This window comes from Sorex araneus, chromosome 4 (genome assembly GCF_027595985.1).
Source record: "Sorex araneus isolate mSorAra2 chromosome 4, mSorAra2.pri, whole genome shotgun sequence".
NCBI lineage: Eukaryota > Metazoa > Chordata > Mammalia > Eulipotyphla > Soricidae > Sorex > Sorex araneus.
In genome coordinates this window covers 184,693,315-184,947,031 of record NC_073305.1, presented here as the reverse complement: position 1 = coordinate 184,947,031, position 253,717 = coordinate 184,693,315, and the positions used below count along the sequence as shown (strand labels likewise).

Sequence of the window (253,717 nt, the reverse complement as noted above, 5' to 3'; positions counted from 1 at the left end):
CTTGCACATGTTCGACCGGGTCCAATTCCTGGCATTTCATATGGTCCTCCGAGCACCACCAGCAGTAATTCATGAGTGCAGAGCCAGGAGTAACCCCTGAGCATCACCAGGTGTGACCCCAAAAAGCCAAAAATGAATCAAAACAAATCAACATTCAAGGATCAAGAGTGTTAGTACAGAGGGTACTTGCCGTGTATGCAGCCCACCTGGGTTCAATCCCTGATACCCTGTATGGTCTCCTGAGCACCTCCAGGAGTGATCTATGAGCACAGAGCTAGGAGTCAGCACTGAGCACCACCCAGTATGGTTCAAAAACAAACAAAAAGGCAAAGGCTACTTTTCCTGGGCTACAGAGATAATATAAACACAAGCCTTACATGTGATTGACCTAGGTTTGATCCCACAGCACCACATATGATCCCCTGAGCACTGCTAGGAGTGATCCTAAAGCACAGAGCCAGAAGTAAGCCCCGAATACCACAGGGTAGCACTGTAGCACTGTTGTTCCGATTTGCTTGAGTGGACACCAGTAACCTCTCCATCGTAAGACTTGTTGTTACTGCTTTTGACATATCAAATATGCCACGGGGAGCTTGCCAGGCTCTGCCGTGCGGGCGGGATACTCTCGGTAGCTTGCCGGGCTCTCTGAGAGGGATGGAGGAATCAAACCTGGGTTGGTCATGTGCAAGGCAAATGCCCTACCCACTGTGCTATCACTCCAGTCCACCACAGGGTACGGCCTTAAATTTTTTTTAAAAGTAATAAAAATAAATAAAATCACAATCTATTGAATACCTGGTGAAGGAAGTGATGTTGGAATGCTATATTCATGAAACCTGATCATTAACAGCATTGTCAATCACAATGCTGCAAATAGAAATATTTAAAATTAAATTTAAAAATAAATGGTGGTTGGAGATATGGTCCAGCAGGCTGGACACTTGCCTTAGAGCCAGTTGACCCAGGTTCATCCCTCAGAATCCCACACTGTCTCCAGAGTCCTCCCAGGAATGATCCTTGAGCAAAAAGCTGGGAGTAAGCCCTGAGCATCTCCCGGCATAAACCTCCCAAAAAACTAAATAAAATCACTGAGAGACTTCTCCACAATTCTGCAGCCAAATGTGGGGTGAGCAGAGACCTCTCGTGCTTCATAGGAGGCCACTGGGGTACCCTGGCTAGAGCTGGTGCATGCTGACAGCTCACCCCTGAGGCTCGCACGTGAGCTGGGAGCTCAGCTGGTCGGGTGGGCAGAGGGTCTCTCCCTGTGAGGCTGCTCCAAGGGGGGCCTGGGTTTCTGTATAGCATGAGGAAGGGTACTCAGGAGGGACTGAGCAGCCAGGCCTTAACACTGGTGCTTGGAGGTCCCAGTGCTATAGGGACCTGTAAAGCTGTGACCTGCTTTGGCTTCTGCAGATAGCCACTAGCACGAGGACCAGCACACTTTTTTTTTTTTTTTAACAGCCCTTTTAGCAGTTCACTGTTAAGGGCTTATGTAGTAGCAGCAGAAACAGGAAGCTCCACCCCTGCCAAGATCCCGAGTTTCATTATAAACCTCATCCCTTCGCTGTTCCTGCCGGTGGCTTTTTCTCCTATGAGGTTATCTGACTGGAGCACCAATCTGGTTGTATATGTAAAGGAGAATTTGGGTGATCCTGGGACAACCAATGAGAGTGCACATATCCTTATATGGCTTTGTAAGATTGTTGCATATACTTTTATGCAAATAAGGTCTATAGAATGACCAATCGGATCACAGATGCAAACTGAGACATTGCAAGATGGTCCCTCAGAGTCCCGGCCACCCCCTCCTCCTTTCTGATCCCTCCGTGCTCATTTCATCTGTAACACTAGGACAACACTTCCTCCAGATCCTTCAGGACAAAGCAGGGGAAGCCCCGCCGAGGACCCTTGGGGTTCACATGACCTGGATGGCAGTAGCATCGTGCCCTTTGACAGGAGGCAAATGGTCTGGGTGCTGCCTTTGAAGTGCCTTCTCTACCCCTGCCTTTATGCCTGTGGTGGTGCCAGTGAGGACCCCTTCTGCTGACCATCTCCAGGCAACTTCCTGCCTCCTGACAGTGACAGGGCAGGTTGTCGGCTTCCCTGGAGCAGAAAAAGATTTTGAAATCTGCTTTCAGACTTTCACTCTTCCTTGTTTGTCTATACGATCCAAGTTTTACATATGTTCGTGCCCATGACCAGAACCAAAATGAATAGAGTATTAACAGGCTCCACAAAATTCTGTTCTGTCGTTCCCAGAGCTCCTTCCCGAAGTTACCTGTGAACTCAAGTCCTATAACTGTACCTGGGCTGTTTTGAGTGCTATGGGGACAGAACCATACAGAACACGTGCCTCTGTCTGCCTTGTTATCAGCCTGGCGGAGGACCAAATCTGCTCGGCAAGAGTGAAAAGTATTCAGTCCTCTCATTTTGCCACAGCGTAGGAACCAGGTAAGCTTTGGGACCCGGCCCAGACAGGCCCTTGCCACCTCTTGGCTCAGTGTTCTGACTCCTGCCTCTCCCTCCGCGAGAAGTGCCGCCCTCCAACAGAGGGAGAGAGAGAGAGCAAGCCTCAGGCTGCGGGCACACGCTCTTCTGGCTTTCTTGGTTTTGCCTCTTCTGGGTTTTTGGCCCCTCACAGTGCTCAGATGTATCCTGTTTCTGTGCTCTGGGGTCACTCCCAGCGGTGCTCAGGTTGTCCCCAATTCCAGTGCTGCTCAGGGCCGTGGGGAAGGTAATGACCTCCTTTTCTTGCACAACCCGCACGGGCCCCCCCCCCCCCGTTGTTTTGGGGGCCACACCCAGTGGTGTCAGGGCTTACTCCTGATGCTGCGCCCAGGGGTCACTCCTGGCAGGCTTGGGGAACCCTGTAGGGTTCAGGGGATCAAACGTCATCAAGTTCAAGGCGGGTGCCCTCCCCGCTATACTGTCTCTCCAGCCCTGGTAAACAGGTTCCTGTTCTGACCTGAGCGTGGCTGAAATATCCTGGACTTTGTTACTCTCAGGGTCTGTTTATTCTCCACACATCCCTCCCTGGCTTGGAACCCCTGGAAGGCAGGAACTAACTCAAGTATGAATTTTCAGCATCTAATATTGTCCAGGACATAATTGGAACTAAATGTTTATTAAAATGAAGCTGAGGAGCCCACATTATGCCCCAATGTTCAAGTTAAAAGAATCAAGATCATGCTAATGAAGTTTTGAAAAATATTGAAGATGACAACTTTTTACACAAGGTCTCAATGAAATATTTTTCATCTAAATGAAACAACTGAATACGGAGTCTTTGTAGGTCTATTTAAGGACTGGAGCCATAGCACAGCGGGTAGGGCGTTTGCCTTGTCTGAGGCCGACCCAGGCTCGATTTTTCCATTCCTCCTAGAGAGCCCGGCAAGCTACAGAGAGTATCCCGCCCGCGTGGCAGAACCTGGCAAGCTCCCCGTGGCGTATTCCATATGCCAAAAACAGTAACAACAAGTCTCACGATGGAGACGTTAACTGGTGCCTGCTCGAGCAAATCGATGAGCAACCGGATGACGGGTCTATTAAATGATATTGCTAGCAAAATAGAAGAGCACTTAAAATTCATCCTTGTCTCCCTGTCCTTTGAAATATGAAGACATCAGAGACCTTGGCGCGGTTACATACATCTACACTCCTCCCAGAAGTCCCTGCAGTCCTGGCTTGATTATTTGTTGATTAGACTTTAAAGGGCACCGTTCCCTCTGAGAACACAAGAAAGTTTGCAAAAAACATCAAATCAAAAATCTTTTTCAGATCTTTTCAGTCTCTGAGCGGGATGCCATCCAGACGGGCACAGGAACGTCCCAGTAGAGGCTGAGGAGAAACACGCCCGGAGCGAGGCGCTCCCCTGGCCACTGACTCTGCCGACATCAACCCCATCTCCATTCTTCCGGGAACCACACCAGGGAGAGAGGGGAGTGGGTGAGCTACCTGCCCTGCACGCAGCAGACCCCAGTTTAATTCCCTGCTGAATCATGTATGATCCACCAAGTCCTGCCAGGAGTCATCCCTGAGCACAGCTGTGGCCCCAAACCAAACCAAGAACAGACCCAGGACCAGAAATGCCTTAATTTCCTCACTTCACTGACACACTCCTGCCTACAGGATTCATAGGACTTTTATTCCCATCAGCTAAAGTCAAGATTAACTCAGGGGTTTGGGCCATACCTAGTGGTGCTCAGGGGTCCCTCCCAGCAGTGCTTGGGAGCCCATGTGGTGCAGGGATTCAACCTGAGGCTCCTGCCTGCAAAACGTTGTTCCAGACTATTGGACAATCTTCCTGGCCCAATCCATCACCTTTCTGGAAAGTGACCAGCTGCCGGACGCCGTGATAAGCACCTGATAGCTTTGTTTTACTCAGTGATCACAATAATTTTATGAGATGGTTTGTGAGGTTCTCCAGAGAGAGAAGAACCAATAAGATAAAGATATAGATGATCCAGATATAAATCTATCTACATAGGTACATATGAACATAGATAATTATATAGCACTGTATCACTGTCACAGTCATCCCGTTGCTCATCGATTGCTCGAGCGGGCACCAGTAATGTCTCCATTGTGAGACTTGTTACTGTTTTTGCCATATCGAATACGCCATGGGTAGCTTGCCAGGCTCTGCTGTGCGGGCGGGATACTCTCGGTAGCTTGCTGAGCTCTCTGAGAGGGGCAGAGGAATCGAACCTGGGTCGGCTGCATGCAAGGCAAACGCCCTATTTGCTGTGTTATTGCTCCAGCCCTTAATTATATATAGTAGATAAATGACTGTCACTATATCACTGTCATCCTGTTGCTCATCAATTTGCTCGAGTGGGTACCAGTAACATCTCCATTGTGAGACTTGTTGTTACTATTTTTGGCATGTCGAATACCCCACGGGTAGGTACTCTCAGTAGCTTGCCAGGCTCTCCGAGAAGGACAGAGGAATCAAACCCAGGTTGGCTGCGTGCAAGGCAAATGTTCTACCCACTGTGCTACATTAATAATCACATAAAATTTTAATTCCAGTTTTAACTACGAATACTTGATTTGGGGGCAGCTGGTTGCATACCCGGCAGTGTTCAGGGGTTACTCCTGGCTCTGGTGGTGTTCAGGAGACATAGCAATGCTAGCAATTGAACCCAGGTCAGCTGCAAGCCAGACAAGAGCCCTGCCCTCAGTACTATGGTTCCAGCCCCTGAACTTGATTCTGATTTAGCATATCATTAAGTCTGAGCATCCCTAGAGTCTGACTGTTCGGGTATGAATATGATATGCTAAATCAGATAAATGACATGTAGATATAAAAGAGAAGGGGGAGATAGGACAGGGAGAGAGACAGGAGAGGGAGAGAGCAGGGGAGAGAGCAGAGAGGGAGAGAGGAGAGAAAGAGAAAGAGAGAGAAGGGGAAGAGAGGAAGAGCAAAAGAGAAAGGGGAGAAAGAAGAGAGGAGAGAGGAGAGAAAGGAGAGGGAGAAAGAAGGAGAGAGAAGAGAAAGAGGAGCGGGAGAGAGGAGAGAGAAGAGAAAGAGGAGAGGGAGAGAGGAGAGAGGGAGAGGGGGAAAGAGAGGAAGAGAGAGGAGAGAGAAAGGAAAAGGAGAGAGTAGGGGCTCGACCCCATCTGAGCCCCAGAAGTGGTTCGGTCACAGAAGAAAGGGTGCAAACGGTGCCAGACCCATAGGGACCCACAGGACAATCCCCGTGGGAGGCCCGGATGGACACATGTCCAGAACCAATGGCTCTGTGAAGTAGTGCCACGAGGATAAAGGAGCGAATTCAACAGAGCACTTGCCCCGGCGCCTGCTCACCCTAACGGAGGGTCGTCCATTCGTGGCGGGTGTCCACCACTCTGCTGCAGACAGGGCTGCACTGCTGGGGGTTATGCCTTGACAGGGACTGAACTCAGGGCCTCTCAAAGGCAAGGGGACGCTCCTACGCCTGACCCACCCCCGCCCCCCACCCGCTCCCAGACTGGCTGCAAGTCCAGCCCCATAAGCCTTCACACCCTTCACCATCACCAGTTGGTTCTCGAAACTGACACAAAGGCGGTCTGTCCTAGAATCGTCTTCATCCTTGGGGGTCGGGAGGTGACTGGAAGGGATGGAGCTCATGCTTTGCACGTGGTGTGCCCGGGTCCCATCCCTGGGCACTGCTGGGAGTGAGTCCCAAGCATGGATCGCTTGGAGTAACCCTAACACTCTTGCCAGAGCTCAGGGATGCAGGGATGCAGGGATGCAGGGAGTCCTGGGTTGGCCACCGTGTCAGCTGAATGAGAGCTTGCACCGGCACCCCCTCCCCATGGAAGGGGTTCCTGATGGTGACCTCCGTGTCCGAGCTGGACCACACTCAACTCACCCAGCACAGGACACAGCACTCAGGAGAAAACATTCCCTTCTCCTTTCGTGGACCGCCCCCCACCCCAGCTCTCGGGTAAATCTGCTCTCTCCCGCTCCCTCTCTCTGACACACACACACACACACACACACACACACACACACAATCTCTCCCTGATGCCACCAAAGTGTCCTGCTCCACTGAGACACACTGACCTTCCTGGCCTTCTGCTGCTGGACCCGCTTTCTCTTGACGCTGTGGGTGGGGCCGTCTTCCCAGAAGCCTCAGCTGTCTGTGGGGCTCAGTGCCTCCAGGACGAGGTGCCACCTAGAACCTCCTCGCTCTGCGCCTGACTCAGTCGGGGCCCTCGAGGTGTGTCTGATCACTGGCACCATCTCCCCAGTCTCTCCCCTTGTTTTGTGAAGAAATTTTCTAGGAGTGTTTGCAGGAGATGGAGGAGAAAGAGGTGCCAGGGAAGCTGCCTCGCGGACTATCTGCAGGAAGACCCCCTGCTGGCACTTGTGTCTCTGCCTTTTCTATGGCATGACGTTCACTTGCTTTCTTTGAAACATGATGGGTTCGATCTCCTCTTCATTTCCAATTTTATTTGTACTTTTCCTTATTTCTTCACACATTCTGCCAAATATTTTTCAAATTCATCTACTTTCCTAAGAGCTAGTTTTTGACATTGAGGTTCCTACTCAATGTATTCTGGATTATGTAACAGCGATTGCTTTATTGGCAGTGCTTGGGTTGGAGCTCGGGATTGCGCACATGTAAGGCATATATTTTCAGTATTTATGTTCAAAAAAATTCTAAAAATTTTTCCCATTATTTTTTGGGCGAGTGAGTGTGGAGGAACTGGACCGCACTTGGAAGTGCTCAGGGAACCAAATACGACAACAGAGATCAAAGCAGGTTGGCCACATGCAGGCAAATGTCTTACTTCCTTTATTATCTCTCTGCCCACATTATTTTTCCAATGTCTGGTGATGTGTTAAGTTTTTGTTCTATTGTAAAAAGTCACGTGTTGACTTATTTCCAGAGAATTCATCTTTACTTACGGGTTATTTAAAACATATCTCAAAATTTCAAATTTGGACAGTTTCATCTACTTACTACTGATTATCTGTTCCCAAACGGCACTGCATTCCAGAAGCAATACTTATGGTTCAAATTCTCTGGGATATTGAAAGTTCCCTGAGTGAGAGAAGCAGGGCTTCATGCTCCCAGTGCTGACCTGTGGCTGCGAGAATCGAGTGGAAGAGTCTCTGCACAGCGGTGAGGTTGGGGCCCATCTGTTTTCGCTTTATGTAAAAATTTTCTATGGACATTGACACACACGCTCAAAAGTGAGTCCAGGCCATCGAATCCCTTCCCCCACCCCATCGAGGACCCAGCTCAGCTTCTGTGGCTGGTATTTTGCAATTCCTACCAGTGTTCTTGTTGGGGTTCCTTAGAGCGACCTCAACATAACAGTTGTGGCAATACTGCCACACGGGTCTGACAGGGACTTACCATGAAATGTGGAGAGGCAGCTGCAAGGTGTCTTCACGTGAAGAGGGATCAGATACCAGTGAGGGCACCGCAGGGTCTCCAGGCTCTCCCATGATGGGGAGCCCCCTCCGGTTCAGATCACCCGTGTGGGGACGGGGTGGGAGGTGGGGTCACGGGGAGCGCCAAGCCTGTGGCACGGCCTTGAGAAGGCACATCTTACATTCACGGGCCAGCTCCAGCTCGGGTTCCTCCTCCCAGCTACCTGCTTCCCAGCACGCTGTTCCAGCCAGAGCCGCTGACACTGCCACGAAGCAAACTCCGAGGGATTCTATTATAGCTGTCATCCAAGCACCACTAGGAACCTAATAAACTCAGGGGCAGGCCAGCTCTCCAGGTGACCCACCCTCCTTCCTGGCTTGGTCTCAGCTTCTCAGGGTACATGCCACACAGAGCTATGTTTTCTTTTCATTTTAAAAATTTTTATTGAATAGCCTTGAGACAGATCTTAGATCTTTACAAAGCTGTTCAAGATTGGGTTTCAGTCATACAATGGTCCAACACCCATCCCTCCACCACTGTACATTTCCCACCACCAATGTCCCCTTTTTCCGTCTCACCAACCCTCAACTCTCCACCCACCCCCATGCCTGCATTTCTTTCTCTCTCCTTTTGTGCATTATGGTTTGCAATACAGGTACTAAGAAGTCGTTGTGTTTGTTCAGGGTGGTTAGTATTTTTATTGGGAAGGAAATGCTAGAGTAGCTTGTTTAACTGGGTGGCAACTTTGGGGTGACTATAAGGCTCCCAGAAGTACAGGGAGATGGGGGGCAGTAGCCCACCCAACCCCAAGAAAATCTGGATATTTCAATCACAAAACCCGCATACCCAAATTTTCAGATTATATCTCGGGTGAGTTCCATTCTGAGCCGATGGCATCTGGCCAGGGTCATGGTGGCAATTTTGGATTGTGGAAGCAGCAGCCGCTCTGCTGGGGACTCTCTTGGGCGGGCACCAGGCAAACCCACCCCCGCACCCCCTGGTCCAATTTACCCTGGACTGTTCAGCCTTGTGAAGGTCTGAGACTAACCGCAGTTTTTGATCCCTTTTGAGATTTATTTATGGGTCTCTGAAGCAAGGCCAGAAGAGCAGCTTGTGTGATGGATGGCACCGAGTTGGCTCATGGGGGTGACTGCCAGTGCTTCCAGGAGTATAGGGAAGCTGGGGGAGGTGGTCACTCCAACTCCAAGAAAGCCTGGAGATTTTAGTCACAAAACCTGCATACCTGAATTCAATGGGTTAGTATCTGTGAGGTCTGTTCTGAGATGGTGGAGTCAGGCTGGGGACATGGTAGCAATTCTGGATTGTTGCCAGGGCCTCTGCTTGGGAGGGCACCAGGTTGATCTGTCCCTTCCAATTTACCTTGGTCTGTTCGGCTTTGCTCCAGTCCAAGATTAACTGCGGCTTTTGATCTCTTTCAAGATTTATGGGTCTGTGAAACAAGGCTGATAAATGAGTTTGTATAGCTGAGCTAGAGGTGATCTGTGGGTATGGTTCCCACATACCTTTTGGCCATTTCTCAGGAAACTGGATCCCGAGTCGTTGGGGTCCAGCCAGAGGCACAGCGGCAACTTTGGGGAAGGCGAGCTAAAAGCACTATCAGGCTGCTGACCTGCTGGTGGCAGCAAAACAAGGCTAGATGTTAACACTCTAGTGAAGATGGGAGAAGCATGGCGCCTAGCCTCGAACAGTTGTTTGATCTTACAAAGCCCCCTGGTCAGCACTGTGTTTAGGGAAACAGAGTCAGTCGGCACTGTCTGGGGGGTCGGGACTAGTTGTAGTGATGTGTTTGAGGGGGTGGAGGCAGCGGGAGTTCCCCAATATCCACTTCTCCTGAAAGTGGATGGTCCATGATGTGGGCGCACAGTGGGTGACCTATTTCCTTCTTCCAGCAATGTTTCCAGATGGTTCCTTGGCTGCTCACCAGAGTTCCTCCCTGCGGGCAATGCTAGTCTTTCATTGAAGCAGCTGTCAGAGCATGATGTAGACTGTTTCCTCTACTCTCCACCCTTTTGTTCAGCTGGTGGGTACACATAGTGGGAGCAGGGGGAACCAGATGCCCTGGCATCTCTGAGAATGTGTGCTATCAACATATGTGGTCTGCTGGTGCCACCTGAGCCACTGAACCACATTCTCTAGAAGGGTTCAAGCCCACACTCCTCAGGGGGTATCGGTACTTGGGCTGGAGGATTATCTCAATGTCCCAAATGTAAGGGGCCTGTGACTTGACAGTGAGCAGAATTCCCGGAGGCCTCCTCTGGGGTGGAGTCACTGCTCCACTTTGAGGCAGTGGAGAATTCACTGTGAGGATGAAGGGACCGTGTCTGTCTGGGGCCCAGGGACACAAGGAGAGCATCCGGGGAGAATGAGACTGGAGATAACGTGTTACGGGAACTAGAACAGGACCCCGAGTATCCCATCAGCTCTCCTCACAAGACTTCAAATCTCTGTGTCTTCCTTCACGATCGTTCCTGAATGCACCCGCCACTCAGTGGGATCTTTCCCTTTCTGCCCGAGCAGATGAGGGATTGGGCAGGCAACCATCTGGAGCCCTGGAGCACCTTGTGTATCTAAAGGGTTATGTGCAAGTGTGCAAGATGGTCTAACTGGTGTCGGTGAGCGAACTGTGCGCTGGGGGCATGATGACAATCCAGATTTTCTGTGCCAAGAGGCCACGGGGAGCTCACCCACAAAGGAACTCTGGCCCAGCTCTCCAGTAACCAGCCGAGGCTTCTCCCTGGGAAGGGCGCCCTCTGGGCTGTGCAGGGGGTGACGGTCCTACAGGGAGGTGGGTTCCTCCCGGCTGAGCAACAGGCCAGGTACGGGCATGGTGGGCAGTAGCCCGGCTCCAGGAGGGCACTGGGCAGGAGAGCCCCATCACAGCACAGCCACGTACAAGCATCAGGCAGAGCGGGAGAGGGCAGGGGGCAAAGGGGAGACTCCCATGAGCCCTGGCACAGGCAGGCAAGCCCAGGTCTGACGGGCGGTTGGTAGACGCCATCCAGGTCACCCTGGGAAGCAGGGGATTTGTTCCTGGGGAAGATAACCCCCCAAAACCTTGAGAATGAGCTGGAGCTCAGGGGAGCCTGCGAAGATGGTAGAGATGGCCAGAATGAGGATGACCGGGCAGTGATTCGTAGTGGCCAGTTAGTATCATCCACGCCCCCCGATTCCATTCAGTATATAAGGCACTGTATAATGCCTTCAAACCCAGGGCGGGGGTGGGGGGCGACAGCATGAAGCATTATATAGTGCACGCAGTGAAAAGGCTCAAGATCAAGGTCAGGCTCTCCCAAAACAGGCCTGCAGGTCACATCCACTGGAAGGGGTACCAGGTGACATGCAGAGCACAGGCCCGCCCTGCACGCTCCTGAGCGACGCCTCTAGATCCCGCCCAGTTCACTCCCACCACACGTGCAGTCACGTCCCTTGGGCAGTACTGGAACTTTCCAAAGAGCTTCCACTTGGCCTCAACTGCAGGTTTCCAGGGAAAAGACTTGCCCTGCCTGGAAGATTCTGTGTCCATGGAGACAGCTGTGAGGTCACTGACACTCAGGGCAGGGCTGCGGGCAACTGGAAGTCAGCCAGTTGACTGCTGGGGGCCTGGTATCCTGTGCCCCTCGTTAGACCAAGCTGTTGTTGCTGGGATTTTTGTTGGTTTTGCGGTCACACTTGGCAGTGCTCAGGGGGCCCAATGGGGTGCCGGGATTGAACCCTGGTTGGCCATGTCCGTGCCGCTGTACTCTCACTCGGCCCCCAAAGCCAAAGGTTGTTCACGGGGGCGTTTAAAGCGTATCTGGGACACGGGTCTGTCCTTCACAGGATGGTTTCGTGTTCCTCGGTCTCCGGGCAGCAGGAGTGTCCCCGCACTCCGAGACTCCTGGTCATCCCATGCCCAGTGTCCGGGCACTTGGGCACCTCTCTCAGCGGTGATGTGAGCCTTGAGACTCGCCCTCTCCAGGGACACGGCCATGAATTCCAGGCAAGGCGGGGAACCAGCGACATCTTCACTGACATGACCCAGAAATTTCAGCTTCTATTTTAGGACCGTTTTTCATCTATGGATTCCAGAAATCAGTGCAGTGCCTCGGTGCTTCCACTTCCTTCTGAAAGGAAAGGCAGGCAGAAGGGAGCCGCTGGGGATCCAGCCACGCCGCGTCAGCTCAGCAGCCGTCGCTCCCCGTCAATCATTCCTGGGGCCAGGATGCGAGAGAGAACTTGGTTCCCAGTCAGGAAAACACCAAGCACCTGAACGAGAGCAGAGCGCAGGTGTCCAGAGGTTTGCAGGGGGGAAGAAATTGCTCGGCTTTTTGACCACTGTGGAGACCCCCGTGCCAGGGTGGACACCACCTGGCTGGCTCCTCTCTTTTGGGAGGGGGTGCGGGGAGGGAGGCAGAGCTGCTTTGGCCAGGACTTTCTGCTAGGATGGAGACTTGCTTCGAAGTGTACTACGAAAGCTCACAAACTTTCATAATCAAATGAAAACTATTTTGATTCCTCCCAAGTCAGATCCGTGGGCCTCGTGCGATGGCTCGTTTCGGGTGCAGCGTCACAGTCCCGAGACGCCTCTGCCATTCACGCATACACCCATTACACCCATTAGAGCTGACGCGGTGGCGGCACCCCGGGCTCCTGAAACCCGAGCCATCATGTCTTATTTTTATCTCTGGGAAACCGAAAGGTGCTATAATTTAGCGCATCCATCCCAGCCTCCCTCCCGTGCTCAGCGGGAACACCAGTGCAGAGGAAGGAGGGGTGCTGAGCACTCATTAGTATTAACAATTAGCAGATCCCCTGGCACTTGTAAGTGGCATTGCTCAGAACCTAGTTTGTAAGTGACCTGCAAAGCAATAAAGGAGGTGTGAGTTGTACTTAGCGTCTCTGATCTCAGATGTGCTATGACAGGTGCCTCCTGATTCAAGTTTTCAAACAAAACCAAACCAAACAGGAAAAGAGACAACAACAACAACCCTACGAAGGCCAACTGAGAGAGACTGGCCCACCCGGTGAGCTGACTGAAGCACCAACAAGCTTCCTCGGGCACTGGTGGTCGGGTCTGGCCTGGACTGTGCAGCCGTGGCACACTGCCATCTCCCCAGGGACCGGAGAAGCAACTGGGGGCAGCCACAAGAGCAATTTCTTCTTGAAAAACCCATATCTAATTCTGCAAAACAAGTTACTGGGTTGGTTGGCTGGTTGGTTTTTGGATCTGCAAAATTTTATTAAGCAATAGCTGAACAACTCTTACACTTCAAATCATCAAGAAAAAGGAGATTAATCCATCTCAATAATAAAGACAAAATAATTTTGACAAACCACATCATTTTGGATGCAAACCGTGAGTGCCTTCTAGAATACCTTCCACATGATCTAACACACAAAGTACATAAGAAGAGAGGCAAGTCAGATTGAGCTCTTAGAATGCAACTGGGAATCTCCACAGATTTTGCTCTGGAGGGGGGGAAGCAGGATGCTGAAGTGGAAGAACAAAGGCGCCAAGTCTGGCAGGACCGAGGCACAGGAGCCCGGGCCAAGGTTTGGATAAGGACCTGCTGGTGGTCGGGTTTGGTCTGGACTGTGCACCTGCGTCGCACACTTAAAGTTATAAAAATCACACACACAGGAAAAGGAAAATGCCAGTAGTAATAAACTTGGGAGTTATGTCCACATTTACAGTACCAAAATAATGCATTTAGGAACAAATGCAGTAACAATACCCCTTTGGTAAATAATACAGTGTCTTCTCAGTCAAACGCATAGCCCATGCTTTTCAACAACATGAAAAAAATTTATCTATAATAAACACAAAAGATTTTTAGAACCCTCCCTCCCCTTGAAAAGAACTTGTAAACAGAAAATATAGGTACAAGTAAAATGACGAAACAAATTGCACAAAGCCAAAAAAAATGAAAACAAAGGAAGCCACAACCCTTCAGAGTTTCATGAGCTGGAGATAAGAAAATACACACATGTGAAGAGTTGTGTGCTATTACAAAATCCCAGGAACTCAATGTTCGAGACACGCGTTGTTTCAGCTAACTTCGTTCACAACCACTGACTTGACCAAGTGACAGATGGCACACAGTGGGCCCCAGAGTTCAGGCTGGTCTGGGCACATGCCACCTCTTCACTCTTTGCTGGACTCACTCTAGGGGCCAGGCCCGCGAGGACTCACTCTGCAGGTCAGCTTTCAAGACTTCTGGAGGGCGCCACACAGCGCGGGGCTCCTCTGCTTAACTGGGAATTGGCGCACGTGTGTAGTTTTCTGAGAACACACACGATTCCAATGGCATTTGCTTCTAGAGGTGAACTTCTAAGGATGCCATCTTATATATCTAGCAGCTAGCTCATTAACAAAGGGAACACTTCTCTAGAAAGAGGTGATGTCTCCCAACAGGCCGTTCAAGGCAAAGGAGAACTGGGAGCTGCCCCAGGCTGAGTGCCCAGGATGACTGTGTGTGTGTGTGGGGGGGGGTTGGGTGTCGGGGGCAGCTTGGGAAGACCGTTTAAGCCATCCTTTTCATTTGACAGATGGACCAGTGAGGCACAAGGCCGCCCTCCAAGAGGGCTGTACCGTTGACTTGCCCTCACAGGATGGCAGACAAGGGAACGGTGGGCAGGAGAAGATTCCTTAGCTGCAGAATCCCTGGCCTCGACTGCTGATGGGAGATTTGGCGGCCCTGCTTCCCAGGCAGCCATTTCCTCAGGATGTACCTGCAGTGGGAGACCACACAGAGCCGTGCCTTGGTCTGAGGAGGTCAGAGTCAAGCTCGGTTCAAAGAGGTTTTGTGCCTGTTCCCATACCTCGTCCCTCCAAGGCAAGGGTTCCCTGGGACTTGACTAATCACGGGGCTACTATTTTTATATTCAGGGGTTCAATGAGGTATCTTAATATTCACAAACTGCTAGTAACATGAAATATGTAAAATTCCGCTGCTTAAAGTACTGACCTTAGTAATATTTAACAAACTGAAACTGACGGAAGGAAAACAAGTTTTCAAATAAGTAAACCGATCACTGGTTTCTTGAAAGACACCGCATTAAGAGCACCAACGACGACGACGTCTGTTGAAGCGAGATGGTGCCCCCCAGGGTGCAGTGGGTGGGGCAGGGTGAGGCTGGGCACTCGCACTCAGAGGGGGGTCCTGCAAACCACCCAGACATCTGGCCTTTGACTCCGAGCAGGGAAAGAGCTTTTTGGGGGAAGCTTAGAGTTGAGCAAGTTCCATTCATTCTTCCTACATACATTCTCCTCACGTGTGTATTTGCAGTTTGTATTTGAGGATTTCCCCCTTGTATTTGCTCTTAATGAGAAAGTTCTAAAATGTACCCTTATCGTGGTTTTTGTGGGTCTCACCCGACGATGCTCAGAGGTTACTTGTGGCTCTGCACTCAGGAATTACTTCTGGTGGCGCTTGGGAGACCATATGGGATGCTGGGGATCAAATCTGGGTCAGCCTACATCTGCACTATCATTCTGGCCCCCTTACCACACTCTTGATATTTCAAAAACCAGAGTTTTAAAAACTGAAACTTACTGATGGTTCCTTCCTTTGAGACTCATTTAAATAACTCTCCTCGTTTCATATTACCTTTTATTTTTAATTAAAAATAGAATTTTCAAAAGAAGGGGAGTTATTTTTGGATGTTAGCACAAAGAATTCTTCTTTGTATATAATCAATACTTGAAAAATGCAAAATAATTACTTTTAGAGATTAATAGGAATGTTTTCCCATTTAGAAAATGTTACAAATTGTCCAGCAAAAGGCCTTCTATCATATCCTCTTTATTTCTCGCAGCAAAATATACTGCTACCAAGTAAGTCATTACAAACCATACTATTTTCCTAAATAAATAATAAAATGGGCATAACTCACCAATACATAATAACAAAATAATTCCTAAGAACACTATTAAAGCAAAGATAAATAATCTCTCGAACGATAAAACAAGGGGATGGCATTAAATTATTTCAGAAGTAGGATATAACCATTATTGCACAACTAATAATAAGCACAGAAACATCTTATCAAGCTACAGAAACTCATCCAAAAAAACTGTATACTTAGGAATACACTGGTAAATTCTTTCTGAAAGAATTTATCCACCAAAAAAAAAAATCAGGTTCAGTATTTTAAAATAGCAAATGGGGAAACTCTGGTGTTGGCAGGAGATGTCCTGTGCTCTCCTGAAGCCTCGAGAGCATCCCCGGCAGGTCTGGAGAGACGGGAGGCGCCACCTCGCTCTGAGGAGCACAGGCCAGCTTCTTTTGTGATTTCCAAACCAAAACTGGGAATAAAAAACAACTTTTGGGAGATACTTCTTCTGTAGTAACTCCATTATTCTACTGTCAAACAGAACCACACCAGGACGCTAAGCGCAGGCCCGAGCTTCTGCCCTCTGCAACATCTCGGTTTCTCAGCCGAGACTCGTGGGTACTGGGCCCAGTGCATCCTTTGCCCCCTTTCATAATCAATGAAGACTAAGCAAACGACTTAGCACTATAACTTTAACAAAGCGGGCCAGTGTTTATCTCCTCAGTAAACAGACTGTACAGTTAATAAACAACCTTTTTTGCCAAGTGAAGACTGCGGGGCCAGAGTCAAGTCTCTGTCTTTCCCTAACCAGCAGCTGCTACCACACTGTCGCTCGCCTTTCTATGCTACCGGGAAACCGTCACGGGAACTGGCAGGTGGCCGAGAGGAGGGAAGCTTTCAAGTCAGAGTCGCCAGAGCCTGGGGGACAGGAGCAGTGTCCTCGGATAGCCATGGGGCTGTTTACCGCACCCTCTCCAGACGAAGCACTGAGTGGGGAGGACAAAGGGCACTTCTGAACAAGGGGTCGCCAGTGGTTTAGCGTGACAGCACACAGGGGAAACGGCCGGCCTGCCTGCTGTCTGCTCCGCCTGCAGCCGCGCTGAGCACAGGCTGGGCAGAGTCTGGGCCGGGGAGTGTGACCCTAGGGCCCCCGGAGAGGGCAGAGCCCTGCGCCGCCTCCAAGCCCTCCTGCCCACACCCCCGTGGGAAAGTTTCTGAGTCCCGGCTATAGCACCCCCACAAAGAGCCGAGTCTAATGAAGCCAATGGTGTGCGTCCCACAAATACCCTTCGCCAACCGAGTCCCGTGTGAGGGACAACTCACTGTGAGGGAACTAAACGTCACGTCCCCAGAGCAAACCACCTTTAGGTTTTGGGGTTTTCTTTAAAAAAAAGATTTTTTTCTCCGCTACTGGCAATGTTGAGAAGTCTTAGAGCTAGATGGAGGGGTGGGGGCACGGAGCACCCTGAGGTGGGCTCTCTCCTCCTGCAGCCCAGCACACCGCACACCGGGCGCCACTTCCTCCAAGCCCCAGGGCCGTGCCTCATGGCGTGCAAAGCCCTCTCCTCCTGTGTTTTTTGTTTAAAAAAGAAGAAAGACAACAAAGGAGAATAAAAGCCCCAACGACAATGGATAAAGGTCAGTGCCCTCGTGCCCTCTCCGGGGCGCTAGAGACTTCCAGTTTGCTCTTGTATCCAGGCCCCAGGCCCCGGGCGGGCGGGCGGGAGGCTCCCGGCCTCTCTGCTCCGGCATCTCCTCACTTGAGGCGCTGAGTCACGTTGGCCAGCGCAACCGCGAAGGCCTGCACGGCTGAGAAGGGGTACTGGAAGTCCAGGATGTAGGCGTTGCCGTCGATCCTTCCAAACTGCATCACCTGGGGAGGGGGCGGGAAGCGAAGACATTAAAGCCAGCTGGGTGGGTGGCAGCCGAGCCCTGCCTGCAGGGCTCCTGGTGGAAGTGGGCAGCAGTGGGACACCCGCTCTCGTGGCCCAAAGCTAGCGCCATCAAAGGGCTCGGTCTGACTGCGCACTTGTTGGGAAGAATGAGCACACTACCCAGTACCCAGGACACGAACAACAGTGGGCGCGGGGAGAGAGCACTGTGGGCGCGGGGAGAGAGCACTGCAGGCCGGGCACCGCGGCCAGGCCCCCCGCAAGTCTCGGCTGAGACAGGAAAGTGCCTCTTGGCGCCGCCTGCTGTCGCACCCCCTCCACGTGGCTGTTGGAGGGTGAAGCAGAAGGCAACGCTGTGTGCCCAGCGAGCTCGGGAGTGGCCAGCTGGCCACCGACTGGCCAGAGGGTTGCCAGGCGCACAGCAGGCGCCCAGGAGCTGTTTGTTGGGTGAGTGAGGGAGGCTGAGATCTCAGGTCTGGGAGGGGAGGGGAGTACGGGAAGAGCGGCCACACAGCAGGGCAGGTGTGGCCAGGCCAGGCTAGAGCAGGAACACGCAAGTGTTCAAATGTAGCTGGAGAGATTCAAATTTGCCGAGAATTAGGGAATAAATAATCTAACAGAAAAAAAAAAAGAAAAAAGAAAAGTGAACCAGCAAACCAAACCTCAGGCCACATGTCTCAGGACCCTGGTGAGGAAGGGAAGGCGGTGCCGACGCGCCCCCTGGCGGCAGCGTCTCTGTGGGCACGGCGGGCAGTGCTGCAGCCTGTGCCCAGAAGGGGCCAGGGAGATCCCCACAGTGCCGAGGGATGAAAAACCCTCTCGGAAGAAGCTGGCACAGGAAGCCAAAAAGGGGTGTGTGTGTGTGGGACATGGAGAAGTAAAAGCAGAGACAGTTCTTCAGACTGTGTGGCAGGCACCAGGCACCCGCCAACAGAGCTGGGGGCACAGCCTCGGGAGTGGCTCCAGGAAGCTGGCTGGCAGGTTCCGGCCTCGCTTGTGGCAGAGAACCCAGCAAGCCCTCCCAGGGCAGAAATGCGCCGGCAAGAGCAGCAGGCCCTGAGCCTCACCGCATCCCCGGGGACCACCTCCAAAGGCTCCGCCACACGCCCACCGGGACGAGGCTGCAGTGACTCTGGCTGGCCCTGGCACCCCAGCCTGCTTACCTGCCGCCCCTCCAGCTCGATCTGGAAGTTCTTGGCCGACTCCTGGGTCACCCGCCCCCCGAAGTCCAGCTGGTACACCTGCGTGGCCTCGTTCCACAGGGGCTGCTTGTTGGCCATGACGTACACGAAGCCCTGGCTGCCCAGCCGCCCGTCCTCCTTCTCACTGGCCTTCCGGCACTTGAACTCCTCCAGCTCGCTGGCGGCGCGCAGGTTCCGCTTGCTCTTCCAGCCCTTCTTGCTGCCCTGGCTCTGGTTCATGAGCTCGTCCCCGCTGATGAACAGCTCGGGCTCGCTCTCCGAGCTGTCCTGGAACTCGCTGGTCTTGCTCAGCTTCTTGGACTTGAGCTGGTCCTTCTGGCTCTTCACTTTCTTCTTCTCTCTCCCCAGGCGAGGGCTGGAGATCAGGGAATTGAAGTCACTCAGAGTCCGAGCCTCCTTCTTCACTTTGCCCTCAGTGACGGCCTGGACGCTTCCTTCCTCGGCGCGGCTGTCCAGGCGCTTCCGGTTTTTCTTCCCGAACTTCTCCGTCCGCTGGGGCACTGGGCTTTCTGTCAGGGACAGGACCTCCTGGAAGTTGTCTGCCGTCTCCACCATCACTTCTGTGCCCAGGTGGCTCTGGAGGTCGGTGGGCGGTGGGGACACCAGGGGCTTCTCCACCACCAAGTGCGCCTTGTGGGGGAGGGTGCCCTGGGGGTTCTGCACAGGGGGGCAGGCGTTGTAGGAGCTCCAGGGGTGCAAGGCGACAGGCGGCAGCTGTAAACTAGCGCACGTGCTGCTTCCTGGGTACATGGGGGGCAGGGTGCAGTAGGAGAGCGGGGGCGGGTAGGCCGGCTGGAGGACCACTGCCGGCTCCTGCTGTGCAAACTGTGCTGGGGACAGCGGGTCCTTCGGGGAGCAGGGAGCCTGCACTCCCGGCAGAGGGGGGTTCGCATAGTTTCCGGGATACGGCATACCCATCCCGTAGCCTGTCTGGAAAGTGGCAGTCGGGCTGGCGGGAGACTTGGGGGAGATGAAGGGCACGCGGGACACGTCCAGGTGCTGGCTCTGCCCCACCACCAGCGGGGGCAGCTTCAGGGGGTTGGCCACCGCGGGCTGTGCTGTCCTCTCCTGCGGCACCCAGACGTCTTCCCCCAGCACAGGGTCCCACTGGTACGGGGGCGGCCTTTTCACGGCCACAGCGTCGGGCACCGCGGGGTGCCGCAGGGGCTTCTCCACCGGACAGTGCTGGCCTAGCGCCTCGTCCTCAGTGAAGGCCGAGTTGACGTAGTCCGTGCGCTCGCGGGCACCGTCGGGCGGGCCCAGGAGGCTGTAGGAGGACTGCGAGGTCAAGGGCGAGGTGCTGGCGGCGTGGGCCAGTGCGGCGCCCGGGGGCGCGCAGTTCCCCGCGGCCGGCTCGGGCCGCGCGGCCGCCCCGCCGCTGCACTGGCTGCAGGTGTACAGGGCGGGCGGTGGGCGCGCCGGGAAGGGCCCCGCGCCCTTGGGCTTGGCGGCCAGGGGCAGCGGCGGCCGCGGGGGCTCGGCCAGCTGCGCCGCCTTGAGCGCCACGTCGCGGTTGTTGCGGCGCAGCGTGGCGTGGATGAGGCTGCTGTCGGGCGCGGGCCGGGGCACGCGGCCGGCCAGCGGGCCCGCGATGTCGGGGTAGGGCGGCGGGTCCCCGGGCGGGATGGAGTAGCGCGGCACCGTCAGGCGGTTGAGGGTGGCGCTGGCGCACGGCGGCGCCGCCTTCTTCTCGGTGCCCGAGAGCCGGAGCGTGGCCGAGCTACCCGGGCCCTGCAGGCCGTAGGCGTTCTGCGCGCACAGCACCCGCGTCCGCGGCCGGCACACCTCCTCCACGTTGCCGCTGCTGTCGAAGGTGGTGATGCGCTCGTAGCCCAGCGGCGGCTGGTAGTGCGCGGCCACCGGGTACAGCGAGAAGTCGCCCTTCTTCAGGCACACGTCCACGGGGGGCTGCGGGGGCGGCAGCGGGGGCGGCGGCGCGGCCGTGGTGGGCGCGGCAGGGATGGTCCCCGGGTAGGGGGGCGGGGGGTTCATCTTGGCCACTGGGAGGTCCTGGGAGGCGCCGAAGACCACCGTGTCCCCCTCGGCGGCCAGCTGCGGCGCGGGCCGCAGGGCCTTGGGCGGCTTCTGCAGGTGCTCGTGGTCGCGCTCGCCCGGGTCCGCCATGGACAGCTGCAGGGCCCCGGGCGCGGGCGGCGGCAGTGCCAGCTGCGGGGGCGTGGGGACGAGGCGGCCCATCTCCATGCCGCCGAAGATCACCTGGCCGGGGCTGGAGTAACGGTTGGCGACCGGGTACTGCGGGGCGCTGTCGCCGGCGTGCTCGGCGCCCCCCACCGCCGTGGTCTGATTGGTCAGGACGTCGAGCTGCACGTTCTGATTGGCCAGCAGGGACTGCACCAGCCCGATGCTCTGCGTGGGGGACATGGCCTGCGCCGAGCTGTGGATGGGGGCGATGGGGATGTTCACCGTACAGGGCGGGTTGTTCTCGGGCACGCCGGGCGCTCCCGTCACTGGGAGGAAATTAGAGAAACGAACTGCTTACAAACAGGGCCATGAGAGCGCAGGGAACAAGCAACACCATCTCAACCTGCCTGTCCTGCCGCATAGAAAGCGTAACTGCTATAGGTGAGATGTCTGCTGGGGAAACCTGGGCTGTTCACACATGGTACAGAGCTGCGCGGACGGTTCTGGAAGGGCCACAGGTAACTGGTGGGCTCTGCAGGGCAGCCTGCAGTGCTCATTAGCTAAGGGCCAGTGGGATGCTGCTAAACCTTCTGAGATTGGGACCGTGTGCTCAAACGGTCCCATAGCAGATATCTCAGTGAGTGTTTAAAGATGCTTTCTTACTGACGATAGTCACCACACGGTCCACTCGGGCAAGAAGAGGGCAACGGCAAGTATGAGACTCATGATAACTAGTCTTCTGAGTAGCGTATCCGCCGCTACGGACTGCTTAGTGTTGGAACTGGCATGCAGTGTCATGTGGCAGATAGGGATCTGAAAAGTTCATATAAATTTCGGTGAATAGAACCAGATACAATGGAGCAGAAAGACCAATCAGAGAGCCCTTTCCTACATTACCTTTGGAGCATGTCCAACGGCAGCGGGCCCACTGCCTGGAATTGTACCCCCGGATGCGCTGGCAGCTAGGGGTGGCTGGGGAACAGAGGTTTCACCAGGCCAATTCACAGGAAGGGCTAGGCCTGCCCTTCTATCAGGAGCACTGCCCCCGGTCTAATGGACTGTCCTCCGCCTCCCCAGGGTCTCCTGAGCCTGCGCCCTGCCTGTAGGAAGCTGGCTCCTGCCTCCTCCTGCTTTCGGCCTCTCCTGCACAGATGCTGCAGCTAGCTGTGTCACGCGTGCCATGCCAATGACAGGCAGTGACTACAGAAAAGGAGGCTTTTGTTGAGTCACCCCTGTTCTCTCGATATGAAGCACCGTCAGCCCAGCAGGAGGGAGCGAGGCAGGAGCTGCACTCTGGAGAAGAGGGAGGGCCCAAAGGGAAAGTGTTCAGAGACTTCCCCATCCAAGGCTCTGAGATGCCAGGCCAGCGCCACAGCGCTAGTGGGAGGCTTCACCAAAATGCAGGTTTCTGTGACCGTGAGACAAAACTATTAGGGCGGGGCAGCCTCGGACACCCCCACCACCGCTGAGGAGAAGCATGCCTGGAGCAAATCCTGTCCAGGCCGAGGGGCAGAGCCCAAGCTTGGCTGTGTCCTCCAGTGAGGAACCAGGGACCCCGCGCCCACAAGCAGACTTACAGAGTGCTGATCAGCTGAGAAGCAGCGGGGGCTATCATTATAAAGCTGCAGGCAGAATTTTCAGAGAATGATTATGTAAAGCAATTGGCCGATTAATCAGAAGGGTTACTGTTAATCAAAGCAGGATCCTCCCTCCCTAGAAGGCACTTAAGGTGTCCAGTATTTGAACATCTATGAATTGTCATTTGAAATATTGGTACCAGGGCTGGAGCAATAGTACAGTGGGTAGGGCACCTGTCTTGCATGTTTGACCCCCATTTGATCCCTGGCACCCCACATGTTCTCCTGAGCTTGATAGGAATGATCCCTGAGCACAGAGCCAGGAGTAATACCTGAGCATCACTGGGCGTTGGTACCCTCCAAACCCTCTCCACAGAAAAAAGTAAAAACAGAAATGAGCACCAGATTTCACCTGTAACTGAGACAAGGTTTCTTTGCACTGGAGCATGCGTATGTGTGTGTGTGCACGTGTGCATATGTGCATGTGTGCGTGTGTGTGTGTGTGTGGGGGAGGGGTGGGTAAACAGACAGGTCCCACCACGCTCTGGTTAAGCAGGTTTGCTAAGAAAGTGCTGGGAGTACCACAGGCTCCTCTGAGAGAGGGTGAGGATAGCTCTCAGCCAGGCCGAGAGGTGCACCCTGGCAAATCTAGTCCAAGTTAGTCTTGCCAAAGTCTCGTGGTCTGTGGCCCTGACTAAAAGGATTACCGTGGGGGTGTGAAAGCTGGTCACTGTGCCCTGTGAACACGAGGCCACATGTCCCTCATCAGCCTTGCTCTACTAGCTTCTGCCCCTCTTCAATCCCTGTGCAAGACTCCAGAAGTGACAGCAGACAGAACTGCCGTGCTGTGACCCTCGATGGCTGACTGCTCTGTCCCCTGGCTGACGACCAAATCCTGTCATGAGCCAGCTGCCTGCCGCGCAAACACACCTGGTAGATCATCTTCATCTTCGCTGAACACATTCGGGTTGAAGACAGGTAAATTCACGTAGTCCATGGATATCTTCCGCACCTCTGGGAGATAGATGGTCATCTGGCGCGGCTGGAGATGCAGGAGGCTGGTTTTGTAGATTACTGAGGGAGAGGAAGGCAGTGAGCAGGGACAGCCATGGAGAGCTGGGCCCGCAGACCCTCTCCCCGTGGGCACAGTCTGGGCTCAGTAACGGCTCCATCTCAGCCGAGCACTGCCACTCTGAGGGGCTTAGCTACAAGGGCTTCTTAAGCTTTTCCCACTTGTGACCCCAGACACAGATATGCTGACCAAACATTTACTGACGATAAATTTACTCCAATGCGAAATTTTCAAGTTACATGACCTGAATAGGGTCGCAACCCAATGTAAGAAGCTAGAGTCTGGCCAGCCACATCTGATTAATGTCTTTTTAAAGATTTTACTGCTAATCAGAATGACAATTCCATGACCACCCCATGAGCAGCCCTGTGCTCTGGATTTGGCTTCCGGGATGGGCGTAAGGAAACACCGATGCAGGACACAGGGCACGCTCAGGGAAGTTGCACACGGTGCTTTGCAATGCCTCGATTTGATTTGCTCGTGAAAGCTAACAAGGGAAGATCTTTGTATCAAGTATCTTTCATACAACAGAGATACCTGAGAGGAGGCCGGAGAAATAGACAGAGGTCAAAGCACTTGGCTTGTACACGATCCCCGGCCCCAGAAGGGTTCCCTGAGCCTCCCCAGGAGCGATCCCTGAGCACTTGTGTAGTCCCCAAACAACAACAGAAACAGGAGACTGCAATTAATCCATCTGGCTTTACATTTCACAGCAGATTAAAACCAAGACGGAAGTCGCCCGTTCTGTCACGTTTAATACTTTTCTGTCTGTCACGAAGTGGCTCTTTATTACTATTCTGCTCTTATAGTATATTGGGGCTCAACTCTCAGCACAGAGCCAGCATCCCACACTCTTCCTGAGTGGACCTGAATTCTGTACCCCTGACCCCAACCCCAAGCCCGGGGGCGCTGCTCAGGGCTCTTTCCTTGGGAAGCACCTCTGCACCGCGGTGGCTCTGGCTGCCAGGCCAGTCGGTGTTAAGTGAAGGCTTGCTGTAGACCTTATTCATCTGTTCCTTATTTATTTATTTATTTGCTTTTGTGTCACACCAGCAATGCTCAGGGGTTGCTCCTGGCTCTACACTCAGGAATTACTCCTGGAGGTGCACAGGGGACCATATGGGATGCTGGGAATAAAACCCACATCAGTCGCATGCAAGGCAAATGCCCTACCCGCTGTGCTATCGCTCCAGCCCCTCATCTGTGCCTTTCTTTCACCCACAAAGGAAATGGGAATTTGGGCTTCAAAATCCTAACTGTTTCCATATAACTTAAGAATCGATGCATTAGGGACTGGAGCAATAGCACAGTGGGGAGGGCGTTTGCCTTGTATGCAGCCAGCCTAGGCTTGATCCCCAGCGTCTTGTATGGTCCCCTGAGCACCGCCAGAAGGGATTCCTGAGTGCAGAGCCAGGAGTGACCCCTGAACATTGTTGGGAGTGGCACAAACAAACCGAAAAAACCCCAAATAAACAAAAAGAATTAATTTATTCAAGAGTCTATTCTGAAGAAACCCATATTCTCTCTTGAACACATCTTTTTCTCCTCTCACATTTCTCTAAAATTCCTTTAAATGAAACTGTATTACTTCACTAAAAATTAAATAAGCAAAGTGCTCTTTGTCATTCTGACTGACAAAACAGGAAAACTTAAGTCTCAGGAGAGATGAACAAAATATCATTAGTTGCCTTTAAGGACGAAAAAACTAGGTAGTTGAGGGTAAGGATGAAAGATTTTTGATGTTTACATTTTAAATCGCTTGAATTTTGAATTCCATGTTTTTAAAAGTTAGAAATGCAAAAATTCCCAAATGAAAAAATTTCATGGGCCAAATCATTCTAATCGAAAGGTTGGGGGGGGGGGAAGAAGAGATGATGATCTAATACAGGAACAGTCCCATCTTTTCAGATTATTTAATTAATAATCAAAGCTACAAATCAAAAAATAATCAGATTATTTAATAATCAATACACTATTTACGACATTCCTTTTGGACACCAGGAGTTCATTTCTTCCCTCCAGGAGTGGGGGTGGAAGACTCTGGAGGGCTAATGACCAGCAGAAGTGAGCACCCTCTTGAGAGCCCGGCTCAGCACAACGCCTTCACACAGTCCCAAGCATCTGTCCTGGAGAGCAAGCTGCACCCAGGGCCAGTCCTGTTACCCCCACTCTAGAGCCCGACTTAAGGATCTGCTCAACATCCAAGAAAGGGCAGAGGCTGGAAAGATAGTATAGCAGGTAGAGAGCGCTTGTCTTGCACGCCGCTGACCTGGGTTCGATCCCTGGCATCGCATATGATCCCCCAAGCACTGTCAGGAGTAATTCCTGAGCATTTCTGGGTGTGGCCGAAAAAACAAAATAAATCCATACAATAAGGGTGACATGACAATGATACATGAACTGAATTCCTCTTTCCATTCCTTTTCTCCCTGTCTCCAGCGACTGAGAGCAAAGTTCTGGCTTCCTGATGAGCCCTGCTGGAGCTCAGGGAATCACGACAGGATGGCCACAGAGCTGTGGAGTCCTGGCCACCAGGTCTCTGGGCTGCTGATACTGAGAGAGATTTTTGTGCACTATGTGCAGGAATGGTTTATTGTTATTTCCTTTAGTCAGTTTTATGTTTTATGTTTATTCCACCTTTTCAGCTGAAAAAAATCTCCATTAAATGGTACAAATGCAACCCTATTTATAATACTTCTGCACATGGATACCTAGCAATAGTTCTTAATATACACTTTGCAGGATGTTTTCATTTCAATAATTTGTTACTATTATTTTGTTTAAATTAATACACGCAGTCAAAGAGTTCACAATGTTAGACAATTTTTTTTTCTTTTTGGGTCACACCCAGTGATGCTCAGGGGTTACTCCTGGCTCTGCTACTCAGGAATTGCCCCTGGCGGTGCCCAGGGGACCATATGGAATGCTGGGAATTGAACCTGAGCCGGCCGCGTGCAAGGCAAACGCCCTACCCACTGTGCTATTGCTCCAGCCCCCTAGACATAAGTATTTGTAGAAAGACAGTTTGACTAAGATCTATTAAAGATCTTATAAAGAGCAATTATTGTGTAACTTTAATGAATTTGTTTTAAGATATAGGAATATGCTCAACATTGTTATAAGGATAATCATATTATTTATATCCTACGCCAAAATTCTATAGAGAATATATACACCTGGAAATAATTTCTTTTGGCTCAGTTTTAGGGTGGAGCGATAGCACAGAGGGTAGGGCGTTTGCCTTGTACACAGCCAACCTGGGTTCAATTCCTCCGACCTCTTGGAGAGCCTAGCAAGCTACCGAGTATCCCGCCTGCACGGCAGAGCCTGGCAAGCTACCCGTGGCACATTTGATATGCCAAAAACAGTAACAACAAGTCTCACAATGGAGAGGTTACTGGTGCCTGCTCAAGCAAATTGATGAATAATGGGATGACGGTGCTAGAGTGCTATGATTTTGTTTGGGGGCTATACCCGGCAGTGCTCAGGGCTTACCTGGGGCTTGGGTGACCGTATGGGATGCCAGGGATAGAACCTGGTTTGGCCATGTGCAAAGTACTTGCCCTAGGAACTCTCTGAATTATCTCTCCAGCCCCAGAAATATTTGAATCTGTGCTGAAAATAATAAGCAGGTTCAGAAATTTTTCAAAACCTTATTTGTACATCGTACGGAAGATGGCACGGGCTGGAGTGATTGCACAGCAGGCAGGGCATTTGCCTTGCACTCGGCTGACCCAGGTTTGATTCCTCCGCCCCTCTTGGAGAGCCCGGCAAACTACTGAGAGTATCTCGCCCGCACGGCAGAGCCTGGCAAGCTACCCGTGGTGTATTTGATATGCCCAAATCAGTAACGTCTCACAATGAAGACATTACTGGTACCTGCTTGAGCAAATTGATGAGCAACAGGATGACAATGACAGTGACAGTCACTGAAGATGGGGCTCCCTGCGGCTAACCCAGCCCTCTAGAGATAGACAACGGGAAAGAAATGAGGCGGCTGCCGTGGAAGAAGGGGCACCACCAGCCTTTGGGGGCCCCAGGGCTCCAGCTGCCATGTCCCTCCCTCACAGCCCTGAGCAGACATGACTTATTCAGGTAGGAGAGCAGACAGGAAGCACAGAATTCCGAGTTTGAGCCCTGCTTTGGACAAGGTGCCATTTTCCTTGACGTCCCTGTCTCACGGTTATTTGGCTACTGCGTGGAGGTGAAAGCTCTCGACTGAGTGTGCAGATCTTTGCCAGCAGTCAGCCCACTTCTTACAGGCACCAAGTCTGCCCCTAGGGAAAGGGTGTTAGGAAAGGAGCATGCGGGCCAGAGTCAACCTGGGTGCTACTTCAAGTTTCTGTGAACTCGGCAGGGCTGGAGTCGGCAGGGCAGAAGGCCCCTGGCCCTTCGGGGTGCTGAGAGCTCCTTTCCCGCCTCAGGCCCTGGCGGCTGGTTTGCTCGAGTGGCTCTAACTACTCGAGGGGGAGGGGGAACCGGGTATGGTTTTACCTGCACCGAGGTTGGTTGGCAGGAAAGCAGCCAAGCCCACAATCTTAAATTTGGTTCCCCAGATATTAGACGTGACCTGAGCAAGATAGTTGTGCTGTAGGGGGAAGAAAAAAGAGACCACAATCAGTTACTGAAGTAAGTACTTTTCAGAAAACCTTTTTGGGGGGCCAGTTTGGCAGAACAGTGCTTAGGGCACTTGCCTTGCATGTGGCTGACCCTAGTTAGATCCTCCGCATCCCATATGGTCCCGTGTGTACTACCAAGGGCCATTCCTGAGTACAAAGCCAGGAGTAACCCCTGGGCACCACTGGGTATGGCCCCAAGGAGGAAAAAAAAAATTAAGGATAAAGCCATTGGTGGGGAGTGCAGAAACTCCTTGTCTGAGACAGACGCCGTCACCAGCACCGTGCTGCCACAGTGCTGGGAGGAGCCTTGCCTGCTGTAACCAATGGCGGAAACCTAGCATGCCAAAGCTCACACACAAGATTCAGGCACTTTTCACCAGACCCCCACCAGCCACGGCTGAGGCAGGTGCGACTGACTCTGGGTCCATTTTGATTCTGGGTACTTCTTTTGGAAACACCAACTGTCTCAACAGCATTATGTCTGCAAGCCACCCAGTGGCCTGACTGCTAATGCCTTTATGTGGGACAGGGTCTGAGCTCTAACCCAGGCCACACACATGCAGACCAGTGCTCTATCACTGAGCGACCTTCTCGGGTAACTGAACTTCTTAAGGAGTCCAAGTCCTCACAATCCCTGGGGCGCGTGGGGCACACCTTTGTGCCAGGACACTGGCAGAGGGCTCAGCACCGCTCCTCAGAGCGCTGACAGGCTGGCAGATGAGGCGCGAGGGGACCACCAAGGCTGCGCGGGGGAGCTGGAGCAACAGCACAGCGGGTAGGGAGTTTCCCTTGCACGCGGCCGATCCGGGTTCGATTCCCAGCATCCCATATGGTCCCCTGAGCACCGCCAGGGGTGATTCCTGAATGCAGATCCAGGAGTAACCCCTGTGCATCGCCAGGTGTGACCCAGAAAGAAAAAAAAAAAAGGCTGCACGGGGAAGCTCTCAGAACAGGGCCAGGCCACACCTCAGGCCCAGTGAGCCCCAGGGAGGCCGGTCCAACAGGAAGTGGCGTGGTGCCCACAGCTGAGGGGCCCTCAGGAGGCACCAGGAGATCCAGGCAAGGGCAGACTGGAGTGACCCCCGGGGACTGGCTCCTGCAGAAGAGGCTTGAGGGGGCAGAGGGAGAGAAGCAGGGGGAGGTTGAGCCAGAGTCCCCTGTGAGAAAAGCCTGCGGCACAGGCTCTGGCGGGGAGGCGGCCCCGGACCGTGGAGCAGGGAGAGGGCAGGGAGAGGGCAGCCAACAGGCCTGCAGTGGGCGGCGCGGGCAGGCCCGAGACAGACTCTACCTGAGTGATGTCTTCAAAGGGAAACTCTCTGCGCGTCAGGCTGGGCGAGCCAATGGAGGGCTTGCGCATGGGCAGCCGAGGGGACCGGGACAGCTCCTGGGCCGCCCTCGACAGCTTGGGAGACTTCCGAGCCTCAATGTTGATCCTACGAAGACAAGGCCGGAGGGTGAGGCCCCCCGCAGGGAGGTGGGGGGATGCAGAGGCCTGCAGCCCGGAGGGAGGCCTGTTGGCTCGGCCCGGGCTTCACTTCTCAGCACCACCCTGGGAACTGCCTTCTCAGGACCCCAAAGCTGAACTGAGTGCCCACGTCACCTTCGCTTTCCGAACTGCAGCAAATTGGAATTCCATGTTAAATAAAATCTATTTAAAATAGACTCAGGTGAGGGTACGTGATTCATTTAAAAGGAACTCTAAAGAATTAGCTATTTTTCACATTCTCTGAACGTAGAGTAAGGGAAGAAATGTGCTTCTGTAAAAACCTTTGCCAGCATTTACAAAATCCATCTCGGGGAGTCACTGAAATTGTAACATTTGTATTTCAACAGACTTGTTTATCGAGCATCACAAAACTGGCGAGAAGTTAATCAAATCAGTGACTCTGAAGTTTTCCTCCAGCTTTGATGATGTATTTCTGGCCCTTAACTGTTTTGTTTGTAACATGGGGACATGTTTTTGATGATAACCAACTCCAAAATAGTTATAAAATGTAGTATGTCAAACTCACACATATTGTTTGAGGGTTTGATAAAGTATCTAGTGCTCTCAAAGACTGGAGAAGGGGTGGGGGGACAGGGCTGGGGAGAGCCCCTTGCAAGGACAATTACAGGTGAAGGCAGGCCGATCAGTAACAGAAGTGTCTGAGAACTTTAAATGACCTTTAAAATTTAAACTTTAAATGAAAGATTTAGTTGCTTATGTGTTAAATATCTCGTCTAAGGAAGAAAACAAAACACTATAGATGAGAAAGAGAGCCCAGAGTTTATTTGTAATTTTAACAAGGTTAGAGTAAATATGAAAAATGTCACATTGTTGGAGTAACAGTATCTACGTGGAAAATGAATGCTTCCTCCTAACTCATGCTAAGTATAAAAATTAACCAGAGGTGGAGCCGGAGTATGGGGTAAGGTGCTCGCCTTGTATACAGCCACTCTGGGTTTTATTTCTGGCACCACCCGTGGTCCTGCCAGGAGTGACCCGAGCGCAGAGCCAGAAGAAAGCCATGGGCATGGCAGGATGTGGCCCCCAAACAGAAAACCCTACACAAACTATTGTATTAACTTGTGACTTAAGTCTGAAAACTGGAACTGTAAACATTTTGGAAGAGAAAAGAAGAACGGTTTCATAACCTTGGAGTAGGCAAAGATTTTCCAAATTGTGTGGAAATCGTGTGTAGGATGACAGCCTTGCCTACGGCTGATCTGGGTTTAATTTCTGATAGTAAATTCTATTTACTTCTAATAGAACCAGAAGTAAGACTGGAGTGCTGCCAGGTGTGGCTCAAAACCCAAAAATAAACAAAGAAGATTCCCTAAGCAAAACATAAAAAACACTATGAAAGAAATTTCTTAATTAGATGACACGATGATCTTTATAGCAAAGAGCTGGAGTTAGTCCACTGCCATAGGACGGACTCTTAAGACTCAGTCAGAGAGAATCCAATAGCAATGGGCAAAGGGGCTGAGTAGATAGTACAGTGCTTGCTTCACACATGGCTGAACTGGGTTCAATATCTAAACAGCCAAAAATATTAAAAGATGCATAGCATCTGCAGACATACTACCAGACTACCAACTAAGCCAGAGCCCCACGCCGGCTGATGACGGGAAATAACCATCTTTTTCGTTTTTTTTTTTTTCCCTTTGTCAGGCAGCATGGTGATTACTAAACAGGCGTGAACTCGGTGGCTCGGGACGAGGGGGGAAAAAAATAGAAAAGTTATGTAACAAACAGCGGGACTTAATATCTCTACATTCTCAGCAATGGAGAGCCATCAAATGCTTCCTTGACAGTAGGACTGTCTTTTCTTTTTTTGGGGGAAACCCTAGCAACAATAGTGAGTTATATGTTGAAACATGGAATGTAACCAAGATAAAGCGTAAACGAAGTGAAACTTATCACTTACAAGGGCGGGGACTGGGGGGGGCGGGAGGTATAATGGGGTGGTTGGTGATGGAATATGGGCACTGGTGAAGGGAAGGGTGTTTGAGTATTGTATAACTGACATAATCCTGAGAACTATGTAACCCTCCACATGGTGATTCAATAAAATTTAAATTAAAAAAAATAAAAAAAAAAAGATGCATAGCATCATCAATTATTAGAGACATTAGGATTAAACTACAATGAGATGCCACAACACATCCAAGAGACCTGGTAAAGTTACTTCCTCACAAGAAAATCCAGTGGCCAGGGAAAAGGCCCGACAGGGCTGGAGCACGGGCCTTGCGTGGCTGGGAGTGACGCTGAGCAATTGAGCCAGGAGAAGTCCCTAACCCCACTAGGCATGGTCCAAAGACACAGCAAGAAAAAGACACTATAATTGGAGGGAAGCATGGAAGCAACTGGAAGTCTCAAGCCCTGCTGGTGAGAACTAAAGCTGGAGTAGGCACTGTGGAATACCGTTTGGCAGTTTGGCAGTTTCCAATAAAGTCAATTTCTGCCTGAGGTCCACACAGAGACTTGCCTAAGAGTGTCTGCAATGTTTTCATTCATGATGGCTCCAAACAGGACATTAGCAAACATCCATTCATTTGAAAATGGAAGAAACACATCACAATATTTTCATTACAATGAAATTTTATGCAGCAGCAGCCAAAAAAAAAAAAATGCTGCATGTGCATGGACACAACATGAATGGGTCTCAAAAATCACCCAAGTTGAGGGGGAAAAAAGCCTGGTTAAGAGCATGTATTGCCAAACACTATTCACGTGACATTCAAGAATCAGGAAAAGCACCCAGGCTATGCAGGTACAAGCTGGAACAGTGAGACTTCAGGTAGCAAATGGAAGGGACAAAGGGGTGGGGACGTTTTAGTAAACATTTTCCAATCTTCAACTGGATGGAGAATACACCGATTCTCAGATGCATGATGATGACATGATTAGTGGGCAGTAAGAGCGGTTTGAATTCCAGCACAAAGGCAGCTCTACGTAAATCAGACCTTAATTTTACACAACAGCACAGTTTTAGAGCTGGAGGATCTCTGAGAAGATCTGCCTTTCCCACTAGTGTCCACTGACAGGAGACTGCTCAAGGCCAACTGCGACTCCAAGTTACTCAGCAGTGGTGCCAGGGCTGCCCGCGCTGGCTCTTACCTAACCGGGGTTTTGGCCATGTTCTAGGACAGACCTTTTTTTTTTTTTTTAAAGAAAGTATAGTTTCCCCCAGCTACAATATTAAAGGTATTAAGTTTGGCATTTTCTTCAACATATCATATATTCTAGCAGTCCCTCTCATCGTCCCGGAGAAGGGGTGAGCGAACTCCTTACTAGGGGCAGTTTCTACACTGCAGGAGGAAGGAACCTTCGCCTCACAGGCTGGGCCAGGAGGGCCTTACCTGCACAGCAAAGCACATTTCCGGAGGCACAGAACAGGCCGAGCCCCTGAAGCCGGAGTTTACCTTGGGAGTTTGGGCGACTTGCTGGCGCGGGAGACTTTGGGAGACTTCTTGGCGGCCCAGTCGTCACTCAGCTCGATGTCGCTGGAGTCGGAGCAGTTGCAGCTGTCCACGACAGTGGAGATCAAGCTGTTCCCGTAGATTTCGTCTGCTGAGAAACCAAGCGGCGAGTGTGAGAGTGTACCACAGTCATCCTCCTACGGCAGACGACGGTGGGGTGATCATTTTCACCTGCAGGCTCAATGGGATTGTTTTCCCTCCAGCATTTCTCTGCCAGTTTCCTGAGCAATAAGCATGGCAGTTGCTTGGGCCCGAGAGATGGCTTAAACAGAGGAGTGCTGCTCTGCATGCCAGCTAAGTCCATGCCCGGAGAGTGGCCCAGAAGGGAGGCCAAATGGGTGTGGCCTCAAACAAAGCAACTACTCTACCATAACCGATGTGGCATTTTACTGCCTCTAGCAACATACAACAGTCTGGTGCTATTTGCTGTGCCAACTGGCGAAAATGGCTGCACTATGGTGCCTCTGGTGATGCCAACGGATGGGGCAATGGCAGGCACCTGGTCGCTCTTTCACTCCTGAAGACTGTGCTCTCAGCTGGCACCTGGGAAGCCTGGTGGGGTCTGGGCTGGCTCTGGACAAGAGGCCAGCAGAACCGAGGGCCTGGAGCCTGCCTCCAGGTGCCTGTGGGGAGGCGATGCTGCTAAGGGCTCCTGCAGGCTGCCGGGACACTGGAGGCCTGTTGGCAGCTGCGGGGTTAGCAGCGGTCACTGGGCAGTGGAACGGAGGCCTCAAGGGGGAAGCAGCACAAGAGGGGTGCAGCACAGGAGGACCAGCTAGCAGTAACTCTGTAAATCATGGCTAAATAGAAAATTATAAAACAAATTCTAAAACTAAAACCAAACCCAAGGCGATGTCTTGATTCCCAACTGGAGCCCACTGGCGCTGCTGTCCTCACAGCCCCCCTTAGCCCTGCACTAGCCTTCCCCGCGCTGCCCAGCCCGCTCTGCAACCAGTTCCTTGCCTTTCTTCTTCGTCGTCGTCGTCTTCTTGTTTTTCAAATAAGTAGCTTTTCTTTTCTTTTTTTTTGCTTTTTGGGTCACATCTGGTGATGCTCAGGGGTGCTCTGCATTCAGGAATTGCTCCTAGCAGTGCTTGGGGTACCATATGGGATGCTGGGGATCGAACCCGGGTTGGCCACGTGCAAGGCAAATACCCTCCCTGGTATGCTATTGCTCCGGCCCCAGCTTTTACTTTTGTTGGTAAAACATGTTCATCTAACAACAAGCCACTAGTTTTCACATTTGAACCATGAAACTAACTGCTTCAGCTTTTGCTATTCCTAGATCACAGATGAAAACATTGTTTTTACTGACAGTATTAGAGGGGCACAAGCCCACATTTCCTAGCATTTATACAGATGCCAGCCATAGGAATGTATGTTTAAAAATTTGTTTTTAGAGTAAGCTAGTCAGAGAAAGACAAACACTGTGTTATTACTCAGATGTGGTACAGAGAGAAAAAAAAGCCAACAGATGACCAAAACAAAATAGAACAAAATTTTTAGGCTCTAAGTTAAGATTAATGGTTAAGAAAGTATGAGAGGGTCAGAGGACTATCTCAGTGGGCTTGAGTGCATGCTTTATATGCATAAGATTCATGTTCAACCCCCAGACTAGAAGTAACACTCAAGAATAGAACCTAGAGTAGCTTTCAAGCACATGTAAACCCATCCAACTCCCACCACAGAGAAAGAAAGAGAGGGAGAGAGAGAGAGAGAACGTGCAAAGGATGGCTAAATATGAGTAGAGAATTAAAGCATATTATTATGCTAGGACGGGCTGGAGCGATAGCACGGGGTAGGGCATTTGCCTTGCATGAGGCTGACCCGGGTTCGATTTTTCCGCCCCTCTTGGAGAGACCGGCAAGCTACCGAGAGTATCTCGCCCACACAGTGGAGCCTGCCTGGCAAGCTACCCGTGGTGCATTTGATATGCCAAAAACAGTAACAAGTCTCACACTGGAGACGTTACTGGTGCCCACTCGAGTAAATCGATGAGCAATGGGATGACAGTGACAGTGACATTATGCCTGGACAACAAAAACTATTGCTCTATTCTTTTTGGGGGAGGCAGGGGGAAGGTGGAACCCGGTGGGATTCAGGAATCACTTGGCGGTGCTTGGGACACTATATGGGGTACTGGGGACAAAAGCTGGGTTGACTGTGTGCAAGGCAAGTGCCCTCCCCACAGTACTATCGCTAAGTTTATTCTAGTTTAGATAATGTTTACAATAGTGTAAGATGGACAGTTTTGGTGTAGTTACTGCACCACATCACTGCCAAGATGCCCGAGATCCTCCACCAATGCCGTAAGGTGAGTTCTAGTTCCCATCTTCTTTCTCCTCTCATGGCAGGGTCACCTCAAGTTCTGTGATCCAAGGCCAAGGGTTTGTCACAGTTGGGCACTATTCCCTTCTTTTGTTGCTCTATATTCCACATGAAGTGAGATCATCTGATGTCCTCCCTCGGATTTATCTCACTTACTATGATGCCCTCCAGTTCCATCCAAGTTGCATCAAACTGCAAATTTTCTTTACACACACACACACACACACACACACACACACACACACACACACACCCACCTTGTCACTGGACATTTGAGCTGTTTCCATAACCTGGTAACCGTAGTAAGTGCTGCAATGAATACAGGTGTATATCTTTTTGAGTTTTTGTTTGGGGGGGGGTAGATGCTAAGGAGTGAAACCACTGGGTCACTTGGAAGCTCTCTTCTTATTTTGAGAAATCTCCCAAGGTTGACCCAGACCACATTCTCAGCAACCATGAATGAGGGTTATTCTTCATCGCATCCGGCCCTGGCCTTCCCAGTCTTCTGGATACACCCACTCCCACTGGTGTGAGACGACAGGTCACTGTCCTTGTGAACTGCACTTTCCTCTTAATAACTGATGAATGCTTTGTCATTCATATTCCCACCAGCCACCAGTATGTACTCTCCAGAGAAGTGTCTCTTCACTTCCTCGCTCCATTTTGGGATGGAATCTTTTTTATTGTTGAGTTCTATGAATGCTTTATATATCATAGGCATGTCTGCCATGTTCTTTATCCAATGTGTGGCGCATAAATATTTTCTCCTTATTATAACTTGAGTTTCATTAGTCATGCAAAACCTCTTTGGTTTGATGTAGTCCTATTTGTTTAAATTTTTGTTTCTGTTTCCTTTGCCAATGGAGTCAAATCACTCGCATGCCTTTGAGAGCTATATGCTGTAGAGTTCTACCTATATTTTCCTCAGTACATTTTATGGATTCTGGTCTTAACATGAGGTGTTTGTACAAACTCAGTTTTATTCACTTTAAATTGATTTTTGTGTATGGTGTGAGATACAGATCCAGTTTCATATTTTTGCATGGTTGTTCAATAGAGGTTTTTTTTTCTTTTTCTTTTCTTTTTTTTTTAAGTACTGAGAGCCAAAGCTACGAAGTTATTCCTGATTGGATTTCAGTCCTATAATGTTTGGGTACCCTTCCTTTAAACAGTGGTCACAGCTTCCCTCCCACTCCCCAGTCTACCTCGATGGCAGACACTCTTCTAGGCACTGTGGTTTGCAATACTGTGGCTAAAGAGTATCATGCATAGCACTTTACCTCCTTTCTGCACCCAGTTCTTAACCAGTTCCCACTATCACTGTCATAGTGGTTCCTTCTCTGCCCTCTCCCAATGGTGGCAAACTTCCTACTAAGGACCAGTCTGCCCGTCCTTCATTTCTATTGTCTTTGGTGATTATTCCCCTACAGATGAATGTAGGTGAATGTGATCATTCTATGTCTGTTCCACTCTGTCTCATTTCACTCAGCATGATATTCTGCATGTCCATCCATGTATCAGCAAATTTCATGACTTACTTCCTAATAACTGCATAGTATTCCGTGTACAGATGTATCATAACTCCTTTTCCACTCATCTGTTCTTGGGCACTTGGATTACTTTCAGATTTTGGCTACTGTGAATAGTGCTGCAATGAACACAAGAATGCAGATGCCTTTTTTGCAGTATGTTTTGGGGCCCTTAGGGTATATTCCCAGAGTGAAATTAATGGGTCACATGGAAGCTCAATTCCTAGTTTTTTGAGGAATGTACATATTGTTTTCCAAAAAAAGATGAACCAGTCGACATTCTCAGAGACTTACACTTTTTTATGCACAAAGTTTCCGTATTTTTTTTTTTTGCTTTTGTATTTTAGAATACAAAATATACCAAAACCAGAACAAGTTGGGTCTCATTCCCCTGACCCTGAAAGAGCCTCCACAGTGGCATTGTTGGGAAGGACGAGTAGAGAGAGGCTTCGAAAATCTCAGGGCTAGGACGAATGTAGACGTTACTGAGACTGCTCAATAAATTCGACGATCAATGGGATGATGATGATGATGATGATGATGATGATTTTTAAAAAAAATTTGGGGTCACATCTGACAATGCTCAGGGATTACTCCTGGTTCTACACTCAGGCACTCAGAAATTACTCCTGGCAGTGCTTGGGGGACCATATGGGATGCTGGAAATTGAACCAAGGTTGGCTGCCTGCAAGACAAACGCCCAACCTGCTGCCCAACTCTGCTCCCCAACTCTGCTCCCAATCTTCTAAATCTCTTGGTGATTCCTAAGTATTTTATATTTTGGATACTTTAAATTGGAGTTGATTTTTCATTTCTTTTCTAGTTTGCTATTTGGATATGAATCTATTACACAAAAGCTTTTTGTGTGTTTTGTTACTCTGAGTACTTGTACTATTTCTAATAGCTTTTTTAGTGAAGTATGCATATATACATGTATGTATATATATATACATGCATATATATATCACATATATATCATATATATATCACATATATATGTGATTTCTTCCCATTCATATATATATATGCATGTATATGTAAATCATGTCATCTACAAAAGTGATGGTTCAACTTCCTTCTTTCCAATCTGGCTGTCATTGATTTCTTCTTTTGTCTGATTGCTGTTGTGAGAACTTCCAAACTATATTAACTAATAGTGGAGACAGTGGCTACCTTTGCCTTGTGTCTCATTTTGGATGGAAAGCTTTCTGTTTTTCATAAGTGGGTCTGATGCTGGATGTGGGTTTGTTGTAAGTGGTCATTACTACCTTGAGATCCTTCTATTTTGAAGTTTTCTGCTTTCCCTTTTTACTATGAATGCATGTTAAGGCTTATTAAAAGCTTCCTCCTCATATATCTGACATGATCACATGGTTTGTCTTCTCTTTGGTTGATATGGGAAAATACATTTATTGATTTGAACATACAAAATCATCCTTGCATCAACAGAGTTGAATCCCCTTGGCTATGGTGTGCGTTCCTTTTGATTCATTGTTGGATTTGGTTCCCTAGAATTTTGTTGAGGATCTCTGTGTCAATGTTCATCAGGGGTATTGGTCTATAATTTTCTTTTTTTAGTGATGTCTACCTGTTTTTGGTATTAGGATAATGTTGGCTTCAAAAAAGCTATTAGGAAGACCTCCTGTTTCTCCAATATCTCAAAAAAGCTTGTTTACAGGCAATACGTCTTGGTAGAAAGTCTTTGAAGGCTTGGTAGAAATCACAAGTAAACCCAACCTGATCTGGATTTTGTTCTTGGGAGATTTTATATTATTGTTTCAATGTCCTTATTCATGACTGGCCTGCTCAGGTTTTTACTTCCTCCTGATTCAATTTAGGGAGATTGGATGGGCCTAAGAATACACCCATTTCTTATAAGACCGCTATCTTAGTGTCAGAGTTCCTTACAGCAACCTCATATGATCTTCTGCATTGAGTTATCTGTTGTGATTTCTTCCCATTCATTTAAGATCCAATATATTTGGCACTTCTTTCTTTTTGAACTCGAGATTCTTCTTTATTCTTTTGAAAATCCAGCTCTTTTTGTTTCATTCCCTCTACTTTAGAACTCGCTCGTTCTTTTTCTAGTTCCTCAAACTGTGAGGTTAGGTTATGGATTTTAGCTATTTCCTGTTTCTGGATGTAAATCTGTATTTACATCCAGATTTATAAACTCCACAACTCCCCCTACGCCCTCCTCCCATACCACTTTTGTGTCCCACAGACTCTTATTGTGTTAAAGAATCTTTAATTTCTTCTCTGACCCAATAATTATTTAATAATGTGTTGTTCAGTTTCCAAATGTTGGTGTTTACCCCAACATTCTCTTAATGGCTAATTTCTATCTTTATGTCACTGTGGTCTGAAATGATGCTTGATGTGATTTTTCCATTTTTATGACTATGTACTTCTGAAATCTATGTGTCCTAGCATAGGGCCTATTCTGGTGAGTGTTCACGCATACTGGAGAATAAATGTACATGTGGCTTTTGTCGGGCGGAAGGTCCTGCACATGTCTATTAATCCTGTTCTTGTAATTTCTTGTGTAGGGCTCTTGTTTCCATGTTGATATTCTACAGCTGATCTGACCAATGGAGAGAGTGGGACAGGCCTACTACTACTGTGTTGTCATCAGTGTCCCTGCTCAGGTCTATTATCTGTTGCTTTATAAACTATTCTACCCTTTCGTTTGGTGCATGTATGTTGATAAGCATTAAGCTTTCTCGCTCTATTGGTCCCTTATAATAATGTCCATACCTATCACATATTTCTCTCTTTGGCTTGAACGCTAGTTGGTCTGATACAAGTATAGCCATCTCTGCTTTGTTTTCAATCCACATTAACGCATATGATTGTTTTCCAAACTTCCACTGTGAGCCTGTGTTTACTATGAGAATTCATTTACATGTATCTTTTAGAAGCAGCAGTAATTAGATTTTGTTCCTTGATTTATCCAGCCACTGTGTCTTTTGATATGAGAGCTCAGTCCACTGACATATAGAGAAATGACTGATGCAACAGAAATTGTTGGCATTTTTCTGAGTATTTTGGTCATTTCTGCTACTTGATATTTGTTTTTCATAGGAGGCCAAAGGAATCAGACCCATTCTTCAAGATCACTGTACTTGGCTAAAGCTTTATACATTCAAGGCACCAAGAGCCGTGCTAGATAACAAAAAGATCTAATCATTCCATCACAATGAATAAAACAATATATGGGAAGTATGAGAATTTTTCCCAAAAGGAGCATGTTCATTTTGAGGGAATGTAGGAATCTAGTCTCTAGGTTTCTGAGCACATTGGAGATGACAACAACCTGGTCACTACCCGGAGCAGCGCTGGCCGATGCCCCATCTGTCCCCCATATCCCCCACTCCCTCCCCCCCTCCCCACCCCCTCTCCCCTGAACTCTATAGAGTGGGCACGTTCGAGTCTGACCACAAACATAGGCACATGAACTCACATGCTTCATACTGTTAACCGTAGCTTGGCCACAATGCAGACACTCAGGAAGTCTGCAGGAGAATTCCCAGACATTATGACCTCACAGCCAAGCAGCCAACCTGGATTCCTAACTTGCCACTGCTCAGATTTTACTCCACCCCACCGGCTGTGCTCAGGGACTACACACAACACGCTGCCTGGGGGTGACTCTCAACGGTACTTAGGGGACATGACGGTGGGGAAGAAACCTGGGGCTCCTGCATGCAAAGGATGTGCTCAGCCCTTCGATTGTGCCCACCGTCTCTATTACTTGTTGATGTGAAGATCTCCCAAATGCTGGACGCCACACACCACCTGCTTTATTTCTTAAGTTTTTATCAATTGTGCTAACTGCCCTGAAAGCCACAGAAACCCATTCACCACGGTTCTGGAGATGGACCTGAGGGCATTGCCAGTACAGTGTGGCCAGAGTCCCTCTGGAGAGGCGTAGGCTGCTGACCTCTTGTTCTGTTTGCAAAGTGGGTTTTCTTTTTTTGGTTGGTTTTTGGGCCATAGCCAGTGGTGTTGAGGTGTGGGGCACACCAAGCAGTGCTCTGGAGACCATGCCATGGCAGGGATGAAACCCAGCCTCCAGGATGTAAAGCAATCTCTGTGGTCTGAAAGCAGCAGCTTGGAATCTTCTAGGGCCTCTTCGTAAAGACTGAGTCCTTATGCCCAACGATTCCCCAAAGGTCTCCTGAATCCGGGCAGAGGAGGGACTGTACATTCAAAGCCACTTCGCTTTATGTTGTGTGTTCGGGAGACGCAAGCACCAGTCTCTCCTCGTGATACTCATCCAAGCAGGCCTGTCTGCTCCATACTAGGCTGAGGACATGGTGCTGTTCCCATCTTGGGATGCCAGGGCTAGGCTTGGCAGTGCTTCAGGATCCTCTGGGTCATACACCTGCTTTCTCACAGTGACTTTTCTCAGGGCTGGAGCACCTGTAAAGCATTCAGGAGCCCCAGGTTTGATCCCTGGCACCACGTGGTCCTCTAAGTACCACTGGGAGTGCTTCTGGGCACCACCAGGAATAGCTCTCAGAGAGCCACGCTGGTGGCAGGTAACCCCCAAACCAAACACCAGAGAAGAGAAGACTCCTTCAGTGGTGTCTGTTTCACCAACTGGTTTCTCTTTCACAAGGGAAAGAACTGCAAGTCCTGCCCCTTGCACAGCCCAGACTCTGGAACAATCTGCGGGGTGCATGTGTACTTCCTGAAGAATGCTGAGGTCTCTCCTGCTGTCTGGCCATATCTCACACCAACTGCAGCAGAATCTGGGAGGTGGGACAGGGTGGAGCATGGGCGATGAACAGTTGGAAAGATCCCTGGGCCAGATGAGGACACTCAGTTAGGACTGAGGAAGATTCTGAAGCGGGTGCACGAGAAGGAACTACTTTCTGGGTCCAGGGTCCAGTGCCCAGGGCCTGCTGCTGTGGTCATAATCACATGTGCGGAGGCACTGTGTCTGCTACCCACACCGATACAATGAGAAATTCAGGCCTCTGTATCAAATCAAGAGCAGGGCCAGCAGCCAGACACACCTCACACTTCTAGAGTCTCGGGTCATTAAATTAGAATGGAAATTCTCTAACAAGTACCTGAGTTTTAGAAAAATGTTAGTTCCATACAGAGAGTCAACTAACAATCAAGGAATCAGGAACAGCCAATGAGCAAGGGGCAGTCTCCTCAACAAATGACCATGGGGCCAAGGGTGAAGCTCAGCAAAGCACTTGTTCTATGAGGCCCTGGGTTCCATTCCTACCACAGCGCAGAATAAAACCAAACAAATGATGGGCCGGAGCGATAGCACAGCGGGGAGGGCGTTTGCCTTGCACGCAGCCGACCTGGGTTCGATCCCCGGCATCCCATGTGCTCTCCCGAGCACTGCCAGGAGTAATTCCTGAGTGCAAAGCCAGGAGTAATCCCTGAGCATCGCTGGGTGTGACCCAAAAAGCATAAAAAAAAAAAAAAAAAAAAACACCAAACAAATGACGTAGGTGGTAGGTGTGGTAGAGTAGCTAGTGAGCACAAAACAGTAATAATGTAAGCCATGATACCTAAATTTAAAAAATCTAAAGTTATATATATATATGTATATATATATGTGGATTTAATACTTAAAAAATGCTATGAAAACTTGATAAACACATACAGATTAATTTGGACCCATGTCTTATTCCATTCATAGAAATAAACTCAAATGAGTCAAAGCCTTAAATACAAAAAGACACAGGGAAGAAATACCTCAGTACTGGTCAGGACCAGAGGTCCCCAAGCTTATCTGGCTCATCCCTTTGCAGGAAGAGAGTTACTCGGAGGACTCTGCAGACTGACCTTGTGCGAACAGACAAGACTCACCCCACCAGTGCCCTGAGGCTATGCTGTCCCCGGGCCATTCCAGCTCCTGCTCTTTGGGGCACTATTGCTCACTGTGGTAAACACTTTGGGAAAAAGGACTCTGGAGGATGATGCAAAAAGCACAAACCATTGCAGCAAAAATCAACAACATGCTGGGGTAAAAGGCAGCTCAGATAGAGAAGGGAACACCAACTAGGTGTTCCTGTTGGGAGGACCCATTCGGGTTGGAAGATGCGAGCTGAAAGTAGACTACAGACCGAACAGGAAGGCCACTCAGTACCTCTATTGCAGGCTACAACACCCAAAAGGAGAGAGAACAAAGGGGAATGCCCTGCCACAGAGGCAGGGTGAGATGGTGGGGGATGGGATGGGGGTGGTGAAAGGGATACTGGGATCACTGGTGGAGGTGAATGGGCACTGGTGGAAGGATGGGTAAACGATCACTGTATGGGTGAAATGCAAACACAAAGTTCATAAGTTTGTAACTGTACATCACAGTGATTCTCTAATAAAAAATTTAAAAAAAGTCAACAAACGGGACTAAACCAAACAAGGGCTTCTGCACAGCACATGAACCAACTGACAGCAAGAGAAGGCAGCTTGCCGAGGGAGAGCATTTCTGCAAATACCTGATGCGTGGTTAGTGTCCTAAATAAAGAACTGAATCAGACTGGAGCAATAGCACAGCGGGTAGGCTATTTGCCTTGCATGCGGCCAACCTGGGTTCGATTCCCAGCATCCCATATGGTTCCCTGAGCAACACTAGGAGTTAATTCCTGAGGGCATGAGCCAGGAGTAACCCCTATGCATCGCCAGGTGTGACCCAAAAAGCCAAAAATAAAATAAAATTTAAAAAAAAACCCACGATACAAAAAAAAGATTGATTAAGAAATGAATGGGAGGGCGGAGCAATAGAGAGCAGATTGGGCATTTGTTTCATACACAGGAGACTTGGGTTTGATCCCTGGCACCGCACGTGGGTCCCCAAAGCCTTGCCAGGAGTGATCCGCGACTATCCCCTGAGCACTGCTGGGTGTGGCTCCAACACCTCCTCCCCCACAAAAAAATCAGCCCTCCTTTTGAGCCACCAAGCCTGCATCCAGCCCCACCATGTGGCCCCATATAACGACAGAATGGACAGAGTTGCTCCTGAGAGGGTCAGCCTTTGGACACTGGGTGGCCTCTTTCACCTAAGTGCCTCGATGGGCAGTTTCATGCTAAGTGTTCTCAGGGTGAACCTGAAGACTTGGGCCTCTTAATTTGCATCATTTTGTAGTGTTTTCTGGGTTGAGCGACTAGCAGACTATTTTGAAAACAACTACGGCCTGGCCAGGAAGAGCTGGGCCATCATTACTATTCTTATCACTCTCTCCAGGCCTCTTTCAAAAGCAGGAGAGACTAGGGCATCAGTACACGAAGGGGGGGGGGGGCAGGAGACAAAAGCTACTGAAAATTTTACTTAAAATTCCTTTTGAAAGTTTGTGGATCTTGATTTTTAAAAATTATGCAAACATACTATATATTAAAAATCACTGGTAATTTTGAGGAACGCATTTCTTGTTTCTTAGGGAACATTTCTAATGTGGCTTACAAATTTTTGTGCATTAATTCCTAGGTAGCTCAGGGTGCAGACTTCTGAGATGTAAGTCAGATTTGCTGGGTCATGGAGAGGCAGGAATACACAGGGCTGCATGGAGGGAAAATATACATACATACATACATACATACATACATACATACATGTGTGTCATGGGTAGGGAGGGGAGTCACTGAGGGTGAACGAGTGCTCTTGGGGTCTCAGGGACCTCACTGGCTTACAGAGTCTCTCAGTCAGCAACTGCTGTCTCTGGAACATTTTCTATTTTTATCTTAGGCTGGAGCTATAGCACAGCGAGTAGGGTGTTTGCCTTGCACGCAGCTGACCCGGGTTTGATTCCTCCATCACTCTGGGACAGCCCGGCTAGCTACCGAGAGTATCCCACCCACATGGCAGAGCCTGGAAAGCTACCCATGGAGAATTCGATATGCCAAAAACAGTAATAACAAGTCTCACAACGGAGATGTTACTGGTGCCTGCTCGAGCAAAATTGATGAGCAACGGGATGACAGTGACAATGGTCTTAGGCTATTTAAATTTTGACTTCATTCCTTGAACTTTCCAAGTGTTAAAGTAAAATCCAGAGGGATTATGAACTCCAGAGTGGCAGAGTTGCCTTCAGAGACCCTGAGACCCTCGGGAGTCTCAAGGCCTCGCACGGTAGGCTCGCCACAAGCGGTCTCGCGTGATGCTCTCCACCTCATTGCAGAGATCCGCATCTCACTGGCGTGGGGATTTGGGAGTGCTGCTGCCGGTGACCGAGGGGTGGCAGTGGGGTTCGGGCACGCCAAGCTGCACCCGTCTCCTTATCCCATCTGATTCTCTGCTGGGTCCCTGCATGTGGGCGCAGGGTCTGGAAAACCACATGCCTGGGCAGAACACTAAGGAAAACAACACCTGATGGGGCTGTGACCACCCCAGAGCTTCTTTTTCTCTTCCCTCCCATGGGAAGGCCATGTCTCAATCCAGTCTTTTCCTCATTCTTCTTTCTTTCTTTTCTCTCTCTCTCTCTCTCTTTCTTTCTTTCTTTCTTTCTTTCTTTCTTTCTTTCTTTCTTTCTTTCTTTCTTTCTTTCTTTCTTTCTTTCTTTCTTTCTCTCTCTCTCTCTCTCTCTCTCTCTCTCTCTCCTCCCTCCCTCCCTCCCTCCCTTCCTTCCTTCCTTCCTTCCTCCTTCCTTCCTTCCTTGCTGTCCTCTCCCCGTCCTATCTGTTTCCTCTCACCCCTACCGATTCAATCCCTCTCCCTGTATTATTAGCAACTGTTTTTCACCAGCTGTTTGTGTGTGTGTGTGTGTGTGTGTGTACACACGGGCGATGTTCCTAAGTATTGTCCAGGAGCCTGGGGGCCTTCTTGGTGGCTCTCAGTCAACCGAGCATGGGGGCCTGAGGATGTGGCCACGGCCACCCCCAGCTGGCCCCCATAGCATGCACACGCAGCACCTCCCCACCCATACACCCGGTGTCTGTCTGTCTGTCTGTCTGTATTTCTCTTTTTTTTTGCTTTTTGGGTCACATGTGGAGATGCTCAGGGGTTACTCCTTGCTCTGCATTCAGGAATTACTCCTGGCAGGGTACGGGGGGGCCCTATGGGATGCTGGGGATTGAACCCGGGCTGGCTGAGTGCAAGGCAAACGCCCTACCTGCTGTGGTATTGCTCCAGCCTCGCCCTTCTCTCTTGAAGGCTTCTTATCTAATACCACCACTTCAAGGAAGAAGAGCAAGTAGAGTGGGTAGGGCGTGTGCCAGGTGTGGCCCCCTGCTCCCCAATCCCACCAAGAAACCGAGACCCAAGACCTAAAAATGCACTTTCCTTAGCTACCTCCAGGCTGTCCTGTCCGAGAATTACACAGCCCCGACCCCCTCCGCCTCAATCGCCTGCCAGGGTGGTCAGGGAGAGCCGGGCTCAGCATCGTGACCGAGCCGCCGTCCCCGGCCAGCAGACCACCGGGCCTGCCCGCCGCTTGACCGCCATCCCTGAGAGCAGGGTCTGAGTTGTTCTGCCAGGGCCCACCTGACTTGCTATCCGTCCGGGGGTCCATGATGACGAACTCCGGCCGCAGCTTGCTAATGCGCCGCCCCTTGAGGATGGGCACCAGCCCGCCGAGGTACTCCAGGTAGAGCGTGTAGCATGGGCCGCCCACCTCAGGGTCATCCTCGGTGCGCTTCATGGTGCAGTGCAGTCGCTCGTTGCCAGCCGAGGGGTAGCTGACAAAGTCGCGCATGTTGTTGGGGTCTGGGATGGGAGGCTGGAGGCAGGACAGAGAACAAAGAGGGAATCAAGTCACGGCTGTTGCTGGCTGTGGGGACAAGCAGGGCTGCAGCTGGAGGAGGAGCAGTGGGGCTCACAGGTCAGGGTTCACATGGAATCTCCGGAACCGAGCCACGGTCGCACCTCCGTCACCTAAGCCTAGTCTCTGCGTACTGTCTTCCACCTCCCCACACTCCGCCTTGAGAAACCCCCTGCAAGTTGGGGAGACGGCTCAGGACTGCAGCTCCCAGCACTGCAGTGCCCCTTGGGGACGGTCCCCAAGCCGGCTCTCCATGGGGGCCTAGAGAGCATGACAGATGGCCGGGGGAAGCAGGTGCCTGCCTGGGTTGAGCCTGGGCAACGCACTCGACTGCTGGCAACATGCGTCCTGCTTCCCCAGGGGGATGAGGGCCGTGGGGACACTAAGGCGGCTGTGGCGGAATCGCAGCTACCCCCTCCTCACCCCACGCTCACCCGGGAGCGGAGGGCTCGAGGCCGAGTCCTACACTCTGGAGCTTTCCCTGAAGAAAGGGCGAGAGGAAGATACCTTGATGGTGGGGATGAAGGCTGTGGAGAGGTAGGAGCAGAGGCGGGGCGGCAGTGCCAGCTTGCTGACGTCCTTGTCCTCTCGCAGGGCACTAGCGATGGCCTGCTGGCACAGCAGCTGCAGGCTGGACACCCGGTGCTCCACCCGGACCACGTAGAGGGCGGGGCCCGAGGCCATGAGCAGCCGCGAGTCCCGGTGGCCCCAGCAGATGGAGATGATGGGGCGCTGCGGGGTGAAAGAAGTGCTTAGACACGGGAAAAGCATGTGTGCGGAAGCGAGAGAGAAGCTTATGGCTCCGGGAACGCTGGTTTCAAAAGCCCCTCCCCCCTTCACTGGGGGCCACAGAAGCTAACCCAGCTCTGGTGTCTAGTTTCCTCAGTGCAGGGTACAGGCACCCTGTTCCTCCTCCCGACCCCCCAACAAAGCAGCGGGGGCCACGTGGTCCGGGCCCAGAGCAGGCGGCCATTCCCCCTCGGGCTGGTATCGGGGCCAGAGTGGGGAGGGGTCAAGTCCTCGATGAAGTCAAAGGAAGAGCACAAGTGTGACCCACTGCCATGAACGAAGTCACTGTCATTCACCGCGGTTCTGGGGCAGAGACGATGGCAGGGAGCAGGGGGACACAGGGAGGGCCTGTGCCAGCTTCTCTAACGGTCGCTACCCGTGCAAGCTACCGGGGGTGCTGCAAAGGAAGAAGGGACAAAGGGCAGGGGTGCTCCTTCCCATCTGACAGACAGGTGCTGAGGAGTTTCGGGGATCAGAAGAGGTGGGGCAGAGCTCATGCGAGACGGAGAGAAGCAGAGTTTTCCCAACACTTCAGTGATGGACGTCAAGATGAAAGGACATGAAGACATTCGCTATGAGTGGTCCTCAGGGTCGCCTAAGCCTCGTTTCAACTTCAAGACAAAAAAGCAGAGGTGAAGAGAACTTTTCTCCCTCCATTCTCAGAGCAAGAATGCAAGGCCCCGTGCCAGGACACAGGGGCGCCCTCTCCGAGAGGCCTGGAGATGCAGAGCACTGCCCAGAGAGAAGAAAGAGCACATGTGCAATGCAGTGAAAGGCTCACCCTGCCACGTAGGTCAGCGCACAAGTTCCTTTTGGACTTGTGGAAAACTTAAAAATACACCTTGGCCCAAGGCCTCCTAGGACACCACTCTCAGGCCAGAGCTGAGAGAGAGTTTCAGGGAGCACGAGCACCTGAGAAAGAGGGGCTATTCCCTCCTGCCGTCCCATCCCTCTGCAGCCCATCGCCCATGGTTCCAATGTGGCGACAGGTTTATGTCCCTCCCCTCACCCCCACCCTTCCTTCTAGCTCTGCTTTCCAAGGTGAGTCTCCTTCTTCACACGGGGTCCGGCTTGGGGGATGCTGTGACGCTCTCCCTTGGTAGCTATGCCTCTCCAATTTGTCACAAAGGGCCCCCAAACAGACACAGGCCGCCAAGCTGGATGGAAATCTAATGCACCCTCGCGTCTGCTCCTAAACATCACCCTGAAGTCCTGCCTCAAGAACCCCCTGGGCTCCAGGGTGCTGCAGGGGCAGTCGGCGCGCCTGCTCTCAGGGGGCCCTGGCTGCGCTCTGCACACAAATGCAGGTGGAGAGGCGGAGTAGCGGGTCATACTGTCAAGTGACCGCTGTCCATCTCCCACCGGGCACTGCCTCTCTGAACATCAAGATGGTGACGTGGCCACCTGAGGAGCATGGGTGTCCCATCCAACACTATCTGCCAGTCTGTCACAGAGAGAACGCACACACGCCCCCTCAGCTTTCTCCTCAGCCCCCTCAGCCCCAAGCAGCCCTGAGCACAGTGCATGGAGAAGGCCCGGGGCAACACCTGGGGATGTGCAGGAGTGGCTCCTGGCTCCGCACTCAGGAATTACTTGTGGCAGTGCGCGGGGGAACATATGGGATGCCGGGGATCGAACCCGAGTTGGCCGTATGCAAGGCAGGCACCCTCCCTGCTGTACCATGGCTCTGGCCCCGACAGCATTACTCTCGCTGACAGTTCCCAAGAGCAGAGGGCTAGCACCCCCTGGGCAGTCCCACGCCAGGAAGCCCTGCAAGGACCAGGGAGACAGGAGGGCTGAGAACAGGCAGCCTGGAGAAGTGCAGGCGCCTGCCAGGTGTCTGGAACCCCTTGGGAAAGGCCCCTCGCAGAGCCCCGCATCTCCCTGCAGCTCACTGGCAAGCAGCACCTGCCAACCTCATGGAGCCGGTGACCGCTACTCCAGCAGGTGACCCACTGTCCCACGCTCATTCTCTCTTTTTCTACTTTTGCTGCTTTCATTTTGGAGCCATTCCTGGCCGTGCACAGGGACCACCCCTGGCGAGCTCAGGCGACCAGAGCGGTGCCAGGAACGAAACCTTGCAATGCGCAAGGCAAGGGCCTCGTCTTGCCAGCCCCACATTTACTTCCCTTTTATAGAACGTACTCCAGAGAAGATAAAGCAGCCAACCCAGTATGGGCACCTCTGAATTACTAATGTTTCAGGTTGTACTGGAAAAATCGGGGCGGATTTAGCAGTAGTGAGCACGGCTTCTCTCACTGAGAGCAGGGAAATTAATTACTATAATTACTGCTTGAGTTCAAGGTGGGTTGAGCGTTGCCCTCAGTGTCCCGACAAGCCCCAGCAGCCTGCAGGAAGCGCTTTGATGTGGGATTTGACTCTCAGCGAGGGCACAAGAGTCAGCAGTCTGGCTTAGCCACCGGAAACACTGCTGGAAGAACAGAGGGAAGGTAAGCCTTGGGACCACAAAGAAGAAAAGGTCATTCATTATGTGAAGCGATGCAGGTGCGGTAAGTGTATGCACTAAGTACACCCAATCCAGGGGGTATAACTCTACAGTTCACACAATGCCCCACTTCCCCTATATTCTGACAGAACGAGAGAGAAAAATTCACACACAAAAATCCTTTCTCATGTCCTTTCATCCTGAGTATCATGACACTTTTTGGTTTGTTTTGGTTTTGGGGCCACACTCGGCTGTGCTTAGGACCTACTCCTGGTGGGGCTCAGAGGACTGTACGGCGTGTCAGGGACTGACTCTGGGCCAGCAGCGTGGACGGCGCGCCCCCGACCTGCTATCACTACGGCCCTTCCTGCTTTTATACAGGCTCATTTCTGGCGCTTTTACCCCCACAGCTGCTGTTCCAAGTGCCCTGTCAGTCCTCAGGCTCACGGTCAGCACACTGCCCACGCTCCCGGGAGCTGCAGGAGGATGCGCCGAGCATTCACGGACAGTAACCCCGGGAGCACAGCAGCTGCACAGATGGACGCTCTGCCCGAGCAGCTGCTGTCTGCGCAGGACAAACCCAGCTGTAAATGCGTGGACTTAATCTCTTCTCAAATCGCACAGGCTCTATTTTTAGAAGGCGGGCTACCACTGTGAAGTCAATCAGCATTCTAATCTTCATTTGCGTAGGGATGGTCACATATGTCTCCCGTCTGAATCTGAGGCGAGCAGGTAAGCAGAGTACACTTCGGGAAGTGTCAATGGGCCAAAGGAATGCTCCAGTCACAAAAACCACCAAAGCCCAGACCAAAAGTGCCAAAACCTGCAAACTCCAGTCAGAGGCACTAACTAACAATCTGCTGTCAGAGGATCAGATATTTGATTATACTTAGACAGCCACAGATAATGGTTAATGAGATAAACCACGGGACTTGAAATTATATGGGAAGGAAAACATGAGGTATATTTCTCTCTAAGAGGTTCAGCTGCAGACACTGCTATTATACATAAATCAGGAGAATCAACTCAAAGCTGAGGCTGCTGCAAGTTTGAGCTGGGCAATGGCTTGCATGCAAGAGCCGGCAATCTAATTAACTTGGAAATAAATTATCCAATCTAAACTGCATTTAGTTCTTTTTATAAACAGCCCAATAAATTGCCTAACTTCCTTCCTGCTATAAAAATTTCCCTGCCTGTGGCCTCTTTGACTAGCATAGCACAGATAACATGCTTTTAGAATCATTAGGTAAGAGTTAGGTTGGTGCTACATATAATATTGTGCTTGATTTTTAACAATTTTATTTATTTATTTATTTATTTATTTATTTTGCTTTTTGGGTCACACCTGGCGATGCACAAGGGTTACTCCTGGCTCTGCACTCAGGAATTACTCCCAGTGGTGCTCAGGGGACCATATGGGATGCTGGGAATCGAACCCGGGTCGGCCGCGTGCAAGGCAAACACCCTACCCGCTGTGCTATCGCTCTAGCCCCTAACAATTTTATTTTAAAACTTTGTGTTACAGAGGCAATGTTTCAAGTGGTTGATACAAACCCTCATATGGAAAAAGAGTCAATGATTTATGGCAATGTGGAGAGGCTGAGGGCTACTTTTCTTGAAAGGGAGGTGAGTCAAGCTCCTGGTTCCCAAACAGACTTCAGACCCAAGTTCTGCAAGGGAAGAGAGCTGAGGAGAAAGCCACAATGGCGAGGCTGCGTGCTTCCACTCCATCGGACACAGCGCCGATGAGGAAGCAAGAAAGCACGGGCTCTGCTGTGAGAGGAGACAGGCCAACAAGAAGAAAGCAGTGCAGTGCCCAGAGAGGTCAGAGAGAGGAGGCTGCAGCTGGGGGGCAGGTTCCGGAAAGACAGGGCAGAGCTGGCACTGAGGACTGAGCCCCTGGGCTGAGGTGGAGGGGAGGGACATGCCAGACAGAGCAGGGCACTGGCAGGAAGGGGCCTCTGCGTCAGACCAAAGAGGACAATGCTGAGTGACACTAGGACTCTGCTTCTATTCTCACACATTTCAACAACAAAAGTCTCCGCAACACCAAGATGACTGTTCTGTCCTTGCCCATTTGTCCTTCCGTTTGTCGGGATTACAGCATGCGGCCACATGAGAAGGCACAGGGCCTGAGCAACCTACTGAACAAAGGAAGCTGGGCTGTACCGTGCTCCAGGCAAACTGGCAGGATGGCCATGGCTTCAGTCCCTGGGGACCCCAAAATCTATGCTCATTTGCTATACACCTTGGTCTTACACTGATGGCGTCAGCTGTACTCGACTTCTGCTTTCCCCGAGCTCAGCCACTCGGCTTCAGCCACTTCTTTCTATTCAAAGTGGGAAAATGGACCAGAGCGCTGATCAGGGGGCAGGTGCCAGCCTTGCCTGAGGCCAATCCTGGTTCGGTCCCTGGCACTGCCTGGTCCCTTAACACGGCTGGGAGTAAAGAGCCCACTGAGCATGACAGGTCACTGCCCAGGCCCAGGGCATTAGTCATCCGCCCACCCGGCTTATGATCCCTCATTTCTAGGATGTCTTGAATAGTTTATTAGATTTCTCCCCTTTTGTGACTTTACTGCAAAACCTTTGCACTTCCTCCTAAGCTGGGACGAACTGTACTGTCTGCCTCCACGGACTGCGGAGAAGCACGACAGCGAGCCTTTCAACCCACAACCACACACCGGCTTCAACGGAGATTTCCTTTCAGCCTGTCACATCCCTCGTAACCAGCAGACGGCTCAGTTCTCATGTTTTTCGGCCACGCCTGGTGGTGCTCAGGAATGACTCCTGACTCTGCACTCAGGAATCACTCCTGGCGTGATCAGATGTGATACTATGCTTGAACCTGGGTCAGACACATGCAAGGCGAATGATGCTCTACCCACGGGATAACTGCTCCAGCTTGGAGCTCAGTTCCGTCCGCAGAGTCCTCCCACAGAGCAGGGTGCTTGAGAAAGGAGCAAAACAAGCTAGCTTGTCCGAGGATGCTACAAATGGTTCATAAAACCATGAAGATATGCTCCACATTACTCAGTGGCAGGAAACCACGGGGCGATATGCCTCCCCTCCCCCCACCCCAGCAGGAGGGCTGTCATCTGAACACAGCAAGGTGTGTGCACTGTTCCCGGTGACAGCCTTGGGACCAGGCACGCGGGGGAGGAGAAACAGTGCAGCTGCCACGGGCGACAGCAGGGCAGTTCCTCAAGAGCCGTGCAGCAACACTGGGCGGGAGCATCCCCCCTCCCGGGAAGACGCACACAGACGGAAGGAAGGGGTGAGCGCCACACTCACATGCAGCACCCAAGGGTGAAAGCAACCCATGTGACTATGGGTAAGGAGGGCAGGCAAGAGGGTGCAGAACCTTGGAAAGAAAGGACAACACGAGGCCCATGATGGTCAAGGAACCCAGAGGAGAAATACTGGGCCAAAGAAGCTAGAGGGCACGGCTAGGGGCTGACAAAAGTTGGTAAGTGGGTGCAGAGCTCCATTTCTGAAGGTGGAAAAGTGCTGGAGATCAGTTATACAACATGGGACATGTGTAACACTACTGTACTGAACAGTACACTTTAATGGTCTGGAGGGGGCGGCCCAGAGTGATTGTAAAGTGGGTAGAACTCGGGCCTGGCACGAGGCTGACCCAGGTTTGATCTTTGGCACCCCACAGTCCCTCAAGCCTCACCAGCAGTGAGCCCTGAGCACAGAGCCGGGAGTAAGCCCTGAGCACCACCAGGTGTGGCCCCGTACTTTTAAATTAAAATTAAAAAAATAACCAAAACCCAAAGAGTTAAGATGGCAGGTTTAGCACAATCAAAAAGGGACAAATCTGATCAACATCCACGTCTCCTTGCAGACTCCCCCCACTGCTCCACTCGCCCCCGGGTGAGCTGGTCAGCGGGAGCCGCTTGCTGTCATGCCAACTGCCGGCTTATTCCCAGCCTGCCTTCTCGGGCTGCTCAGAGTTCTCTCTGACAGACTCGCAGCAGATACAGACTGGTTCAGAGAGACTTCGAGATAAAAGCCTGCAGGAAGGTGGCAATTGTGCCCATCTCACTCCTGGCAGTTTTTTAACATACTGTTTGATAATAACTTGGCAGAAGTGTCGAAGGTCACGACCGGCATGCATAGCCAGCGTTGAGCACGAGTAAGCGGCGGCTCTGCACCCTTCTGTTTTCTACCTGAAGCTGCAGAGCACCAGCTCCCTCCGCTGGCGGAGGAATCATTCTGTTACACGGCAGACTCTTGCACACCGACAGCTCCTGGTAGATGGCCCATAACTCAGAGAGGATCAGCAAACGAGCACTACCTGGCAAAGCTGGCGAGTGTGGGATCAGCTTCCCTGTGTCTGCTCACAGAAACTGGACACACTAACACAGAGACGGTTTGCACACAGCCTTACCTGAACGAGCGTGTCCAGGGTAAATATGTGCTCCCCGCGGACATTGTAGAACTTGACCATGGCACTCTTCAGGAGAGGGCCGTTGGGAAGGTCGCCCAGCAGGGTTTGCTTTTCCATTCCAGCGACTGCCAGGAGGTCCCCTTGCGTGCACCACTGGGCCACTACCTCTGCAATCACAAAGAGGAAAATGATCAGTACCAGGACGTGACCTCCAGAGATGCCGTGCACAGGTAACGGGCTCCTCCTCACGTCCCAGGAGGATGGCAAGGAGCACTTCTCCGAAGAGATATTCTCCATTGGAAAGACGGTGGCGAGGGCACTGTGGCTCCCCTGCAAGCATCCAGCAGGGGGGAAGCTCAGGTGACGGAGCTGGCGAGCCAACTCCTGATATGCAGAACCCGCACGGGACCTACAGAGCCCTGAGACAACAGGCAGAATAACAAAACCCACGACGGTTCATCCCAAGTTCCTCTGCAGGGACACGGACCCCAGCCCACCCCGATGAACCAGAGTTTATAAATGTTAAAAGGAAAACCCCAACTGAGCCGGCCCCAGAGTACATTCATGTGGATTCCGTGCACGGCAGACGGGGTTCAGAACCAGGTCAGATGTGCACATGGAGGCCCTCATTCGTATCCAGCTCGCTATGAAGTCCTGGGGGTGAGGGGAGCACTTCTGTTGGGGGGCCATGCTGTCAGAGGAAGGTTCCCACTGAGACACGAGGCCACCTACAGGCCACTCAGGACTGTGAACTGCAGCAAGGGAACAGGGGTCCTGGGCCACAGAGAACAATGCACTCGCCTCTTGCTGTTACACAAGCTGTGAGTACTGAGAAGACTCAGTTTCCCACCAAGATGGCACAACAGCATCTGTCTTACCAGAAGCCCTGAAGCCTGGACTCAACCCACTTGCCAAAGCTGCCCCTTGGTCACACCAGGCTGCATTTCTGTGATGGAGATGGGACGCCCATACCGAGCGCAGAGGAAGCCCTGCAGAACAATGCAGTTTCCTGTCCTGTCCCCTGCGTCCACAGGGCATTCAGGAGTGGAGCACGCACAAGATTCCCGACCCCACAACAGTTGCAGGTCAGAGGAATGGTAAAGAACTCCGGAGTGGGACTCAGGAAGAAGAACCGGGCGCTTGAGCAGCATTTCCTGCAGGAACCGTCATTTTCTTTGACACTGACTTAAGGAACGCACAGAAAAGACCAACCCCCGCCAACACGAAGGACAGGCTGGTGCTCCAGGCACTTCCTTCCAAGCCATGTTTCCGAGCAGCCAGTGCGTTGAGCAAGGCCCCCAGCATGCATGGCTTCACCGGGACGAGGCCTCACGATGCAAGGCCTGACGTGGGCTGGGCAGCAGGAATTCGGCTGTGAGGCCGTCTCCTCTTAGGCAACAATTCTAAATAGCTCTGCCCAATACTTTAGTAAGTTTCATTCATTAGACTCTCTGAAACAAAAATCCTGGTTGGGAAACTTGGTACTTGACCATATGCCAGGCCTTAACCACTGGACTATCTCTCCAGGACTGTTTCTGTGATTTTTTACATGAAATACAACCAGGAATAGGCCAGAGAGATGGTACACGTGTTAAGACTCTTGCCTTGCAAGCAGCTGCCCTGGGTTCAGTCCCCTACACCACACTATTTCCTGTGTACCCCTGAGCGCAGAGTTGGGCCTAAGTCGGGTGTGACCCAATTAAAACACCCAAAAAACTCCAAATCAGAAATAGCCTCTTTCCACATTTCCTGATGCTCTTTGCACAGTGATTAGGAGCCTCCACAGGAGAAAATGGAGAGTTCCAGAGTTCCAGACAGCCAAGAGCCCCTGCTCCCAAGTACAGACTTTCTGATGATTCTGAGGCACGTGTGAACGCTTACTCAGTTTCCAGTCAGTCAGCAGAACAAGGCTACCTTTGCAGTCAGAGAAGACGCAGGGAAGTCTTTATTGGGGAAAGCCCGGTGAGGCCTGGTTTTACAGGGAGTCCGAATGAGACATGGCTCTCCCGTGTTAGTGAGAGCCTGTGCTGTATTAGTGTTGGTCACGAAGAGGCACACAAGTGTGAGTGGAGAAGGAATAGCAAGAACCTGGCTAAGCACCCAAACCCCAGGAAGTCTGAGGCTCACTAGGTCTTATGGGGGAAGATGGGAAGGCTGGGGCAGGGAAAGCTGTAACAGCCTGTGGGTTTCTCTTCAGAGAGAGGAGGTCGGGTGGGAAAGCAGAGGAGGTGAGAGAGGTGGCGAGGGAGACAGAGACAAACAGAAGTCGTAAAGCGCGTGAAGGTACACTTGTTTTTCTCTTAAATAACAATGCTTTCAGTGACTAGAATAAGATCCCAGTATCTAAGCACACACTCAATGTGGGAGAACCACTAAGCATAGCACCCACCTTTAAGAGAGTCCACCGAGCCCGCCACCTGCTCTCAGGAGCCACTGGAGAGAAACACCAACTGGGCCCGCCATCCGCCCTCAGGAGTCCCTTGAACTTGCTCAGTGCTCTTGTGAAATGGCAAAAGGGAAATTCCATAAAATTCTGTCCAATCAAGAAATAAAACCCAGGGGCTGGCTTCTTCCAGTGGAGTAAAAGGAGAAGTGCCCACGCAGGCTGGCTTTGATACCAGAGAACTCTGCTGGGTCACACAAGTGTGGGGCGTGGCAGGAATTCCTTGCCCTGCGGAGCAGCGCAGGTGGCTTTCAGGCCGGGGTCACCATGAGCTGAAGGCAGACACCAGGGCTCCCTCTGCTGCACTCACCTGCACTCCCCCTGGGACAACAGACGCTGTCACCGGAGGAGGTCCTTCCAGCCCGTGTCCAGGGAAAGGACACGAGCACGGTCACATCATGACCTTGACTAGTCTGGGTGTTCTCCAGTCCCCCACAATCTGCTGCCCTGGAATCCTCGAGACCTGTTCCTTGCTTTGTCCCTTCTCTGAAAGCGCTTTGTTCTGCACAGACGCTGCACTATATGCCCTGGCTCAATGCAACCCTTGAGCTGTTCCTCGTGAGCACCCCAACAGGGCAGCACCACACACATGCCAAGAAACTTCTACTTTTCTGTCCTCTGTGTGCTCTGTAGTCCTTCAGGGCGCTGTCAGTAAAACCCGAGAGAAGGCGAAGAAAAGATGAAAAGGATGTCCCTGAAGCTGGACTGCTCCTTTGCCAACTTTTGCTCAAGGCAGAACTTCCTCAGCAAAGCCTCCTCAATGCAGGGGACAGGCAGTGGGACAGAAGGTCTGGGCCACCCGAGCGACAGGAGAGAAATTCTGACAGAAATCATGTTTCCTATGAGCCACCTAATTGCTCCAGAAAAGTCCTGATGTTCTCAGAGGTAGGAACAGAGACGCTGAGTGCCTTTCTGGGGCCAGCACTGAGTGTGACAGGGAAGAAGGTGCCAGAGGTCAGCTGTGTCAATGGCATTCAACCAGGATCAAAAACAATCTACAGAATGACAATAACCATTGAGAATGATCATGCCAGACAAGACCTAGGAGTTAAAAGTAGTTAAAAGTAGGTAAAGAGATGTATACAACAATCTGTCAGCATCTGTATTGCAAACCATAATGCCCAAAAGCAGAAGCGGGAAGTGGGGGGCGGGGGGAGGAAGAGAGAGAGACAGAGACAGAGACAGAGAGAGAGAGTGACACAGAGAGAGAGAGAGAGAGAGAGAGAGAGAGAGAGAGAGAGAGAGAGAGAGAGAGAGAGAGAGAGAGAGAGAGAGAGAGAGAGAGAGAGAGAGAGAGAGAGAGAGAGAGAGAGAGAGAGAGAGAGAGAGAGAGAGAGAGAGAGAGAGAGAGAGAGGCTGGGATGGGACTGGGGTGGTGGAAGGGAAACTGGAGACACTGGTGCTAGGAAATGTACACTGGTGGAAGGATGGTATTAGTACACTGTATGGCTGAAACCTAACCATGAACAGCTTTGTAAGGATCTATCTCACAGCAATTCAATTAAAAATAAAAAATTAAATTAAAAAAAAAACAAACCAGCCACAGAGCAGTGGGGAAGAATGACTGCTTGTCACAGCAGGGGAAAGAGCGAACCCTTCAAAGCCTGCTGCTAGGACAGCACAGAAACATGCGGCAGCAGCGGGTCCTGCATGACGCCAGTGCACCTCAACCTCGGCCTTTTCCTCGATGAGGAAGATGGAGCCCAGCACCTCCTCGCCGAAGGCCGAGGAGCCCCGCAACAGAGCTTTCCATCTCCTCAGGCCACGAGCAGAAGCTGAACTGCCTGTCCTGCGGGCTCAGACTTCACTTCCGGGGTGCTACCGTGGGCCCCGGCTCCACACGGCCCCTCCTGTGGCCCCTCACGTGCTGCTCCCACACAACCTCTGCCTGCCAGAGGCAAACTGAAACAGCCCAGAAGGCCTTTTTTGTTTGGAAAAAGGCTTCCAGAAGCAAATGGGAAATTTTACCTACAAAGATCACGGAAGAACTAAGTAATGACTGTATTATTTTCAGTCCTGATTGGATATTTGATAGAGAAAAAAATGGGACTATAAGGAGGGAGAGATAGCTCCTGGTGAAATTAACACACTTGGTTTTGAGTTTTGAAAATGTAATTTTCAAGAAAAACAGTACAGCTCGAGTTACTAAATAGTCTATGGGAGAATTCCTAATGGCTATATTTTGTTTGTTTGGGGGCCACACCAACAACGCTCAGGGGTTACTCCTGGTTCTGCACTCAGGAATTACTTGTGGTGACCCTTGGGGGACCAGGTAGGATGTCAGCAATTGAATCCGGGTCGGCCATGAGTGGCCACCTGCAAGGCAAACGCCTTACCCACTGTACTATTGCACCGGCTCCCTAATGGCTATTTTAGTTCCATTAAAGATAGAAAATCCAGAAAGAAACTTTCAAAAAACACAGAGATTTAAGTTCAGCATCATCACAAAAACATACTTACTCAGCTCCTAACAGGGCTGTTTTTTTGAGATAAAGGACTAAAACCGATTTCATATCCCTTAGGAGTTGAGGCCAAATAATTCCTTACCATCTGAGTCTTGATTAACAAAATGGAGTATAACAAGCTTCTAAAAATAACCAAGGGTTTAAAAGCAGACTTAGTAAGTGCTGGGAGAGGGCTGGGGGTGGGGTGGGAACGGGACCTCACAGGTACGGCCCCTTCCAGCCAGCAGCCGCGCAGGCTCTCGGCGAGAGTTGTGCTATGCTTGCAGTTCACAGCTGTCTGTGGCCAGGCCTCGGGACTGACGGTCAGTTAGTTCTGAAGGACAAGATGACAGAGGCTCTGGATCGCCCCTCCTGCCCTTCCAGAGGAATACCTGCATTCGGCCTGAAGCCTGCAGACACAGAACTGCCCTCCCCAGGACACAACTGTCTTCCCCTGGCTCAGAACACTGGACACAGACTTTGCTTTAGGAATGGGAGCACTCATTGTGTTCAGGGGGTGGGGGAACCAACAGATGCCAAGGAGACAACTCAGGACCGCAACACGCAGGCCAGGGGCCTCTCAGGGCTAATAGCATCTCAGATGGCCTGCCAGGAAGGCAGCAGACTTGGCCATGACCTTCACCTTGACAGCCCAGGCTAGTGACTGTGGAACGCCCACCAGCTTGTCAAGGTGACTTTCCCACTCAGCAGTCTTTATAAGCGTCCAGTGGCTGCTGTCTCCGCTGCTGTGTGGACCTGTGGGAGGCCCATTCCTGTCCCTGTGGGAAGGCCAGGTGGAGACAGGTGAGCTCGGCAGAGCAGCAGGAGCGGCCTTCCTCAACAGACTCAGCGGGCCTGCAAGTGTCCGCAGGAGGCGGCCAGTCCCCGCCCGGGGAAGCGGCCCTGCTCGGCTCGTACCTTTCAGCCCTGAGCGGATGACGGTAGGAGACAAGTCGTCGTAGTTGCTCATTAAGCTGATGTCTCCTGAGGTGAAGCTGACGGTGAGCAGTGGCTTGATGTTCTGCACCGGGATGGGATATGCTGCCGGACCATCTGCAGGAACAAAGGCGCTGGGTAAGAAAGAGGCCACACGCACACAGCCCAAACCCAAGGCCACTGTTTTGCAGTGTCAGAGAAACTCTGAGGGGCCAGGAGGGAACCCAAGGGCTGCATTATGCTGAGAGCAGCCCGCGGGCAGTGCTGAGGGCAGCCCCAACCACACACTCCCCACACCCCAAACTTCCTGACAACACCAACCAGACTCTGAGTGGGCACAAACAAGAACATTATATCCCAGTTTCCTAAATTGTGGGGTCTGACTCCACATGGGGGCACGTAGCTAAATATAATCTCAAAAAAAATCTCAAAAATTTCTTGAGAAAAATATTTTTTACTTTGTTTTGTTTTTGAACCACACCAGGTGGTGCTCAGGGCTTACTCGGCTTTGAGACCCAGGGTCACTCTTGGTGGGGCTCCAGAGACCCTCTGGAGCACCAGGCATCAAGCCTGGGTTGGCTGCATGCAAGGCAAGTGCCCTGCCTGCCGTACTATAGCTCTGGTCCTAAAATGAATTTATAATTTATTATCAGTAAATGTTTTACTTGTATGCTGACTCCACATACAATACACACAAAGGCATACAAACTTTCCTGGGCAGAAAGCGATGACAGGAGTGAGGTGAAGCAACTGTCTCTGCAGCCTCAGGAGCTGCCGGCTCACAGGGCAAGGGGCGCAGGAGCAGGACAGACAGCTCCGAGGGCACGAGCTGGTGCCCGGGCTCTGCTGTAGCTGGACAGGGTGTGTGCAGCAAGCTAACATGCATGCGTGTCGGTGTGTGACGTGGTTCTGATACTGCCCACAAGTAAGTCGGTCTCGTGTGTTTCTACTGTGTGAGAGGATGGTGGACAGGGGGATGAAAATGCTCTACTGATCCTGATCCTACATGCAGAGAAAATTGTCCTCAGTGAATGTTCTAGAAGTGAATACACACAGCCAAACGCTTTCTGCCACTCTGGCTTTTGGATAAGGCGAGAGTGTAAGAGGCCCTGAGCTGGAGGGAAGGTCGGAGTTTATGCGGCTCACGAAGCAACGCTGCTTGTCACCCGCAGTGCGGCAGAGAGAATCAGGTTCCGGGAGGTTCCTTGGTCAGTCTTTCAGGAGAAAGGAGAACCCATCGGCTACTGCGGAAGAGCCATGACGGGCGATGTTCTAAATTCTTCCCCATGTTTCAAACAGTGGGAAGTCAGCCTCGCCCCTGGGTTGTGATGAATCAGGGCCTTCTGTCAAGGCTCCTGGGGCCGTTTCCCACCCACACCGAGCTTATCTCTGGCAGCCAGCCAGGTGGGCCTGCCTGACATCGGCCGCTGACCCCGAGTCCGCCTGTCACAGATCCCAGGCGCAGGCTCTTTGCTGTCGCTCTCTGTGCTCCAAGTTCCCAGGGCCCTGAGGAAATCTTTGCTGCCTGCGGCTGGCAGCGCACGGGGGCTTACTCGAGACGCGCTCCGTAACCTGCTCTCTGGATCGCAGTCTGCTCTTTGTGATAGAGGGGGCCAAGTTCAACTAAGTTCTGCTTTAAGAGTACGCTGAGCCTAGTAACCCAAGATGCTGCTGTCACTCCTCAGCAGAAACGATCTGGACCTTGCTCAGAAAGGTCCTCGCTGGACCCCGAGTCCCCACAGGCTCCCAGAAATGGTCCTAAATGGACTCCTGGGTGTCAGACCCAAGAGCCCAGAAACACGTCCGTTGGCTGCTCTGAACCCCCAGAGAGCACAGCATATTCAATAATCATTCGAGTATATGGCGCCGGGGGGAATGGCAGCACAGAGCTCACAGGCAGGAGGCCCTGCTTCGTCCCTGGCGTCCCTCCCCAGTCCAAAACAAAACAAAAACTAAGCACACACCTCACATCACCCACCAGCACGTCCGAAACAGCAGGAGAAAGTGGGGGTGGGGAGACTGTGACAGGCAGGGTGATGGGAGTTTGCCTGGCATGCGGCAGAGCCTGGTTCCATCCCTGACACCACACGCTCTCCCTGAGCACTGCTAGGCGTGATTCCTGGATGCAGAGACAGGAGTAAACCCTGAGCTCTGCCAGCTGTGCCCTCTGCCCCCAGCCCCCCGCAAAAATGTCCCGCTGGGAAGAACATTCTGAATACTGCTCCTGGATGAGCCCTCCAGGAAAGGGTGGAAGGACTGAGTATGAGCACGGCTGTGCAGGCCAAGGGCAGGTGTCCCGTGCAGTGTGGTCACTGGACACCTCTCTCGCTCCTTCACGGTCTCGTGTTCATCTGAAGAAAGAGGCAGGTGCACGGATGGGCTGTGGGAGGTGCTGGCGTGTGCAACTGTCCCCGTCAAGCCTGACACAACCCTTTACTCCAGGGTAACTCGGGTGTCCACTAACCCTGGTCTATCTAACCTCTTGGGGGGCTCACAGCTTCTGCCCTCCTCAAAGAGCCTCTGGCCGAACAAGTCAGGAGCCAGGAAGTGGTGGTGAACCTTGTAGTTGCCTGCTCCCGAGAGCGCCACCCTTTCTGCCACACTCAGGGACCTGGGCCGCCACACACTAAGTGACAGTAATGGCCCCGCATTTTCCATCTTCAGTTCTCGTCTCATTAAGCAGCTAAGACCCACAACACCACCACAGGGATCCAGAAAAGCCCAGAGTCTCATTTTAGAGCCTGAAAAAGTTCAGCAAGCGCGAGGCAGAGCACAGCGAGGGGGGCCAGACCCAGGGCGGAGTGCGGGCGGCCCCAAGCACGCTACCTTGTGGGGGTGAGTAGTCGTCAGAGTCAGTGTCGCTCTCGCTGCTGTCCTCCACCAGGAAGGCGGGGTAGTTCCAGGACATGCTGAGGATGCCGTCGGACTCATGCAGCAGCACGTGGGCCAGCATCCTGCCGTGGCAGTCCATGACGATCACCTGGCCGTCCGCCGTGCCGAACAGCACCTGCAACCAAGGAGCAGAGGCGGGATTCACGCCAGGTGACTTGCCGACACATGGTGTAGGAAGCCCGAATCCACTGAGAACGGGGACAATCAAAGCAGTTAACTGACAGCAACACAAAGCATCACATATACCACTGAGCCACGTATACAAGTTTTCAGTCCTCTGAATATGAAAACAGCACAGTAAAAGCATTTGTCCTATTATACAGGCATTTCTGACTGGCAAAAACATAAATCAAATTTTGGGATTATTTTCTGCCTTTGAGTTTTGGTTGGAAGGGGAGGTTTAAAGAAAAGGCGTAGCAGAGGGTCATTACTAGGGACTACACAAATTTATAGGGCTGGGGATGTAGTTTGGAATTAGAGCAAATTTGTGAGATCCTGGGTTCAATTCCACATACGACAAATAAGAAACACCGGTGTGTATGCCTGACCAAAAACATCTGGTTATGCTTGGCACTATCAAAACGTATTTTAAAGAGATGCTTCTGAGGTGGTTTGTTTCATTACTCAGTGAATACGCACAGAAATGGCAATAACCAAAGCTGTACCCCACCAGTGCCGTGCATCCTCTCACCACAAGTGCAGGACGTGCTAAGCACTGTCCTTAAAGCTTTACCTCACTGCCAAAATCATCCTGATCTCAGTACTCGGCTGTGCTGGCATGGGACTTTGGCATTTGCTGAGCAAATCAGGCCCCACACGTCAGTTTAGGCCACACCAAAACCAGTGGGGTAGAGGAAGGCCGGGTGGGGGCAAAGTTTCCCTTGAGCAGAAGAAGCCGCCCTGACACAGCAGTGTCCCCAGTAGGACTCCTGGGGCCCAGGAAGCGGTACTCTGTATCTTCTGCTCAGCTACTGGCCTCTGTGAGGTGTAGCTGCCCGGTTTCCGAGACATACACAATGAAAGCCGCGCTGACAGAGCCCTGCAGAAATGGCCACGCCAAGGCCACCTGGCTACCAAGACTAGAATTTCCACAAAGGGAAGGTTACTGAAGGCTCCGAAGGTTCCTGCCTTCTTCCACTTTTTATGATTGTGGCACCTACAAGAGCTTCGGGCACACAGGGGATTACGAATATTTAATGCTCAATGAACCCATTAAAGTCAGTGATAACCGAAAAGCAATTTTAGGACATGAATGCTGATGATTAAGGTAGATTAATTGTGAGGTAAGACATAGTTCACTTCATTGGTTTAGTAATAGGCACTGAACTTACTAAGCTGTCTTAGAATAATTAATTTCTCATTAAATATCCCTCTGAACATCATCTAGATTTCAATTATTAAAAACTGAAATAAATAACATGAAATTTTAAAGGCAAAAAATGTTTTTTGTGCAGACATGAATTCTCAGTGCACATGGTCTGAAGGCGAAGCACAGGGAACTATGAGAAGTGCAACACTAACTGCGCTGTGGGCAGGGACCATGCGTGTCCACCGTCAGAAGGCAGGGACAGTGGGACGGAGGGGCCCAGCTGCTCCCATCTCGGAAGAGGCCGAGCTGAACTGGCTTGAAGGCAGTTTTCAACAACATACAGAACGTTACTTCTTACAACCTTTGCTGAAACGCACGGTAGACTCATTTCAGAAGCAAAACCTGGAGAGGGCCCCACCCTGCCCCCCCGGCTCTTGCCGGGGGGGCAACCAGAAGGAGTTCTCTCTCTTCAGCCTCTCTCCTGGCTCTGCGATCAAAGATCACAGGGGGTGTTGGAAATTGAATGCAGGTGGCCACATGCAAGGCAAGCACCTTCCCCGCTGTGCTATTGCCAGAGCCCCAATCCTCCTGGAACCCAAGCTCTTTCCATGCTAATTATTTCCAACAAGATAAAGCTTACATGAGCCCAGGACTTCAAGAAAAAAGAATAAAATTATGTACATACTCTTAAAAAATGTGCAATGTAAAATAATTCTGTAACATGCTATATACTGTCATCTGCGAAATAATAACAGAAAAGAAAGGCCGACGAGTCTGCGAAGGAGAGGGCGTCCGGGAGGGGCACGCTCCGGGTCAAGCCTTCATGCGCCCTCAGCAGGGCTGGGTCCTCTTCCCACGCTCGGCTCCTCTCAGGGTCATGCACGGAGTCAGGGACTTCACTATGCCCGGCTCTCCTAAAGCCCAGATGCCCAGACCCGACTGCCCGCCGGCCATCAATCCTGGATGTGTAAAGGCCATGCAGCCACCTGTTCCAGATGACAGGCCTGATCCCATCTGTCCCCCAAATACCCATGACCAAATCCTCTTTCAGGACTGGCTCCAAAGGCGTGGCCAGTCCAGGTGTTCACACTTAGAGTGAGGACTTCTAGTTCCTGGCACACTCTGGGTCCCACTCCACTTGAGCCATTTTCAAGGGCAGGCCTTAGCCCCCAGGTCGCACATGACGCCTGCATGTTCGGTGACCATTAGTGGCCGTTACTACAAACCAACACTTCTTTCTTTCCTTCTTCAGAGGACAAGCCAATACGGATGATGTCAGTTTCTGCCTCCTACCCTTCCCGCTGCTTCCCCTGCGGGTCCGGGACTTCTCGTGTGGGCGGACAATGCGCTCTCAGTACTGGCTGTGCCCAGAGCCAAACAAGGCCGAGGGAGCCAGACCTCCCCAGAGGCTGTCTCTCATTGTGGGAAGTTTTTAATATCCGGCAATTTCAAACAATTACAGAAGTGCTATATAATATCTTTGTTTCAGTATGCTACATTCTATTTTTCAGGCTCAATTCAAAAAATTTAACTATTACCAATAATTTAAAATGAACTAAGCTACACACCAGAGGGAGTGGAAGAGGATGCGGAATCATCCACGAGAATTATGCTCTGGAACACGCAGCAGGTGAGATCTCATCAGCATCTTTATCTTTGGACACTAAATTCTTGAATAAAGACCATATTAGGAAATTTCTACTATAAAAATAGATGCCAGCATAAATGTTCACCTCTGTGGCGCACTTTAATGAGCAAGCAGTAGGATTTCTAGAAGGAACTGACTTACCACTCAGTTATTTGTTTTTGTGATTTAGAACTGGGGGAGCAGATAAAAAGCCCCATTGTGGTCAATGTTGACACAGGTCTCCGTGGAGAATTAAGGGACCAGCTGTGACATCCCTTTGCTCTTTGGGAGAGATCTTTTGTGCTCAGATCACTGAAGTACAGCTTTACTTAAGGAACTCCCTTTCAAAGGGCAGAGATAGTACAGCGGGTAGGGTGCTTGCCTAGCATGCAGCTGACCCGGGTTCAACCTTGGCACCCCGTGGGGTCCCCGTCCCACCCTCAGTGATCCCTGAGTGCAGAGCCAGGAGTAAGCCCTGGATACTGCCAGGTGTGGCCCCCAAATAAAAACCAGAACAAAAGAGCTTCCTGTTGAATTTCAGAATATTAGTTTTCAAATATGCTTCAAAAACAGACTTGAAGGTTTTGCAACTAAAGAAATAGCCACTAAAATCAGACAGAACTGCTCAACTGATTAGCAGAGTATTTCCTGTTTTGTTTTTTTAAAGGAAACATAATTTCACAGTTGACTATAGAAACACGGGAAAGAAATCTCACCCAAAATATCTATAATTAAAAATTTGTATCTTTGGGCTAAACATATAATTATGAAGTAATTTCCTCTCTGCACAGCTGAAAAGGACACACAAACTAATCCATACAGCAGAAGGACTATCCTATGCTTCTGCTTCTCATTTTTCAGTGGAGATGGACTGTGTCTCAGGAATAAAATTTAATGCTAAATAATTTCCATTTGTAGAAATTCTATCTCAAATCTTCCAGGCACCATTTTGAAGTGTACTCATGCTTCAAAGAAACCCATATACTGCTATCTGGGGTGGAAGAGAGTGGTCTGACTCCAGGGCTAATTAAACACACATTTAACTAGTATCTCTGCAGAAGTGTGCAAAGGGCTCTGGAAACAGAATTGGGGAATGGAATTGCAAGGCCAGGGGCAGAGGGGAGAAAGGAGTCCTTCATCTTACCTACCCCTTCGAACACTTAGAATTCACAATTCAATAATTGTCAATGTACAATTATTAAAAATATAAATAAATAAAACAATTCAGATTTCGGAATGGACTCAGCGGTAGATGTGGCATGTTTCATGCATAAAGTTCTGAGTTTGATCCCTGACTACACATACATAATCAGATTTAAAAAAATTTTTTTTCTTTTTGGGTTACAATCAGCGATGCACAGGGGTTACTCCCGGCTCTGCACCCAGGAATTACTCCTGGTGGTGCTCAGGGGACCACATGGGATGCTGGGAATTGAACCTGGGTCTGCCGCGTGGCAAGGCAAACATCCTACCCACTGTGCTAATGTTCCAGGCCCAGATTGTTTGAAAATTTAAGAACTCTGCCTGACTTTGACATGGGTTTGTTGAGTTAGAAAAATTAGGATCTGTGACTCAGAACAGGAGAGGTAGAGTTTGTGATACATTTAGAACTCAGAATCATTTGTAAAAAGGTTATCGATGAGTATAGAATTGAGGATAAATTTACTTTCCATTTTTTTTTAAAATTTTATATTTTTGCTTTTTGGGTCACACCCAGTGATGCACAGGGCTTACTACTGGCTCACACATTCAGGAATTACTCCTGGTGGTGCTCAGGGGACCATATGGGATGCTGGGAATCGAACTCAGGTTGGCCGTGTGCAAGGCAAACGCCCTACCCGCTGTGCTATCGCTCCAGCCCCTCTTTCTTTTTTATGACTTACGCTCAGAGGTGCTCATATTTATCTCTGGCTCTGTGCTCAGGGGTCTCTTCTGGTGCCTTGGTGGAGAGTGGAGTGGAGGAGAGGGAAATGGGAGAGGGAACCATATGTGGTGGTGGGACTGAATTACAATTGTCCATGTACAAGGTCTTATCCACTGTATTCTCTCTCTGGTCCCAAATCTACATTTTGAAAGAGCAGCAGTAGCAGAGACCAGAGGAGTGATCATGTTATTCAAGTTCTTTCACCAAAGGAGTCGATTTTGTGAAGAAAATGAAGACCAGTAAGAAAAGGCTATTCAGGCAATCACTGTCACTGTATCACTGTCATCCTGGTGTTCATCGATTTACTCGAGCGGGTTTATACCAGGAACGTGTCTATTACACTCAGCCCTGAGATTTTAGCAGCCTCTCCTTACTCATCTTATTCAGGCAATATAGGAGAATAATGGCAGTGCTCCCCTCTTAAGAATTGTTAATTTTTTATTTGTAGATCCAGGGGTCAAATTCAGGGCTTCACAGTGCTTTACAATGGACTTACATCACTGGCCCCAGATTTTTTTTCTTTTGGTCCATCTATTTTGGGGCCACTCTTGGCTCTGTACTCAGGGATCACTCTTGGAAGTGCTCCCAGGATCAGATGGTGTGCTGGGGGATCAAACCCAGACAGGCCACGTGCAGGGTAAGTGTCCTACCCACGATACTATCAATCCTGCCCCCAGAATTAGGAGTTTTTTTTAAGTGTGGTTCCAAATATCTGCCCTAGTGAAGGGCAGGTAAGAAACCAGACTAACATTAGCCAACGTTTCCGGAATCTTTACTCTAGATAGTTGGACAGAGTCTGAGAAATTCCCCTTTGTCAGGAGTTTGGAGTAGAACAGGTGTCCTGCACGGGTTCGACGCTGGCAGTGCAGGCCTGAGAGCACTGTCAGCAGTGGCCTCTACAGGTCACAGGTGACCTGAAGAGCCTAGACTTTCATTTTTTTAATTTAATTTTGTCTTTATAAAGTAGTTTGTCCTTTTAGCCTTGCCACAGGGAACTTAGTTTACCTTAAAGCAATGGCCTTTCTGTATGGACACAGGAAGACAGTTAATATTATGCTTTGTAACTTGGGAGCTGATTGACTCCAGTAATATTTACTCCCAGGCATCTGCTTTCTCCACTCAGCTGCCCTTAGTTCCTAGCACCCCAAAAGCAGGGTCTCAACGAGGGACGGAATGGACCCAGGGCAAGCTGTGAGCTACCCTGGCATCAAAATGGGCCAGGCCAAAGTGCCACAATACTCAACTATAAGTTGAGAGCATGGTCATAAACAAATGCTGTCATGATCCAAAAGTAACAATGAGACGAGGATCCTGCTGGGGGTTAGGAAGACTAACCTAACCTGAGGACTATGGTCTGGAATATATAGTGAATGTCCTCAGGAAGAACCAAACTTTAAGACTGATATATCTCTTACTGTGCTCATACAGAATGACATTGCTAGAAATATTAGAAGTAAATTTACCATAACTATTTAAGCAGATTACTAGCTCACACCCTGACACACCCTTGAGTGGATCCCACCCTTGAGTGGATCTCCTTAGATGAGATTTCCTTAGATGAGATTTTGTTAATCTCCTCAAGAAATGGTCTTACCCTTCTTTGTTGATTTGTTAATGTTAAACCCACCTTTGTGCTACTGCCCTATGCAATTTGCTATATAAACTAAGATTGTGGGGCACTGACAGGAGACAGAAGAAGAAGACAGAAGAGACAGAGACGCACAAGAGGACACATGTAATCCCATCAACGGCCAACATCCAGAAACTGTAAAACCAAGCTCCTGGAAGCACACATGGCCACACAACATCTTATAGCTTAGTTCTCCCTCTCGAAGAACCTGGCAAGCTACCGAGAGTTTCCTGCCCCCATGGGAGAGCCTGGCAAACTCCCGTGGTGTATTCATATGCCAAAATCAGTAAGAATGATGAGTCTCATTCCCCTGACCCTGAAAGAGCCTCCAATGAGGCACCGGTGGGAAAAACGAGGAAAGAGAGTCTTCTAAAATCTCAGGGTTAGGACTAATGGAGACATTACTGAGACCACTTGAGAAAATCGACCATCAATGATATATTGAAGAAAGTTTGAATGAGGCAGAAAGAAAATGCTGAATACATTCAATATTTCAATAGAGAACTATTATTGAATGTATTCAAAGTATAGAGAGAATAAAGTGACGATCATTAGCTACTTAAGTGGGGAGTGAGTGGGAGAGGGGTATATTGGGGTTCTTGGTGGTGGAACATGTGCACTGGTGAAGGGATGGGGGTTCAATCATTATATGACTGAGACTTAAACCTGAAAGCTTTGTATTTTTTTAACGGTGATTCAAAAAAATAAAAAAAAAGAAAGAAAATGCTGAAGGGACTTTTTATGAGGTGATCCTTGGAAGTGAAAGTGTCTTTAATTTAGGGGGAAATGGCAAGTGGTGGTATCATTTGTTTAGCTTATTTGGGGCAGAGGATTCAGGATTAGGATTTGCTGAGATGGTGTGTGTGTGTGGGGGCAAGAGAGATAAAGAAGAGAGAAGAGAGGATAAGGAGAGGGGGAGGGGGAGGGGGAGGTGCAGGAGTGAGAAGGTGAGGCTGATGAGAGGAGTCTGATTCCGGGTTAGCTGATGGGAGAGGACCTGAAGCGCCTCTGACCTTTGTCAAGGGTAAGCCAAGCCAGACTCTGAAGCAGATTTTCAACCAGGAATAACCGGGGCAGTCCCTGCCACTGCTGTCGCTGCCACCTGCAGCTCAGAGGAAGGTCTCTTTCAAGCCCTTCAGCTCTCTGGGCTCTATCTTGAGACCAAGCCTGAGGACAAGGGTGAGAGCCCTGACCAGGTTCTACAGCAACAGCAGCTGCAGCCTGACCAGAGCATCCTAGCCATGCACAGTACCAGCTGTGTCCGCTGCTGCCACCGCCATGCCAGGGCCTGGAGGGCACAGCACTACTGGCAAGTAAACCTGAACTCGCTTGGTGAGAGCATCAGCCACCTGACGGCACCCCCAGGCTTCCTGACACCCCAAAGTCACTACCATGCCTCTGGCAGGACTCCATCACCTCAGGATAGAGTTCACCAAGAAACTACCAGCCAACAATTTAGGTATGTGGGTCTTTGTGACAGAAATCTCCAGGCTTCCTGGAAGTCAAGATGGGCTATCTCCCCCCACCTCTCTGTACTTCCAGAAGCCCCAGAAGTCACACCCATGAACCACCTCAGGAGCCACAATGTGAGCTGATCTACAGGCCCTGCCTCAGAGACTCATAAATAAATCTTGAAAGAGATCAACCAGTCGCCAACAGTTTCTGGACACCCACTTATGGCAGACTCGTCCGGGGCACCCTGGAGGGGGGCAGGTCTGCCCATGCCTACCCAAACAGAGGCTGGGTAGTTGCTTGCTTGCTCCCACACTCCAAGGTTCTTTCCATGCCTCTGGCCAGACTCCAGAGTTCACCAAGAAATGAACCTGCCCAAATTTTAGGTTACTGGCTCAAGAAGTGAAACCTCTAAACAAGAACTGAGCGCTGAAAGTAGGTAAAGGGACAAACATGAAAACCTTTCAGTACCTGTACTGCAAACCATAATGTACCAAAGGAAAGAGAAACAGTGTGAGAGTGTACTCCCAAAGGGTGTTGGGGGGAGAAGGGGGAGAGAAGAGAGAAAGAGAAAGAGAGAGTGCCATAAAGGCAGTCTGGAGTGGGGGGAGGGGAAGGCAGGAGGAAAACTGGGGACACTGGTGGTTGGAAATGTACACTGGTGAAGGGAAGGATATTGAAGCATTGTATGACTGAACCCCAATCATGAACAACTCTACAACTGAAGAGTGTGAGTCCAGCTTGAGTGAGGTCACCGACTTTCAGTGCAGAAGGGAAAGGGAGCTGCATGGGGAGACTGAGGCAGGAGGAGGGAAGGGACTAGGGTTTGGGCAGTGGGCAGCATCTAAAGCAGGAGGGGGACTTTGCTACGGTGATTGGGCATCTATCTGTTCTAGCTGCTAACTGCTGCTGATTCGTGCTGGGTCCTACCCTCCCGCAGAGATTCTGCTGTCAACTGTTGTTTGGAACCAACGGTGAATTCTTGAGGCAGCCTGGAGCCCTCTCAGGCAAGAACCTAAAGGGGCTGGAGTTTTCCTCTTAGGGACAGTCTTGGGCGGAAAGAGACTAACCGAGTGTCTGTGGGTGTGTGTGATTCCCTGCGATGAATACATCACTTCACAGCCCAGGTGGAGGCCTGGGAGACAGGTGACAACACAGCTTGCCCAGGCATGCGTCAGGAAGTGGGTGTCTGTCCTGGGAGAGCCGTGCACTCAGAGCAAGGCTGGCACTGCTGGGACGGCAAACCACTGGGGGGCTCAGGAGTGATGCCGGAACCTGGGAAGTACGGTTCTACCAGCCCCACCACCTGCACAAACAGGCATCCATGCAAGGGTTCTTTGTTAAAACCAACAGAATGTTGTGAAAGTAAATAAAGGCATGTGCAAAAACACCACCAAATTAACAAGAAACAAACTTCAAAATAAATTTAGACACTTTGGAGATACATGTACTAAGACCACTTGAGATTTACATGAAGAGCCATCCTAAAGTAAAAAATAAAGGATCATTAACCTCAGACAAGCTGTGGCACATACTTAGAACTTAATTATCTGTGTAACTAAAATCTGAATAACCGTTAACAGCAACCCGTCTTCCCCTCACCATCAGAGTCTCTGCTTCTCTGAGAGTACTTTAGACCCCCAGATAAGTGAGAATTGGCCTTTAGTGACAGGGTTATTTCACTTAGCAGAATGTCCTCAAGGTTTACCCATGTGTAATATTTCAGTCTTCCTTTTTAATTTTCTTAAAAATTTATTTACTTAGATTTTGGGTCACACCTGGTGGAGCCCGGGATCACAGGCTTGAGGTGCTGAGGATCAAGACTGGGTCTGCATGTGTAAGGCAAGCACCCTCCCCACTGCACTGATTCAGACCCTCAGCCTTCCTTTGTAAAGGCTGAGTCGCCCAACGTATGTGTCAGATTTATATATATTTAGCCACCCAACTAGTTTTCTGATATTGGTTTCAAGTCTCTAGCTTTACTACACTTATTTACTCTCATGTACATTCTTTAGGGTTTCCAACAAAAAAGATCATCTAATTTGCAAACAGGGGGTGACTTGTCCCTTTCTAATATGACTTTTATTTTTCTGGACTAATTGCCTTGGCTAAGACTTCCAGTGGTACACTTCGAATTCTAAAGAGTGGACATCCTTATCTTTGCTGATAAGAGTGCACTTTTCACCACTAAGTATATTCACTGTCACTGTCATCCCGTTGTTCATCGATTTGTTCGAGCGGGCACCAGTAACGTCTCTTAACGTGAGACTTATTGTTACTGTTTTTGGCATATCCAATACGCCACGGGTAGCTTGCCAGGCTCTGCCGTGCGGGCGCGATACTCTCGGTAGCTAAGTATATTAGCTATGGCATTTTACTATATGGCCTTTATTGTGCAGAAGGAATTTCCTTCTACTCTGAGTTGAGAATTCAAATGAATTTTGGGGGGAGCTAAATGACCAGGTTTAGAGGAGGGAGGAGGCGTGTTCCTTCGGTGTGCCTGCTGTGGTGTCAGAGACTAGCCCAGGATCTCATGTATGCAAGGCATGACCAAGAGATACTTCCCTACAGTTACCATGGGTTCATCCCAGAGTGGTTTTTTTTTTTTTTTTTTTTTTTTGCTTTTTGGGTCACACCCAGCGATGCTTAGGGGTTACTCCTGGCTTTGCACTCAGGAATTACTCCTGGCAGTGCTTGGGGGACCATATGGGATGCCGGAGATCGAACCCGGGTCGGCCGCGTGCAAGGCAAACGCCCTACCCGCTGTGCTATCACTCCGGCCCCCAGAGAGTTTTTTTGAATTATGAAAAGGGGGAATGGTAGACTTTGTCAAAAGCTTATCCTGCATCTCTTAAGAGGATTCTGTAGTTCTATGTTAGATTCTGCAAATATGGTAGATACTATTAGCTGGTTTTCATATGGGAAACACCCTTAGAGCCCACAGGTAAATCAAGACTTATTATATATAACCGAATAACTATATGCAATCCTTTTGATATGGAGTTTGCTAGGCTTCAGCTGAAGAAGTTTGTATCTAGGTTCATCTGGGAAACTAGTCTGTAATTTTCTTATGGTGTTTTTGTCTGGCTTATTATTAATGGCATCATGAATCAGTTAGGAAGCTTTATCTCTTCTTCATGATTTATTAGAAAAGTGGTATTAATATTTTAAAAAATATTTGGCAGAATTCATCAGCTAAATCACCTGGCTCTGACATTTCCTCTACTGGGAGATTTTGGATTACCAGGAAGCTTATATCTTATAGCCTAGTTCTCCCTCTTGAAGAACCTGGCAAGCTACCGAGAGTATCCTGCACACATGGCAGAGCCTGGCAAGCTCCTCGTGGCGTATTTTGATATGCCAAAAACAGTAACAACGATAGGTCTCATTCCCCTGACCCTGAAATAGCCTCCAATGCTGCACCGTTGGGAAGGATGAGTAGGGAGAAGCTGCTAAAATCTCAGGGTTAGGACGGATGGAGACGTTACTGGCGCCCGTTTGAGCAAACCGAAGACCAACGGGTTGACAATGATCCAATGATGATACAATGGTCCAATTGCCAATCTATTTTCAAAGCAAATCTCTTTTTTTTTCTTGTTTGATTTTTAGAGCCACACTTGGAGGTACTCAGGGATCACTTGTGATGACACTTTGGGTGAGGGACGGGACAGGACACAGGACCATAGGTGGTGCCAGAGAGCTAACCTGGGTCAACCTCATGCAAGGAAGGCACCCTAATTGCTGTACTCTCTAGCCCTCTCTTCATATTTTCTATTTCTTCATTTCTCAATCTTGGTGCGTTGTATTAATCAATGTCTTCTGGATTGTCCGATTTGATGGTATAGAACCACTCATAGTGATCTCATAGTGATCATTCATAGTGATCTCTAATGACCTCTGTAACAGTTATAATAGCTCCTTTTTCATTTGTGATTTTGAGACATCTTTTATTAGTCTACACAGAAACTTCAATTTTATCATTAAGAAAATCAAATTTCAGCTAATATTTTTTTCCATTTCATTTTAATTGTATTTATTTCCTTCTGATAACTTTGCTAAATTTGTTCTTCTAGTTCCTTGGGGTATATAAACTTGGATTATTTTAGACCATCCTTTTTAAAATTGTGGTCACTCATGACTATAAATTTCCTCATTAATATAGCTTACTGTATCCCCTAAGTATTTGGCTTGTTGAGTTTTCATTTTCATCCATCTCAAGGTATTTTCTAATTTTCCATTTGAATTCTTCTGTGGCACATTGTTTAATCAGGCATGTGTTTCTTAATTTCCAAATATTATGAACTCTCCAATTTTCTTCTAAATTTCATTTCGATTTTCATACTACCATGATTCAAAAGACACTTGAATTATTATTTTAATTGATTTCAATTTATTAAGAATTGTGTCATGTCCAACCTAACATGTAATCAATCCATCCTGGAGAACGTTCCTTGTGCACTTGAGAAGAATGCATATTGTTTTGCATTCAGGTGGAATATTCTATATCTCTCTGTTAAATTTACTTGGATTAAAGTGCTGTTAAAATTCACTTTTTATAATTTTCTGTCTGATTAGTCTACTCATTCAAAGTTAGGCATGAAATCTCCCTTCAGTTCTGTCAAAGTTTGTTTTATATATGTTTTATATTTAAGTGCTCTGATGTAGCATGGATTAATTTATAATTGCTACACCTTTTTTTCTTTAATGGAATCCCAGTGAATTACAGGATTACAAAGTTATTATTAACTCTCAGGCATACAATGATCCAACACCAATTCCTTCACCAGTGTCCACCTCTTTCCACCAATATCCTCAGAGTTCCTCCTGTCCCCCAGTCTGCCTGCCTCTGTGGTAGGCACTTTCCACTATTTTCCTTGTGTTTCCTTCCCTAACTTTTCTTCCTTCCCAACCCAGAGGACAGCTTCTTACTAAAGACAAGTTCTCTTGCTCTTCAATTCTTTGCCTTGGGCCTTTATTATTCCCCTACAAAGTTCTTTAGCTCCTCATAGGAGAGAAATGACTCTATGCTTGTCCCTTTCCCTCTGATGACTTCACTCAACATATTTTCCAGATCTATCCACATAGCAGCAAATTGTATGGTTTCATCTTTTCTTATCGCTGAGTAGTATTTCCTTGTGTATATGTTCCTTGGTTTCTCGAAAGAGTCATCTGTTCTTGAGTACTCAGTTTACTTCTATAGTTTGGCTACTGTATACAGAGCTGCAATAACCATAGGAGTGAGAATGGCTTTCCTTGCACTGTGCTTTTGGGTCCCTGGGGTATACACAGGAGTGGAATTGCTGGGTTGCTTGGGAGTTTAATTTCTTTTCTTTTTCTCTTTCTCTTTCTCTCTTTCTTTCTTTCTTTCTTTCTTTCTTTCTTTCTTTCTTTCTTTCTTTCTTTCTTTCTTTCTTTCTTTCTCTTTCCTTTATTTTTTTTTTGGAGGAATGACCACATTGTCTTCCAAAAAGTCTGGACCAGTTGACATTCTTGACATTCCCACCAGCAGTGAATCAATGTCCTTTTCCCCCCACATCCTCCCCACTGATTAGTCTTATCCTTTTTTATGTGTGCCAGTCTCTGGTGTGAGGTGGTGCCTCATTGTTGTTTTGATTTGCACTTCCCTGATGATTAGTGATACACAGCGTTTTCTCATATACCCTTTGGCCTTTTGAAGAAGTTTCTGTACATCTCTCCCCACCCCCCAATTTTAATAGGGTTGATTTTTTTTCTTGTAAAGCTCTAATAGTGCTTTATATATGCAATATATATATGCATATATATATATGTGCAACATCTAGAATACTGACCCTTTAATGGGTAAGTGGTGGAAAAATAAATTCTCCCAGTCTGTGAGCTATCTTTGGATTCTGTTCATTATTTCATTTGAGATGCAAGTTTCTTAATGTATCACTTGTATCACTTGTCTTCCCGTGATGATTGATCTTCGATTTGCTCGAGCGGGCGCCAGTACGTCTCCATTTGTCCCTGTCGCATACTAGTGCAGCCCAACGATATCTGCTCGCTCCAAGGACAGGAAGTGCCTCACACTGTTCATTCAGGGTTTTGATGAAGAAGTCTGACCATTTTGTTGGTGGGCGGCCACTCGGTCTTTGGACGTCCCGTGGAATCTAGTCGGTAACAGCTGTTACATGTCCAGCCCATCTGATTTTTGATGCCTTGGCAAACGAGACAATGTTCCTGATTCTTGACTGTTGACGGAGGTCAGAACTCCGGATTCCTTCTCTCACCTGAGTGAGACGTGATACTCCTAGCATAGTTCTTTCGATTCCTCTTTGGGATACCCGAATAGCGTTCTCATCCTGTTTGCGTAGGGCCCAGGTCTCTGAGGCGTACGTTAGTGCAGGAAGAAGGGTGGAATCGAAAAGATGTGCCTGGAGCTGAAGATCCTTCATCGTCTTAACCACTTCTTCGACGCTCTTGAATGCAGCCCCATTTATTTTTGCTTTCACTTGCTCGGTCAGTGGCGTTTCATCTTTATTACATAAAATAGCATAGTTATACCGTGTATTTTAAACTCAACTTAATTTTGATGGCTTTTGAAAAACACTGTACTCATTTTGGGAGAAAGGGGTTCTAGGGATAGTGCCCAGAATCCATACAGGTGACACATGTTCAGAGACACAGTCCTGGCTCACAGAAATCCAGTTTTACTTCTCTGCTGCTAATACCTGATCTTACTAATGTTAATAGTGATGTATTTCGCGCTCTCTCTTCTCTCTTCCTTCTCCCTCTCCCCCCCTTCTTTTGAAGGAATGTTTTGCCAGGTATAGAATTCTTGACTGAACTTCATTTTTATTCAGCAGTTTGAGCACACACCTTTCTGAACTGCAAGGTTTCTGTTGAAAATCATTTTCAGTGTTATGGGAATATCCATGTATGAGATGAGTCATGCATCTGCTTCTTCCAACATTTTCTCTGTCTTTGCCATTTGACAATTTGATTCTTCTGTATTCCCAGTGTGTATTTCTTTGAGTTTACCTTATTCGTCACCCACTGGGGCTTTATGGCTATTAAAAAGAGAAATCTCTTTCTTCTTTTTCCTCTTCCTGCCTTTCTCACTCCTGTCCCCCACCCCACCTTCTCCGTCTGTCTCATCTCAGGGCCCCATTGAGCTTTCTTCAGTCTTTTTTCTCTTTATTCCTCTGACTGGATAATTTCCAATGAGCTATGTTACTTCATATTTTGGGGTTCTTCCTCACACTTAATCTAATTTGCTACTGATACCCTCTATAAACTTTTAATTCCAGTTATTACGTTCTCCAGTTCAATTGTTGTTTCTCTGTTGAAGTTCTCATTTTATGATTTTTTTCTTAATATTGTTAAGAAACATTAACATCTTTATGATTACTATTTTCAGTTTTCAGGCAAACCATGTGTCATTGATATCAGTATTTTATATTTATTGTATATCTTTGGGGGAGACATAATAACTGTTTCTTCATTTTCCTAGACTTTCCTTGATGTAGCTGTGCATTAGACAAACATCCTCCTCTCACAGTCTTCACGAACTAGTTCTATAGCTAAGAAGACTCTCACCAATCCGCCTACTAGCCTATTTAGAGGATCTGGAGGCCTCTTTGTTTATAGTCCTCAGATGTCTAAATTATGCTGGATTCCGTTAGCATTCACACACTGACTTAGGCCTTTAGTTAGGTCCTGAAAAAATTGGTACACTGGATAAAATGGCTCACGTCTTTCCCTTTCCAGGTTAAGCTGGAATTTTGGGTGATTTTACAAATTCTTGCTGCATTTGGGCCAAGATGAGAGGCCGTGGTGAATGCTATCATATTAGTTCAAAATATCACTTGTGGGGGCTGGAGCGATAGCACAGCGGGTAGGGCGTTTGCCTTGCACGCGGCCGACCCGGGTTCAAATCCCAGCATCCCATATGGTCCCCTGAGCACGGCCAGGGGTGATTCCTGAGTGCAGAGCCAGGAGTAACCCCTGTGCATCGCCAGGTGTGACCCAAAAAGAAAAAAAAATATCACTTGTGTTTAGGTCCCAGTGACCTGAAAATCCTTTGAGACACCTGAGAAAGAAGTCAGTACCTTGGATATGTCCCCCGCCCCCGTACTCCCCCGCCCCCGCCAAATCCCAGAACACTATACTTCTCATCTAGTTCTTTCTTATCCCAGGAAGAAGCTGGAAGTTAGAGAATCTGTCTTCTGTACTCCAATCATTTGGTGCTTTTCCTGCTACACTATTTAAGTCCCGACTTCAAACAGGAAATAAGATCATATATCCTACTAAACATTATATAAAAATGGATTAAATTTATAGATTCTCAGAAGTGCCATTGGTATTTTCAGTGATTTTTTTTCCTTGTTGATGTACCAAATATGGCACGAACAGGGTTTTATTGTTATTGTATAAACAGTGTATGCAGGATAACCAACCAACAGCATCAGACACAGACAACAGATTGGGGGAGGGAGCACACTGAAAAATGAAACAAAACAAAAATGTCATTTCAGGGACCGGAGTGATAGTATAGGTGCAAAGTGCTTGCATTGCATGCTGCCAGCCCCAATTCAATCTCTGACCAAATATGGACCCTAAGAACAGTAGGGAAGCGGACCCTGAGCACAGAGCCAGGAGTAAGCCTGAACAACACTGGGTGTGGATGAAAGACAGACAAAAATAACAATAGAAAAAAAACTTTGAAACTTCCTTTCAGTTGATTAAAAACCTTGGGGCCACTTTTTGTATTCAAAAGCAAAAATAAAACTTCTGCCTAAGTTAAAAACACAAAATAAAGCATCAGAACAAAAGCTGGAGATGTCATTCCTTTACATATGTGGGTGTCAACACCCCAAAATTGGAAAGTCTTGATGCTGCCTTACCAAACCAAACATTTTCTATTTTTTAGGAGATCACTTCTTAACCACTTATTACCGTGTTTAATAAAATATCTGATCTACTAAGTACTTAAAAGCTTCTTTTAAAAAGTATATGTGTAAGATATACTATAAAATACAATATTTCTACTCACTAGAAATTAAAGTGTAGCCAATGACTAAGGATATATATTATGTGAAGAGGTCTCATTTCATATCAAACAACTGTCTTTTAAGCAAGAGCAATTTCTATACAATATGCCTTTAAATATCAAAGTTTCTTTTGAGTCTAATGGCAGATTAATTTCTGTTGCTATTTTACATAGCAGGACATAGGCCAGTCCGCCCACATTACTCCGTTTACTACATGAAGTGACGCATACCTCTATATCATTAGGCCCATCAACTTCTGTAGAAAACACTTAACTATCCAAGTATGTCACAATTTTTTCCCCTAACAGAACACTCCAAAGGGGGAAAACACTGGTTACTTAATATAACTGAAGGTCAAACGTAATATGTATCTGCTGAAATCACAGTTTTTACTGGTAAGAGTGTACCTATAAATACTTTGGAGAAGAAAATCTGCTCTGCAGCTCACTCTCTCTCTCCTATTGTACAGGAATGTTCCTGATATATTTTCTAAATTCATCGCATAATATCCTCTGCTGTATAATTTAATCAAGTTGGTATTTTCCACTGCCTGGGTAAGCTCTACTCAATAGTGAATTATCAGTGCTTCCAAAATTTAAGAACAAATATTCATCTTCAAAAATTTTAAATACTGACTCTCCTCATTAAGTAAAATAATGAAGTTGGAAATTTTCTACCTTGGCCATAAACTCCCTGATCTTAATTCTAGGATGTGGATCATGAATATGTGTCATGGGATATGGGTGACAAAAATTCCAGAATATTTGCCAGAAAAGCCCATTAGTTCACAGTAAATAGGAATTCTCACTGCTGCAGAGTAAAGATGAGGTGTAGAAAGAGTGGGGAGGGGCCTGACCCAGGAGAAAAGATGAAGTCTTGGCGGGGCGGTGTGTGTCCAGCACAGGGGGCCTGTGGCCTTGCCAAGGCTCCGCCCCGGGAGGCAGCGCCTTCTACTGGCAGGGCATCTTCGTGTGCAAGAATGCGAAGATAAAAGACAGGACTTTAGGTCTGATGTGATTGATGATGGCTCCCATTCAGAAACGAAATAAAGAAGAACTCAAACAGTAGCATCTCTAGTCAAACTGCCTTCTGAGGAGTAGGAGAACTACACAGTTCCCAGAATTAAAAAACAAACAGACTGAATTTGATTGACTTCAACAAATAAAAGATTCCATACTTGCACTGGCAGGTATAAAAAGCTCCAAGTGTACATTTCTGCCTAAAAGCCAATTCTCAGCTCTCCCAGGCAGGATCTGTAGGGTGAGCCAAGAATCGCTCTTGTGGCCTCTGGTCCCAGGGAACAGGACAGGGAAGACGGCAGTGCCTGGGGTGGGTCACAGGCCGAACCGCAGGCACAGTGGACTTGGGAGGACAGTGGTCACTACAGGCCTGCACCACAGCTGAGTAGAGTCTGGGTGACAAAGAATGTGGCCCCTGCCCTCACATCTGGCAAGGAAGAAAACACGAGCAACAGTATAATATGTCAAGTGTTACAAAATGTTCTCGCGGTGCTGGGGTGTGGGGGTGGGTGTCCGGCCACCTCTGCCTGAGCTGGGAGCAGAAGGAAGTGGCCCCGGGAAAGACTGAGTAGAAGCAGTGAGGCCTGGGGGTGGGGGTGGGGCGAATAAATAGTATAGTGGGTAAAGTGCTTGCCCTGCACACGCTTGACCTGGGTTCGATCCCCAGCACCCTACATGGTACCCCAAGCTCAGAACTGGGAGTGAGCCCTGAGCACCCCTGAGAAGTAGAAGTGATGTTTGAGTTCAGCCCTCCGGGAGGAGTGGAAATGAACTGGACAGACAAGCAGCCAGGGCGAACGGCACAGAGCGCTGTGAGCCAGCAGTGCTGAGCAGGGTTTGCACCCGGACGCCTTCCCGGAGCCCGCTCGAGTGCCGGCGCCACAGAGGAATCCAACTGACCCGGAGCGCCGAGCCCAGCAGAGGGGGCGTCAACAAGAACCTGGGCAGCAGGCGGCCACGTGGCTCCTGACCACACCGGGCAGAGCAAGTGAAAGCCCCGCCCCGAAGCAGAGAGGGGAGCCGTGCCTCTGTGCGGACCTGAGGCCCTTCCTGGAGCAGAGACACGCCGCAGCAACGGCGGGTCACAAACAAGGCCACTTCCGCCACGGGGCTGGCCATAGGGGAGCACGGTGAGGCTTTCCTCTTCTGGAAGGTTCCCCCAGGGCGGTGAAGGCTGCCCTGAAATGCCCCTGCAGAGCAACGAGGGGATTTTCAGTAACCACCTCTCAAATATGAGCAGGGAGCCAAAAACCACAAGCCCGGTGGCAAAGCATCTAATATTAAAATGAGAAAAGAAAGTACCACCACAAAGAACATGGGAAGAGACAATAAGGAATATGAATGAACACTGCAAGACTGTAACTTAATATTCTCATATTGTTTGTTCTCCCTGAAATGAGAATGCAACATTATTTTTACAGGAACAGTAAAACATTCTTTTTTTTACAGTACCAGAAGATCAGTATCAGAAGATAAAGAAAAAAATCTGAGAAATGACATAGCAGGAATTTTTCTTATCATCAAAGAAGACTTGGAGAATATAGCATATGACACTCCCCAGAAAATAGGATATGTGAGCAGAGGAAGAGCTGGAAGAGAAAGGATGAATTAGATGGTTAACCTCGGAGAATCACAGCTGATAACAGTTTTCCAGAGAGAATAAAGAAATACCGTGGAAAAAAAATACTGGCCCACTGTCCGATCTGTCGGCTACCGGGCAGAGTGGAGGGTGCCAAGTGACTTGCGGCCCAGTCGGGCAGGGCACACAGGATATGTGACCTGGAAAGCCACAGCCTGTCAGTGGGCGCCACTGATGTGCGGGGCAGCACAGAAATGAAGGGAGGTGACTCCAGAAGCCGGGAGGGAGCCACAACCCGGGCTGGCGTGTGAGGGCGGAGTGTCAGAGCAGGCTTCCACACGCGGGAGCCCGCGGCTGCTTTGTTCTAAGGAAGCGCTGATTTCGGAGGCCGCCTCACGGGCTCAGACAAGAGCAGGTGTGCGAGACGGCTGTGCCGGCCTGGCTCTGCGCACAGTGCTCTGCAAGGTGGGGCACTCAAGTACAGATGCCCGAGCCCCGGTACGAAGGGGAGAAGACGGGCTGGGCGGGAGAAGGAAGGGGCGCTCTGCACCAGTGCAGTTCTGGCTTCTAAAGATAACGCGGGAGACTGAAACAAAACCCAGCACGGCGAGCCTGCCACTCAGAGGGACAGGAAAGGAAGACCTAGAAAAACAGCAGGTGAAGTGGGTGCCAGGGGGTAGGTGCAGGGGCCCTCAGCAGCCTGGTGGGAAGTGGGGGCAGTTTCCAAAGCCGAGGGCTACTACTTGACTTTTACAAACAGTGCGTACACAAAAATAACAAACTCAACAGGAAAGAATGCAGAGAGGCACCAAAGCAGGCAAAGCCTCAAATATACGCGGGGGCGCGGGGGCGGGACACAGGGCTTTGATCCCTGGGCCCTGGGCCCCAACAGCACGGCCCAGAGCAGATCGCACAAGCTGAGGAGACGGTTCTGCCAGCGGGTGGCCAGCAGGCCAGGGAACAGCCCAGGGCTCGGGCCCTCTGCCCCCAAGTGCCTCCACCGCTGCCCTCCAAAGAGCCGGGGGAACCAGGAATCACATCACAGATGCCAAGAGCCACACGTTCCCTCACTGAACACAGGCTGGCACGTGGGCAGCCCAGCATGGCAGAGGCTATCAGGGAGTACGACAGCAGCGGGAGGAAGGAGTTGTGGGTGAGAAGAGGGGAGCTGGGCCCAGTGCTCCCCCACCCCAATGCCGGGGAGTGGCCTTAGTGGGACTGAAGCCAGTTCCAACACAACCATGGGTAACTTTTTGATTACTACTGTGGAACTGCACTGAGCAGTGCTTGGGGTGGTGCCCAGGGCCACAAAACGAGTACTGGGGCGGGCAGGGGGGCCCAGAATGGAACCTAGGGCCTAGTTCTTCCACTGCGGCCCCTCCCAGGCCCTGGCGTAGTTTTCAGGTAGGAATAATCTGACCAGCAACGTTTCGGATGTGTACTGGACAGACCTGGTGACCGAGGAGATGGTGAGGATAGAGAGGAAAGTCGAGGTCCCTTCTGAGCCTGGACCGTCACCAGAGAGGTGCCGCACTGGCAGGAGGAAACCTGAGGCGGCCAGTCCCAGACACAAGGACTGGAGAAGAGTCCAGCTGAGCCCGGGGGTCCAGTGAGCCCCATGGGCACCGAGGAGATGCCAAAGAAAAATCACCCAAAGGCTCAGAAAGGAGGGAAGGCGCCAGGCTGGACTCCAGGAAACAGCGGCGTGGGACAGAGGAGGGGCTGTCCACTCGGCAGCAGCAGCCGTGCGCACAGGCTGGCCTGCCAAGAGGGCACTGAGGGGCAGGGGCCACCCCGGGCCTCGCACAGGGAGCCGGGGAGCAACAGCATCACTGGTGGAACTGGCAAGAAGGGTCAACAAGCGAGGTCGAAGCCTGAGGTTAGTACCATGGACTGGGGGCTCACCCAGCCAAACAACACCCCAGTGTTTGATCGGGCAGCTGTGTGGGAAGCTTCAGGGTGCGGTGGCTGAGAGAAAGGGACAAGACACTCCTGCATCGAACATGTCCTTGTCAAGTCTGTGTTCTCTGGGACACCCAGAAATGCTGGTGGCACTGAGCATGCTCCCAAGTCTGCAGCAACAGACAGGGCACGTGATCACCACATCTCAGCGTCTACCGGGGGGTCAGCCTATTTCGGTCTCCAACTGTCACCTCAGGAAACCGTGACATGAACCTCACAGGCCCCATCACAGAAGCGAGGGAACCAGGTGAAGATCAGATTTCCACTTATTTCCATATTTGTAAATCCACAAGACTTCCATATTTGTAAATACCTTCACATCGATTCTCCCATCTGGTCCTCACAAAAGCCTGGGAACTAGGCTAGAAAGAATTCACACCCTTGGGCACAGAGAGGAAACTAAGGCAGGGAACACTTCTCTTCAAGGAGACTCTAGGGGCAGTAAAGCCCACAGACAAAATCTTCTTAATAAACATACCCCCATGCTTCTTAGCTAACACATACACTAAGAGAAACTCGAAACCTGAGAAACGGTGAGGGAAGAAACAGAATACCGTTTTATAATTCTCATAGGGTTCATGGTAAAAAAAAATAGAAGAAAAGAAAAGAAAGCCGATAGCGATGCACTGGGACACCAAACTGGGCTACAACTCTGTGCTGCCGGGGGTGGATTTTTTTTTTTTTCCTCCCCACCCTGTCTTCCTGCACGGAAAGCGGCGGGCTGGCGGCACCCATGTGGCAGGCGCCATCTTCTGTGACTCCAGACCCACAGGTATTCGGATTTTACTTTGGGGGCTCCCAGGAACTCATGGGAAGGGGGCGTAACCGGCACGCCCTCGGCCCAGATAAATCCGGAGCCGCTGAGCGCGATTCGGACCCTCTCGCCTAAAGACTTTGAATTCAGAGACTTCTTACAGCAATGCACTGGGACTGTGAGCTGGGCTATGTAATTTCTGGCAGAATTTTCCCTGGACTTTACACAGAAATCCAAAACCGTGAGTCCACGCTGTAGGATAACATAGCCTCAGTAGTTTAGGTTTATTGGGTTACTCCCGTTACAGTGCTCCTATTCCTCTTTGTTTATTTGTAGTTTCTTTCTTGGTGTTCTGTTGACTTGTAAATAATGTTTTTCTCTTCTCCTTGAGTCCTTTGCATAGTTTATTCAGAGCAAGTCCTTTTTATATGGACACAGGAAAACTTAACAAATGTTATGCTTTTGTAACCTGGGAGTCATTTGACTCTACATGATATTTTCCTCCAGGGCATCTGTTCTCTTGACCTAAGCCTCAGCTGCCCTTACTTCCTAGCACCCCCAAAGCACGGTCCCGACGTGGGACAAGAAGGACCCAGGGCAAGCGGTGAGTTGTGTGCTACCCTGGCATCGAGATGGGCCTGGCCAAAGTGCCTAATGCTTAACTATAAGTTAAGAGCTTGATCATGGACAAATGATGTCATGATCCAAACAGTGATACTAGATTTGGACCCTGCTAGGGTGAGGAATGATTAATCTGGCCTGAGTGCTGTGGTCTGAGCCTGTGGCAAGATGTTGCCAGGAGAGCTGCCTTGCAAGCCTCAATGTATCCCTTGCTATGTCCATACAAAAATAACTAGTATTGAGATGTTAATAAGTTCCTGGACTAAGGAAAAGAAAAAAACCTTAAGAGTGAGGAAGGGCTTTGGAGTGCCCTGCCCTCAGGAAGGGCTTTCTTATGTTGATTTGGCTACCTGGCTGGTTGTAGCCTAGAGGGCAAGGTGGGAGAGACAAGGAGGAGGAGAGAGAGAAGCCAGAGAGAGGCGGCAGCAGTGGCAGTAGATCCAGAGAGGCCGGAGCTGGGAGTGCGGGAGATGAGAAAGTTTGAAGATTGAATAAACGGTAACTAATCAGCAACCAGCTTGGTCCTCGTTCTTCCTTCGCCTGTCCTTGACCACCGGCCGTCCCGATCCAGTCCACACACTGCGGTTCCAGGACACCGAACTCGGGCGGTGAGACAGAGCCGCTGGAGAGCCCGCGAGTGCACGCGCCCCTCGGTGTTTTTTAGTTTTTTACACACGCGACTTAACATTTATAATTGTCAGCAATGTGAAACGGTTCCATTTGAACAGGTCTGACTTGGGGGGGAAACTCCAAATAATAACAGTAAGTTTTTGTTGAAATATTGAAGGTTTTTAATGTAGCGGCCACCTCTGGACTGTGAACTAAGCAAAAGCCCCACGCTGGCCGACGCGGCGTGGTGTACACCATACTATGAGGCGCAGGAAGGGGGATGAGGGGGAAAAAGGAAAAAAAAAAAAAGGGAAAAGGAAAAAAAAAAGAGAGAGAGAGAGTTATGTCAACTATAGTGAGTTTTGTGTTGAATTATGGAATATAATCAAGGTAAAGAAAAAATGAAGTGAAATTCATTAGTTATACAGTAGGGGGTAAGGGGTGGGGGCGGGGGTATACTGGGGTTTCTGGTGGTGGAATATGGGCACTGGTGAAGGGATGGGTGTTTGAATATTGTATAACTGACATATAAACCTGAGAACTTTGTAACTTTCCACATGGTGATTTAATAAAAATTAAAAAAAAGAAAAGAAAAGAAAAGAGAAAAGAGAAAAAAGAAACGGGGGGGGGGGGCGTGGAGCTATAGTACAGCGGGTAGGGCATTTGTCTTGCAAGCGGTCGACCTGGGTTCAATTCCCAGCATCCCGTATGGTCCCCTGAGCACTGCCAGGAGTAATTCCTGAGTGCAAAGCCAGGAGTAACCCTTGTGTGTTGCCAGGTGTGACCCAAAAAGAAAAAAAAAACCTGGCATTTTTTATTCAAAATAAAAACAAGATATATAATAATCAGAGGAAAGCAATTTAATCTTTAAAAAAAAATAGGAACTTCCAAATAAAGTTTCTGGTTGCTTCTCTTTACCAATGTTAAACTCAAATCTCTGGCATTAATGTTTTGGTATTTTTGTTGTACCTAAAAGACCATATTTTATATTTATCAATGCTTTAATTAAGTAAATTTTTCTATTTCTAAAACAAATTATCAATAAATCAATTTATTAATTATAACTTTCTCATGAAAGCAAACAGGCACATTAAGGGAAATTCTGAGAGTAGGTTTTAGAAAGGAGCCCAAGGCGCGTCCTCCCCAGCCCCTGGCGTGCGGCACTGTGACTCCTCTCCCTCCTCTCACCGGAACCACAGCCCAGAAACAGCCTCTGAAGGGAGTCTAGCCGGTTTTCTTAACTATTTTTTCCCTTCTTAATTAAGTGGGCTGTTGCCAAATTCATACTATAATAAATAATGCTTTAACTGAATACAACTTTACTTCCTTTTTACCTCCTTTAGATAAATTGCTCTCAAGTATATTATCAGGTCAAAGTAGAGGATAATTTTTAAGACTCTTTCAAATTGCTTCCCCAAAGGGAAATCAGATTATTGCTGACAATGAGTGAGAATATCTGTCTGTACTCATCAATAATCAGTGAAACCACCTCCATTTCACTAGCTATTGCTAGTAAGTGAAAATATACCCTCCTATTGTTATTTTGCACTCCCCCCTGTGAACGAATGCTTTTCCACTAGATGATTACTACGTAGAGTTCTTTTGTGAATGTAATGTTCATTAACATTTATCAACTGGCTATATCCTGTAGACTTGAAAAGTCACTTTGTATGGACCCTCGATGTTAACCCATGCTTCAGAAGCGGGAGGCCTGGCAATCCCCGGCATTCCTTGAGCACCCTGTGCTCCGTGCATGAGTGGCCTCCATGCACAGAGCTGGAAGTCATCCCCAGAAACGTGGGGTGGGCCCCAAAGGAAACAAAATGTTAACTCAAACTTTACCATGCTGGTAGGAAATATTTCTCCAATTCTTACTTCATTTAATATCTTTCATTTAACATTTTCTTGGACACATGTTATTGCTTTCTGTTGTGATTTTGCTAAGAGAGTTTGGGCCAACTTCCCTTTCCCACGTCTTCCCAATATGGTGGTACCTGCTTCCTCCTCAGCACTGTTTCCACTCTACCACCTTACACACCCTCATGTGTAAGAAACATCACCTAGACGATGATGGATAATGATGAAAAGATGCTCCACGTTGCTTATCATCAGGAAAACACGTGTGAAAAGCAGAATGAGGTCCCACCTCCCGGTGGCGAGAGTGACAGGCACACATGAGCCAAGCCACAGCAAGTGTCAGGAGGAGGTGCAGTGCTGGCAGGAGGTGAGGGCTGCTGTGAGACAGCACAGGGGCCTCAGACAGACACTGGAGCTACCACCTGACTACTTGGCCCACTTCTGGGGATTTAATGAAAAACATAAAAGCATTTATTCAAACAAAGAGATGGACCCAGACGTTCAGTGCCGTACTATTCATCTGGATGCAGTGAAACAAGAGACAGAAACAACCAACTACCCCGAAAAGGATGAGCGGATAAGGCAGCTAGAAAACTAGAAACCTTGCTGTCTGTGCCAGCGGGTGTGACCAGGAGGGCATCAGGCTCACAGGGGCTGGCATGTAGCACATGTTCAACATATGGGGGGCCCAGGTTCAGGTTTCACCTCCAGTACTGCAGGGCCCCGCAAGCAACAGAGTGTCCCCCAAAACAGAACAGAAAGGGACAAAGACAGATGCCTCTGACTGTGCACTTGTGGAAGCAAAGAAATCAAGCAAAGAATCGGAAAACACCCTGAAGGCTAATAATGGAATGGGAGACAGTCAGAGGGCAGGGTGGGTAGCAGGGATGTAACAGAGGGTGGTAGGGGGCAGACAGACTCTGGTGGTGGGCACGGTGGGCTATCAATATACGTAGCTGGGGACCTGAGAAACTCTACACCTAAAATCTACACAGTGCTGTGTACAAACATGACCTCATTTTATAAAAGTCGGAGGGCAGAGTGACAGTGTAAGTGTCAAGGTGCTTGCCTTGCTTGTGGCTCACCTCAATCTGAACCCAGGCACTGCCTCTGGCCTCTCAAGCATGGACATGGGTCATTCCTGAGCACAGAGTGAGGAGCAAGCCCTGAGCACTGCTGGGTACGGTTCAAACCCCACCCTCCAAGCCCTGGCCCCCACAAAAAATATAGAAAGAAGAGGTGGGGGAAGAGTGACATTACCTGCTGGTCATCAGGCGTCCAGATGCCACATGTGATTTGACTTTCCAAGTTGATCTCAGATGACCAGTGTCTTTGTCCACTAACAGAACCAACCAGGACAAACCCATCTCGATAGGAAATAAGTGCTTGAGTCCCATCGTGGCTCCAAGTGAAATCACTCACCTTTGAAACAAAAGGAGTCGATTTACCCTCCAAAAAGGAAAGGCTTTCATCAAGCATGAAGTCTAATCACTAACTTAGCCTTGGATTTCAACAGAGATGGCCTTCAAGAGAACAATACATCCATACTATACAGATTAGAACAATGGCATGTTTCATCTGAGACATTATTTGAAATGTATTTGCCAATGTGGTTCTGCTAAGAGTTTCACACAAGTTAATTCATTGAGTCCTGTCTGTAAGAGGCAATTACCAAACCCATTTAATGAAAGAAAGGCGGCATAGAGCGGATGGTAACATCCCAGGGGACACACAGTGGTGAATGTTAGGCTTATGTGGCTTTGTTGTCCCTGCTTTTTGCTGCTGTCCTGCAGCCTTCCAGTTATGGGGTATTCCACTTACGTGACATTCTCTATCAATAGTTCTTGGTTATTTATCAAGATAGGAACATTCTCTACTTCTGACTATATATCTTCCTTGGTCTCATTAACAGAGTCCCTTAATCAAATTTAAAAAACATTATCTGGAAAAAAATTACTTACACTTAGGGTGTAGTTTTATTATATATATTCAAATGACCAAAGATTATTTTCTCGTAAATTTATTATTACTCTTAACTTCTATGAATTTCCGATCCTCGTAAATCTAGAAGGAGCCCAAGATGGAGGGGGAGTCCTATTTTCCAGACACCACTGAGGCTGATTTGCTAAGCGTATAGAAATTCTACATCTGCTTTCATAAGTAAAACACATTTAATTTTTTGTAATGTTCTGTCCAGATTTTTCAGTGTTACATCTCTCTACTCCTCTCCTCCACTTCTCTCTCTCTGAATGAGATACAGAATAATGCCTCTTTATCCATTGATAAGGCATGAAAGAAACTGTGTAATTTTGCATTACCTGCTGCTTGAAATTTTGGCAGAAAACAAGCTGGTCTTATGTTTTTGAGTAAAATTCTGAACAACATCTCTGATTTAAAATTTAAAATTTTAAATCTTTAAAAAATTAACTCTGACATAATTTACAAAAATTACATAATTTAAAAAAATAACTCAAGTTCCCCCTGACAGTCAAATGAATTACCATCACACTTGGTCTCAGGCACCAATGGTCTCATTTCTGACAATAACTCTTATTTGATAGTAACTACTTATTTCTGACTGGGACTACAGAATATACTCAGCTTTGCATACAGTTGCTTTCCTCTCATACTGAGACTATTCTTAATCCCTGTGTGCATCACTTAATTCTTTTTCATAGATTAGAATCTATGACACTTCCTACCCATTTTCCATAATTACCACACCATACTTGATGGAGTTCAGACAGTAGGCAACAAATCATATATATATCATATATATGTGTGTGTATATATACATATATACACACATACACACACATACATCTCGGAGAGCCCGGCAAGCTACCGAGAGTATCCCGCCTGCACGGCCAGAGCCTAGCAAGCTACCCATAACGTATTCAATATGCCAAAAACAGTAACGATAGGTCTCATTCCCCTGATCCTGAAAGAGCCTCCAATCGTTGGAAAAACGAGTAAGGAGAGGCTGCTAAAATCTCAGGGCTGGGAGGAATAGAGACATTACTGGTGCCCACTCAAGTAAATCTATGAAGAATGAATGACAGTGATACAGTAATATTATATTGTATAAGTATTTCATATTTTTTATCCATCCAAGTTTATGGAGATATGGACATTGGGATACTAATGCTTCTAATATTAGGAAACTTCTAAGAATATTTACGTGACAAAATGTGGGCATACAGTTCTCATTTCTCTTGATAAAAAATTGAAGAAGAGCCAATTTCTGGATCAAATGGTATACATATGTTTCAGTGCATAGGAAACTACCAACCTGTTTTCTAAAGTGTTTCTGGCATCTGTCTCGGGAGTCAGCAGTGAAGAAGCCAAGCAGGGGCAGGCTTCACCAACCCGTGTTATTGTCAGTATACTTTCTTTTTGCTGTCTGGTATGCATGAAGTGGTAAGACAATTTTTTTTTTGGGGGGGGGTTTGGGCCACACGTAGTGATGCTCAGGGCTTACCCTGGTGGTGCTGGGGACCATATGGGATGCTGAGGACTGAACCCGTGTCAGCCACATTGCAAGGCAAGCGCCCTACCCACTGTACTATCTCTCTGGCCCCAGTTTATTTACATTTATTCTCACTGTTGACCAATGTGATTCCATTTATATCATATTAATTTATTTTCAGTCAGCCCTAATTTTTTTTAACACATGGTGCAAAAAAAAATCCTTTCTCTATAACCTTCACTACTGCTATATACAGAAGTGTTCAACTTTAACATCTGTGACATTACAGAATATGTCACATTTCAGGTAATCAAATATATGAACAAACTCCAAAAGAACAGGAATTTTTGCCACTTCTCCAGGAGAATTAGGGCTTTATATTCAGTTCCATCCTGGTGGAGCACGGACTTGTGAGGCTGCTCTGGAACAGCTGGTCTAGAAACGTTTCCTTAGGGGCTGAAGTGATAGGGCGTTTGCCTTGAATGTGGCTGACCTGAGTTTGATTCCCAGCATCCCATATGTTCCCCTAAGCACCGCCAGGAATAATTCCTGAGTGCAAAGCCAGGAGTAACTCCTGTGCATCTCTGAGTGTGACCCAAAAAGAAAAAAAAAAAAAAAGAAGATAGAATATATAGTGAAAAGTTTATTTGAGACAATAGCAATCTTATGAGAATAAAAATAATACAGAATGTTTATATGAAGTAATTGCGCTTGTTAGATTAGATTGTCATAAGTGATAAGAATATATTACACAGTGATAAGAATATATTCTAACCAGAAAAGTAAAACTGGGAAGCCGAGTACCAAATGCTCTAAAGAGTTAAGCAGAGCGCTGGAGAGACAGTATAGTGGGTAGGGAGCTTGCTTTGCACTAGCTGACACTGGTTTGATCCCCAGGACCCCATCTGATCCCCTGAGCACTGCCGGGGGTAATTCCTGAGCGCAGAGCCACGGGTAAGCCCTGAGTATTGCTGGGTGTGACTCCCCTACAAAAAAGAAGTAGGAAGCTCCTTCTTTCTGGCTGTGCGAGGTGCAAGGGCCGTGATGCTCTTGCCCACTAATGGGACTTCTCAGACATGGATCAAGTGAGAGGGCGAGCAGCCTGGCAGGCCCGCTGCCCACAGCAGCTTCTCACCAGCCCATCTGAGGAGCACGTGCCTGGCACAGCCCTTCCTAGTGACTAATATCATAAAATAATGCATGTACTATTCAAGAATGCTATTAATTTCCTTGAAAAAAAAGTACAAAGCATTACTTAGTTATTGCCAAGTGTTTGATTGCTCCATGACAATGAAAGGTAAACTATGAAACCCCATGGCTTCTCCGATGGTGTTCTCTGTGAGGGGACTGCAAGACTGTTCTTCCTCCTAGGTCAACATCCCTCCTCCTGCTGAACACTGTGCAGGACACAAGCCACTGTGGCTTCAGCCAGGAGTGCGGGTATGACATGTTCTCACTCCGATGAGCACAGACTCCGACACAGTGTTACTAGCCACCAATGATAACTGCACAGAGGCAGGTAGACAGAGAGTTCCAGATCTCTGTGGTTTACAACCAGCATGAACTGCAGAGATGACTTGGCAGAGAGCCATCTGTGAGATTCTAGGTGCTTTCAGATGTTCCACGCAGGCTCACACATCACCAGGCCTGATTTCAACCTCCTGTCTTGCTTCTAACATTCCTGTTTGCATCACATGCTTGGTGAAAAGGAGAGCGTGAGGTGGCGAGATTCCACCGCTGCACTGTGATCTGAAGGCAGATAGTTGCTCATCGGTGCGGTGGAGCTAGAAGAAAGCGGTGTGGCTGCAGCACTGCCTGCCAGGCAGAGCCCGTCTCTAAACTGCAACCCAGTCTTGGATGTGCTGTGAAGCCGCCTGTCTCCACAGAAGAGAAAACAGCTTCTTGTCTGAGATGAAAGTGTGACAGGGCGATGTGGGTTCATTTTGGCTTAGCTCAGACTGGGGTCTGATTCCGGTTCCACTGTCCACGAAAGTTCTCGATCAGCTGTGCCCTGACCGTGCCTCGGAAGAAAGTGTACACACCCAGGAAGCTGTGTACTACCAGGTGTCCTTGTTCCCTTTCCCTTTCTTTCTCCAAGGGAAGCTTGAAAGATCACTCTTTATCCCACCCCTCACCGGGTCTCAGGAGGGGAAAGAGGCTCTACACGCTAGGAGATGGGAGATTCACCTCCTTTAAAGACTCTCTGGGCCAATTCAGAAGTATCCACTTTACAGAAAGCCCCATAGGGCTGCTGGGTGACGCGCAGGAGCACCCTCAAGGGCAGGCCCGTCCCAGCACCACAGCCAGGAGCTGTAAACCCCCACTGTGCAGGCGGAGCTAGAAGCACTCATATTTCATCCACTCCATCCTCTCGCCGGCCCTCAGAGGCAGGTACAGCTCAGCACCCAAGATTACAGCAGAGGTAAGTGGGGCACAAAAAGGTCAAGTCTTTCCCTTTAAGAAGTCACAGAGGGAGTCTCAGACCGTTGTCCAGAGTTCAGGCTCTTTCCTCTTTTTTCTTCTGAGCCAGCGTAGTGGTATTCAGGGCTCATCGCCGGGCTGGGGACCAAAGCCGGGGCTCCCACATGCAGAGTCCCCTGCTTGGCCCAGAGTTCCTGCTCTTGATCACCACATTCCCACCTGTGGCACAGAGGGCAGACGTCTACACACTGGCAGCTCCATTTCAGAGAATTAGTGCCTGGGGACAGGAGGCGTCGCCTGCACTGGGGGGTTCTTGAGAACTGTATGAATGAGTTGCAAACAAAACTCAAAGACTAAAAGTTATAGTTTACTATGCAGTTTAAGCAAATGGGTCAGAGTCCCTGTCCAAATGTCCAGGCCTCTCCTTTACCGTGTCGGATGTCATTCATCCCATCCCTGGCGCTGCCTCGTCCCATGCACGATTCCTGGTCCTGTCCCACATGTTGCGCTCCCCTCCAGTGTCCGATGGCCTGGCCCCGTCTGCTTTCCCTCTCGTGTGCTCTTTCTGGTCTGGAATGACGCTCCTAGGCCATCCCGAGGTACCACACAGTTCCCGGACATCTTGTCCAGTCTGTCGCCCCAGGCACGGGGGTGGGGAGGGGGGGTAGATCCCTGTGCTCAGAACTTGTCACTGGGACTCCCAGTTGTACCCCAGCAGTTCCTACGGTACTGTCCCACCTTTCCTAGTCTCTGGTCACAGCCGCGTGTGCGTGGGTGAGACTACTGTGCTCAGGATCTGCCCCTGCCTGAATCTGAGCTCTCCTGGGCCTCTGGGCCCCTCTTATATTCTGCCTCTCTGGGCCTGCCTGTACATAGTCCTACTGGGTCCTGCGGTCTGCCTGGGTATATGCGAGAGAGAGGAGTGTGGGAGAGGAGAGGGGAGGGTCAGGGGTCTCCTTTGATCTGCGGCCATCTCCCACCCCCAGCCATCCCATTACCTACTCTGACTGGCTACCTGTCCAAGGGGCGGCCTGCTCCATGGGAGAGATTTAAAGTGATGTACTGAATTCACCTGGCACTGTGTCATCACCTCTGCATAAAGGAAACTCATGGGGCCTTGTCGGAGTCAGTCCAAATGTCACATTTACTCTCCAGGTAACAGGCGGCTCACTCACAAAATCCTTAACCTTTTCATAATAATTGCTGAGGATCACACCCTGTAATTTTCTGTCACCTCACTGGTTCGTATCTTCCAAATTTGGGAAATTCAGAGATCATTTCAGCAACAGAAGCGGGAGGAGAGAATCTGGTCCCTCCGAAACTTATCATCAGCTGGAATTCATTCCTGCAGGGCTGAGAAGGTCAGAAAAGGCCGCCTCCGCGAGGCCTCCTGTGGGCCTGCGCTCTCCCGGGCAGGGTCCTCGTCAGAGTGCAGAGGACCCCACGGGGCCCCCCAAGTGGGAGGAAGAGCTTGATCTGGCCCAAGTCCAAGGGATCGACGGGGCAATGTTAAAAATAGCTCAGCTGGCAGGGTGCCCCAGGCAGGACTATTTTCCTCCCAGGAAGGACCCATCTGTCCCAGGACCGAAGTGCTTCGGGATGACAACAGGTGTCCGCGCTAATTGAGGCCTGCCAGGAGAGAGTGTTAGAAGCCGAGTGTGGTGAGAAACAGTCCTGCAGAGCTCCCTGGGGGAGAACTCTGAAGACGACAATACAGGGAAAATACCTTTGATGGGGAGCACAAGAGTGATATGCAAGAGCATTTGAGAGGATCCAAATTTAACATGTAATCACAATAATGAAAACAACTTCACAGATTTAATTAAGGCTTAAAATTTGGAGAGGGCTTGCCAAAATGAACAGTTGAGGAGAAGTACAATCTGATTTTTTCTTACCGACTGATATATTTAGGAGAAAAAAAAACCCAACAACAGAGGGCTGGAGAGAGAGCACTGTGGGAAGGGAGCTTGCTTTGGTCCACAGCAGCCCAGATGATGCCCCAAGTGCCATCAGCAGTGATTCCTGAGTGCAGAGCCAGGAGTAACCCCTGAGCATTGCCAGGTGTGGCCAGGGAAGACACAAACAAATCAAAAAAAGGACTCTAGTGTTGTTCATTTCCATATCACCTCTTTCTGGAACGTTTCCTTCGGCCTCAGTGCACGTGTCTGAGCCCTGCCTGTATTCTGTCCCAATCTGGGCATCTGAGCCTGCCTGGACACAGCAATCTGTCCAGGCGCGCAGCCCTACCAGGTCCTGCTGTCTACCTGGTTGTGTGTGAGAGAAGGAGTGTGGGAGACAGTCGGGCCGGGGCCTCCCTCTGTCTGTGTGTGTCACCCAGCACCAGAATGCAGAAGGTCGCTCTCCTCTTACCTGGGCCCCTCGATCGTTGACCAGCTCTACAGACCACCTTCCTTCGTACTGAATCCACACAAATATGCCTCCGTCTGCATCGCACGTGGCCAGCTTCTGGTACGGCTCGTTCCACCTCACCAGCACTACCTAGAAAACAAGCGAGAAGAAACTCACCACTGAGAACGGGCCCCGTGGGCGGCCAGGATTACTTCTCCAATGTGATCAGGCCCCCAAACTACTACCATTCATGGCCAAGGAAGAAGACTGGGCGAGAGGGGGGATGACTCACAGAGGGAACACCCCCAGCTTCCAAAGAGACCCTTGACCTGCCGCAAGGGAGAAAGGGCCAGAGCCCTGGGTTCCAGGCCTGCCTAGCACAAGTGAGAGGCTCCGCCATCTGCCAGTCCCGTGTGCTGCGACAACCATTTGCAGAGTCTGTCATGACTGGAATCAGGGAATTCATTTAGTGCCAAAAGCAGAATGGAGTCTATTTAATATTTTTCATAAAAATTGGAAACAAAAAGTCAAGTTTATTTTTTTTAAACTTTATTTCCAAATAATTCAGGATCCATACCTGACCAATTCTGAACAACAAAACAAAACAAAAACCACCAAAAAACCAAAATACACAGAGTTGAAACATCTAAACTTAACATAGTGATAACAGAACTTCGACCTAAGCTCATTAAACCACATTCAGGTGTGCACCCCCTGCCCCCCTGCATGCCCCCCATGGTACGAAGCCAGCATCAACATGTAAAGATTTATCACAGAATCAACATGAGGAAACTGTATGTTTCAAAGTAAGTACACAGGGATGCCGGGAAGAACAGCACGTGGCTAGGCGGGAAGACTCAAACAACTGCTCGCAAGGTCACAAATTCTGTCTGGGAGCCTGCACGCCACTAGCAGGGGTGTGTGAGCACATCCCCACCGGCATCGACTCCCACGGTGAGCACCTCTCACGGCCAGACAGCATCACCGGAACGTAAGCGAGCAACCCGGCCCAAGAGGGGCTGGCCACACCACAGCGAAACGTATCTGTGTCACAGCAGACCCCTCTGTGACTCTGGCCACTGTGCCAGCACAAGGAAGGAGGAGCAAAGAGAACAAAGTGCTACTATTCAAAACCCAAGTTCTGAATCTGAAAAATTTTAACCTGACTGAATCACTCCCTTGCCTGAAAGGTGAAGCCTCTGAGAGCGCTTTATGGGATTCAGAAAATGCCAAAAAAACTGAGGGGCAACCAAAGCCCAGTAACCTGTGAGGACACAGAGCTATGAAGCGGTCCCTGGGGTGCACTGTGGCAAATGATCCCTCGTGACCATAATGAATCCTTCCAGGAGTAAGATGCCAGGTGACTAATATGAAATTGGAGGAGAGGCCCCCACAGGAGTGAAAGCACAGGGGGAGTTATCCCCCCACCCCCATGTCCCAGACACCCAGCTGTCTACTGCTGCGTCAATCTAATGAGGCCCAGCACTCATCAGCAGGGCCAGCTGGCTGCTCATCAGAAAGACTTCCTCTTTGGTCTCCTGGAACTATGCCAATTATCCCACTGACCTCGTGAACCATGGCCCTGTGTGAATGGCTTCTAACCTCCATCATGTACTCTAAAATCACAATGGGATGGAGCTCAGTGGTACGGCATGTAGGATCCGTGGCAAAGCATACATGCAATGAGGACTATTGAGGCCTTGCGCAATGCCCACACTCCTCCTATGCCCTCTATGTCCAAGTCACAGACCAGCACAGAAGCCCTGTCACTATAAAACAAACAAAACAAACAAACAAACAAACAAACAAACAAAAAACCCCGAAGTATGGGGTATGCCCCTGCGTAAATAGGTCAGGCTGCAGAATGCAAAGGGTTTGCAAATGTGCAGCAGGAAAGAACAGAATAGCAGAAAAGAATAAAATAGAACACAAAATATCTGCTGGCTGCAAATGTGCACAGAAGACTATTTAGAGTCTTTCAGATCGAGAGGACAGCGTGGATAAAAACAACAGGAAACTGTCAGGACTCTATACCTTTCAGGGTGCCTTCTGATATGTGAACTACCCCAGCCTCCGCTCTTTCTACACTGTAACATTGATGTGCTTCCTAACTGCCCTTAATATCTCTGTAATAGCAGTCCCTTGTGGGAGGGGCATATGTATTAAATAAATGGCTTGCCTGGGAGACCAGTGCTACAGGCCAAAGTGACCCAGTCAACATGTGATTGTCTCATTCTCTGCAACTGATCCTTGCTGGATAGGGGTTGAAGGTGCCAATCTGACTGGCACTAGATACTTTTTGCAGAAAAATTCTCAATTTTTCTTTTCTTTAAAGGAAGAAATTATTATTCAGCAAAAATGTATGGCTATAATTCCTTTCAAATACTGCAAAAGTCGGAGAGTTGTGAAGCCACCCCTGCCTGATTTTAACCTGCCTGTACTAGGTACTGCTTGCTAACCTGAGCTCTGGGATCCAAGGCCAGGGACAGCCACCATTCAACATTGTCCACTGGCAGCCACTAGTCAAATCTAACCCCTCTGGCACGGCCCCTTCCTGTGCTGGACCACTGAGGGCAGGGACAGACACATTCAGAGCACTGGCACCTGGTTACTGAGCAGACTGCAACAGAATGCTCCTCATGATGACGCGTAATGATTATTGCTCAATTCAGTCTTTTAGCTATAAACATTACAGAAAACTATTTCAAATGGGTCATTTTCAACTCCCCTTAGCACATTAAAAAACTGCAACTAAGGTAACATGGTTGTAACAGAGTTAACGTTCATGGTTTTGACGTACAAAATAACTGCACCTTTGCTACTGCCAGTGTGCCCAAGAGCCTTCCCCACTGTCCCTGTGTCCCTGTGGTCTGCCTCTTCCTTCCCTTCAATACCCTCCCCCCCACGCTCATGTGGCCAACTGGAATTTGATCCCCGGCATCCCAACTGGTCCCCTGAGCAGAGTAATTCCTGAGTGCAGAGCCAGGAGAAACCCCTGAACATACAGAGTGTGACCCCTCCCCACGCCTTCCCCAAAAAGAAAATCTTAATTTTTAATGGTTCTGCTCAAATTAAGGACTTCATTTTTAAAGTAGTAAACCCACATAAGTCTTTAAATAATACTAAATAGTCAAGAATTTTCAAGTAGTCAATAAAAGCCAAATTCCCAAACTCCATTCAGATCTCATGACTGTCCTGCACACAGCCAGGCACAGACATGCAGGTGGCTACAATCTGGTCCCTGAAGAACATGTTACTGAACTCCCCAATCACTCACAGACTTCAGGATGGCACCCTAGAGCAGGATATGACCAAGGGCCTTCGATCCCCAAGAGCCAGCCTGTCAATGACTTTCTTGAGAGCACACCCTGGGACCCCTTCCCACTAGGGAAGAACTGGAGGGAGCCCCACCTCAGATGCATCTGCTGTCCCCACCCTGTTATGTATGGATGGCTGCAGAATCGGGTCACATCAGTGACAAAATCTCCATATTTATATGTACGTTAACCTACTTATTAATTATAAGCACTGTGATTTATTTACAAAGTTGCTGATAATAAAACTTCAGACATTCAATGTTCTAATTCCAAACTCACCGCAAGTGTCAGCATCCATCTATCCATCAATGACCCAAAACTTCCCTACTCTGCAAACACATTTTTAAAATATGGGGGGGTGGGGGGGCACTGCAGAGACAGTACAGTGGCTAGGGCATTGGCTGTACATGTGGCCAACCCGGTTTAATCCCTGGCAACACACATGGTCCCCGGAGCCCTGCGGAATCAGGAGTAAGTCCTGAGCACCACTGGGTCTGGCCCCCAAACAAAACAAAACAAAAATTACTTCTGGGTGGGTCACATGCTTATACTAGTCTTGAATCTTATGGTTTTGATGTACACAGTGAGTCACCTCTACATCACCAAAATGTTCAAGACCCTTGACCAAAGCCCAGTTGTTATGAGCCATCTTCCTCCTTCTATCTCACCCACTCCCCTCCATCTTCGCATTTTCCTTGCTATAATCTGGGGCCCAAGATAAATTCTCTGTCTCCAAGAATACAGCCTGCATGGTTACGATCAGCATCATACACACATAGTGGGAGGAAATATTTTATATTCGTAATGGTAAAGATTTTCTGGTCGGAGGTTGAAGGGGCCGTGAAGCAGCAGGCAGGCAGGTAGGAAAGAGCCCCAGGGCAAAGAGTTCTTGGGAAGGAATAAGACCAGAAGCCCCAAGGCTGCAAAACCCACCTGTGGACACAGGAAGTAAGGCCCGATAAGACCTTTAGCTGGCTCCAGCACAGACCAGAGAAGACTGGACTCCCCCTGAGAGAAGCTCCAGCGGGAACAAGGGCCAGGAAAGGGATATCAAGGAAGAACTTTAAGGACTCCCACCTCTACACCCTTGGCAGCCACTCCAGCAAAGGGACTCTCACCTGACTGCAGAAAGCCCCACAGGGCAGCCTGGGACAAACTCCATAAAGGCCAACTTGGACAGGGAGGCATGGACATTCGCCCCCTGTGCCATGTGGTGCCTGAGCACATGTGCCGTGCGCACATGCCCCCTCCTGAGATGGGACTTTCATATCTAATGCTGGGTGTACAATGGGCCCCTCTCCACTCTGGAGAAGCCCCCATTCTCTCTTGAGCCCTCACCCCGCCCCACTCCTTAAAACTTGCTAGTAAGATTTTTTTTTTTTTTATTTCATTGCTCATCTTCTGAATTTCTTTTCTGAGAGAAAGGTGAAGAACTGCAAAGCCCTGGCTAAAGGTTGACACCTTTCCTGCGAAGAGCCGGGCTCATGGGTGGATTTTCACTAGTCCGAGATTTCCCCTGTCATGCCCTGGTGGCAGAGCAGAGAGAGCAGATCCCCTTCTCAGGCTGCTGTCTCTCTCCCACTGCACCTTAGGAACCCGAGACCCAGCCACCATCCGTCACTCGGAGTCACGGCACTTGCTCTGTGGCGGTTCCATAGGATCCCTGGCACCACACGGTCCCCCAGCCACCACCAGGAGTCACCTCTGAGCACAGAGCCAGGAGGAGCTCTGAGCATTACTGGGTATGGCCCAAACCCGATCCCCACAACTATTTCTTAGTAATATGACAAAACAGAAGTGGTTATTGGACAAACAAGTTTCACAGACTCAATGTCATCTCTTTACAATTCTTCACCAGTTGAGATGCCAAAATACGTGAGTGTGGGCTTTGTATACAGTTTAAATATAGAGTTCTAACTGCTACAATAGAATAAATAGGTGGGTAACTCCCCTAAAATCAAGAAAAGATATTCCTAATGATTTCTAGTATAAAAATATAGTCAGTGTGTGAACACTGTTCCCCTGGGTTAGAATTCTCATTTCCTCTTGCCCCCAGAGCAGAGCTGCCCGCCTTATCTCCCAGCAGCTATTTCCTGTTCTCCAATCTATCCAGTTGATTTGGCAAGGTGGGGACATAGCAGAGCGCTGAGGAATTACCAACCAGGGCCAGCTGGACCCACGGCCACCCCAGTTCTGCGGCGTTGTGCTCTGCCCATCGAGACTGGCAGAACCTGTCCTCCCCGTTAGCAAACGGGGCCCCTACACGCTGGATAATGTTAACGGCTGCGCCCAGGGTGAGCCAAGGACACATTCTTCTATCACAAGGACAGAGACAACTGAGTGTGGATAAAAATCATTGATTACTTCACTGAAAAACAGAACACGGCGAGTCCGTCACCCCCTCCCATGTCATACATGGTCTATCATTTCATTGAGAATGAAGATGTTAAGGTGGAGAAATCTCCCGAGGAAATTCAACTCTGGGAGACATGCTGACTGCAGCTCAGCATGGCAAACACCGACCCGAACAGAAGGCTAACTCGGAATACTCCGCCCAGCGTGAGCTAGTCCCAGCCTTTCTTCTATCCCTTCTCTTTTTTTGGTGGTGGTGGTGCTGGGGGGTTAAGTACGCTGAGCTGGGATGGGCTGGGGGCTGCTCCTAGCTTCTAGGCTGTGTCCCTGGTCCTTTCTTTCTTATTTTGGGTGGATCCTCCCGAAGCACTGAGGGCAGTCTGACCCAGACGCTGCTCACTCAGGCCCATGTATGCTGGGCTTCCCGGCTACACCTCTTGGGGAGCAGGCATGGATCAGGCAATTAACACACTTTCCTGGGCGAGTGGAGATGGTGGGAAATGTACACAGGTGAAGGGACAGGTGTTGGAACACTGTATGACTGAAACCCAATCATGAACAGCTTTGTAACTTTGTGTCTCATGGTGATAGAAAGAAAGAAAGAAAGAAAGAAAGAAAGAAAGAAAGAAAGAAAGAAAGAAAGAAAGAAAGAAAGAAAGAAAGAAAGAAAGAAAGAGAAAGAAAGGAAGGAAGAAGAAAAAAGAAAGAAAGGAAGGAAGAAGAAAAAAGAAAGAAAAAGAAAGAAGGAAAGAAAGAAAGAGAAAAAGGAAAGAAAGAAAGAAAGAAAGAAAGAAAGAAAGAAAGAAAGAAAGAAAGAAAGAAAGAGGAAAGGAAGAAGAAAGAAAGAAAGAAAGAAAGAAAGAAAGAAAGAAAGAAAGAAAGAAAGAAAGAAAGAAAGAAAAAAGAAAAAGGAAAGAAAGGAAGAAAGAAGAAAGGAAGAAAAAAGAAAGAAAAAGAAGGAAAGAAAGAAAAGAAAGAAAGAAAGAAAGAAAGAAAGGAAGAAAGAAAGAAAGGAAGAAAAAAGAAAGAAGGAAGAAGGTAGGAAGGAGGGAGGAAAGGGGAGGGGAAAAGATGCTTTCTTAATTGCTCTCTACTTTTCTGAGAAAAACAAAGAAAATGTCATTCTTGGGCTCCTGGTATAAAAATCAAGTTCAACAGTGTCTTGCAATAGACAGATTCAAATTCATGGACTTTATCACGTCCCTCACGCAAAGCTGTATTCTTCTAAAAATACGTGCATTTCACAGAGAAAAGAAAATTTGTGATACATGTTACAGGACTTTGTTTTCTCTTTCCTACAAGCAACACATCAACTACTGCTTTAAGGAAGAAAACAGCTTCATTATACTACAGCTTTAATGGTATCATGTATTGAAGCTAGTTCTTTCATTTTGTTTAGCACCATAATTTGTAGTACTGTTAATGATAATTCCATATATACATCATTCCAACATCCCCACGGACAGAGCATCTACTTCCCTCCACCTGTGTCCCCAAACTACATCCACCCACTCCCCCTGTATGCACAATATTGTAAGCCAACTCTCCAGTTTGGGCAGCACTATCTTAAAGAGACAGGAGAACCTAATATCATATGATGCAACTGGATAGCAAGAAAGAATGAATAAACTCCACTCGTAATCCCTAAATTCCAGCCCATCATTAAACGGATACCACTTGCACCTCAGGCCTCAGATTTCTCACCTGTAAAATCTGGAGGATAGAACCAGATTATCTCTAAGCTCTTTACACTTTTATAAAGTGACTGCTAGTTTATAGCCAAGTTGCTATAAAAGACCTTTAAAAATAAGACAAAAGCTTCAACACACGCTAACAAAATAAGTTAGAAAGAAGTGAGGCTAAAATGACACAGAAAATGTAACATAAGAGAGATTGATACATCCAGAGGTGCTCAAAGCTTATTCCTGGCTCTGTGCTCAGGGATCACATCTAGTGGTACTCAGGGAGCCTTGTGGGTACTGGGTCAGCCACATACAAGGCAAGTGTTTTACCTACTATTCTATCTCTTAGAACCTTCATGCTAAGTTTCATCCATGTATTTAACAATTCTGTGGCCCTTAGGTCAAAATTTTGGCCCCACTGCAACTTCCCAGTGACCTACACTCTCTACCGATTTACTTCATAGACAGCTGTTGTCCTCATTTGCAGAACCAAACCATTCCACTTTGTAGACCAGCCATGCTTGGTGGGGGGCTCTGGAATTTTCTTCAGCAGACTGACGGGAGCCTGAATTGCTGAAGAGGTGACCATGCCTACAATAGTGCTAATTTTTGTGACCTCCACTCTCCATGGTCGAAGATTCCTCATCTCTCTCTGCCTGCCCATCTCTAACTTTTTGCAGTTTATCATCTCCTGGTTCACTGGGGCTTAGAACAGCCTCTTCACAACCTCAGCAGGATTCAGTGGTGTCCTGGGGCTTCCTTACTGTTCAGTCTCAAGGTTAAGATCCAAGTTCTGTCCTTAAAGTATTCACGAGTGAAATTAAGTATTTTACTAGATAATAATACAGGTTAAGGTCCCCAGAGAGTATATAAAACCACAAACTGGAAAACTCCCATGGTGGTTTTAATTAGCTTTTATGATTAGTGATTCTCACTGAGCTGGAGCGATAGCACAGCGGGTAAGGCGTTTGCCTTGCACGCGGCCGATCCAGGTTCAATTCCTCTGTCCCTCTCAGAGAGCCCGGCAAGCTCGGTACCGAGTATCCCGCCCACATGGCAGAGTCTGGCAAGCTCCCCGTGGTGTATTCAATATGTTAAAAACAGTAACAATAAGTCCCACAATGGAGATGTTACTGGTGGCCGCTCGAGCAAATTGATGAGCAACGGGATGGGATGACAGTGATAGTGACATAGTGACTTATGAATGCTGTATAATAAAAGGCATTATTATTGGAATAAAAATCAATTTCACCAAAGACCCAATAATGTACAGATATGAGAATTAATACCATCTAAATATAAAGAGTACTGTGGCTTGATTTATATATATAAACATATATTTCCCCCCTAATAATTAGAAAAAAAATAGGTCTACAGAAATCAAAAATGCAGTAATGCTTCACATATTGCAGAGTTCTTCTGTTACTCACAAACTGTTCCATATATACACTTGTCTGTGATAAAATAAAAATAAAAGTAGGTCCACTTGGTGAAGTTTTTTAGAAGGAACAGAGTCTAGTAAAATCCAACATTAATGGAAAGTGAACTAGAAACTAAGGGTTGAGAAGCAAATTCCATTCAAATTTATCAGATTTTGACTTCAACTTGAAATTCAGAAGTAGTGAAATATAACCACTAACTGTGAATATGCATGCTTTACAACAAACACAAATTTTTTTTAAACTGTTTTTCTAAAAAAATTTTTTTAAAACATTGAATCACAGTGAGATACACAGATACAAGGATGTTCATGACTGGGTTTCATTTCAATAATGTCCCTGATTCACCAGTGCACATTTCCCACCACCAAAGTCCCCAGTGTCGTTCCTGCACCCCCCACCCCCAAACTGTAATTGTTATGTGGTTAGTATTCTCAGTCAGGGCCATAGTACACAGTGAAGGTGCATGCCTGGACTGAGCCTGACACCTGTGGCTCTCTGAGCCCAGCCAGGTGGTTCCCAGGTAGCACCACACCCTTAGGCCCTGGCCCTGAACAGCTGTAGCGGCCCCAGGCTCCCTGAGCATCTGGAAGTCCCCATCCTCCCGAACCCGAAAAAAGACCATAAATCAGAGAATAAAGTGCTATAAAGCTGCTCTCATATTTCTCAAGGCCAGGGAACAATAAGGGTAAGTTAGCAACCTTTGCTGAGGGCATAGACTATGGAAGCACTTTTCTGCCACACCTTCACTCTTTTTTTTTTTTTAACAAATTTATTTGTTGAATCATTGTGAGAGCAGTTACAAAGCTTTTGGGTTTAAGTCTCAGTCATACAATGATGAAACACCTGTCCCTTCACCAGTGCACATTTTTTCACCACCAAACACCCCAGTATACCCCCCATCTCACACCCTCCCCCCACCTGTGTGGCAGATGATGTCCACATTACTCTCGCTCTACTTTGATTACATTCAATATTTTGACACCGGACCCACCATTGTTATTTAAGATTTTTCCTCAACACTCAATCTGCCGAAAAGGCAACACTAGGCAATTTGTTTTCTACTGTTTTCTATCATCATATGAATAGCATATGATGTATTGTGGCTGCTGTAGTGGCCACACGATTTGGGAATTCTGAAATTTTAATAATTAAATCTAGAGAGATTTCTACAAAAAGCTGCTGGGTTCCGAGACTTGTTTCTGAGTCTCTGGGACCATGGCCAGTAGGCAGCATGATCAGTGCCAGAGGGGCCGTTTGTGGGCAGTGATGCGGGGTCTCGTTGGGGCGGGGAAGGAAAGGGCTGGCTCCAACCCCATCCTGTGAGGCCCTGTGTCTTGTCACTGCTGGCCCATACCTGACTGTCCATTGGCCTCTGGAAGATGGCAGCCACCGAGCCGCCAGGGGGAAAAGGCGGGGGGACGGCACCTTTTCCAACCTGGGGTGGCCTTCATTCACTCTTTAATCCCTTCTGTTATGTCAGAATCTCTCCCTTCTTTGGATGAAGAGACTGGATCCGTAAACCTTGGGTTATGTGGTCCAAATTCCCCACTTAGCAGGAGGTAAACGACAGGCCACAACTAATCATTCAAACAGTCATTTCCTGTCCCGGCCCAGTGGGGCATTGAGAGGTAATACAGGGGTTAAGGCACTTTGCATGTGGCTGACTCCAGTTTGCTCCCTGGAGACCCCAGAACCACCAGGCCCGAGCAGCACCACATCCTCAGGGACTTGAAATGACTCACTGGTCTGTTGGCTCAATTGCCAGGAACCCCACTCCCACTACCTAGTCCTGACTCCCCGAGCACCCAAGCACCACTCGGGAAGCCTCTGCCTCCCACGTGGCAAAAAGTAGCGGGGGTCAGTGGGGGGTTCGGGGAGCATCATTTGATGGTCCAATTATTAGTTAACCACCTATTGATCCCTGGAAAGTAACTGCACTTCTGAAGAATGTTCACTGATAGCTGAAATTTCTAGTCTGGAACTTTCAGCTATCCAAAATGAGCCAGGGAATGTGAAATACAGAAGCGAATCTCGGGGCAGAAGTAGAGATAAATGCACAGACTCTAAGCAGACCGGTGCTTACTATGCAAGAGCCTTGTCATGATGCCGCCAAACAAGGCCAAGGGTGGTCTTCAAAGAAGAGCCTATGCAGGGCCTCCCAGCCAATGGGCCTAGGGAGGGTGACTGGCCTTGAGCTAGAGGCCCTGCTTGTTACAGAGTCAGTGACTGATCTTTCATTAAAACCATTAATTTACTGCTAAACCTCTAGTAAATTTGCTAAAAAAAATAATAAATTTGCTTTAAAAGTAGTTAATTTGGCTATCACTATTTAAATTTATCCTTCAAATATAATAATCTGGCCTACGGATGTGAACCTTAGTCCTCATTTACATTTAATCTGTTATATTAATTTTCAAAAGGGTCCTCTGTAGTTCGTAGTACAATTAAGTCAGCAGAATCCTCCATTTCCTGTTCCTACCCCCACATTCCAGCCAGACACACAGTGTGGGTGCATGATACACTCTGCTCAAACACCACCTCCACCTCCATCCTGAGACAACTTTGTTTGCTCCCCACCCAAATGAAGAGAGAATCTTAGCTCACTCTCCAACGCCCCAACTGTGATCCCAGAATAGAGTGCCTACTCTGTCCAGAATGAAAACAGGGAACCCTCCTCAGCTGGCAAAAGAAAACCTGTTCCAGTGCCAGCTTCAGCATTTTATATCTTTATTTTGAATAAACAATCAAGTTGAGGGACAGAAAGACAGTAAGCAGGTAGGGCACCTGCCTTGCATGTGGCTGACACAGGTTCAATCCCTGGCACCCCACTTGTTCCCGCAAGCATCGTCAGGTGTGATCCCTAAGTGCAGAGCACTGCTGGGTGCGTACCCAAAACCAAATATGAAAAATCAAGTTGGCTTATAGAACTTTAAAGGCTCCACCCACCTGGAACAGTTTGATGTACTGAGGTCTCTTGGGTCAGGTACCAAGCAATGCACAATGCTCATTCTCAAGTACAATTACCTGCAAGATCTAAACACTCACCACCAGGAGAAAATCTGCACATGCATAACATATTAATGTGGGACCAGAGAGGGAAATGAAGGAGGGAGTGGAGAGCGCCAGGAATATGGGAGTAACACTCCCAATTCAAGGAGAGGAGAGCAAAAGTGACCCTCTAAGAAGCAAACAAGGAAATTTCTACATATCCCCCACCCCCACTCCCCCCCCAAATGACAATGAGGAGCCTAGAGATTTAGCCCAGTGACAGAGCTGCCTTGCAAGCTTGAGGGTGTGAGATCGCCGGCACTGCCCCACCTATGGTGTGTGCCTCAGCAACATTGCCATTTCTTATGGCGAGTGGCACATTCAAACGGGCACCACCCGGGCCAGCTGTCTGTCGTGGGAGGAGAAGCCTAAGATCACTGCCAGCTGCAGGGCAAGTGTGGCCAGTGAAAGAGACACTGGGTCCTTGTCACTTCTTGGGATGTGGAACTTTCCACTGACGCTGGAGGCTGCTCTAGGCAGAAGTCAGGAGTGCAGCGCATGCAGAGGGTGACACATGGCCGGCTGGCACTGCCTGGGGGCTTCTCCCCTTAAGGAGAAGGCCGTATTGAGACCCAGTTTTCGCATACTTCAACCCAGCTGGCAGCACCACACTGTCCTGTCCACTGCTGTATCCACCCATCACTCTTTTCTTTCCATTATACACAAGAAACATAAAATATAGACTCTGGGGGAGAAAATCCAGCTGTGCTTCTTATCAAATTTGATTATGACTCAATCACACTTGGAAAGGCTAGAAATAGAAACGTTTGCATTATTAGAACTACTGCCAGTATAACTGAAGTCATATCCAACAAGGCAGTCCTTTATAAAGAAGGGGAAAAAACCCAAAAGCACTGGGTTGGGGAATTAATAGGCAGATGCCTGGCACATCCAACATCACTCCAGAGCGACTGCTAAGAGACCTGAGGAGCAGGCACGGCTTGGGACAGGCAGTAGGTGCTGTTCCCCTGCCAGGCACAGCAAAGTGTGGCACTCAGCTCACACTCCACGCTGGCAGTAGAGCAGACAGGAAGTATAGGACTCTTTGGTCAGGTCTCCCCAGCGCCTGTGAACAGCCGGAGCACACAGGTCACCAGGAGTCCTGCCTGGGCAGCTCAGAGATCTCCCTCCCCCCAGCACTGCCTTGCAGAGTGCAAATTGGGGTGGGCTTATTAGCAGCTGCATGCAGGAAACTGTAACTACACATTCCCAACTGTTTAGCACTTCGGATTTCCTTCCTCCCTCTTACAGCTCCATTTTCTGTGTGATGTCTGCGCTGCTGCCTCTCAGTCAATAAGTGAATGACCTACAAGGTACTCTGAATTCGTTTTTATCCTGAATTCCACCTTAGCCTCTCTGTATCTGTATTTAGCATGTGTTACTACCCCCTTTGCTAAGGATCCATTATTGATAACACACAGTTGTAGCCTACTGACCAAGGCAAACAAACGTCCATGTGGGAGGGAATTATTGGAAGCAACTTGGGATGGCCACAGAATTCAGCCTCCTGACACCTCCAGAGCCTTTTTCCAGCTGGAGGCAAATTCTCCTCCTTTCCAGCTTGGTGGCCACAGCCTCCAGGCCTGGCCTCCACCATAGCGGCAGGCCCAGCTCCATGTCCACACCACACAGCAGCGCAGGCAGCCGCCGCAGCTCTACGCATCAGATCCTACATGCTCAGCTGAGAAGGAAAAGAGCAACAGCCAGCCTCATCCCTGGTCTCTGGTGGGGGTGGGGGTGGGGGTGGCGGCAAACCACAAAGATCCACCTTCCGTGCAGCAAGAGCGCAGCAAAACCAACGGCCAAGGAGAAACCATACAGTTCAATGAGCAAAAGAGGCACCGGGAAGGCTTGGCCAGCCCCTGACAGTTCCGGAAATCCTCAAAGAATGATTTTAGCTGACACCATGGTGACAATGTCTACTGAGCTCCAAGAAACAATGGCATGGGAAACAAAGCACAAGAAAAGTATGAGAGCTGAAATGAGAAAACTAGAGGGAGAAAGGAAGAGTCTGGTAGGTGATATTTAGGGCTGTGTTGCAGTACCGTGGGACATAGAGCTGTGGCGGCAGTGCGCACAGTGGCTCATCCACTATGGGGTGCTGTCAGCCAACCACCAGGTGACCTGAGACTCGGCACAGGTGTTCGACCTGGCACAGACCCTCCGTGATAGGATCCTGCTCTGCCAGCTGCTCAACAACCTCTGGGCACACTCCATCAACCTCAAGGAGATCAACCTGAGGCCACAGATGTCCCAGGTGCTGCCCAGAGACGCAGGCAGGTGCGTGTTTGTCAGTGTGCAGATTGTTACAACATGCCAGTTGACCAAAAGCGTACATTCAGTAGGCTGGAACACCTGTAAAGGCGATTAGAGGCCGCCCCAAAAGCTTCCGTCCCTCTTGGAGAGCCTGGTGTCTGCTCGCTCCAGGAATACCAAGAGTATCCCGCCCACACAGCAGAGCCCGGCAAGCTACCTGTGGCGTACTCGATATGCTGAAACAGTAACAGCAACGATCCTGAAAGATCCCCCAATATGCCATCGGGCTACACTAGCACTCAACAGGGACGAATGGAGACATTACTGATGCCCACTCAAGCAAATTGATGAACGGGATGACTGTGGGGGTCCCGTTCTGTCCAGCAGGGAGGACCCTTCGTGGGGCTGAGGAGGGGACATAGCTGAATGAACAGACGTGATGGCAGTGATACAGTAACAGTGACTGATATATACATACATACACACATCTATATATGTGTGTATGGAGAGAGAGAGAGAGAGAGAGAGAGAGAGAGAGAGAGAGGGGGGCACACAAGGTTCAATCTTTAACAACATGTTAGCAATCTCTTATAGAGGGCTTAATGGCCCCTGGGTGAAATACAATAATCTTCACACACTTTCCTCTAAGGAAACTTTTTTGGAGCATTTTCAGTGGTTTATTCATAACAAACAATACAAAATTAACTATTTTGGTTCTGCTTTGGAGCAGGGGTTGGGGTTCAGGATGGAAACATGCAAAATATGGCAGTGGGAAGGTGTAATGGTGGTGGAATTGGTGTTCGAATGTTAAATGTAATCAAATATTGTAAACTACTTTATAAAAATAAAATTTAAAAATTAATTAAAAAATAAAGTGAAACATCTTAAGTTCCATATCAAAGTATCTAGAGAATTTATACAGTACAGAAAAAAGTTGTAAAACAATACTATAATGTAAACAATGACTATCTTGGGAGGAGCGAGAGCTTACAAATCTAACCCATTGTACATTTTTTCTTTCTTTTTTTTTTTTTTTGCTTTTTGGGTCACATCTAGCAATGCTCAGGGGTTACTCCTGGCTTTGCACTCAGGAATTACTCCTGGCAGTGCTTGGGGACCATATGGGATGCCGGGGATCAAACCTGGGTCGGCCGCGTGCAAGGCAAATGCCCTACCCGCTGTGCTATGGCTCCAGCCCCCCATTGTACATTTTTTCATAAAATAAATGTGACATTAAATCACACATGACTACAAAAACACTGGCAAAGCTGTGAAAATCTGGTTCCTTTTGTCTATTTTCAAAGGCTCTATTTCATGATGATATCACTGTCATAACTGTCATCCCGTTGTTCATCAATTACTCTAGCAGGCACCAGTAATGTCTTCATTCATCCCTGTCGCGTGCTAGTGTAGCCCAATGGTGTCTGCTCGCTCCATGAACACGAAGAGCATGTTGTTGATACTGTTACTGTTTTTGGCATATCAAATATGTCACAGGTAGTTTGCCAGCCTCTGCCGTGTGGGAGGGACATCCTTGGTAGCTTGCCAGGCTCTCCAAGAGGGACGAAGGCTTTTGGGGTAGCCTCTAATCTTGCTTATGGGCCCTTACGGCCTCCAGGAAAAATTGTGTCACTCTCTTCCAGGAGCTTTGTTTTATAATCTCTGGATCTTGGCTGTTGATGAGATTACATGGAACCAGGGGCAGTTTGTGGATGTGACTGCCAAGATACTGGAAAACTGGGGATCTGGGTGGAGGAGGCCCAGTCTCAATCCAAGCAGGCTTGGAGAGCTCAGCCACGTGTCCCGCATACCTGGGTTCCTCCATGATGATAAATAACTTAAAAAATTTTTTATTAGGGACACTGTGGTTTACAAACTATTCATACATGAACACCCTCCCCCCAGTGTCTGCTTCCCTCCACTGTTGTCTAGACTCCCTCACACATACACTCTACCTGTGGTAAGCTTCCTACTGAAGACAAATTCTCAGTTTCTGTTGTCTCTGGGCATTTGTGTTCCCATATTGTTTCTTCATAACCCGCATGAGAGAATCTACTCATCTTTCAAGTGCTGCATCTCCTGTAAAGAAAGCGGTCTCTTTCTCACAGTAAAGTGCTACTTAGCCTGTAAAGTAGCTTGGTCTCAGAGAAGGCGCACATTACGCTTCTGGAAGTGATTCCTAAGCACCTGCTGGCAGCAGCAATGCCCATGGCCAAGCACGTGAAAGTGATGAAGGCAGCCGAGAGGACAATGGAAGGCAAGAGAGAACTGGGCTCTGCTCCGGGTGCACAGGCACAACAGAAAGACAGGATGGGAAGGCAATGCCAATCACGGGCACCTCCAGAGCAGCTGCCATTCAGCGGGTGCCCCACCCCATGTGGCTTGCAGTTGTCTCACACACATATCCTTTTAAAGCAGTGGTTCTCAAAGTGAGTGGCCAAGCCCTCCACCCGGGAAAGAGGCATGATGAGTGATCCAGAGGGTTGGCAGCCACCTTGGGTACAACTGGAAGAATTCTGTCTGCTGCTTAGATCCCCTTAGGCAGGGGGCAGGGGGAGATTGCTGGGTTTTGTTTTGGTACCCTCCATCCCTGAGAAGGAGGTGTCAGGCTGACTCTATTTGGGAACCTCTGCTCAACTGTAAGAACCACTCTATTTCCACCTTGGGGCAAAGAGGATGAAAGCACAGCAAGAGTCATCACTTGCTCAAGGTCTGCAGGAGGAATGAATTAAGTACAAAAATATTTATACATGGCACATCCCGAACAGAACAGAATCATACACATCCTGAAGTGTCAAATTTCTACACTGGTGACAATGGGAGAAATCCAGGAGAAATAGAAAACACACAGCTAGAAGCACACAATCTGCCAAGTCCCCTGATCTCCATGGTTAGCACGTGTGACTTCAATGGGGCGGGAACTGTGCCTGTGCCAGCCGGCCAGGACCATACACCACTGTGCCACTGCCTGATTGGCTACAAGTTGCCTTCTGAAAGACGGCAAGTATGATCTTGAAGGGGAGTTCGATGTGGGCACAGGTTTCTTCTCACAGGTACTATGAGTCAATCAGGTCATGGAATCCTGGAGCTGTCAAAAACCATCAGTCAAACAAGAATATAGTCAAGGAACAGATACAGAGCACACCTGAAGCCACTGTGTGTGCGTGTGTGTGTGTGTGTGTGTGTGTGTGTGTGTGTATGTACATGACAGCGCAGACCTGAAGCCACCCTGTGTGTGTATGTGTGATGCGTGTATGGATAAAGCAGACCTGAAGCCACCTCACGTGTGTGTGTCATGTATGTATGGAGCAGACCTGAAGCCACAGCATGTGTGTGTTGTGCGTGAATAAAATGTCTTCATGTCAGGCCAACCTGGACATCTCATTAACAGGGGGCACTCCACTCCCTTCTATTGGTTAAAGTCAGATCCACCTGCCCTGCAGAGACAGGACTGTGCACACTATGTAGAGAACCTGTTTCAGTAAGTTCAAGAGGCCCGAGAGAGCCAACACATGAAACTCAACAATCACAGGAGCCTCCAGGCTGTGCACTGCCCTGGGAGGGGCTGCCAGCTCCCTTTCTGGGACAAGGGAAAGTCTTGCAGAGAACTTGAAAGCTGGTCGGCCGAAGATCTGAATAGGAGTGCAGGCATTTTGCCATAAACACACTTTCCAAATCTCTCTTCTATTGTTTCCAGGGAAAAAAAAATTATTGTTGAAGTAAATGCTTTTGCTGGAGGTTGATATAGTTAATGCTACGTGAAATCACAAAATAAAAAAAAAATAGTCAAAGAAGCCAAAGGAAATGTCTTTAAAATACAACACAAGATTACGATAAAGAGATGAGGAAAAACGTCTACTTCCCTAGAGAGAAAAGAAATGACTGTACATGACATATGACATGTGCTAGAAGTCGCCTGAGCCTGTCCTGAACTCCAGTGAGGTGGAGGAACAGTAACTACTCCGTGCTCAAGAGGAAAAAGCGAAGAGAATGCAAAGAAGCTGCTCGAGCTTCTGAACAGCTTCCCACACGACTCAAATTCCAGACCAACGGGCTCTTACCTCACTTGATGAGGCATACCAAGTGTGTGCCACATTCCAGGCAGGTCTAGGCTTTACAAAGTGACGGAAACAGAGAAGCCCCGCTCTCCTGGGAATTCCTGATACCACGGAAGTATACCTGCCTGCCCGCCCAACCCCACAGATGACCTACTGAGAAGCAAGCCGGATCATTCACAACAAGCCAGGATATCAAACAGAACATGAAACACAGGCAGACACACGATGAAAATTACCCTCATCCACAACAGTATCTACTGGGAAAGAAACAAGCTGGGTTACACAGATCACAGCATCCCATTCTCCTTAACCTGGAAATTACATGGTTTAAAATCAGCTATGAAAACTGGAGGTCACTGGAAGCCAATGTCAATATCAGTGTTTCTAATTTAATTTTAATTTTATTTTCTTGCAAGGGACATTCAAACACTACTTGGGGGGAGGGGAAGAGGTCGCTCCCTGCTATACTCAGCCAACTGATACGGACGACTGGGCGTGAGGGCCTGGAGATGCTAGCATCACACCCACATGTGCAGGGAGCCACCAGGAGCAAATCTGCTCTTTCATGCTCAGGGGATCAAAGACAGGATCAAAATCAGATTCCTGCACATCCATGGCATGTGGCCCTAGTGCCTGAGCTTTCTCCCTGGCCCTAACATGTTATCTTGAGGATAAACATTCCATTGCCAAGAGGAAAATCTTTCTTTAAAATGTCATCAAATTTGTTTTCACATGTTTAAGTTTTCTGAGGAAATCCTTATAAATTAAAGCCAAGTCTAACCGTTCCTAAGGATTAAATGGCTCCTTGTTCCCCTGATTGGCCTGATGCTATAGGCATGTGCAATTATTTAAGAGGAGACAGAAACGGAGCTAAAGACCATATTATATATAAGTCTGCCATTCAGTTTTCAATAGATTTTCATATTATTCCACTTCATAATAAAGTATTTACTTTTTGGTTTGTTTTGGTTGTTGGGTCACACCAAGCTATGCTCAGTGGTATGAGACTGGGGAATGAGCCAGGGTCAGCCACATGCAAGGCAAGCACCTTATTGCTACCCCTAAGTCTGTGGCCCTAACATATGGGTTCCATTTGAAAGTTTATAAAAGGAAATAAACAGCAACACTTTCATCTTCTACCCAAACATAAATACACACAGACACTACACTAAGAAAGAAATCCAAAGGACATTAAAATTGCAGCTATGCCATTTATTTCAAGTATCTCAATTTTCCCTATTTTAAAACTAACGTAGTACCCATTCAAAATAAAGTAAATGTGCTGGTTGACTGATACTCTTCTCTCTTGAGCTTATAATCTCCATGAAACTATGCTCCTAAGGTGGTAACCGTTAAGTCCTCCACGCAAACCCAGAGTAGGTCGCTCGTACACAAGCCAATATGTCTCGGGAAGGTTGCTGAGAGGAAAACCTCCATGGGCTGATGAGATGGTATGGCGGTTAAGGCACAGGCCAGCATGTGGCTGGCCCTGGTCTGACCCCCAGCACTGCACAGGCCCTGAGCATGCAGCTGCAGCCCTGGAGGCCTCCCATCACCACAAGGGGAGCAAGGGGAGCAAGGGGAAACCCAGCACCTTCGGCCCTTGGACTGAACTACCGGCCCAGAGGGTCAATTTCTTTTACCTCGTACCTTTCAAAGCCTTACTCGGGCCACATGCAGCTCTGAGAAGACAGTCACCTCCTTCCGGAGTCAGTGCAGCCTAGGCAAGTCCAGCGGCTAATAACACGTGTCTGGGAAGCTTAAGGCCTCCAGCTGTCACCAGGGATGCTGCACATGCTGAGCACATCCTGATGAGCAGCTCTGCGGTATGCGACCTTTGGTGTCGCAAGCAGTGTCTGGCTGTACAGTAGCCAGCTGTGTGTGAGCAGCTCGGCCAGGAAATGAGGCCTCTGTGTGTGTGTGTGTGTGTGTGTGTGTGTGTGTGTGTGTGTGTGGTGGTGGTGGTGGGGAGGGTTCGCCCACTGTGATCACCAATCCGTGCTGGGAAAGGTCATCATTTCAGTTCTCTTTGCCAGGCCTCGGCTCCCACAGCCTCCACCCCAGTTCCCCAGCTCTTCGCTCTCCCTCCCAATCTCATACTTTCCATGGCCCGGGAGCTCCCAGGACAGTGGTCACCAGTGCCTCCCCGGCCAGCTGTCCATCTGATAGCCTGCCATCACCACTCCATAGGGCTCATCTCCACAACACTTACGCAAGGCCCTGAAAGCAGACAACCGCCAGGCCATGACCTGATGAAGCCACGGTCCTTGTTAAACCCCACACCTAGTCATCCCACTGCCACTCTTACAGCAGTACACTATGAGTAGCAAAAACCACCCCTGCGCTATAGGCCAGAGAATGAGTGTGGATTTTAGAATTCACAAAGGAATATTGTGACCATTCATCACTGACCCCTATTGAGAGAGGGCCCAGGGCACAGAATTCCAGATCTTAACGTCCCAGAATTCCAAGGTGGGTGGCACGCAAGCATTGTTTCCCAATGTGGGCACCCCCCTGGCCCCATCTGGGGAGGGGCAGTGCTTGAAGGCTATAGCGAAGGGACAGTAGTAACCTCCGGTTCAACTGAGAAACCATTTGTTCACTCACTCAAAGGTGATTTTCATGGGTGTCTGAGTTCACTTATTATTCTTTTCCTGGAAAAAGGACAACAGGAAAGTTTGGGAACCTGTGGTCTAGAGTTAAATGGATTAAATTTAGGCTCAGAGTCAACAATATACACCAAACAATACATGCCAAGTGATCCCTAGGCCCCACTGGTGATAGATTTGTATGTGACCTTGACTCCTGAACCCAAGTTCTCATTCCATCACAGCTGTGCCCCTAATTTACCTCTAGGGATCTCCTATTTGACTCCTCAAAATTACTTCTATTTATTATGGACCTGATTCACTCACGTGCAAAGGACATTGGTCTAATTAACAAGTCAATCTCTCTTGGACAGACATAGAGGGACTGCACTCATTTGTGGCGTGTAGGGAAGCTTCACATGAGGCTGACACCCAAGGACAGTAGATGCAAGGGCCAGGGGGATTGCCCCATAGCTGGAAGACTGCTTCATGAGCAGAGGGGAGAAGGAAGATGGAACAGAGAAGGGACCACTAAGAAAATGATGGCTGGAGGAACCAGTTGGGATGGGAGATGCATGCCGAAAGTAGATAGTCCATGACCAAACATGATGACCTCTCAGTGTCTGTGTTGCAAGCTATAATGCCCAAAAGTAGAGAGAGAGTATGGGGAATACTGTCTGCCATAGAGGTAGGGGGAGGGTGGGAAAAGGGATTATAGCCAGGATATTGGTGGTGGGGAATGTGCACTGGTGGAGGGATGGGTGTTTGATCATTGTGAGACTGTAACCCAAACACGAAAGCTTATATCTCACAGTGATTCAATAAAATTCAAAACTTAAAAAAAAAAAAGTCAACCTCTCTGTGCAGACATCTCAACCTCTCTAATCAAGGCCAGCATAAGTAGCAAAGGTCCCAGCACTTACACAGTTGCTGATGAGGCCTCACCCAAGGTGACTGAATGTCCCATCCTGGGGACTCAGAGCCCCTCCTGCCATCCTCACTGCCACGAGGCACATGGACAAACAATTCAAACAAACACAAACCTATTACATATGATTCATTCTACCTGTCGTTTCACCAAGAAGTCAAATAAGCACAGTCTGAGCATTCAGAAAGAGAAATGGAACCACACTACTGCCATTACTGAGTAATAAATGCCTGAACTGGTCATGACAGCAACATTTCTATTCTACTCAGTGAGTCACAAATTCAATCAAATCATTCCCACATTCTAAAATATATCCTGCAACTCCAATTATTATCATTAAATAGAGAAGAAAATGAAAAGAAAAAATCGATGTTTCAAGTATGCATCCACAGTGGGATTTTGAACTCTAAAACCTCTGAAAATTCTGTTTTTCACAAAACCTGGTTGCCCTGAGCACCACAAGGGGTGGCCCCTCGAGTGGCCCCCAACACTACTGGATCTAGACAGAACCATCAGCCCAAACCATCAGTCAGGTCTTCCTGGAGGGAGCCTGCCAGAGAGGGACCCCACTCCATTGAAAGAACCCTGAGGTCACTATTTGGCTACAAAAATACACCCCGAAGCACTTGAGTCTTTCATCAAACCACTCAGTTAACTGCAGAGATTGCTGCTTCCAGGGACAGACCACCCCGGCAGCAGTCTTCATACTGCGTGTCACACACTTACAAAGCAAGCTTCAAATACCCAGAATTTATGAACAATCTCAGGCTAAATCGTGCTGCTGAACTGGGGAGGGGGTTAGAGGAAGTCAGAAATCAAAAAGCACTATGATGAGAAGGCTTGTTATCAAATAAAAATATAGGGTGCCCATCATCCTGGCCGCAGCAGTATCCCCGTCACCAAGGAGCACAGTAAACTGGAGAAGCAGAGCAAAATGAATTACGATACGCCACCCTACGAAGTCCCAGTGACTCAGACCCGGTGCCAATCCACGGCCTTAGAAGGCCTTCCACCTGGCACCTCCACCATGCTACTGCCCATGGCATATCTGTTCTCCATACCAGACAAGAGCCCTGTCTTTCTGACTGGGGCCTGGTATAGTGCCTAAGTGGCAGGCACACAGAAAATCACCTGGGGTAGTTCCCAAGTTCTTCCTCAGTCACCCCAACTTAATATACAGACAATTATTTCCTGCCCTGCAGAGTAGCAACTGACAGACCTAAGAGTGAAAGACAGACTTTGAGGTCATGAGCCAGAACCGAGTGAGCTATTTAAGGCTGGCTGCTAAGCACAGGCCTTCCAAGGACTGAGAAGCCCTTGTTCAGCATAACTGCTTTCGAACTCCTTGTAACTAAGAAAGCTCAGCACACTGGTGAGAGGTGTGTCAACAAGCTTGCTGAGGACCTCAAACGGATCACATTTTTAACACACAATAAAATGATTACAATTTTACAAATCTGTCCACTGACAAGAGTTAAAGACAATAAAATCTGGAAGACTGTCATTTTCATCTTCATTTCCCTGAACATCTAGAAGCACCTTTGAATCCTGATTTTCCTTAAGTTCTTAATTTTTTTTCTATATCCTATCTTTTTCCTTTTAGCCAACTCTTTTTTTTTGGGGGGGGGTCACACCCAGCAGTACACAGGGGTTACTCCTGACTCTGCACTCAGGAATTACTCCAGGTGGTGCTGGGAGACCATATGGGATGCTGGGAATCGAACCCGGGTCGCCCGTGTGCAAGGCAAACGCCCTACCTGCTGTGTTATCGCTCCAGCCCCCTTTTAGCCAACTCTTAAGTGACCTACTCTCTATTCCTATCAGCACCCCTTCCAAGATCCTCACCATCTATTAATGCACATTAAGCCCCTGCTTTCCACAAGGCAATACCAGCCCCAGCAGCACTGAATGGCTGTAGCCTTAGATGGAACCGAGCAGCTATTTCTGCTGGCTCACTGAAAGTAGCTTTTCCTGGTACTAAGTGACGGGGAACATTTTCATATACCTTTACTCATCTGTATGCCTTCTTTGGGCAGGCGCGCTCTCTCTCTCTCTCACTCCACTACCCCCGCCCGGCATTATTCAGGGCTTATTCCTGGCTCAGCACTCAGGAATCACCCTGGTGGTGCGCAAGAGACCATATGGGATGGCAGGTATCGAATCCAGGTTGGCCACATGCAAGGCAAGCGCCTAACCCACTGTACTATCACTCCAGCCCTATGTTCATCTCTGCCCTCCATTTTCTGATTTTTTTGTTTGTCTGTTGTAGAATTATACTAGTGAATAATATATCTTAGATATTAACCCTTTAACCAACGTGTGGTAGGCATATATTCTCTTCCAGTCTGTGGGGTATCTTTTTATTCTCATTGTTTGATACAGTCCCACTTTACCTTGTTTCAGCTGGCTTGGCTAGGGTACTGAATCACTGAAGACACCTCTGGCTTCAATATCACAAAGTGTTCTATGTTTTCCTCAATGTAATTTATGGATTTAGGTGTGATACTGAAGTTTTTAACTCATTTTGATTTGACTTTTTTTTTTTTTAAGTGAAGCAAGGAGAGTTTTTATTGAATGGAATTTACTTAGAAAGATATGAGGGGGGAGAAGAGGAATATGTGTTCAAGAGAAAACACAGTGTTCTCTAGAGCAGAAAGAGAGAGAGAGAGAGAGAGAGAGAGAGAGAGAGAGAGAGAGAGAGAGAGAGAGAGAGAGAGAAAAGCTTGTTTAAGAAAGAACAGGGGCTTGAAGAGCAAGCCAATCATTTAAATTTGGCTTTTTGGCTTTTGTGCAAAGTCTTGGGGGTCTGAATTCAGTTTTTGCATGTGACCAATCAGTTTTCCCAGCACCATTTGCTGACAAGGCGTTTCTTGTTCCACTTCCTAGTTTGGGCTCCTTTATCAACAATTAACTATCCATACATCTCAGAATCTGTCTTTGGACTCTCAATTCCATTTCATCTCACACCAGTGAGAATGGCATATCACAACGAACAAAAACAACCTGTACTGGTGTGGATGTGGAGAAAAAGGGATCTTCAGTCACTGCAGGTGGGAATATCGGCTGGTCGCAGCCTTTATGGAAAACAATATGGACACTTTTCAAAAAATTAGGAATCGAGCATCCATATGATCTAGCAATTTCACTTCCAAGCCATCAACCCCAAGAGTCAGAAACTCTACTGGGACAGCCATCTGTACTCTTATGTTCACTGCCGCAGTATCCACAATAGCCAAAATCTGGTGCAGTCCAGGTGGCAACTTCCAGTAGCACCATAGTACTGTCATCCCACTGTTCATCAATTTGTTCGAGCGGGCACCAGTAACATCTCCATTGTGAGACGTGTTGTTGTTTTTGGCATATCGAATACAACACGGGTAGCTTGCCAGGCTCTGCCATGCGGGCAGGATACTCTTGGTAGCTTGCCAGGCTCTCTGAGAGGGACAGAGGAATTGAACCCGGGTCTGACATGTGCAAGGCAAATGCCCTACCCACTGTGCTATAGCTACAGCCCTTCCAGTAAGATGCAAAAATGACCAACACAAAGGGGAAAAAAAGAGGAGGAGCACCCACTCTATGTTCTCTAGACCTTTCAGAAAACATGGAGCTGTTCCTTTGGCCACATGCATGCGTGTATACAAGGAAGGAATATGGTAGACATAAAGGGAATAGGCACTGTCCAAAAAGGAATGCCCCCAAATGTTACCATGGCAAAACTGGAAGAGTCTACAATGTCAGTCAGCAGGCTACCAGCACTGTTGTTAACAAACTGGGCAAGGGCAAGATTCTTGCGTACTGAGCATATTAAGCACTCTAAAAGTCGAGACAACTTCCTAAAAAGGGTGAAGGAAAATGATCAGAAAAGGAAGGAGGAAGCCAAAGAGAAAGGGACTTGGGTCAACAGAAGTGCCAGCTGCTCCACCCAGAGCAGCCCACTTTGTAAGAACCAACGGAAAGGAGCCGGAGCTGCTGGGGCCCATTCCCTAGGAACCCATGGCAAGAGAGGGGCTTGCTTAAAATAGAGACTCCTGGACTATTAAAAAAAAAAAAACTATTGAAAAATAATGGGAAAATTGGCCATTCTTATCTTATGCCTGATCTGAGAGTAATAATGGTCCTAGTTTTGTTGTAAATGCCTGTTATTATCTTGAGATGCATTTCTTTTACCCTTATTTTGTTGAGGGTTATCATGGATACTATGGTTTCGAAACTTTTCTCTGCATCAATTAATGTGATTTTTATCTTCCCCTTTGTTGACATGGAGCATTACATTAACTGATTTGCACATATTAATTCATCTTATTAATTTATCCTTGTATCACTAGAATAAATCTCACTTGATCATGGTGTGTGATCCTTTTGATATGTTGCTGAGTTCTGTTCACTCAGATTTTGATGAGGATCTTTGTGTCAGTGTTTATCAGGAATATTGGTCTATAATTTTCTTTTTTAATGATAGCTGCCTGTTTTTGGTATTCAAGTAATTTTGACTTTCTAGACATTTTTAACCAGGATTCCTATTTCTTCAACAGTCTAGAAAAGCGTCAAGAGTAAGGGCAATGTTTTCTTTGAAGATTTGGTAGAGTTCATCTAGAGGTTGGGCTTTGGGAGATTTTCAATTACTGCTTCAATTTCCTTACTTCTGATTGGTCTATTCAGTTTTCTGCTTCCTTCTGATTCAATCTTGGGAGGTTATATGATTTCAAGAATTCATCCATTTCTCCAGCTTACTGGCACAGAGTTATTCATACTAACCTCTTAAGACACCTTCCCTTCACCTGATTGATTTACCTGGGGTCTCTCCCTTCTTCTGAAGCTTCATGTCTCTAGCTAAGGGTCTGTGAATCTAGTTCATTCTTTTGAAAACCCAGGTTCTGCTTTCATAGACACTTCATATTTTTTTTCTTGGTATCACTGTTATCTGCTCTAATTTTAACTATTTTCTTCCATCTACTCACTTAGGGATCCAGTTACTGTTTTTGTTCTAGTTTTTCAAGCTGTGAGGTGAGGTCATTAATCTGAGGTTTTCTTTCTTTCCTGAGGTAAGCCTGTAGTGCCATGAACTTGTATCATGGTACAGCTTTTGCTGTGTCCCATAGGTTCTGATAGATTGCATGTTCTTCATTTTTGTTCAGGAATATTTTCACTTCTTTTGATTTCTTCTTTGAGCCAATTGATAATTAACAGAATATTGTTCAGTATCCAAACATTGAAGTTTCCCCCAGATTTTTTTTATAGTTGAATTCTACCTTCATAACACTGTAGTCTGAAATGATACTTGACATTTCTATTTTTGTGACTTTATACTCAAACTGTGTCCCAATCTGTGATTTTTCCTAGAGAGTACTCGGTGTTCACTGGTGGAAAAACGTGTATTCAACTTTTTCGGGGTGGAGTTGGGGAGAGATTCCTGTCTACAAGTCCCAGTTCTTCCAGTTCCTTACCCGGGGCTCTTGTTTTCTGATGTTCTGTCTGGGTGATGTGTCCAGTGGTGACAGCGTAGTACTGATATCTCCCACTACTATTGTGCTGCCACTGATTTATCTCTTTAGGCCTATCAGCAGTCACTTTCCAAATTTCACTGCCCCTTTAAGCAGAGCATGTGTTGTTAAGTCCTTTTCATTTGGGGGCCACACCCAGAGGTGCTTAGGACTATCTCCTGGCTCTGCACCCAGGAATCATCCCTAGTGGGGCTCAGGGGACCGTATATGATGCCGCAGGATCAACCTTCTGCAAGGTAATCATCCCTATCCACTGTACTATTGCTCTGGCCCAGATTTTTTTTTTTACTTTGGGGTCACACCCAACAGTGCTCAGGAGTTACTCCTGGCTCTGTGCTCAGGGACCACTCTCTGGCAGTGCTTGGGAAACCGTATGGGATGCCAAGGATAAGACCCAAGTTGTCTGCATGCACGCATCCTACCTGCTTCAGCTGTACTGTTGCCCTGGCCCCCACCTCCCACTTTTTTTTAAAAAATAATTTAATGTGGCTAGCAGAAATGTAATGCCTTTCTCTGAAACACTATTTGAGATTGGTGGGCTGTATGCTTTGGACTCTCAGGAGGAGCCCAGTTGGAGAGGAAAAGCTTGGGGATGCCAGAGGGAAGCTGTGGGTTCACCAGGGGCTGAAGGGAGGGAACGATGCTTGCTAGCTGATGGACTTAGGCCAGGGTATGTTTGCTCAGCAGGAGCAATTGTACAGCAGATAGGGTGCTTGCCCTAATCCCCCTGAAACCCACCAGGAGTGATCCCTGAGCACAGAGTCAGGACTAAGCCCTGAGCAACGCCAGGAGAGCCAAAAATACTAAAACAAAAACTTAAAACTTACGTTAAATTTAATTCCTAATAAAAGGATCCCAAAGTTTTTAGTGCCCTATTTCTAACATGTGAGATTCTTAGAACCGAACACTCTCTAATGTGGAAGAAGGCCAAGAATAGAAACCAACATGCTGACACTCTGATGCTGAGCATTTAGCCTTTGTTTTCAGTGAGAAACAGTGAGAAACAAGCTCTCTAGCCATTCAAGCTAGAGAGCTTTGTTGTCGTAGCCCCGAATGACTAAAATGCTAGCGGGCCACTATTTCTCCTGGCTTTGCTCTCATAATGGGTGCTCTCATAATGGAGCCACATAATGGATGCTACAGTACCTGGTGTATGAGTCGAGCTCAGGAGAATGCCGGGGGCAGCAGAAGCCATGTCTGCTCCTGTTCTGTGGGAAGCAGGTTTCTCAAGGGTTGCCAGCCAGCTAGTGTCCTGCCTCAACCTCAGGACAGGCCCAGAGAGCAAGCAGCACACTCTGGCAACCTCAGATGGCCATACAAACGCTTTTCTTTCAGTGACAGATTTCCTTACTGAGAGCTAGGACCTAAGCTCCTTCCTCCTAAATCTGAGTGGACTTTACAGACAGCAGATGTGATCTCAGGTGGCCCCAGTTGGGTATGGCCCTGGAAGCCTCCAAGTACCACACCTGAGCCCTGAACCGTGCACCAGGAGTGGCCCCGAACCCTTTGAGCACTGCAGGGGCACCACCCCCTCAAAATAAACACGCCCACTGAATTACTTATGACTGGGAGCCTGAGTTTTTAAACATGTAGTTTAGGTAAAAAGGCCACAAGTTTACAGACAGAAGAAACACCCAGGGAGCAAAATTTATGTTGTTAACAAGTTATTTTAAAGTGTTACATGTCAGACCTATTGGGTTTTTTGCTTATTTGGGGATGGGGGTAAAAATACTTCCAGGCATCGCTCAGGATTATGGTGAGTATGCTCAGCAGTACTTAGCCCACTGTGCCAGAGTAAATGCTGAGGCCATGCAATGCTGCTGGTTAGGCCCAGGGGTGCTGGGGCGATGAGGTCAGCCCCTACAGTGCTGGACTAGGGGAGGAAACAGTGAAGCTGGACGGCATCAAAATCAGGATTCTGAGCATGCAGGGCATGCGCTGCTAGTTTTGAGCTCTTTTTCTAGTCTGATGGACCTATCTTCCCCCCGCCCTTTTTTTTTGGGGGGGGGGACATACCCGGCAAGGCAACGGGGTTAATGTTGGCTCTGCACTCAGGAATTATTCCTGGTAGCACTCAGGAGACCATATATAGGGTGCCAGGGATCAAACCTGGTTTGGCCATATGCAAGTCTAGCACCCCACCTGCTGTACTACCTATCCAGCCTCCCAGACCTGTTTCCCCCCCCCCCAACAAAAATATGAGCCCTGGGACCCTTCTACACTGCTGGTGGAAATGCCGACTGGTTCAGCCCTTTTGGAAAACAATATGGACACTTCTCAAAAAATTAGAAATTGAGCTCCCATTTGACCCAGAAATACCACTGCTGGGAATATATCCCGGAGAAGCAAAAAAGTATAGTTGAAATGATATCTGCACTTATATGTTCATCGCAGCACTGTTTACAATAGCCAGAATCTGGAAAAAACCTGAGTGCCCGAGAACAGATGACTGGTTAAAGAAACTTTGATACATCTATACAATGGAATACTATGCAGCTGTTAGAAAAAATGAAGTCATGAACTTTGCATATAAGTGGATCAACATGGAAAGTATTATGCTAAGTGAAATGAGTCAGAAAGAGAGAGACAGACATAGAAAGATTGCACTCATCTGTGGAATATAAAATAACAGAGTAGAAGACTAACACCCAAGAATAGTAGAAATAAGTACCAGATGGTTGACTCCATGGCTTGGAAGCTGGCCTCACATTCTGGGAAAAGGCAGCTCAGATAGAGAAGGGAACACCAAGTAAAATGTGGTTGGAGGCCACACAGAGGAAGGGTGATGCGTACTGAATGTAGACTAGAGACTGAACACAATGGCCACTCAACACCCCTATTGCAAACCACAACACCCAATTGGAGAGAGAGAACAAAAGGGAATACCCTGCCACAGAGGCAGGGTGGGGTGGGGGGAGATGGGATTGGGGGGTGGGAGGGATGCTGGGTTTATTGGTGGTGGAGAATGGGCACTGGTGAAGGGATGGTTTTTCGAACATTGTATGAGGGAAATACGAGCAGCAAAATGTATAAATCTGTAACTGTACCCTCACTGTGATTCACTAATTAAAAAATAAATTAATTTAAAAAATGAGCCTTGGGATGTAATACTTTTGAATAAATTCACTGTTGGAAAGCTAAAACCATTAATTTGTATAATAGCAAATATAGTATGGTATCATGTATGTTTGCTCTGTTGCTATTGCTAGGAAAAGGCAAGATTCTTCTACAGTATGGCCACTTCTAAGGTTGTGAAAAGTGGAACAGTGAATACTTGAATATTAAATTACATGGAGGAAGTGTGGGGCCTAAACCAGTTACAAGCTGAGAGGGAGATGCGAGCTGACTTCAGGTCTATGTGACCAATCCTACTGGTAGTGTTCCCACGAGAGAACCAAAATTAAATGCTGATCCAGAAGACTGACAAAGTAGTTATCATTCTTGAGTTTAAACTCTTGATTTCCTTTAGCTTTTGGAAAACTAGTGTAACCAGAAAATATCACCCATATCTGCATTATATTCAGTACCAATTCATGTCCAAATAAAGTCCATGATTTACACTTACTTAATCAGCATTTGCAGTGAATTAGGCCTTTGCACTGTAAGTTATTAATAGTACCCAAATCACATTATTACAAGTCCAGAAAATATCTGCGCAAAGTTCCCCCAAAGCAGAGTGTGTCAGCACAGAGGTTCCCAGTTTGCCAGCTTAATAAGCCTTAGCACAGGTAGGACAGTAGCCCTCTCCTCCCTATGGCTCCTACCCTCTCATCTGCAGGGTCCTCTAGTCTCTCTGTCATAAAGGATCACTTTGGTCCTAATTCCTTATCTTCAATGACTACAATTCTTCAATAAAGATCTGTAGAATGTATCAACATGAAAAATAACTAAAAATATGCTCCATGACAAGGAAGCTTGCATATAAGTATTGAGTAATTCCTTAAAAAAAAAAATCTACAGATAAAGACTTAAGGCTCCTTCTTAGAAGGAATAACCTCAAGCTGGGGCCGGGGCTGCTGTAACCTCGTTCAGCCCAAGGCCCTTCCTTGAGAAGCTACCATTTCATGAAGACAGTAGCCCCGAGTGGAGGAGAAACTCAGGCCTTTCCCTTACTGCTGAGCTAGGTACGGCATTCAAGTCTCCAAAGTCTGCCATGTTCCTCTCTCCCTTCCATGGCGAACACGACAGCTCATGCAGACTGTAGGAGACTTCAGGACAGTCGCTCCTGGCCCTCCAGACCGGAGAACATTAAAGCAAAATTCCATCTGAGAAGCCAGGAAGGATATGGTGGAGAGCACGGCACCCTGGGGTCCCCAGGGCGAGTCACCCCCTCAGGCCTGGCTCCCTGCACATGGAAGTGGGCTTGGGGGAAGGGGCAGGGATCCCCCAGCCCTGATTCAGGGCTGCTAAGAGGACTCAACAATCAGCACGAGGAAAGTGTTCCACACCTGTCCGCACCGCAGTGAGAGATGCATAGGTAGAAACTACTATTGGAATTCCCCTGAGCCAGCGGAAAGGCTTTCACTCACACTCTTCTGGTCCTTAGAAGAGCTTTCTCTGTAAAAGCCCACCACCACACAGTCCAGTTCCCACTGCACTCATTACTGCTTCAGGCTTCAGGTAGTTTCTCTGTGAGCAAGGTCCAGCCGGTCAGGACTTGTTGGAGATTAGTGGACATAGCAACACACAACACAGCTGACAGCTCCCACTCATACTGCCCAAAGAAAACCAAAGGCTCCTCTTGATTTCCTACTTGTGTGCTACTTTTTAGAGCAAGAAAGCAACAAAGCAGGAAAAACAAAAACAAAACCATATATTAGGAATTATATTTGCTGGCAATAAAAATATGGCAGCTCCCGGCAGCAGAGGAGTTTGGCCGTCCCTCCTCATTTCCCCACCCACCTAGGTTCCTGGGTGTCACACCCACAATCTGCCTACAGCCTTGGCCCAGAGACACAGCAGTGAGTCCCGGACAGCAGATCGCTGGAGATCTCTCCAGACTCCATATCGAGCCAATTCTACGGGGCCCCTGAGATGAAGCAGGTGTGCCCTCTCCACCTGCTCCAGATGAAACCCCGCAGCCACGATCTTCCAGAAGCAAGACCCAGGTATTCGGGTTCCAGGACTAAGACTCCAGGCCTCACAGCTGCAGCAGAGAAGTCCAGCAGCCCCGCCCAGTCTCCTGCCTGCGTGGAGTCCTGGCTGTCACGCCCGCAATCTGCCTCTGGGCACCATCTCAGGACCCCTACGGCTCTGGCCCAGAGACTCCCAAATGAATCCCAAAAAGGACTAGTGCCCTCCAGAGGTGTCTCTGGACCCCAACCATTTACAATTTTAGAATTTCAGAAGCACATGGCTGCAAAAGCAGCCACGCGACCTCCCATGATATTCAAAGTGAGCAATAGAAAATAAATTATTTAGCATCTGCCCCTGGCAAGCAGGCTTGAATGATGGTGGGAAAATCTGAGCAAATTATAATGCCCAAAAGTAGAGGGAGAGTATGGGGGAAACTGTCAGCCATAGAGGCGGGGAGAGGGCTGAGATGGGGGCAGGGTACTGGGGACAATGGTGGTGGAAATTGTGCATGGGTGGAGGGATAGGTGTTTCATCACTGTATGGCTGAAGCTCAAATATAAAAGCTTTGTAACTGTATCTCATGGTGATTCTATAAAAAAAAAAAGAAAACTACAAAAAAAAAAGAAATATGGCAGCTTGGATGATTTAATCATAAAAGAATAAAAGTAAGTCACGAGAGGAAAAAAGTTAAGATGGCAGCTAGAAGCTTCTTATCATGAGAAAGTTTTATTTTTCAAATCAAGTTAGCTTGAGACAAAAACATGCTTGCCATTTTGGAGTTCATTTCTATTACTATGAACACTGATTTTCAACTGATACTAAAATACTCCAGTCTTTAAAACCATCTCATTCTCCAACAATATCACTTCTTGATCTTTATCCTCCAAAACGCAAAAATATTAATTCAAAAGGACATATGCACACCTATGTTTATTGCTGCTCTTAGTACGAGAGCCAATCTATGGGCACAACCCATATATCCAACTAGAGATAATGGATCAAGAAGTTGTGGTATATATAAACAATTTTGCAGACCCAAGAAAGAACAAACTCATGCAATCTGCAGCAACCTGGATGTAACTAGAGGGTATCATGCTGAATGAAGTACAACGTAAGGACAGGGACAGGTACAGAATTATCTCTCTGAATATGGGACTAAAGATACACAGCAAGGAAGCAACTAAGGTCCAAAGGCAACATAATGGATGACCTGATCCACACAATTGAGTTGGGGGGATGAGAGAAAAGAGAAGTGCTGGGGTCCCTGGAGGAGGGAAACAGGTGCCCTGGTGATGGATGTGGTGTTGGAGTTATGTATATGAGAAACCATTATTAATAGTACTGGAAACCAAAGAATCTCAATTTTTTAAATATAAATTTAAAAAATATCACTCTACTTCAAATTATTGAAATAGAAACTGATTTTTAAGGAACGTGGGTGATAGTACAGCAGATAAGGCACTTGCCATGCATGCCACTGACCCTGTTTAATTCCCAACAACCCATATGGTCCTCTAAGCACCGTCTGGAGAGATCCCTAAACGCAGAGCGAGGGGTAACCCCTGAACACCACCAGGTGTGGCCCAAAACCAAACCAAACCAAACCAAACCCCAACAACAAAAAAGGAAACTAATTTTTTTTTTTTTTGCTTTTTGGGTCACACCCAGCAATGCACAGGGGCACTCCTGGCTCATGCACTCAGGAATCACCCCTGGCAGTGCTCAGGGGACCATATGGGATGCTGGGATTTGAACCCGGGTCGGCCGCATGCAAGGCAAACACCCTACCCGCTATGCTATCACTCCAGCCCCAGGAAACAAATTTTTAATTTAATCTTTAAAAATATGTCACACTGCACTTTCAGGAGTGTTGTGAACTTATCAGAAAATCAACAGTTCCTATTTCTGCTCTTATGTAACAGTAACAGCTTTCATTATTCAAGTCATTTCTACCTGGGAGGTTTGTAACTTCTGAGTTCCTGGCTGGGAGGGCCTGGAGCTTCTAAGGAGGGTGATTCAAATCATCATGAGGTTACATGAGATTATTTTCCAAAGGCCTGATTAGATTTTGTTTTTAATATTTTTTCTCCACATTTTATTTAAATACCATGGTTTACAAAGATTTATTATTGTTTTAATTCCTGTTCTTAATTTAAGTCACCCAACACAGCTTGATTTTTTAAATTTTCATTCTTTTTTGTATCAGACAGACCAAATCTGGTTTTTGTTGAAAGCAGAAAACAATAGGAGACCCAAATCTCCTCTGAAACCTATACAGGGCTAGTGTTTTCTTGGCTATAATAGACCAAACAGACTTTGACTATAGCAAATTATTTGGCCTTGAATAGAAGAGCAGATCTGTGCCAGAATAAAGAACTAAAGTCTTTGTGATAATCTTTCTTACACTCTCTCCTTCATCTTAGAGCAAGTTATCAGTGAAATGTATATGGAGGGCCAGAGAGAGAGTTCAATGGGCTGAGCACATGTTTTGCATGTAGGAGGCCCAAGTTTAAGCCCTGGCACCACTAGGAGCCACCCCTCTGCCTCCCATCAGAGCTGGGATTAGCCTCTAAGCACCACCAAGTGGTCTCTCTCTGTGTCTCTGTCTCTGTCTCCCTCTCTCTCGCCCTCTCTCTCTTTCTCTCTCTCTCTCACACACACACACACACACACACACACACACACACACACACACACACAACCACGTGAGGTGCACTTCCAACCATTCTGAAAAATCAACATTGAATGCTTTGTGTTCAAAAGGGTACATTTTATAGACATGCCACTTAAACATCCAGAATCCTAAAACAGGAAATACCTCTGTACCATTGGGATTTGTTTTTGGGCAAAAGGGACAAAAACAAGTCCAAAAGTTAACTTACTAGCCCTCCAAGTAAGGACACAATAGGTCAGCCAGGGGGCAGAGGCTACCACTGCCCTCACACTGCATCTCTCTGCACGGCTCTGAGGACGCAGCACCAAGTCAGAGCCAAGGTCATCTGGAACCCTCGCAGGAGCCCCAAGAGGGAATTGCTGACAGGAACAGCAGGTGGGTACAACATTTCAGAATCCATGTGTCTACCGCAGCTCACAAAGCTGCCAAACCCACCAAAAATCTTCTTACCCTGCACTGATTTACCACCTCAGAAACAGTCATCACCTCTTGCATATCTTTTTAAAGACAATCTTTAAAAGAATTTACGAATGTAAATGGTTTTCTTGAAAACAAACACAGCATCATCTTTTCTACGCCTTCCAAGAAGCACTCTCAAGCCCCACCTTTGGAAAGCTGATGCGAGATGTCCTGCTGGAAAATAACAGAAGGCCTCCGCCTAACAGGACACCTGAGGCCCAGGATCCCTGAGCTCCCGCTCTGGCCGCTTCCTAACTAAGGAGGAGAACCTAACTCCGAGATGGATGGGTGGTACTCAATTTTCTCCCCTCACAAAAATTACATTTCTCAAAGGCCATACATAACATAATAAAACTACTGAGAACAAGATCCTACAGTTAAACATGGTCTTTCAATAAACACCTATTTGTATTTTAAAAATCACTTAAAACAATATTAAAAATGAGGTATATTTTGCAGTTTGGCACTCTTACCATAGCTCCGTGGCACATTAATTCTACAGGTACCTTCAACGCAGATAAAACTGAACTTTATTTTTTCCTGCAAGATTATGGTCACACAGAGATATAAAAATAATGTAACATGGATTTTAACTATACTCCATAAAAATATCTATTAAATATTGTAAAATGTTCAAAAGAGAGGCTGGATAGCACAGGAATATCAGGCACTTACCTTGCACACAGGGAACTCTAACTCAATGCATGACACTGCAAGGCCCCCTGAGACACCGTCAGAGTGTCCCTAAGCAAAGAGCCAAGAGTAGTCCCTGATCACACCAGGTGAGCCTCCCCCAGACACCAAAGCATAAAAAAAAAAAAAGAAGTTTATTTAAAATGGAACACCGAGCTTATATCAATGGGAGCAACTATGCAATTTTTTTTCTTCAAAATGTGTCTGTATATCTTAATACTTTCTAATTTTAGTGGGGTGGGACCATACACAGCTCTGTTCAGGGTGTACCTCTGGATCTATGTGCAGAGATCACTCCTGGCCGTGTTTGGGGACCACATTTGGTGGTCAAACCAGAGTCAGCGACATGTAAGGCAAGCAATTTACCCCCTGGCCTTATCTCTGGCCTTTGTATGTATGCATTAACGAAAACATTATGATACTTATACACTGCTCTGCCAAAGTTTTTTCCAAGAATGAAATAGATCTGTGAGAATCATTCCTTTCTTCTAGTATCAAGTCTTATACTCAGGAAATGAGATGATATCCTGGCACTGAAGCACTGACTCACCACTATCTTGGAAGGTATTTTTACTAACTGAAGCAACTATTTAGCCCAATTAGCCCAATTCACGAATATCATCAAAGACATTGAGTGACAGACTCCAGATATGTTCCACACATGAGACAAAAGACATGTCAGATGCCACTCAAAAGGCTGGGACATGCCAGTGAATAAGTCATTAAAGTTGAGAATAACAACAATGCAATACATTTTAGAATTAATGATCAAAACTTTTCACTTTAAAGATTGGCTTATCAGTAAAAGACTATCCATCTATAACCTATCAGGCCACAGAATGTCATTAAAGGGCTCTTGTGGATGGTTCATAGCTCTACGAGATTTAATCTGACAAAAATTCTGCAGTTGTACCGTAAAAACACCTGACTCTATGGAGTACTTCTTATCAACTGGTGCATTCAGAGAAAGTTAGAATTTTGAAGTTGGAAGGGACCTTACTTAGTAAAGATGAACTGAATAAAAGAATTTCTAGAAGGGATGCCTAAAATATTTTAGGGAAAGACAGGAAGTAGGAAGTCAATTCTCCAAGCAACAGCAACACTCTATATGGATTCAAGAATCAACAAGCAGGCGGCTGAAACCACACCATCCTCAGCAGAGAGTAATATACAGAGTGACCGGCAATCAGCAAAGTCACTGGCTAGGGTGGAGGTGGAATGTGAGTTAGGGCTCAGAGTGAGACCCATTGGGCTGAATCTCATGGCTGGAGAAAGAACACTTTGTAGAAAAGAAACTATTTCAAAAGGCTCCGGTGACCAAATGGATATGGCTAAAATATGCAGAGAAAGCACAGTATTTGCAGGCAAACAAGAGCACTGGAAGAAGGAGCCAGAATCTCTAGTTAGATCCTCCTCCAAGCTAGGTACTTGGGGTAGAGTTGAGACCACAGCAAAATCACAGCACAAAGACAGGGCAGAGAGGGGGACAGCGAGTTCCACTTTAGGCAGACAGCTAAACTAAATGCCCAATGAATGAGAAACTTAATTTCAAGAAATGTGTTACAATCAGATAAATCATTTTACCAAACAAAGTGAAAACATGGCAAACTGAAAACAACTTTATCATAAATATTAAAAACTTCAGGGAAATAAAAAATCATACTGCATCAAATAAGGAAACAAGAAGACGATGTTTGAAAACAAAAACCTATTTAAAATCTTGGAAACAGAAAATAGGATAACTGGTTAAACACTGCACAGGAGATGGGCTGGAAATACTGCACAGCAGGTAAGGTGCTTGCCTTGCACACAGCTGACCTAAGTTCAATCTCTGATATCCCATCTGGTCCTCTGCACCCCACCAGGAATGATCTCTAAGTGCAGAGCCAGGAGTGAGCCCTGAGTGAGCACTGCTGGGTGTGACGCCAAAACCAAAGGGAATAAAACCTAAAAACCCGGCACACCGAGAAAAATAAAATAGTGAGCTAAGGCTCAATCAGAGCACAGAGGAGAGGAAAAAAATGTCCAGAGACGGGAAGAAACAGAAGGTAGTGTGAAAAGGAACAGACTTCTAGTAGTATCTGCAGAAACCACACTAGCAGGAAAGGGAGGGAGGTAATGTTAGAGCCCGTGCTGGAATTTGCCAGAACTGAAGATGCATTCTTGAAACTGAAACTCATAGTAGTGCCAAGCCAAGCTGATGATTTGCTCAAGTGGGCACCAGTAACGTCTCCATTGTGAGACTTACTGTTACTGTTTTTGGCATATCGAATACACCACGGGGAGCTTGCCAGGCTCTGCTGTGAGGGCAAGATACTCTCGACAGTTTGACGGGTTCTCCAAGAGGGACAGAGGAATCGAACCTAGGCCGGCAGCGTGCAAGGCAAAAGCCCTACCCACTGCGCTATTTATAATACTATTATATTTTTCCTGCATACAGAATCCCAGCACCACACCCATCACAGTGTCCCAAGGACCCCTCCCACCTGCTCTGCCCACCATGGAAGCTCGATGAACAATGGGATGGACGACAGTGCTATTCAGTGCTAATATGTGTAGGATAACATTGGGTATGTCCTTTTAGCCTTGCTGCAGGGAACTTAGTTTACGTTAAAGCAATGTTCCTTTCTGTAAGGACACAGGAAGACAGTTAATATTATGCTTTGTAACTTCTAAGTTGACTGATTCCAATAATATTTACTCCTGGGCATCTGCTTTCTCAACTCAGTTGCCCTTAGTTCCTAGCACCCCAAAAACAGGGTCCTGGCGAGGGACTGAATGGGCCCAGAGCAAGCTCTGAGCTACACTGGCATCGAAATGGGCCAGGCCAAAGTGCCACAATACTCAACTATAAGTTGAGAGCATGGTCACAGACCAATGCTGTCATGATCCAAAAGTAATAACGAGACTAGGACTCTGCTGGGGTTAGGAAAACTAACCTGGCCTGAGGACTGTAGTATGGAATATATAGTGAATGTCCTCAGGAAGAACCAAACTTTAAGTTTGATATATCTCTTACTGTGCTCATACAGAATGACATTGCTAGAAATATTAGAAGTAGATATACTACAACTAATTAAGTGGATTACTAGTTGAGGAAGGAAGAAAGCAACACACCCTGGATGGAATCCCGCCCTTAAACGGATCTCCTAGTAATCTGGAGTAATCTCCTTAGATGACATTTTGTTAATCTCCTGGAGGAGTGGTCTTACTCCTCTTTGATTTGTTAATCTTCAATCCACCTTTGTGTCACCACCTTATGTGATTGCTATATAAACTAACACTGTAAGAGAAGTAGGGGTGAAGACACAGAAGCAGAGCACAGAGCAAAAGAGAATCATGGAGTCATCGGGGAAGCAGGGGAAAGAAAGTGCAAAAAGCGAGTGAGAGTCAGAGTCAGAAGTACGGGTCAGAGTCAGAAGTAGTGGTCAGAGTCAGAAGTAAGAGACAAAGTCATCGAAGAATCAGGGAGTCATCAGAGCCAGAAGCAGGGGAAAGAGCACAAAGCAAGTCAGAAGTAAGAGTCAGAGTCAGAAGTGAGAGTGAGAAGGGCTCCAGAGAGAGAAGCAGAAGGGCTCTGGAGAGAGAGATCGAGAGATCGGAAGAGACCAGAGGAGAGACGACAGGCCGAGAGAGGCTGGAGGAGACCAGAGGAGAGACGACAGAGACAGAGAAAGAGATAGACAGACAGAAGAGAGCACAACGGCACACACAGAAGAAGAGCACAAGGAGGAGTCATTTCAATCCGGTCCATACACAGTGGCTCGAGAGCACCGAACGCGAGTAGCGAGGGGGGGTGGAGAGAGAGAGAGAGGGAAAGAGAGAGAGAGAGAGAGAGAGAGAGCCGCCCTGAGAGCCCACAAACAACACACACATATCACCACCTGTATTTTTTACAACTATGCAACTGGGAAAGATGTTGCAAACAACAAAATACATGTGACTACCATTTATTTAACTCCAAAAGAATACAATTAAATAATATAGCTTCTATGTGAGAAATATAAGAAAAGGCCGAGGTAACAACAGGTGACGCCTCGCCGTGACCCTGCTAGCTGAGCCCGAGCTGCACGCGCCAGCAGGCTCCCTGGAGAAGGCACCTGAGCAGCCCCACATCACCTGCCCCTCTTTCAAGTCTGCTCTTCAACCTTTCCCTGCTTTCGGACTGTGGAAAATAGGAAAAATATTTTGTGAACTGGCTCCTGGCTAACACAGAAGTAAACAATGTAACCAGAGTTTTACTTATTAAATCCAATGTTATAAAATCTCAATTTTGAGCTAGCTCGACATCTGCTGCTACTTAGAGGTGAGAGGAGGTGCCGCTCCACAGGACACAGGTAGAGTCGGGCTGCGAACTCTCTGTGACCTCGGATACTTGGAGAGCCAGTAAGGAGGGTTGACAGCTTTTCAAGCAATAAATCAGCCAATAAAAAGAACATTAAATTCAAATGACATATAGTTGCCCCTAACATAAACTGTGCCTTTGAAGCAGACTTTTTCCAAGACAAATTTTACTATTTGACTTTTTTTTTCAGGGGAAGGGGCACATCTGGCTGCGCTCAGGGCTTACGCTGGCTCTGTGCTCAGGGGTGCAATACAAGTGCCTTCCGCACATAACATTTATTTCTGGATTATGGTTTAACATGCTGACATCGATATAGCAATCTGTGTTTCTCACCATCTGGTGGTTTCATTAATAAATGGTACGCTTTGCTGAATGGTGCCAAACTAAAGTTTCACAAGAAATTTTGGCAACAATAACCATTTCTATTGCTACTTTTGCTGAACATTGACTTAGTCTATTCTATTATTATTTTATATTTTGGTTTGGGGGTCACACCTAGCGATTCTCAGGGTTCTGTGCTCACGGATCACTCCTGGCGGGCCCAGGGAACCATATGGGGTGTCAGGGATGGAACCCAGGCTGGTCACATACAAGGCATATACCCTATCCACTATATTATCACTCCAGACCCTATTATACTTTGTTATTTATACTATGCATAATACATATATTTAAATAATTGTAACAATACTATTACAATGCACCGTAGCAAGCAATGTATAAATAACAGCCACTGCTATTTTGTACAATTATATACATATATATTTTTTAACATAACAGACTTATTTATTGGGTGGGGGTTGGGCCACATCCTCACACACAGTGCTCAGAGCTTATTCCTGTCTCTGTGATCAGTAAAGGTGCTCAAGGAATCATACGTGGTCCCTGGGATCAAACCCAGCAAGCATTTTAACCCTGGTACTATATCTCCAGCCTCATTTTGTAATTTTTAAGAAAATTTTACCCATCAGAGTATAGGATAAAATAGACATTAAAAAAATGAATCATCTGAAAAATTTATAATTGCAAGCCAAAGGGAAAAAAACAAAACCAAAAATACTCCTACCCTCTTCAAATGAGACTTTTGTTAATGCATCTGATAGCGAAGAATGAATGTGAACCATTAGATAGTGAATCTTATTAATAATATCATGGAGGAAGAATATGTCAAATCTGATTTAGGAGATAATAAGAATGGAGAATAGCAGCAAATAAGAGGAAGAGGTACAGTGGTACATGAGCATTTGTTAAAGAGTAGTATTTTTTAATAGACAATATGAATAAAAAGGACCATTTTTGTTGTATAAATTATTCTTGACAAATTACATATTATAGGGGCTGCAGCGATAGCACAGCCAAACAAGGGCGTTTGCCTTGCACGCAGCCAACCCAGGGTCGATTCCCAGCATCCCATATGGTCCCCCAGCACTTCCAGGAGTAATTCCTGAGCGCAGAGCCAGGAGTAACCCCTGTGCACTGCTGGGTGTGACTCAAAAAGCAAAAAAAAAAAAAAAAAAAATACATACTATAAATGATCATTGAAGAAATGACAAAAATGCTGCACAATATGAAAATAATTCTGCAGATCTAATAGCAGCAAACACCAATAGTCTTGGGAGCTTAATATGATGGGGAAAATGGAGTTTTATTGGTATAATGCTTATTATGGGTGTAATATAATACCGACATCTAATAGCCTTATTCTCCCTCTTGGAGAACCTGACAAGCTACCAAGAGTCTATTGCCCGCATGGGAGAGCCTTGCACGCTCCCCATGGCGTATTCATATCCCAAATACAGTACAAGATATATACATACCTCTCGGAGAGCCTGGCAAGCTAACGAGAGAATCCCACCAGCATGGCAGAGCCTGGCAAGCTATCTGTGGCGTATGTGATATGCCAAAAACATTAACGATAGGTCTCATTCCCCTGTCCCTGAAAGAGCCTCCAATCGTTGGGAAAGACAAGTAAGGAGAGGCTGTGAAAATCTCAGGGCTGAGTGTAATAGAGACGTTACTGGTGCCTGCTCGAGTAAATCAACGAATAACGGGATGACAGTGATACAGTGTTACAATGAATATGATATCAGAAATTAGCTCATATTAAGCCAAAAAGGACGTGTACACGAAGAAACACATAAAGAATGCTACAGGGGCTGGAGCGATAGCACAGCAGGTAGGGCATTTGCCTTGCACGCGGCTGACCCGGGTTCAATTCCCAGGATCCCATATGGTCCCCTGAGCACCATCAGGTATAGACCCCAAACTAAAAGTAAGTAAGTAAAACTGCTTGCCTACATGTACAATCTCGATATTCCTGCCAGAGTATCAAGCAGCAATGAAGAGAAAACTTTACATGCCTGAGATCTGTGGTACACCTGTGTGCATAGCAATGTGCTGTGGAGGATCACAGCAGTCACAGACACCTAGTTTAGGAGTGTCCTTGTGGGGAAGACGTTTTGCAGAGAAAACACATACAGTAGTGGCAGAACAAAAGTCAATAAAAATTTTGGGGGGCTAGAGCAATAGCACAGTGGGGAGGGCGATTGCCTTGCACACGGCCGACCCAGGTTTGATTCCCAGCATCCCATATGGTCCCCCAAGCACCACCAGGAGTAATTCCTGAGTGCAGAGCCAGGAGTAACCCCTGTGCATCGCCAGGTGTGACCCAAAAAGCAAAAAGAAAGTAAATAAAATTATTTTACCATGAGAAGCAAAGCAAAAACAAATGGAATGACATTATGAGTTTTGAAAATCACAGTGGTGTCAATTTTTAGAAATGGACCAGTGAAAGACTAAATGATGTACAAACTACTTCTAAGAATCATATGTGCACCATTATTGAAACTAAGGAAAAATATGGACGCTAAGGCTTGATGTAGTTTTATTATAATACTGGAAGGAAAGGTATCAACACATTAGACCAAATAATATCACACTACAATTGCTTATGAAAACCCACCCTGTGGTATAGAAAAGTTGTGATACAGCAAGTATGCAGAACTTCCCTATTAATGTGTGGTGTACATCGACCATGGGTAAGCAAATTATTTTAAAATTTAGATAAAAAGTTATTGATAAGCTCCTGGTCAATAATCTCCATACTGAAAAAGTGGCTACTGGCAGACAAATATCTTTAAAAAAAAATTCTCATTATCTTAAAAATGAATATGCAAGAACATCACAAAAACAACATACAAGTTATAAATATTTATCTAAAAATAAAAGTAGAAAAAAGTTGCTGAAAAGGTAAAAATAAAATTTTGCAATAAATTTTAAAAATTAAAAAATTAAAATTAAAAAAAAATTTTGCTGCCTTTGTGAGGTCAGCCATCACTATCTGAAATGTTTTTAAAAATTGCATAAAGACAAATAATTACTTATTACAAACAAAAATTACCACTTAGGGCTGGAGCGACAGCACAGCGGGTAGGGCATTTGCCTTGCACATGGCTGACCTGAGTTTGATTCCTCCGCTCCTCTCGGAGAACCCAGCAAGGGACTGAGAGTATCTCGCCCGCACGGCAGAGTCTGGCAAGCTACCCGTGGCATATCCAATATGCCAAAAGCAGTAACAACAAGTCTCACATGGAGACGTTACTGGTGCTCACTCGAGCAAATTAATGAGCAATGGGATGACAGTGATACAATGATACAGTATCATAATTTATATTTATAATTATTGACATTAACTCTTTCCTTTTAATTGAAATTATCAGTAAATCAATTTTCAAGCACATGGCAGTTTTTTCTATTTACCAAACCAATTTAACAAAGTATTGTACATATTTGGTAGAAGTCTGCCTAGTGTGACATCAAAGTGTAAGTTACTGGTGGTACACACGACATCCGAGTCGGAGCCAACATAGTATATACCATATGTGGAACATCCAAGGGTGAGCCACCAGTTGTGCACACCACTGGCAACAATGTGTTATGTGCAGACAGACAATCTTTAACCCTAGACTAAAGATCTCAGAGAAGAGACAGCAGGCAGGTGCTTGTTTGTATTTTTTTTTAATTTTTAAAAAATTTTTACATGAGATAGTTACAGACTTACAAACTTTCATGCTTAAAGACACATAAAAAAATGCTCTTCATCACTAATCATCAGGGAGATGCAGATCAAAACAACAATGAGATATCATCTCACACCGCAGAGACTGGCCACATCCAAAAGAACAAAAGCAGCCGGTGTTGGCGGGGCTGTGGGGAGAAAGGGACCCTCCTTCCCTGCTGGAGGGAATGCTGACTTGTCCAGCCCTTTTGGAAAACCGAGAGCTGCTTGTCTTGCATGCAGTCAACCCTGTGAAACCTCAGGCACTGCATACGTCCCTCCCCCACCTCCAACTACCACCAGGAGTAAAATCTGAGCACAGAGCCAAGCCTGAGCGCCTGAGGTGGGGCCACCCCTCCTTGCTGCCCCTGCTCTCCCACGCCCCTCCCACCTCACACACATGAAAAATAAGTCTGAGAAGCACAAATACAATTATAAAAATCCCTAAGTGCTGGCAGTCAGACGTGGCAGACACCATGCGCAGTCTGTCTTTGTGCTATTAGGATCAGTCCAGGCCAGGCTTCAGAGGAACCGGCTTGGTGTTTTCCATAAAGGATCACTTGGCAGGACAGACCTCAGAAGTCCGTCTGTGGCCAGAGTCAGTACAAACACCCAGAGAGCAAGTTCATATCCCCGAGCAAGCGCTGATACTACTCCAGGGCTATTTTTAGACACAGGACAGTTATGCAACACAGCTGTTTCAATGGGACTGTGAGCTGTCTGCTAAACTCCAAGTAATTTCAAACCAGTCTCTCCACAACTAGAGACGCTGTCAAAGCCTCAGAGCTTGATATTCTTGGGAAAAATCAATGTCACTTAAAATTTTTGTGTTGGTAATTGGAAATGTTTAATTTTCTACCAAGAAAAGTAGATGGAAGAAACAAATTCATCTATTAATTAGCCTCAAAAATCAGGAGTAAATCAATATAATTTTCAGCATACATTTCTTTATTAGAAATAAAAGATGAGATAAATGAGGAAATAACATTAGAGCACCAGTTCTTCTTATGCCAAGGGAGTTCTCTAACATGTTTTGATTTGGGAGGAAAACACAGTATATTTCACATATTTCTACAGTCCAGTCCTTTGTATATGTTCATGTATTAATTTCAAGCTGAAGATACACAGATTAATCTCTAAAAGAGGAAACAAATGAGAACTGAATTGAAGAACGAGGTATAAGCTAGAGGTTCACTTTTGAATAAATAAAACATAACACGGATCCACCATGTACTTCTGCAATTTCAACTGTGGCCTAAACCCCACAAATAAACAAATTTGCATTGCTATCTGGCCCAAGGAAACTAAATTTGTAAATTTTACTGAAATTTAATTTATAGCACTGTCTGTCCTGTCCTCCCGTTGTTCATTGATTTGCTCAAGTGGGCACCAGTAACGTCTCCATTGTGAGACTTCTTGTTACTGTTTTTGACACATCAAATATGCCACGGGGAGCTTGCCAGGTTCTGCCGTGTGGGCGGGATACTCTCGGTAGCTTGCCGGGCTCTCCGAGAGGGACGGAGGAATCGAACCAGGGTTGGCTGCATGCAAGGCAAATGCCCTACCCGCTGTGCTATTGCTCCAGTCCTGAGGTTAAATTTACATATATAAAATGCACATATTAAGGTGTACTTTTCACTTCATTTTTATCACAATCAGGAATTCGCCATTCCACACATACAAATACAACCCCACACTCTGCTATATCAGAGAATCACAGATTTGTTTTCTGACACTACAGATATAATTTCCTTTTTCTTCTTCTTGTTTGGGGGCTGAGGGGTGGGCTTGTGTCGCTCTTGGCTCGTGGTCAGCTATTACTCCTGGAAGGACTCAGAGGACCTTACACAGTGCCGGGGACTGAACACTGGTGGGCTGCACACTACTGCATTGCCTTCTCTGGTCCTTTTCTACAGTATTTTACAAATAAAACCAACCTCTGCATATGTGATTGTATCTAGTATTTATGTTACTCAGTTCTAATGTTCTTGAGTTTTGTCCATGTAGTTGCATGCATAAACTTGAATCTGAAAATGTCTTCGAAGTTTTCTTATTTTTATTCTCATTAGGGAGAAGGGGGATAAGGCTCTACCCAGCGGTGCTTGGGGCTTAATTATTCCTGGTTACCTCAAGTGACCATATGTGGTACTGGGGACCAAACCCGAGACTGGGACCTGAAGGGAAATACCTCAACCCTGTACTATTTCTCCAGTCTTGAATCTGAATTGCTAACAGATATCTCACTTGATTGTGAACAGAAGTCCACATTGTTAATCAAATCCATTCATAAATCTGGAAGTTATTCGTGTTCCACCTTCATTACTTTCACTCACAACAAACCTGTCAGCAACCCTAGAACTGAATCTTCCTCCTCCGTATCTTTCTACTGGGCCCCTCGAATCCCAGAGCCTGGCATGCCCTTGTGCCCAGATCCCTACATAAGCCTTTATGCAGAGTCCCCGCCCCCGGCTCCTCCTCTCCTTCAGTTCAGAGTGGACACTACACAGCAGAGCTTTGGTGTACCCAAATGAATTCAGCTCATCCCTGCTGCCACCCCTTCCTTCAGAACCTTCCCATCACGGCACGGTATATCATCCCTTACTTGAAGCACAAGGGCCCAACCTAGTCTTCTGTTTCCTTTACTGCTACCTACAGACACATCTACACTTGATGACACCAGAACAAACCAGTCTCCTCACAAGCTACTCACCACCCTTCAACTCTGCCCCCCATTCTGCTGGGCTGACGCACCCCCAAGGAATTCCCTCACATTCTCCCTTCCAACACACCACTACCTAGCTACGGTTTCACCCGACAGCAATTCCTCATCCTTGCCAACGAGAACTTAAGGACAAATATTTTCTCCTTTACTCACATCTGTTGACAAGCCACTTCCACAAGTCTTTTGGCTTTTTTAAAGCATTGAACTAAAAGAAAACTGACACCCTGCCAATTCTCCCTATTACCCACATTCCAAGTTTGTCTGAATACAGTTTTATATTTGTTCACAGTGATAGCAGTCAGCAAATACGGTGACACAGAATGGAAAATGTTGGTCTATGAGTGCCCTAGAATGCCCCCACAGCCCCACTTCGTAGAATGATGTCATGAGGCTGGACCCTCTCCAAATGCCTTAGAGATGAACTAAAAGAAATTAGACATATAAAAAGCTACTCACACTTGAACATTCTTCTATCCTCACTAGTTCGCTCATTCTTTGTCAACTAGCAATTATTGAACACTTTTCTCTAACAAGTGTGAGAGTGGGAAAAATAAAGCAAGTAACTGTTATAAAGTCCCTAAGGTGTAGTACTTATAAAATAATCATTTCTAGAGGAGCACCTGAGGATCAACAGGAGGACAGAGCACTGAAAGGCTTTTAAGATATAGCATTTCCTGATGATTTGGGGACCAATTTCCACAGTATCCACTGCAGCTAGCCCAGAGTGGATCTGTTCTGACGCTGCCAACCAAGTGCCCACATGAAACCACTCCAGAGAATCTCAAAGCCAAACTTAGAAGATCTTTATTGTCAGAGCATTCATATTGTTTCAATCTCCAGGAAGAAATTTTAGTGCTTTTAGGGGCTTTAAGAATAATCTGTTCATAAGAGTCTAAAATATAAAGATAAAATACACCACCACTCTATCTGCACATGTCAATTAATGAGAACTCAGTCTTTTCACTCTGGTTTTTGCTGTCACTATCAGCACTCAATAAAGCAATGCCAGAACTAATTAAAGAAACTGACAGCTAAAAGTTGGAAAATCAGTTTCAGGTGGAATAGAAAAGAAAACACAATGGAATTTTACTAAGTGCACTGCTTCTGAATTACCAAGGATAAAGAAATATACACACTGTATATGATTACTGTGCTGTGCTTTCAAAATTTCAAGACAACAGCCATTTATAATTTCAAAATTAAGTATAGCTAAAGGACCTAGAACTACCCTGTGATGTAATCATATCTGCAGTAAAAGTAACCTGGGGTTTCATGAGGAGCATGCTATAAGCCAACTATCTGAAAAAAAAAATAATGAAAGCCGAAAATGATAAAAGTTGAGAAAGAGAAGTGAGAGCAAGCTAAACACAGCAATGGAGGTCTGTGTCCAGTTATATGTAGGTCCGAAGCATTATCAGAGTTATTGAGAGAGCCAAAATGAGCAGCAAAGGGAGAAGACATGGGTACTGGAGGGGCCAGACAGTAGTACTGTGCCCGTCATGCATGCAACCAACCCAGTTCAATCCCCAGCACATCTGATCCCCTAAGCCCTGCCAGGAGTGATCTCTGAGTTCATATCCAGAAAGATCCCTGAGCACTGCCAGGCCTGCACCCCACCCCCCAGCCCCCAAAAAAAGACATGATCTTGGAGCCAGGGGATCCACGAGACAGCGGGATCCGTGATGTAGACCCCACCCCATTCCTGATCCATCAGCTAACACCTACTCTTCGAAACTCTGGTTTTTTGGCTAGATAAAAAGGCACTAATACTTACTTTAAAAAGTCAACAAAGCACAAAAAAAAAATCTCAAAAAATATATATGATATTTTCCTTATGTTACAATAAAATTTGAGAATGAAGGAGTTTCTAGATTGATTGTTTTCCACTCCCTTCCCACTTTTGCTGCTGCACCACTGCTGGTTGTGCTCTGGACTGCACTGCTCCCACACTTGGTAGCACACTCACAGCAGCGCTAATACATCCCCAGCTGTGGTGTGCTGGCAATAATAGTCTTGTTACGGGGTAATTCTTGGTTCTTTTTTTTTTCTTTAGTTTTTCTTTTGGGTCACATCCTGCGATGCACAGGGGTTACTACTGGCTCAGGCACTCAGGAATTAACTCCTGGCGGTGCTCAGGGGACCATATGGGATGCTGGGAATCGAACCCAGGTCAGTCACATGCAAGGCAAACACCCTACCTGCTGTGCTATCGCTCCAGCCCCTATGAGGTTATTCCTAACAGTGATACCAGGGACCGAACAAAGCCTCATACTTAACAAGGTGACACTCTATCACTGAGCTATTCCTGGGCCCATTTATTTATTTATTTTAACTATAAAGCAGATGTGCTTATTAGAGATACAAAAGATGCCAGAAAAGATAAAATAAAAATTTTGAGGGCTGGAGCAATAGCACAGCAGGTAGGGTGTTGGCCTTGCACATGGCTGACCCGGGTTCGATTCCCAGCATCCCATATGGTCCCCTGAGCACCGCCAGGAGTAATTCCTGAGTGCAGAGCCAGGAGTAACCCCTGTGCATTGCCAGGTGTGACCCAAAAAGCAAAATAAATAAATAATTAAAAATTTTAAAAATCAAAATCAAAATTTTAATTTTATGTTTTACAGGACTGGAGTGATAGCACAGAGGGTAGGGCGTTTGCCCTGCATGCGGCCAACCCGGGTTTGATTCCTTCGTCCCTATCGGAGAGCCCGGCAAGCTACCAAGAGCATCCCGCCCACATGGCAGAGCCTGGCAAGCTACTCGTGGTGTATTCGAGATGCCAAAAACAGTAACAACAAGTCTCACAATGGAGACATTATTGGTGCAGCTCGAGCAAACTGTTGAACAACAGGACAGTGAGACAATGCTATGTTTTAAAATTTTTGTTGCCATAAAATTATAAAATTATTCATGATTGGGTTTCAGGCATATGATGTTTCAATACCATTTCCTTCACCTATGTCTGCTTCCCTCCACCAATGCCCCCGCCCCCATAAAATAATTTTTTACATTTAGAAAACCAACGATTTAGTAAGGGGGAAAAAAGTATAATATATATAAATTTACTATAACCCCAAATCTAAAGATTTTATAGAGTTCATATAATAAATTTTTGTTAAAGTTTCAGTTCAGTCTAACTATGAATGAGGGAAAAACAAAGAAAACCATGACTTACCACTTTGTACCCACTAATTACCCTCACATGCAAAAAATTAAGACTCTATATAGCCTAGAATTTCTAGATAATGTAAGTCTGCAAAAAATCTGATCTTCATCATTTTGGCAGTCCTAGGGGGTGGGGGGAGTATCTGGAAGTATACAACAAAATGTTTTACTTGTGTTAATCCTATTGGTCCAATTAAATTTTGTCCATGCTGACAAACACTTAGTAATATAGCACCCACTTGTGTTTCTTCATTGCTGAACAACACAGGTGTAAGCACTGAGAGTAAACTTAAGATTCAAAGACACTCTGAAACACATAATGACTTAGCTTCGTTATTAATTACCCTGGCAGAGCAGAAATCCAATAGTGTGAAAGCCATATAAAATATTTTATTGAAATGGCTTCTATTTTGGAGGCTAGGGACGGGGTGGGGGCACATCTGACAGTGCTAGCACTTACTCCCAGCTCTAAGCTCAGAAATCACTCCTGGTGTTACTCGGGGAACATAATCCGTGCTAGGGATTGAACTGAGGTCGGCAGGATACAAGCACATTAATCTTGTACTGTTTCTAAATGATCCACTATCATGGCTTGTTGTACAACAAAAAGTTTTTTGGTAAGAAAGAAAATCTGGGGGGTATGGTGCCACCCAGCAGATCAAACTGTACCTGCAGGGCGAGTGCATCAGCAGCCTGATGGTGACTTCAGGCTTCCTGATACCTCAAAATTGTCACTGTGCCCCTGGCCGAACCCCAACAACTTGGGACTAAGTTTCCCAAGAAATTAAACAGCCAGAAGTTAGGTATGCGGGAGTCATGCCCACAGCCTCCACCGGCTCAGCTATACAAGTGCATTTATCAGCCTTGCTTCAGAGACCCATAAATAAATCTCGAAAGAGATCAAAAGCAGGCCACTTAAGCACATTCATGGCCATGATTCAGAGACTCATAAAGAATCTCAAAGGGGCACAGCACACCGTAGAGACATCTCCCCACTCCATGCCAGGCTGATTTCACCAGGGCACCTCAGAGGGAGGCAGGTGTGGCCCTCTGCCTGCCCTGAACGAACCCCAGCAGCTGCAAACCTCCAGAACCCACAGTCGACCTTCACAGGCTCATCCTGAGCTTCCCACACATAAGAATGAATTGCTAATAGTAAGAGGGTAAAGTGTTTACCTTGGATACGGCCAACCCAGAATTGATCCCTGGCATCCCATATGATCCACTGAGCATCACCAGGAGTAATTCCTGAGCACAAATCCAGGATTAACCCTTGTACATCACCAGATGTGACAAAAAAAAAAAAAAAGGTTATGTGCATACATGAATCTGGATTCTGTCAAGTAATTCTATAGCAATTCATCAGAGTTTTAGTTGTTTAAATCCTCTCCAGCTTTTAAGGTATCAATTCTTGTAAATGAGTAGTGATAGTTAACTACTTCTGTTGCTTATTAACTAGCTGAATTTCCTTTTTTATAAAATGCCTTTATTAAGGGAAAAAAAAAAGAATGAATTGCTAAAAAACCCAGGTGTGTGGGACCAGTAACTGAAAACTTCAGGCTTCATGGAGTTGAGGATGGGCGACCTCCCCCATCTCCCTGCCCTCCCGGTTTCCTGGCAGTCACATCCAAGAACTGCCCCTGGGCCCCATTTAAGTGCATTAACTGCCATGATCCAGAGACTCACAAATGAATCTCAGAAAAGAGCAGCACTCTGCTACAGAGATGCCTCCAAACCACAAATATTTAAAAATTTTAGAATTCCAGGAGCATGCAGCCACTTTCACAGCTGCGTGACACCTCATACTATTTGTGGCAAGCAATAAGAAATAAATTATTTGGTATCTGCGCAATGGGCAGGCTGGGGTGGTGGTGGGAAGATTCAAAGTAGTGGTAGTGAGAAGGTGCAATTATGGTGGGATTGGTGTTGAAATATCGAATGAAAACAATTAGTGTGAACAATTTTAAGAAAAAATTATTTAAATTTTTTTAAACTTTAAAAAAAAGTAATACAGAGTTTATGCCTGTTTCAATCACTGGCTTAATCACTGGCTGAATAAATAACGGTACTACTACATTTGGGAAAAAAAGAAAGAAAAACTGTTATTTCTAGACTTATTTGGTGATTTTATAATAAACTTTGTATGTTTACTATAGCTGTGATCAAATTTTACACCTAAAGTACTAAAAAAAAAATAAGCGCACACATGAAAGTCCAATGTCAAATTAGCATATGGTAAACATCAGAGAATTTTGGAATCAGAACCAAACCAGTGACAAGGAAGGACAGGGCAAGAGAGGACAGGAAAGACCACACAGGGCAAGGTAAGGCAGAGCAAGAGTGAACAGGCTTACTGAAGTTCGGGGAAGCTGTATGACAGTATCATTTGGATCCCCTTTCAACCAGAACCTAAATTCCGTCAGAGAGGAACTGATGCAAATCTCAGCAGTTCTGAGTTTCTCTCTTTACAAAGCCCAAGTTCACTCCTAAGAAGCATCAAGTAAAAGTTCATGTATTGGAGCAGAATTATGCATAATTCTGACCCCTTCTGGAATCAGCAACTGAGAGCCTCAGGTCACCTGAACACAGCCAGCATTACTGCTTTTTTCTTTCCCTGCTTCTGTGGGTTTGATTCCCCCAACATCTGGAGCTGGTCCTGGCAGAGATACAGAGATCTGTGATCTCCATAGCAAACTACTATTTTGATGACAGACTGAATAACTGTAAAGTAATCCCAAATTTAAAAGTCTGAACCACCCCACACCCCCGCCCAAAGCCTTATTTTAAATCTCAGTGTCTACTACAAGAAATCTAACAGTGACTAATATTTTTAAATTTAGGTTCATTTCTTTTCTGCCATACCCAATGGTGCTCAGGGCCATCTTCTGACTGTGCTCAGGGGATCAGCTGCAGTGCCAGGGACAAACTTGGGTCCATCACATATAAGACAGGGGCTGTAATCCCTGTACTATCTCTGTGACCTGTAACAATGAGCATTGAGCATCTTCTCAAAAACACTGTACCCCCTATTTTACAAGAATAAATATATATTATCCTCTAGAATCCTCACAACAGCTTTCTATGATTTTACAATACCTGCTTCATAGCTAAGGAACTCTGTTGAATACAATGATAGAACCAGAGCTCACATACGGTATGTCTGACACCAAACCCTCTGTTCTTAATAGCAAAAAGGCCTTTATTCCACCTTTTTGTAAGGTCAGTAATGTGGGGAACCAAATATGTTGGCTTCACCTGAGAGAATCAACTATAAAATCTAAAAATATTATTATATAATTATTTGTCTCATTATTCTAGGAACGTTGCAAGACACCAAGTTAGCTATGCAGCTACTCCCTTAAATGAATTAGCCACATGGAGATATTTTCCCTCCACAGTGAACCCAGGCTATATAAACAATACCCCAGCTTTTATGATTTCGATCTAAAAGTACTTATCTTCAAATGAATGGTGACATTAAGGTGACTCATGTTGATAAATAATGCAAGTTTATGTAAATGAATCTTTTAAAGTGCAGCAGTTTCTGAAGCATGCTTTCAAAAGATACCCTTAAAATTCTTAAACTCTGCAGTCAAACTTCATCATTGCCATCTCTGGTAACTCACTAGTCCCTCAAACGCTCTAATTCCCAAAGAATGAAGCAGAAAAGACTACTGTGCATACACCCCCTAAAAATGAAAACTCAGTGCCCTGTGGGCCCAGCAGGTGGAGAAGGCTCTAGGACCACAGGGCCAAAGGCTGTGGGACTGGAGGGACATGGAGAGGCCGCGAGGAGCCCTGAATTAGTGGTCAAGGTGAGCTGGTGCCCTGGGGAGGGCCAGAAGGAAGGTGTGTACAAGCAGTTATGGCCAAGCATGCAGGGTCAATGCAATTGTGGCCAGAGTCCAGATCTTCACCTAGGAGGGTACCATGACCATAACGCTTCCCACCTGGTTCTGGGCTACATGTACATTCAAAGGGGGTGTGCTCACATTCACATAGGTCAGTGTAGGGGGAAAAAGAAACTCAGTGACTCCAGAGCAAACTTAAGTGAAATTAATGAGAGATAAGTCAGCAAATAATGATTTGCACTTAACAATAACTCTATAAATTATGTTTACATGTCTGTTAAAAGTTTGCTGAATCTAATACCTACATACCAAACAATCCTGATAAAATCCCTTCCTGGGGCTGGAGAGACAGTACAGCAAGTAAGGCACTTGTGCCCGCTTCTATCCCTGGCACCCACATGCCTCACAGAGCTTCACCAGGAGTGACCCCTGAGCACACAGCAGTAAGCCCTGAGCACTCTTGGGTATGGCCCCAAACAGACATTTTTTCCCCTGGAAAAAGGTATTTTTCACAGGTCACCAGATTAGCGAGGTTATGTGAAACTCCCCCAAGGAAAGGGCAGCTCAGCCCCTCCTATAAGTGACTGCTGGGCCAACTGCATGCAAGGGACCACTCCCTGCTGCTCACATTGAGTGCTCAATTAGCAGACCTGCCCTGATCACTGGCCTCTGAGCTTAGTGGTTCCTCTCAGCCCATCCTGGCAAGTGAAAATCGGGGTACCCAGATGAGGGATGCCACCTTGGGGACTCCCACAGGGAGGTCACAGATGAAGTGGGGCAATATTTCCAGCCCCAAGAATCACTCTCCCTGGGGCTAAAGAGACAGTATAGCCGAGAGGGCACTAGCTTTGCATGCAGCCTACCTTAGTTTGATCCCTGGTATCCCATATGGTTCCCCAAGCACTGCCAGGAGTAATTCTGAGCACAGGGCCAGGAGTAATCTGCCCAGAACCTGTTCTGTGAGGACCTCTCAGCTCCTCTTCCATTCATCTGCTCCTCCCCCCTTCGTGTGCAGAGAGCGGTCAGGGCTCCTTCAGAGAGCTGCCTATTCCCACAGAAGGTGAGCACAACAGAGCAGTGGACTCGGTCACCTTGGAGCCGTTCCCAGGCCCCCGTTTTCTGCCAGCACAGGCCTGGTCCCAAAAGAACTGTCAGGCGCTGACTCAACAGGGCTGCTCCCTGATAAATGTCCAAAATAAGGCAACTTCCCATGTTCCCTCACCAAATGAGCTTTCCTTTAGCTGTGTCTGCTCAAGCGTCTGTCTGGACTGCTTCCATGGATCTCCAGTGAAATGTCAGGGCCAGCGCGCCCACAGCAGCTTGCATTTATTTCTCTTCAATCGCTTCTTTCAAAAATTGCTGGAAGATTTTTATTTTCCTTCCCCAGGCCACGGGCTATTAAAGCAGAGCAGTATGGCAGTACATTCCCTGCCTCTGGGGCACGGCCCCCACATTCCTGGTGGGATCACCCCCCCCACACACACACCTCCTCCTCTCACACCTCTTCCACTTGGTTCAGGTGGCTCAGACACAGGCCTGGCCTGTCAGCACCTTGTCTCCCATCCCCTAGTGACCAGTTCGGATTTGGACACATGACTAAGTCCACATATATATAGCAAGACCAGCCCTTCTATTCAGAAGAGCAGCCTCTTGTCACTGGGGTGAGACGGGAAGACTTGAGACTCAGGCTGCCAATGGCAGTGAGGCTACACTCCTGCCTGTGGAGCCAACAGAGAGCGGTGGAGAGAGGGAGACGCACCAGGTCCCTCTAGGTCCAGCCATGACGCAAAGCTGCTTGCCCTCATGTGTTTTTAGTTTCAGAAGTCAGTACTGTGTAAATCAATATGAATAAGATTTCTGCGCTTACAAACAACTACATAATTTTAAAAACCTGTGTCACAATTGTCCTACTGAATATAAACAACTAGCAAAAGAGGTGAACTGCGGAACATGTACACTGGAATTATTAGTCAGCTGTAAAAAAATAATGAAATCATAAAATGTGCTGCCACATGGATGTAGCTGCAGAGTATCCTGCTGAGTGAAGTCGGCCAGGAAACGGACAGACACAGAATAATCTCTCATATGCAGAATATGAAGAAACATAACAGGGGAATTACAAAGACAACAGTAGCCAAGAACTTGAAAACTGAGCTTCGGTAGGAAGTTTGGGGAGCATGAAACAGGGAGGGGACACTGCAACAATCGTGGGGGAAATGGTCATTCTGGAGAAGATGGTGCTGGAAGCACGTAAAATTTATGCCTGGAAGTTCCTCAAATACTCTAGAACATTCTAAACATCCCACAGTTGCCCACAGTTGTTCCAAACAACAGCAGTCTCCATGTTCAAAGAAATTTAAAAAATCAGTAAAAGAGACCACCAATAAGCTCTGAGAAAGCTTGAAAAACTCCAAATGTGAATGAACCAATAAGAAGAGCAGATGACAAAAATACACAAACATACACACACACAATGTTATAGGAATCAACAACAAAATGGAAGAAACTGAAAACTGAATCAGTGACTACAAGAAGAAAGCAGAGGAAACCATCAAAAGGCAAGAGAACAGACAAAATAAGTTTGGTGGTGGGGTGGAGGTGAGTGGAGGTGGATCTGGGCCATACCAGGCGGCGATCAGAAGCAAACCCAGGTGCTGCCTGAGGTGGCGCCAGGGATTATTAGAACTGGGGTTGGCTGGAGTTGAAGAAATGCCAGGCAAGCAGCTTAATCTATATACTCTCTCTGACACAAGGCACTTTTTTTTTAAGTGAAGCATTTTTTTAAAGTGAAGAAAAAATATTTAAGAGGAACAGCACTGACATCGTAGGAGTTCCAAGAGAAAAGAAAAAGGAGACTAATTGCTGATGGAAAAAATAAGTCAAGAACTTCCTGGTTTAGGAAATAGTAAAGAGGGTAGGGCTCTTGCCTTGCACAAGGCCTACCCAGTACAATCCCTGGCATCCATATGGTCCCCCAAGGACCTCCAGGTAGGATTCCTGAGTGCAAAGGCAGGAGTAAGCCCTGAGCCTCACTGGCTGTGACGCAAAACAAAACAAAAAGAACACCTGAGAACAGAGACATGTACCCTGATTCAGTAAGCCCAAAATGTTTGAAACAAAATAAACCCAAATGGAATACCAAAACACACTGTAATTAAAATGGCAAGAACCAAAGAGATATATTAGATGAAGAAGCAAGAGAAAAGCAAAGACACATCAGTTTTCTCAAATGACATGCCACAGTTCAAAGGAAAAGTATATCTCATGTTTTGGAACTGGTTTATTTTGTTTTGTGGCCATACCTGGCAATGTTCAGGGCTTACTCCTGGCTCGTTGTTTAAGGATCACTTCTGGTAGGGCTCGGGAGACCATCTGGAATATTGGGGATTGAACCAAATTGGCCACGTACAAGGCAAGCACCTTCCCACTGTATCATCTCTCCAGTCCTACCTGATGTCCTAAACGAAGAGAATATTCAACCAAGAATCCTCTATCTTGCGAAATTCTCTATCACTAGGAATTGAAGTACTGACTAAAAATATCAGACAAGCAGGGACGAATATTATATATTAAGAGATAAATACATCAAGGGGACTTAATTCTTATCAACATATATGCACCAAATGAAGGGGAAGTAAAGTTCTTAAAGCAACTAATAATAGATCTGAGGAGAAACACTGATTAATAGTAACAGTAGGTTTTCTTTTCAAAGCCCCCAGCATTAACAGCAGATTTTAACAATCCATTCTCATCACTAGAAGATCAAACTATAAAAAAATATTAAAAAAAAATCTCTTCTAAAAGTGTCTGTAAAGCGAACTGTATTCTAATACCTAAAATGATAGATACAACTTTTTAAAAATCTATAGAATGATATCCTTGTTCAATAATATCTTATTGAACACGAGTCTTAGTAAACAAAATTCAGCAATACATCAGAAGGATCATAAACCATGATCAAATGGTATTCATTCCAAGGATGGAAAGATGGTTCCACATGTGCAAGTCAACTAATTTTATGCACATATTAACAAAAGGGAAAAATTATATGATTTTTTTTTTTTTTTGGTTTTTGGGTCACACCTGGCGATGCACAGGGGTTACTCCTGGCTCTTCACTCAGGAATTACCCCTGGCGGTGCTCAGGGGACCATATGGGATGCTGGGATTCGAACCCGGGTCGGCCGCGTGCAAGGCAAATGCCCTACCCGCTGTGCTATCACTCCAGCCCCGAAAAATTATATGATTTTATCTAAACAAACGTAAGAAAAAATTTAAACAAGATCCATTCATGATAAAAATACAGATAAAGGAATTTATCCAATATAGAAATGCCTTTCCTCTAAGAGGATGAAACAGAAGGCAAGAATATCTATTTTCACAACTATTAGTTAATCTAGTAGGCAAACAAGCCAAGGATTAAAACAGGAAAAATGGCCCACAAACCATCCTGGTGCTATGTAAGCTCGTCTACTGACCATAGATTCATAAATTAATCTCAAAAAAGATCAATTTGTCACAAAATTTTTTCAGACACACATTCATGGCTGAGACATCTGGGGCAGATCAGAGTGTTAGAATATTGAATACTTGTAACAAATCATCATGAACAATTTTTTAAACCACAGTGTTTAAATAAAGAATGTGGGGGGAGGGGTTTACATATGTAGGCCCTACCTATTTCATATATAACTCAAAAAATCTATTAGAAAAGAATTGTTTTAAAAATTTATGAATAACAGGTTAGGCATAATTATTACCATAATGAGATCTAATTAGAAAATTTAATGCAATATACTTTAAATTCCAGAGTTGAAAACTTACTTATGCAAATAAGAATTGGCATTTTAATATATTATATTAAATGGTTTTAATTTTCTTATTTACATGAGTTAAAAGCATATAGCAATCACAAATTGGCTCTTATTGATATATTTTCTGATCATTCTATTTGCTACTTCTCTAAGATTTGTTGGAGCAAAGTAATATAAAGTAAACTGCTATGCATCTAAGGGGGCAGATTGGAGCTGGGAGGGAAACAGGAAGTCACGTTGTTGGTGTTGAAACACTAAATGTCTGAAACAACTGTATTATGAACAACTTTATAAATCAAAGTGTTGTAATAAATTTTTTTAAAGAAAAATAAATTAGAAAAAGAGGAGTTAGGGGCTGGAGCGATAGCATAGTGGGTAGGGCATTTGCCTTGCACTCGGCCAACCCGGGTTCGATCACCGGCATCCCATATGGTCCCCCAAGCACCGCCAGGAGTAATTCCTGAGTGCAAAGCCAGGAGTAACCCCTGAGTGCAAAGCCAGGAGTAACCCCTGAGCATCGCTGGGTGTGACCCAAAAAAAGAAAAAAAAAAAAGAGGAGTTAAATCATCACATTTGCTGATGATATAATATATGTCACTGTCACTGTCATCCCGTTGATTAACGATTTGCTCGTGCGGGCCCAGTAACATCTCCATTCATCCTAGCCCCAAGATTTTAGCAGCCTCCTTTTACTCATCCTTCCCAACGGTGCCGTATTAGAGGCTCTTCAGGGTCAGGGGAATGAGACCCATCACTGTTACTGTATATGGCATATGAATATGCCACAGGGAGCTTGCCAGATTCTCCTGTGCGGGCAATAAACTCTCAGTAGCTTGCCAGGTTCTCCAAGAGGGAGAACTAGGCTATCAGATGTCGCACGGCTGCAAATGCCACAAATGCAGCCGCGTGCTTCCAGGAACTTGGTTTTATAGTCTCTGGATGTTTGCCATTGATGAGGTTACACAGTGCTGGGGGGCAGTTTCTGGGTGTGACTACCTAGGTACTGGAAAATGAGGAGAGTAGGTGGAAGAGGCCCAGTCCCAATCCGAGCAGTCTTGGAGATCTTGGCCCCGGGTCCAGAACATCTGTGTTCCTCTGCTGATTCCTTTATGTGTGAGACTCATCCAAACGTGTGGAGAGTGGCCATGAGCATGGTTGTGGCTGGGTTCCGGAGTTCTTCAACTGCCAGGGCTCTGCTCGGAGCAGGGAGGGAAACTTGGTAACCCACCCCCTCCGAAGGGCCCCGGTGAAGACAGCCAGGCGAGGGGGCAAGAGACTCTGCTTCTCGTACTTCGAGGAGCTTGGTTTTATAGTCTCTGGATGTTGGCCAGAGATGATAATATATATATATATATAATACAATGTATATATTTTCTACATATAACATATGTTGAAAACTATAAAATCTCCACCAAAACTTTTAGAAACAAAGTCAATACAGTAAAATAGGCTACCAAATTAAACTCAAAGCCAAGGATAGCCCGAGATTGATGCTTGGCACTGCAAAATATAAAGACAATAATTTGTTTAATTTTTACATGCAAATAATGAATTCAAAAAGAAAAAAAAACAAGAAAACAATCCATTCACAACTGTGTCCAGAAAAATTAAGTACCTAGGTACTGACTTAACAAGAAGGGAAAAACACATATACATCAAAAATAGTAATTAAATAAATAGAAAAAGAAATGAAAAAACACCCCATGTTCACAGATTGAAAGAAATAACATTGTTAAAATGACCATCTGACCCAAAGCATTTTAGAGGTTCAATAGAATCCTACAAAGTTCCAGTGACATATTTCAAGGACACAGAACGAAACTATTGAAATTTGTATAGGACCATAAAATTCCCTGAATACCCAAAGCAATTTTGAAGAAAAAGAGTATGAGAGACACTGCATTCTCTGACTTTATACTATAATGTAATAGTCATCAAAAGAGTCAGAAAGAGAAGGACAAATACTAAATGATCTCACTCAGACATGGGCTATCAAGAATCAAAGTAAAGGAGCAAACAAAGTTAAATCAAAACAAATTCTTAGAAGATTTTGAGAGAAGAACAGATATTATCAGAGAGTTAAAGGAGAAAGAGAATGAAAAGGTAGAAGGGGTCCAATAGAATTTGGTACTTTGGTGGTAGATATGGTGTGGTGACATCGATTGGAAATGGTCTGAACCTGTACTTCTAAAACATATACAGAATTATAAACCAGTTACTGCAATAAGCAATAAAGCCGAATAAATTTTAAAGGGTTTATTTGGGAAAAAAAAAGAGTATGGTGCTGGAATAAAATCATATACTCAGATATGTCCTTCTGTTCATCAATCTGCTCAAGTGGGCACCAGTAACGTCTCCATTGTGAGACTTATTGTTACTGTTTTGGGCATATCGAATATGCCACAGGTAGCTTGACAGCCTCTGCAGTGCAGGTGAAATACTCTCGGTAGCTTGCTGGGCTCTCCAAGAGAGACGGAGGAATCAAACCCGGGTCAGCTACGTGCAAAGCAAACACCCTACCTGCTGTGCAATCAAAACTGATCAAATTCCTCAATAATTTACTCAGATCTATAAATTTACCAAGGAAAACAGAACTCTTAATGATACTGACTTCAGATTTGTCTGAAATGATTCAACTCCACTGGCAAAAATAAACAAAATGAACTGAAACTGAAACCTCTCTGCACAGCTAAATAAAACACCTTAGCCACCCTAATGAATGAGAAAAAAGATTCACTTACCATATATTTCACAAATAATTAATACCCAAGATGTGTAACTGTGTATATAACATCTCACAGCAAAAAAAAAAAAAAAAAAAAAAAAGCACCATCGTCAGAAAATGGGAAGAGTGTTATCAAACAACATGTCACCAAAGAAGAAATGCTGATGGTCAAAAAGCATTCTTCATCACTGACTGCCAGGGAAATGCAAATTAAAAAAAGGCATCACCTTACATCAGTGAGAATGGGTTCTAAAAGTTCAGAAACAACCATTATTGGTGGGGCTATGGTTGAAAAGGAACCCTCATTTACTGCTGATGGGAATGTCCAGTTCAGCCTCAATGGAAAACATTATGAACATTTCCAAAAATATTACAAATGGCATTGCATTGCTAGGCGCACACAACCCTGGAAGCCTGAAAGCATTGCCGACACTGCAGGACCTGAGCAGTGTCACATCCTCAGGCCTGTGTGGCTGAGAATCTTCAGGGGGAGCCCCTGGGCCTCCTGAGCACCACTTGGAAGATGAAACCCAAACACCTGATCCAGTGGTTCTGCTCCTTGGCATCGATGCTCAGGATACAAAAGCATTAAGTTGGAGAAGACAAACGCACACTTGGGGCTGGAGCGATAGCACAGCGGGTAGGGCGTTTGCCTTGCACGCGGCCGACCCGGGTTCAAATCCCAGCATCCCATATGGTCCCCTGAGCACCGCCAGGAGTAATTCCTGAGTGTAGAACCAGGAGTAACCCCTGTGCATCGCCAGGTGTGACCCAAAAAGCAAAAAAAAAAAAAAAAAAAAAAAAGACAAACGCACACTCATGTTCCTTTCAGTACTAATAATAGAAAGATCTAGAAACAACTCAAATGCCCACAACAGATGCGTGGGGGGAAAAAAAACTCAGCTATAAAGAAAAGTTTAAATGTTGATGCTGCTATAACCTGAATAAAACTGAAAGATGTCATGTTAAGGAAAATAAACCAGAGGAAGGATGACAAATACCGAATGACCCTACTCATGTGTGGTATGCAAAGAAACAAAAAAATGGTCAGCACTCAACGAAAATAAACCCTTGGACTCTAACCAAGGGTTACCACGCAGGGACTGGGGAGCACAACAATATGCATGATGGACAGATGGATGGCCCTAAGAACAGTGGTGGAGGGTCACTAGTGTTCTGGGGGTGATGATGTAGTAACTCTGAATGTCAAAAGCATAAACTAACACTAATGTAAACCATGTTACCTCAATAATTTGAATTAAGTTTTAATGTCATTAAGTATCCATTTAGTAACAAAATCATTTTACTGTTAAATAAAATAAAATTTAAATTAAATTGATTTAAATTAATTAAATTAAATTTAAATTTTTTAACTCTATTTAAAATTTTCAGTGTACGTTTAAAAAAAAAAAAGGCCTAATCATTTGAGGAATGTAAAAACATTACAAGTAGTAAAGAAAACAAAGTAGAGGAATTTGGAGTCTTAGAGCTGGAAAAGACATTTGAGATCACCTGAACACTGAGATAAAGAGAAATAAAGGTCAGGAAAGCTTTGGCTCTACCTGCAAGAGAACCCAGGTACCTTTCTGCTCACTTCAGTTGGTTATGCACTGGAAGTTTCAGAGACATGGCTCAGCATCAGCTCAGAGCTCCCAGGCCCCATTGTCATTCTTCACCTTATGAAAAGGAACCACTACATTATTTTCAATTATTTAATAATGGAGGGAAGCTGCCAACTCTCAGTCTCTCGCATGCTTAGCTCCTTAGTGGAGGGGCCCTTTCACACAAATCTCTGGCACAGACAAGGGCCTGGGGAGCTATTTTTCAATCCTCTCTGCCTGCTCCACACATAGATGTCATCACTACATGAAATCTCTCCTCAGTCAGGGTCAGTAAGAACAGGATAAAAGATGTCCCTGATTATAACCTCGTTCTAGAAACCCAAGGCCCTGCAGTGAAATAGAAGAGCTCCAAAAAACTGATGAGATTTGACAAATGCTATGCTTTGTTTTGTCAGGGTGGGGTGGGGGGTGGGAGTGGGGAGCGACAGCCTGCAGTGTTCAGGGCCTACTCCTGGCTCTGTGCTCAGGGATCACTCTCCTGGCTGTGCATAGGCCACAGCTCTCCAATTCCTTAGTAAATGCTTTGCAATCAGCAAGAAAGCAACACAAAATTAAAAAAAAAAAAAACAGTTAACAGAGCATCAGTTTTAGGGGTTAACTCACTGTGTAAAGGAAGAGTTATACGGGCCAGAGCGACAGTACAGTGAGTAGGGTGCTTGCTTTGCATGTGGCCGACATGGCTTATATGCCCAGCACCATATATGGTCCCCCACGCACTGCCAGGATTGATCCCTGAGTGTGATCACCACCCCCCAAATCAAAATTAAAATAAGAATTATGATATTAATTCTGTCACTAACTAAAACAAAATTTTTCCTGAAAGTAATCCCTTTGAGTCCTCAGTTTATCAATATTCAGGCAAGTTAAAAAACAAGGCTCCAAGAGCGACCTTGGCCCACACCCACCCACACACACAAAAAAGCCCCCTTTAATACTTAAGAAAGATTTTCCACTCTAAATAAAATACACTTTTATATCGGAACTAGAACACCAGTGTCATTTTTCATCTAGCACATTGGCAAAAATCCAAAAGCTTCATAATACTCTATTAGAGAAGCTGTGGGAGGAAAACGTATTTTTATGCTTTTCTAATGGAAGTACAAAATGATTCAATCATTATGAACAGAGCAGTCTGGCAATAATATCTAACAAAATTATATATGTTTTCTCACTGAAAACAGCAACCCCACATTTAAGAACTTGCCCTGAAGATATATTTCCACCAATGCAAAAATGCATCTGCATTTATTATTCATTGCAACATTATACATAATATGAAAAAATTAGCCCCCTGTCTGTTGAAGCCTTAGAGTATTTAAATGAAGCTTGAACAAACTGTGCACTATAACAAAGGATGAGGATCACCTACAGGAGCTCACATGGACTCACTTCTAAATGTTAAGTGCCAAAGTAAGTGCAAAAAAATGGGGGAACAACAAATATTCAAAAACAATGGAAATAAAGAATATGACAACTGGTATTCCGTAGGAAACAAGCCACTCAAGGAGGCTGGAGAGGACAGGGCGGGAAGGAGGGGACAACACCTATGGTGGAGGGAAGCACTCAACTAGGCTGGTGCTAAAAGGTGGTAAAGTGTTTTGCATAAACCCTATCAGCAACAGTACTGTAAAGCATCATGCAAAAACTTAATTTTTAAAAAAGGTGTGCATGTGTGTGGGGGGGAGGGGCGGGGCACAAAGGAAGCATGAAGCTAGATTGCACTCCTGGTATCCCATATGGCATACGGTTCACTGAGCACCGCCATGTGTGATTCCTGAATGGAGAGCCAGCAGTAACTCCCAAATATTGCCAGGTGTAGTCCCAAAACAAAAAAACACCCCTTGCAGAAGCAGACTGGTGGGGGGGAGGCAAATGGGGGAGGGATGGCATTGGTGGAAGGAAGTGAACACTGGTAAAGGGATTGGAGTTGTAAAATTGTATGCCTCAAACCTAACCATGAGTAACTTTGTAATTTCACAGTGACTAAAAACTAAAGTTCCCTGATGTAGGATGACATTACTTTGTCCTCTCCCCACTTGCCACGAGGATCTTGTCCCGGTTTTTCCCGGAGTTTAGGCTTACCCCAGTCTCACCCATCAAGGTGTTCCCGAATCTCTCCCATCCCTTTGTTTAGCTGTAATCACTTCTCTATGCTCTCTTCCCCAAAAACAGTTAATCAGCTTCTCCCCCTAATCTGACTCTGCTAATTTGTAAGGTCAGACCTTCCTAGGATACTGAACTTATAATATTATAAGATAATATTGCCTTTCTCCTCTTCTTGTGCCTTTTGAATAATTTACTTTAAAGCAATGTCCTTTTTGTATGGACACGAGAAGACAATAATATGCTTTTGTAACTTGGGATTTAATTGGCCTTGAATATTATTCCCTCCCGGGCATCTGCTTTCTCCACTTAAGCCTCAGTTGCCCTCAGTTCCTAGCACCCCAAAAGCAGGGTCCTGACGAGGGACGAGACGGATCCAAGGCAAGCGGTGAGTTATGTGCTACTCTGGCATCGAGACGGGCCTGGCCAAAGTGCCTAATGCTTAACTATAAGTTAAGAGCTTGATCATAGACAAATGCTGTCATGATCCAAAAGTAATGACGAGACTAGGACCCTGCTAGGGATAGGAAAAACTGATCTGGCCTGAGCACTGTAGTCTGAGATTGAGATGGCCCCAGGAGAGCAATTCTATAAGCTTTAATGCATCTCTTATTGTGTCCATACAAAATGATTAATATTATGAATGCTTATATGTTTGCTGGGTAAGAAGAGGAGAAACACACTCATGGGACTCCGCCCTTGGGTGGATCCTCCTGCTGAAAGAGAATTAAGTCCTAGGAGAAGCATCCCCTGAGGGAAAGGAACCTCACCCCTATTGATTGTGACCACACCTATGTGTACGCCCCAAACCCCTCATGCTGGGGGGATTGAACTATGCTGTAAGAGTGGATGGGGGCCAGATGCACAGATCCAGAGAGAGATCCAGAACCGGGAGAGAAGCAGAGAGAGAGAATGAAATAAACTGATCGAGCAACCGGTTTGGCCTTCTTCCTTTCCGTCACCTGCCCCTGACCAACAGCCACACACAGTGGTTCCAGGGCACCGAACGCGGGCGGTGAGACAGAGCCGCCCGGAGAGCCCTCAAGTGCACATGCCCTTCGGCGAGCTTTAGTTTTTTACACCCTTCCATCAGCTGCTTGTGAGAACCAAAGGGAAGACAGTGACTCAAGGGCAGAGAAAGGCGCCATTTGGGCCAGATGAACACTGCTGCCACAGACCTTCCTGAACAGGATGCCAGCACCCACCCCACTCAGGGATCATTCAAATGGGGATGAGAAGCCTGAATTTATTAATAACATCATCCCAATAATAACAATCATACAATCCCCATGTGAATACTCTACTGAAGAGGGAATGGGGCATTCTCCCCAAATGTCACCTTTGTGAACAATGTGATCCTGAACTACAGAAAAAGAAGCCTAACCAAAGTGGAATGTGGACCCCAAGTCTTGAAATCACATTGGGCTTCCTACAGCTGGAACTGTACTGCTGCGACATGTGGGAAGGATGCCTCCTTCTCAGGGAAACACACTGACCACACACACTTGCCCTTCTCAGGGAAACGTTCAGTGACCAAGCAGTGATCATTTCAAACCACCTGAATGAAGTAGATACATAGAGAATGTAAAAAGAGGAGGAGAGGAAGCCTATATCAACACCAGAGCGATTTAAGTAAAAAGTCCTACTCTCTTTTTACTCTTGCAACTTTTAGGTGTATTTAAAGTTACTCCCAAACAAAATTATTTCGCTTAAAATATTTTGAAATGTTCTAAGACACACATTAACAAACTCTATGGGGTAAGCAGGCTCCTCACCCACTATCTCAAACACAGAGTTGTCCAAACTACGCATTTCAATAGAGTAGCCTGTACAGCATCAAAATGTCACTAGTTATCATCATAGCTGCCATGTATAACTGAGCACTTGTGGTGTGGCTAAATCAATCTTTGTTCCAAACACTTAATCTGACAAATGTATAAATGATAACATTAGTAGTTTTTTGTACTGATGATATGCTGAAATGATAGACTGGTTATACAAAAAATTTTTTTTAAACTAAGCTTATCTGTTTTTGTTGTAGATACTAGAAATTATTTAATAATATGTAGCTCATACTCTATTTTTTCCCTTCTTTGGGTCACACCCGGCAATGCACAGGGGTTTTTCCTGGCTCATGCACTCAGGAATTACTCCTGGCGGTCCTCAAGGGACCATATAGGATGCTAGGAATCGAACCTGGGTCGGTCGCATGCAAGGTAAATGCCCTACCCACTGTGCTACCGCTCCAGCCCCTCATATTTTATTTTTATTATACAGTGGTTATCTAACATATGATAAAGCCTTTTTGTTTTAAGAGTGGCTGATTCCTTAAACAAGTACTTCTTTCTTAGGGGAAAATGTCAACTTACATTATAGACAGAATCTGACTCCCCTAAGATAATTTCAAACTTGGAAATAAACTATGTAATTAGGGTTTTTTAAAGGCATAGTTACAGAAAAATAAAAATTTAAGGCCTACAAGACAAGAAAGAGCTCTTTGTTCGTGTTGTTTAATTGATTCCCTAATTAGCCCAAGTGCCATCTGTAGTAAAATTTTCTGAAAGGGAAAAAAAACCTAAAAATTGTGAAAATAGCAAGTGAATAGAAGGAAATAGGTCATTTTTACACCATTGTTTTCAAATTCTACGTGAATAAAATCAGGTTCCTAGGTTTTACTTATAGAAACTTTTAAACAAAACTACCAATTATTTATTTCTGCTGCCAAAGAATTTACAAAAGATTTTACCCAAAATGATTTTTCCAAGGTTATTTTTCTGGGCTGGAGCGATAGCACAGCGGTAGGGCGTTCGCCTTTCACGCAGCCGACCCGTGTTCGATTCCTCTGACCCTCTCGGAGAGCCCAGAAAGCTACCTAGAGTATCGCACCCACATGGCAGAGTCTGGCAAGCTACCAGTGGCATATTGGATATGCAAAAACAGTAACAATAAGTCTCACATTGAAAGACGTTACTGGTGCCCGCTCAAACAAATCGATGAACAACAGGATGACAGTGACAGTGATTTTATTTTTGTATTATAAGATTCTGAATAACAAACTCTTCCTTCAATTCTTAAAATCTAAGTAGAAAAAAAGAAGGAAACTAAAAGAGACAAACTCGACTTTTGATCAATTTAGTGCTTTACGGATTCCCTACAGGAAGGAGAAAGCAGGGTTGGTAGTGTATTTGAACAAGGTAGACTCCTAGGATAGATGCTGCATATTAGACCACATATAAGCAAGCCAAGTAGAAAAAATCCCAAATGCCAGTAACACTTCAAAAAAATAATCAACAAAAAAGAACCAAATGAAATGAAAGCTGCCAGAGGTACAATTAAACTTGGGCAAAAGTCACAGGATTATTTGTTTTGGAAGTTTGGAATCAAGCATGTGGGTGGCTCCCCCATAGAAATACCAAACCGCTGCACACAGATTTTCCTACTCTCTCTCCCAAATCTTTCTCCCAGCTATGACTTAGACTGACTTCACTTGTGATGTCCACTGCCCAGTACACTGCAGATTCCTTCGAAGGTGGGCCCAGAGCCTCCCAGCAGAAGGACCATGCACGCGTCAGGCCAGAAGGCAGGTCCTGGGTAGAATGAGGAGCCCTGCTTCAAAGGCCGTATGGAACCAACACAGACTCAGTGCCAACGAGCCCAGAGTTCCCAACCTATCAGAGCGCTTGTGGCCCAAGGCCGGTCTCCCTCACAGCTAAGCCGCTCCCAACCTGCCCCTAAGCCTCCCTGCCTCCCATTCCCCCATGATGTACTCCTGAAGCTACCTGCAGCAGAGGCCCCGGGACTCGAGGGCTCTGCTGAGAAGGCTGCTGATACCCACTCAGGATGCTGCTGAGTGGAATGATGAAGACAAAAGGCCGCTTGGAGACCTCTGGCGCAGAGTGTGCAGGAGGCAGATGGCATATGCTCCCTAACAGATCAAGCCACCACCACAAGACAAGCAATGTGCCCTGCATCACAGAGGAAGGGGCTCGAGAACCCACAGATTCACCTATTAATAAATCAGGAGTACTGTCTCCACGGTGAGGGAAATATTTATTTTCCAAGGACTATAGGAATAATCTTATTTGCCCTCACTTTGACATGATACAGCTTGAAGCTGCCTCCCTAGAAAGCTATTACAAAAAAAAAAAAATTATTGCCTTGTAGCTACATCCTTCTTTTCCTGTGGCAAAAACACACCTTAAAAGATAATCTTTTCCCATAGGTCTAAGTTGCTTTCAGACAGGATCATTTATTTCTATTAGAAGAAAAAAATGTAAACAAATTCTTAGAAGACAAACACTAACAATGGTATTATTTTTGACAAATCCCATTTTAAATCTACACAATGCTTTCAAAGTCCTTTAAAAATATCTTGAGGGACTGGGAAGAGAGTACAGCAGAAGGGGTCTGTCTTGCATGTGTCTGGCGTGGGTACAACCCCTGGGACCCAATATGGTCCCTGAGTCCACCAGGAGTAATTCTTGAGCACAGAATCAGAAGTTAGCTCTAAGTATAGTCAGGCGTAGCCCAGACACAAAAAAGAATTAAATTAATTAAATTATCTTAAGGTTTCTGATTTTATTTAATTTAGCTATTTACTGGTTTGGGGGCCAATTGGGGTATTCACCCCACGATACTCAGGAGTTACTCCTAGCTATGCACTCAGGAATCACTCTTGGCAGTGCTCAGGGCACTGATGGGATGCCAGGGATTGAACCAGAACTGACCGCATGCAAGGCAAGCACCTTACCCACTATCATAGCACTTCAATCTCAAGATTTCTGATTTTAAATGTCTATATAAAGATGATCCTTTTCTTAGAGGTCACCCTTCACAAGGCGCATGAAAACAAGCACATCCAATGAAGAGCACAAGAAGAAAGAAAATGGACAGACAGCAACTGACTTCATAGAAGAGATGTCCAGATGAAATTCCAAGCAAAGAAGCCAGGGAGAAGGCTGGGGAAGCTCAGGAACGAGGCTCCAGGTTCTGGGAGAGGTGTGGAATTGGGCTAAAGCCAGGCTTAGGTGAAAAAAGTCACAGATGATAAGTCAGTCCAGTCACCTAGGCCCCTCACATCTACCCACACCCCAGAGCACGCTGCCTTTAGAGACTAAGGAGTTGTACCCAGCACTCCTTCCCCACAGCACCAGACACTGAAGCATGGCAGTGTGAGACTCGGAGCCAGTCCTGGAAACACTAAGCACAGTGAAGACGGTGACAAGACCAATGGGAGATTTTCTGAGAGGTCACATGTAATCTGAGGGATTCTGGGTTTGGGTGTAGGTCTGTCTAGCAGAGACATGTTATCTTGATTAAGTTACTTAACATCTCTGTACCTCAGTTTAGTCATCTATAAGATGAAGATGAAAATAGGCTCAAAGTCACAGAGCAGATGTCAGGATTAAATGAGTTAACACTCTTAAGATGCTGTCTAGCACAGAGTACTCATTCCCAAACACCTGTTCTTCCTCCTCCTCCCCCTCTACTACCACTACCTATATTGCCTAGCACTCATTTATTTTTGGGTCGAGAGTGACTGCCTTCTACCTTAACCCCATCAAATGCGGTGAGCTACTCTGTGGAGTCAAGTACTAACTCTCTCACACTCTCTGTTCTAGGAATGCTAGCAGCAGGAGTAATCTCTCAGGCTTGCAACTGGAACCGCTGTATCTATAGAAACGATTGATCTTCAGGCTTGGGACTTCAAGATACACAAGGTAGTAGCAAGGCACAAAGGCAACACAACTGACCCACACAACTGAGATGAGGGGAAGAATGGCAGACAGGGAAGGGTGCTGGGGTCCTTGGGGGAGAAGTGGGTGCACTGATGACAGGTGCGGTGTTGGAGTTATGTGCATGGGAGACCATATTAACAGTACTATAAAAAAAGTAGCATTGTAGTGCCGTTGTTCATCAATTTGCTCAAGTGGGTACCAGTAATGTCTCCATTGTGAGACTTGTTACTGTTTTTGGCATATCGAAAAAACAACTGCAATCAATAAAATAAGTTAAAAAATATCTGAACAACCACAGAGAAATATGCTTGAGTATGAATATCTGGGCATTGGCAACAAAACAATTCTTCCCCAATTATTCCACAACAAAACCTATTAATTGAAATATACTCATGTGTATACACTTGCAAACAGAAGTTTTCAATAGTTCTATGGTACAATATTTTTAATCATCATTATGAAATTTTAGATTTCTAATATAAATCAGCTGCCAAACTTCCATATTCTATAAAATGTTATATATAAAGATTATTCAAGTAGAGATGACATCTGCATTTCTATGTTCATTGCCGCACTGTTTACAATAGCCACAATATGGAAAAAACCAGAGTGCCCAAAAAAAAGATGACTGGTTAAAGAAACTCTGGTATATCTACACAATGGAATACTATGTAGCTGTCAGAAAACATAAAGTCATGAAATTTGCATATAAGTGGATCAACATGGAAAATATCATGCTGAGTGAAATGAGTCAGAAAGAAAGAGACATAGAAAGATTGCACTCATATGTGGAATATAAAGTAGCTGAGAGGTACAAGCTTACAATGATGCAATTTCTGGCAGATATTTCTCTGGACTTAGTTACTAAAATACTAAAATACAGAAATCCAAAACCATGAGGCTGTTAGTGCGGCCTCTCGACCTCATATCTCTTCATTCTCAGCAATGGAAAGCAAATTATCGCATGCTTTCTTTTCAGCAGGTCAACTTTAGGGGAGAGAAACTCCAAATCAATAATAGTGAGTTTTTTGTTGAAATATTGAATATAATCAAAGTAAAGTGAAATTTACCAGTTACACATGCGGGGTGGGGGGCTGGGGAGGTGGGGAGGTATACTGTGATTCTTGGTGGTGGAATATGTGCACTGGTGAAAGGATGGGTGTTCGAGCATTGTATAACTGAGACAAACCTGAAAGCTTTGTAACTTTCCACATGGTGATTCAATAAAAGAATAAATTAAAAAAAATATTATTCACTTGTATCACTTGTCTTCCCGTTGATCTTCGATTTGCTCTAGCAGGCACCAGTAACATCTCCATTTGTCCCTGTCGAGTGCTAGCGTAGGCCACTGATATCTGCTCGCTCCAGGAACAGGAAGAGCCTCAAATCGTTCATTCAAGGTCTTGAAGAAGAAGTCTGACCATCTCGTTGGTGGGCAGCCACGTGGTCTTCTGACGTCCCATGGAATCCAGTCAGTAACTGCTCTAGTACAGCGGTCCTCTCTGAATCGAATTACATGTCCGGCCTATCTGATTTTTGATATTTTGGCAAAGAAGACAGTGTCCCTGATTCTTGATCGTCAAAAGAGGTCGAAACTCCAGATTCCTTCTCTCACTTGAGTGAGACATGATACTCCTAGCATAGCTCTTCCAATTCCTCTTTGGGATACCAGAATAGCGTTCTCATCCTGTTTGCATAGGACCCAGGTCTCTGAGGCGTACGTTAGATTTTTAAATCTGGCTTTATGATATACCCGGCAATTATTTTGTTTCACAAATAAAGCAGGAGAGGAAAATAGAAGGTAGGTAAGGCAGATAACATTGCTACTGTAAAATATCACAATCACAATCACAATATCCCGTTAATCACCGATTTCTCGGGCGGGCTCAGTAACATCTCATTTCGTCCTTTCCCTGAGATCTTAGAAGTCTATTTCCCAAAAAAAAAAAAAAAAGAATAAATGGGGCTGGAGCGATAGCACAGCGGGGAGGGCGTTTGCCTTGCACGCGGCCAACCCGGGTTCTATTCCCAGCATCCCATATGGTCCCCTGAGCACTGCCAGGAGTGATTCCTGAGTGCATGAGCCAGGAGTAACCCCTGTGCATTGCCGGGTGTGACCCAAAAAGCAAAAAAAAAAAAAAAAAGAAGTCTATTTCGACTTGGCCCTCCTAACTGATGTTGCACTGGGGGCTCTTCAGGGTCAGGGAAATGAGATCCAGCTTGTTACTAAATTTTGCATATGAATACACCATGGGAAGCTTGCAAGGCTGTCCCATGGGGGCAGGAAACTCTCAGAAGATTGCCAGTTTCTCCTAGAGGGAGAAGTAGGCTAAAGATATCGCTTCTGAGAGCTTGTTTTTAAGTCTCTCTCTGGATGTTAGCCGTTGATGGGATTACACACACTTGGGTTCCTCTGCCGGTACTTTCATGCATGAGGCCTGTCCGAAAGTGTGGAGAGGGGCCTCCAGAATGGCTGCAGCTAGGTTCCAGTGGTCTTCGGCTGCCGGGAGCGCTACTCGGGGTGGGGAGGGAAGCTGGAGCCTATCCCCTCCAAGGGGCCCCAGGGAAGACAGCCAGGCATGCGGGCAAGAGACTCTCTGCATCACTCTCTTCTGAGAGCTTGCTGTAAAATATATATGTACATATTTTATATATTTTTATATATGTATATATTTTATATATGTAAATATATAAAATGTATATATATTATATTTATATGTATATATTTATATGTGTGTATATTTTATATATGTAAATACAGAAATGTATTTACATATATAAAATATATATGTATTTATACATATATGTATATATATATCTTATATATATGAAATTTTAGGCTGCTAAAATTTCAGGGCTAGGGTCTCTCGCCTGTTGTGACCCCAAAATTAAAATACACACACACAGATACACATGCATGCATGAAAATTTTTTGAGCAGAACAAGACTAAAGATTTGTTCATCCTGAGTCCCTGTGGCTGCCCCCATGGCGGAACCATTTTGGGGGCTGTAGTTGCTGTGGGCAGCCTTGAAGCTCAGGGGTGCTTAATCAAAGAAGCTCCTGGCCTAGGAGGCAACCCCTGGCTGGGCCCATAAGGACCTTCCTTTGGGCACAGGAAGGAGTCCCAGATCTCAGGGCTGGCTGCAATATCCTCCCACATACACTGAGCCCATCACCTGTCCTGACAGACAGCCAGAATTCCAGACTGCTACGCATCCCCAGAAGAGGATGGAGCATCTGGCAGTGTCTCCCCCAAGTGGGGCTGCGACCTGATGTGGGAAAGTGCCTGCCATCAGGACATTTCTGATCCAAGGCAGGGGCTTCCCAGGTCAGGGCTGGAGGTTTGTCCTCTTTCTGCTCACAGCTCCTCCAGGTCTTTGTTTGGAGTCTAATGCTGATCCTTGAAACTAACAGGTGAGATAAGATGATGCTGAGGCATGGTTCTGGAGGTTGTTTGCACGGAATCTTTGTGAATTTTGTTCTTTGCATGAAAACAAAGATTTCTGCTGCATATGCCTTCTGTTCAGTCCCTCACTCTCCATTTATCCTGGACCTGGTGACCCCCAGATGTCCTAGTCACCTGATTGAAGGCAAGAAACAAAAAAAAATAATTTACATTCCTTACCAGAAAATTAGCCTAGTTCTCCCTCTTGGAAAACCTGGCAAGCTACCGAGAGTTTCCTGCCCACATGGGAGAGCCTGGCAAGCTTCCCCTGAACCTGAAGAGCCTCTAATACGGCACCGTTTGGAAGGACGAATAAAGAGAAGCTGCTAAAATTTCAGGGCTAGGAAGAATGAAGACGTTACTGGGCCCGCTTGAGCAAATCGTTGATCAACAGGATGTCAGTGATATAGTGATATATATGGCTAATATGTACATGTGCGTGTGTGTAAGAAAACCAAATAGCAACAATTTAATCCTAGCAAGCCTCAGGAGGGAAATACTACTCATGTGAGAGGAGTAAAAGCAGTACAGGCAGAGAGACACAAGCTGCAGCAATGTCTCTAGATGCCATACCAGGCGTGCCACCTCACTCCTGGGGCACCCAGAGTGGGGCGGGTGAGTCCAGCACCAGCCCCAGTAGAGTCCTGGCAGCCAAAACCTCCAGAATCCAATTGTCGCCATGTTCATGGCCAATCTCCACAGGCTCAAGACGAGCCCCTCACACATGAGAATGAATCAGCTGAAAAATTCAGGTATTCAACTTTTGTGACCAAAGTCTCCAGGCTCCTGCGGAGCTGGAAAAGGGGGGCTTCCCCCCAGTTCTCTATCTTTCCAGGAGCGTCACAACTGACTCTGGAGTCATATAAGCTCATTAATGGCCATGACCCAGAGACTCAAGAATAAAAACTCGGAAGAGAGCAACAAGATGCAGATAAGCTTCTGGACCCCAAAGTCATCTCCAGTTGTATCACCCTATTTAAAATTTTAGAATCCCTAGAGATTTCATACTCTATTCCAATGATGTACCAAGAATAGCACACCACATTTGATGGGGCTTAAGTAGAAGGCACCAAATTTGGATTCAAAAATAAATAAATAATAGCACACAGGCTCAACATGTTAGTAATCTCTTATACAGGGGCTTAATGGCTCTAGGGTGAGATGCAATATTTTCACATATTTTCCTCTAAGGAAATTTTTTTACATATTTTTAATGTGTTATTTGTAACAAGCTACACAAAATAAATTATTTAGGGACTGCTTTTGGGGGAGGCTTAGGTGGTGAGGGGAAAAGTCAAAATAATGGTGGTGGGAAGGTGTTACGGTAGTGGGACTGGGGTTGGAATATTGAACGTAATAAATTACTGTAAACAGCCTTATTTAAAATAAAATTGGGGAAAGATAAAATAAATGCTGTACAGAGAAATTTTGTAAAAGTCTCACAATGGAGATGTTACTGGTGCCCACTCGAGCAAATTGATGAGCAATGGGATGACAGTAACAGAGAAATTTTAAAATTACAAAAATGTCTTTAAATACTGAAAGAACCAATGTAGAAATTATACAGATATAAATTATCAAGAGTGAGGGGAGAATTAAGGCATTTTAAGACACACAAGTCTTAAATTTCACAATTTACAAATTCTTTCTTAGGAAGATTCTGGAGATTATACTCAAATAAAAAAGTTAAATAAAGAAAGACAAAGATACACAAGACATAAAATCAGCAAAAGTAAGGGGCAAAGGGAATTTCTAAGATGCATCGGATAAATCAAAGTCCAGGAGGGCATCCGGGAAGCATAGTCACTAAGTCAGAAAGAACCCAGAGGACAGAAAACCCACAGGTGGAAGAAAAAAACAAAAACTGAAAAATCATCTTACTGCATGTAGGTATAGCAACAGCGGGTTCCTAAAATAACAATCATCATCCCGTTGATCGTCAAATTTCTTGAGCAGTCTCAGTAACGTCTCCATTCACCCAAGCCCTGAGATTTTAGCAGCCTCTCTCTACTCGTCCTTCCAATGATGCCGTACTGGAGGCTCTTTCAGGGTCAGGGGAATGAGACCCAGCTTGTCACTGGTTTTGGCATATTAATACACTATGGAGACCTTGCGAGGCTCTCCCATGTGGGCAGGAAACTCCCAGTACTTTGCCACGTTGTCCCAGAGGGAGATAATAATAACCTATACAAACAGTATACCTAAATAAAAATCAAGCAAATAAATGTGTAGAAATATGAGGAAGATAGAATTTTGCCCCATCCAAAAGAGAAAATTTTTTATCATGAGGGGAAAAAGACTGGAAAACGAAGAAAGTATAATCATAATACTCATCTGGACACAACACTGACATGGTTTAACTGACATAAACACTGAATAATGAGTGAAGCAATTACTCTGATCCAGAAACACTGGGATGATTAGATAGCAGGGCAAAGAGTGCTACATCTCCACCTACACCAAGAGGAAAGATATCAATAGGAAAATATCTAAAACAGATTCATCAAAAAGATGTTAATATAAGCCTCCACTGATGGGAAGGAGAAAGGAATTGTCTCACTGCTATTGCTCCTTATTAGTACTTATCCATGTGTAAAATATTACTCTGATATAACTAGCACCTAAACACTAAGTTTGTATAAAGACACGTGTCAGGGGCTGGAGCAATAGCACAGTGGGTAGGGCATTTAGCTTGCACGTGGCTGACCCGGGTTCGATTCCCAGCATCCCATATGGTCCCCCGAGCACCACCAGGAGTAATTCCTGAGTGCATGAGCAAGGAGTAACCCCTGTGTCATTGCTGGGTGTGATCCAAAAAAGCAAAAAATAAATAAAAATTAAAACACATGTCAATTTAGATGAAATGAAAACCCAACAGTAATCAGATTTAAAAAAAAAAAAAACCCTCCACTTCTGTTCAAGGTAAGAATTCATAAGACATGTTATTTTTCAGGGACCACTATTAGCAGTGAAAGGGCCAGGGAGTGGCAGGTAGCAACCAGAGCTACACCCAGCAGAATTGGGGTGGGACATGTGGAATCAGGGCCTTGAAAAGCCCCAGTCCCATAAGATCTAGATCGAGAGTGTGGAAAGGTCGGATTGCAGCTGAATCTCAACAAGACGATGTTCATGAAAAACGAACTGGTCCCTGAAGCTCCATTTGCTCTCAATGGAACGAACATCTCTGAATGCAGCAGCTATGTGTACCTGGGTCGAGAAATCAACATGAGGAATGACTTGGTGCCAGAACTGTGCAGAAGGAAGAAAGCAGTGTGGAATGCCTTCAAGAGCGTCGAAGAGGTGGTTAAGAGAATGAAGAACCTCCGACTCCGGGCACATCTTTTCGATTCCACCGTTCTTCCTACACTAACATATGCCTCAGAGACCTGGGCCCTACACAAGCAGGATGAGAATGCTATTAGGGTATCCCAAAGAGGAATCGAAAGAGCTATGCTGGGAATATCATGTCTCACTCAAGTGAGAGAAGGAATCCGGAGTTCTGACCTCCATCGACGGTCAAGAATCAGGGATGCTGTCTCGTTTGCCAACGCATCAAAAATCAGATGGGCCGGTCATGTAATGCAATTCAGAGATGACCGTTGGACTAGAGCTGTTACCGACTGGATTCCACGGGACGTCAGAAGACCTTGTGGCCGCCCACCAAGTAGATGGTCAGATTTCTTCGTCAAATCTCTGAGTGAACGATTTGAGGCTCTTTCTGTTCCTGGAGCAAGCAGGTATCATTGGACTATACTAGCTCGTGACAGGGACGTATAGAGATGTTACTGGCGCCCGCTCGAGCAAATCAACCGTCAATGGGACTACAAGTGATACAAGTGATGAATGCTTATATGTTTGCTGGATAAGAAGAGGAGAAACACACTCATGGGACTCCGCCCTTGGGTGGATCCTCCTGCTAAAAGAGGAGTCCTAAGAGAAACATCCCCTGAGGGAAAGGAACCTTACCCTATTGATTGTGACCACACCTATGTGTACGCCCCAAACCCCTCATGCTGGGGGAACTAGGCTGTAAGAGTGGGTTGGGGGCCAGGTCCACAGATCCAGAGAGAGATACAGAGCCGGGAGAGAAGCAGAGAGAGAGAATGAAATAAACTGATCGAGCAACCAGTTTGGCCTTCTTCCTTCCGTCACCTGCCCTTGAACGACAGCACACACAGCGGCTCCAAAGCACCGAACGTGGGTGGTGAGACAGAGCCGCCCGGAGAGCCCTCGAACACATGCCATTTGGCATGCTTTAGTTTTTTACATTGGTCCCAGCAGTCTGAAGAAATTTCACATTCCCAATAATTTCAAAGTCCAATCAGAAGCAGAAGTGGAGAGCAGATCCCAGAGAGCCTGGAAGAGTCCCACCATCACTGGTCTAATTACCATCACACCTGGGAGGAGCCGAGATACCACAGCCGACCCCAGTCACCATCATTGCAACCATGAGGCTGAGACCCAGCAACTGCCAGCTGCATCCCCCATCTCATCACCTCCCCCATCCCTGCCTGCCCCCTTAGTGCTGCCGACACCAAGCCAACACAATGAAGGTTTTGAGAACAGTAAAATGGTTCCATGTAAGAAATGGATATGATTTCATCAAGAGGAATGACAGCAAGTTTGATATATTTGATATATTTATAAACCAGACTGCTGTAAAGAATAACCCCAGGAAAGACCTTAATGGTGTAGAAGATGAGGGTTGGATGTTGTTGAAGGAGAAAAGGGTGTGGAGGCAGCAAACATTGCAGGCGCTGGTGGAGTTCCAGTGGAAGACAAGAAATCTGCAGCAGGCAGTACCCGTATAGACGCTATCCACGTCGCAGGGGTCCTCCACCAATTACCAGAATACTGATAGTGGAGAAAAGAGTGAGGTATCTGAGAGTGCTCCCAAAGGCCATGCAGAACAGTGCAGACCCTCTCGCAGGTGATGGTCTCACCTTACTACACGCAGAGACCCTAGGAGTGTCAACCACAGTCTTTCAACCCTCCTGTACAGAGAGAAGGGATAGAGGGTCCTGACAAGCAAGGTGCAGGAGAACAAGGCAGACCAGTGAGGCAAAATATGAACGAAGGTTACAGACCATGATTCCACAGTGGTCTCCTCGCAAGGACAGCAATGAAGATAAGGGGAGTCAAGGAGTTGAGACCCAAGGTCAGTAGCCACCTCAGTACCACCGCAAGATGCCCAGAAAACCCTAAATCACACGATGGCAAAGAGACAAAAGCAGCTGATCTACCAGCCAAAAATCCTTCCACTACCAAGGCTAAGGGCGGGGCTGAGTAAATGCGGCTCACCCTTACTAATTCGGGTTTAGTCTTAAGAAATGAACAAAAGGGGCTGGTGTGGAAGCACAGCGGGTAGGGCATTTCCCTTGCACACAGCTGACCAGAATTTGATTCCTCCGTCCCTCTCAGAGAGCCAGGCAAGCTACTGAGAGTATCCTGCCTGCAGGGCAGAGCCTGGCAAGCTACCTGTGGCATATTCGATATGCCAAAAATAGTAATGACAAGTCATATATAGTCTTTCTGAATAAAAATCACATGGGACATGAATTCAAACTCAAGGTTTTCTAGCATCATCATCTAGCGCCATGGCCTTGAACTACTTTCAATTTCTATAACTTTAGGTTCTTTAACTGCATAGCATGGATAATAAAACCCAGTTTAAAAAGTTTGTTAGGGATTAGAATGATTGTACACTGAGTAGGGTGTTTGCTATGCAAGCAGTCAACCTGGGTTTGATCCCCAGCATCCCATATGACCCCCTCAGCACCACAAGAAGTAATTCCTGAATGCAGAGTCAGGCACATAGCTGGTGTGCCTCCCCCACAAAACTAAATAAATAAATAAATAGATAAATAAATAAATAAAAATAAACCACAAACTGCACAGAGGAAAAGAGAAAAGAACACTGCCTGTCTGTTCAACAAGAGTGACTCTGCCATAGGGCAGCAAAGATCCATAAATCTGTGTCCTTGTCCAGTCAGAGTCCAACAACTATTCCTGAACATAGTAAGCCCTGGTGTGAGGAGATGAACCAGCAGTCACAAGCTTCATTTAGAGCCAAGGAAACATGATACTTTCACATCACACAGAAGAGAGAAAGTATTTTCTGAGGTCAGGATGTAGCTTCTTCACCTCTTTGGAAAAATACAATCTAAATTCTAGTTATTGTTCAAGGCCCACTCACAGGTCATCTTCCTGCAAAATCTCAAGTAAATCCCCCACTTAATTCCTGGAATGACCCAAAGCATTCCCTATACTTAAGAAAATACAAATGGTCACCAAAGGGTCAAGGTACAAACCTCACATTGCAAATATGACCTCAGATGCCAGAGGCTAATATATGACCCTTCTTCCCCACAATGCCATACTCTCTGCTGATTGCATATAGGTTTTATGTCTTAATTGTGAAATAGGCATTTTTAAAAGGCAGTCTTTGGTCTCACGACTTAGAATGAGAACTGAATTTGATATCCCAAGAATTAGAAAGTAAGAACACAGTTGAGTAAACAGGATATGAGGAATTCACATCACCCATCTATATACATGCATTCATTTCCAAAGTCCTTTCCAAAATATATTCTCATAGAGTATATTTACTCTATGAGAGTAAATAAATCCAGAAGAAAGGAATTATTTCAATTAGACTGTGAATAAACCAATGAACTGAATGTCTTGGAGAGGACCATGCCAGCTAGTTACGTGAGTAGAGCTCAAACTTTTTGGCATGGAGCTATGAAAACAGCAGCAAGGAGAGTAAAGAAACAAACCATCACCAAAGGAAGTAAAACCCAGTCCACCTTTTCATTCAATTTATCATGATGCTATCACAGAGACTGAACACAAACCTAGCAAAAATAAACCTACACAAACCTATCAAATTCTTTCTACCAATATTTTATAAGGCAGACATACAATCGCTTTACCTTGGATTTAATTCAAACTAAGCCAAAGTTTTTCACTAAAACACGTATTAATCTGTAAATGTTAAATCCTATATATGTTTGAAATTGAAAGAATTTTCCCATCTCTCCAAAATTGAAGAAAGTTAGTCATCATCATGTTCAGTAATGCAAAGGTACACCCAAACTCAGCAGTCACCCAGTAGCAAGGGTCTTCCAGAAAAGAGGACCCAAGAAAATATGGTAAAGTCTAAACCTAGGCCTTTATACTCTCCACACAGTTAGGCAGTGGAAACCGAGGATTCAACTGCAAGATCACTGGAATCATTTACAACAGTGCCACCAATCCCAAGAGTCCCTTTCCTTTTGGAATTCTGACGTAGGTCAGACATGTTTTAGGAATGGCAAAAGATCACCAAAATATGTTAAATATCAGGATCAGAGTGAGACGTACAGCTGGTAAAGTGCCTGCCTTGCACACAGCTGATCCAGATTTGACTCCTAACATCCCATATGGTCCCAGCCCTGCAATCAGGAGTGATCCCAGAGCGCAGAACCAAGAGTAAGCCCTAAACACCACTGGCTGTGATCCAAAGACATACATACACACATACATATACATACATATATGCATATGAGATATAAATTTTTAACAACATTTCGGCAACACCTGAGAAGATAAATAAACCTTGCCACGGAGCTCTCACAGTGGCTCACAGAGCAGAATGCACAAAGACAAGTTTGGAGGCTTGAGTGAGCATGGGAGCAAAGCAGGACGGAAGCACATTTCAGACATCATTTGGAAGTCTAATAAGACGGGGGCGGGGAGGTCTTGTGAGTGCTGATTTCTGAGTTGAAATCCTTAGTGTCTGGTCTTGGGGTGATCAACTGAGGGAAAAGGAAAGAAAAGGTTTGGTGGCTAAAGAAGCAGAGGAAAATGCATTCTCTTAGACTGTCTTACTGTCTGAGATACACAGAGACTGACATCTAATTTTATATATTTTTTTAATTTTTTTATTTTGGGCAACATTTTGGGTTTTCAAGCTGTTATCAGTAGGATTTTATACATGAACTATTTCAGCACCACACCCTCTTACCCACGTGTCCATTTTTCTCATCACTGTCCCAGGGTCACTAGCCCATCCCAAGTCAAAGAATAAATAGCATTTGAAACACAGGAAGATGGCAAACAGGAGGTGAAAATTTGAAAGTCATCAGCATATAGATGAACTTAAAGCCAATCTTAAGAGATAATCTAGAAAAAGATTCAAATCTGCATCTTCCAATATTTAAAGATGAGGTAAAAAATAAAAATTTTAAAATAAATAAAAACAGTGCTAGAGGTATAGAAAGTAGGGTGTTTGCCTTGCATCCAGCCAGTCTGGGTTCAACCCTGGCACCCCATATCTTCTCCTGAGCACTGCCAGGAGTAATTCCTAGTGCAGAGCCAGAAGTAAGCCTTGAGCATTACCAGGTGTGGCCTCCAAAAATAAATAAACAAACAAACAAATAAATAAATAAGAAAGGGAAAGAAAAGAAAAAAAAGGGCAGTGGTAAATAGAGAAAAACAGATGAGAAAAAAGCCTGACAAGCACAGACCCTGAAAAAGAAGACAGTCTCACCTATGAGCTGAGCAATATAAGGTCACTGCAAAATGGCTGCTTTAGCAGTCGTGGAAAAAAGCTACCATGCTGAAGTGAACAAGAAAATTCAATTAAATAAGGAAAGCTTTCAACTGTGAGAGGAAAGAAAGTTAAAAACAAGAAAAGACCATCTTCTGTGAGCTTTACAACCCTACCCAAGTCAAGGGTGACATAAAGCATTATTACAACAACTGCAGAAATCTGTTCCTGCTCCATGGCCAGCCTCGGGTGGGCAGTGAGAGTTGTGGTGGGCAAGGTCAGTTCTACCACCAGCAGCTACTAATTTCTTCCAACAACTGAAAAGTCAGAGGAGTAACTCAAGTCTTGGATGAGACCAGAACGTACGGATCACATTTCCTAGACTTGATCCCAAGCAAAGGACCCAATTATCCCAAGCGAGAACGTGAGACCAAGAGAACTGTGAGACAGGAAGTGGGTATTGCTCTAAGCCACTGAGTTTGAAGTAATTTGTTACATAGCATGAGAAAAACCTATCTTTAAAAGAGTGCCTTGAGTGCAACTGACCAGGGGTCAAACTCCAGCACCACCTGGCTCCCCTGAACAACGTCAGATGTGGCCCTGCAGCACCACCGGGTGTAGTTTCTGAGGGCCGCTGGAGAGGGGCCTCCAACTCTCTGTCAAGTTAACTCCACATCTCTAGAACATTGCCTGGTAAGTCCCCAAAACTTTTTAGTAAAAAATAAAAAAAGGTCTGGAGCAATAATGAAAAAAAAGAGGGCGTTTGCCTTGTACATGGTCCACCAGGGTTCAACCCACAGCAGCCTGTATGGTCCCCTGAGCCTGTCAGGACTAATTCCTGAGCACAGAGCCAGGACTAACCTGAGTACCACCAGATGTGGCCCTCCTCCCCTCAAAATTACATATATCTATATATAGGTAAGATGTATCTGCATACATAATGCATGTGCCTGTGCTTGTGTGTAGTTAGTATATAAGTATAAACATAATTCCTTGCACAAAATTACCTTTTATATTAAATACTCAAATTTAAAGAAAGTTTCTTAAAAACAACCCAACTCTCATATATTGATTGTAGGAGGAGTATATAATAATATAATCACTTCGGAAAATGCAGTTTCTACTCGCTGGTCCTCTAGGAAGTCTTATTTGGAGTACAAAGAGCCACCAAAAAATATGCACTTGACTCTCTATAGCAGACAAAGCTATAATAACAAACAATGGGAAGCGATTCAAATGTCCAACCACAGGACAATGGAAGAGCTATGTTTTTCCCTTTAATGGAAGAGGGACATCAATTAAAAAGAACAGGTGGATGGGGTGTAAAACAGTACAGCGCATTAAGGTGCTTGCCTTGCACACGCCCAATCAGATTCAATTCCCTGCACCACATATGGTCCCAGAGCCCTTACAGGATTAATTCCTAAATGCAAAGCCAGGAGTAAACCCTGACTAGCAGAAGGTAACTGGGAGTCTGTTGAGTGAAAGAGGCCAGAACAGTATAAAGTGAGTACCTGTGGCACCAGATGTCAGTTTTAGTGGAGAGCAGAACCTGCAGAGGCACACCCAATACTGTGAGTGATGCTGAGAAAGTTCCGTGTCCTAATCTCACAGATTACATGGGTGACCACACAGTAAACTGCGTCACTGGGTTTATGATGAATGCACCTTACTGTTTGTTATATTTTAACTACATTCTTGCTACTTTACAACAGCTACTCAATAACCATGAATGACATTCTTCACATAACCTGATATATATTTACAAGAGATGTGAAACTGTATCCCTAAAATATATACAGTTTTGTAAACTATCATCTCAATAATTTTTTTTTCTTTTTGGGTCACACCCAGCGATGCTCAGGGGTTACTCCTGGCTTTGCACTCAGGAATTACTCCTGGCGGTGCTTGGGGGACCATATGGGATGCCGGGGATCGAACCTGGGTCAGCCGCGTGCAAGGCAAACGCCCTACCCGCTGTGCTATCGCTCCGGCCCCTCAATAATTTTTAAGAACCATTTCTAAAGGGGTTCTTAAAGGGGTTCTTAAGGGGCTGGGGAGAGGGCTTGATGGGCTGCATGCATGTTTTAATACAAGAGGTGCAAGTTCTATCCCCAGCACCTCATGATCTCTCAAGCACCACCGGGAACTACTCCCCAGCATTAAGCCAGGAGGGAGCCCTCAAGAATTGCCGGATTTGAGTCAAAAAACAGAAGGGGAAAACAAAAGAAAAAGCAAAGAACAAAGGGGACAGAGAGATAGTACAGGAGTTAAGGCTTTTGCTTTGTACACATTCAACCCCGGTTTGACTCAACATCACTCCCTCTAAACCACCTCCCCAAAGAAAAAGTGATTCTTCCTAAAGAAAGCAAACAACAGGCGTTCATAAGCCTAAAACTCATGGCTGTAGGAGCACAGAGAGTAGAGGCAATTCTCTTTTCAAACAAACACCCATCATGTAAGCACTGCTTAGTAAATGTTGGTTGAATCAATTTCACAGGTAATCACACTATTCAGATTTTAAAAGCCCAGAGAAACCTTCATGTAACCATAATAGTCTCAATAAAATATACCCAACAGATACCAATTAGAAAACTCCTGTTCACACAGTTACTTCTGTCACCTCTGTCCAATTAATTGCTCTGTCCTCCTCTAAGTACAAGAAATATACTCCAGGGTGCATCTCACCATTGCAAGGGAGCTGTAATTGCGTAAGGAAAATAACACCTCATCACAGTTTTCACTGCCACTATGACACAGGGTAATCACCCTAGGTGGTGGAGACAGGGTGACCACAAAAGCTCAGTATGTGACAGGCTGGTGGGGACTGCATTATCCCAACTCCCACTCTGGTCAGAAAGTTGCCTTGCTGTCCCTGCCAAGGACAGTCCTATACTAGAAAAGGTGGACCAGGGACACCTGAATGACACCCGGGGACACCAGCCACTGGGCACACTTTCCCACTGGAACACACAAGACAATATTAATAGTTTGCGAAGACTCACTTAGCATCAAGTCTAAGAAACTGAGTCCACGGAGGAGGCTGACTGGAGGAAGAGGTGCTGCACACTCCAAACTGCCCTTTGCAGCCGTGACCAGAGATGAAAGAGAGGGCTCCAACTCACCTCACTGTTATGGCCCCGCAGGTTGAAGTTTATTCTCTGGGGTGTGTTCCTGTCCCGACGGCAGTGGCTGGAGGTGAAAGTCACTCCCACGACCCCTCGACCATTGCCTGTGGCCAGCCAGCCCTCCTCATAGTAGCGCCTGCGGCATACCGGCTTCTCCTTCTCACTCTTGGGAACGCGCCCCTTCCAGGACAGGCAGAGGATGTTGGAGTCACTGCAAAGCACCGGGCCATGCTCCACCGCTGCAAACATACTTTTCCCCAATGAACTGTTTGACTTAAAAGGTAATGTTGAATTTTGGAAAGTTGAAACCAATTTCTTTCATTGACCGATCTTATTTTTGCCTTCGGCTTGTGTTCTTCCCCCCCACCCCCCCCAATTCCCTCTACTTAAGACTGACCTAACTTTAATTAGGAGGTCAGTATTTTATAAAGATCCACCAAATGCATAGTGAAAAAATTCCTCTATAAAAGATGATGGCAGGCTGCTAAGAAAAGGTACTGCTTTAAAAAAACACATGGGGTCCATTTTTATTTTCAAGTCCTTAGAGGAAGAACGGGCTGACCCTTTGAGAAAGAGAACTGTTAATAAGTGGCCATCACAACACAGGAGTTTTCTTCTTTTTATTTAACTTGGTTATTCTCATTCAGCCTGAGATTCCAGTTTAGTTGATATGATTCCAGAGACAAATAGTTGCAAATACATAGATTTCAAGTAACTTAAGGCTTTAAGACTCCCTCAAGCTGGACATTTCTCTTCAAAAGTTCAGATGCGAAGACAGAATACACAGGAACATCCTCCCTTTGAAGCTACCTCTGGCATGTTTTCTCAACTAGACAAATCTCTACACTAAAGCTGAGAAAGATTGCATAAAGGGAAAAAAGGCACACAAACTGTGCAAAAGAGACCAGAGTTTGTGCAAACAGCAGTCAAATTTTAGAAGAAAAATAATAATTTTAAAAAGATGGTCCCCACTCTTCAAAACCAGAAACTTCCCCCATCAGAGCCCGACCTGGTTTCCCAGCAGGTCACTTTGTCCCCAGGGAGAACCAGGCCCCATCTGACTGCCCCTCCACAGGCTCTTGCACCCCTCAATGCCATAGAGGCAGAGAGAAAGCCCTTTCACTACACAACGCCAGGATGTCCTAAAGCTCTGAAAGTGGTCGAAGTGTTTGCCTTGAGTGAATCCTAGATCCTCTTCTGGCAAATGAAGTCACACTGTAGAATTCTATTTGTCTTCTTTCTCCCTAGTCACTCTTTCCTTTCCTGTTCCTAATAATCACCTGTTTTTTCCATCTTGAAGGAAAAAATTAACCTCAGTTAAGTTCATTAAGTAATTCTCTTACACAGTAAGTCTTCTTGGACCCAACAAAGAAGAGAATCCTTTAAAGTGAAAACACCAGAGGCAAGAGTTGAATTCTTCCCAGCAGTCAGTAAAGAATTAGCATGTCTGGCTCCCAGGTGCTTTCTTTTTCACATTCAGAGACTTTCCAATTGTCACACCTAAGGCCCAAGGAAAAGCTGCTTTGCTTGGCTTCTCCTGTATCTGTATTTTGTAAATTATCTTTTCCAATTACCACCTTAAGATATTAGCCTAGAGTTACAGAAAAAAAAAATAATAAATTAAAAGTTCTTGAATAGTTAACTAAAAAAGGTAAAGGAATCAGTTCATTGTTCAAACAATACCCATCACACCTGCTTTTCCCCAGTCTTAACCACAGAGTAAGAGTTCCTTTTCAGGAGAAACTTGTAATCTATTCAAATCACTGATCCCACTGAAAAATAAAGTGCAAAACACTGCATGATTCCCCAGCAGCAGTGCTCGAAATCACACTTCTTCCTCTGACACCTTCTAGGTTCCTTCTTTAAACTGGAAAGGTACTTTTGAGGCTTGATCTATGTGATTTTTTTTTCTTCTTTTTGCAAACTTTCTTTACCCGTGAAGACCATATGGAGAATTGGCCATTAGTGATGCATTTTCCTTCCAGGGCTCCTGAGCCCAGTGGTGTCAAGCTGCTCCATCTGATTTTTAAATTAATTTTCATCAGTTGTAAACCTCTCCAAGTATGCTCAGAAATGTGTAAATGTGTTTCTATTAAAGAAGTTTGAAGAACACAGAGATACACTCTTCAACTGGCATGCAAAGTGTCTGTTTCGCCAGTCATTTCAGGAACCATCTGATTAATCACAGCTTTAAGGCCCAGGAGTCCTACAAATCTGTAAGACAAAACAAGATAAAAAAAAAACAAACAAAAAAAACTTGAAAATTCAAATAGTAAAATGGTGCAGCTCGCCCACTTACACACAACATACCACATATGGCACTGGAATGCACCGCACTTGATTCAACCTGCCAGTAGCTGGGTATATGTGGATGAAATTCCTGGCTCTGCTCTCCCACAGGGTCCAGCCTTATTTCTAAGACTCTGGGCTCTGGATGCACCACTTTCCCCTTCAAAGGCTATCATTCTTCAGTAAGGAGATAGGACAGGTTCTCAAAAGGAAGACTGAAAAGGCTCAGGCAAGTTCACTAAACCAAGTTTGCTGATGGCAGAAAGTATTACTTGAAGGCAGAAGACAGCACAATCCTCCACCATCCCTGATTACTGAAGGTCACAGAGTGAAGCACGGCTGTTTTCTCAGCTTATCTGCTAGCTTTTTAGTCATCTAGAGTCTGAGAAGAAAATTTATATCCAGCAAATCCATCCTACCTGCCACATTCACAAAAACACGGCACAATTAAGCCCCTTGCTGCCCCACATTATCCCAGTTTCCAGAGGATCCTCAAAGCAACCTTCTGAAAAAAATCAAGGCTGCAAAAGAGCCTGGATTGCCCTCCAGCCCACTCCCCTTCCTCGCTGGATAACAACTCTCCCAGTTCCCTCCAGAGAGGAAGGCCTAAGGCAAGAGCCAGATACTTGCCTTCCTAACAAGTTTTCAGTAAATGTTAACAGTGCTCACCGGGAGCTAGAGTGGCAGTAAGACCCTTTATGGTCTGATTCAACTTGCCCTCTCCTCCCCCATGTCCACACTGTTTCACAGTAAGTTTCTCTCTGACCCCCAAAGAACTGTCTGATCTCCACTGTGCTGCTCCCTTCCCAAACCAGGCACCAAGACTTAGGAAGGAAGGAAGGAAGGAAGGAAGGAAGGAAGGAAGGAAGGAAGGAAGGAAGGAAGGGAGGGAGGGAGGGAGGGAGGGAGGGAGGGAGGGAGGGAGGGAGGGAGGGAGGGAGGGAGGGAGGGAGGGAGGGAGGGAGGGAGGGAGGGAGGGAGGGAGGGAGGGAGGGAGGGAGGGAGGAAGGAAGGAAGGAAGGAAGGGAGGGAAAAACCCACAGGGCACCTCTCTAGCAAAATTTCCCAAAGACTCTATGCTAATGTCTCTAACCATCTTCATCAGACTGCGTTTTATGGAAGGCTCTTCATAATAGTCACTGACTGGGAACCTAGTTCCTCATTCCTGCTGAAATCTGAGCATATGCTAAGTACTCAATCAAAGTTATGAGGCAGACCACAGCAAAGCAGCTATACATGATTTCCATGAGATGCCCTCATTCTGATCATTCTGATGAATCATTATCTATAAAGACACAATGTATTTAGGAATCTAAACTATAAATACATCAGAAAGCACTAGTAGTTGATCCACCCCTGAAATAAATAAATAAAACAAAATCCTTAAAACTAAAGCCATAAAATTCAACTAAATTCTTCCTCCAGTCTTTTTGTGAAACCGTCTGGAGATGGAGGCAGTGGGGAAGGAAAGGGCAAGTTGAATAGACCATAAAGATTTCTCTCTGAATTTCACTCTGAAACATTATCTTTGTTCCTACCCTGAGTTGCGGGTAATGTCAAAGACAAAAAAGTAGTAGAATATTCTCAAGAGTCTACTACAAAAGACAGCCATATAGAGAAGGGTTCTGAATTATTTAACAATCATTATCCATGATTATTAAAATATCCACATTAACCATATAGACTACTGATTCTCCTCTTGGAAGAAAGCATAAAATGACTCGCCATAGCCATGCCACCAGACCCTGCACCGGGCTGTTTCATTTGGGGCACGTGGGGGGTGGGGGGGTGACACCCCTTCCTGTCCCAAGGGACCCAGCCCCAGCAGTTGAAAACCTCCAGAATTCAACTGTAGCCATGCTCACAGCCACTCTCCACACAGTCCCACCCACGAATGAATGTATTCCTTGACCTCGAGGCCGCATCTCATATTTTACACCACTAATATACAAAGAGTAGTACACCACATTTGATGGGGTTTAAAGTAGATGGCAACCAATCTTAGGGGAAAATATATTTTTACAGATATCTATATATATAAGCAAACAAAGCTGAATCTTTCACATGTTACTAATCTCTTACAGAAGGGCTCAATGGCACCAGGGTGAAAGACAACAATCTTCACAGACTTTCCTCTAAGAAAAAAATTTTGGAGCATTTTTAGCAGTTTATTTATAACAAACAATACAAAATATATTATTTTGGTTCTGCTTTGGGGCAGGAGTTGAGGTTTGGAATGGAAACATCCTAAATATGGTGGTGGGAAGGTGTAATGGTGGTGGGATTGTTGTTTGGATATTAAATGTAATCAAATATTGTGAACTACTCTGTAAAAATTAAATTTAAAAATAAAAAAAAATGCTATTGATTCTCTGAAGCCTTCACAGTAAATTGATATGGCTCCAATTATTTTCAAAATAGTGCCAGAGAGAAAGTACGGGGAGTAAAGCACTTACCCTCTAAGAGGTCAACCATGGTTTAATCTCTCGAACCAACATTTGGTCCCCAAAGCATCCCCAGGAGTGATCCCTTAGTAAGTCCTGAGTGAACATCACTGGGTGTGACCGAAACCCCAATTTTTCCCCAAAAGAACTATTCTTGGCTCAAACAGCTCAATGAGCTGAGTATACACTTTCCATGCAGTTGGCCTAGGTGCACTGCATGGACCCCTCCACAACTGCCAGGAGCCACCCCCAAGCACAGAGCTTCGAGCCTCAAAACACTGCCAGGTGTGGTCACTGAAACAAAAAAAATACTGTCCTTGACAGAAGGAAAAAAAAATTTTATTAAAACTCAACCCTTGATCAGAAAGCTGCTTAATATTCTGCATTTTGAAGAAGACAAAAATATTTCTACTAGTAAGACAAATCTAAGAAAAAGAATGAATTTGTGATAATTTACGTTACCTTTTTCATGAAATACCAAATATGCTGGAAAAATTAAAAAGATTGGGGCTGGAGCAATAGCATAGCAGTGGGGGCGTTTACCTTGCAGGTAACCAACCCAGGTTCAACTCCCAGCATCATATATGGTCCCCCGAGCACCACCAGGAGTGATTCCTGAGTGCAGAGCCAGGAGTAAGCCCTAAGCATCGCTGGGTGTGACCCAAAAAGAAAAATAAATAAATAAATAAATAAAAAGATTACAGTAATTTAAACCTGGGCATTTGACAGGTGAACCAGTTTTCTAAATGACAAATGCATTATACTTGAGTGAAAATCTATCTAAAGTGCCAGAAAGTGAACTATGTTTTAATATAAGCAAGTAAAAAGCTTTGTATAACCATGCATTAGTCAATGTATTTTAAGTTCTATATTACTAACCTTTACTGCTACTTGTTTTATTTTGACATAGTATCAATGGAAAAATTCATGATTACATTAAATGTAATTAAAATATGCCTCCTGTTTTTCCAAATATATTATCTATGAGGCCAGACTCTTTTTTAAGGAATGTTTATTGAGACATTGTGATTTACAAAGTTGCTTATAATAAATTTCAGGCATACAATGTTCCAGCACCAGTCCCATCACCAATGTTCTCTTCCCTCCAACAATATCCTCAAGATTCCCTCTCACTCACCAGCCTATCCCCTGAACAGGATTATATCAAATTCCATATTACTTAGTCCAATAAAACTTTAAGGACTGCAAAACAGAATTATCGGAAAATAAATCAATAAAAATTTGTGGTAAATCATTGCTATATGTTTTTAACCTTTCTTAATCTAGTAGAGGACCACCATTTTGCTATTTTCTGGAGGTTTTCTGATACTTAGTCTTGGAGTTCACTGATTCTGTCCTAAGCAGCTGTTACTCTGCTGCTAAGGCCTCCTAAATGAGTTTTTCAACTACCAAGTTTTTCAGTTCCATCATTCATTTGTAGTTTTCTCATTTCTGCTCATATCCTCTTGCATTTTATTGACTGCCCTTTCTACTGTTTGAGTTCATTAAATATCCTAAGTATTTCTACTATTTCTACTCTGAATTCCTTTTCAAAGAGCTTATATAGGTGGTATATATAGAGTATATCATAAATCATCATCATCCCGCTGATCATCGATTTTCTCGAGCGTTCTCAGTAATATCTGCGTTCATCCTAGCCCTGAGATTTTATAGGCCTCTCTTTCCTCGTCCTTCCCAACGGTGCTGATTTGGAGGCTCTCTCAGGGTCAGAGGAATGAGACCATATAGACTATATATAGAGTATAGCAGTATATAGAGAGCTTATATATATAGAGAGAGAGAGAGAGCTGACGCATAGGAACCCAGGTGTGTGTAATTCATCAACAGCCAACATCCAGACTTAACAGCAAGCTCCCAGAAGTGGCAATATCTTGTAGCCTACTTCTCCCTCTGGGAGAAACTGGCAAGCTTCTGAGAGTTTCCCGCCCACATGGGACAGCCTTGCAAGCTTCCCATGTTGTATTCATATGCTAAATCCAGTAACAAGCTGGATCTCATTCCCCTGACCCTGCAAGAGCCTCCAGTGCGACATTGTTGGGAGAGCGGAGTTGAGAGACTTCTAAGATCTCAGGGAAAGGATGAACTGAGAGGTTACTGAGCCCAATCAAGAAATCGATGATTAACGAGATTTCGTGATCATGATCATGATATACTGATTGAGTCCCCAGAATTACAATCTTTGCACACTGCGCTGCACTGTTCTCCCATGGCTCCTTTTGTAGTCTGGGGGTGCTCCTTTCCCACTTCACTCTCAGAGGGCCACTGCCAAGGGATCTCTGGAGGAGCTCTACTGAAGTGGGAAGATTAACTTGAGGTTCATTAGTGGCCACCGCCACGGGTGACTACAGCACTGCTTTCTGACCTTTGGATGGAGCCAGTTTCCCCAGCATGGCTCAGCGTTTGATGAGCTTCTTCTGAAACTTTGAACTCCTAACTACTGTTTCTCTACCACATTTGCCCTCCGGTATTTCAGGCACTCTGAAGACTCCTATACTGTTCCCCTTTAACTCACCCCATAGTTCTCTGGTATGCTCTTTATTTCATTTCAGATGATTTTCCACCTTTTACTGCTTCCTCGCAATTTTTCCCCCTCTTATCTTGAAGCTTCTCAAACTCAGCGTCTGTTATTAAGCTGTTCAAAGATTCCATTGAGTTTAATACCACCGACGATGTTCTTCATTTCTGCTATTTCTGACTCTAATAACTTTTTCTTTTTTACTCTCATACTTTCTTGTGCTTTGCTGACTACCTATACTATTATTTCTTTAAACTAATTGAACATCCTGCTCATAGTGTCATTAAAGATACTGAGGATTTACTGGCATTGCTTATGTCTTCAGTGATACTGTTTTTTCTTCATTAAGCTTGGTGGGCTTCTACATCTTTTCCCCATTGATTTTCTAGCATTCTTGCTGGGCATGAGTCTGTGGTTCTCAGGGGTTAAGCTGGAGGTTGCTATATCTTCTCTGCCCATACTCACAGAAAGACAGGAAGAATCAACTTTGAGCAGCATGCAATTTGTTGAGTAGGACTGTTGTGCAGTCACTTATGCTTATGCTTATGTGGTGTAGGCACTTAATACAGTGCAGGTCGAATATGGAAGCTTCTGGGCCCCACTGGGTAGGGAGGGGCTCTGCCTCCAGATCCAAAATAGGTCCAGGGACGATAGGAAGAGGCAAGCTTCACCTGGGACGGTGGAGCAGCAAGCCAAAGGTCTAAGGTATATTCCAACATAGTAAATGCACAGAAGCTGACTGAGATTGATTTAACTTTCAGTAAATCGGACATAAAGGTATTTTGCCAAAATGAAAATTAAAGTTGCCTAGGCTCAAAGTATAGTTATTATTTAACATGTAGAGTTTCAGTTAGAGATGATTTTTAAAAAGGTGATGATGGCTGCATAATATTGTATGCAATTTAAGGCAATTAACTATAGTTAAAATCATCATCACCATCATCATCAACATCATCATCCCTTTGATCGTCAATTTTCTCAAGCAGTCTCAGTAACGTCTCCATTCATCCTAGCCCTGAGATTTCAGAAGCCTCTCTTTCCTCCACCTTCCTCCTTCCCAATGGTGCCGCATTGGAGGCTCTTTCAGGGTCAGGGGAATGAGACCCATCATTGTTACTGGTTTTGGCATATGAATACACCCCAGGGAGTTTGCCAGGCTCTCCCATGAGGGCAGGAAACTCTCGGTAGCTAACCAGGTTTGCAGAATAACATTGATTTGTCTTTCTTCCCTTGCCACAGGGAGCTTAGGTTTAGACACTCCTGGAGACACTCCCATTCCTTTATCTGTAAACACTTCTCTGCACCCTCCTTCCCAACCAGTTAATCACCTTTTCCCTAATCAGATTCTGTTATCTTGTAAGATCAGATCCTTCTAAGGACTCTGAACTTGTATTGTAAGTCAGTGTCTTTTGCGTAGTTAACCTCAAAGCAATGTCCTTTCTGTATGGACACAGGAAGACAGTTAATATTATGCTTTGTAACTTGGGAGTTGATTGACTCTGAATAATATTTACTTCTGGGCATCTACTTTCTTGAATCAGTTGCCCTTAGTTCCCCAAAAGCAGGGTCCTGAACGAGGGCAAGCTGTGAGCTACCCTAGCATCGAAATGGGCCAGGCCAAAGCTCCACAATACTCAACTATAAGTTGAGGGCATGATCATGGATAATGCTGTCATGATCCAAAGGTAATGAGATTAGGACCCTGCCGGGGTTAGGAAGATTAACCTGGCCTGAGGACTGTGGTCTGGAATGTATAGTAAGATGTCCTCAGGAAGAAACAAACCTTAAGTTTATATCTCTTACTGTGCTCATACAGAATGACATTGCTAGAAATATTAGAAGTAGATTTACTACAACTATTAAGATTTACTACAACTACTTGAGAAAAGAAGAAAGCGACACACCCTTGTTTGGATCCCACCCTTGAACAGATCTCCTAGTAATCTTCTTAAATGAGGTTTTGTCCTTGAGGAGTGGTCTTACCTCTTTGTTGGTGTATTAATGTTCCAACCCGGGGCTGGAGCGATAGCACAGCGGGTAGGGCATTTGCCTTGCATGCGGGCCGACCCAGGTTCTAATCCCAGCATCCCATATGGTCCCCTGAGCACTGCCAGGGGTAATTCCTGAGTGAAGAGCCAGGAGTAACCCCTGTGCATCGCTGGGTGTGACCCAAAAAACAAAACAACAAAAAAATGTTCCCACCCACCTCTGTGTTACTGCCCTCTGTGATTGTTATGTAAACTAAGACTGTAGGAGAAGTAGGGGAGAAGACACAGAAGTAGGGGGTACACAAAGAAGCGCAAGAGAGAAGAACAGGAACAGAGATTGGAATAAACTGCAACTGATACCGACCAGCCTGGCACTCGTTCCTTCCTTCGCCTGCCCATCTCCATCAGCCTACCTGGGGTGGGGGAAGCAGCATGAGACTGCCAAACATGGGCGGTGGGAGAGATAGAACGCCCCGCACCACTGCCCCCTTTTGTGAACACACAAGGTTCTCTGAAAGGGAGAACTTGGCTATAAGATGTCCCAGCCGTCTCAGTCCCTTCCTCCCTCTCCCCCTCCCACCATCCCTCCGGATACGAGGAGTGGGGGGGTGGGGGGGCCGCGGTTCGGCAGCGGGGCTGAGGTGGAATCTCGAGGGCTCTCCAGTCTGGGAGGGCGCACCACCGGCCAGGGAGGTGGAGCACGAACGCACACGTTAGGACCCGAAAGATGGTGAACTACACCTGGGCAGGGTGAGGCCAGAGGAAACTGGTGGAGATTCCTAGTAGTCCTGATGTGCAAATCAGTCGTCCGACCTGGGTATAGGGGCAAAAGACTAATAGAACCATCTAGTAGCTGGTTCCCTTCAAAGTTTCCCTCAGGATACCTGGCGCTCGGGCACTCCCACCCACACAGTTTTATCCCGTAAAGCGAATGATTAGAGGTCTTGAGGCCTCTAATTTTTAAAGGTAGAATACCAAAATAAAGGAAATAATTATATTGTAATTAACAGTGCCAATATAATAATTAAAATAATTAAAATGACAAGTTTTATTTTGTATGCTCAGCTCAATTTTAAAGATTAGTTAAATGAAGAAAAGTCACTGTTCATACAGAGCCTTTTAACAATGGGAAGCAAATATTCTTGGGCCAGGGAGATAGTTGAATAGTTCAATAGGCTGACCACATAGTTCACGTGTACCAAGTCCAGATTGGCCCTGGCATGGCATGGTACGCATGAGCCTTGCTTAGAGGGATTCCCCTGGCAAAGGGCCAGAGCCACCAATCTAGAAAGTAGAGTATGACCAAGCAAACAAAAAGGGTAAATAGTCCTCATTCTGGCTTTTTAGACTGGAGCAGTAGCACAGCGGTTAGGGTGTTTGCCTTGCACACGGCTGACCCGGGTTGGATTCCTCTGTCCCTCTTGGAAAGCCCAGCAAGCTACCAAGAGTATCCCACCCGCACGGCAGAGTCTGGCAAGCTACCTGTGGCGTATTCAATATGCCAAAAACAGTAACAACAAATCTCACAATGGAGACGTTACTGGTACCCGCTTGAGCAAATCGTTGAACAACGGGATGAGACGACAATGCTACGGTGCTACCCTCTAGGAATAGGCCTGTGAATGATCCCTGGAGCTTTGCATTGAGTGAACAATGGTAAGCTCTGAATTCTGGCCTGACCCTGCTGCCAGTAGACACAGATAATTTTCAAATTATTCTTCCAAGTTACTGAAAAATAAAACATTCCTTCATGTAAGATAGTAACATCTTGAAACAAATAATAGAATTAACCTGACAGTCTCGGAGCAAGCAAACTTCTAAGATGCTTGCCACGCTTTCCATACTGCTGAGTTTAGTGGCAAATAAGAAGGAACAAAATTTAGAAAAGTATCATTTAGGGACAAATTGGTAGAGTGAAAAAAGAAATTCCTATTAAAAATGTAGATATTCATGGATGAGTCTAGCACACATCTTCATTGAATACCTACTGTGCAAAGGCATCCAAATGCATTATCTGTATTCTTTTGAGTGTTTGCTTTTGTTTTGGGGCCACACCCAGCAGTGCTCAGGGCTGACTCCTGGCTTTGTGCTCAGGGATCATTCCTGGGGATGCTCAGGGTGTCTTAGAGGTTCCCCAGCATGGCCTGGGCCCCAGCAGAAATGTCAGATACAGGTCACCAGAAATCATTACGAATGGTCCCTGGGTGCCCAAAGCATTCCTATAGAGCCCAAACTTGCAAAAGAAAAATTGCAGAGCCCAGAGTGCAGAGCACCTGCCTTGCCTATGTAAGTCATGAGTTCAAGTCCCAGCCCTGACAACAATAAAAAGTGTACATAAGAAATATATCTGGGGGGGCTGGAGAGATAGCACAGCGGGTAGGGCGTTTGCCTTGCACGCAGCCGACCTGGGTTCAAATCCCAGCATCCCATATGGTCCCCTGAGCACGGCCAGGGGTAATTCCTGAGTGCAGAGCCAGGAATAACCCCTGTGCATTGCCAGGTGTGACCCAAGAAGCAAAAAAAAAAAAAAGAAATATATCTGGGGCTGTAGCAATAGCACAGTAGGTAGAGCATTTGCCTTGCATGCTCGCAACCCAAGTTCAATTCCCAGCATCCCATACGGTCCCCTGAGCACCGCCAGGAATAATTCCTGAATTCTTGAATGTAAAGCCAGGAGGAACCCCTGTGCATCACTGGTGTGACCCAAGAAGCAAAAAAAAAAAAAGGGGGGGGGTTGGAGCAAAAGCACAGCAGGTAGGGCGTTTGCCTTGCATGCGGCCCACCCAGGTTTGATTCCCAGCATCCCATATGGTCCCCTGAGCACCACCAGGGGTAATTCCTGAATGCAGAGCCAGACGTAACCCCTGCGAATCGCTGGGTGTGACCCAAAAAAGAAAAAAAAAGTGTTTACTGTAAGGTCATTTCCTACTTCTTCACAAAACATGCTAGCGAGACAGTATGGATAGATGGATGGCGCCCAGGCTCACTCAAAAGATGCATCCTGAAAGCAATTATGATTGTTTCAAATCATTTTCCAATGACTTGCACTGTGAATTTTAGAAGTGCATTTCACAGAAAAACTCTTCCAAACATCACCAGCTCTTTCAGATGTCGAACACTGAACACCAATTCACAAGGCAAGGTTCTCCTCGGTTTGAGGAAGAGCCATTTTTCTGTTTAATTCAACATGATTACTAATTTTTTATCTCACTTTCAGTACCTTCCAAGAGTATAGTTAGTTAAGTATTCAATAACATATTAAGCTTAGCACAAAACACTACGAGACCGTCTAAGAAAATGGAAAACAAGAAATACTGACAGAATGAGGGTTTTGAAACAGGCCCAGATTAACACTGACCACTCAGAATCAGGTCTCCTTAAAGGCCAAGGCCAAGTCTGATAAGGCACTGCAGCCAAGGGAAACCAGCATCCACTGCTATTTCAGAGACAAGAGAAGAAGACACATTTAGAGAGAAAATTATCCCCTATTTACTTTTTGGTTTTTTATCCTTAGAGAGAGAAGGGTTTGGACCACACCTGGTGGTACTCAGGCGACCATATGTAGTGCTAGATATCAAACACGGCTGTGTCATGTACACATGTACAAGGTTAAGTGTTTTAGCCTATATCTCCTGCACCCCTATTAATTTTCTGTGCCTGATTTCAACAGTTAGAGTTAAGAAATTGAGCATCTAGGAGATAGAGTGACAGTACAGCAGGTAGGGAGCTTGCATTGCATGCAGCCAACCTGGGTTTGATCCCAGGCATCGCATATTGTCCCCGTAGCACCACCTGGAATAATTCTGGACTGCAGAGCCAGGAGTAACCCCTGGGTGAACAGCACTGGGTGTGGGCCAACCCCTCACCAAAAAAGATTTTGAACACCTAATTATCTTTATAAAGAGAGATATGGATATTACAAAACAGGCGGCTTAATTTCTAAGTTAAAAGTGTGAGATCCTAAACCAGAAAGATAGTACAGGGGGGTTAATTCTCTTGCCGTGCTTTCAGTTTATCCAATTCAATCTCCAGCACTGCATATGGCTGCCTGAGCACTGCCAGATATGGCTCCAAAACCTAAAATATTCCAGAGACAGAAACTAAATACAGACTAAATAAGATTGAATCTACACCTGAAATTTAGAAGTTAAAATTCTATGGTACTATGGGAAGGAACCTCTAGTACCAAATCATGTATCTTATTACAGAGGGAGAGAGCATTTTATCTTCAAAGTAGAAAGACTGACAGGATTGATACTTTGCCATGTCATGCAGAGTGTGAAGAAATGAGATACCAATTTGGTAATATACTTCAAAAGACTTAAAAATTATTGCAAGCTTTTGATCTAGCAATTCTACTTCTGAAAATGACTATGAAGGAATCATCTGAGATTGCTTCATTTTAACTAAAAAAACTTCCACTACCTCTAGTTCAGCCCCTTTGGAAAACGGTTTGAAGAGGCTTCAGTAAACTTAGAAATGAGCTACTATATGACCCATCAATTCCACTTTTGGGCTACACCCAGGAGTTAAACATTCATTTAAAAGGATGTATGCACACCATTACTCACTGCCAGTTTTATAAAGAAAAAATAGGATATAACCTGTATGTCTAAATATAATATCAGTTCAGTAAATGCTGATACAGCCATATTTTTTTTAGTTATGCAACCACTAGTAATTACATTGTAGACTTTGGAGTGATCAATATCTTAAGCACAAAGTGAAATTATGGGTTATATTTCCAAAATGCTCTGAAGGGCATCACATTACTATGTAACAAAACTTAGGATAAATGTCAACAAATATAATTTTAGCTGGACTTAGAGGAAAAGAAATTTCCAAGGAGCATATACATACAAATAAACAAAGGAAAAAGCTGGCGTTATCTGTCAAATACTGATGGTAAGATACTAATCTGTTCCGAAGTGTCTAGACAAAATGCTGACAGATGCACAGAAATCAGAATGAAGAGGCGTAGTCATGCCAGTGTGCCCAGAGCTTTCTCAGTCTCAGAATTTACGTCCCACATCCCAAGCAGTACCTCACTCACTCTGAGCAAGCTGGTCACTCTACCTACCAGAGAGCCAACTCTGCTCAAACTTCAAGGTAGGAAAACTGAGATCCCACAAAGGCAGGGATCAAAGCCTCATACAAAAATCTGTTGAAAAACTCAAGTATGTGGGTTTTGTGACTGAAATCTCCAAGAGTTCATGGAATTAGGGATGGGCTACCTACCTCTCCCATCTCCCTATACTTCTGGAAGCTCTGGCAGTCATGCACACACCCCAAAACCACTACCCAGTTAAAATTTTAATGCCAGTTCTGTCACCCCATTAAAAATTTTGGACTTCCAAAGTGACATTTTAAACTCTATAACACTAATAAACCAGGAGTAGCACATCAGGTTGGATGGAACATAATATAGAAGCTAACCAATCTCGATTAACACCAAAAGCTTAACATGTAATAATATCTTAGTAATCTCTTATACAAGGGCTTAATAACTCCATGGTGAGCTACAACCATCTTCACTAACTTTCTTCTAAAGAAATATTTTTTGATCATCCTTTTTTTAGCCAATCATTTATAACAAGAAATATAAAATAAACTCTTGAGGGTCTGCTATGGGGACAGGTTTCATGGGTGGTTGGAAAATTTGAAAGTAATCATGGTGGGGGGCTAGAGTGATAGCACAGCAGGTAGGGCATTGCCTTGCATGTGGCCGACCTGGGTTTGATTCCTCCGCCCCTCTCAGAGAACCCAGCAAGCTACCGAGAGTATCTCGCCCGCACAGCAGAGCCTGACAAGTTACCCATGGTGTATTTGATATGCCAAAAACAGTAACAACAAGTCTCACATGGAAATGTTACTGGTGCTTGCTCGAGCAAACTGATAAGCAACGGGTTGACAGTGACAATGACAGTAATGGTGGTGGGAAGGTGCAATGGTGGTGGAACTGATTTTTGAATACGGACTGTAACTAAACTGATGACTTAATAAAGTTAAAAAATTAGATTTTAAAAAGAACACTGATAATAACTTCAGAAACTAGTCGTAAAGGATGATGAGGAAGTGAAGAACAGAATGCTCACCTTTATGAGTGCTGCTACCAATTAAGAGAGTAATTAGGGGACATCACTGGTGTATTTATAACTTACCCTACCCCCAAGTCTTCAGATGTAAAACTTACCCAAATCCCAGTATTAAGTATCACTAAATATCACTTAATAAGTATCTTTATTCCGCATGTATAAGGAACAAGGAAAGGAAATGGGTGTTCCACTTTGCAAACAGACTATCAGTTGTGCTGTGCTCCTGTGAAGCTATTAAGATTCAGGGAATGAGTCCAACCTTATCCCAGTCTGTATCAAAGAACTGTTTTACAGTGGAATTTGGTTCTACATGCTGGGGAATAAAGAAGCAACAACAAAGCTTCACAAACACTGATTACTCGGGTTCAATTATTCCAGAAGTTTCCTTATCTTGAAACAATAACCATACATGGGAGGTAGTTTCACTTTGGTCAACTGAAGCTCTGAGAAATTGGCACAAAAAGCATAGCACCCCCCAAGCCTCAGCACTGAAGGATGCACCCCTCTGAGGTAGACTGTCAGGATCTACAATGCTACCTATATGTATATGTATATTGCACTGTCTGTAGCTCTATCATCCCATTGTTCATTGATTTGGTCAAGAGGGCACCAGTAATGTCTCCATTGTGAGACTTGTTGTTACTGTTTTTGGCATATCGAATACCCCAAGGGGAGCTTACCAGGCTCTTCCGTGCGGGCGGGATACTCTCGATAGCTTGCCAGGCTCTCCAAGAGGGACGGAGGAATCAAACCCAGGTCGGCCATGTGCAAGGCAAACATCCTACCCACTGTGCTGTCGCTCCAGCCTGTATATATATATATATATATATATATATATATATAACATCACTAAAAGAATTCAAAACTAAGGGGCCAGAGCAATAGCATAGAAGGTAGGGCACTTACCCTGGATGCAAGCAACCCAGGTTTGATCCTTAGCAACACATAAGGTCTCCTGAGCCCCCAAGAGTGATCCCTGAGTTGACAGCCAGAGTAACACCTGAGCACCACCAGGTGTGGCCCTGAACAGACTGAAAAGTGATTTTCTTTAAAAACTACTTAAAAAAAACAAAAACTGGTTAAGAGTTGACATGGAATGACATTCATCAAGCAAGGAAGATATGTGTGTCTTTCTTAAAATAAAAGTTAAGAAAAAGGCAGTAAAATGTTAACATTTGCAATCCAGGCAAACAGAACAGCTAAGGTAAATTTTATTATCAGAAATGAGAAAGTTGTTACATTATCCAGGGAAAGATTAGTTTCTCAATATTGAATTCTGAAATAATTATTACATTGAAACAATACAAAACAGAAATTTAATTCTCTAAATTTAGGATCAAGTCAAGGGACTGAGAGCTAGTACAGCAGGTATGGCACTTATGAGCGGCTGAGCTGGTCCAATCCCCAGCAGTGTGTGTCGTCCCTTAAGCTCTACAAGGAGTGAGCCCTGAGCACTGCTAGGTGTCCTTCCCAACCCACAAAAAGATGTCAAAACTATCACACAAATTAGTAAAAGGAGTGACATTCTTTTCCTATAGCCAACACCAAACAAAGTGGGTTAGTTTTTCCGGTTTTTATTAAGATACCATGTAACTTACTTTTAATGAGACTTTCTTGCATACATGGTTTTAAAGTCACACCCACCAGTGTCTATTACCCCTATCCGCCCCCCACCCCCGACCTGGGTTCCAAAAACACCTTTCACCCACCCACTTCCTTACCCAGGAAAGCTCAGTTCCCTAGAACAACTCTCTATTTATGTTGCCTCTATCCATTTGTTGCTTCTTGACCATGTTTCTCTCTTTTTTTTTTAAATTAGGTACAACCATAATGTGTATTGGGTTTTTCTTTTTTTGAATAAGAAAATATTTTTTAATTTTTCAAGTATTTGAGTTTTCCCCATTTTGGTTTGTGATTTAAAGGTCTGAGGATAGTTCTTTGATTTCTATTCTGTATTATATTTTGTGATCCAGCATGTTATCTAACTTAGAGAACGTCTCAGCACTAAAGAATGTGTACTCAGCTTTCATGCCTGTTAGGCCAGTCTCTTCCTTCAAGGCGACTGTTTCCTTGTAGAATGTTTGCCTAGTTATTTACCCAGCATTGGCGGAGTGGTTTTTCGTTTTTGGACAACCCAATGATGGTCAGGAATTCCTCCAGGCTCTACACTCAGAAAATACTCCTGGCTATGCTGGGGAGACCATATGGGATCAAACCCTAGTTGGCTGCACGCAAGGCAGATGCCCTACACAGTGTACTGTTGCTCCAGCCCCAAGAGTCAACCATTTCAGAAAGAATGGAAAGAACTTGCTGTCCTCTCTCCATTGCATATTTTGGCCATTTTACCCAAATCCTCAAAATATAAACTGCACTTTTATTTATTTAGTTGGCTTGGGGACCACACCTGGCAGTGCTTATTCTCGGCTCTGTGCTCAGGAATCACTCCTGGCTGGCTCAGGGTACTACATATGGTGTCAGGGATTAAACCCTGGCTGTTCACGCGTAAAGCAAACACCCTAACTGCTGTACTCTCACTTCGGTCTGATAAATGGCATTTTTAATAAGCAAAGTATTCTGGGGCCAATATGAAGAGTGCCATGTGAGCCACAGCCAGTTCTAAGCTGCAATACAGCACAGTAGTGACCAAAGGATTCTGAAAGTGCTGTCAAAGAGGAAGTACAAATGGCTCTGGGAGTTTTTCAGACTGGAGTGGTATGGCCCACGGGTGGCAAAGGGCAAAGGGGGGTGGAGGGAGGGATGGAAAACTCAGTGTCAGGAAGCTCCACCTGTAGGATAACATAGCCTCAGGTAGTTTAGGTTTATTGGGTTACTCCCATTACAGTGCTCCCATTCCTCTGTGTTTATTTGTAACTTCTTTCTTAGTGTTCTGTTGACTTGCAAATACTGTTTTTCTCTTCTCCTTGAGTCCTTTGCACAGTTCATTCAGAGCAATGTCCTTTTTGTATGGACACAGGAAGACTTAGCAAATGCTATGCTTTGTAACCTGGAAGTCATTTGACTCTACATGATATTTTCCTCCTGGGCATCTGTTCACTCGACCTAAGCCTCAGCTGCCCTTACTTCCTAGCACCCCCAAAAGCAAGGTCCCGACGAGGGATGAGATGGACCCAGGGCAAGTGGTGAGTTGTGTGCTACCCTGGCATCGAGATGGGCCTGGCCAAAGTGCCTAATGCTTAACTATAAGTTAAGAGCTTGATCATGGACAAATGTTGTCATGATCCAAAGAGTGATAACTAGATTTGGACCCTGCTAGGGTGAGGAATGATTAATCTGGCCTGAGTGCTGTGGTCTGAGCCTGTGGCAAGATGTTGCCAGGAGAGCTGCCTTGCAAACCTCAATGTATCTCTTGCTATGTCCATACAAAAATAACTAGTATTAAGATGTTAATAAGTGTTTGGACTAAGGAAAAGGAAAAAAAACCTTAAGAGTCAGGAAGGGCTTTGGAATGCCCTGCCCTCAGGAAGGGCTTTCTTATGTTGATTTTGCTACCTGGCTGGGTGTAGCCTAGAGGGCAAGGTGGGAGAGACAAGTAGGAGAGAGGAGAGAAGCCAGAGAGGCAGCCAGTTGATCCAGAGAGAGGATGGAGCTGGGAGTGCGGGAGATGAGAAAGATGGAAGATTGAATAAACGGTAACTAATCGGCAACCAGCTTGGTCCTCGTTCTTCCCTCGCCAGTCCTTGGCCAACAGCCGTCCCGATCCAGTCCACATACTGCGGTTCTAGAGCACCGAACGCGGGTGGTGAGATAGAGCTGCCCGGAGAGCCTGCGAGTGCGCAAGCCCCTTGGAGAGCTTTAGTTTTTTACATCCACCTACTAAAGGCATAGGTGGAAAGCTGGTACAAGCCTGACTAGTCCCAGGCTAGTGTGTGCAATGAGTAAGCATCTGTCACCCAAGAAACCAAACCCATCATCATTCAAACCTGAAGCGACAAAAGCCAGGTCGAACACCTGCACCAAGTCCCAGGTCACCTGGTGGTTGGCTGACAGCACCCCACAGTGGATGAGCCACTGCGTGCACTGCCGCCACAGCTCTAAGTTTGATGGAGCTGAGACTCAGCCCAACCGGGTCAGGTGGCAAGGCTGTGGTCGCCGCCCCGGTTTCCCCGTGACCCGCCGACACCAATCTGTCCAAATTTTAAAAAACAGCCAGCAATATCCATCAGGAATCATGCTTAGAGTTCCAGCATAGAGTTCCATGCCTGGAATGCTGAGCCGCACATTGTCTAAGGCAAGATGGTGAGCCAGGTTTGGGAGAGTGTAAGGGGTTTGGGCAGTGTCAGCAGCATCTTGCCTCCAATCAAATATGGTGTGGTAATTATAGAAAATGAGTGGGGAGTGTCTAATGATGTTTGGCGTGGACAAAAGCGGCCACACGGTTTAGTAATATGTTCACTCATACATGAAGCTCAGCCCGAGTGTGTGGAAAGCAGCCTAGAACTCAAGACTGTTTCTCCCAGAAGGGAATATAAAATGAGGTCCCCATAACCATGCCACCAGACTCCATGCCAGTCTGTTTTCACTTGCAGTGCCCCAGAGGGGGGCGGGTAAGAGCCCTCCCCACCCCAAGGAGCCCAGCCCCAGCAGTAGACCTCCACAACCCAGTAATAATAAAAATAATAAAATTTTTTAAAAGTATGAATGAAGGTTCATTTGCTCTTGATGGAACGAACATCTCCAAATGCAGCAGCTATGTATACCTGGGTTGAGAAATCAACACGAGGAATGACTTGGTGCCAGAACTGCGCAGGAGGAAGAGAGCAGTGTGGAACGCCTTCAAGAGTGTCAAAGAAGTGGTTAAGAGAACGAAGAACCTTCGACTCCGGGCACATCTTTTCAATTCCACCGTTCTTCCTGCACTAACATATGCCTCAGAGACCTGGGCCCTACGCAAACAGGATGAGAACACTATTAAGGTATTCCAAAGAGGAATCGAAAGAGTTATGCTAGGAGTATCACGTCTCACTCAAGTGAGAGAAGGAATCCGGAGTTCTGACCTCCGTCAACAGTCAAGAATCAGAGACACTGTCTCATTTGCCAAGGCATCAATAATCAGATGGGCCGGTCATGTAATGCGATTCAAAGACAACTGCTGGACTAGAGCTGTTACCGACTGGATTCCACGGGACGTCAGAAGACCTTGTGGCTGCCCACCAACTAGATGGTCAGATTTCTTCATCAAATCCCTGAATGAACGATTTGAGGCTCTTCCTGTGCCTGGCGCAAGCAGATATCATTGAGCTGCACTAGCACGCGACAGGGACAAATGAGATGTTACTGGCGCCCACTAAAGCAAATTGAAGATCAACGGGATGACAAGTGACTAAAAGTATAGTTGAGAACTTTCTCAGTCTGAAGATAAATCATATATCCAGATCCAAGAAACTTTGCATTCTAGACAAAATAAGCCCAAGAGAAGAACTCCAAGTAAGACATGCTACTTAAAATGACAAAAGACAAAGACAGAATCTGAGAGATGAAAGAGGAAAACAGGAACTTATATATAAAGAAACTCCACAGCACTCATCATACTAATAAAACTCTACAGAATAGGAGAGTGGTTGGTCATAGCAAACATTCTGGATGAAATTAAACATCTCAACAAGAACACTCTATTCCAAGTAAGGAGTTGAAGGAGTGACACAAAGCTTTTGGCAGGGGTGGGGGGGGGGGAGGAGAGAATAACTAAATAAGTTAACAGTCATTAAGCCAGCTTTACAACAAGCACAAAATGGGTCTCCTTGAAAAGCAAAGAAACACAACTTGAAGTAATATGATACTAAAAACACAGAAATAAGGAGGAAGTAGAGAGGAATAATAGTCTTGTAAATACACACACACAAATTTTTCTTTGAATTTAGGAGAAAATACAAAATGAAAACTACAGAGGAAAATTACATGGTAATTTCAAGTCAAATATACGTAAAGGATGTAACCCAGAAGAGACAAGTGGAATTTGTATGATTCATAAAAGGCAGATATCCAAGAACAGGGGTCAAAAATAAAATATGATCAGGGGCCGAAGAGATAGACCACATGCTCGACACAAAACAAGTATCCCTAATATCGAGATGATAGAAATCAAATCAACTGTCTTGTCAGACACAATGATTTGAAGTGGAAATTACAAATAGAAACTGGGTAAACTTAAACACTTGGAAACTAAACAACTTACTACTAAAAACAAACAAACAAACTCACTACTGAATAACCAGTTGGTCAAAAGAGGAAATAAATAAAAAGATTCCTCAAAACAAATGAGAATCAAAAGATCATAAAGGACACAGCTAAGGCAATTCCAACAACGAAGTTAACAGTTATGCAAGCTTACATCAGAAGTAAAAACGTCTTGGACTGGAGCAATAGTACAAAGGGTAGGGCATTTGCCTTGCACACAGATGACCCAGGTTTGATCCCCAGCAGCCCATATAGTCCCTAGAGCACTGTCAGGAGTAATTAATTACTGAGTGTAGAGCAAGAAGTAACCTCAGAGCATCACCAAATGTGACCCAAAAACAACAAGAACAAGTTAAAAAGTCTCAAATAAACTAATCTTATAACTTGAGAATGTTTTAAAAAATATCACAAGAACAAAGTAGGGGCTGGAGTCAGTATAGCAGGTAGGGTGTTTGCCTTGTACTTGGACAACCAGGATTCAATTCCCAGTACCTCATACGGTGCCCTAACTCCTGCCAGGAGTTATAGTTGAGTGCAGCCAGGGGAAAGTCCTGTGCACTGCTAGGTGTGCCCCACTTTACCTCCCCCACCCCAACCCCCACCAAAAAAAGGGGGAAAGCATAAAGTATAAGGAGGGCCATATGACTCAATATGTCCATCTGAGTCTTGGCTATCATTCCTAAAGCTGTAGATGACTTCAGTGAAATGGGGAGCAAGGGAGTGAATTGTCTCAAGAAAGTACTACAATGCTTCTGCTCAACCCACCTCTTCTCCCTAGCGAAGTGCCTAGTGGGTTGAGATGGTAAAGTGCAACAAGCACCTACCTGGCACCCCAATGGCTGCACCAGAGGCCCACTGGATCTTCACAACATAGAACTAGTCCCCATCATCCCTGTTCTCGGGAAGCCACAGCCACAGGCTTGAGTAGAGAATTTTCTCTTTGCAGGAAAAGGAAAGCCAATCAGATATCAACAACAAAAACAACCATCATAAACTGGAGAGAGGAGTTAAATTATTTGGGAAAATTATTTTCCCCAAAGGAAAAATGCAGATGGTCAACAGGCATATTAAAGTGTTCATAATCAGGGGCCAGAGAGAAAGTACAACGGGTAGGGTACTTGCCTCACATGCTGCAGACCCGAGTACAATCCCCAGCATTCCAATATGGTCGCCAAGCCCATCAGGAGTAATTCCTGAGTGCAGAGCCAGGAGTAACCCCTGAGCACCACCAAGTGTGGACACTGTGTCACTGCCATCCCGTTGCTCATCGATTTACTCGAGGGGGTGCCAGTAACATCTACATTCATCCTAGCCCTGAGATTTTAGCAGCCTCTCCTTACTCATCTTTCCCAACGATTGGAGGCTCTTTCAGGGTCAGGGGAATGAGACCTGTTATTGTTACTGTATTTGGTATATCGAATATGCCACTGGGAGCTTGCCAGGTTCTGCCATGCGGGCAGAGTACTCTCGGTAGCTTGCCGGGCTCTCCGAAAGGCATATATATGTACATATTTCCCGTTATGATGATGTGTCACGCAGCTCAAGAATATGTTCATTCATGCATGAGGCTCAGCCTGAGAGTGTGGAAAGCGGCCTGGAGCGTGGTGGTGGTTGGGTAGTGGAAATCAGCTTCTGGGGCTGAGTCCCTTGGGGCAGGGAGGGCTCTCACCCACCCTTCTGGGGCACCCTGAGTGAAAACAGCCTGGCGCCAGTCCGGTGGCATGGTTATGGGGGCCTCATTTTATGCTCCCTTCCAGAAGAAGCAGCCGTGAGTGGCCCATAAAACAAAACAAAAATATGTGTTCAGAATCATTGATTATTACCATGTAGAAATCAAATGACATCACGTCCTATCAGTGAGAATGGACTACTTTCAAAAAGATAATATGCAACCAATGCTCACTGCAGCACTATTTACAAAAGCCAAAATCTGGAAACAACCAGTGCCCATTAACAAGGGAGTAAATAAAAATACTGCCTGTATGAAGTATAGACATAAGTAAAAATGAAATCTTACGGTTTGCCAGAACTTGAATGGAATCAGAAAATAAGCAAAGTCAGAAAGAAAAAAACAAATACTGGATAATCTCTCAATAAGTGGAGTATAAGGAAACAAAGTAAAGGAAGAAGCCAACAATAGTCAATGAAAACTAACAGGTTTAGCCAAGAGAACTGATTTTGGTAGGTGAGGGTGGGGTTGGAGCTGGGGTACTGGGTCAAACAGAAGAGTGGCAGGAGGGGCCGGAGCGATAGCACAGCGGGTAGGGCGTTTGCCTTGCACGCGACCAACCCGGGTTCGATCCCCGGCATCCCATATGGTCCCCCAAGCACTGCCAGGAGTAATTCCTGAGTGCAGAGCCAGGAGTAACCCCTGAGCATCGCTGGGTGTGACCCAAAAAGCAAAAAAAAAAAAAAAAAAAAAGAGTGGCAAGAGACTGGCATTCTGGAAACTCTACTGGCTCAAGCTTTTTATCTGGGACTCCAACACGGCACCGCAAAAAAGACAGAGCCTAAAGGGGCAACCTGGAAAATTAATTTGCATCTTACTCATCCTATAGAACATGGAATTTTTTTTTTCTGCTTTCTGGCCCCCACACAGCAGTGCTGAGGACTTACTCCTAGCTCTGTGCTTAGGAGTCACCCCTGGCAGGGTTCAGGAACCTACATGGGGTACCAGGGATCAACTTCAGGTCAGCAGAGTACAAGTCAAGTGTTCTACCCACTGTACTATCTCTCAAGCCCTGAAGATGGAATTTTTTGACTCAAAACTTTGAAGTTTCTATGGAAAAGGGTTAGTCATGGAAAAACTGGAAATCTCAGGAACGTTATTCACATTAAACACTTCAAGAACAAAATCACGGGCCAGAGATAGTAAAGTGAGCAGGATCCCATATGGTCTGAGCCCGACCAGGCGTGATCCCCAAACAAAAGCATACGAAAAAGGAATTAAAATCAGAGTTGTTTCTGAAAGTTTTATAAAAGTTGTGAGAACTATCTTACCAACAAATACCTTAAGAAGAACCATCTTAATGATAGGCTTCCTGGAGCTGCCTCTGACAAAAAGACCTAAATTAGTAAACTCCTTCCAGATTAGTAAAAATGAAGGTGGATCTGAGTTTAAGGATTAAGTCAAGTGGGTGCTGGAGTGAAAGCACAGCGGGTAGGGCGTTTGCCTTGCACGAGGCTGACCCGGGTTCGAGTCCCAGCATCCCATAGGGTCCCCTGAGCACCACCACGGATAATTACTGAGTGCAGAGCCAGGAGTGACCCCTGTGCATCACTGGGCGTGACTCAAAAAGGAAAAAAAAAAAAGAATTAAATCAAGTATCCATGTTAGGACTCTGTTTCTGCTTTTGTTTATTTTGGTTTGGGGGCCACACCTGGCAGTACTCAGGGCTTTCTCCTAACTCTGTACTCAGAGGACCATATGGCAGTGTTAGGATCAAACCTAGGTCAGGTGTGTGTAAGGCAAGCATTCTACTGTCTGTACCAGAGCTCTGCCCCCCTTTCCTGCTTTGAAACTGAAGTAATGCAAGACAAAATAACAACCAGAAATGGGCTTGTACCTTATTGATAAGTAAAAAATATTACACAAAGTGGGAAAACACACTATATGCTTAGAATAATAATATGAGTACTATAACAACAGTGGAACAAATTTATATGAGAAATTAATCTTTATTACATAAAACTGGAAGCCAGTTTTAAAAAAAAAAACTAAGAAAATAGATTTCTAGTGAAGAAAAACCAAAATCATTTTAGTTTGTTCCAGGGATGACATATAATAAAGTACTAAAGTATCACAACTAAATAGTATTTTTAAAAGACAACTGCCTAAAAGTAGAGTGTTGTGACTTGGTTAGCTTTATAATGTAATATATCTTATAATAAATAAAGTTCTTTTTCTTTGCTTTTTTCCAGAACAAGGACCGAGTGCGCCCGAGGATCATGTGAAAGGCCAGTGCTCGGCCAATGAGCAGCAGCTCCAGCCCTTCCTTTCTTCCTTTCAGTTTTTGGACCACACCCAGCAGTGCTTCAGGCTTACTCCTGGCTCTGTGCTTAGGGGAACGTAAGCGGGGCGGGGGACTGAACCCCAGTGGATCAGCCACATGCAAGGCAAACACCCTGTCTGCCATACTGCTGGCCTCCCCAACATTTCCCTTCATTAAATACACTAGACTACACTGGTCTTGTAGCCTGACACGGAATGATGCACTACAGTTCTAATTAAAATTCACCTTGAGGGCCTGGGCTATGGCTCTGCAGTTGAACACTTGCCTTACATGGATGAGAACTGGGTTCAATTCCAAAAACTGCTAACAAAGAAACGAAAAACACGATGGCACATTCTTAGTCAGTGAACTGTCCGGGGGTGTGGGGGGCCTGGGGGGTTGTACCTCCCAAGTAGTGCTTAGGAGGGCTACATCCAGTAGGGACCTGGGGGGCCACATCCTAGCCAGCAACTGAACTGGAGGCCTTGTGCATACAAGGCATCCAATACAGCCTTTTTAGCTACTTCCCTGCCCCTACATTGTTAACTCCTCAGTTCTGAGAACGCCAATCCCTGCCATCTGCCACAAAGTATCTCTATTCTGTCCATACTATTAATATCTCACTAATATCTCACATTTAAATCAATCCTAAGAAGCTTCACTTCATTTCACACCATCCTGAAACAACGTTACTACCATCTAGGCAGGGAATAATTTTCTATGCTAAATTTCAAGCCAAACGGCACCAAGTGTTCACAGCTGTCTGCTGCTTCTTCAAACCTCGAACAAGAATGTCCAACTCCTGAAGGAAATAGGGAGACCTACCACATTCTGGAAGCAAAGACAAAGACAATCGAGGGGGCCGATCCCTACCACATGTTAGTGTCAAATGACAACTGGAAGAAGATACTATTTCTTTCATTTTTCTTTTTTGTTTTTTTGATGCAGTTATCTGAAGTTAAATATTGACTGAGTCATTTGGGATAGAGAAGGGACCACTATGACGACGATAGTTGGAAATGATCACTTTGGATAAGAACTACATGTTGAGGAGAGCCAAGGGCGATGGCGAGACGCAGGCATCGTGATGGGTGGAGAGGTGGCAGCTCTGGAACTCTGAACTGCGGGGCACAACAGCTGAGTACTCTACAGCATTTTGCAGGAATTAATGTGTCATTTCTTTTTAAAAGGCACTTTTCAAGGCCAGCTGGACATCTGGAACTGCTGCGGTGCCCCAGTTTTCCACCATGAGTGACCAGCTTAGGCAGATGGGCAGTCCCAGACTCCACACCCAGACTAAAAAAACCTCGGTTCCGGTTCCCACAGTTCGGGGTGGGACCCCAAGTACCTGCCATGAACAGCCAGCTGGGTGGCTGCGCAGCTCCAGGAACTTGCCGCCGGCTAGGCATCCATGCTGGGCCCAGTAGCCATGCCAAGACTGAAAAACCCCGCTGCTGCGCCCGCAGCCCAGAGCACTTGCAGCACTCCAAGCACAACTCACAAAGAGTGCTGCTCACAGCCTATGTTGGGGGAAAACCTCCCTGAGCACCAGGATGGGGAGTGTGGCCCCCTGTCAGGTTCTGCTGGGCTGGTGGCTGCAGCCTGTGCACAGTTGCGCACATAGCCATCCTGACCCGGACCCTGGTCCCTGCTGGGCCGCTGCTGCCATCACCACTGGGATCCAGAGCACACCACATGGCCAGCAGGTCAACCTGGACCTGATAGCGAAAGCATCAGCAGCCTAATGGTGCCCATGGGCTTCCAGACAGCCCAAAGTCACTGCAATGCCTCTGACAGGACTTCAACAACTCGGGACCAAGTTTTTCGAGAAATTAAACCACCAATATTTAGGTACACAGGAGCCACACCCACAAACCACATCTGGGCTCCATCATGTAAGCTCATATATTAGCCATGTCCCAGAGACTCAAGTGATCAAAAAGATGCAGTAGATCTTCTCAGACACATACATGGCTGAATAATCTAGAGTACATCTAAGGGGACGGGTTAGACCAGTGCCCCCCCCAAACACAGGCCCCAGCAGCTACTGGCTCCAAAAATCAAAAATCGCCATTATGTCCCTGACTATACCCCAGTCTGGAGACAGACCTCACAGAGAAATTAAGCTACCAGAAGTCTGAGTATGAGGGTTTCAAAACTAAAATCTCCAGGCTTCCTTGGAGTTGGGACGGGATACCTCCCCCTACTTCCCTATACTCCCAGAAGCGTGACCGGCGGTCACTCCCACTACTATGGGAGTGGCACTCCATACACCCACGACTATGGGGCAGTCACTCCAACTCCAGCACTATCATGTAAGTTTTACCACCAGAAAACCATGAATAAATCTCAAAAGAGATCAAAAGCCACAGTAAATCTTGGACCCGCACAGACTGAATCTGGGGTGCACAGGAGGGGAGCAAGTTACCCCAGTGTCCACCCAGAACCCCCAGCAGTCACCTGCTCCCGCAATCCAAAATCGCTGCCATGCCCCTGGCCAGACTCACCATCTCAGGACGGACCTCACAGAGGCATCTGCTAAAAATGCAGGTATCTGGGTTTTGAGAAGTAAATCGCCAGGCTTCAATTCGAGTCAGGATGGGCTGCCTCCTCCCACCTCCCTGTACTTCTGGAAGCCCTGGCAGTCATGTCAGCACTCCAAAGTTGCCACCCAGTTAAAAAAGCTACTTCAGCTGTATCTTCCTGATAAAAATACTAAACTCCCTGAACAAACACACTGACCTCTTGGTACCTGTATTGCAAACCACAATGCACAAAAGAACAGAGAAGAGACAAGGAGGGCAAGGGAAGTGCCTGCTGGGGGTGGGGAAGTTGGGGAATGGTGGGAGAAAAACTGGGGACATTGATGGTGGAAAATGTACGCTGGTGGAGAGATGAGTGTTGGATCCTTTTACAACTGAAACCCAAGCAAGGTTGCAATGGTCTATCTCACAGTAAGTCTATTTAAAAAAAAACTGCAGGTTGAAAGTAGGTAAAGAAACAAGCATGATAACCTTTCAGTATCTATACTGCAAACCATAATGCCCAAAGGGAAAAAGTTGGGGGAGTGTCTGCTAGACTGGGGGAGGTGGAGTGGCAGAAGGGAAACGGGATATTCACTGGTGGTGGGAAATATACACTGGCAGATGGACTGGTGTTTGAATATAGTATGACTAAAATCCAACCATGAAAACTAGATGAGTTCTTTGATCCTGATTGTCTTCCCCTTTACAAGAAATATTTGTAACTGTGTATTTCATGATGATTCAATTAAAATAAATTATGTACTGTTGCACTGTTGTCCCACTGTTCATCGATTTGCTCCAGCGGGCACCAGTAACGTCTCCATTGTGAGACTTGTTACTGTTTTTGGCATATCAAATACGCCACAGGTGGCCTGCCAGGTTCTGCCCTGCAGGTGGGATACTCTCGGTAGCTTGCCGGGCTCTCCGAGAGCGACGAAGGAATCAAACCAGGGTCGGCCATGTGCAAGGCAAACGCCCTACCCGCTGTGCTATGGCTTTCCAAAACAAAACAAAAATAATAATTATTATAAAGAGACCAAGGTTCAACCCCCAGCACCTAAAGGTTCCCTGGACAGCACTAGATTAGAGCCCAAAACAAGTCAAAAGCCAAAATGCTTTGCAACCCAGCTTGCTGTGGACTATGACCCCATATGGGGCAGGGGTGATGGGTGTCTCAGAACTTAATATGGGGTTTACAAAAACAGGTTAACATTTTGTGTTAAGGGACAACACATTTTGTCTGAAGGGACCAGAGAGATAGAGCAGGGGTTAAGGCCCTTGCTTTGCAAGTGACCCACCCTGATCCAATCCTCAGCACACATAAGGCCTCTGAGCCACCTCCAGGAGTCAGCCCTGAGCACTGATGGGTGTGGCTCAACACACACCCAAATTTGTTTAAAAATACATTTCTTGGGTTGGAGCGATAGTACAGTGGGGAGGGATGTAGCCTACCTGGATTCGATCCCCGGCGTCCCATATGGTCCCCCAACCCTTGAGCATCGCTGGGTGTGACCCCCAAAAACAACAACAACAAAAATACATTTCTTTATGATTATCAGTAAATGCTCAATTCGTATATCTATTCTTTTTTTGTTGTTGTTAAAGTTTTTGGTCCACACGACAATGCTCAGGAGTTACTCCTGGCTCAGCACTCAGGAATTACTCTTGACAATGAACTCTTGGGGACTATATGGGATGCCAGGGATTGAACTCGAGTCCGCTGTGTGTAAGGAAAGCGTCTTACCCACTGGACCCCTATATACCTAACCTTATATACCCATAAAACTGTAAATAAGATTATATATGTATATAAAATTATCTATGTACATATAGAACATAAAATTATGTACTATATATGTATATGTACATATATACATATCATATACTCAGCTAGCAAGTATTTTCTAAAACTATTAGTTGGGCTAGAGAAATAGTACAGGGTCAAGGCACTTGCCTTATATGTGGCTGGCTATGTTCAATCCCTGTCACATGTTTCTTGAACTCTGCCAGGAATGATCTCTGGAGGCCAGAACCAGAAGTAAGCCATGTGTGCCATCAGGTGTGGCCCCAAACCAGATAAATTAGTACCAAACTCTATATCATTATTTTCCCTAAACATTAATATCAAAACATAGCAGAAAAGAAAAAAACAATATCTTTCTGATATATGACTGGTGTGATAGCACAGTGAGTAGGGCGTTTGCCTTGCACGAAGCCAACCCAGGTTCGATTCCTCTGCCCCTCTTGGAGACCCAGCAAGCTACCGAGAGTATCTCGCCCACATGGCAGAGCCTGGCAAGCTACTCGTGGTGTATTCGATATGCCAAAAACAGTAACAACAAGTCTCGCAATGGAGATGTTACTGGTGCCCGCTCAAGCAAATCAATACCTAAGTTAAGTTATAACTACTATAAGGTATCACTGTATCACTATTATCCCGTTGTTCATCGATTTGCTGGCACCAGTAACGTCTCCCTTGTGAGACTTGTTACTGTTTTTGGTATATAGAATACGCCACAGGGTAGCTTGCCAGGCTCTGCCGTGTGGACAGGATATTCACGGTAGCTTGCCAGGGTCTCCAAGGGACGAAGGAATTGAACCCGGGTGGGCTTCGGGCAAGGCAAATGTCCTATCCGCTGTGCTATCGCTCCAGCCCACTATATAGTAGGTTATAAATTATAAGGTATTATAACTACTACAAGGTAGGTTGTAAACTGTAAGATAGGCTATTTATAAATTTAGTCATATCTTTAACGAATTCCAATTAGCTGATAAAGAACAGAACTTCTGACAATTATTAATTGCTCTACATTAACAAATCCAAGTCCAGTTTTCTGGACCCTTCCCATAGGGAGCTATATCCTTACCCAAATGACATGGAATACAGAGACCATGACGTAGGTCTCATTCTCACATACAGTACGGTGCAGAGAGCAGGTCTTCTGAAAGTGTGTATCTCAAAGTGAACTGCATACTGGAGTGTTCTCAACAAACTCTTCATATAAACTCTATACTAAAGCCTGGTTCAGAGTTGATTCTGACATAATTATCATGGCTGTGGTCTGGTTCTCAAACATGTTACTCGGATTATTAGGAATTTTTTAAGTTCTCCAGGTGATTCTAATACGAAGGAAAGTTTGTACACCTCTGCTCTTAAATAGTGTTTCAATTTTTTTCTGACCAAGGTCCTCTTCTGACCTTATTTCTTTCTTGTACCCTCCCACCCCCATCCTACGCACTGGCCCCAAATTATGTGATTTTTCATAGTGTGACCCAAAAAGAAAAAAAAAAAACTCATGCTATAAAATTTTTCTCCAATTAAATCAGACAAAACATGTTATCAAAGCAAAAATCCATTTTCCTAGAAAAAAGCTAAGCATAAACTGCATTTCAATCAATTCAATCAGCTTAAACATAAACACTCTTAGTTCTAACAATAAAAACATCTTTTGGAAATGTAAGCTCAAAAGCTGGCTCACTTTGCATTTAAAAGACTCCCAGCCCTTCCTTCTGGAGAGGCCAGGAAGCCTCCAAAATCCAACTCTGCCAATCAACAGGTACAGCTCCACAGCTCCTGAGCCACAACTCACTCATAAGAGACAGAGTTGGCAGAATGGGTAAGAAAATTGAGCCCAACTTTCTGCTATCTACAAAAGACACATCTGCACAGGCAGGGTAAATACAGGCTCAAAGTCAAAAGCTGGAAAGCAATCTTTGAGACAAACACTTCCCTTTAAAAAGCTGACAGGGGGGCTGGAGCACAGCGGGTAGGGCTGACCTGGTTTCAAATCCCAGCATCCCACATGGTCCCCTGAGCACCACCAGGAGTAATTCCTGAGTGCAAAGCCAGGAGTAACCCTTGAGCATCGCCGGGTGTGACCCAAAAAGCAAAAAAAAAAAAAAAAAAAGCTGACATGGCCATATTTAAAATGATAGAAAGCTTCACAGAGACAAGCAAGAACTCAGGTATTTCATAGCCTTGAAACCAGTTTTGCAAAAAGAAAGAAAAATACGGGCCAGAGCAATAGTACAGAGTGTAGGGCATTTGCCTTGCACTCAGCCAGCCTAGTCTGATCCCTGTCATCCCATTTGGTTCCAGGAGTGCCACCAGGATCAGTTCCTGAGTGCAAAGCTAGAAGTAATCTTTCGGCATTACAGGGTGTGGCCCAAGGCCAAAGAGAAAAGAAAAGAAAAAAAATTAAAGAAGCTACTTTAAAAGACAAGAGGTTGGGGGCTGGAGCAATAGCACAGTAGCACAGAGGGTAGGGTGTTTGCTAGTTCCTGAGTGTAGAGCCAGGAGCGACCCCTGTGCACCGCCAGGTCTGACCTAAAAAGCAAAAAAAAAATTTTAATAAATAAATAAATAAAAGACAAGAGGTTGGAGAGATGGTACCACAGATCCCCGCCCTGCAAGGAGTAGACCCTGAGCACAGAGCCAGGAGTAAGTCCTGGGCAGGTGTGGTTGAAGTACCAATAAATAAATAAAGCAAAATAAAAGACAAAACTCAATACTTCATCATTAAGGCAGGCATTTGCTCATGGGTATATGGCTGCCCTCTACTAGATTAAGAAAAGTTTGTTTATTCCTAGCTTGCTAAGAGTTTGAATACTTTTTAAATAATGAGTTCGTGTTTTATTTTGACATATGTAAACATATATGTCAAAGAATGACATAGTTCATTCTATGTCTATTCAGTTGATTTTTCATATCAATTTTTTCTTATTAATAGATACTTATGCATCATCTATATTTTCTAAAGAAAACCAACATTACCCTCTTGTTTTGTTTCTGTTTTAGGGCCACACCTGGTAGTTCTCAGGGGTTACACCTGGCTCTGTAGTCAGGAATCACTCCTGGCGGGTTCAGGAAACCATATGGAATGCAGGGAATCGAATCCAGGTCCACTACATACAAGGCAAGCACCCTATTCACTGTACTATCAACCCAGCCCCTACAGGGAATTTCTTAACAAATTAATCTACCCTAAAGAGGGGAATGTGAGAACTTCTGAACCTGGACTTGAGACTGACATCCAAGTTCAAGCAGGCCATAGGAATCTCCAATTTATAAAGAAGCACAAGTAAGAATCTGGGTTTACACCTGGCATCTGAAGTGGAGAGTTTCAGAACTGAGTTCTTTCTTTTCGGTAACGTCAGACTATATGGAGCAGAGTTGAAACAGCTTGCTGATATCTGAAAACTGCTTACTAGCAGAAGAAACACACACTCACTGAAAACTGGTGCCAGAACCCAAGAAGGGCCTTAAATCTCATCTTATTTAATTGTCCTATGTGAGGGCACTGTCCACAACTTTCAGGCCCGGCTCCTATTTTGAGTGATCATTATTAGTACACTACTTGTATAAATAAGTACAGTATATACATGCAAAGAAATGTTATTCATTCACAAAAATGAAGGAAATCCTGACACAAGGTACAACTTAGTCATGCCCTGGTGACTGGGATTGACCACTATGTCCGCAATGTGACAGCTGCCAAGATCAAGAAGAAAATTGCCAAGAGGTCCAAGATCAAGTCTTTTGTGAAAGTTTATAACTATAATCACTTCATGCCCCAAGGTACTCCGTGGACATCCCCTTGACAAAACCGTCCTCAAAAAAGATGTCTTCAGAGACCCAGCTCTTTAACAGAAGTCTCAGAGAGAGGCCAAGGTCAAGTTCAAGGAAGAGATAAAAGACGGGCAAGAACAAATGTTTCTTCCAGAAGCTACGGTTTTAAATGTTTTGTTTCATTATTAAAAAGAATTTTTTTAAAGTCAGATGCCAAAATAACAATACCACGTGGTCACAACAGTCACAGTCAAAGTAAGACAGTCAGAATGTAGAATGGCGACTGACTGTTCCGTTGGATAACACTGGTTTGTCCTTTCTCCCCACAACAGGGAGCTTAGGTTTACTGAGTAACTCCCATCACAGTGCTCCCCAGGCACACCCAATTCCATCAGGCACTCCCAATCCTCTGTGTTGACCTTTAACCTCTCCTTTGTGCTCTTCTTCCCCTCTGTTAATCATTGTTATCCCCAAATCAGACCCTGTGGCTTGTAAAGTCAAATTCTTCTGAGGACTCTGGATTTTCATATGAAAGTGAAATACTGCTTTTCTTTCCTTTATGTCTTTTCCATAGTTTATTTTAGTGCAATGTCCTTTCTGTATAGATACAAGAGAACAGCTAATGCTATGCTTTTATAATATGGGAGTTAATCTACTCTGAATAGTATTTACTCCTGGGCATCCTTCAGATTTACTTAAGCCTCAGTTGTCCTTAGTTCCTAATACCGCAAAACGAGGGTCCCTCTGAGGGACAAGGATGGACCCCAGAAAGCCATAAGCTACTCTGGCATGGAAAAGGGACACATTAAGCACTATAAAAAAGTAGCACTGTCATCCCGTTGTTCATCGAGTGGGCACCAGTAACATCTCCATTGTGAGACTTGTTACTGTTTTTGGCATATCCAATACCCTATTGGTAGCTTGCCAGGCTCTGCCGTGCAGGCGGGATACTCTCGGTAGCTTGCTGGGCTCTCTGAGAGGGATGGAGGAATCAAACCTGGGTCGGTCGTGTGTAAGGCAAATGCCCTACCTGCTGTGCTATCGCTCCAGTCCTTTAATATTAATAGGTATATATTTCATCTATAAGTATGTTATATTTATTTTATTAATAGGTATATATTTTCATGGAAGAGCCTGGCAAGCTCCCCGTGGCATAACAATAACGGTCTCATTCCCCTGACCCTGAAAAGAGCCTCCAAAATCGTTGGGAAAGACAAGGAGAAGCTGGTTGTTGTTTTTTTTTTTAAGCTTTCAAAATACTTTTATTCTGGTTTAACAGTATATTAGTTTGGGAAAACTCGTGATGGATTATGTTAAATGTTACAAAACATGTTAGTGTTCTTAATGTCAATGAACTGTCTACTTTATTATTTTGGGGTTTGGGGCCACACCCAGCAGGTGTTCTCAGTAACCCAAAAGGCTGCATGGAACACATACTTTGCACAAGGAAGCCCCAGGTTCAGTCAGTCACATGCAAGGCAAGCACTTTAACCCCTGTATTATCTTTTCAAGAAGCCCAAGTTCTTTTGTTTTCTGTAATGTGAAGTTCCTGAAGAACACAGTTGTTTTTTAGTCTGACAATGGGAAAAAGAGGTACAAGGAAAGAATTCAAAAGAAAGCTGAGTTTGACAGTTACACTACTGGGGGTCCAGGAGATCAGTGTAGTGGCTTAAAGCACCTGTCTTATATAGTTGAGTTTAAATCCCTGATGTCCCACATGTGCCAAATATGATCTCAGTCAGGTATGTGCCAGAACCACAGAAGGGGTGAAACCCTCAACGAGGACAAAGAGATGTGCAAAAGAAAGTGGGCACTTGGTGGAGGGTGAGGTCTGAGAACAGTCATTTCATGAAGCCACATCATTAACAGTATTGTAAACAAGAGTGTTTAAAATCAAAAAAATAAAAAGACGTGCAAGTGCCACAGCCAGGATGTACAATCCCTAGTGAGCACATGTGTGAGCACTACATCAAAAATAAAGAGTTTGCATGGTAAGCAGGTCTACAAGCAACACAACTAAAAAGCACAAATCCTGGTGAGCACCACCACCTGATGTGTGCCTTACCACGTGTGGGATCCCTAGTCATCACAACATCAACAGGAACAATGAAGTAACAATAAAAGTTCAAATAATGGGGACATTCAAGTAATTTTTGCATTTTACAAATGCACTTGTGATTACTTCCAAACTTATAAAAACATCCCAAATTGACATAATAAAACTAAAAGAACACTGGCCAGAGCAATAATACTGCACAGGGATTTGCCTTCCATACTGCTGACCTGGATTCAATCCCAGGTATCCCATATAGTCCCCGAGAATGCCCAGGAGTAATTTCAGAGTGCAGAGCTAGGAGTAACCCCTGAGCACTGCCCAATGTGCCCACGCTCCAAAAAAATTCTTTTCAGAAGGAAATACTCCCCTTAAAAAAAAAAAAAAGTGCAACAGAAAAAAGTCCTTTCAGCTAACCATTCTACAAGTTCCACATGTGCAACCACGCACAGCTGCACCTGAACTCCCTTGCTCAACCCTAAACCTGAAAGACGACACACTCGAGCCTGGGTAACCTTCATTAGTATCACCATCAACACCACTTTTGTTTACAAAATGCCTGAATAAGTATAACATGCCTAATGAACTAGAAGAAGATGCCTTGTCTAATTTATAGTATTAGATTTCCTATTTTCTTATAAGCTACCACCTCAATTAGTTCAGGGATGCTTTGACTCCCACTCTTAGTTCTAACAAGTGAGCATCAACTGTCCCAGTTCTCAGAGTTCCCTGGCTCTGCAATTTTTATGAGTGAAGTATAGTTCAAGGCATTTTATTGAAGTTGTGGCATTTCAGGGCATCCCAATTTGGGGGTGGGTGGTGGAGAAAGAGGCCCAGAGAAGGAAAAAGGTCATATAGGATAAAGGAATTCCCACAACCCACACGCAGCACTCCTGATTTTCATTCAACAGCAGGGTTCTTTCAGCACTATTTTAAAATAGTACTTGGTTTCCAAATCCTTCAAAGTAGCAATAAATGCTTCCAACACTTTGAAGGTAGGAACCTGAGTAGAGCAGTGGGCATGCCCCACAGCTTCCCAGGGTGTCTGCCACTGAGGCCATGTTTACGCAGGTGCTGATGGTGCCCTTCACCTCAACTCAAGCAGTAAGTCAAACTCCACAGATCTACATGTTGTGAGAAGAGAGAAGCTGTTTTAAGCTTAAAAATAGAAATAGGTCAAAAGGACAATAATTCACTTTTACAAATAATTTGAAAATAAAGTAGGTCATTTGAGAAGACAAAAAATAATTTATAGGGGCTGGAGAGATAGTACAGTGGGTAGGGGGTTTGCCTTGCACAGGGCCGACCCGGGTTCAATTTCCAGCATCCCAGATGGTCCCATGAACACTGCCAGGAATGATTCCCGAGTGCAAAGCCAGGAGTAACCCCAAAGCATCGCTGGGTGTGACCCAAAAAGCAAATAATAATAATAATAATAATAATAATAATAAGTTAAAATAAAATAAAAATAAAAATAGGTCAAAGGACAATAATTCACTTTTATAAGTAATTTGAAAATAAAGTAGATCATTTGAGAAGACAAAAAACAAATTTATAGGGGCTGGAGCGATAGTACAGCGGGAAGAGCGTTTGCCTTGCACGCAGCCAACCCGGGTTCGAATCCCAGCATCCTATAGGGTCCCCTGAGTACCACCACGAGTAATTCCTGAGTGCATGAGCCAGGAGTAACCCTTGTGCATCGCTGGGTATGACCCCCCCAAAAGAAAAACTCACCAAATTTATAAATTCCCAAATTCTTAAGTGGCTCTAACTCCCAGAAGCATTAAGCTATACTTTCTTCATCTTACAATCCAGGGGCATCTTTAAATCCCCTTAGATTATTGCACAGGTTCACAATTCATCCAGACTATTTGATCCCAATCATAATTCATAAAGGATTCACAAGACCGTAAGGGCTGTTTCTGTGTGTATAATTAAACATCTAAAGGAACAGAGGCCCAGGGCTGGAGAGATAGCACAGCGGGTAGGGCGTTTGCCTTGCACGCGGCCGACCCGGGTTCAAATCCCAGCATCCCATATGGTCCCCTGAGCACAGCCAGGGGTAATTCCTGAGTGCAGAGCCAGGAGTAACCCCTGTGCATCGCCAGGTGTGACCCAAAAAGCAAAAAAAAAAAAAAGGAACAGAGGCCAGAATGGCAAGTAGAGTCACCTTGCACATGGTTGACGTAGGATCCATCCCTAGCAACCCATACAGTCCCGGTGGTCCCCCAAGCCCACAGAAGTGATCCCTGAGCAGAGTCAAGAGCAAGTAAGACCTGAGGACAGTTGGGTGTGGCCCAAAAACCAAATGGAAGAAATAAATAAAAGAACAGTAATTTTCATAACCTAAGAAGTCAGTCAGTTCTGCCATATGCCATGAACCAAGATAATGTAAAATAAAAAAAAGAAAAAAAAAGAACCAAGATAATGACAAGAAAGGACAATCTCCCACTACAATCTAGAATTAAGTGTATGTGCCACTTGAAGACTTACGCTTGCAAAGTTAAATTAGCAGAGTTTTGTGGAAAACTTTATAAAAAGAGCCAACTCTCTGCTTATTTAAAGGTAGTTGAACTGGAGGCCAGCATGAGTAGGGTGTTTGCCTTGTACTTGGCCATTCTGGGCTCGAGCCCCAACATCCCATATGGTCCCCTTAGCACTATCAGGAGTAATTCCTGACTGCATAGCCAGGAGTAACCCCTGAGTACTGCTAGGTGTGAACACCCACCTCCCCACCACCAAATTATAATAATAATAATAACAATAATAATAATAATAATAATAATAATGTTAATTGAACCCTGGACCAGGGAGATGATTTAAGAGTATACATGCCCTTCATGTATGAGGCCCTAAATTCAATTTCTATAACTGCATAGCCACCCCAAGTATGACTGTGGTGGCCAACTGGCCCCAAGTAACAGCGTATCATGAGACTCAAGTGTAGAATCTTCAAGCCCCTACAGCCAGGTCAAGTATCCCCAGGAGAGGCCTCCAGTATCACAAGCACAGATGGGGAGGTCTCTGCACTGCCCCCACAGCAAGAAAGAAAAATAGCTATTTTGGTAATGGCAAAGCACTTGCCTTGTGAGGCCCTGGGTTCAGTTCCCAGCAAATGCATGATTATTTTAAATAATTATTCAACTTAGAGATCAGATAGGAAATTCAAAGGGTTAAAGTCCATGCCTCACAAGCACTAAGCCCAAGCCTCGCAAGCACTAATGCCAAGCACCTACGGCCCCAGAGCACAGCAGAGTATAGTCAGAGTAACCCCCAAGCACTACAAAGGTGGCTCTGGAAGTCCCCAGCACCCGTTGGCCAAGCAGTACCATACTAGGAGGCCTGCAACTATCCAGGCCCTTGAGCACCACCTGAAAGGCCAAAAAGATATATAAAGTTCAACTTAAAATCATTATTTATACTCAGGTCCTCAGGGATCTATCTCACAAGCTGCCCTGCTTAGAATCTGGCCACAATTTCTCCAAGCTGAAATAATGCTGATATGAAAACAGGCTATAAATATTTTTATCTAAAAAGAAAATTTAGAAAAATTACAGAATTTACCAGGCTTATTCTCATCAACTTACTGGATTTTTTTTTTTTTTGGCTTTTTGGGTCACACCTGGCAATGCACAGGGGTTACTCCTGGCAGTGCTAAGGGACCATATGGGATGCTGGGAATCAAACCCAGGTTGGCTACATGCAAGGCAAACGCCCTACCCGCTGTGCTATCGCTCCAGCCCCAATTTACTAAATTTTTTTTGGTAATAAGACACCCTTTATTTTTTGTTTTTTCTATTGCTTTCTTTTTTTACTTTTTGCTTGGAGGTCATACCTAGCAGTGCTCAGAGGCTTATCCCAGCACAGTGCTTGGGGACACTTCTGCTGTACTTGAGGATATGCAGTGCCCAAGATGGAATCCAGGTCTCAAACCCAGGCCTCCTGAATGCAAAGCATGTGCTCCAAGCCCACTGAGTTCTCTCTCTAGCCTTTGTTTTAATTTGTAATGCAAAATGTAGGTGCACCCTAGAATTTCCCATACTACTTAATCAATGAGTGGGGAGATCCTAACACTTGTAAATTATAAATTATAGCAAAGATGTCTTTTCTGAATCGAAGTACTCACCATCCTCTTCAGTTACCAAGGGAGTCACCATGTTAAACTGATGAAACTGATAAAACCATTCATCAGTTTTCTCCTGGAAATTCTGAGCCAATAGAAAATAGTCTCCTCTCTAGACATGTCATACTGTGTGTTGGCACAAATGCCTGACCCCAAAGCTGAGGAGTAGCGAATGTTGATTTTTTTGTACACCAAGATGAGGGAAGACGGGCAAAGAGAAGTCCCATCAATGAAGTAGTCTACCTCTAAGGCCTGGCCTGAGGACAGCTACATCCCTGAAGAGACTCTGGTAGGCACCCTTGGATCTTTCCAATGAACTCCCTTTCTGTCTAAGTCATCCAATGTGTCTCTTTCACTTGGAACCAAAGGCTATTCAATTCTTTCTGCAGACTGAAAGCAGCAAGACAGAAATCTATGTGCAGCATCACAGAGCAGAGGTTGAGCAGGAGAAATCCAACCACAGGCACTCTCAACAGGCCCCCACAGGGCCACTCCTCTAGTTATCTCTAGTCATGCCACGTTAAAGAGGAAATGGGCAGTCGTTTCATACTGTTGTTTAAAGTACAACACAGGACAGACAACAAAGTTCCCAGGACACCATCAAAAACTACTTTATGACTAAGGAACAAACAGAGTTTCCCAGGTGGGAGAACAATGAAGCAAACCCAGAAAATGGGGGCAGAGCAATTCCCATTTCACCAGGTCAATTCCAATGCAGAAAAAAAGTAAATTCAGGCCTGGAAAAAAAACAACCAACGGGAAGGGCAGAAAAGATAATTCATCAGATAAGGCTTGTACACAGCTGACCTGGGATCAATCCCGGGCACCCATAAGATACCCTGAGCACAGAATAAGGAGTGATTCCTGAGCACAGCAGGGTGTAATTACACCTTACAGTATAAATGTATACTATTTATACATAGTATGTATAAATACTACATATTTGTTTTTGTTCTGGGGGCCACACCTCACAGTGCTCACGACTTACAACTTGGCTCTGCATTCAAGATTCCAGGAATCAATGTGCCCTGCCCACTGTACTTCTCATAGGCCTCAGCATTCACTATTTTTAGAGTATTTTAGAGTAAACTACAAACACAGGTTTGTAATATGCTAGACTGTACTATGTCCCTAACCCTAAAATGAAATTTCATAAATCATTAATAAAGCAGCTCTTATTGTATATATTTTAGTAGGCCTTTGTTTTACTTTTTATTTTCGGGCTACACCCGGAGATGCCTGGTGGATCATCTATGGTGTTGGGGATCAAGCCACTTTCAAGACCTGTGCCCTACCTGCTATACTGTCTTTAGCCCCTTTTACCAGTTTCAATGTAAATAGACACAAGCCTGAACCTCTCAAGCAGCAAAAACCAGGCACCAACCAGGGTCCCAGGGGACTAACTTGTAAATAATGAGTTCCCCTGGCCATGGGAAATTCAGCAAAGAACTGGGCTAATGGAAATGGGAGTTTGGGTGGGCAAAAACAGAAGTGCTATTTTGGTGGGAATGGGATCAGGACAGTTGAATCCAGGCAAGTCTCCTAAAATCAGTAAGAATGAAAATTCATTCCACACAATCTATTTCTCACTACCTCCTACTACTCAATCAGCATGGTCTTAGCACTACTAATTCCTAAGTATTTTAACAAATTTCTTCAGAAGTACTGCTGGTTTCCTATCAGATGCAAACAGATGGCAGCCCAGAAGAGTCCTGTTCCCTTTATGCCAACTTGGCAGGAGGCTCACCTGCTGCCACCTGAAACATGGATCCTTTCCCACCTGTATACAGAAGGCTCCCAAACATAACTAAACTCCTGCCCAGGTGCCCACTGATCAGCATCCTTAAAAGCCTGAGGGGGAAGTCTCAGTACAACTCCACTAATTAATAAACACAGGAGGGACCACATCACATCCTAATATAATCACAGGAATACTGCAGCTTTCATTGCAGTTCCACTCAGAGGTGTGCAGGCAGGCTCCCCACCTGGTTATACTGGGATGCTATCCAGCACTGCTAATATATCCATATGCATGAGAATCAGAGCAGATTTTCTTATTACAAACCTGCAGGAAAATCTATAAAGATGCTAAAAGTTCCATTTCAGACACATTAATACATCCTGAAAATTTTATTTATAACTATCTATGCTGTTTCTATTACTCCAACCTAGATTTCCTGGATGCAATTTTTTTTTAACTTAAATGATCAAACTCTAAAAAGATGAAATATTTATTTATCATGACTGTTAAAAAAACATGAAAGCACTGTGTGTATATACAATGAGGAAGGAAAGAATCTACATTGTTTACTTCATCAGATTCCAAGAAGAAATACTCTTTCGTGCTTTCTGGACATACTTACTGAACACCAGGGCCTTACCACACTCGTGGCCTGCTCAGGAAATCAGGTTAAAGAATACCTTTGCAACACCAGCCAAGGTATTCTTTAACAGGTGTGGCTAAAACTAACTGTCCTCCTGCCATAGCCCATTTCTGATCCATTTCAGTAGTGACGGGACTGAAAAGATAGTACAGTGGGTGGGGTGTTTGCTTGCACATGGCCAACCTGGGTTTGATCCCTGGCATCCCTTATGATCCCTGGAGCCTGCCAGAAGTGATTCCTGAGGGCAAAGCCAGGAGTTAGCCCTTGAGAACCATTGGGTATCCCTCTCCCCCACCCCCAACTGCCCACGCCAAAAGAAAGAGTAGTGGCTTTACTCCTTTTCTAGGAAAAACCAAAATCCTTCTGTGTGAGACATAAAGCAAAGCATGAAGAGGCACTTTCCTCACTAAGCCCTTAGGTTTCTTTAGGAAAGCCATCTCTGAAGCAAGTCTGACTAGATAGATCATAACCACCTTCACTGTATATATGTCTGCATGTGAGCTGTATGTGCTGTGTGTGAATGAATCTGACAGCTACTGCATCACCTAGCATGCCTTTCCTTGAATGCAAATAGCAAAATAACTCAAAGTCAAATTGCCTTAAAATAGTAAAAAATCTGCTTCACAGAACAAATTTAAGAGCAGCATGGGTGCTAGGCTCTAAGGAGTTTTCTCAGACATGTCCTGTCTCCTGCTTTGGCTTTGTGATCAAATGTAGAAATGGCTAGAACTGGCTAGAACAACTTTAGGCACCACATCCAAGCATGTTAATTCTAGAGGGAAAGGATTTCTATTTCTTTGTGGGCACGGCAAACCTGGTGGTGCTTAGGGGCTTCCTTCAGCTCAATACATAAGAGAACCATACAGAGTCTAGGATTGAATCTAGTGCATTTCCATGTGCAAAGGAAGTGCTCCTGTCCTTTAAGCCATCTCCCTGGCTCAAGACAAAAACTTTCTTTCCCAGTATTATCCTCTTACAATTGAGAATTTTTCCAAAACCTGTTACAGTTCTCGCTCACAACCTCATAGCCAAAACTCAGTCTTAACTTACCCCTCCAACAATCATCTACATAAGGGATGACTGGCTGAAACAAAGCAGGATTTACCCTTAGCTGGGCATAAGTCACTTTCTCTCCAGTTATATGGAGACCAGAGGGATATGTAAGCATAATCCCAATTCAATTATGAGGAAAGAGGGAAGACATTAACTATGCACTCCACAGGCTGACCCAGCTATCCGCTTGGGATCTCCGCACTGACATTCAACACCACCTAAGTCTACAGAAGAAAACCTCCAGCAAGCTTGGAGAAAGTGTTCAGCAGAAAGGCTAAAGGGATAAGAAGAAACACAAGGCTTTAAATCAGCAGGTTCTAACTTGATCATGATCTGCAGTTGAGGGGAGGTGGGGATGCCTGCATCACCGTTGACCCCAGTGTTTAGAGAGAAGAAAGACAGGGGAAAAAAAGAAATCAAGCAGGGGGAGAAGAGAACGGAGCAGTGGGTTAACAGCCATCAGGGCTTCAGTACACTGATAATATGGGGGAGTGGTACTGCCATAGACTCAAAAAACAGACTCAGCAACACTGGAAACATGAAACCTAAGTTGCAGCCATGGGACCGGAACTTGGTAATATGACTGTCAAATTGACAGGAAGGGATGGGGCAGGGGATGAGGTGGGGAGGGAATATGGGGATACTGGAAAGTTGACACTAGTGGTGGGATTGGTGTTGGAATATTGTATGCCTAAAATTCAACTATCAATAACTTTGCATATCAAGTTCTTTAATTTAAAAAAAATACTGTTAAATGTAGTTGGGGAAAAAAGGCATTTACATTTGTTAATAGTTGGGGAAACTTTTAAAATTCATAATATGTAAATATTAATATATATTTAGCCCACAAATAAAGTATTACGGAGAAAAGAAAAAAAAAAGCTACATCCCAACACTGCTTCAGCGTGCTCCTTTGTCTACAATGCTCAGGGGTGGCTCCTGGGGTACTGGAGAATCAGATGGCCAGGACGGAACCAAGTCAGCTGCAAAGTAAGTGCCTTAACACCTATACTATTTCCCCAGCACTCTGTTTCAGAGTGAAAGAACTATAAACAAATCCTTTGGCCTAGGTTTTCTCTTTTAATATTACAGAGCAGGTCTGAAATAACATAGTTTCTTGGGAATGGGGCAATAGTCAGAGGGTAGGGCGCTCACCTTGGACATGGCTGAACTGGGTGGGATCCTTGGCACCCATTATGGTTCCCTGAACACCAGCAGGAGTGATCCCTGAGTAAGCCCTGAGTACCACTGGATATGGCCCAAAACAAAACAAAAAATATTATCATTTCTATCAGTACCATTCAGTCATGGTGGTAAGGAAAAAGTAAAATTTCAGTCAGGGTTGAATGAAATAAAACTATTTTATTCAAAAATCTTTTATTATACATTGTTTCACTTTAAGTCATAGTTTTCAAGGACCAACTATCAAATTTGTTAAGTTGGAAAGCAACAGTATGTGCTTGACACAATGTGTAAAGTTACCTGGAAGACCAAATAAAATGGCATTTAGGAGAATATACTTTGTAAACTAAACGTTAGGGACGTGTAACCAATGATTACTACTTAGAAGGGAAAAGTCACAAGCCACAGAGAAAAATTCCTTCGGGGAATTAAAAAGGAAAAAGAGGGACTCCTATTCTGACCAAACTAAATTAGATACCAGATACAATCTATAAATGGACATCTAGCTGCTTTAAAAGTCCCAGTACTGGAGCTGGAGCGATAGCACAGCAGGTAGGGCATTTGTCTTGCACTCGGCCAACCCGGGTTCGATTCTCAATATCCCATATGGTCCCCTGAGCACCGCCAGGAGTGATTCCTGAGTACAGAGCCAAGAGTAACCCCTGAGCATTGCAGGGTGTGATGCAATCAATCAATCAATCAATCAAAGTCCCAGTAGTTGGAGGCTTTCCAATGAGCTACAGATTCTAAGAGTTGGGATGGACTATACACAGCAACTCCAGATATTGTCTCAGGTAGACATAGCAATCACATTCTATTTTCTACATGGAAGGCAATCTGAAAGTGCTATGCAAGTCAGAAAAGGTTAAGAATTCAAGTATTTTTGGTTGGGAAAAAGAAGGCAGATTTCAACACACAAAAAGCAATGTGTGCCTATGAGTAAGCTCGGTGCAACCCACATTAATGAGTGAGCTGCCACAGATAGTGTGTTATTATAGATAGTAGGCACTAAGGAACTAAGAAGTCTTGCTGAGTTTGGCTGGCATTTTTGAGGGAGCAGGTTTTTGGTTTGGGGGCCATACCAGGCTTGGTGCCGAAGGGCTAATAATTCTAACTCAATGCTTCGGAGAACCGTGTGGTGCCAGGATCAAATGCAGGTTCTCATACACGCAAAGTATGTGCTTTACCACTGAGCAACATCCATGCCCCCTTCCCTCATCCAAAGCTGAAATTTTTATCAGGTTATCTACATGTAAAACCACCCAACATGGCTTCTGTTCTATATAACTGCGCCACCTCTTCCACCAAGTTTCATTCATGGATCTTCATGTAAAGCAGGGCTAACCACAGGCTAACAAGCTGCAGAAATTTTCAAGCCTATCTAAAGATACACAACCATTTATCAATGCCAGACACTTTAAATACCAATTACTTCACCTAGACAATAAAAGTTACAAAACAGACATGCCCAACACCAAGATTCTAAAGGGCAAAAGTAGTGATATTTTTACTTTACTCTAATTAGAAAAGCTTCCTCACAGGGATTAGAGATACAGTACCACGAGTGTACAGCTGCACTGCATTCTGCAGGCCCAGACATGGTCCCTGACACCACATAAGTTTCCCCAAAAACCATCAGGAGTAATCTTTGAGCACAGTCAGGACCAAATCCTGATCACAGCCAGGTGTGATCCCAACCACTACCCCCAACATACATACACATACACACATACAAATAGGCACCCTTAGAGTAGGGCACCCTTCTCTCAACTTAAAAATCAGTCACTTGGGGGCCAGAGCAATAGTGCAGCAGGCAGGGTGCTTGCTTTGCATGCAACCAACCCAGGTTTGATTCCTGGGCACTCTGTATGATCCCCAAACTTGCCAGGAGTGACCCCTGAGTGCAGAACCAGGAGGAGTAAGCCCTGAGCACCACCAGGTGCGGCCAAAAACCAACCAAACAAAAAGAAAAATTAGTCACCAAAATTATTCTGGTTTTCTACTCTGATCCAGACATAATTTTTAACAATGAAGGAGCAAAGATGTCTTAAAGAACTACAATGAAGAGGAAACTGAAGCACGAACAGGCAGTATTGACAATCTAAGAAGTATAACTACGTCCCAAATTCCCTGGAGTCCCGTACATGCAGAACAATGCCGCTGTCAAAATACCAAGGCAAATGTGTCTGAAAACCAATGATAAAGAATAAGCCCTGGGCACTGCCGGGTATGCTCCCACCAAAAAATTTTTTTGAAAAGGAAAAATGAAACAGAGTAAGAAATACTGCTTTAGAAGACCCCTCCCCATTGTCTGGGAGCTTCCCTGCCTTACTCTTCCTTCCTTTCTGTTTCCAGTAAAAATCTGGATTCTTCCATTTTGCTCTGGTCCCTGGCTTCAATTTTGTCTCCTTGAGAATAAGAACCCACTACACTGGGGAAAGACAGCCAGGAGTTTGCCATCTTTGTCATCATCATCCACCAAGGCAAACGGGGCTAATTCCGTTTCTCTTTTCTTTCCCTCTCAAGCCTTTCTCTCTCCCTCCAGCCTTCCATTCAGCAGTGCAGCAGGCAATGTTTAGTCTTGGGCAATCTTACACCAGCCATCTGTTCTCAAACAACAACAACAAAAAATCAGGAATAGTTCCTGGGCTGTAGAGTTAGCACGATAGGTGCAGCACGTGCTCTGCATGCAGGAAACACTGGTTCGATCGCCATCACGGCATTGTCAGCAGAGCACCACCAACAGTTACTCCTGACCAGAGCAAGGAGTAGCCCCTCAATACTGTCAGGTGTGGCTAGAAAATAAAATAATAAAATATTTAAGTAAGTAAAGCCTGTTTTTGGTTTTTGTTCTGGGGCCACACCCAGACCTGCTCAGGGTTTACTCCTGGCTCTGCACTCAGGATCACTCTTGGCAGGCTCAGGAAACCATATGTGGTATCGGGGATTGAACCCAAGTAGGCTGTATGCAAGGCAAATACTCTACCTGCTGTACTGGGGCTCCAGGTCCCTAGTTTCACACTGTTCAGAGCTAAAACCAAATTGAGACTAGTCATGTGTTAAAAGGTAAAAGGCAGAGGGTTATGGATCCCATGCAATGCTTAAGCTCCATACATAAATCATTATCAACGATAAGAAACAAAATATTTACCAGAAAATAACTATAAGTAAAATCACTGGATTAAAACTCAGTAACTAAAAATGGCATCACAGTTGATTAGAAATCTTCCAACAGCCTAGACATATTTCTGCTGCCCTATTTGTCGGGGATTTTCTAAATTAGGAGATAGTTCACTTCTCAAAAAATACATGGTACGGTGAGAGAAAGTACTGAAGGTCAGATAGACAAAAAAAATGAAGAGGACAGAAATTAAACCAAATCTTAATTTCTAGAAGCTCATTTATGATCTAATTTGTGAGTGATTCCTGACTTCCCGGCACACTCCTCCTTTAGACAATTCACCTTGGGTCCACTTACTGCTCATTAGCACCAAAGGAGGCTCAACTCAAACCAATTTTTCTAGTCATTAACAGTCTAGTAAAACGTTTGGTAATAACTAAAATTAAAAGGTGGAAGTAATTCGCTTAAATTGACCTCCAGAGATTATGGGTAGATGTTCCATGTGACAGTGCTTCTTCCCTTGTCTTTCACAAAACATTCTGGCTGTCTTGTATACATACATAGAGTCCCCAAAAGCCAAGAACATGATATGTTTCTATGTCACTGGGAAAAAAGGGGGGAGAAAAAAGAGGTTCACCTGGGGGCCAAAAAGATTCATTTCTGGGCTGGAAAGATAGTATAACGGATAGGTCACTTGCCTCGCACACGGCAGACCACGGCTCTACCTCTGACACCCTATATGGTTCCCGAGCCTCACCTGGAGTGATCCCTGATGGCAGAGCCAGGATTAACCCTTGGACACTGCTGTGTGTGTGTGTGTGTGTGTGTGTCTCCTTCCCCCCACCCCATAAAAAAGATACCATTTATATGACCAGTAAGTCCGGTAAAGGAGACCACCTGCAAAACACAATAAGCTAAGAAAGTAAAGACAACGTGATATTCCACGTGGCTCTCAGAATTAAAACTAACACATATCACTATCACTGTATCACTGTCATCACACTGTTCATCGATTTGCTCAAGCGGGCACCAGTAACATCTCCATTCATCCCTATCACATGCTATGACATTTCTTTTTTGTGTGTTTCGTGTTTATTTTGGGTTTGGGATAACACCCAGGAGTGCTCAAGGCTCACTCCTGATTCTGTGCTCAGAGGTCATTCCGAATGGAGCTCAAGAACCATATATAGTGCCTGGTCATGGCTGAAGTAGCTACATGAAACTAAAATTCATTCTCTCTCTCTCTTTCCCCTCTCCTGTCTGTCTATATCTCTCTCCCGCTTTCCCTCCCTCCCTCCCTTCCTAGGAAGGACCTGTAATTAAGTACTGCTTCTCTATCATTTCTTACACAAAAATTCATATAAGATATAAATCTATTCACTATAGGCTATACTGAAAAAACTCAAAGCATTTTAATTAATCCAAAACTTAAATTAGACAATTTCACATACCCGCTTGTTAATGGTCCAGAAAAAGTTTTGGCAGTGATTAGTTAAGATAGATTATAGGATGAAATAATTAGGTAACACTGAATTATGGCTATAATTTGTAGAATTCATATATCAGCACTTTCCACTCTTTACAGGGAACTGGTTGATGAAGATCTTAGAAGAGGGAGATACAATAATCAAACACTGACAGGATCCCATAATTTTTTTTTTTTCTGTTTTTGGGTCAGACCCGGCGTTGCTCAGGGGTTACTCCTGGCTCATGCACTCAGGAATTACTCCTGGCGGTGCTCGGGGGACCATATGGGATGCTGGGAATCGAACTCGGGTTGGCTGCGTGCAAGGCAAACGCCTTACCTGCTGTGCTATTGTTCCAGCCCCAACATTTTTTTTTAAAGGGGGGGTTGGTAGGAGCTGATGCTTTAACAAGCAATAATGAATAGGTCCTGGGCAGCACTTATTCCCAAGTCCCAATCCAACACTTATTCCCAAGTCCCTCAGAATTAAGACTTGTAAGAGAATAGCACACTGCAATACTTTCTTTCACTGTTACAATATTAAAAATCATTAGTAAGGAACAAGTTAAGAATCTTAACAGGGGCTGGAGTGATAGCATAGCGGGTAGGGTGTTTGCCTTGCACGCGGCCGACCCGGGTTCAAATCCCAGCATCCCATATGGTCCCCTGAGCACCGCCAAGAGTAATTCCTGAGTGCAGAGCCAGGAGTAACCCCTGTGCATCGCCAGGTGTGACCCAAAAACCAAAAAAAAAAAAAAAAAAAAAAAGAATCTTAACAGTGAGTTTTCTATGTTTTATTGAATTATTCCAAGCATTTCAAATAATACAGAACTTCACTATTCAAATATCAGGAAATTAATTCAGAAAATTAATTTTCTACATATGAAATACACAAAACTGGCTTTCTTATTTCACAAGATAAAAAAGCTTAAAAATGGAAAAAAATTCAAATTACTCTGTAAGAGCTTAGAAAATGGTGCCTTGAGTTTGAGCCGCATTTGTCCATTTGTCTCAGTTCCTGTGAGAAAACCTCCTCAAAATTCTTTCTCTCAGGGGCTGGAGCGATAGCACAGCGGGTAGGGCGTTTGCCTTGCACGTGGCCGACCCGGGTTCGATTCCCAGCATCCCATATGGTCCCCCGAGCACCGCCAGGGGTGATTTCTGAGTGCAGAGCCAGGAGTAACCCCTGAGCATCGTTGGGTGCGACCCAAAAAGCAAAAAAAAAAAAAAAAAAGTTCTTTCTCTCAGATAAATTCAGTTCTGGTGTCACTTTACTTTATCTTTGCCTAAATGTGACAAATGTTAATATAAGAACTTTCCATTCAAAATTTTATACAGTAACTCTAACTATAGTTTTATATACAAAGCACAGGCCTAACTTCTTCAGAATGAATATTTTTATATTCTAGTCTTGGAGTTGGGAGTGACAGCACAGCGGGCAGAGCGTTTGCCTTGCACACGGCTGACCCGGGTTCGATTCCTCCGTCCCTCTCAGAAAGCCCGGCAAGTTACCGAGAGTATCCCAACTGCACAGCAGAGCTGGCAAGCTACCCGAGGCATATTCGATATGCCAAAACCAGTAACAACAAGTCTTACAGTGGAGGCATTGCTCGTGCCCACTCGAGCAAATCGATGAACAACGGGACGACAGTGCTACAGTGCTACAGCCTTGGAGCTGAATTTGTCCATCTTCTTTTGTAGCTAAAAGGGCTAGCTAAAGCTTAAGAAACCAATTATGTGCAAATGTAATCCTGTATATTTCCCACATATGGTACATAACCACAGATCAACTTTTCAGAAATATTAAAAGTGAACCAGTAAAAGCTTTGTCTGCCACTCATTGAGAACCTGGATTCTGCTACATTATCACAGCTATCAATAAAAATGGTAGGTGTTACTCCCAAAGTACACATATTCTTAATAGCCAAAGACAAAGGAAGGGAAAATGGGGAAAGTACCATGGGATCAAAGAGCTCTTTAACAAGACTATTCTCTTGCCAGAGATTTCAAATTAAATATATTCACAAATCATATGTCACTACCTCAGTAGTTTGAACTAAATGTCCTTTTATCACCTGTTTTAAAAAATCCTTTTTTAAAAAACTGGTAAAAGAAATATTTTGTAGAATGAAAAAATAAAACCCTGAACTGGGGAACTTCCTTATACAACACCCTTAAGAAGTACATTTTAGGGGCTGGAAAGATAGTATAGCAGGTAATGTGCTTGCTTTGCACAAGGGAGACCCTTGTTTGGTATCTGGCACCCCAAGTGGTCTCCATATGATCCCCACAAAGACCTACAAGAAGTGATCCCTGAGCACAGAGTCAAGAGTAAGCCCTGAGCATTGCTGAGTGTAGCCTCAAGCCACCAACAAAAACTGTCAAGGACCAAAGAGAAACTACATATGCTGAACTTATATACGAGGGCTGGGTCCAATTCCCAGAACTGCATGGTGTCCCTTGCCCTGTCTCTGTCCCCCTACCACCCTCCACCCCCACCCCAACTGCCCATGCAGCACCTGGAGCAACCCCTGAGCAAAATGTGCTGAGGAGGCCCTGAGCATGGCCCAGTGTAGCTGAAAAAGAAAAAGAAAGAAGGAAAAAAAGGCTCAACACCAGTTTTTAAAAGCAGACATAAAAGAGCCCTTAGAACCCAAGATTCTAACTGTAAAGAGACGGATAAACAACTGAGACCCAGAAGTAAAGGTTGAAACGCAAGTTCTAAATATTCTTCATTAATAGTCTGGGGTGGGCCTGAGCAATAGTATAGCTGCAAGGGTACTTGCCTTGCATTCACGTGACCCTGGTTCAATCCCTGGCATCCCATATGGTCCTCTGAGCACCACCAGGAGTACTGCCAAGTGTGGCTCAAACACAAAGAAACAAAATATATACATATATTTATATATGTGTGTATAATATATATATATATACATATATATATGTAATACAAAAACTTGAACCCACTGGCTCTACAGTACCATTTCAAACTGAAAGATGTCCAGGTCTTAAGATTATGAAAAAAAGAAAAAGCACATAAGCTTCTAACAACATAATACCTTACATTACTAAACCTTTCCAATTCCTTTCATATTCATTACAGTCTAAATTGAACCTTTGATTTTAAGAAAGTAAAATTAATATCTTAAATTGTAGTGTATGCTATCCTTCTCAAAGCTCTTTCACATACATTTTGACTGTGCTTTTGACTAAAATAACAGCAGTGAGAAGGATGTTCAAATAAGTCTATATTTTCTGCATAGCACCTCTCTACACCTACAGAATCATTTTCCACCCTCTGCAGCCTACCACACCATTACCACTGGGGGGTTCCACAAACACTTTTCAATTCCATTCTCTCTCTCAAGGGTTTGTTTCCTTGATACTACACAAGTACAAAGATTTTCATTCCTAATTTCTGACAGAAAAATACACTATTCCCTTTTGGGGGCCAGAAGGATAGTACAACAGGTAGAGTGCTTCCCTTGCATGTGGCCAGTTCAATGCCTGGTACCCCATATAGTCCCCTAAGCACCTCCAGAAGTGATCCCTGAGCACAAAGTCAAGAGTTAGCCCTGAGAGACTTACACCAAGAACAGTAGAGATGATAACCAGGAGGATTGCTCCATGGCTTGGAAGCCGGCCTCACATGGTAGGGGAAAAGGCAACTCAGATAGAGAAGAGACTACCAAGTAAAGGGTGCTTTGGGGGGCCTGCTCAGGATGGGAGATGCGAGCTGAAAGTAGACTACAGACCTAACATGACAGCCACTCAATACCTATATTGCAAACCACAATACCCAAAAGGAGAGAAAGGGCAATAGGGAGTATGCTACCATAAAGGCGGGATAGGGTGGGGTTGGTGGGAGGGATCCTGGGACCATTGGTAGTGGAGAACGGGCACTGGTGGAGAGATGGGTACTCAATCATTGTATGACTGAAACATAAGCATGAAAGTTTGTAAGTCTGTAACTGTACCTCACGGTGATTCATTTAAAAATAAAATAAAATAAAAAGAGCTCTGAAAACTGCAGGGTATGGCCCAAAAATTAAAAAGTAAAGCACACTCATCACTTTGAAAGGAGAAAGAGCAAAAATTTTTTCTTTACTAGGAGTGGGGGGCTGCGGTTGCTGGATCATACCTGCCAGTGCTAGGAGTTATTCCTGACTCTGTACTCAGAAGTGACCTATGGAAGAGCTCAGGGCAACACACATGGATCCAGGGGTTTGGTACTCTCTGGTCACAGTGCAGAGATCACTTCTGGCAGTGCTTGGAGGGCCAAAAGGATGCTGGAGGTCCAAAAGCATCCTATCCACCACACCCTCCTACAACAAAAATGCTTAAATTTGTGAATAATTCATATTTTTCATTATGACCCTTCATTTCCTATAAAAACAAGAAATCAAAACAGAGTAAAACTACTGGCAAAGGAAAAGGCCCATGAAAAAATGCTCTTCATCACTAATCATCAGGGAGATGCAGATCAAAACAACCATGAGATACCACCTCACATCACAGAGACTGGCACACATCCAAAAGAACAAAAGCAACTGCTATTGGTGTGGATGTAGGGAGAAAGGGACCCTCCTACACTGCTGGTGGGAATGCCGACTGGTTCAGTCCTTTTGGAAAATAATATGGTAGCTTCCCAAAAAATTAGAAATTGAGCTCCCATTTGACCCAGCAATACCACTTCTGGGAATATATCCTAGAGAGGCAAAAAGGTGTAGTCAAAATGACATCTGCACTTGTATGTTCATTCCAGCACTGTTTACAATAGCCAGAATCTGGAAAAAACCCGAGTGCCCGAGAACAGATGACTAGTTAAAGAAACTTTGACACATCTACACAATGGAGTACTATGCAGCTGTCAGAAAAGATGAAGTCATGAACTTTGCATATAAGTGGATCAACATGGAAAGTATCATGCTAAAATGAGTCAGAAAGAGAGAGACAGACATAGATGAATTGCATTCATCTGCGGAATATAAAACAACAGAATGGGAGACTAACACCCAAGAATAGTAGAAATAAGTACCAGGTTCACTCCATGGCTTGGAAGCTGGCCTCACATGCTGGGGAAAAAGACAGTTCAGATAGAGAAGGGAACGCCAAGTAAAGTGTGGTGGGAGAACCCACTCGGGATGGGAGAGGCGTGCTGAAAGCAGACTATAGATTGAACATGATGGCCACCCAATACCTCCATTGTAAACCACAACACCCAAAAGGAGAGGAGAACAAAAGGGAATGCCCTGCCACAGAGGCAGAGTGGGATAGGGGGGATGGGATAGGAGGTGGGAAGGATGCTGGTGTTATCAGTGGAGGAAAATAGGCACTGGTGGAGGGATGGGTATTCAAGCAGTGTATGCCTGAAACACAAGCATGAAAATATGTAAATCTGTATCTGTACCCTTACAGTGATTCATTAATTTAAAAAATAATTTTAAAAATTAAAACCAAAAAAAAAACTACTGGCAAAGGTTCTATCTTGAAAAACAAAAAAGAATAAAGAAAAGAGTGGGGGAAAGCCATCTACTTGTCACTCATCTACTTGTCACTCAAAAGTTATCTTCAGGAAATGGAGCCATAGTACAGTGGGCAGAGGAACTCGCCCCACACATAGGTGACCTGTTTGATCTCTGGAACCCCATTTGATCCCCAGAGCTCCACCAGGATCAATCGTGAACAAGGAGCCAGAAGCATAGTTGGGTGTGCCCCCACCCCCAAAAAAGAGTACCTTCCATATTCTCCCTTAGTAAAAGAGAAATAACAGGGAAGGCCAAGAACATCAACACACTCCACCCACCACACCTTCCAAGTAAAGACTTATCCAAGATCATGGCATGCCTGAGACAGATTCCACATTAGGGGGCCCTTTGTTAACAAAGTGTATCTTTGTTATTATACTTTGTTAACTTTCTTCTCACTCAATAAAACCTTGCAGGCATTTCTCCAGATTGATTGATTTATATTCCTATCATTATTTTCAGTGGTTAAATGCAATAAATAATAATAACCCATTTCATCTATTCCTTACTTAAGATTATGTACCTACCCTATAAATGCATAAAGTAAGTTCTCTATACATTTTCTTTACTAATGTTTTCCAATCTTTGGGGAGCAGGAAGGGGCTTCGCAAGCTGTGCTCAAAAAGCCCCAAGACCATTCCTGGCAATACTTGGCCACCTGGGCCAGGTGGTTCATTGATAGGGTCCAAAGCTGAGTGCTGCTCCGGGTCTGGGGCGCCAGATATAACCAGGGTCACAACCAGCTAAACTGGGGATGCAGTGCTGGGGAAGGGGATCAAAGTTCCCACACATGCACACCATACACCCAGACTGGTGTGTAACTCCCCAGGCCCTAAATATTTTTGGGGGGAGGGGTGCACCTGAAGATGCTGAAGATTACTCCTGGCTCCGCACTCAAGAATTACTCCTGGCATTGCTCAGGGGACCATATGGGTGCCCGGGATCGAACCCAGGTCAGAGCATACAAAGCAAGCACCCTACCTGCTGTGCCATCTCTCCAGCCCCCCTACTATTTCTTTAGGATAAATTTGTATATGCACTTGCTAATGAAAGGTTATATGCATTTTACATTCTGATACAAAATAGCAACTATTTAAAATTGAGTGCACTGGGCCAGGGTTACAGTTCAGCAGTGGAGCACTTGCCTAGCATGTGTTAAGGCCCTGTGTTCAATTCATGTCACAGAAAAAATATATATGTAAATAAAATGAGTGCATCAAAGAGGCCAAGTATACAACCCCCTTCAGATCCTTCAGCACTGGGAATAAATAAATGAATAAATAAGTCTAACTTCCATTCCAAACTAAGAGATGCCCAAATAAAACTACCAGGAGAAGGAATAGCATATTATTATATAATATGCAATCATAAGCTTTAGCAAACTTTACCTTTAATAAGATCTAAATTATATTACTAGTAACTAAAAAATGATGGCTTGGGGCTGGAGCGATAGCAGAGCGAGTAGGGCGTTTGTCTTGCACGTGGCTGACCCGGGTTCAATTCCCAGCATCCCACATGAGCACCTCCAGGAGTAATTCCTAAGTGCAAAGCCAGGAGTAACCCCTGAGCATCGCCAGGTGTGACCCAAAAAGAAAAAAAAAAAAATGGTTTAATGGTCTCCAGTGCAGTAACAAAGCACCACAAGGTTTAGGCCAACGTTTTTCAACCTTTTTCCAATTGTGCCCTCCTTTCAACCTTGTTTCATTCCTGTGGCCTCTGTCCTGAGAGCCATACCCACCCCCATTTACACACTTCTCACTTGTGGCTCCAATGGAATATCCTGAGAGCCCACAGGAGATAATATGGCCCCCCACATTGAGAGGCATTGGTTCAAAAAAACAGAAATTAATTCCTTACAAGTATGGAGGCAGAGAAGTCTAAAGTTGAGAGGGCAGCAAGTCAGGCTTCATTCTGATACCTCCTGTCTCAGATGGAGTGCCCCTTCAGGCTCTTCCTCTGCAGTCCTTGGGGAGAAGGGTGTGGCAGCCACTCATAGAACACTCCCCCAGCAATGTGGCTCCACTCTGATGAACTCTGATTATATCCCAAAGCCCCTATCTCGGAATACCATCTCACCAGAGCAGCACATTTAGTCCAGAACAAACGACATCTCATTTTTGCCTTAATTTCATTAGAAAAATAGATTTCAGTGTTTATTCATAGCTTATTTTGCCCTTTTTTGAAGAGGGGGAGTGATAGTACAGTGGGTGAGGCATTTATCTTGCACACAGCCAACCCAGATTCAATACCTGGCATCCCATATGGTCCTGTGAGCCTGCCAGGAGTGACCTCTGAGTGCAGAGTCAGGAGTAAGCCCTGAACAATGCCAGGTGTGGCCTCAAAACAAAAAATAAACAAGAGAAAAAATGGTCTATTCTTGGGGCTAGAGAGATATAAGACACTTAGCCTGCATGTGGCCAACCACAGTTCTATCCCTCACACCACACAGCCCCCACAAGCACCACTGGAAACCCCATAGCACAAGAACTAAGAGTGGCCCCTAACTACTACCAGGTATGACCACCCAAAACAAAACAAAACTAAAAGTCTATTTTGAACCCAAATCTCAGAGGGAAAGGATACAGGATAAGTCAAGAACATCTCTTCATACCAGAGAGCCAGAAAGCTGTTGTAAAAGCCATGTCAAAAGGACTTGGAGCCAAACTGAATAAGCCTATCTGCACAAAGGTAGGGCAACCTGGACATCCAACGGCTAGAAACTGATAAGGACTGATACGTGTCATATGAGTTACGGATACTCAAAAAAGAAAAAAGAACCTTTATCATTGTGGGGAGGAAGCTAGGTAACTTGCACAAGACTGTGTGAAGTGCTCAAGTGAAATAATCAGGAATTTTTCTCACACCTCCTAGACAATCTGTACCTCAGGGTGAGTCCTGTGAACTCTTCATGCAGCAAAATACGTCACCAGTACAGCATGCACAGGGAAACACCATAGCAGCAACAGTTGCTGCAACTGTCAGGAAGCTGGACAGGGGTCACCATCTACATGGGAGGAAAATGAGGCCAAAGCAAGGACACAGACAAGGACATACAGGAGTCCCCTTATCTGTGACTACACTCTCCTTTGTTACCTTATATCAATCATGGACCAAAAAATACTGTGTGCTGAATTTTGAGAGTGTCCATTCACAGTAACTTTTATTAAAGCATATTATTACAACTATTATTGTTAACCTTCCGTTGTCTAACTTACAAATTAAACCATCATAGATACTCTCACAGATGAGAAAAACAACTAGCATCTAGGGATGGAGAGGTATTACAGAGGCTTAGGCACTTGCCTTGCAAGTGGTGCATCCCAGTTGACTAACAGCACCCAGCACTGCATGGTCCCACAAGCACTGCAGAGAGTAGCCCCTGAGCACCGTCAGGTGGGGCCAAACCATGAACCACCCTCTCAAAAAAAGAAAAAAAAAAACATTGCATGCATAGGTTCTATACTACTATAGTATATATAGTATATATATATATATATATATATAGTATAGGTTCTATACTACTCAGGGTATTTGTTTCTGTTTGCAGTGGTAGGGGATAGGGCCATACCCAGAATACAAATCAGAGAGGGCTGGAGCAATAGCACAGTGGGTAGGGCATTTGCCTTGCATGCAGCCAACCCGGGTTCAATTCCCAGCATCCAATATGGTCCCCTGAGCACCGCCAGGAGTCTTAGTTCTTGAGTGCAAAACCAGGAGGTAACCTCTCTGTATTGCCAGGTGTGACCCAAAAAGAAAAAAAAAAAAGAATACAAATCATAGCCTGAGAGTTGGATTGTTAGGGGCTTGGGAATGGAGGTGCCGCCTCCTTCTCACCCACCACCACCAACCACCAGAGCTGTAAGTAGCATAGCTCCCGGGGCTACAATGCTGGGGATCAAAACTGATCAAATGTCTCACACAGGCCAGGAATGAACTTTACCACCTGAGACTGCATCAGTCTCACCTCTCACAGTTAAGACTAATGTGCACTGAAATGGATTAAAAAGCTATTGTGCACTAAATAGAAACAAGTTTTTTTCCTGTAATCTATAATTTCCAGTGATAATTACTGGGAGTTTCCATGGTTGTTAATATTAAAATTTAGATGGGGGGGCAGAGAGAATACAGGTGATAAGATGTTTGCTTTATACCACATATGGTCCCTGGAGCCCACCAGGAGTGATCTCTCAGCGAAGCCAGGAGTAAAGCCACAAACTGCTGTGCTCAAAATCCAAAACAAAATAAAATTTAGGTGGGACCAGATAGGGAGTACAGTGGGGAAGGGCACTTGCCTTGCACGAGGCTGACCGGGGTTCAATCCCCAGCATCACATATTGTTTCCCAAATCCCACCAGGAGTGATCTTTAAATACAGAGCCAGGTGTAAGCCCTGAGCACAGCTGCATGTGGCCCAAAAACCATCACCAAAAAGTTGGGTGTTTGCAACAAAAGGTAACATATACATATAAAAGAATATTATTCAGCCTTAATACGAAGGTAATGCTAATATATGTTAACATAAATGAATGACTCTTCAAAACATGCTAAAATAAAAGTCATAAGTACTAACACTGGGACCAGAGAGACAGTAAAGCAGGAAGCCCTGCACGTGGTCCACCCATGGCATCCCATATGGTCCTCAGCCCTGCCAGTAGTTGGCCCTGAGCACTGCTGAGTGTGGCCCCCAAACAAATTTATAATTCACCTTATACATGAGACCTAGATTAATCAAATCTTAAAACAGAAAGTAGAAGTGTGGCTGGCAGAATGGGGATAAGGGCAGAGGGAATGAAAAATTGTTTAACGGGGGCTGGAGTGATAGCACAGCGGGTAGGGCGTTTGCCTTGCACGCGGCCGACCCGGGTTCAAATCCCAGCATCCCATATGGTCCCCTGAGCACCGCCAGGGGTGATTCCTGAGTGCATGAGCCAGGAGTGACCCCTGTGCATTGCTGGGTGTGACCCAAAAAGCAAAAAAAAAAAAATTGTTTAACGGATACAAAATTTTCAGGTTAGGGAGATAAAGAGTTGTGGAGATGTGGATGTGAATGTACTTAACACAATAATGGTTAAAATGGTAGATTTCACATTATGGTTATGTTATCACAAAAACAGTATAGCAAGTTGAAATTTAGTATCTAGATTAGTGTTATCCCCGCTAAATTAAAATACATACATACATATTACCTGCAGTCTAAGGGCAAACATACAATTTCTGTTAAGCTTTTGGAAATACTGAAAATACTCCACAGAATCCTAAATAAAAACCAGTGCAGTTACAGGATACATTTGAGAAGTTTTACTCAATTTTCTGATGCATTTCATGACCACACACATAGTTGACCTACTCAATCTTTAATCCATCCACAGAAAACAGGGGAGAGACTGTGACTGGCATGGTTAAGTTCAGTGAAGAGAAGAAACAATGTCCCTGCTCGGCTGCAAACACAGTAAGTATTCAATGAATACACCTGAATTTGGACAGCCTATCAACCCATGCTAAACGTCCTGCTCCAGGGCAGGAGAGATAGTACAGGGTTAAGGGGCTTGCCTTGCACACTTCTGACCCAGGTTTGATCCTGGACACCACAGATGGTCCCCAGAGGCTGGCCCAGGAGTGATCCCTGAATGCAGAGCCAGAAGTCCTGAGCACTGCCTAGAGTGGCGAAAAAGCAAAAGTCCTGTCCTAACACAAGGTAGTGAAAGAGCTGAAATTTGGCCTGAAGGAAGGCTAGTTTTTTTTTAAAGCTTTCCTTTATCACTTGGGTTCTCAGCATCAACTGAAGCATCCTTTCATGAGCTAAAATTTTTTTTTTCTATTCAAAATTTTGGTTGGGAGTACGAGATTATGAATAAGCAAACCGCCACTTGCAGACTGACAGAAGAACTACAAACGGAATATGATGCATGTCGTTTCTAAACCAAGAAGTCATTGTTTAATAATGTACAGTAGCAGATACAACGCATTAGTAACAGGAAGTCACTCTGGCTTTCCACTCAACTCCCCTGTCGGAAAACTCCACTGCGCTGACCATTTTTCTACGTCCCCAACTCAGTGCGGGGGGGGGGGGGGGGGTGGGGGTGGGGGTGTCTAAGTCCTGGGGGTCGACACCGCCTTCCGCTCACGGCCAAGCACTCACCCCTTCCCAGCCCCCAGCCCCGCCCCCGAGACTGAGCGCCACGAAGGAAATTCACGCTCTCTAGGAGCCCGGGGGCACCCAGTCAGATGCTCCCCGCAAAACTGAGGAGCCACACGGTTCCGTCCCAGACTCCTCCCAGGGCCACGAGCTGGCCCGGGCCAAGGGGGGTTCGCAGGCTCCTTCCCCGTCCGCGCGGCATCGCCACCCGACGTGGGGCCGGCGGGGCGGGGCGGGGCCGGCCGGGCCCGGGAGGCGCCGGAGGTGAGGACGCGAGAGGGTCGCGTCAGGCGCCGGTCACTACCGCCCTCGCCTCGCCCGCGACTCTGCGGGCCCGGCCCGCTCCCGCGGCTGCTCCGCGGCTCCTCCCGCGGCGGCGGGGCTCGGGGCCCCGCGAAGAGGCACGGCCACCCCCGACCCTCGGACCTTACCCCGCCTCCCGGTGCTATATTAAAAGAAAAAATCCGGCTGCTGGCCCCGCGCACAGCCCGGCGGCGGGAGGGAGGGCGCCCCCGCCCCCGCGGGAAGGGTCACCCCCGCGGCCTCCCCTCGCCCACCGCGGGGCACGCCAGGGCGGCGGGGTCCCGTCAGCCCGCCCCCCCCAACTTGGGAAGCCGCCCCCTCCCCAGGGACAGCGGGCCGCGGCCCGGCAGCTGCCACGACAGGTGACCGCGCGGGGCGGCCCCGGCCCAGGGGCGCGGCGAGGCCGCCGAGGGCGGGGTGGGGGGCGCGGGGGGGGGGGGGCCGGGGACACACACGACCCGCCCGGGCTGCTCCGTCTCCACAGGGAAGGGGGAAAATGGCTCCGAGCCAAACGCCTCCTGCTTCTCCACACACACACACACACACACACACGTACAGACACTCGCCACAGACACACACTCACACACTCACCACAGACACACACACACTCGCCAGACACACAGACACAGACACACTCACAGACACACACATGCTCACACACACCACACACACACACTCGCCACAGACACACAGACAGACACACACACACACAGACACACACATGCTCACACACCACACACACTCGCCACAGACACAGAGACATACACAGACACACTCAGACACACACACACACATGCTCACTCACACACACTCACCACAGACACACACATGCTCACACTCACAAAGACACACACATGCTCACACTCACACAGAGACACACACATGCTCACACTCACACAGACACACACATGCTCACACACACAGACACACACATGCTCACACGCGCACGCGCGCACTCGCACCCGCACCCGCGCGCGCCGCCGGCCGGGCTCGCCGTTTTCTCTCGGCGCAGACAAAGGCTCCGAGCGGCCCGCGCCGCCCCCGCCGCCGCCCCCGGTGGCCGCCGCCCGCCCGCCGCCCCCGGCCCCGCGCCGCCCCGCCCGGCCCCGCCGGCCCCCGCCGCCCCGCGCCCGCCTCACCTCCGCGCGGCCTGGCGGCGGCTCCCCCGCGCCTCCGCCTCCGCCTCCGGCCGCCCCGCCGCCGCCCCCCAGCCGCGTCCCCGCCGAGTCTCCGCCTCCCGCCGCCGCCGCCGCCGCCGCCGCCGCCGGGCCCGGCTCCGCGCCACGTGACCGCGCCACGTGACCCGGCGCCCGCAGGCCCCGCCCCTCGCCCGTTAACGCCCGCCCGCCCGCCAGCCGCGCCCCGCCCCGCCCGCGCCCCGCGCCCGCACCGCGGAGCCGCCGCGGGAAGCCCCGGAGGGTCGCTCGCTCGAGGGCCCGTGGGCGGCGGCGACGAGGCTCCCTGCTCGCGGCGACGAGGCCGCCGGCGCGACCGCCGACACGCGTGTCGTCCGCTGCACCGACGGCGCCGGCCTCCCCCGGGGCCCTCGCGGCCGCTCCGGGGGTCGGGCCGCCGCTCGCGGGTCCCCAGGGCTCACCGCCTGCCGCCCGCGCCCGCGCAGCCCCGCCCCAGCGTATTTGCCCTCGTCCGAAAGCGTCGGTGCCAACAGGTGATTTTTTTTTCCTGCCTGGCACGCTGGTTGCCTCCTGTGTGGGTGCACGAAGTAACGGGCGTGCCATCGAAGAAGCAGACGCACTAACAGCGGCACTGGCATCGTTCGTGCATCCCTAAAATGAGTCTTGAGACTGGCTTTTTCCAAATAAAAGCTACAGTTGAACCTTCGCCACGGTGTTTGGACGGGCGAATGCCGCGGGGCAAGGTCGCAGACCACGGGCTCACAGTACCCTAACACAAAGATCGCCCCCTGACTCGGTGTAAGGACTGTGCCTCGACAGAGGGTCCAATCCTACGCGCTAAACACTACTGGGGGCCAGGGGCGCTCGAGTATGAGGTATGACTCTTGCCTTCAAAATGTCCACCCTGGAAGCACAGTTGCATGACACTGTTGCCCCTTCCCATCGCTTTCTGGCTGCCAGGTCAATAACCCGGGAAGGAAACATACACTGGTGCTAGAACACGCGAAGGAACCCAGTCACACTCCTCCATGGGCTCAAACTCAGCCTTGCAAGACCGAGGATGCCGCCCTTTGGTCATTCCCCAGGCCCGCAGAATTGTTTCCCCTTTGCACCACATCCAGCAGTGCTCTGGAGTCAAACCTGGGCCGGCTATTTGCAAGGCCCGCACCTTAACCTCTGTTCTACATCCTTCTGCCCCTCAATGAAATTCTCTCTCTCTCTCTCTCTCTCTCTCTCTCTCTCTCTCTCTCTCTCTCTCTCTCTCTCTCTCTCTCTCTCTCTCTCTCTCTCTCTCTCTCTCTCTCTCTGTGTCTCTCTCATACACACACACACACACATTGAACTGGGATAAAAACTGGAACAAACTGGAAATTCAGACCCTTCTGGTCAGACTTTAAAGGGTTAGGGAAAGGATTAAAGATAAAAACATAAAGAGGAAGAACTGCTTGACCTAACAAGTGCAACCTATAAAAATGATTTAAGCAAGGGCCAGAAAGAGAACACTCAAAGGGCTGGGGCACATGCTTTGCATGCCAGAGGCCTGGGTTCATTCCCTGGCACCTCAAACCCCGAGTACAGAGCTGACAGTGGCCCTGAACACACAGGGTGTGGTTTACCCCCTAAAATAATACAACCCCCGCAAAATGATTGAGCCGACACTATCAAGACAAAGCAGCATTGAGCCAGAGCGAGGGGACAGCTCGGAGGGTCTTGTCTTGCTCGTGGCCAACCTGGACTCGAGCTCTGCCATCCCATATGGTCCCAGGAGCACCACCAGGAAAAATTACTGAGTAAAGAGCCAGGAGTGGCCCCTGAGCACAGCCAGGTGTGGCCCCAAAACAATTTTAAAAAAAAAAGACTAAACAGCATAGACGTTGTTCAGCTGTGGACCAAACAATTCCTTAAAAAGTCCCTCTGTAGACAGTATGGGGGAAGTTGTCTGCCACAGAGGCAGGGAGAGGGGTGGTTAGGGGGAATACTGGGAACATTGGTAGTGGAAAATGTGCACTGATGGAGGGATGGTGTTCGATCTTTGTATGACTGAAACTCAAACATGAAAGCTTTGTAACTGTATCTCACAGTGATTCTATAAAAAAAATAAAGGTAAATGTGTTTGAAAAAAAAAAAAAGTCCCTCTGTAGGGGCTGGAGCGACAGCACAGTGGGTAGGGCGTTTGCCTTGCACGCGGCCGACCCGGGTTTGAATCCCAGCATCCCATATGGTCCCCTGAGCACCGCCAGGGGTGATTCCTGAGTGCATGAGCCAGGAGTGACCCCTGTGCATCGCCGGGTGTGACCCAAAAAGCAAAAAAAAAAAAAAGTCCCTCTGTATAGGTGCGTGCGTGTGCATGTGCTCACGTGTGATTGTCTCTGTGTTCATGTGCACTCATACGGCCCCCCGCATCTCACCAGGTTTCACCCTTGTGCACAGAGCAACGAGTAAGCCCTGAACAACACAAGGTATGGCCCCAAAACAAAGCAAAATAAACATCAAACAAGAATCTCCACCCCCCAAATAAAAAAAAAAAAACAATAATCCCAAAAAGCACTCCTAGCTGTGGTCCAAATACCCACCACCCCGAAAAGGAAATACAAGATCCCCACCAGTCAAATGGAAGGGGCAGTTTTCAAGGGAAACTTTTCACAATGGCTTCTTAGCTCTAAAAAAGGAAGAAAAAAGAAAAAGCCACAGAGGGCCAGAGAGATATAAAGGTGCCAAGGGTCTTGCCATGCATGTTGTTGACCCTGGTCTTAGTCCCCAGTGCCACATACGGTCCCCTCAGCATCGCCAGCAGAGACGCTGAGTGCAGAGTCCAGGGTAAGTCCTGAGCACCACTGGGTGTGGCATGAAAGGGAAAAGGAAACGCAGAGGGGCTAGAGGAGATCTCGTGGGGCAGAGCATGCTCAAGGCCACAGGGGACCTGTCCCAGCATCGCTAAGGGTGTGACCCCCAGGCAAACCACAAGGCCGGCTAGAGAGAAAGTTCAAGGGTAGAGCACCTGTCTTGCATGCAGTAACCCCGGTTCAGTTTCCTTAGCATCACAAATGTTCCCTCTAGTACATGATTTCCTCGAGGCATGATTTCTGACAACAGAGCACAGGTGAGCGGCCCCCCCCAAAAAACCCACATATTTTATGTTTCTAACTTTTATAAGGGTTATAATAGCAGATGTGATCCACATTAAAATTTAAAAAAAAATACCTCGAGACTGGAGTGATAGCACAGCAGGTAGGGCATTTGCCTTGCACATGGCTGACCCGAGTTCGATTCCCAGCATCCCATATGGTCCCCCGAGCACCTCCAGGAGTAATTCCTGAGTGCATGAGCCAGGAGTAACCCCTGTGCAACGTCAGGTGTGACCCAAAAAGAAAAAAAAAACTAGGGAAGGACATAAAAATGCTCTCTCAAAAGACCTACGCACACCATTATTCACTGCTACACTCCCAACAATAGCTAAGATATGGAATCAACCTAGGTGTCCAACACAGATGAATGGATTATAGAGATGTGGTATATACACGCAGTGGAATACTATGCAGCTGCAACAAATAATGAAATTTGCTGCAAATTTGCTGCAAAGTTGGAACTGGAAGATATCATGTTTAGTGAAGTAAGCCAGAAGAAAAGATTAACACAAAATGGCCTCACTTATCTGCGGCCTATAGACTACTGGATGAGAAAATGTAGTAAAGGGGGCTTGCATAGATCACCCTTGATCCAGTGTTTAAAGAAGAGAAGGACAGCAAAGGAAAGAAAGCAAGGTGGGGGGGGGGGGAGAAGAAGAGAAGAAGAGAAGGGAAGTAATGGGTTCAGGCATCAGGGCTTCCTTATACTGGTGATATGGGTGAGTGGTACCATCATATATCCAAAGCACAGACTCAGCAACACAGAAAACAGGAGATCTAAGCTGCAACCACTGGAACTTTGTAATGTGCCTGTTGAGGTGACAGGTGGGGATGGGGCGGGGAGGGAATCTGGGGACATGGGTGGAGGGAAGTGATACTGAAATAGCAACTTGATGTTGAAATTTTGTGTGGTTGAAATATTGCATGCCTAAAACTCAACTTCAGTAATAATTCATCAATACTTTGTAAATCACAGTTCTTTAATAACATACAAACAAATAAACAAGCAGGGGCTGGGCGCGGGAAGAGGGACCACCTTAGGATCTTCACGTTGCAGAGTCAGCGGGAAGCCTTTGGCAGGACCAGGAGCGGCTCCAGCGGGTGGGCAGGACGCGGAGGCGGCGCGCTGCTGCCCCCTGGTGACCAGGTAGGGAGACACCTGCAGCCGCGCGGGCAGGAAGGTCTGGGGGGACCAATTACGCTACAGATTCTGGGGAGGTCCGCATCTGACCCTGTTCCCTTAGATGACAAATGTGATGGGGAAGGTTCAACTTGGCTAGGTGAGGAGCCAGAGCATCAGTACAGCGGACAGGGTGCTTGCTTCGCCCACGGCACCCCATAAGGTTTCTTGAGACCCACCAGAAATGACTCCTGAGCACAGTCTAGAATGTGACCTGAATATAGTTAAGTGTGGCCCAAAAACAAACAAACAAACAAAAATGTAAGGGAGGATGGAAGGGAGGGAGGAAGAGCGGGAGGATGGAAGGAAGGGAAGGAAGGGAGGAAGGGTGGGAGGAGAGAGGGAGGGAGGATGGAAGAATGGGAGGTAGGAGGGAGGGAGGGAGGATGGAAGGAAGGAAGGAAGGGTGGGAGGAGGGAGGGAGGGAGGGAGGACGGAAGGATGGGAGGTAGGAGGGAGGGTGGGAGGAGGGAGGGAGGGAGGGAGGACGGAAGGATGGGAGGTAGGAGGGAGGGAGGGAGGATGGAAGGAAAGGAGGGAAGATGGGAGGGAGGATGGGAGGGAGGAAGGGAGGGAGGGAGGGAGGGAGGGAGGGAGGGAGGATAAAAGGATGGGAGGCAGGACAGGAGGGAGGAAGGGAAGATGGGAAGGAGGGAGAGAGGAGAAAGGGAGGAAACTGGACTCTGCCCTGTTCCTCTTTCAATCCCTACTTCCTTTGCTGTTTTTAGTGTTGGTGGCCACACACCTGGCTGTGTGTGATGGGGGCTCACACTAGGTTGTGCTGGGGTCTGGGATGAAAATCAAGACCTGGAAGGCTAAACTCTGCCACTCTACCATCCCCAGGCCCAGATCCCTGATTTGAGTGTGTGTGGAGGGTGTGGGGGTGGCAGGGATGGGGGGGACTCAACCCAGGCCTCTTGTTGTCAAAGCTTGTGATTTAGCACTGACCCACATCCGGGCTCTTCTTCTTTATTTATTTACATAACTTAGGGGGTGGGGCCACACCCAGTATGGCTCAGAGGCTCCTCCCAGGTCCGTGCTTGGGATTGCTCCCATGGTGCTCAGGGGACCAAGTGGGCCCGAGGTTCCAATTGGGGCGGGCAAGCCTGTAAGGTAAGTGTCTGTCTCTCCAGTGACCCCTTTCTCTGATTTTCTCAAGTCACTGGAGTCAGTGGCCAAGGATGCTTTATGTAGCAGTATCAATAATGAGTACTTTTAAAGGTTTTTAAATGACATTAGGAAGCAAAACTTTGTGAAATGAGAAATTCATACTTCTTGGTGGCTTTCAGATCACATATCAAAGGAACCATTTATCAAATCAGCAGAGAGACTGGGAAACGGTTCAAAGGGCTGGAAAACAGGTTTTCCATGAGGGACTCTGGGTCCCGTCCCCAAAGCCTCACATCCTCCAAGCATCGTCACATGTGGCCCAAAGCAAAACACAATAAAACAAAACAAACTGACAAATCAGTACGTAGGATCTTAGACAAATACCCCATCAGAGAATAGCAGCTTCTGGAACTCTGGCCTTGCAGCCCTAAACGCAGAGCAAGAGTCATGTTGCTTTGGCAGAAAGAAAACATTAGTTTTGATGATTTTCTCTGTTTTCTTTCTGATCCATTTATCTGGAGGTAGAAAACATTAGAATTTACTCTGTCTTTTTTTCTTTTTGCTTTTTTTTGGGGGGGGTTACACCCGGTGATGCACAGGGGTTCCTCCTGGCTCTGCACTCAGGAATTACTCCTGGCGGTGCTCGGGAGACCATATGGGATGCTGGGAATCGAACCTGGGTCAGCCGCGTGCAAGGCAAACGCCCTACCCGCTGTGCTATTGCTCCAGCCCCTAGAATTTACTCTGTCTTGATGCTTCTTGGTTCTTTTTCGCCCCCTCTCCCCCTTCTAGTTTCTACCCCTAATTCTCTTCTGTATCCTTCTGTTTGCAAACATTGCTTTGACAGGAGCTTATTCCTCTGCTCCCCTGCAGCCCAGGCTCACACCCAGTTACTTGGCAGTAATGAGGGCCGGATGGTTCCATGCTCAGCCCAGCAGTACGGTGTAGGGAGGCACTCAGGCCCAGTGGTTAGCGGAAGTCACTATGATGCCACCTAGCGGTGGTCAGGGGCCACCGGAGCCGCAGCCAGCACTTTGGTGAGCTACTAAGTGAAATTCAGTGCTTTCCACATGCTAAGTGTGTTTTTACCAAGTGAGTTATTTCCCTCCCCTTCTCTTTCTGTACACATGTTCACTCACAACTGCACGTACTTCTCTGCGCATCTTCTCTAATCATCTCTCAATGTCACCCCATCTCTCTTTCTCACAGTAGCGGCCTGTTGGAGCCCACGGTTACACTGCCCGGTCCAGAGAAGTGCCTTGAGTTTAAGGTGGACCCCACCAGCTTTGAAAAGGAGGGTGACAGCAACTGTCATATGATTTCACTGTGACTGCACGCAGCCTTCGTGCAGAGAATTCCAACATTGCCCTGCAGACCTGCCTAAGAGCATCCTGACTGCAGGGAAGGTCATCCTGGCCATTGCCACGACGACAGCAGCAACAGTCTGGCGAGCCTGCAGCTGTGCAAGGGGGTAAAGGGCACCAAAAGCTGGAGTCACGTAAGAACAGCTCTTCATAGACCTGGCGCTTCCCTTCTCCGGCCTCTCGGAACCCCCTGCCCCGCCCTCCCAGTATTCTAGCCAGGAACGGACAGTGTGGGGTCACTTTGAGGTACAGGGATTACAGCTTCATGGTAAAGAAATGACTCAACTTGGGGCGATAGTACAGCGGGGAGGGCGTTTGCCTTGCACATGGCCGAGCCAGGTTCGATCCCCAACATCCCTATGGTCCCCTCAGCGAGTAACCCTTGAGCATCACCACGTGTGACCCAAGAAGCAAACAAAACAAAACAAATGAAATGACTCAACTACTTTAAGACAGAGCACAGATTAGAGATCCCCAAGTTGACCCGCGTTGTGTCTACACTCTACTCCATTTTCATGCCAGCCACAAAGCTCAAGGAACACGGGACCAACCAGCGGCAGAATTGTGAACCGTATATCCGAGCGGAAGCTGGACCACCATGTGCGCCACTGGTGCTTGAGCTGCCACGACACGAGTGGAAGGATGAGTACGATACACCGGCCTGGCATTCATGTCACCATTAACCAACCCGAATCTATCAGAAATCCATACTCCTTGCAGCAAAAGCTAAACTCAAACAGGAGCATGAGACTTAAATCCTCTTTCTTTTATTCTTTTATCTTTTTTTGACCACACCCAGTGGTGCTCAGCATTACTTCTGGTTCTGCATTTAGAAAATACTCCTAGCAGCACACTGGGGACCATATAGGATGCCGGGGATCAAACACAGGTTGACTGCCTGCAAGGCAAATGCCCTCCCCACAGGCCCATAAATCCTTTGATAACTTTTTTCATTTTTTTACTGTTATGTTTGCAATTCAAAATAGTTATTAATCAAAAATCTTTTTATTTTGATATTAGTTTTAAAATTTGGATTATGTATGAAAAATATGAGATGAGAGAAAATACACATTGTCATTCATTTAAATTAGAATTCTAGCTTTATTTGTCTTAGTAAGACAGAAAGATGGAATAGGTATTTGGCTTGGAAGAAAAGACAATACAAGCTCCACAAACTGGACACTTTCCCTGGGAATGATTCTGTGGCATGTATTTTCATGTTGTATGGTGAGTGCTGTATCCCGCTATATTTCCCAAGCAATGAAAGAGGTGCTGAGGCAATAGACCAGTTGCCTAGCAACCCGAAATGAGTGAGAGATGTCCCTTTTCATTGACTCAATTCTGTATCAAGCTCTTCATGGGCACCTGTGAGATCAACGACAAAAGGCAAAACCTCTGAATGCTGGCAGCATGCAATGAGTCTAAAGAACAGCTACGGGCTGGGGAGGCAGCCCCGAGAGGCAGCTCCGAGTCTGAAGCACGAGCGCTGCATGAGGGAGCCCTGGACTCAATCCCCAGCACCACATGGTCCCGGAGCACTTCTGGTTGTGTTCTCCCTCCTCTGCAACATTAAAAAGAACAACATCAGACAGAACAATGCATTACCGATGTAGTCCACAGAGTAGAAAACTGAGGTTTGGGAAATATTCACTGTAACCCCAAATAATCTTATCTTTATCCCCAGGAGTGATTAAATTTATCTAAAACGACTCTTGCTAGAAAGGTAATTAGGAGCCTGAGTGATATACAGTGGGGAGGGCACTTTCCTTACATGTGGCTGACCCAGGTTCGATTTCCA

The 253,717-nt window shown here is 46.2% G+C and overlaps 1 protein-coding gene across 2 annotated transcripts; it reads right to left on the bottom strand.

Moving 5' to 3' along the window:
* Nucleotides 1-13,085: 13,085 nt before the first annotated feature.
* On the bottom strand, nucleotides 13,086-245,271 carry TULP4 (TUB like protein 4). 2 transcript variants are annotated; one of them, XM_055135765.1, is made up of 15 exons: nucleotides 245,144-245,271; nucleotides 183,022-185,238; nucleotides 96,724-96,852; nucleotides 89,724-89,885; nucleotides 63,041-63,221; nucleotides 60,197-60,331; nucleotides 54,392-54,558; nucleotides 47,266-47,490; nucleotides 46,482-46,716; nucleotides 33,120-33,267; nucleotides 29,500-29,644; nucleotides 28,087-28,180; nucleotides 23,451-23,594; nucleotides 18,763-21,269; nucleotides 13,086-17,580 (listed from the first exon to the last, which is right to left on the bottom strand). In XM_055135765.1, exons 2-15 carry the CDS (start codon nucleotides 183,271-183,273, stop codon nucleotides 17,464-17,466), a joined length of 4,641 nt encoding a protein of 1,546 aa, XP_054991740.1. In that variant the 5' UTR covers nucleotides 183,274-185,238; nucleotides 245,144-245,271; the 3' UTR covers nucleotides 13,086-17,463. The 2 variants fall into 2 exon arrangements, with proteins under 2 accessions (XP_054991740.1, XP_054991741.1); XM_055135766.1 differs by having other exon boundaries at nucleotides 33,120-33,264.
* Between the last annotated feature and the right edge of the window lie 8,446 nt (nucleotides 245,272-253,717).

Bases quoted from the DNA above. Each gene is read 5' to 3' on its own strand.
- TULP4 (XM_055135765.1), bottom strand. From the start codon at position 183,273: ATGTTTGCAGCGGTGGAGCATGGCCCGGTGCTTTGCAGTGACTCCAAC. The intron at 89,886-96,723 runs GTAAGAGGAGAG...TTTGTTTCAAAG, and splicing joins TCAACGATCGAGGGGCCCAG to GTGAGTGATTTCACTTGGAG. The intron at 28,181-29,499 runs GTAGAGTCTGTC...TTCCCCCTACAG, and splicing joins CCTTTGAAGACATCACTCAG to CACAACTATCTTGCTCAGGT.